At 43.6% G+C, this 288,358-nt stretch overlaps 4 protein-coding genes across 4 annotated transcripts; 2 read left to right on the top strand and 2 right to left on the bottom strand.

Annotated features, from left to right (window-relative positions):
* Positions 1-4,921: 4,921 nt before the first annotated feature.
* GPR6 (G protein-coupled receptor 6) lies at positions 4,922-6,016 on the bottom strand. The gene has a single exon (XM_056856782.1). The coding sequence runs from the start codon at positions 6,008-6,010 to the stop codon at positions 5,027-5,029; it is 984 nt and encodes a 327-aa protein (XP_056712760.1). The 5' UTR covers positions 6,011-6,016; the 3' UTR covers positions 4,922-5,026.
* Positions 6,017-86,908: 80,892 nt separating this feature from the next.
* Positions 86,909-177,787, bottom strand: FIG4 (FIG4 phosphoinositide 5-phosphatase). Its single transcript, XM_056856778.1, has 23 exons — positions 177,725-177,787; positions 164,889-164,987; positions 163,375-163,498; positions 158,011-158,167; positions 156,709-156,759; positions 154,969-155,117; positions 153,630-153,758; positions 148,879-148,979; positions 146,304-146,466; positions 143,610-143,707; positions 134,555-134,688; positions 133,302-133,418; positions 125,304-125,349; positions 123,511-123,659; positions 122,076-122,242; positions 116,625-116,763; positions 110,213-110,271; positions 107,507-107,654; positions 106,419-106,502; positions 100,734-100,929; positions 89,710-89,792; positions 88,808-88,894; positions 86,909-87,109 (listed from the first exon to the last, which is right to left on the bottom strand). The coding sequence occupies exons 1-23, from the start codon at positions 177,785-177,787 to the stop codon at positions 86,932-86,934; spliced, it is 2,721 nt and encodes a 906-aa protein (XP_056712756.1). The 3' UTR covers positions 86,909-86,931.
* Positions 127,447-128,249, top strand: LOC130483869 (60S ribosomal protein L7-like). Its single transcript, XM_056856781.1, has one exon. It carries the CDS (start codon positions 127,456-127,458, stop codon positions 128,188-128,190), a length of 735 nt encoding a protein of 244 aa, XP_056712759.1. The 5' UTR covers positions 127,447-127,455; the 3' UTR covers positions 128,191-128,249.
* A 1,517-nt stretch (positions 177,788-179,304) lies between the features above and the next one.
* On the top strand, positions 179,305-286,872 carry AK9 (adenylate kinase 9). Its single transcript, XM_056856777.1, has 40 exons — positions 179,305-179,424; positions 181,030-181,093; positions 184,213-184,265; positions 188,219-188,315; positions 190,489-190,601; positions 191,584-191,775; positions 193,810-193,935; positions 195,666-195,740; positions 197,264-197,362; positions 198,216-198,355; positions 198,442-198,622; positions 199,640-199,784; positions 201,586-201,723; positions 209,809-209,880; positions 213,517-213,668; positions 225,824-225,980; positions 227,710-227,824; positions 228,897-228,952; positions 230,147-230,248; positions 232,352-232,423; positions 235,699-235,788; positions 236,933-237,139; positions 241,540-241,685; positions 246,095-246,307; positions 248,932-249,210; positions 252,737-252,861; positions 254,605-254,824; positions 256,587-256,646; positions 259,624-259,836; positions 260,964-261,182; positions 262,206-262,419; positions 265,828-266,029; positions 268,466-268,612; positions 273,949-274,169; positions 276,619-276,815; positions 283,168-283,337; positions 283,579-283,677; positions 283,810-283,912; positions 284,691-284,805; positions 286,661-286,872. Exons 1-40 carry the CDS (start codon positions 179,305-179,307, stop codon positions 286,861-286,863), a joined length of 5,712 nt encoding a protein of 1,903 aa, XP_056712755.1. The 3' UTR covers positions 286,864-286,872.
* The last annotated feature ends 1,486 nt before the right edge of the window (positions 286,873-288,358 follow it).

The raw sequence follows: 288,358 nt of genomic DNA, 5'->3' as shown, positions 1-288,358 counted from the left end.
TAAGTCCCTTTTATTTTAAAGGGCGAATGTTAAGCAAGTGGAAACAATAAGAGTTAAAAGAGCCATTGTGGTCTTCAGTTGACCTCTTTAGTTTTCTCCTCAGGCAGAACTCCTGTTGAGTAAGGATAGCATGAAAGGATAGGAAAGGTTCTGGTCTTTTTACCCCTTTGGTGTAGCTCATCTAATAAAGAGCTTGGCTTTGGAGTGCTGTCAATTTATTCACTTGCTCATATATTTGTGAGCATTTTATGACACAAATTGATACAGAGCAGACACAGAAGTTTACCAGGTTCATCCATTTAAAGTCTAAAAACCATGCTTTATTGATGTATGCATGTGTGTAGGATGTTTCAGTTCAATGCTTTTTTTTCCCTTGTGAGCATTCTTTTTTTCTTTCCCCCCAAGTATCTTAATGGATGGGTTTGCTGTGATTAATGTCTAATCACAGATGTTAACCAAACAGAAATCAGATATAATTTCCAGTATTATTGAGACATCTGTCTCTAACCAACTTCTGGTGTTCAGTGGGATTCTTTAATTGATGGACAAAATCCAAGCAAAGTTAAGACCTCAGGTCCCGTTGATTTCACTATAATAGTCATGTTGCAGTTTCTCCTAATGAAATCAATGGCATTTTGTCACAATATCTACCCTTCATAAGTTAAAAATGGCATATTTTCATCACAATTCAACCCTTGTTAAGAGTCAAGCACATGCATAATCTCTCCTAGCGAAATTGATGGGATTTAAATGGGCTTACCTATGTTTGATGCTGCCATGTATGATGCCCTCAGCACCTAAGAAGAAAAAGGGGATAAAAACATGATACGTATTATCTATGAATGCATATGCATGCACCTGGGGACAGAGAATGTAACTATAGACAGTAGGGTCAAAAGGACATGAAATGTAAGAAGCAGTAGTAGGGCTATAGAAAGCCCTAATGTGGACAATTTACACAGCAGTTGGTGATAATACTCTCTTTTTAGCTATGCTATATGAAAGAAACCCATCATCCTGATTAAGCCCAAATTCTGTAGAATCAAAAATTCCAGTCCAACATTTTTACACAGGAAAAGTTGAGAGATGAAAAAATTCTTCCAATTTGCACCAGGCATATTTTCTCTTCCCGAAAGTGCTTTCAGCATTTGCCTATAACAAGAGGCTCTGTGATTTGGAAAGGAGGAAATTTTGTAGCTGGTATTAATGTTATTCTGCTCAGGTATCCCTGAAGCTCAGAATGGTGTGTGGGAATGATTGACATCAGTTCTAGTCCAAGAGGTAACCAAAACAGAACTGAAATGATGTCCACATTGAGGATGGCTCCTTCCCCAAAATGATTAGTGAGCTGAGGGAGATTACTTTACATGGCATATGCACAAAATTATTTGCATTATTGATACGGCTGTTAGAGCAGTTCAGACAAATTGGTTCTCATGGCAGCAGCAGGAGGGTTTTTACATTTAAAATGTTTTAATCAATTGTTTGGAGGAATGAGCAATTTGGATCTTGTCAACGATTAGGAAGTAGGTTAAACGCAACTGCCCTGATATAGGCAACCACAACCACATGTTGACCTGATCATCAAGTCCACAAATTCTGTTTGAGGAAAATTGATGGTCACACCACTGTTTCCATGTAAGGGAGCATGTTAGCATTAAAAGGGGGAAACCCAGATGGACCAAAGGTCATCATCATTAGTAAAGATAATGCAAACATTTCTTTTGACTCATTGTGTGTATTTGACTCATTCTGGTTAGACCTCACCTAGAGTACCATGTTCAGTTTTGGGCACCACAATTTAAGAAAGATGTAGACAAGCTGGAACATGTCCAGAGGAGGGCAACAAAGATGGTGAGGGGTCTGGAGACCAAGTCCTATGAGGAAAGGTTGAAGGCCAAACTAATGGAATTCCTACATGGAAAGGATATGGAAGAATTTAAAAAAAAAACATGGGTAAAGGCCACCACATACTGGGCCAAACTGGCAAAAATGGATTTTACTACTTTAATTAGTGAGTTATAGATACTAGTTTTAATATTTTTATATTTTATTGTTAATAGGTTAAAAAAACTGTTTAGACACTTCTTCGGAAGTCGGGTAATGGGTCACTTTTTTAAGGTGGGTGGAGGGTGAAGGGGTATCTTTTTGAATTTTATAATTTTGTAATCATGAATGTAATAATTAGTATATAAAGATACTCTTTTGTATTTTCTTTTTCAAAAAATTTATATATTATTTTTATTGTATATGTTTGTTTTGTTTTGTATTATAAAAATTAATAAAAATTTATATATATATAAAAAAGGAAAGGTTGAAGGAGCTGGGTATGTTTAGCCTGAAGAAGAGAAGACTGGGAGGGCATGTGATAACCATGTTCAAGTATTTGAGGGGCTGTCATATAGAGGATGATGCCAAGTTGTTTTCTGTTGCCCAAGAAGGCCGGACCAGAATCAACGGGTTGAAATGAAATCAAAAGAGTTTCCATCTAGACATTAGGAAGAATTTTCTAACAGTTAGAGTGGTTCCTCAGTGGAACAGGCTTCCTCAGGAGGTGGTAAGCTCTCCTTCCCTGGAGGTTTTTAAGAAGAGGTTAGATGGCCATCTGTCAGCAATGCTGATTCTGTGACCTTAGGCAGATGATGAGAGGGAGGGCATCTTGGCCATCTTCTGGTCACTAGGGGTGTGTATGGGGGAGGTAGTTGTGAATTTCCTGCATTGTGCAGGGGGTTGGACTTGATGACCCTGGTGGTCCCTTCCAACTCTATGATTCTATGTATGCTTGCCAATGGACTCCCAGTGTGTGTACACTGCAGGGGACACACACTTATAACAGAATTCTACAGCCACTAAGTTGACTGGAGTGGAGAGCCAGCATGGTGTAGTGGTTAAGAGCGGTGGCTCTAATCTGGTGAACCTGGTTTGATTCCCCACTCCTCCACATGAGTGGCGGACTCTAATCTGGTGAACCGGGTTGGTTTCCCCACTCCTACACATGAAGCCAGCTGGGTAGCCTTAGGCTAGTCACAGCTCTCTTAGAGCTCACTCAGCCCCACCTACCTCACAGAGTGTCTGTTGTGGGGAGGGGAAGTGAAGGGGATTGTAAACTGGTTTGATTCTCCCTTAAGTGGTAGAGAAAGTCGGCATATAAAAATAAACTCTTCTTCTTCAGTCTTGGCCCATCTACACTGGCTCTCAATCTATTTCTGGCTGCAATTTAGGGTTCCAGTGCTGATCTTTAAAGCCCTGTATGGTTTGGGACTAACATACCTGAAAGGTTGCCTACTCCCTTATGAACCCAACCCTACTCCCTTATGAACCCAGTGCCTTCCCCAGTCATCTTCCCTTTACCCCCAGCAAGCTGGATACTCCTTTTACTGACCTTGGAAGGATGGATGGCTGAGTCAACCTTAAGCCTGCTACCTGAAACCGACTTCTGTCGGGATCGAACTCAGCTTGTGAGCAGAGCTTGGACTGCAGTACTGCAGCTTACCACTCTGTGCCATGGGGCTCTTGCTGAAAAGCTTATATGATATATATTGCTCATTTTAATGTTACTGGATCAGAATATTATTAAAATCAGCTGCTATTTGGGGCTACTATTGCAAAACGAACGCTTCAGAAGACTTCATTACTATTACTTTTTAAAAGATCAGACCTGGGTTAAAATATTTTTAAGAACTCTTAAAAGTAGATAGTATCTGCTTTTCAAAATATATTGGGGAATCTAGTATGTTGTAACATTTAAGCAGAAATGACAAATGGTCATTCTAAGTAAATGGTTAAATTGGTCCGGGGCATTTAAAATATAGAAATAATACTGTACAAGTTGTACAACTATGTAGTACTAAGGACCAAAATTTATTAATTTTGATTCAGATGAGCAAGTTCCTTCAGGCTGAGTTGTAATGGTCACCTGTTACTATAGGCTCCTAACGAAACCTAATTTTCAGTAAGCGAATAGGTGATTGCAGTGAGCCCCTAGACTTGCAACTAGCAAAGCTGTGTGTAAGGTCTGGATAACTAATCAGACAAAGGGACAAAAAGCGGCTTCCAGATCCTGTGTGGACTGTCTGCCAGTTTACTAAACAGACTTTTCAAGGGAAATCCAAAGTCTGGACTTAGCAAGGACAAATGGGAATACACAGGGATCTTCTCCTGTGCTAACACCCCTGAAATGAATTCAATTTTGCTTTGGTTCTTCTACATTTCAAAAGTGACATCATGTGTCCCCAATAGTTTTCAATCTTCATTTGACAGACAGAAGAATACCTTGGATCTGGTTTCCTCTTTTGAAGTGTTTCTATTTGAATCTTTAACCTCTGATAAAAATAAATAAATTGGAGGACTGTAAAAGAACCAGTGTTCCCTAGGAAACAAATTACTAATCAAGAGGAAGAAACAAATAAAACAGTATATTTTAGCATGTGTTTTATGACATGGTTCTCTGTGTAAGTAAAACTAATTTCAGTTAGTGGAGATGAACCCAGCAGTTTTCTAAGTAAAGAAAAGAGAGGCAGTGTGGGAGGTTTCTATGGGTCTTAAAAAGTTAGTCAATCAGTTCAACACACCAAATAAAAATATGTAATGGGTTTGTTTATTTGTATACAAAATGTCATAATTTATCAATACTGTGCAGCAAAATATATTATCACTCATATCCCAAAATAACCAGACAGTATTTCACTTCCTTTCTATCCGCCCTTTAAAAATGGCAACACTGTTTTGGCAGTTGAGCAGCTAAAAATAAAGTGCTATAATTATGCAGTCCTGGAATGTCCCCCCACCCCCACTTTACAAATGTGATGTTCAGTCTCATGTACAACCACATTTTGTTTGTTTCCCACAACCTAAAGCCCCATACCTTTTACATTCTCAAGAATACACATACATAAAGTGCTACTGCTTAAACAACCCCCCCCCAAAAAAAACTTCACAACATGGATCTGGTTCATACCAGGCACTGTTAATTCACAAAAGTCAAAGATTGTCACATTGTGTGAAACTACACAGAGGAAAAAGTCACTTAGACATCACTGGGGGATCTTGAACGAAAGGACACTTTAGACTGAAAGCAGCCACAAAAAAGAACCCACATGGACCTTTGGATTTCTTGGTTTCTGTAGGCGTAAATGATAGGATTAATCATAGAGTTGTAGGTAGCAGGTAGAAGTGTGGCATAAGTGTACACAGCAGGGTAGCTGGAATCTCCAACTACACAGTAGATGGCAAAAGGTAACCAGCTGGCTCCAAAGGTCCCAAGGATTATAGCAAGTGTAGAGACTCCTTTTTTGGTTGCAACGTAGTGCGATGCTGTTAGAAAATGCTGCTGGAGCGCTATCTGGTGTGCATGCCTGCACACTATTTGGCAGATTTTAATGTACAGATGGAGCATAAGGATAAAAATGAAAAAGAAAGAGGCAGACAGCAAAGTCAAATTACTTTTGGTCAAAGGTCTGACAATACTGCATGATGAATAATCTTCCAGACAGTTCCAGCCTAAGACAGGTAGCAGTCCTAAGAAGAGAGACACCCCCCAGGTGATGATCAGCATCATATGAATGCAGAGGACGGTCTTCTCAGAGTAATAGGTCAGTGCATTGTATAGTGAAAGGTAGCGATCAATCGTGATGGCCAATAAACTGCTCACCGAAGCAGTAAAAGAGGCAACCAGGAAGCCGACTGTAATAAGGCTGACGGTTTCTGACTGGATCACATAGTGGAAAACAAAATTCAGGATCAGGCCGACTCCAGCCAGTAGGTCTGCCGTAGCCAAACTCCCAATCAGCACAAACATTGGAGTTCTCAAGTTGGGCGTGTAGAATATAATGGCTACTACGATAGCATTTTCACAGGCAATGATGGTTCCGGAGATGCAGAGCATAATATCCCAGGGGTTGATGACAAAGACCGGGAGCTCGCCGGAGAGCTCCAAAGAAGAATTCTCACGGCTGGTATGAATCCAGGGTACAGGAGCCCCAGTTTCATTCAAAGAGATGCTTTTGTTCATCTCTGCCACAGCCAGGTCTGCCACCTGCAAGAAGAAGAAGAAAGGAGAGAATGGAGAGTCAGAAGTGAAAACAAAGCATAAGCAACCCCAGCCCCCCACAAGTCGATGAACAAATTGAAAGTGTGAGAGAAGGGCAGGGTATAAAGGGGGGGGGAAGTCAACAGAAAGGGGAATAAAACATGTCCAAGAAAAGGAAAAAAAATGAGAATGATGCTGTCGCTATACCTAGAAATCCAAAGAACCTAAAGGAGAAACCCATGGAGAGAAATTCCCAAGGGGATTAACTGTGTCAGCCTGCTTGGCCAAAGGAAAAAGGAGTCTCGCAGCACCTTAAAGGCGGGCAGATTTACTGTGGCATCAACTTTCACCACCCACTTTATCAGCTCCACGAGATGCGCCCTCCCCACCCCTCACCCGCCTTCCGCTGAAGATTTGCTGGTTAATGTTAGGTGCCGCAACGGAGCCTGGCGAGCGGCGGCGGAGAGGCGCTGTCCGGGGTGCTGAAATCGAAGAGTTGCTCTCCGCCCCTTCGGAAAATAACCCGAATCCCTTGATAAGGATACCAAATTCATTTATAGTAGACAAGGGCCAGAGTCCGGGAGCACCTTAAAGACGAACAAAAATATTTTCTGGCAGGGTAGGAGCTTTCGCGAGCCACAAGCTCACCTCTTCAGATACTTTCAGGTGCTCCCGGGCTCTGGCCCTTTTCTACTACTGCAGACAGACGAACCCGGCGACCCACTGGGAATTAAATTCATTTATGCAATGGGAGGTTTTGCCTTGGATTCGTCCCTCTCGAGATGCACATTTCCCCCTTCCCAATCCTTGAAGCTCCACAGTCGCCCCCCCCCCCCGTGCAGAGTTTTAAGAACTCGGATGGGGAAAAGGTGCATCTAGAGCCAAAAAAAGGTGCATCTAGAGCCAAAAAAAGGTGCATCTAGAGCCAAAAAAGGTGCATCTAGAGCCAAAAAAAGGTGCATCTAGAGCCAAAAAAAAGGTGCATCTAGAGCCAAAAAAAAGGTGCATCTAGAGCCAAAAAAAGGTGCATCTAGAGCCAAAAAAAGGTGCATCTAGAGCACATCCCAGCCCAAACCTCCCGTGCGGGGATGGCCCCAATAGGTAGGCGGATGGCTGGACCCCCGCGCCAAAGCCCCCGGGGAAGGTCCGCCACCCTTCGCCAAGCAACCCCCCCCCACACCCCCACCCCGCGGCTTCTTACTCGGTCTCAGGGCTGCAAGGCGCTCCTCATGGGTGCTGCTCCTGCCCGGGCGCTGCGCAGCTGCGCGGGGGAAGCGAGCGGCGGGCTGGCGGAGCTGCCCGTCTGACGCACGCGGCGGCCGAGCCCGGCTCCCCAGGCGCGCCTGCAGCCTTGCGCGCCCAGCCCTCCGCCGGCGGGGGGGGGGGAGAGGAGGGGGGACGCGTGCCGGGAAGTGCAAGCCCCCCACCCCGGGAAGGGGAGAGCAGAGGCGCCCAGCCGAGCGGAGGGGGGAGGAGGGCTCCCCCAGGGAGAGGAGGGGAGGGGGAAGGACTCCAGCGGAGGAGGATCTTCTGTGCAACTAAGGAAGCTGAAGCTTCAGGGCCCCCAATCCCAGAGGGGCCCCCTGAAGCCACCTTTTTTTTTAAAAAATGACTTTTTATTGCTTTTCCCCATAAGAACACAATCCATCTTATTCGGTATTTCATCAAGCTGATCTTTCCATATGTTAGTAAATAGCAATATATAGCTTAATGCAGGGGTGGGGAACGTCAGGCCCGGGGGTCGTATAAGGCCAGCGTAATCATTTATAACATAATAACTCCCGAGAAAAGGATAGATCTATAAATTCTTTACATTGATAAGTAAATTTAAAAAACTCATTGTTATTCCCCCACACCTCCCCTTTCTCCCATCATTTCAGTACCCTCCAACACTTTAACCCTTCTTCTTTAACCCTTCTTCCTTCTGGAAGGACTCCAGCAGAGGCGGATCTACTGTGAAACTAAGGAAGCTGAAGCTTCAGGGCCCCCAATCCCAGAGGGGCTCCCTGAAGCCACTTTTTTTTTTTTTAAATGACTTTTTATTGCTTTTCCCCTAAGAACACAATCCACCTTATTCGATATTTCATCAAGCTGCTCTTTCCATATGTTAGTAAATAGCAATATATAGCTGCCTTAATGTATACCTTCATTGTTAAATACATCTAATAGTTTGGACTCCCCCCCCCCGCTTCCTCTTACCTGCTCATAATCTAGTCACTCCTTTATATTAAAAATTATCTATTCTTACTGGACTAGTATATAATTATTTATAATTTTCAATTTATTCCTAATATCCATTATATACCCACTGTCATCTATAACCTAATCACTAATATTGTCAATTGAAATTAGAAAAAAATTAAAAATGCTAGTAGGTTACATAATAACTCCCGAGAAAAGGATAGATCTATACATTCTTTACATTGATAAGTAAATTAAAAAACTCATTGTTATTCCCCCACACCTCCCCTTTCTCCCATCATTTCAGTACCCTCCAACACTTTAACCCTTCTTCTTTAACCCTTCTTCCTTCTGGAAGGACTCCAGCAGAGGCGGATCTACTGTGAAACTAAGGAAGCTGAAGCTTTCAGGGGCCCCAATCCCAGAGGGCCCCCCTGAAGCCAGTTTTTTGAAGGAGTGACTGAGAGCCAGCGTGGTGTAGTGGTTAAGAGCGGTGGTTTGGAGCGGTGGAGTCTGATCTGGAGAACAGGGTGGGATTCCCCACTCCTCCACCTGAGCAGCGGAGGCTAATTTGGTGAACTGGATTGGTTTCCCCACTCCTACACAGGAAGCCAGCTGGGTGACCTTGGGCTAGTCACTCTCTCTCAGCCCCACCTACCTCACAGGGTGTCTGTTGTGGGGAGGGGAGGGAAAGGTGATTGTAAGCCGGTTTGATTCTCCCTAAAGTGGCAGAGACAGTCGGCATATAAAAACCAACTCTTCTTCTTCAACAAAATCAATGGAGTTTTTTAAGTGATAGAATCATAAGCCAATGGGTTGAAGTACTTAATATTGACCTTAGAGTATGCTCTAATACCCATTCCATATGGCCTCAAAATGTCCCTGTAATTGGCAGTGGCGGACCTACATTTTTGGGGTCCTGAAGCTTGAACTGTTATGGGGGCCCCTTCGCAACCGGAAACAATAGGGCAACATCCAGCGAGGTCCAAAGGGCCTTGTTGCCCTTGCAAGGACCTCGAGGCTCAAATGGTGGAGAACAGGGTGGTGGGGTGGAGTCCTTGAAAATGGGCCATACAGTGATGAAATAAAACTACTGAACTATTAAGCCATGCAACAACAAAGGATCTGACAATCCAGATGCCCAAATGTAGGCTGTGAATAGATCCTGGCAAGCTCAGTGAGTCCTTACAGCTGGGGGTTCGAGCCCTGCAAGCCCCTAGAAAATTTTGAAATTTGACCAATTACCAGTGGCGGATCTACTATGAAACTAATGAAGCTTAAGCTTCAGGGGCCCTGATCCCAGAGGGGCCCTGAAGCAACTTTTTTTTAATGAGTGGATTTTTCAACAAAAGCGATTGAGTTTTTTAAAATGTTTTTTTTTAAATTAAAATAAGGCTATTTTAGTGATAGAACCATAAGCCAATGGGTTGAAATACTTAATATTGACCTTAGAATGTGCTCAAATACCCATTTCATATGGCCTCAAAATGTCCCTGTAATTGGTCAGTTTTCAAAATTTTCTAGGGGCTTGCAGGGCTCGAACCCCCAGCTGTATGGGCTCACTGCGCTCACCAGAATCTATTCGTAGCCTACATTTTCACAGCTGGATCCTCAAATCCTTCGTTGGTGCACAGCTTAATAGTTCTATAGCTCAGCCCTTTGGCTAGAGCCAATCGGAACCATAAAAAGACATCTGAATTCTCAATTCAGGCTGCGCTTGTCTCTCTTGCGCATTTTAACACCAAAATTCAGATTTTCACCTCTTTATCCTAACGAGACCCCGCTGATTACCGTCTACCTCTCTATTAGAGAATTAACCAATACATCTGCCATAGAACAACCCCACTGAAGAAGATAACAGAGGTTACCCAGACCTCGTTTCTGGTTGTGAATGGGCTCCCATAACAGTTCAAGCTTCAGGGTCCCAAAAATGTAGGTCCGCCACTGGGCAAAGGAACGCCTTCACTGAGGGGCCGCCAAGGAGTAGGCGGCCTAGATATATATTATCTGTTTATCTCTGACCTTATGGCCACCAATATTATGCCAATAAAGGTTATTTGATTCTGAGTAGGTGGCCAAGGCAGTCGAGATCGGGGCAATGCCCACCGAGAGAGCAGGGCTTGGTTAACCATGTGTCACTGGCACCTTAGACACTTGCACACAGCACCAGCAGTCAGTCTAGTAACTGGGACTGCACGAGGAGCCCTTTCACACACCATGCAGATAGCATGCATGGGAGGGCAGCTGCGCTAATCCTGTTTGATACAGAGCTACAAGAACCTGTGCTGCAGCAGCTCTATACTCCCATCCATACAGCCCTAGTTAGGCCAACATTTTTGGATTAGGGTTGCCAGGTCCCTCTTTGCCACTAGCGGGACGTTTTGGGGTGGAGCCTGAGGAGGGTGGGGTTTGGGGAGGGGAGGGACTCCTGCCATAGAGTCCAATGGCCACAGCGGCCATTTTCTCCAGGTGAACAGATCTCTATCGGCTGGAGGTCAGTTGTGATAGCAGATCTCCAGCTAGTACCTGGAGATTGGTGACCCTACTTTTGAATTTGAATTTTTGAATTTAATTTCACTGAAGTCATTGTGCTGTCAGATCATGGAATCAAATGAGGGACACTCTGGCGTGGTTCAGTAGATATGGTGGGATCATGGATAACCTTACGCATCGGATATAATTCAACCATGAGAACACTTCCCTGGGAATCCTGAGCAGGGTTCTGAGTACATATGTCTCAGCAGCTGTGGACAGGATATGTGTCCAAAGATATTTTTCTGGTTCTGACTTGACTTCACCCCAGTTGCCCGAGCTGAGGTCAGCTGGGGACCTGACTCATCCATACAAGGAAGGCTGGGAGAGGGAGGCTGCTGGGACCCAGGCAGATCACCCCAACACAGTTGAGAACAGGGCCGGAAGGCCAAGGCAGCAGGGAGGGGTGTGGTCAGAAGCCTGGACTTAGGGAATGCCAGGTTTTGAAAGGCTAAAAGGCAGCCCTGAGCAGCAAGAGGGAGGAGCAGGGCAGGGAGACAGGCAGCAGAAAGAAGAGGTAGGGAAGGCTCCCCTTTCCTTTTATGGAGCAGGTGGATGGGATTGGCTACAGACCAGGTGGGAGTGGGGCCAGGGCATCCCATATAAGGGAAGACACTACACTGGGCCAGGAAGGAAGGGAGGGACTGAGCTCCTAGAAGGAGAGAGAGAAGGCCAGAGTGAGCCAGTCCAGCAAAGGAAGAGGACCTGAGTGCCAGAACCCCCTCTCCTTCCCAATTCTGAGGCCAGAGTGAAGGTAGAATTGGTAGAATGTAGGTTTAGCACTGCTGGGATCTTGCCCAATGCTACATGTGGAAAGAAGACCCACTGATTTCGATTGGACAGGTACAAGTAGATATGTCTACAATCTCAATCTAAGTGGGTCAGGATGTACTAATCTAGTAGAGACCTGACTAGGGAAGAAGGAATACTATGAATTAAGGACAGGGATGAGCTGGGGGGGAAAGGGTTAGAGAGCAGCCAAATAACCTGGTCTCAGAAGAAGAAGATGGAGTGCCACCCATCTCATTCTGCAAAAAGGAATGATAGTCTTATTGCCAAGTCAATGAGGAAAATTAAGGCCCCTTCTCATGGGAACCTGCAATGCCACTCCTTTCCACAGCCCCCAAATATTTTGTGGCACAATGAACCAAACTCTGACTCTTCCCATGTGGCCTAGGGTTTCTTACATTACCTCAGTGACATGGGAAGAGGTGGCCCTATGGTGATTCCCAGGCCAGTATTGTCATGTGAGAACACAGTCCAAAGAGAGATGAAGGCCACATTTAGTGTCTGACAGCCACCTTTCCAATTTGTCCTTTTACCTTTTGACATGTACAGGTGCAAGATTTTGTCACTTAATTTGATTCATGGCCATCTCAGTGCCGAGTTCAGTCTTTAAAAAAAACCTTGACCATGATCCTACAATCATCAATGTAAATATGCTGACAGATCTGCAATAGGACACATTACTTTTAATTATTTTAATATTAATCTATACATGCATGATAGTCATACTCATCAAACAACACAGAAATCAAATATATGATGTTATGGAAATGTTGAATGAAAAGACAATGATCACTACACTTTAACAATGAAATACTTTTCTTTTATGGGCATTGATGTCTAAGAAATGTTTCTCACAGTGCCAACCCAAGCAGAGTTAGACCCCTCTAAGTTGATTTAAGTCAATGGGCTTAGTAGGGTATAACTCTATTTAGGATTGCACTAAATTGAGTATGAGTGCTATATTATGGCTGGTGGCTGTTAGCTACTAATTACAACATCAGTACCTTCCATTAGCAGATACTACCATCAGGATCCAACCTAATAATTAAATTGGTTCTTGTAGGTTATCCTGGCTGTGTAACCGTGGTCTTGGTATTTTCTTTCCTGACGTTTTGCCAGCAGCTGTGGCAGGCATCTTCAGAGGAGTAACACTGAAGGACAGTCTCTCTTGGTGGTGAAAGGGGCCATCTCCTCCTTTTTTCAGCAGTGGAAAAACTGGTTGGCTCCAACCCAATGTAAAGTGAAAATTGCCCCTTGGGAAGAATATTTATTACTATGATTCAATAAGTTTATAATCCTGTTGCTTTTCTATTAGAGATGGGGTCTCTAATAGAAAAGCAACAGGATTATAAACTTATTTCTATTAGAGACGGGGTCTCTAATAGAAAAGCAACAGGATTATAAACTTATTTCTATTAGAGATGGGGTCTCTAATAGAAAAGCAACAGGATTATAAACTTATTGAATCATAGTAATAAATATTCTTCCCAAGGGGCAATTTTCACTTTACATTGGGTTGGAGCCAACCAGTTTTTCCACTGCTGAAAAAAGGAGGAGATGGCCCCTTTCACCACCAAGAGAGACTGTCCTTCAGTGTTACTCCTCTGAAGATGCCTGCCACAGCTGCTGGCAAAACGTCAGGAAAGAAAATACCAAGACCACGGTTACACAGCCCGGATAACCTACAAGAACCAATGAACTCTGACCGTGAAAGCCTTTGACAATATAATAATTAAATGTTTTGAAATTTTAGGTACAAAAGTCTCAGTTAATGCTTACATTATCCTTTTCAGAGTAAAAGAGCTTGAATAAACACTCATTCCCTTAGAAGACATGGCATCTTCAACATTATTCACATTATATATGCTGCAATCAAAGAGAATGACATGCAGAGCTACTTGAAATGTAGCTGTCATTACCAGTGATGAAGTTTAAAAACCGCATGTAGCTACTAAATCAATGCCTTAAAGATAAATCCTGGATTTGATTACTTCCTCTTTGGAAGAGGATAATCAGATCTTGCAATTAAAATTGAAACTCTACACTTCTTGAGGCTTCCCCATGAGAAACATATAAAACAATCTATTTAATACTCCAAAGGCAGAAGAGATCCCGTCATCCTGCCTCCAGCTTTCGCTAGTAATATTATATTATCGCTATCTTCATGTGATTTGGTGTAGCTCTAGTAAATATTCTACATGGGGTCTCTAATAGAAAAGCAACAGGATTATAAACTTACTGAATCATAGTAATAAATATTCTTCCCAAGGGGCAATTTTCACTTTACATTGGGTTGGAGCCAACCAGTTTTTCCACTGCTGAAAAAAGGAGGAGATGGCCCCTTTCACCACCAAAAATAATGTTAAAGATCGTGGGATATGCATAGACAAAAGCCACATGGTACCAAGGGCTTTAAAAAGAAGAAAAATAAGGAAGAATAATTGATTGAAAGGCTGACTCCAACTCATTGTTTTACTTATGTTTAGAATGGACAACAGATACAAGTGTATTCTGAAAAGGTGTACATGAAAATCTCAAAGTGTAAGAAGTGGTGTGCACATTTCACATTCTGTGTGCCTGAGCGTCACCTCTAGGGTTTTTCCCATTGTCTCCATCCTGCAGCCTTCCCCCAATCATGGTTGGACCAGCCTCAGACCAGGCAGCGATGCTGGATAAGCGCTCTTGGTATCTCTTCTGCCCTGGACATCCACCTAGCAACCTCTCTCTGGGCTCTAGGCTCTTGTCCAGCATCCTCCTCAGCTGGCTCTTCCTTTCCCTATTTCCCTTTCCCTAATTTCCATCACCTGCCCCTTTCACCCTCCACTCTTTCCCCCAGGTGCTCCCTTTCCCCCATTACCTAGTGCTTCCCAGTGCCCTCAAGGGCAAGGCCTCACTCTGCCTCCTGCTCTGGGGCTTCTCTTAAGTAGTTTGCCTTAGTCCCTTCCTTGCCCTTCCCTCTTGGCCAACCAGAGCTGACCTTGCCAATTGTTGGCATTACATTGATTCCCTCCCCAGTCTGGCAGCCTGTGTTCCTGGTAGGCTGTTGGCTGTGAGGGGGCGGGGGCGGTGTTTGCCCTGTGCAGTGGGGCTGAGAGTGGAGGGGGCTGAGCGGTCAGTGTTTGTTTCCCCTCCTGCAGGTAAGTGGGGTCCTCAGGGTTCTCCTTCTCTCCCCCTTGCTCTCCCACTCTGCTTGAGGGATTCAGGGGCTTGGGGGCTGCATTGGCCACTGCCTTCAGATTCTCCAGCCCCGTTTTCCTTGCTGTGGCAACTTCCGTCCCACCGGCTGTTCCTGTCCCGGCCGGGGCTTCTGGGGCCGGCTGGCTTGGGCGGGACTTGCTGCCCTTTTGTACTGTGGCCAGGTGGTGTACTGAGGTGGCTGAGCCTGCCTTGCCCCACTTGGTGCTAGAGTCCAGGGATGTCATTCCTGCTGCCGCTTTTGCAGCCACGGTGGCAGCCGACCCCAAACACACTCTGATTTTCATATCTGAGTTCAAAATGTAAAATCAGGTTAAAATTACACTTCAGAAGAGACATGAAAGTTGTGCACTGAATTGAAGTTCCCCTCCCCTTTTAACAATAAATACCTGTGTTATGATGTCATTGTGTGCAGTTCCCCACCCATTCTAGGTGCTGCCCATGATTCATAGGGATGTATGCAAACATACAATGTGATGACCTTATGACATGGCTTGTGTTCCTATTCACTAAGAACCCAACTTTGAGATACTGTTTTTGGCAGTATCCCTGAATAATACCTGTAATGCCACTGTTAGCTCAGGTGTCTATCCCTAGCATCCCATAAACAGACATGCTCAGGCAGGTGATCCTAAGCAATGCTAATTTATTAGGAGCAAAAAGACAGCTTTACAGAAGTGACTGCCTCTCACGCAGGAGAGGTTGTTAATAGGGTTTAAGCAGGTAGGTTACAGTCTAAAAGCATTCTAGGCATGAAAGTAAAACAAAGTGAAACCACAGTGCAGTTCCCAGAGAATCGCAGACATAACATCAGTGATAAACCATACAGTGAACAAAACCTTGACTAGCAGCCAGAACCTGGCCTTGACAGGAAGCCAGCCTCTGGCCTGCAATTGCCAAACTCCTATTGCAAAGGTGGCAAAGACCTGACAGCCACCTTGACACTGGCCTTTATTAAAAATTGTTACTTTTTGTTCTTCCCTTGCTGCAGGTAGAAAACAAATAGTCACTATCCTGCTTATAATAGCATTTTACAAGTGTCATAATGCACCCACTCAACAACTTTATCCTTTCAGCTCTTCCATCCTTTTCAAACAGCCCTCACATTAAGAACTTCTCATTTTGACATGCTTCTCTGAATCTTCTCCAGTGTTCTGTGGCGCTGTCTCATATTAGATGCAGCACTTCAGCTAAGATCTGAAGAGGTCAAGCAGGACCCCCCAGCATCTGCATTTTGTAGGTGGAATAGGATGCTCTGCTAAAGGGCGTCTCTCTGCCTCCTTAGACTTTCTCTGATTTTTATTCCATTTAATTATCAAATACCATGATTACTTTCTTCCGCCTAATCCAATATACTCCATCTCCTTCCAGTTTTCAGAAAGATTAAAGATTGTCTTATTCTTTATGATGAGAAATAGTAGGAATTTTTTAAGCTGTAAAAGCTTGCCGGTTCAAACATTATGGAGAATGTTTTCTTGGCAAACATTATGTATTATAACAATATACACACTGTGAGGCTGGATGATCAGGCACACTTAGGTGATGCTATTGTGCCAGGGAGCCTGTCTCAGAAGCTGCTACATGACACAAAGGAGGCATGAGCCTTCAAGATCTAGTACATCCCCTAGGCTATGAACTTGTTCTCTCTCAGGGACAATGCAACCTCCTCCAGGACAGACTGACTCTTCATTCCCTGACTAACTTTACCAATTGACCAACAGCACTTGTTTGGATTGAGTGTCAGTTTATTGGTCCTCATCCATCCCATTACCTTCTCCAAACATCTGTTCAGGATGCCCACAGACCCACCTGGCTTAAACGGGGGAGAAAGAGAGCTGAGTGCCATCCACATATTGGGGACATCTTACTTTCAACCCCTTGATGGTATCTATTAGTGGTTTCACATAGATATTAAATAGCATGTGGTACAAGATCATCCCTTTGAGACCTTATAGCAAAAATGCCATGGGGACGTGCAGCAGTCCCCCCAAGTAACATCTTCTAAGTGGCTAGCCAGATAGTAGCAGAACTACTGAATCCTGGTGTCCCCCCACTCCCAACCCAGTGCTCCAAAAAGATACCATGGTTGATGATACTGAAAATCACCAAGAGGTCTCCCTCTGTCTCTCGCCTGGTGAGAACTGTCAGTAAGGGTAATTTTCATCCCAAACCCAGGCCTGAATCTGGAATGGAATGAGTCTAAATAATGTTTCTTCCAAGACAGCCTGTAGGTGGGTGGTCACAGTACTCTCAAGCACCTTGCCCAAGGATGAAATATTGGCTGCTGGGCAATAGTTGCTGAGGACATCTGTGCCTGGGGATGACTTCTTCCAGAGGGATCTAATGGCTGCCTCCTTCAGTTTGGCTGGCAACACCCCATGCCTCAAAGAGGCATTTATTACCTCCTGGACGCACTCAACCAACCCAACCCAGCTGACAACTATAAGTCAAGAAGAGTAAAGGTCAAGTCCTGACTTGGTAAGCTATGCACTTTGAAGCAGCTTGAAGCATCAGGTCTCACCAGCTAAAGGTATCCATACAACCAAGTGTACTAAGCACTAAGATTGAACTGTATTAATGGCAGATCCAAGTAATAATGGATGTGAGCAATTTTGACTACAAAATAACTAGAGTCACAGTGTGCCTCTAAATTTTCTGGATTCATACGTATGTTTGTCATTCCTATAGTTGTGATATACTGGTGAATTTCTAATAGTAAACATGTAGCCAAGGACCTTACCACTGGCTGCCCATTGCAACAGCAGGCTGTGGTTCCACTCCAGAAATGGAGGTGGGCTGGCTGAGCAGCAACAGGCTGCTTCCACTTCCCAGGCCACATGGCCGGGCATTTCTGCCTGCCTCCTCCCTGCTGTTTTGGCCTATTGCTGGCGTGGGGGTGGGCTGCAGCTCTGACTGGGCGAAGGAGGGGGATGATGCAGGCTCACCTGCATTACCTGCCTCCAGGGCCTATTTAAGGCCTCCTCACCTGGCCGCCTGGCCTTGTTCATTGGTGTGGCAGACTCTCCCTCCCTCCCTTTGTTTATTGGTTTGTTTTTTGTCTCTCTTTCGTCACAACTCAGGCAGTTTTGGCATTGGGCCAGATCCAGTTTGGGGAAGATGCGCCTGCGTGCCTGCCTTCCCCCTTTTTGGGGACTCATATAAGGGTTCTTGCAGTGGAGTCCTACCACAGATACCCAGCTCGGGGTCTGTCATGTGGCCTCACTCCCAAGTGGTGAAGGGGTCACTTAGAGATTTATGTCCTAATGGAACCACTAGTTTGCCACTCCGGTTGCCCCCAAACCCTCAGGTTGGGGATAATTTCATTGGCTGACAGGGTGGTTCCCTGATGCTTGGATCCATGCCTCATGCCTTGCCAATGATCCATCTGCTGTAATCAATAAAGCTGTGGCCTTTTGTTAACCCATTTTGCTATATTTGTGGTTTATTTCCCTCCTCATTTCCGTTGCAGAGGCTCTTTTCCCCCTAGGACCACAAACAGTGTTAGAGGCCAGTTAGGGAACATACACCAGGAAGGTACAGCCAATCAAAGCTCCATGAGAATTAGGAAAGCACATCTGCCATTCACACTGCACATGATGTGAGGCACACTGGTACAACAATGGCTTGTTGCCGTAGCAAACAGTTTGTTCAGAAATTGTGCAGCAGATTCCCGAAGAGGCCATTTTCCAACTCATGGTGACAATAAGAGGAGTGAGGGGCACCAGCTATTCTTCAGGATCCTATTCTCATGCTAGTTTACTCAGACCGTGCTCATCTGACAACATAATCAGCTACTAGTTACACAGTTCTGTATGCAGATTTGTGTTTGCAGAGCTAATATGGTTTTCTGCACAACCCAACCATCTTGATCACACTTTCTGATGTTCAACTTAAGAAACCATTGGCCACAGCATGAAGGTGAAGCATCCACAAAACACCAAATAATTTTTCATGTCCAAAGTGCAAAAGCATCCTAGGAATTACATAAACACTTTAAAGGTAATAGAATAAAATGCAAACCTTGCCTAGTCTTCCTTGAAATGGAGGACACTAATTAATTAGTAACTTGCTAGACATAAATCTGTTTTTTTCCCTCAGCATAAACGCCTAACAAAGAATTTAATACATTTGTCCCTTTACCTGATGAATTATTACCTGTATTCCTGTTTGTATGTAAAATAGACTAAAGACTATATGACTAATTGGTAGAAATGTACTTTGTATTTACATCAATTTACACTATCTTATACCCTGCTGCTAAAATCAACAACCCATTGCTACTTGCAAAAATGTGTATATAAAAATTGTATTTAAAAAAGGTATTCATATACAGTATGATGGGTACCATTTTATGTTGTTTATCTTTGATATGTCTGGCACCCATATTACCCATCCTTTATATTTTTGGTTTTTTTCTCAGCAAACATGCTAGGAAACAGATCTCAGGGCATACTCGTATGCCTTGTGCTGCTCAGCAGTGGGAGTACTATGTCCCTTTATGGGCCACACAAAGACATGGCCACTGATCCGCTAACTAAGCCAGGTAAGGTTTCTATAGCAACACATTCTGCAGCTATAATAAAGCACAGGCCAGGGCTCACATTGTATAGGAGTACCTTTCAATTAAAATGGCTCGTGGACAAAAGATGTTGGAAGCTAGAAGCAGGTTTCTAATATTTTCAGTGCTAAAATTTTGAGGGAGCAAAAGTACCTCATTGGTTCTAAGCCAGAGCTGGAGAGATTTAGGAATGTGTGGTACATGCATTGTGGCCCAAAAGGGACAGGATGGTTTCTTCTCCAGCCTCTTATCTGGGAATTCCTTCCCCTCTTTAGGGAAACAGGAGAAAAAAATGGCAGTCTTCATAACTCACAGCTTGTTGAGGTGGACTGGGGGGCAAAAACAGACCTGTAAAGCATGGGGGGAGTAGTGACATAAGAAAAACCATGCTGGGTCAGACCAAGGCCCATAAAGTTCAGTGGTCTGTTCACACAGTGGCCAACCAGGTGCCTCTAGGAAGCCCACAAACCAGACCACTGCAACAGCATCCTGCCTGTGTTTCACAGCACCTAATATAGTAGGCATGCTCCTCTGATACTAGAGAGAATAAGTATGCATCATGACTAGTATCCATTTTGACTAGTAGCCATGGATAGCCCTATCCTCCATGAACATGTCCACTCCCCTCTTAAAGCCTTCCTAGTTGGCAGCTATCACTACATCCTGGGGCAAGGGGTTCCACAATTTAACTACACATTGTGTAAAGAAATACTTCCTTTTGTCTGTATTGAATCTCTCACCCTTCAGCTTCAGCAGATGACCCCATGTTCTAGTATTATGAGAGAGGGAGAAAAGCTTTTCCCTGTCCACTCTCTCCACACCATGCATAATTTAATACAGGGCTTCTTAAACTTTTTCCACTCATGACCCCTTTTTGCCCGAGACATTTGATGCAACCCTGGGTAATAATAATAATATAAAATAGGTATACAAATCAAACATTTACCGATAATAAATCATAAATAAATGTATTTTAAAACAATTCTTTGTTATACATATAATTTTACCATTTACTGTTGCCAAAGTTTTTGCGACCCCCACATTCAGTTACACGACAACATTTGGGGGTTGCAACCCACAGTTTAAGAAACTTTAATTTAATAGACTTGTATCATGTCACCTCATACTCATCTTTTTTCTAAGCTAAACAGCCCCCAGTGTTTTAACTGCTCCTCATAGGGCAGTTGCTCTAGCTTCCTGATCATTTTGGTTGCTTTTTTTTGCACCTTTTCAAGCTCTGCAATATCCTTTTTTAGGTGTGGTGACCAGAACTGAACACAGTGTGGTCTCGCCATAGATTTGAATAAGGGCAGTATGATAGCAACAGTTTTATTCTCTATTCCTTGTCTAATTATGGCCAGCAGCCCATCCACTTTACATGGAATTGGACTTGTTGATTTATGGTGGCAACAGATCCCACCCCTGCAGGCTGTTCACAGCAGCAGTGCAGGCTGCCCACTATATGGGACTGCCCCACTGGGGATTTCACTGGTGGCCTTAATGGCCAATTCACCCCTGAAGCAGGTCATTAGTGAACTAATGCCTCAATTAAACTTCCCACAAGGAAGCCAGAGTGGGTGAGGTTTGCTTCACATATAGGAGTCTAACAATGTCATCTTAAAGTGGGTTACACCCTTGAGGATGTCCATTGAGGTCAATGGGCTTAGAAGGGTGTAGCTCTGCTTAAGATGGCACTGTAAATGACTCCAGTGGTTGAGACTGAGAAGGTATTTACTCCAGGTCAGCTTTATTAGCAATGCAGCTTTCCTGTTCCCTCCACTAGGGAAGTGCACCAGGAAAAAAACCCAGTATTTGTTGGATCTAGATTTCAGGGAGGGCATAATTATCAGTATTCTGGGTGCCCAGATTCAAGTTTGTTTTTTGGGGGGGGGATTCCAAAATTATTCAGGTCCATTATTCCCTATGAAGGGCTGGAGGGGCTGTTTTTTGAGCAAATGGCTCTGAAATTACAGCAGAGTTAGTGTTGCCTATCCACTAAAGTCCCACCAAGTTTCAAGTGAATTGGGCCACGGGGTCCAATTCTATGGGCCCCTGAACAAAGTGCACCCAGACATCCTCCATTTTTTCCAATGGGGAAAATTTATTTATTTAAACATTTATATACTGCCTTTCCTTGAGGCTCACAATAATAGTTAAAAACATTTTCAGTTTCAAATCAAAATCAAAATAACAAACCTCAAATCTATCCTCCTCCACCATTTAAAAGATGCCTTCCAATTCAGATTCCCTCAAAAGCCCTGGCAAACAGGCTCACCTCTTCAGGGAGCCCATTCCACAGAGTTGGAGCCATGATAAAAAAAAAAAAAGGCCTGGGGTCTAGTCAGTGCCAGATGGGCCACCCTAAATTCCATGCTTTCTCCAGGGCAAGAATAGCCAAACACACAAGAACAAGCAACCCCTGGCCAAAAGCCTCCCAATGCAAACAGAACCAACATCAAACCAGAGAAACCCAGCAGAACCATAGGCCATGTGGCAAGCCTAACACAATCAATGTCAAACCAGATAATCCAAATCAAACCACCTTAAGCGGGGGGGGGGAGGGGCTGTTGCAAGCGCAACAGAACCAGTGTCAAAATCCACAGAAGCCAAGTAGAACCCAGGGCCAATGTGGCAGCAAGCCCACCAGAACTAATGTCAAACCAGAGAATCCCAGCAGAACCAACCTGCCAAGCTCCCTCTAATGTGCAATCCCATTTGCCTGTGAGAATTGCCTCCTTCCCCCTTTCTCCTGTGCCTGGGAAACCTAATGATCTGGAAAAAAAAATACCAAGTTTGGAGCTTTTAAACCACCAGCTCAGGATATTGCTGAATTTCCCCAAATATTTCTGAAAATATTCAATATTGGGATCCTGGTATTTGTGTTATTCTCAAATATCAATGTGAATGCTGAATATACCCCCAAAATAGTGAAAAGGTATTATTTGGATATATTTTCTGACTGGCTATATCTGAGCACACATTCCTACCTTCCATTTCTTCTTTAGAGCTCTGCAGTCTGTGGTTTGAGTAATTTTCTAAATAATCTGCAGCTACCTGCTCTGAGCTACCCAGGAATGTCTGGTGCACTTCGTTTGCTCCCGCTCTCTCCTTGCAACAGGCTAATATAAGTTAACCTCTGTATGGTGTATGGGGGTGAATGATGTGTGGGCAATCTTGTCTCAGCGTGAAGGTTTAATAACCTTCAGATCCATTCCACACTCACTGTGACGATGCTTCTACTCCTGTGGTCTGGTACAGACATTTAAGAAACTCTTTCTGGCAATGTAAGCCTGTTCTAGAAGCATTGCGCAGCCTATGGATAAAGGAAGAAGAGTCAGAATAAGGGGTTTTCTCACCCTTGGAGACAGGATTGCTTACTTTGGCTCTTCTGCCTGTTTCTCACAGACACAACTTCAAACATGACCGCTCTTATTTGTCCCACATAACTACAAAACTTTATATGATGGACGAACTAAATAGTATCAAATTTACATTTGTGTAACAGAAAAAGCCCAGAGCAAGAGTGATGTGCCCTTTAGTAGATGATACCATTATTAAATTGAAGGAGCCTATGGATATGGGACATGACTTTCATAAGAGTGGCTAGAGAAATGTACTCCAAGAAAACTTAAAAATCAGCCTGCAATCTCCATCCTAAACACAAGAACATTGGAGAATGACAAGTGCTATGGTACAAACCTGTAAGATACAGAGTATAAATTGTTTATGGTTTTTACAGACCTAACATGGTATAGAGGTTAGTGAGTCAGACAAACAACTGGGAGACCCCGTTTCAAATCCCCACAATGCCATGGAAACTTACTGAGACCTTGAGCCAATCAGACTTCCTTAACCTAACCTACCTCACAGGGTTGTTATGGAGAAGGGGAGAATGTTGAGGGCCACTTTGGGTCTCATTGGGGAAAAGAGTGGCCTATAAATGAAGTTAATTAATTACTAAAAAAATAACTGCATACCTAAAACGGGATATATGAATGAGATAAACATGCAACAATATGAATACACTTATCAGAGAGCCATCACTGGTTGCATGCTTAGAGGAAAATCTGGGTTTGCTCTCTCATCATATATGGAAAGTCCCAACAACTCTACAGTCTACAGTAAGGAGCTAAAGTACTGGCCATGCATCAACAGCAGCTGCCAGTCAACTGCCAGCTATGGTGAATGCCAACTCCACAGCTGTAAAAGCAGCACATTAATTTGTAATAACCTCATAGAATCATAGAGTTGGAAGGGACCACCAGGGTCATTCACAACTATCTCCCCCCACACACCCGCAGTAACCCATACTCCATGCCCAGAAGATGCCCAAGATGCCCTCCCTCTCATGATCTGCCTAAGGTCATAGAATCAACATTGCTGACAGATGGCCATCTAGTCTCTGGTTTCAAACCTCCAGGGAAGGAAAGCTGTTCCACCGAGGAACCACTTCAACTGTTAGAAAATGCTTCCTAATGTCTAGACAGAAACTCTTTTGATTTAATTTCAGCCTACTGGTTCTGGTCCGACCTCATGGGGCAACAGAAAACAACTCAGCACCATCCTCTATATGACAGCCCTTCAAGTACTTGAAGATAGTTATATCACCTCAGTTTCATTGTTTTAAAGGAAACTGAAATACATCAGTGTTGTGTCCTGGATCCATAAGGGTCTATCTACATAGGAAGTACAGTTGTTGATTGTGCTTTCCTAGGAAAGCCCTTTGCGCTGGGAGATCTCCTGAGCTTTCAGAAGCATGGGAGAACTGCAGTAGGAAGGGGGCCTTTGGATCCTGGCCTCATGCTCATTAGAGAAGAAGCATGCTCATGGAACCACCACCCTCTATGCTATTGCAAAGAGTATTTGTGATGCTTCTGAGCTGAATTGCTTCAAGCAGTGCTTTTGAGTTCACAAGCAATGCCAACTCATACAATTCTGCATGATTTTCAAAGGGGTGTAAGTGACAACCACCTTGGCAGTGCACTGAGGCACAGGGCTAGTACAGTACTGTGCTGTCCTTTAAAATACGAATTGCTGATTGAATCACTAGTAGAAACATCAAGCAGATGAACCCGTTTGTGAGCTAAGTCACCAGCCGCAAAGTGAAAAATTCTCAGGGGAAAAAAGAAAGAAAGCTACATAGAAGAGTGACTAGTATGTAACCATTTACATTTTCCATAATATCCATCGGTAGCTGGTCTAGGCTAGAACAGTATTTTAAACACACACACACACACACACATACACTTACATTCACACACATATGTGTGTATGCATAGTCACCACCAGGACAACAGCTAACCATGATCCCTTCCTTTTCTTGCTCTTTTTGTCTCTTGAAAAACAGACTTCTCTTAGTTCTCCAGGTTTTGGCCTATCTGACCAGGGCTGGTGCCACAATATTTATTTTTTATAGCCTGCATACCAGCACATAAAGTTCTCCTGGCATTTACAATCATTTTTGAAAATGGAGTACAAACAGCAAAATAGTTAAAACCAGGATTAAAAAAAAACAAGCACACAAATAAAGCTACCAGAATCATTGGCAGAATGAAGCAAAAACAAACAAACAAACAAAAAACCGCTGTTACATACAGGCAAAAGCCAGGTAAAATGAGAAAGTTTTCACTTGGCACCTAAAACTTGGCAACAAAGGTACCAGGGCAAATGGGTATGGGGAGAGACAGTCCACAGATGAGGCATTGCGACAAAGAAGCCCTGCCTCTGGTAGCCACCTGCCTTACCTCTGAAGATGGGGCCTCACAGAGCAGGTTTCTGAGGAATTTCTTAACCAAGCAGGTTCATATGGGAGCTGGGAGACCTTCAGATACTCTAATCTCAGACTATTTAGGGCTTTAATGGTACCAGTATTTTAACTATGTCTGGAAACAAATTGGTAGCTTGTGAAGCACTTTAATTACCAACAAGGTGTGTGTGTGTGTGTGTGTGTGTGTGTGTATAAGTGCCATTAAGCTGCAGCTGACCCCATAGGGTTTTTCAAGGCAAGAGATATTCAGACAGAGGTGGTTTGCCATTGCCTGCCTCTGCGTCAGGACCCTGGTAGTTCTTGGAGGTCTCCCATCCAAATACTAGGCAGGGTCAAGGCTGAGAGTGTGTGACTGGCCCAAGATCCCCCAGCAAGTTTCCATGGCAGAGCGGGGATTCGAACCTGGGTTTCCCAGATCCTTGTCTAATACCTTAACCACTACACCACGCTGGCTCTCCCAACAAGGTATATTCCCTTCTAAATGAACAGCCTTGCAGTTGTGCTCTGAAACAATTGTTGTTTCCAAACTGTCGTCATAGGCAGCACTTCATAAAGGATATAACAAAAATCATGTCATAGAAAATATGTGGATTTCTATTTGAAAGGGCATATCTAAAAACATGTTCAAATAGCATACTTGGTCCCTTTGTGGGAGTGAAATTTCTACTACAGGCTGAATCATCAAACCTCAGTCAGCTACACCATCAACCAACGTTACCTTGGTCTGAACTGAGCTTGAGTATAGTGGCTCACATGAAGTTTATTACAGACTCTCTTCTTGAGAATGTCTACAACTCACTTGAATTTAATGAAAAGTAAGAGTATTGTGTATCATGAGCATATTGATGTGACCTTGTTCCAAATCCCTGAATAATGTCTCTCAGTGGTTTCACGTAGATATTAAATGGCACGGAAGATGGAATTTTGCAAGACTCTGAAGTATAAATGCCATGAAGCTTCACAGGAGTCTTCTACCATCACCTTCTGGAACTATCTTGCTGGCAGGTTTGTTCTGCTTGATAAACAGACATTACATTGTCCAGAATATGGTGAGGTAGGTGGAATAATTTTGTTTTACCTAGGGCAGTGGTCGGCAAACTCATTAGTCAACAGAGCCAAATATCAACAGCACAATGATTGAAATTTCTTTTGAGAGCCAGGGAGAAGCCTAACCCTTCCCCGCCCATAACCTCTTTTTGGGAAGGGGCGGAAACTCCTCCTCCTTCCAGCCAGTCACTCTCGCTCGCCGCCTGTCCAGGGAGGTTCTCCTTTCCTCTTTGTCCTGGGATGGGGGTCCAACCCCACTCCCTGGACCTTCCCTCCCACTCTCCACCTACCCGACGGCACGCAACTGCATCCCCCATGTGTACCTCTTCTCTTCCAGGGCCCCGGCGACGAGGAGGACGGAGGACGGAGGACGCATGCTGACACCCCCGCAGCACACGGAGTGGCGCCGGGCCTCGCAGCCGACTCACGGGAGGCGCGGGCAGAGGAAGTCCGCCCCGCCCAACAGCTGACTGGCGGGTGAGCCCGGAGCTGGCATGACTGCGCCCCCAGCCCGGCAGCGCGAGGCGGGGAGGGCACTGAGGCATCGTCCCCACTCAACAGCTGACCGGCGGGCGAGCCCGGAGCCGGCATGACCGTGCCCACACCCAGCAGCGCGAGGCGGGGCGGGTGCAGAGGCATCGTCCTCCCAGTGATTTTGGGGCTTCCGGGTAGAGGGTGGAGGGCGGGGTCAAGGGAGGATCCTCGCTGGCCAAGAGGATAAGAGGCGGGGAGAGAGGGAACCACCAGGGAGGATACAGACGCATCATGGGGCTTGTAGTTTTATCTTTAAGGAACAGAGGCATGAGTCGCGCGTGCCTCCCCTGCGCTGCATACCCCGCGGCCCGCCTGTGCCACGTCTCCCGACCAACCGGGCAGAGCTGCACTCAAGGGGCCAAAGAGCCGCATGCGGCTCGCGAGCCACGGTTTGCCGACCACTGACCTAGGGTGACAAAATACCTTGAGCCAGCTGTGCACTTCAGTATTTTAGAAGCATTTATTTAGGCAGAGTATGACCATAATTTATAAGAGAAGCATATTATTATGAACAAGTGGGAACCCACAAGGACTTGAAGCATCTCAATTCCGTCTCCCTCACTATTTCCTCTTTCCCTCCCCTGAAAGCCCCCATAGCCGCTCCCCTTTTCCTGATTCCTTCTCTCTTTCCCACCTAACAGCCAACCTACCTTTATCTGCCTCCCTGGCTTCATCTCCCCCCTGGGAGCCTCTACCTAGGAAAACTATGGCCCAGTGGCACAGTGCCAGGTTATTATTTCATTATTCCACGGTAGGGAGCCCTCACAGACTTTTGGGTGGCACTTCACTTTCCCCTGTATCCCCTCCCTACATTATTTCATTATTTCCCCTTTCCCTCCTCCTGGCAATCCCCATATCCTCTCCCCTTTCCCTGACTCATTCTCTACTTCTCAACCATTCACCAACTTACCTTTTATCTGCCTCCCATCTTCAGCTATATTTATTATTTATTTACTTCATACTCCTCCTTTCTCCACAGTGGGGACCAAAGCAGCTTACATAATTCTCCCCTCCTCCTTTTTATCCTCACAACAACCCTGTGGGGTAGGTTAGGCTGAAAGCTTTTGTGGCAGATTGGTTTTCCAAGCCTTATTCTGAAGCTATAACTGCTATGCTAGGGTTTCCAGATGCCTGGTAATAGCGGACAATTGCTCACCAATTAATGGGCCTGCTTGCCGCCCCTCAGCTGGTTGTTGGGCAAAAGCAGGCCTGCTGAAGGTGGGGCAATCTGCGTACACAGGAGGGGTGCATGCTGCGATAACATTGTTTCTGGGATTATCCCAGAAGCGACGGGGACACACTAGCACATTTCTAAAAAAAAAAACCTCTATGGAAACCATAGAGATTTTGGAGGAATATGCTAGAGCATCCCCATCACTTCTGGGTTTACATAAAGTTTTTTGAGAAACGTTCAAGAGCGTCCCCAGAAGTGACGTAATTGTGGTGTGTGTGCTGCACATGTGCTGATCACCTCCCATAGCCTCACCATAACAAAGCTCCCACCAGTGGCGAGGGGGCACCTGGAAACCCTATGCTATGCCACAGTTTCCGTGACTGAACAGTTTTGGCTGATGTTGTCAGTGACGAAACGGTTGATTTGTTCCGGACCATCATTCCTCCTTGCTTCTATTTTGTTTCTAATTGACAATAGGTAAGTCTGAATATGAGCTGTCTGCATAAACGTCTGATAACGGCACTGTTATCTGCAATTACTTCATCTCTACTTCACCAGTTGTAACTCTACCTGCCAACGACTTGACTTACGCAGATAAAGAACACGTTGAGTTGCAAATTGTGATGCTTATCTACACTCTCTCTGGAAATACGTATAACAGTATAATCTGTCTACTTACGAGCCTTTTGATTTTATATGAGGTGTAAATGTGGTACTACGTATTTTGTACTGTTCAAAGAAATTGTTATAAATTGTATCTGAGGGTCTATTTAGGTTCACATTGGGTTATTTATACTGTCGTTGATTGCGTTGGACAATAGCAAGCAGCTAGGTTTAGGTAAGACATGCAAGAAGGGTGGTATCAAGTCACCCAGTGGTTGCTGCCAGGCCTGGCCCTAAGTATTCCCTCAAATGCCAAAACAGCCCTGGAAAGTGGCATGTACCTGGCACAGTTCCCAGCACATGCGCAGACAATGCAATTGCATTTTGGAGGTGGATTTAACCTCCCCATATGTTTTTTTTAATTTCAGAGTTTTTGCAAACCTGGGGAATCCCCCAAGTTTGCAGGAAAATCTATTTAGTCTGGGTGTGGCTCCATCCATGGATTTAGATAACTGCAGATGGGAACCACACATTGCTGTTAGATATATAGATATCATGATGATTATAATTATGTTTGTTATCTCAGCACTTCTCTGGCAAGCTCTAGGCAAAGAAAATGGCTTTCTCCCATTTTTGTCCTCACAACAAGGGAAGTTAGGCTGGAAGACAATGACTCTCAAAATCTCTCGATTAATGATATTGTTGAACAATAATTTGAACCTTTATCTTTGGTCCAAGTTCCTCAGTGTATTTGCTACATAACAACATTTCTATGTTACTTTTAATGTGTTTTGTGATTATTTTTTAAAATGTATTTGCTGTAAGCCATTTTAAATATAAAAAGGATATACATATTTTAAACAAGGAAATAAATCTCTCTCCCTGTAGAGCAGCTGAACAATTTGCTTTTGTGTATGCGTTGGGTTTTTCTTCTTTTTCTGGCAGTCTCTGTCATATGTTGAATTGCTAAATAATAGTTTCTTATGTACACATTTGTGAAGGGGCACTTGATATTTTCATAATACCTCAGGAGCTTTTACAAATATTCCACATCTCTGTGCCATGTAAACCCTGCCATAGGGAGCGTGAATAAAGGCCCCGAGCCAGCAGAAAAGAAAGCTGAGGCGGTGAGCTGGCAAATTATTCAGCCGGTCAGAGTCACAGGAGCAACTGTCCTGGCTTCCACTTTGCAACCACCATTTGATTGCTAATGTCAACAAAAAGCATTTGGGCTGATGAGAAAGACAGATGGGAGGCACTTTCTAGCATCAAGCCAATGGGTCTAAAAATAGGACCAGGAATTGCAGGGAAGATAAAAGCAGCCTGGATTCTTCCTGATGGGCATGGCTGTGCTTTTCTTTTAGAAAAATAACTGTCTTTTCATCTAGCAAGGAATCTGATGGAAGTACCTATGACTGATAATCGGCTATATGCTTTTTTCCCAATGCAAAATTACAGTATTTTATACGAAAATTAAGTAGTATGTCATGTTCTCCTGTTTGATCGTAAATATCTGTTGCATCACAATATAACAATAGCGGCCTGTATGCGTAGATGTTAACAAGACTGTGACATGGGCTACTATTTTTACAGTAGGGCTCCTTGGTACGACAGAACCATACAACTAATTAAAATAATAAAGACTAAGAACAGGAGCTTAGATCTTTACCCAGGACTTTACCTTTCCAGATCTCAGAGTATTGGGTTTCTGATCTGAGTTGTGTCTACACATATAGGATGGAACCTAGTGTCATATTTAGATAGGGATGTGCAAAAAAAATTTTTGGTGGGTAAATTTTCGATTTATTGGGCCCGATTTTTGGGGGGGTAAACCTAGAATAAGCTGAATACCCATACCTGTAAATTTTGATATTCGGCTTATTTCTGAGTTTACCAAAAAAAAAAATCAGGCCCATTATACTTCTTTTTTTCAAAAGCTCCTGTAGGGGCATTTTTGGAGGTAGAGTCCCTAAATTTGCAGCGTGGCTGCAAGGAAGTCTCCTTGGTTAGTCACCAGGCCTGCAAAGTGGTCGCTCCCATCCCCCAGGCATTTGCAAGCCAAGCTGTCAATTGGTTTTCAGGTTCAGAAGTTCAGAGTTGCTGAGGACTGGTGGAAAAAGCTGATTGACAGGCTGGCGCCTCAAAGTCTGGGGGCTTCATTCGTATCTGGCGCCTCAAAGTCTGGGGGCTTCATTCGTATCTGGGGTGCAAAGCATGATGTCCATGCAAATTAGCTTCCAAACTGAGGGAAAAGGCTTAAATTCAAGAAAAACAAGGCATAGAAAATATTTATTTTGGTGGCAAATGACATCCTGTGAACAATCCTTTATTATGGTCATCAAAAATCTGATTTCAAGAGATGGTCAAGGTGCGGGGAAACCAAGAGTCTGAAAATTATCGAAAGGGCTAATTTTGGGTTTATTTTTGGTTCGGGTTTATCGATATGCACAATGTTCTATATTCAGAATATTGAGTATTTCAGCAGTAATTTTTTAAAAAAGAGAAGTTCTAGACCTCATGGTAACAGAGAAATTAATAAAATGAAGTAACACCTGTTAATGAAACTCCTCTTTCTACGCTTATGCAAAATTCCCAGCTCAGCAGGATACTACATATTGTTCCAAGTTGGCCTTAACACAATGTAATGCAAAGCAACGACTTCTGGCAGCAGATTTCAGAGAGGGGTGTCATTTCCTTTTCTTCAATCTCCATGGCTGGGAAGGAGGGAGCGTCAGTCCACAGTAAGTGGCTGGCAGTTGGACGTTTCTTTTCAGTTTTGAAGTTTCTAAAGCCAGAACAGGTTTAGTTATATGGCAGGAATGCACAACTGATGACCCATCAGCCTTACAGCCAATCCACCACACTATTGTGCCCTGCATGAGTTTAACCCTTTCCCTGATCTGCAGCACCAAGTTTGTCTGATCTTGCTGTGTCTTGCCACGTGTTGCTTGTAACACTTCGTTGATGTGATATTGGTTTCTAGGCTCCATCAGTGGGGTACTTAGTCTTTCAAGACCTGATAGCATCAGCTGTTAGGGTAGAGCTCAGGAGAGCAGATAGGTTTACAACAACTTCCTGTTACTGAGAACAAAACATTACAATACAACTACTTAATTACAAGGTAGGAGGGTTCTGCTTTGAACAGTTCTTGCTTAGAACCGAAGTAACTGGGAAAAACTCCAACCAATAGGACTAGACTACCCCATTCAAATATTAGAAGAGGAACCAGATTTCTGCTCCAGATGAGCCAGTTACACAGCATGTGTACACATACATACACACATACCATAACTAGGTTAGTGGATCACAAGTAGTAGTATGGGAAAGTAAGAGAAAATGAACAGTTTGGCAGTGAGGATGATCTGAGAAGTAGCACTGTACTTTTGGGACCAGGATAACTCATTTATTGTAATGATTTGACCAGCAGCATTTGCATTTTTGATTTTGTAAATGTATGAAATCTGAACTGATTTTCTAATAGGGAGGCCTAACGCACCAACAATTTACACCATAGTATCATCATGCTTGGTGTGTGTGTTTTGGATGGTATTCTTCATTTCCGATCGCACCATGCCTGCTAAGACTGCTCCCAAGATGGTTTATCGTCATATCGTCATATTGCACCTCCAAAGTAATAGTCCAAAAAGTTGAGAGGAGGAGTGTGGGGAAGCACTGCATCATGTCTACGTCGCTGATGCTTCTCCACCTCCCCTCTCTTTGTTTCACGCATGCGCAATATCATTGATCTGAAGGAGCGCTGTATGCCATTAAGAATTGCCTCATTTGCACGGCAGGGAAACCCTAATCACAACCTATGCAGGCCTTCCCCCCCCCAAAAAAAACCCTGAAATGAGCCGTTCCTTGCACAGTGCTAATCACAGAGCTGCTGTCTTTTCGGGTGTTGGTCCAACGATCTTGCATTTTTTCGCTGGGACGAGCACATTAAAAAAAAAATTTAATAGCAGGGAGGCACGCTCAACACCGGCAGCGGGAGAAAGGGAGAAACAGACGGGGAGAAATTTTGTGCTGGCAGGAGAGCCCTGACTTGTGTGTGTGTGTGTGTGTGTGTGTGTGTGTGTGTGTGGGCACTCTCTCTATCCCTCAGTCTCTCTCCCTTCCTCCTCCTGCTGCTTCTCCCTCCCCCATCTGCCGCTTGCATCAATTTCGCTACTTTTCCAGCCCTCGCCCCCCTCTGCATTCCTTCCCCCTCAAGCCCACGAACCATTTACAAAATCCACTTCAAGGACATTCCATATGAGTGAAATGTTTGATTGGGACCCTGCCCAAATAAAAATGGTTGGTCTAATGTTCCAACGTTCCCGTGATCCTTTGTAAGACCACAAGCACTTATTGGGGGGGGGGATTAAGTAACAATAATGCAAACGGTGGATGCAAACGGGAGGGGAGGGGGAAGGTGGGATGGGAGGAGAAAGGCTTTTCATTGGGTGTTGCAAAAAGAGGGGAGGAGAACTGAATAGCGTATGTAACTGAACGCACCCCTTGGATTGCCGGTTTTGAAACGACATAAAGAAATACATCGTGGTGTAGGCGTTTTGGGGGAAAACAGATGTCTGGCGCTTCCAAAGCATTTCCAAGCCGAAATGGGAGGTCTGAGGTGCGATCTAACCCGGATAACACTTTTTTAAAACATAGTATATACTGAGTTCGTTAGGCCCCAGGGAAAGGAGAGGCTGTAGCTTAGTGGTAGAGCTTCTTCTTTGCATGCAGAAGGTCCCAGATTCAATCCTTGGTTTCGCTAATTAAAAGGATCTGCTGATGAGAAAACTATAATCTAACTGAGATCCTGGAGAGCTTCTGTAAGTCAGAGTAGATAGTACTGACCATGAGAGACCAACCGTCTGACTCAGTATGAGGCAGCTTCATGTGTGTTCAGAAAAAAAAGACCAACCACCTATAGTCTTCCTCCTACCCTGGAAAACGTCCCAGTGCACTGTACCTCTTTTATAATCACCATGAAGTTGTAGCAATTCCTAGATTCTGCAAATAAAACATAAAGATGCAGATTTTATTGTTCATTTGTTCAGACATTGTCTGGTTACGAAACTTGAAATGTGTAGAGCAAATTGATCTTGACCTACATTATACATGTTGATATTCACAATTGACATGGCCAATTCAGTGCTCCACAGAGCATTTGGAAGTTGAACAGTATCAGCCTGGGAATTTTCTTCAGAAAAAAAAATGCCCTAGAAGGACAGAGTACAAAATCAGAGTCATTGGCTGTTGCTTGTTCACAACTCCAGAAAAATAAGCAGGCGAGCTGTATGGAACACACCAAACACAAACACAGTTAATTGCCACATAGCATAAAATAAATTTTGCTTTGTGAAACGAGGGTAGTGAGGTAGGTGTGTGCGTTTGATGAATCATAGTTACCAAGATCTGTTCAAAGGGCAAATTCCTTAAATTGAGCTAGTCCTGTCACCCACCAAACCAATCATTGGTCACCTAGGAAACAAGCCCAAGGTACAAGTTTGCATGCTCAGCAGGAGCTTCTAATATTAGAACCTGAATACTGGTTAGTTTACAAGCTCAATAAAGTGATCCTCCTAGCCTCCTTTCAGATGGCTTGCTGCATAAAACACAGGGATCAGTTTCCCCACAATGTGCTCTAAAAGAACCCAAAAGCATAGAGTTTCAGTTCAGATCTACCAATTAAAACAAGTGCCTTACTTTACTGGAGCATTCTGGCTAGGAAATTAGTAAAGGTATGTTTCGATGGCAAGGAGGAAAATTAGAAAGCGGCTTCGATTTTGGCAGAAGAGCATTTCCACAAGTGAAGCTAAAAGCAGCATTTGGTTTCCAGGATTTGTAAATGAAAGCAGACCATTTGTCGGGATGCTAAAATGAAATGTTTCCAAATTCTGATCTGATTTTCTGTCATGAAAAGTCAGATCTTTATGTTAAAATCCAATCTCAAAATGATGTTTAGAATTTACCAGTAGCACAAAAAGCTTTGATAGATGGAATCATCTATCATCTACAGTTTACAAAATGACATTGCATGAATGGCAAAAAGTGTCAATTGTTGACTGCTCCATGTCATTTATGGTCAAGTGCTCTTGCACACCAGCTGTCAGGTGTTGTCAAATGTGGAATGTCTGCATGTCAAATGATGATGATGATGCTTGCTTAGTATTTACACTAGATTTTAAAATGTCACTCTTGTGCTTACTGTACCATGGGGTTGGCACTGTTTGTGGAATGCCTCATATAAATAGGAAAATAAAATACCAAGCATTTAAATAGCATTAGCTTACTAACTAATTAAAAGTATAAATCAAACGAAGCTTCAAATTGTTTCTAAAATACTATTTGTATACACTCAGGAATCCTTCACACAATTCAATAAGAAACTCAGAGGCTTGGATAAATCAATGCACTTCCCCAGATGGAATGATTTTTGCTGGCAGTGTGACTTTCTCGCCTCCCCCTTTCCGCAGCCCTCTGAAATGCTGTTCATGGAGATCCCCTGTCCATGGGAATATTCTGGTGGACACAAGCCAGTATTATTGTTCCAATATTGGGGGAAAGGACTGAGTGTGAGAGATAGTGGCTTTCCTTGTAGACAACAACAAAAAAGGGGGGGGGGACCTCAACCATAAAAATACAGGGAGCCTCAAAGGTTTCGCTAGAAACTATAACTTCTTAAAAAATAATTATATTTATTAGGTGTACACAATAGATATGATAAAAACACAAGGCCTTGAACAGAGGCTACATATAAAACCACCAGTATAAACTCTTACACCCTGACCTGGATGGCCCAAGCTAGCCTGATCTTGTCAGATCTCAGAAGCTAAGCAGGGTCAGCCCTGGTTAGTATTTGGATGGGAGACCATCAAGGAATACCAGGGTTGCTATGCAGAGAAACGCACTGGCAAGCCACCTCTGTTAGTCTCTTGCCATGAAAACCCCTAAAAGGGGTCGCCATGAATCCGCTGTGACTTGACGGCACTTTACACACACACAAACTGTTACAGAAATATTCAACATATATTTTTGTTGTCTATAGGCTTTCCTTGTAAACCATGTGGCCAAACTAGACAAGCTCACAGGAAGTCTATGATTGGATCTGCCACAGTTTTAAAAATGATTAAAAGCAGTGGTGTGGAGCCCTGAATCAGATTAGGGCTGTGTGTGTGGGGGGGGGACTTCTTTCCCCTTTTGCTCCTGTTTCATTTTAAATTGTCCCCAAAGGTGCTGTTTGACCCATGGGGGAAACTTTACAGTACCCTGTTAGATTTCCCTGTAGGACCGATAGCTGGGATGGGGAAATTTAAATCACCAAAAAAGCATGGGGCAAAAGGGTTAACACCCCTTTACCAATGCCGTGGCCACAATCCGATTTCCTCTCCCTTCTCTTCCATGGCTTACTTCTTTAAAAAAAAAAACTGCAGGAGATCCTAATCACAGATCACCTTTGCCATGTCTAATTTGACACTTACCGTAGTTAAATGAAGAAAGTTTCTTCATTGAGTGAAGGGTTGACAGCATAGACATTGAACTGGAGGAAGACTCTTTTTTAAATTTTAAGTGAAAGATATTTGAAAAATTAATTGCTGCTGATATTGTATACAGCAATTCCACTTCCATTTCTCGTGAACAGGTTTTGTTTCAGAAACCTCCAGAGACACTGTCCTTCGGTGTTACTCCTCTGAAGATGCCTGCCACAGCTGCTGGCGAAACGTCAGGAAAGAAAATACCAAGACCACGGTCACACAGCCCGGATAACCTACAAGAATCTCCAGAATCTGTTTGACTGTAGGCAACATGGAATAAAGTAAGTGCATAGAACTCCTTTTTTGAACCGCTACCAAGAGTCTGAAAAACTGCCTTCAGTATACTAGCTGGGGGAAACTATGTTCTTGAGTGGATCTGTATGTTTACCTCTGAAAAAAAATTTTTTTAAGTCCAGTGCTGAACTTCATCTATGCATTTTCACCATATACCGTTTTATTTTTCATGCTGTGATGAAACACAACACTGCACAACACATTACAAACTGAGAGTTACATTCCTTGGGATGCAAAGAGAACATTATAACCCTCCCCCCCCCTCAAAAAAAAAAGTATAGGCATTTTAAACATTCAACCAGTCAAATAAATTTTGATCTGGTACTTGGTGAAGTTTTACTATAATGAGGAAGGCATTTGGTTTCTTTTATAATTCTGGATTTCTCCCCACACACACACCACACACACACACACCTTGTTTCTCTGAAAGCAGCACAGAAACTGGGAGATGGGTTGAAGACTTATGCCCAGGGGTGATCTACAAGAAGCAGATGTTGAGTGCCTGAGGATACCAATGGGAATGCAACAGAGGGTAGGGTCTCAATGTTGTCCTAGGTGCAAGGTGTCTGCTAAAGGGCTCAGAACAATTTTAAGGAAACACTTTGCTGCTAAAAGTCACATCTTAATATTTTGTGCACTGCCAAAAAGGCACTGCTTTGGTACATCATTAAATTTGTCTGGATATGCAGTATGTAAGTAAATATTTTTATTTGTAGATAGCCAAAGGCCATTACAAGGTAAATTAAACTATAAAACAATAAAATTATACAATAAAGATAAAATACAAAATGCCATATAAATTATGATAAAATACAATATAATTAAAATATATCAGTTCTGGCTAGTTACATTCTTTGGCACCAGTCTGGCTCTTACCCTTCTAGCTGCTAGAGTGAAAAGTGACAGCCTATAAGTGATAATTGAGTCAGTATCTGACAATAAAAATACCAATTTATTGGAATCAGGAAATGAGTAACCCAGTTAATATGGTACGAAGGAATTTTTCCCTACATATTGCATAAAGAGGACAAGCTAAAATATAATGGGATAAATCGTCTACAGCAGAACCACAAATGCAAATAACATAGTGCGAGTGGTACTTTATTATAGCGCCCATCCAATATTGCAGTTTGCATTGTTTGAAAGTGTAGAGATGTGAAAGTCATTCTGAGTTTTTGGATTGAGATGTTAACTAGGTATTTGGTTCTGAGATGGTCTTTTAAAATTAATTTAAACCATGGAGAAGACTTCGATTGGAGAATTAATGAGCTATCAATCAGAGCGTCACCCTTATATACCCAATCACACAACGTAGAACTAGCTGAAATTTACAATGCAAATGTTCAAGCCAGTCTGTAAGCTCCGTTAGGATGGCTTTGAAGCCCATGTTGGTATAAAATGGAGATACACCAGCATAATGTTTAAATACACTAAGTTGTAGCACCCCAGTGGTGTCAAACTCATGAAATTCAACTTTGCACTAGTGCAGCTGCATTAGTGCAAAAATCAGAAACAGGCAACCTTGGAAGTGTACTGGGGGAGGATTAGGGCATCCTACGCCCTGTCAGCGAACATCGTCCCTTTGGCATAATGTGACACCAACAAACATTTGTTTCAGTGAGAGAATGAAAAATAAATTTATCCACCTACCTCCCAGAATGTCTAAACAGCCACAGTGCAGCTTAGGATACTGACTAATGCACTATCCATGTGCCATATGTACAATGGCTTGGTGTGCAAAGAGGAGGAGTGGGCACAAGCATGCTGGCTCTGCCCCCACCTATGCATGATTGCCACCTTATCTTCATGGCATCTATGCATGGAGGAAGTGTAGGCACATACACTCCGTTCCTGAAATCAAGAGCACTGCTTTTCAAATGTTCATGATCACAGGGAGGAATTATACATGTGTACATTTCCTCTGTGCGCAGACACTGTGCTCACAAGCTGAAGATAATGGGTAAGCCGAGGTCGGTGCACTCATTGAATCAGCATGAGTTTGAGTCATATGCGGAAGACTACGGTCTGCAGACAATTACAGCTCTTAGATGACAGGACACACAGTATCAGGATGCATCTTTCTGGCCTCATGTTGCGCATACTTGGAACTTAGAATGGGGCGAAGGTGGTGGGAACTCAAGATAAAGGACACTTTTCACAAAAAGGCAACAGTTTGCACCAAGAGTCAAGGAGGCAATCAAACGCTGTTACAATATATTGCTAAAGCTGCTCCCAGGTTCTCTTCCTCAGGACACAGATTCCAACCAGGATTGTCCACTACTCCAACTGGAGAATACAAGGACAAGTCTACACACATAAGCAAAGGAGGGGGATCCCCTGCCTCAAACTTTAACTGCTGCAAATGTCCTCCACCACATTATGTAACTACCATGAGTTGACTCAGTAGCTCTTCCTCCCTCAACAGTTAGCAGCTTCACCCAAGCGGAATACAAACAAGCAAACACTTTGAATCAGATTATTTGCACAATGATCAGTGAGACAAGCTGACCACAAATAAAGGGAAGAAAGTTTATCTTTGGTACTTTAACTCCCTATACATTAGTTCAGTAGTTCATATTCTAACAGTAAAGTTGGCCAAATCTTTGGATACTTAAATCCGGTGACTGGAGTTGTGAATGGGCAAGACAAACATTTTGACAAATCTGAAAAAGGTCTCAGATTTGCAGAAAAATGTGAAATCTAAAAAAAAATACACTGGGGGTTTAAAAAGGCCAAAATGATAAAAGGAGCACCTGTAGCTTTAAGCAACAGATTCCCTCAATGGCTGTTGCTAGGCAACAGAGTGTTCCAAGGCTTGGTTGTGTCAGTAAAAGGCAGAGGGAGAGGGTAGACTCCTTTCCAGGCCTATCTTGGCCTTTGAAGGAGGACTTATTGGGGCCACGCCTGACGAGGGTTGCCAGCTCCAGGTTGGGAAATTACTGGAGATTTTGTGAAGTCTAGGGAGGCCGGGGCTTGGGGAGGAAAGAGGCCTAAACAGGGTATAATGCCATAGAGTCCAGCCTCCAAAGCAGCCATTTTCTCCAGAGAGATAGATTGTTGTCTGGACTTCAATTGTAATTCCAGGGGATTGTCAGGTTCCACCTGGAGGATGGCAACCCTAACCCTGGCAGCAACCTCTGGGTAACTTGATACCAACTGACTTGCATGACAACTAGGCCTGGCTGCTTGCTAAGGTTGCCACACTCCAGGTATTACCTGGAGATCTCCTGCTATTACAATTGATCTCCACCCGATAGAGATTAGTTCACCTGGAGAAAATGACCACTTTGGCAATTGGACTCTATGGCATTGAAGTCCCTCCCCAAACCTCACCCTCCTCAGGATCTGCCCCCAAAACCTCCCGCCAGTGGTGAAGAGGGACCTGGCAACCCTACTGCTTGCTATTGTTCAACTGGTCATGCTGCATACCTATTCTCTCTAGTATCAGAGGAGCATGCCTATTATTTTGGGTGCGGTGGAACACAGGCAGGTTGGTGCTGCTGCACTCGTCTTGTTTGTGGCTTCCTAAAGGCACCTGGTTGGCCACTGTGTGAACAGACTGCTGGACTTGATGGGCCTTGGTCTGATCCAGCAGGGCCTTTCTTATGTTCTTATGTTCTTAGCAGCAACCCTATGAAAGCCAGTGGGGTATAGTGGTTAGAGCTTCAGAGTAGGGTCTGGGAGATCCAGGTTCGAATCCCCATCTTGCTGTAGGAGCTCACTGGATGGTTTTGGGCCAGTCACATACTGTCAGCTTCATCTACCTCACAGGATTGTTGTGCAGATAAAAAGGAGGAGAAGAAATTAATGTAAGCTGCTTTAGTCCCCACTGTGGAGAAAGACTGTAGTTTTCCAAGGTAAAAGTTGGTGGGGGGAGGGGGGAAATGTAAGACAGCAGAGCAGATAAAAGTAGGTTGGCTGTTAGGTAGGAAGGAGAGAGGGTTGCCAATTCTAGGTTGGGAAATTCCTGGAGATTTAAGGGGTGGAGCCTAGAGTGAGGTTTGAGGAAGGGAGTGAGCTCAGAAGAGTATAGTGCCATAGACTCCACCCTCCAAAGCAGCCATTTCTTCCAGGGAAACTAGGGTTCTCAGCCTCCAGGTGGGGGCTGGAGACCACCTGGGATTACAAATGCTCTTCAGATGACAGAGATCAGTTCCCCTGGAGAAAATGACTGTTTTGGAGGGTGAAGTCTATGGGATTATACCCTGCTGAGGTAGCTTCCTTCCCCAAACACCCACCCAAGGCTCCATCTCCAAATCTCCAGGAATTTCCCAACATTGAGCTGGCAATCCTAAGGGGAACTGATCTCTGTAGTTGGGAGATCTGTTGTGATTCCAGGAAATCTCCAGGCCCCACCTAGAAGTTTTCAAACGTAGAAGGAGAGAAGGAATCAGGAAAAGGGTATGGGGGCTTTCAGGAAAGGGAAAGAGAAAATAGTGGGGTAGTGGGAAATGAGATGCCCCCCACAAGTCTTTGCGAGTTCCCACTTGTCTTGTATTACATATTTACTATTTAATATAATATAATGCAGAGCCTCTACATTCAACATTGGCAACAAAACCTGAACCTTTTATACAGAGGTGACTCTATTTTAATGGGGTTTGGTACAGAGGGATCTATGCCTGCTCCCTACTTATGATTAAACTCAGTTGTCTTCACTGTGGTACTCAAAGTGACAGAGAGCCCTTGAGAGTCTTCAGTGTTGTGTGCTGGCAAGGGGGAGGGGCAGGCTCCTCCAGTTTCACAATATCCTTGATCACTGCTGTAATCATACAGCCTACATGATGGAGGGGGGGATGGAGAATAAGGGTTTCTAGGATGAATAGTGGCCAGTTGCATTGAAAGGCGCTATGCAAAATAATTGGAGTCAGGGCATAAGCAACCCATTGGCAATGACTGGATCTAGTGCAGAGTGGTAGCCATGCCTGGGGCTTGTCTCAGATCCTGTCTCTTAGGAAGACTCACACAGGGTTTGAACTGGGAACCTCAAACATACTGTTGTTCATCAGGCCAGACCACAACATAGTCTTCCACGTATGGAAATAATAGATCAAAATCACCAGAAAGCTGTGAACATTAGAGACCAAAGTATGCTGAACTCTATAGATGTGCCTGTTAACAAGCAGGAACCCTCTCATGCTTCCTAGACCTGCATCAGTTTGCACCCCAAATTCCTTGGGCTCCAGATATCAGAGGCCCGAGAATAAACCTGATATTCAAACTGGGTTTCAATGTTAAGGAAGGAATTTCCATCAGGGGCCCCCAAAATTAGTAGCTTAACTCCCTGAATGTTCCCGAAAACAGTGATAAAGTTCCCCTTTATTTAGTCCTCCAGATAGTGTTGCCAACTGCCAGGTACTAGCTGGAGATCTCCTGCTGTTACAACTGATCTCCAGCCGATAGAGATCAGTTCACCTGGAGAAAATGGTCACGTTGGCAATTGGACTCTATGGCATTGAAGTCCCTCCCCTCCCCAAAACCCACCCTCCTCAGGCTCCGCCCCAAAAACCTCCCGCCGGTGGCAAAGAGGGACCTGGCAACCCTACCTCCAGAGCTTTCTCACACCAGTGGTCATAAGTTTGCTGGACAACAACCTAAGGTCCTAGAGCCTCCTGGTTAGTGGTTAGTGATAGAACTCTCCTGCCGAAGTCCAGGCACATCTCAACCCCCCCAATCTTTTCTAGCTGGTTTCCCCTCCAGAACATTCTTCCAGCACCTCAAGCACAAAATCACTGGGCCCTCTACCTGTCCCGACAGGCAGAGTATGCTTTCATCTTTACGGTCCCACTCTCCTTCCCAAATTTAATCCTCCATATCTTTCTACCCTCTTCCCGTCTCTCAGTTCTCTCCTCAGCTGGTCTGCCTTATTGCTCACCGGTCTTCCCACAGCCTCCTCACTGGGTTATGGACTGCCTTCCTCCTCCTATCGAAATCTTCTCCCTATTCTTCCCTACACACCTTTTGGTCCCTGCGGCATAGCCCCTCGCCTCTCTTCTTCTTCTGAGTTGTTTTGCTCTGGACTAACCACATGGGAGGAACACAATTTGGGCAACAGTAACTTTAATTGGACATCTAGCTTCAAGTTAACACAACAACACACTAGGATTGTTCAAATGTAAATTGTTTTATTGGGTTGTCATATATAGATTGTCATTGTACCCACTGTCTGGTATTCACCCCTCTCTTTTTATATCTTGGATAGAGTAATAAAGATGTTTGCTTGTTAAGCACTTGTTTCCTTTCCATCTTTTCTTCTCAAGAGTTTATTGTGCTAAACTGGGATCCATGTATACAACAGGCTCAAATGATCACTTTTTTACCCTAGGATACATCTTTTAGGGTCTCCTTATGTAGAGTTAGATCCCGACAGAAGTCAGTTTCAGGTAGCCGGCTCAAGGTTGACTCAGCCTTTCATCCTCCCAAGGTCGGTAAAATGAGCAACCAGCTTGCTGGGGGTAAAGGGAAGATGACTGGGGAAGGCACTGGCAAACCACCCCATAAACAAAGTCTGCCTGGATGTGACATCACCCCATGGGTCAGGAATGAACCGGTGCTTGCACAGGGGACCTTTACCTTTTATGTAGAAGATGCTCTCAACGTGACAGGCCTGACATAGGTAACATGCCTATTACAAATATCCCTTCATTACGAGTCTTGGTACTATCATTTCCTCGGTCCGGACTGAATCTCAGCAGGCTTGCCTATACCCAGTTCCCCATCATGGTCAGAACACAGGTACTATAGGACCTGGAACAGATGAAGAAAAAAGAGGAGATTGAATTAAGAACATAAGAACATAAGAAAGGCCCTGCTGGATCAGACCAAGGCCCGTCAAGTCCAGCAGTCTGTTCACACAGTGGCCAACCAGGTGCCTCTAGGAAGCCACAAACAAGATGACTGCAGCAGCACCATCCTGCCTGTGTTCCACCACACCCAAAATAATAGGCATGCTCCTCTGATACTAGAGAGAATAGGTATGCAGCATGACCAGTATCCATTCTAACTAATAACCATGAATACCCCTCTCCTCCATGAATATGTCCACTCCCCTCTTAAAGCCCTCCAAGCTGGCAGCCATCACCACATCCTGGGGCAGGGGGTTCCACAATTTAACTATGTGTTGTGTGAAAAAATATTTCCTTTTATCTGTTTTGAATCTCTCGCCCTCCAGCTTTAGCAGATGATCCTGTGTTCTAGTATTATGGCAGAGGGAGAAAAATGTCTCCCTGTCCACTCTCTCCAAACCATGCATAATTTTATAGACCTCTATCATGTCTCCCCTTAACCGCCTTCTTTCCAAGCTAAACAGCCCTAAGCATCCTAACCGCTCCCCATAGGACAGTTGCTCTAGTCCCTTAATCATTTTGGTTGCTCTTTTCTGCACCTTCTCAAGCTCTGTAATATCCTTTTATAGGTGTGGTGACCAGAACTGTACACAGTATTCCAAGTGTGGTCTCACCATAGATTTGTACAAGGGCAGTATGATATCAGCATTTTTATTCTCTATTCCTCGTCTAATTATGGCCAGCATGGAATTTGCCTTTTTTACAGCAGCCGCACACTGGGTTGTCATCTTCATTGAGCTATCCACTACCACCCCAAGATCCCTTTCTTGGTCTGTCGCTGCCAGCACAGATCCCATCAGTGTATATGTGAAGTTGGGATTTTTTGCCCCAATATGCATCACTTTACACCTACTCACATTGAATCTCATTTGCCATTTTAATGCCCATTCTTCCAGTATCCTTCTGGAGCTCTTCACAGTCTGATTTTGTTTTAACCACCCTAAATAATTTGGTGTCATCTGCAAACTTGGCTACTTCACTGTTTAACCCCAACTCCAGGACATTGATGAACAGGTTGAAAAGCACCGGTCCCAACACAGATCCCTGAGGCACCCCACTGCTCACATCCCGCCATTGTGAGAACTGACCATTGATTCCTACTCTCTGTTTCCTATTTTTCAGCCAGCTCTCAATCCATAAGAGGACTTGTCCTCTTATCCCATGACTATGAAGTTTGCTTAGCAGGCTTTGATGGGGGACTTTGTCAAAAGCTTTTTGTCAAAAGCTTTTGGAAATCCAAATACACAGTGTCCCCAGGCTCATTCCTGTCCACATGCTTACTGATGCTTTCAAAACACTCTAATAGGTTAGTGAGACAGGACCTACCCTTACAGAAGCCATGTTGGGTTTTGCATATTGTATATCATCATTAGCAGACTGCTGACACTGACCTCTGATTTCCAACCAGTCTTGCCCCTCAGCCTCCTGTAGACGCTGAAAAGCAGTGGTGATAAACACAGTCTCAGGGCCAGGTGAAAGGCAAGACTGCTAAATGTGCAGAAAATGAATGGTATCGAGGTGCCCCTAGAGCTGGAAGGGAACAATTGGCTCAGCCTCCCCCAGAAAAGGGAGCTTAGAAGGAGCTTGATCGCTGGCCATACCTCATCTGCTTCTAAACATTTGATTTGAAATCCAAGGGCTGAACAACTGCAGATTTAAGGCTCTTTGAGATTCTATCTGCTCGTAATGAAGCATTTATAGCCCCCAACAACAAAGCACCGAGCCCCTCAGGACTGCCTTTATCAGCCAGGTTGGGCAAGGGTCCAGTTCTCAAATGACCACTGTCACACCCTGGGGGTTACCGCACTTGTATTCCCAGCGATGTATTAAGAGTTTGAAAATGTTATAAGAAATACTGTTCGCACTTTCTGTGTGTTCCCAGTGATGTATTAAGAGTTTGAAAACGTTATAAAAAATACTGTTCGCACTTTGTTCGGCCCCTTTAGCTGTGAAGACGTCTTCCAACCATTTATAAGCTGTGGTATCCAAAAACCCTTTTAAAGCGATGTTTTTTATAACATTTTCAAACTCTGAATACATCACTGGGAATACAAAGTGCAGTAACCCCCCCCCCCCGTTCTTCAACAGATAATGGAAGCGGAGGCTTATTAAAACAGACCGAAGAAGACTGGCCTTCTGACACCTCAAACTTTGAGGCTGTGTTTGAAGTTAGTGACAACGGGTGCCAGAATGGCTGAGAGGGAAGGAGTTGAGATACACTCGTCCAAAAACCCTCTTCTGGCGTAATTGCTAAGCACTGAAGTGAGGCAAGTCCCACTTTTGTGAAGATCTAATCTTTCTGTTAAGGGAACTGGATTCAGAGGGCACACTGGAACAGGACACAATATGAGGTACAAACTGCAAAATGTTAAATAATGTCAGATGATCTTCCCCTTCTACAACACCCTTATGGTTACGGTAGTTTGATTTTATGGGGCTGTCTCACTGAACTCTCATAAAAACTCCCCCCTCCACACACACACACACACACACACAGAGCTGTCCAGGAGTTCGTAATCTTGACTCACCCAAGGGAGCTCTTTTCCAGCCCATCCTGCTTTCTCTGTCCAAATCATGTAAAAAAATAGGTAGGTACAGTACCAATATCTAGGGCAGATGGACATAAATGCCTCTTTAATGCCTTGTCTATTATGCCAGACTGATAAAGAGGATGTACTTCATTTGATCACATCTGACATATACTTTTTGTAGAATAAGAAAGTTCAGGTGTGCATGATTGGACCTGTCTGGGAAGGGGTCCTTGTCATGCTATCCTAGTGTGAGCTCCAGGCTTGGGAGTGCAGCTGGCTCCAAGGTTAAGTTGCTCAGAGGTTTGTTATGACTGCTTGCGCTCCATTTGTGTGATAACTGTAATCTATCATGGGAACCAGGCTCGGCCTGGTATCCAACTGTGCCTTTGTGATGTATATGTTCCAACCTGCCCGCTTCCCCCCCATTAGAGTCCTCGTACCTTTTCCTGTAAGTTGCTGCGATACACCTTATGCTTCCCAAATAAACTGCTTCTTAGATGACTCTGTCTGGACGTCTGGTGATTGGGATTCAACAGGTGAACTCAGACCATGCACCTAGTGACTTTCTGCTGGACCATGCTGTCTTTGCATTGTTCCCTGCCTGGGTCCAAATGGTTGGTGGTGACATCAGGGCTGCTGGGGGATGTCTAACTCCCTATGCCATTTCTCATAATTGTGGGCCTGGTTGGCTTCATGGTTGGTCCTGAGTATGGGAGGCATGGGTTGGAACACAGCCCCTGCCTTGTGTTTTTCTGCCAATTAGCCCTTTGCCAGGCATAAGGGAGACTTTGCCTGTTGACTGATATCTCCACTCCACTGCACCCATGCTTGCCACATGGGTGCCCTCCCCTAATAAGCTATGGTAAAGTTGTATGTTGCTCTTGGTCAGCCCCAGAGTCTGGAGTTCCTCTGCCTTGCAAAAGGAAAGGGATTCAAACCCATGTCTGTGGAGCTCCCTGGGGTACATGAACGCCAGCGTTTCTATTTCTCATGCCACCGGCCTCCTTGGGAGCTGTAGTATTGATGGGTCTTTCCTCCTTGTCTTCTGGCATTCCACCTGTGGGAGGTGTGCCATCATGGAGCTGTGGCCACATTGGTGGGCAGAGATCGGCTGTCCCTGTGCATGCCATTTGCAAGGATATCAGCAGGGCACCTCTGTCTGATTGGTGAGTTTTTCTGGGGACTCCATAGTGTTCACTAAGCAGTCTAGGCCTTGAGAAGAGCAGTTTTTGTTTTTCACCTCTGTGGTGTGGCCATCGGATGGTGACTGATGGTACCACTGCTGTGATGGTGCCCCATCAATGTAGCTAGGCTGTGGCCAGCAGGCCCTCAGGACTGAGCTGCTAAGCACTTAGAAGTTTGCTGCCCTCTTGTTAACTCTGGGGTATCTTGAAGAAGGTAGACGCAACTGGTACCAAAGCTCTTAGCAATTTGATGCGTCACAGAAGCAGAGTACTGTGCTGCTGGTATTATATCTCCAGCAGCTCATGGCTTTGTAACACTTTGTTCTGTGGCGAAGGCAAAAAGGATGATCTGTTTCGAAGTTCCTGTCAACAAAGTGCCCCAAAAGGTTGTATCCAAGAAATAACCACAAACACCCACAGGCATATATCACGGAGGAAATGTAGTAATAAACAAAGGTGCCTCCTGTCAATATTTCAGGATGAGCCATGAGATCATTCAGAGTCCCCCATGAATTCAGCTGGTTCCCAAGGCCTGAACTGGATTTTTCTTGCGGCAACATTTATTTTAATTTACCGGCCCCTGAAAGTTGATACTTCTGATGGAAAAGAAGTTTTTCTCCTGTGAGATCATTCCTTGCCCGATTTGTCATTTGCTGTTTTCAGCAGTGTTAGTCTGCTTGTGGTAGCTGAACCAGGCTCTGTCGCTACAGTGCAAAAGAAGCCATCTTATGAGGTAGAAATCCTTCTCCAAGAGATGGAACAGAACAGCAGAAGCTGCTGTGTAGTAGTCTGAGACCAATGAGAAAACAGACACGGTATCAGTGATATGAGGAAATGGCTCCAGTCACAGATAGACAACTATAACATATGGAGGTGGTCTATCATATACACACTACGTTCCATAACATTCCAATTATGCTGCTTCCGCATGGGTGTTTTGCTGCAGTTTCATGTCTCAACTGGAGCAGGTCTTTTTTGAGCATCCACACAACATCCCCCAGTCACCTACTTTCTGTATTCCCCCCTGTTTTATTGTGATCTTTCCCAAACCTGGTTTGGCATGATCTTTTGAGTAAGATTGCAATCAAAGCACCTTTGCACACTGTGTGGATGGAAAGGTGCACATTTCCCCCCAGGTACTGCCTATATTAGAGTCACTTTCCTTGCCTCAGTTCCCTGCAGCCACTATGTAGATTAGGGCTGTGCAAAAAAAAAAAAAAAAGGCAAATTTTGGGTTCAGGTTTATTGGGTTCGATTTTTTTCAGTAAATCTGAAATAAGCTGAATACCCATACCAGTAAATGGTCTGTCTTCCTGGACGGCTGGCAGATGGGTGGCCAGACACCTCTGCACCTGGCGGATTTCTAATTTGATTGGCGGTCCCCTCCCTAACTCCTAATGCCACCCCAAACCCACCTGCATGCACACTGAAGCCTCCATTGGTGGCCATTGGTGGCCATGCGGCACAGGGGAATGTTGAAGGTGGTTCTCGGCTCACACAGCCACTTGGACATGCAGCCCAAACCAAATTTTCAGCTGCTCCAAAACTGTTCCTCATCTCTTCAGAGATGAAAGGGATGCAGTTGGACAGGGGCCAGAATTTTAAATGTTACACAGCACAAACCAATGGAGTGGCTACAACAATAAGGGAGCTATTCAAGTATTTCCCCCTAACTTTTTTCTTTGCAGGGGTGGGAGGTGAGAAGTGGAGAACCAGCAATGATGAAAGGCAACCGCAACACCAGAGTTTCCACCTCATGCGCTGTGATGGTGTGTGAGACTGCAGAGAGAGGAGGATCTGGGTGCATAACGAACCCCCTCCCTCTCACTTTCTGAGGCCTTCCTTCCAAGGGAAAATTGTGGGCATGTATCTTTGTTGAGTGCCTGGTTGTCCTTGGGTTTTGCCCTGTGCATTGGATTGGCTTGGCACAACATCTGGGCTGGCAGCAGTTATCACCGTATTCCTTTCTACCAACGATTATGTCCATGCAAAACAGAGAAAGTGGAAACTATAGAACATGTTCTGTTGCACTGCCCTTTCTACAATGATATAAGATCGCAGTATATTCTCCCCATTTTGTCAACTTTTCCTGGGAGATCTGGAGAATCTAAAGTTTCCCTTCTCTTAGCAGATTGCTCTTGGGAGATAACCACCCAAGTAGCAAAATTTTGCCTTTGGTCTTGGGGGATTCATAAACTGCTCACTGAAAATCTCATCCCATAGATGATTCTTCCTTCCCCTCTACAAACCACCTTTCCCAGAATCATCACCATATTTTATTATTTTAACTTTTTACTTTTTATTCAGAACTGATCTTGTATCAAACTAAAGATTTGATTTGATTTGCCATCAGAGATTCAATTTGATGTACTGATTTTTAAAAATGTTGCTTTGGTAGCAGCTGCCATCACAGCACAAGGGTCTTCACTGTGTAACTGAAGATAAACTGTGGCAGCCATTTTGTGTCAGAATTTTAAAGGTGCCCACAGGTTCAAAAAAGTTGGGGACCCCTGTTATAGAGCTGGGTGTCATCAGTATATGATTGACACACACATCCCAAACTACAGATAATCTCTCTCAAGGGGGTTTCATAGAGACTGAACAGCATGGGTAGGGTTGCCAACTGCCAGGTACTAGTCGGAAATCTCCTGCTAATACAACGGATCTCCAGCCGATAGAGATCAGTTCCCTGGAGAAAATGGCTGCTTTGGCAATTGGACTCTGGCATTGAAGTCCCTCCCCAAACCCTGCCCTCCTCAGGCTCTGCCCCCAAAACCTCCCACCAATGGTGAAGAGGGACCTGGCAACCCTAAGCATGGGAGATAAAAATGAGCCTTGTGGAATCCAATAGAGCAAGCTCCACACCACTGACAACTGGTCTCTGACCACAACCCTCTGAGTCTGATCTGTAAGGAATGATTTAAACCATTCCAGAGCACATATCTATTTCAGCCTCCAAATGTCTTAACAAATTGGCCTGATCCACCATATCAAAGATTGCTGATAAATCCAACATTAACAACAAAGAAGCACAGTCTTTGTCTGCACTCAGAAGGAGGTCATCAACTGAAGCCACTACTAACACTGTCTCTATCCCATAGCCTGGCCTGAAACCTCATTGACAGGGGTCTGCATCAGATGTGGCATCTAGAAAGACATGAAGTTGTTTCACTGCCATCTTCTCAGTTATCTTGCCCAGAAAGGGCAAGCGAAAGATTATATGATCATTGGCCACAACATTCTTCTTGGGCAATATTTTTTTATTTTGAATGGATGAATAGCTACCTCCTTTAATGGCTGAGGGAAAATACCACAAGTCAGTGATTGATTCATGGTGGACATCAGGATCTCACTAACCTGCTTCATACACGATTTCAGGGATCAGAATGGACAAGGGTCAAGGGGTAGCCTTTAAAGATCCCAAGACCTTGCCTATCTTGTATAAAAACAAAACAGAAAAGATAATTCACACATTTGTGCATCCCTCCATTGAGCTATTTTGTACCTCAGAGCTGTGGCTATTCCTGGAGATGTTTCCAGAGAAACCAGACAATTTTTCACAAACTGGGATTAAGCACTGTGGCAATTCCATACTTATAACTTTTTCTCCAGACTGTAGCCCCCTGACATTGTTTCTTTACTACGTACAATGATGGAAATGGGGAAATAGTACATCTACCTCATGGTAATCTTACGTTGATGCTCCAGGGCTTTCAGAGCCTGAGAGAAGATTACCTGTTGCAGAACCTTCCAATATTGTTCTTTCTTACTTTTTTACTATCTTGTTGCCTGGAAACTGCAGTATTTCACTTCCCTAGATAGGTAAAGAATGGTTTGATTCTGAGGTTAAGCATTTCAGCAGCAAGCAGACCACAGCAGTCCACTGAACACAACATGAGATCAAAACGCAAGGCAAGTGGCAGTAGGTCTTCTTGTAAGGCACAATCCTTCCTTTCTGCTGAATAGCTGCACAGTTTCCTCTTGGCACCCTGTGAAAAACCAAAGGTGCTGAAGCAAAGGGTGGGAGGGGGCTCACTAGTGACTTGAGAACAGGGAAAACCTATTTCTTCACAAGCTGTGCTGTTTGTAGCCTGTGGGGAAAAGGCTAACATGACACAACGTGTCAAACTGCACGTCACTTCCATGGAAAATAAGTGTGAATACTAAGAGGTAGATCATGTCCCTTGGCAGAGAGGACATCTGTTAAGTGAATAAACCACATTTCTCAGCAATATGCCTTCAAATATCATTTTGTGCTTTTTAGAGGGTAGAACTTTGAGATCAAAAAGTGGGAGGCCATATAAAATGTTGTTCTACATTTCATTGTCATAAACTGTTGAGTAAGTCTCCAAATAAGAACACCAAACATCAGTATTTATTTGTAAAAGTATCTCAAATATGTTAGATTAGGATATTATACTAACATCAGGACACTCTTCCATGCTAGTTCCAGTGTATGTGAAGAACCACTCTCTCTTGTTTGGGTCAACCTATTCATTCAACTCATTATCAGAAGTCCATTTCTGGATACAGCCCGCATCTTTGGATGTGAGGCAGATGGTGACCAGAGATGGGCCCATAGCTGGTATGCCACAATGTTTCTGGAATTCTCTCCTTTCAGAGGTCCATGTAGCACTTTCATTTAGGTGCCAGGCTTGTTTATGCTCATGTGTATATTGTGTGTGTTAAGTGCTGTCAAGTCACTTCCAACTAGTCAACCCTATGAATTAATGTCCTCCAAAATGCCCTATCATTAACAGACTTGCTCAAGTCTTGCAGACTGAGGGATGTAGCTTCCCTTACAAAGTCAATCCACCTCATGTTGTGTCTTCCCCTTTTTTCTTGCTGCCCTCAACTTTTCCTGGCATTATTGTCTTTTCCTGTGAGTCTTGTATTCTCATAATGTGAAGAAAAGAAGGGGATTCATTTCCAATTGCACCATTTGTTTTCTCGCCTTTGTTTTCTTATAATGTGATAGTATGATAGCCTCAGTTTAGTCATTTTAGCTTCTAGGGAGAGTTCAGACTTGATTTGATCTAAAAACCCATGGTTTGTCTTTTTAGTGGTCTACAGCATCTGTAAAACTCTCTTGCAACACCACATTTCAAAGGAATCAACTTTCTTCCTGTCAGTTTTCTTCATTCACAGTGGGTAGCTGTGTTAGTCTGTCTGCAGTAGTAGAAAAGAAACGTTAGTTTCTATCAGCTGCTCATGGCCCTTTTGAAGAAGACTCCCTCACCTGTGTGGATAAGCAATCTCCTTAACATGAGTTGCCTTGGTCATGACTTCGGCTAGCTCTGGTATTGTTTCCCTGCACTGTGATCATCTCTTGGAATCAGATTTTTCATGACCACAATAAAGGACTGCTCACAGGATGTCATTTGCCACCAAAAGAAATGTTTTCAGTTCCTTATTTCTCTTGTATTTAAGACTTTTTCCTCCATTTGGAAGCTCATTTGCATGGACATCATGCAAAGTGACCCAGAAATGAAGGCAGCCCCCAGACATTGAGGCACCAGTCAGGCAATCGGCTTTTTCTGCCAGTCCTCGGCAATGCTGAACTTCTGAACTGGAAAACCAATTGACACAGCTCAGCTTGCAAATGCCTGCAGGATTGGGGTGACCCCTTTGCGAACCCATAAAATTGGACCCCCTGTCCAAAGTTCTCCAAACTTTGGTGACCGTCTAAGGAGAGTCCCTTGCAGCCATGTTGCAAATTTGGGGACTCTACCTCCAAAAAATGCTCCCAGGAGCTTTGAAAAAACCCCATAGACTACAATGGGCCCAATGTTTTTGGTAAACCTGACAATAAGCCGAAATACCCCTTTAACGGTATGGGTATTTGGCTTATTTCGGGTTTACCGGAAAAAAACAGGCCCAATAAACCGAAACCTGAAATTTATCGGAAATTTTTTTTTGCCAGCCTCCAAGTGGAGCCTGGAGATCTCCTGGAATTACAACTGATCTCCATACTACAAAGGTCATTTCTCCTTTTGAAAAAGGTTACTTTGTAGGGTGGACTGTGTGGCATTGTATCCTGCTGAGGTCCCTCCCCTCCTCTGGCTGTACCCCCAGATCTCCAGAAATTTCCCAACCCAGTTGGCAACCCTACTCAAGAGCCACATATTATTCTTTGATATACCACCAAAGGCTCTTCTGATGACTGTTCCCCAATGTGGCACCTGCCCTATGTTTCAGGAAAGTAGGCAGAGCCCTTGCCTGGTGGGGCTGTTGGTTGGTACATGGTTTCCACCTTGAAACAGCTATTGGCAGAGGAATAGTAAACTGTGAGCATCCCTCAGGTGCAGGCCTCAAGGCAAGGATGGAAGTAAATGTGGCTCTTTTGGCTGATGGTAATTGCGAATGCAGCTGTCTGTGATCCACAGAGTGTGTACTGCAGGTCTATCCATAACACAGTATCAAAGTACAACATGAGGGCATCTGCTTGGCACTGGGTGATTAGGTTCAAGTTGAGGTGAGGGGAAAAAGCCAAATCTCTAAGAGTTTCCTTGAGTAGCAACTTATGAGCTCACTGAGAATTTGTATGGAGAATATTTGGAAATTTTCAGAAGTGTTCTGCTAATAGTCACGGTATGTACCACCTAACACATCCTGCCTTTGAGTGATGATATCAGTACCTCAGTGCCAGTTCAAATTACTGACTGAATAACCAGAAAATGTAACAAAGAAACCTTTCTGTGACTAAATACATGAAATGAGGACTGCCTTTCAAAATGCCTATTAAAGAGATTGAGACATCAGGCAGATGTTTAACAAAGAGCACGGAGTTAAAATGTCTAACAGGTTTTCATTGTCAATTCCAAAAGGTTTCAACGCATTTCCAGCTTCCAAAGCTCTCTCCTCTTTCAAGCCATCATTCTCACAAGAAAATAATGAATATTTCATAGCTCTTTATCCGGAACCAATTTCAAATTACATTAACTTGAAAGAGTGAAAGAGACTCACCCGCTCTTAATGCTAAAAACCCAGGACAGCTTCATCAGGAGAATGTGTAAAGATCTCATGTTTAGCTTCATACATTCCTTACTCCTTAAGGAGAAAATAAACAAATGGTTTATCTGGTTTTCTGCTGTGATATCCTGGCAACAACCAAAATGCAAAAGCTGCACAAACAGTTGGTACTATCTCCTCAGAAAGGCCAGTAACAGTAACTGAGTGACCAAAATCAATTTCATTTCTCCTTCTGAAGGCAGCTATTGCAAACCACTATATCCTTTAAAGCATTCTAGCTCCATTCTTTCTGTCCTTGAGCCCTTAAAAGACCATTTGTGTAGAATGCTGCTTTGAAATCAACTTACTGCTAACCAGAGCTGATTCCCAGGATCTACTTGAAACTTATCACATAAGAATATTTCTCCACAGGTATTATGCCTATTATATTTAATGTGTGTGTGTGTGTGTAAAGTGCCGCCAAGTCATAGTTGACTTATGGCAACCCAATAGGGTTTTCAAGAGAACTGATTAAAGGTGGTTTGCCATTGCCTTCCTCTGCAAAGTCTTCCTTTGTGATCTCCCATCCAAGTACTAACCCTGCTTAGTTTTCGAGATCTGATGAGATCAGGCTATACTATACCATTCCACATTCCCATTATGTCTTAATACAGTAACATTTTATGTGCTGATTTAAGAGCTGGACTTCATCCCTTCCTTGACCCTTGGCAGGAAGATGAATTCACGTGGTGGGGGAAGCAGCAAATATATCTCTTACTTTAACAAAAACACATAGAATCATAGAATCATAGTGTTGGAAGGGACCATGAGGGTCATCTAGTCCAACCCCCTGCACAATGCAGGAAATTCTGAACTACCTCCCCCCCACACCCCCAGTGACCCATACTTCATGCCCAGAAGATGGCCAAGGTGCCCTCCCTCTCATGATCTGCCTAAGGTTATGGAATCAGCACTGCTGACAGATGGCCATATACATATACAGTGTGTATTTTCCTGAACAAATTGGATAGGATGCATTCCCAGACAGAATAATATAGTTCATGGTAGGCTCCAAGTACTTGGACTTGGTCAAGTAACATAATATAACGTCATGTCACATCGCATCGCATCATATGGTGGAACTCCTCTTGTTTAATTTATTTTCCCCTCAACCAACCACCATTATCATTCTCGAGACTTTTGGATTGTCTCTTGTTTTTATGTCCCACATTTAAGATGGTTGGGGGGATCCTCCAAAAAATCTTTCTTTATATGTTAGAATATGGCACAAGAGAGGCTTAATGAAATAAAAACTCAAAACTGTTTTATTTGTCTCTTTGGGGGGAAGGTAAAGTCCGGTTTGAAGGGAGGTTTCAGACAATAAACTTGGAATGCTAAACAATAACAGAATGAAGGAACTTAAGATATTTAAAAACAATAGATATTTTTGAATCAGGATGTATCTGATGTAATTCATAAACAGATGTTGATACTTTTGATACAGATTGTGATTGAGAATCCTTGGCGGTTACTGCTTAGTTGAAGAGACTTAAGCTTCTTGAATCAATATTTCTACTGTTTATGGAGTCAGGAACAAACACACAAATTCCAAGTTTTCTTCCTTAAAACTGTTTAGGGATCACTCCCTTCACTTAAGAGCTATTTCCCTTAGGGAAGGACACTCAAATCACTACCCTCTCACACACTGGATCTTTCTTGATCCTAAACAACTGTGTTCCTCTCATTTCGGCTGCTAGCCTCAACTGTCAGCTTCAACAGCTCTTTCTCAACTGACAGTTTCTAACAGTCTCACTCAACTGCCAACTCTAGTACTCTGTTTTTTTCAGACCTCCTGTCACTCAAGGTTCCATCACCAGGGCAACTCATCATTATGCAGCTGTCCACCTAACGTAACATAAAGTAGTGTATCGTAGCATAGTGTAGCATAACATAGCATAGTATCACATAGCATAAATATATCTAATTCTCAACATGGACCCATATGTGGAAACCTAAATTCATGAATCCAGGGCACATAGAGAACATGGAGATTTTCTTACAAACTTGGGGAATCGTAGGTGCCTTGAAAAGAAACCATAGCAACATATACTAGAAAACACCAGACAAAATAAGGAAAATTGCTGAAAACCTCTTGCAGCTTGTTTTTAAACAATCATATCAGTTTATTCACCTATCCTGAAACTAATGTTTGATTCATCTCCTTTCAGTAGGAATCAGTCTCTTCCTTTGATTGTTGTTTGTATATTATGAGACCAGACGGAGGGTTATTTTTGCATTCCCATTACTGAGATGTCACAGAAATAATAGATTGTATGACATAGGAATTCGAAATAATCATTTAAAATTTTTTAAAAAGCACATTTTAAAAGCGAGACTGCTTGTCTGCTTGTAGATGATCTTCAGGTGTAACAATAGACCCGTGAAGATGTATCATTAAGCCTCATTCTGTCTTCTTCCATATGTCCTTGTGGGACAACTGCAGCCATCTGTTGGGTACCCCACCACTTAGGGTGGCCTGTCTGGCATCAACCAGAGCCTGGGCCTTTTCCATTTTCAGTGGCAGGCATCTTTTAAGGGGGGAGGGATTTGGAGATTGCTCTTTTATCTTTGGTTTTAGCCAGGGATGTTTTAACTATTATTGTAAGCTTCCTTGAGCCACACAGAAAGGCGGGATACAAGCACTTAAATGAATAAACAAATTGCAGCAACCTGCATTGTCACCAACAGCCTCCAAACCAGCAACTACTACCTGTATCTCACTAACCTGCATTCTTCTGAACTCTTTGGTAAACCTCCCATCAGGCTCAGCCTCAATGTAATAACAATGTAGCTAAGAGGCACATTAATTTAAGTACATGAGCATTTGGGTAATTTGCCAGGTTATAATAAGATTAGAAAGTACAGAAAAAAGGCAATGCTGTAACAATTCTGTAGCAATATATCAAAAATGTATTTTGCATTCATTACACTTTTGATATATTGCTACAGCACTGTTACAGCATTGCCTTTTTTCTGTACTTTCTTTCTAATCTGTGATATTAGTACAGAGGTGTTCTGCTTTGGTTGCTTAGGTTATAATGAGAGGAAGCACTCTTCATTCCAGATCAGTAACGTCCTTACGTGGTGTAGTGGTTAAAAGCGGTGGTTTGAAGAGGTGGAGTCTGATCTGGAGAACCGGGTTTGATTCCCCACTCCTCCACATGAGTGGCAGAGGCTAATCTGGTGAACTGGATTTGTTTCCCCACTCCTACACACAAAGCCGGCTGGGTGACCTTGGGCGAGTCATGCTCTCTCAGCCTCACCTACCTCACAGGGTGTCTGTTGTGGGGAGGGGAAGGGAAGGCGATTGTAAGCCGGTTTGAGTCTCCCTTAAATGGTAGAGAAAATCGGCATATAAAAACCAACTCTTCTTCTTCTTCTTCTTTGTTAGCTTTTTTGGAGAGATCTACATTTGGTGTATTTTTTTTTTAATTTTATTGGAGAACAACAATAACAATATACGATTACAGCAACTAAAAGAAGCAGAAAAGAAAGACAATCTTCATGATTTAAAATACAATATATCTATATACACAATAAAATAACAACAGGATTCCTATGCTACAGCTTATTTCTTTGTAGTGCAGGGGAAGAAAGGCTCCTGCCTTCCTTCCTCATGCTGTTTTTTTTTTTTTTTTTTTGCAAAACCCTATGCAGGACCATTATTTTTAATGGGGAATCTATTTGGTGTATTGGTTCCCCCCCCAATACAATTATTGTGATTCCTAGCCAAGTATAATGTGCATAGCATAATAAAGGCTGGATTTTCTTACTGCAGCTTTGCTTGCATACTCTTTATCATTAATAATTAATTATATAACACTAACTCTGCACAGTGGTTTGGAATCCTCAGTTCTCTCACTATACACCAGCAGTAGATATGTCACAAAGCTTCTCAACTGATTGCTGATTGCCCAGTTGGGATCAGAAAAGCAGTGTACATGGAGAAAGGGCTTCAGCCTACCCTCCTCTGCTGATTTTCCTGACCTGAAACAGTCCAGGGAGTGTACTCTTTGGCGTGCTGGGGAAATTTCCCAGTAAACCAAATAGTGCCCCTGGGACCATTTCAGGTTAGGAAAATGGTGTGGAGGGGAAGGCTGAAGCCCCTTCTCCATGCATGCCACAGTCATGATCTGAAAGCGGAACCATATACACAGGAATTAAAGAGAACTGGAATCTTCTTTAAACTGGGCTGCAATATAGGCAAAGCAGCTATGGATACAATGTTAGAACTCCAGCACGGCACCCACGCAGGCTATGGTTCTCTGGCAGCCTGTTTCAAGTGTAAGTTCAAGGACAAACAAAGAAGAAGAGTTGGTTTTTATACCTCGCTTTTCTCTACTGTAGGGAGTCTCAAAGCATCTTACAGTCACCTTCCCTTCCCCCCAACAACAGGCACCTTGTGGGGTAGGTGGGGCAGAGAGAGTTCTGGGAGAACTGTGAAGGGCCAAAGGTCACCCAGCGGGCTTCATGTGGAGGAGTGGGGAATCAAACCTGGTTCTCCAGATTAGAGTCCACTGCTCATCTGGAGGAGCGGGAAATCAAACCCGGTTCTCTAGATTAGAGTCTGCCCCTCTTAACCACTACACCACGCTGGCTTTCCTAGATGAGACAGGTGCCCCCAGTGATGCCCCAGAGATGCCAGCCATTGTGTAGAACCGAGTTCCCACTGGGGAACTCCTTCTAACTGCACAGCAGGGTTCAATTTGGGTTGGGATGTCAGTAGTGCAGGGGGAGAAAGGCTCCTGCCTTCCTTCCTCATGCTGTTTTTCTGATGCAAGCCAGTACCTGGGGGTGGGGGGCTATGAGCCAATAACATGCCATGTGGTGCAGTTAAAAGGAGTTCCCCAGTGGGAACTCAGTTCTACAAAACGGTGGGGTGTCGATGCCGTAACATCTTGTTCAGCCCTGAGGGACCAGTTTAAGATGCTGGGTACATGCAAAGCTGCACAGGTAAGTTCTTGCACCATGCCAGTGTAATCTTTAGAGCAGATCTCAGACTGGAGGTGTGAGGGCTTCTGAATGAAGAACAGGGAGGGCAGGGTCCCCACCAGCACTACCTTAGCAGGACCATGGTGCATTCTTTCCTAACCACATTGGTTAATGTGAGGTATAGTGGTTAGAATGTGGGTCTAGGATCTGGGAGACCATGGTTTGAATCCCCACTTTGCCACAGAAGTGTGATGGGTGACCTTGGGCCAGTCACACACTTTCAGCCTAACTTGTCTGACAGAATTATTGTGAGGATAAAATGAAGGTGAGGAGAATGATGTCAGCTGCTTTGGGTCTCCATAGAGGAGAAAGTTGGGGCATAAATGAACCTCCCCATTCCAAGGATTCTACTTGCTTATTCTACATTTTTAACAGTTCCCAAATACAGAGTGCTTTTCTCCAAGGCTAGATTAAATGCACTGCCATTGGGGGAGTTAGCAGGCAGGTTTTTGGGGGTCCCCTTTTCTAAGTGATTTTGTGATTGTGGATCAGGGAGTTTGGACAGTGTTTGGAATCTTTTTGTTGATTGTAAAAAGCATGATTTCACCAGAGATAAAAGGATCATATTATACATTCAGAGGTGGAGACCTGCCCTAAAGCAGGAAATAGTTGCAAAGCTATTGGCTGATACTGATCCAAATGTAACCCTTACCGTGGCAAATATTTTATCTATGGTTTTTAATTATACTTCATTTTAACTATACTTAGATATTGTATTTCTGTATGTTTGGTTATTTCTGTATTATTGAATTTATTGAATTTGTTTTGCCCATGACCTGTTGGCCCATGAGCATAAAGAACAGAATAAAGGTATAAATAAAATAAGGAAGGAAGGAAGGAAGGAACGAAGGAAGGAAGGAAGGAAGGAAGGAAGAGAAAAAATGGATGGGTTAAAGATAATTTTTGCAAATTTAAATGGATTAAATTCACCTTTCAAACATTCAAAAATCTTTAATCAATTATAGAAAAAAAAGATATATTACATTTCCAGAAACCCATTCCAAAAGAGAACAAAACATATATTAAATTGTACAAAATTAGGAAAGTATATATAGCTTCAGCACAGACTAAAACAAAAGGGATTGCAATATATATCAATAATCCAAGCTTGGAAATTGTTCAAGAATTAAGATGAAAATGGAAGATATTTGATTTTGAAGATAAGACTACCCGAAGGACAAATAGGGATACTTCATATATACGCCAAATGGCTCAAAAACTGAATTTTTTGAACAGTTTTTTCAAGTGCTATTGGATTTTCAAGACGGAGAGATTTTAATCTTGGGAGATATGAATGGAGTCTTAGATAAAAAGATAGATTGAGGAATTTAGGAGGCAAACTTCCTAAAAATGTGTTTAGGTACATGGGAATTCTGGAATTGGAAGATATTTGGTGAGCACTTAATCCAGATGGGAAAGATTTCACTTTTTTGGGGGAATAGACCTCAATCATATTCAAGAATAGACATGTGCTGGATCTCGAAAACACCAATAACTACAGTTGAGAAAGCAGAAATCTTGCCAAAGATGTTGGCAGATCATAACCCAATAGAAATAAGATGGGGGGAAAGAATTAAGAAGTAGAGATTAAACAATTCATTATCATTACAAGATGATGTAATACAGAAATGTAAACAATTTGCTGGAATATTTTAGAATTAATAACACAACAGAAATTACTGCTACAACAATATGGGCTTTTATTAGAGGAAATATATTAGCAATAGCTGCAAGAAGGAGAAAAGAGAAACAGGATTCAATAAAGAAATTAACAGATAAATTGAAAACTTAGAACAAGAACAAAAGGACTGGTAGTAAGAAAAAAATGGAAGGAATTAAAACAAATGAAGAATCAACTGGACTTATTAGAAGTAGAAGAAATGCAGAAAAAAAATTAAATTTTTGAAACAAAGACATTTTGAGTGTACAAATAAACCCGGTAGATATTTAGCATATTGCTTAAGAAAAGAAAGACAAAAAAGAAGCATTAAAAAGAGAGATAAGGTTGTTTATGCTGAAAAAGAGATACATGAACAAATAAGGAAGTTCTTCTTAAATCTCTGTATTAAATCTATACATTTAATACATTGTGCCGAGATGGATAAATATTTGGCAGAACTACCAATTAAAAATTTACAGAAGATCACAAGAATTTTAAATCAAGCAGTAACAATTCAAGAAATTAATTTTGCCATAAAAAATCTTAAGGATAAAGCACATGCACCAGATAGATTGACAACAACTTATTATAAATGCTTTGAAGAAATATTAACATTGCCCTTTCAAAAAGTAATGAATGAAATACAGGAAAGGAAGATTATACTGCCTACATTGCAAAAAGTGAATATAACTTTGATTTATAAAGAAGGAAATGATCCATTATTACCACAGTTGTATAGACCAATTTCATTATTAAATGTAGATTACAAAACCTTTACAACAATTATGGCTGAAAGACTAGGAAAATGTATTCCAGATTTAATTCATATTAGACATATATTGAACACGATTGAATGTACTAAGAGAAAAGGAGAGTTTTTTTTAGATGCTTATGTTAATGTTTTTAGATGCAGAGAAAGCTTTTAACAATGTTTGTCTTTTTTAATGAAGGTTTTACAGAATATGAACTGTAAAGATCAACTTTGCTCTACTTGACAACATGCAGATATGTTGCCCCCTATCTGTCCCAGCAACCTGGTATGCCATGAGGGCATATGGGACCAAAGCTGCCAGGAAAAGCAGGTGAACCTAAGAATCCAGGGCTCTGGACTCCATCTTGGTGACCTGTACAAACGTTGGGAGCTGCCCGGCAGAGATGGGTTATTTGCATTCCTCTGACCTTGACGTGGAAAAGCTAGAAACACTAGGGAGTAAATGAGCCTCCCTCGCATCCTTAATGAAGCACTCAGCGCACACACCTGGAACTGATAGCCAGCATCTTAATCTCATCAGCAATCCAGGAATTATTCAGCTAACTCTGACTAGTCCTTTGGCATATCTGAATCATCCTCTAACCTCATCTAGCATGCAGAGTAGATTAAGCCAAGACATCTCCTGCCCACTCCTCCCTTCCTGGGAAAACCTCCCATACATCTTCACACACCTGAAAATCTATACTAAAGTATTTGCCAGTACTTAATCAGGCAAACTAAGGTATTCTTCCATGTTGCCATTTCTTCCTCATGCCCTTTCATACTTTAACATCTCAGCCACCAGAGAAGTAATTAAACCCTTTGTCTCTGGTCAAGTCCTTTGTTTTTGCCAGTTACCTCATGCAGCCTCAAAGCTCATTTTTCCTATAAGTAGTGGCCTTTTCACCATTCAAACGTATGCATGTTTTTCTTGGATCCAAGACACCCACCCCTTGTGTGTGTGTAAAGTGCCTTCAAGTCGCAGCCGACTTATGGCGACCCCTTTTTGGGGTTTTCATGGCACGAGACTAGCAGAGGTGGTTTGCCAGTGCCTTCCTCTGCACAGCAACCCTGGTATTCCTTGGTGGACTCCCATCCAATTACTAACCAGGGCTGACCCTGCTTAGCTTCTGAGATCTGACGAGATCAGGCTAGCCTGGGCCATCCAGGTCAGGGCACCCACCCCTTACGACCGTGTAAAGCTCTTTTCTTTCCGAGAAACACTGGTCCGTTTTTCTGCCACTCAGCTCTACGATCACTTGGATGTCATATTTCTTCTGCATTGGTAACTATCACACTAAATCCTCATATGCTTGTGTTCACCCCGGGTGCATGATTTTGTTACTGTGTGAGTGTGTGATTAAAATTATTTTCAATAAAAACCATAAAACTTAGAAACAATGTTTCTTTATATAAGAGTTTTCCAAGGAGGCTTATCCTCATAAAAATTGGTATAAAGATCCTGTACCCCTCATTTTCACACCCCTGTCTCAATAACACTACTTCCTCCATCTAAAAATGGAGACTGCCTACTTGGGGTAACAGATGTACCCTAATAAGTAAGAGGTAAAGAAAAAACACTGCATCCATGTGAATCTAAAGGACAAACTTACAGATAATTATTCATTTTATGAACAATGGAATTTGGCCAGGGTTAATGCCCCTAAAGAGATCAATTTCAGGGAAATTGATTTTGTTGGTTGTGTTTTTCTCATGACAGGACAAATAAATGAAAGGCAAAGTTTGTGGTAGTTTGCCTGTTACCTGGCAAGAGTTCATGCTTTTATTGCAGGCAACTGCTTTTATAACTCAGAGACCTTTTGCCATGCCACCAAAAAGACCTCATTGGTTAAACAGTTACTAACACAATATCCCTAGCAATGGAGCAATTAAGGTAATGAAAACATCATGCATGTGATGGTGCTGATGTATTTGTCCTCAGCTGAAGAACCAGCTACATAGTGCAGATGGCTGAATAGATATACAGTTCAGTGACTGCAAGCTTGAGAAGAAGATCTACATATTGAGATCTGATATAATGAAGCCAAAACAGGCAACTGTGCAGGGGACACTTCCATAACGCAATAGGGTAGTGCACATAGTAGGACTGCATTACTACATTTTGGATCCCTCTGAGGCAGCTTATTCCAAGTGGTTGTGTAAAGGAGGGCATACAGCCCTTCACTGCTATTTTGATGACCTGGATTTGGGATATACAATGCTGAAGAATGTGTCTCACTGACCTCCAGTGAGTTCAATATGAGTAGGAAGCATTTACAAACTTTTTGTTTCGAAGTAGTGAAATACAAGGTGATTTGTACATTTCTCACCAGCAGTCCTCTGATGTTAAAAATCCATAAAACGTTGGCAGTCACTGTAGTAGAAAAAATTGCCCTTAATCAGCGCTTGGCCCGCTGCGGTATAATTTGAAATGAGGTATGTTCTGTCAAGCCTGAACTATGAACAGTGATTTTCAACTATATTACAGCTTGTAGAATGATTCAAAGTGTCCCTTAAGACTATTGCAGAAATCTGAGACGGGGTATGACAGAGTGAGGAATATCGATAAAGCAGAGTGCCAGCCTGGGGAGATATTCTTTGAATGAAGGAGAAAGGAGAATAGGAAACAGTTGTCTGGATTTGAGGTTGAAAGTCCAGACACATTTGCAATCCCAGCAGGATATGATAAGCTAGCAAAGACACGGTGGTGAAACTGTGACGGACGTGTCAGCCAATTCTGATATAAGTCAGGATGAATATATTTACCAATGATTTTAGTTCTCTGCTGAATGAATATATTTACCAATGATTTTAGTTCTCTGCTTTTAAATTTCAGTTTCATACATTCATTTGTGTTAACACAAAAATGACATTGAAAAAATACATACTTTTCTGGGGGAGGAATTCAATGGGAAGAAACAGAACATTGTGTGAAAATAAAGAATCACAGGTTCAGTTTGCACAAAGAGAAGCAAAATTGAAACAGGGCTTTTCAGGTCAACAGAGCAAGGAGGAGAAATTTGAAGTGATCTCTAGACACAAGGCTTCGTGTTCACAGCTAAATCAATCAGCTCGGGTCAAAAGAAGCCCCAGATCCCGCTCAGGGCTCAAAAATATACGTGAATAACTTTTTGAACTATGGTTTCCACGTAAGAACTGCCCAGCATGATCAGACCATTGGTTGTAGCATGCTGTCACCAATAATGGCCAGACAGATGCCTGGGAAGCTTATAAACAAGGCATGAATACAATCCATCTCCTGCTCTTATATACCCTCTGGAAATCAGAGAAATATGGTCACAAAACATTTGCTGCAACAGCCATAAAGGACGTAGTTGCTGTTCCCTGCAGCCTTCATGGGTTATGATGAGGCTGTGCTGCTACAAGTGTTTCCCTGACTGGGGTGGAGATTTACCCAGCCCCAGTTTCTTGCCCCTGAGGAACAGGAGATAAAAATGGCCTCCATATAGTGACCCTTTAGGAATTTCCTCTAGTCTCCATGATAAACACCACATAGACTAGGGGAAGCAATCTACAGCATTACCTGGAAGTGACATGACTTCACACACCCCATACTTCACCATCTCCAGGCACCAGCTCCTACATTTCCCAGTGTTTGCCAAGGCAGCACTGGGAGACCTACCTGCTAAGAGGCCATTGAGTTTTGATTGGTGCTTTCCATAAACAATTTCTAGAGAAGGTGTTGTTGTTGGGAAGGGAAGCTACAATGGTTAAAACAGTAATTGCTGCTGTGGGTTGTTCAGTTCATCCTTTAACCATAGATCCAGCACTCACAGGTATGAGGTGTAGTAATTCTATGTCTAAACTGTGCCACTTCACACTGCAGGTATGATTGAATGTTCCCCCAGAAGCTAATGTTTCCTGCCCCTTGAAAGCTGGCATGTCAGAAAGAAGGCTAGTCTAGGATCTGTCTCCACAGATATCTAGCTTCCCAAGTGCAGAGATTTTTTTTTAATTGATGAGGAACTTTCAATGCAGTAGGACCTGTTTACAGTCTATAATGGTACAGTCTAGACACAGATTAAACATTTCATTTGCTGCTCATGAGAACTAGGCCATAGTCAATACTTGGTTGCATTGCTGCTGAGTGAGGATAGAAGTTTGATTAGTCTGTGTTTCATAGCATTGGCCATCTTTGAGTGACAATCGGACTGAGTTTGCACAGAGTACAGGAAAATTACGGCATTCTTCCATATTTATCACACATGAGAAATTATCATCACGGATGCTCTAGGCTGATCCTGCATTAAGCAGGGGGTTGGACTAGATGGCCTGTATGGCCCCTTCCAACTCTATGATTCTACGTGGAGAATAAAGCAGAGAAGATCCATGACTGTCAGAGCCTTGTGCTGATGGATTGCAGGGTCCAACCATACGTCTGAACCAGAACTAAGTCTTGCTCCCTCCAGCAGTGACTGTGAAATACAGGAATATAAATGAGCGAGTGCCCTGCATCATTCACAGCTTGAAATTGTGGGAAGTAAGTTATTCTGTTCAAATATTCTGAAGCAAGGCCTTTGGAGCAATGTGATTTATGAGTTTTTACATTGGCAGAGTAGGGCAGAAATCTCTCTGTTCTTAGAGTTTATAGGATCAGTATAGCATTTTCACTGCTGCCAAAGATGACAAGAGGTCTAGTTGAGAATATCTAGTAAATAACTAAGACATGTACATGCCAACAAAGCCCAATGAAGTATAAGCAAAGTAAAGCTGTTAAATATTCAAAGATGATTTAGAAAAAGATTATTCACAATTCAACCTGACTTTATCATTTTGCCATAGCAGAGAAACATCCCTTATTTATTTATATAGCACCATCATCATGTCTATGGTGTTTTATCTTTTACATGACATGCCCAGGCTTAGCATTTTGAGACGAGGGAGAAAAGGGGAGGGGATGAAGATGGAGATGTGTAAAGGGAGAACATGCATTCATTCTAGTTACACATGCTTAAGTTTGATTTCCATAGGGATGGGGTCTAAAGGGGCGGGTTCCAAAGGCAGGCTGCTGCATATTTACAAATGGAAAGGAAAATTGTTACCCAGCGGCACCCCTGCAGCCTTGATGCAAGCAGAACTCAGTTTGCCCTCAATCAGGGCCCGTGTACATGGTGCCCTGTTAATATTTTGGAGAAAGCAAAGCAATGACACCACCAATCTACATCGCAGGCAATGTTGTAACCTGATGATGCAAAATGATGCTGCCAAGCTAGCCTGCTATAACAACATCCTGCATTGCTACTCCATATCAGATGACACCCAAGCTGTCCCCACAGCAGGTACCAACATTCGTGATTGGGTGTCCAAGTGTGACTCTGCATCAGACAGGCAATCAGTCTCCCAGTCTAAATTCTCACCATGGTTTAAACAGTTTAAAAGGGATCACGTCAGAGCTTCATACCTGGTCAATATCCCTATCTATAATCTCAGAATAGCTTTTACCTCCCTCCGGTTTCAAACTGTGCCAACAGCTATGTTAGTTGGATGTTACTCCCAAACTCCATGGGCCTCTCATCAATGTACTTGTGGAGCCACAGTTCCAGAGGACCTATTGCATTACACTTTATTCTATCCTTTTTATACAGAGCCCAGATCTAAATTTCTTGCAGTGTTTCTAAAGTGCCTACATCTTTTTCCCGAACCAGAGAAGCTGCTCTTTCTCCTATCAGACACCAATCCAGTTGTTTCCTACCAAGTGTTACTCTTTGCCTTAGCAGCCAAGAATATCCAGGCTAAAGCTGTTTTTAATCAGGGTCTTTAATGTATTTAATTACTAGCTTTTGGAGGGGTCAGACTGTTTTAATGTTATTATTCATGAATGGGTTTTGTATGACAGATTGTGATGGCCTTCATATCGTTTTGGAAAGGAGAATTGCATCAATGCCCCCCCTTTTTTTAGAATTCTAATTTTAGGACTGGCTTATAGATGCACCATTAATATTCTTGCCTCAAAGTAAATTTAAATATTTCTCTTGTGCTGTGACAAGATTAGAATGAATGGTGACAATTTGGATAATGTAATTTTGCGTATGTATTATTCATGGATTTAATGGTTTCGGTACAGTGGGATCACTAAAGTAATTCAGGAGTTGGCTGATATTTCTTATGAAGACTGAATATAAGCAACAAATAACAATATTATTAGGATGCTAAGAATGAAGAAGACAAATGTTATTATAAAAAAGAGTTGTTGGGTGTGTGTGTGTGAAATCCCTATTCTTTCCAAATATAAATGCAACCATCCACTAAAGTTAACAGGCAATTCATTGTTTCAGTATGTTGGGATGGCAGGAGGTATTAATGGCTTTTTAAAGAAACATGCAAACACAGGGGGCTGGATCCAGCCAGCTGTTCTGCTGATGAAAAAAGGAGGTGTCCCCTTTAGCCACTAAAAAAAAAATACAGGGCTAATGGGACCTTCTTGGACAAAAGCCATGGGGTACAGGGACTGCCATAAGAAGGGCTATTCAGTGAATGAGTGAAAAAGCAGGCTAGATTCATTCCCCAAGGGGAAAGTCTATCTATGATCATCCAGGACAACCAAAACCTGCCATCATAAGAAACTGTATGATTCTGACTACTAGCAGTTGGGAGAGGCTGACAGCAAGAAAATGGTAACAGTGTGGGTGGGAATCAAAGCACTCCCAACAGATGGCCATCCAGCCTCTGCTTAAAGACCTCCAAAGACGGGGACTCCACCACCCTCCGAGGCAGGGCATGCCACCTTCAAACAGCCCTCACAGTTAGAAAGTTCTTCCTAATGTTTAGGTGGAATTGCCTTTCTCTTAGTTTAAATCCATTACTCTGTGTCCTAGTCACTGAAGCAACAGAGAACAAGCTAGTTCCCTCATCAACATGACATCCCTTCAAATATTTAAACATGGCTATCATGTCACCCCTTAACCTTCTCTTATCCAGACTAAAAAAACCCAGCTCCTTAAGTTTCTCCTCATAAGGCATGGATTCCAGACCTTTGACCATTCTGGTCGCCCTCCTGGACACGCTCCAACTTGTCAACATCTTAGCTGCCATATCACACTGTTGACTCATGTTCAGTTTGTGGTCCACCAAGACTCCCAGATCTCTTTCACATGTACGGTTGTCAAGCCAACTATCTCCCATCCTGTACCTGTGCCTTATGTTGTTTCTGCCTAGGTGAACAGGTAAGTGCAATCATGTTTTGTGGCCACTCATGAGAACTGCACACTCATGGCACTGTACAGAGCCACAATATTTTTCTAAGGACATGTTTAAAGTAAGGAAGATGATTTAATTATGTGAAATCAGTTGCACGGTGAAATTCCTGACCTAAGTTAAAGATGTGATTGTGAGCAGATGGCTAGATTAATTAGGACCAAATTATTTGTGGTGTCTAGTGATCATAGCAAAGCAAAGCAAAGTTATGCAATTGTTTTAAAACATTACATGTGCTAGAGAACCTACACTTCTCAAATGAGCTTGTGGTTGTAGAGACCTGCCATCAGAGTGGCTATTATTTCTTGGAACCCCTGACCACAGCGGGCTGATTAAAGCCCTGTTAACATGACACAGCGCATACATGCACAACCTGCATGTACATGCATACAGCTGCTTGTAAGAAAGTGCCAAACAAAAAATAACATAAAGTTGCCTCGTAATGAAAAGGCACCTGCAAAGTTATTAATTTGCCAACTTAATTAGCTTTTACTGAGAGCTATATCACTCCTAATAATTAACAAAATGTTCTCCAGAATAATTGTTGTGGGTTCCAAAATTCCAAGGTAACACATATACATACATTTACAAATTGCCCTGTGAACTTAACAATCTTGCAAGATATAACGATGTGTAATTGTTGTAGTTCCCACAGTTCAAAATAACTTGTAAGCCTAACAATCAGTCATAAATGATAGAGCTGTGTAAATATAACAAGACTGAGATGCCCAGCTTTGGTGACTTGTTTCACAATTGCTATATGGTATCAAGATTTATTTGATTTCCTGCAAAAATTTAAAAAACAGAGCTATTTTAGTTTTTCTGTGACAAAAAGGTTTTTGTAAAAATGTTAATGTTATGGGCTTACCTTAACTTCTATAACATCACAGCAACCAATAGCAATACGTGGGCCATTTCCCCCTCTGCTCCTACAAAGGCTAGTGTTGCCAACCTCCAGGTGAGGTCTGGAGATCTCCCAAAATTGCACCTGATCTCCAGGACACACAGGCCAGTTCCCCTGGGGAAGATGGCTGCTTTGGAGAGTGGACTTTAGACAGTATACCCCACAGAGGTTTCTCTCTCCCCCAAATCCTGCCCTCCCCAGGCTCTACCCTAATATCTCATTTCCCAACCTGGAGTTGGCAACTCTAACATCGACCCTATGTGATCAGAGTAGACTAGAAAATGACATCGAGAGAGGCAGGTATCAGAGAAACATCAGAGAAAACTGCAAGAGTTAAGAGATATGAGGCAGTACAGGATGACCAAGAGAGGTTTGACAATGTTTCCAGTTTGTGAGCTGTGAACATATGTGTTTAATGAATAGTAAGGTGCAACTGTCATTTTACTGTGCATAGCATCCTTATTCAATGCAAATTGGCATCATCATTGAATTTCTAACAGGAAAGGCCTGAGGCACAAGGATACAGCAGATGCTTGGCATGTAAAAAGTCCCAGGTGCAATCCATGACATCACCAGTCAAAGAGTTTCAGGTAGTAGGAGCTGGCAAAGGCCTTTCTCTGCCTTAGGACCTGGAGGCCTGCTGCCATTTAGAGCAGACAATACAAGGATAGATGGACCAATGCTCTGAACTGAAAGATGGCAGCTTTGAGCAGAGAATGACATTTATATTCAGAGCATAGACACCAACTCATCATCCTCGGAGGCTAGGGTTGCCAACCTCCAGGTGGTAGCTGGAGATCTTCTGCTATTACAACTGATCCCCAGGCAGCAGAGATCTGTTCACCTGGAGAAAATGGCTGCTCTGGAAGGTGAACTCTATGGCATTATACACCAATGAAGTCCCTCCCCTCCCCAAATCTCACCCTTCTCAGGCTCCACCGCCCAAATCTCCAGGTATTTCCCAACCAAGAGCTGACAGCCCTATTGGAGGCCCTGCTTAGGTTGGCCCCATCATCTGAGGCTAGATGGGTGGCAACTTGAGAAAGGGCCTTCTCCGTTGTGGCACCAAAATTTTGGAATTCCTTCCATACGGAGATTTGTCTGTCTCTCTCTATCAGTGTCTTTTGCCAGCAGATGAAGACTTCTTTGTTTTATCTGGCAAATCCCCAATAACAGTTATTGGCCCTCCTTCTAGTGTTGTTAATGTGTTTTTAACTGAATTCTAAATTCGTATTTTGGTCACGTCATGAGACGACAAGAATCACTGGAAAAGACAGTCATGCTAGGAAAAGTTGAGGGCAGCAGGAAAAGAGGAAGACCCAACAAGAGATGGATTGACTCAATAAAGGAAGCCACAGCCTTCAATTTGCAGGATATGAGCAAGGCTGTCAAAGATAGGACATTTTGGAGGACTTTCATTCATAGGGTCACCATGAGTCGGAAGCAACTTGACGGCACTTAACACACACACACACACAAACCTTTAACTGTATTTTTGTTGAAATGTTTTAATGTTTTATGTTCACTGCCTTGTATACCCTGATTGCATGGAAAGGCAGCATTAAAATGTTGAAAGAAAGAAAGAAAGAAAGAAAGAAAGAAAGAAAGAAAGAAAGAAAGAAAGAAAGAAAGAAAGAAAGAAAGAAAGAAAGAAAGAAAGCTGCAAGCCAGAGAGACAGCAAATGCAGCTAGAGTCAGACCAAGGCAGAAAATAGATTTACAGTAAACTGAGTGTAACAAGACCCTCTTGAGGTTTACTGAATAACTACTGTACAGCACCATGAAAATTCAGATGACTGCAAGAAAGAAAGTAAATTTTGCAGAACTGCTGCTTAATAGCAGCTCCAACAGACAAGTGAATTACTGGGGCAGGAACTGGTCAGCGCTAAAAAAATGATAATTCCCCGAGTAAGCAGTCAACTGCACAGATAGCAGCTGGGAACTCATAACAGTATTAGAGATCATTGTCCCCTCCACCCCAAAGACAGTTAACAGAAGTAGAAATGATTGCTTGGTCAAAAGGAAGCAGGATGAGTAGAAATGATTGCTTGGTCAAAGGAAGCAGGATAAGTTATGTTCAATTTGCTGGAGCAAAATAGGACAATAAATACTCATAAAGCAAGCAAGCCATTAAAGGCACATAGGTATTAATTTTAGTAGCTAGTTGTGATTAATACCACCAACAGCAACTCCTATGGTCTTGATTTTTCATTTGAAAAGCTTTTCAGAACTGTTTTTAAGATCCTGCCCAGGGTGGATGTGGCTTCAATATAACTGGCCCATAACATGCCCCCACCCCGCTTCCCTACTAATACAGACTCTATACATTCAATTTCTATAAAGTTAACTAGTACTACACCATCCTCCTGAGAGTTAAGTGGGACTGTGGTTCATTTAACTTTGAATAAAATTTTAGTCCAGTGGCACTTTAAAGAGCCAGCATGGTGTAGTGGTTAAGAGTGGGGCATTCTAATTTGGAGAACCAGGTTCGATTCCCCACTCCTCCACATGCAGCCTGCTGGGTGACTTTGGGCTAGTCACAGTTCTCTCAGAACTCTCTCAGCCTCACCTTCCTCACAAGGTGTCTGTTGTGGGGAGGGGAAGGGAAGATGATTGTAAGCTGCTTCTTCTTCTTAAAGAATATATATATATATATATACACACACACACACACATACATGTGATAAAGTGAGCTCAGACTCATGAAACCTTATGCTAGAATAAATGTTCTTAGTCTTTAAAGTGCCACTGGACTTACAGTTTATTGTGCTGATACAGACGGAGAGCCAATCTAGACATTACAAGCATGGGTGCCCAACCTGTCATACATAACAACTCTTATAAAGTGGGTTTAGTCACCGAACAAGTGTGTCATTCCTTTGTTGGGCTCCAGAGGAAGAAGGGAGGAAGAAGGCTCCCAGCTTCCTTACTATGCCATTATCACCAGTGGAAACGGCCGCTGGGGCCTGTTTGCCTCTTTCATTGGCTCCACCTGTCCTAGGATACGTGGAACCAGAGGAAGAGGAAAACAGCTTCCCCCATAGCTGTTTCTCTGGAGAAAGTGGAGTGGTAGGCTGGAAGCCCTTCCTCCCCTCTCAAAATTCTCTGGAGCCCAACAGAATGATTTTAAGGAAAGTAAACCCAGTTATATGTGTTGTAACATGTGACAGTGTCTTTCATGAGTAGTAAAAGGGTACACTATGAATACTAATGAGGGGGCATGGCCACACTCATGAATATTCATGACTGTGACCACACCCCCTCCACGTCACAGGAAGTGGCGTTAGATGGCCGCACCCACCACTGGAAGTGGGTACACTCATGAATATTCATGAGTGTGACCACACCCCCTCCACATCACAGGAAGTGACATTAGATGGTCACGCCCACCACCAGAAGTGGGTACACTATGAATACTAATGAACTAATTTATATATTTCATGAATATTTATGAGGTCGCCGGAAGTGATGTGAAATAGCCACTCCCACACTGCCACGTCACCGGATGTGATGTGCACACATACATATGCGGCCCCACCCCACACAGCAGCGGAAGTGAGGTTGCCAGGCCATACCCCCCTCCCACAGCAACACCAGAAGTGAACTTACCAGGCCGTTCTCTTCAATGTAAATGGATGGTCTTTCTCTAGTACAACCCACCTCTGCAGCATGGAACTTCCTCCAGCGCTTCTCCGCCCCAGAAAGGGGCTATCCACCAGTGGGAAGGGTTGAAGGCCACCATGTGACCACATTGAGCAACATGCCCCACCCCTTGACCAATAGTAAAGGGGCAGGGACCCACACCGCCCCCTGCTCCACCCCCAACCCTACCCAGGGGTGGTTTAAAGGAAAGAAGCCATTTCTGTTAGCAGACACGCGCTCACACTCTTGGGGAGAACATGGAAACGCCAGGCCAGCATCTCGAATTATTCAGCCCTCCACCCATGGTGAGACCAAGTTTTAAAAGACTTTATCTCAGTGGGTCTGATGCAGAAGATTTTTTGCCTAAGAAACTCCAGTTTTCCTCGACGGTGCTTGATGATGAGACGCGAACTAGTTTCACCAATGGGGCAGGAGAAGAAGCCATTCCACAGCCTGAAATGGAAGATTCGCAAATGTTGGCTGCTGTAGAAGAATTGTGTCCAGATTCCCAGCCTTTGTTTCCATCATGGATTTCCCAAGCACAGGTAAGTTAAGAGAGAGAGATGGAGGGGTGGTGGTGGTGGCAGGAGGCAGAGATTTCACTCAAGAGAGCTTTTGAGTGAAAAATATGCTATTTATTTTGTAGGAACCCATAGTAATTAGTTCCAGTATTGAATCAATGCCTGAAATTGAAGATTTCCAATTGCCTGAAGTCCTACCAGAATTGTGCCCAGATGCCCAACCTTTATTTTCATCACCATGGCTCTCCCAAACACAGGTAATTTAAGAGAGAGCGAGAGAGAGAGGGTAAGGGTGTGGGGTGGTGGCCCAGAGCTTTGGGGTAAAATGCTATTTATTTTGTAGGAACCCAGTAATGCAGCAGCAGCAGCAGACATGGTTCCACTGCCTGAAATTGAAGACTATTTGATGCTTCAAGCTCTAACAGAAGTGTGCCCAGAGCCCCAGGATCTGATTTCAACAGAGCGCCGCCAGACACAGGTAACTTAAAAGAGAGAAAGAGAGAGAGAGATGGAAGGGGGGAGATCTGTATACAGTACAAGCTATGTAAAGAGCTTTTGAGTAATACATGCTTTTTATTTTTTAGGACCCAACTACCAGTACATCTGAATCTTCAGAGAAACGGACCAACGCTATTCCAGCAAAGAGCATTCCTCCACCGGGATCAGCTGTGGCTATTGGGATGACTCAGGTTGAGAGACTGGCGGCCATGAAAAGCTATTTGCGCCTGCAAATGGACGAGACTATAGACTTTATTCCGCCTCAGAAACGCAAAGAGGCCATGAAGAGCATTATCAGAGCCACAGTATATGGGGTTTTGAAACACTGTGTTAAAGAATTTTTGTATGAATCTTGTAATGGATGTGTCCAGCAACAGCCAGGGCAAGAAGCTCATGACTGTCTGACTTGGTCGGTGAAAATGGTTGATCAGAAAGTAAAATTTGTCTGTGATGAAATATGCACCTCTCCTATTATCCTGCTTGTAACTTCATTAGCTTATTGTTTTCAAGGGCTCATCTTTACAGAGGAAAATATGGACCAAATTTTCAATTTGTTAAACAGAGTAGGAGATGCATTAGATTCACAGAGGACTCTTAAAATGATTTTGAAAGAGAGTGATAAAAGAATGGACCAAATTTTCAATTTGTTAAACAGAGTAGGAGATGCATTAGATTCACAGAGGACTCTTAAAATGATTTTGAAAGAGAGTGATAAAAGAATGTTACAACATGTTCAAGGCTATATTAATGATAAACATTATAAGTCCTTTTTTATCAACCGGCAAAATAAATAAAATGCGCAATGTTACATGTAATTTTTTTTGGGGGAGGGGAGATTGCAATGTCTTTTGGTTTTCTGTAAAAAAACAACTTTAAATAAAGGAATCATGATGATAACATTCAGTGCTGTTTTTGCTCAGACATGACCCATGGGGGGGGGAATGGAGGGTATGTAGTGAATTTAAAAAGGGGAAGTCACCATTTTTCAGCAGTCCATGTGCTTGTAAGGGTGGGGGGAGGGGGGGAGGCCAGCACGATGATGCATACCCACCATATGAGGGAGATTGGGGTGGATGGGGAGTCACCATTTTTCAGCAGGCCATGTGCTTGTAAGGGGGTGGGGAGAGGGGAGGCCAGCATGATGATGCATACCCACCATATGAGGGAGATTGGGGGGTAGGGAGTCACCATTTTTCAACAGGCCATGTGCTTGTAAGGGGGTGGGGAGAGGGGAGGCCAGCACGATGATGCATACCCACCATATGAGGGAGATTGGGGGATATAGCTAATTTTTTAAAAATGGGGAACTTACCATGTTCTTGTACAGAGAGAGAGAGATGCATCCATAATGGCAGAAGGAGGGGGAGTGGGTGGGGAGGGATACTTTGTATGCATGTTTCATTGGCTGCAACACACCATGTGATTACAGTAGCCAACCATAAAGCCTCTTTAAAAGCACACAAAAGACTGGCCAGAAAGTGTCACGATTAAATTACCCAATCAGGCTTCTTTAAAGAACAGAAGAAGCAACAATTTAAAAAGATTGGACAGAATGCACCATGTGATTAAATCAACCAATCATGAAGCTGCCAGCTGCTTGGGAAGGATTAGTAGGGGTGTAGCATAGTCCATTTGGAAAGCACATGTTCAGGAAGCTGGAGGAGGAGGACAGAGCTCTTACGCTTGTAAGTAACTCAGACATTTTTTGCTTTATTGGGACTAAAATGTTAGATATTTGGAAGCCTGTAATATAGAACTAGTGTGGTTTTAAATATTCAATTGAAAGAATGGCAGCTTTGTCGCATTTTCACAAAGCAGGACAGACTTTGTTTTTGTAATGGGTAGCTGGGAATTGGGGACTAGCCTGGTTTTTAAAATATTTGTTTTTCAATTATAGAGGGAAAACTAAATAATGCTATGGCTGAAGGAAAGCCTGCAAAACAACCAGGTATCTTTTGTGTACTTTCTTACTCTGCAGTTTGAAGAGAGTTTGCACGTTAACAGAAACATTTTGTGGAGGGGCAAGGGGGGGGGAGGAAGGAGAGACATGCCCAGGCATGTTCCAGCGTGTCCAGGCCTGTTCCATTGAAAGAAGGGTGATGTAGTTATTTTAAATGGGAAATTTATTTTTATTTTGTTTGGCTCTATAGAGCAAGTCAGTCCTGAAAGAGCTTCAGGCTTCCTACATCAGAGCCCTGGCCCAAGCCCACAACCTGGAACTTCGGGGGTCTCTTGCAAATCTACTGGCAAACCCACTAAGAATTACAAACATCAGCAGAAAAAAATAAACATTATGGCTGCAGGTATCTTTTAGATCTATTTCTTTGCTTTGCAGTTGAAGAGAGTTTGCATGTTAACAGAAACATTTTGTGGGGGGGGGGCGAGGGGGGGAGGAAGGAGAGACATGCCCAGGCATGTGCCAGCGTGTCCAGGCCTGTTCCATTGAAAGAAGGGGGGATGTAGTTATTTTAAATGGGAAATTTATTTTTATTTTGTTTGTTTCTATAGAGCAAGTCAGTCCTGAAAGAGCTTCTGTCTTCGTACATCAGAGCCCTGGTCCAAGCCCACAACCTGGAACTTCGGGGGTCTCTTGCAAAGCTACTGGCAAACCCACAAATCCCCACAAGCAGCCTCAGACCTGCATGAAAGGAGCATCAAAACCTCTCAAGGCGAAAGCATGCGGTAAATCAAAAACACAACACAGAGACACTATGGGCTATAAATGCAAACAAAAGGGATATGTTTCTGCACCACCCAGAAAGAAACAGAAAATGGACAATACTAACCTGATTGCTGCTGTGAATGCCATATGTGAAAGTTTTAAAGCGCAGATGGTAGCAGTGCTTCAGAACTTTGTAAATCCTATGGTGGTCAGGCAAAGGGGGGCAGGGCGGGTCAGCAGGCATTGGCATGCACAACAAAGGAAAACCAAGCGTTTAAAACTGAAAAAGTTATGGCAAAGAGTTATTAAAAAACGTCTAAATAATGCTAAAATGGTTAAATCACGGCAAAAAAAATAAGTGAATCTCTCTTAAAGTTCCTTAGCAAGGTTAAAAAGTCTAAGAGACCAAAAGAGAGAGCGGCTGATGGCCAACCCCTCCGCACAGAGGGAGATCCCTTTGCCGCTCCCATTTTGGCAAATAACACAGCTGTGCAACCGGTATGTGATTCCCCTGGAGAGGGACCATCCACAGCCCTTTTGGCAAATAACACCGTTGTGCAACCGGTATGTGATTCCCCTGGAGAGGGACCATCCACAGCCCTTTTGGCAAATAACACCGCAATGCCTCCTTTATGTGATTCCTCTGAAGAAAACCCCTTAGATCTGCCCCCTTCCCCCAATCAGCCAAGTGTTTACCTAGAAAGGGAAGACCATTGGGAACGGCAATTGCAGCGCCTGCCAATGGATCAATATGTAGAAATGTTCAGATTTGTGAACTTGGAACAGGTGGCCCATCCTTTGCAAGCACAGGAGGCTATTCGCCAGTCTCTTCAGGGGCTTCTCAATGACTTGAGGCGTAGAGTCCACAAGGGTGATTTAGTCCAGCTCCACCTCCAGGGAGGCGGTTTAAGTGACCCTCTTCGTTCTGTGAGGAAGTCTGTGGGGGATTTCTCTGCAGATGATTTTATTAACTAGATGTCAAACCTTATGCAGAGTAATGCAGAAATCCATCTTCATGGGTCCCTGCGTTTAGTTATGACAGTTATCAGAAACAGAGGTGGGCGGGCAAGGAGAGTTATAGGCAGTGTCCTCTACAGTGCAGTCATTTCTAAGAAAAAGCACTACTTATTAGATCCAAATAATGCCACTAATAACTGGTGCTTTGGGATAAGTCTCTTGGGAGTCATGTCAAAGGAGTTGGTTACCATCCCAGAACTAGCAGAAAGTGCTCGCCGACTGTATAGGGAACTGGGGTTTTCTGATGAGCAGAAAATATTACTATCTGACGTGGTCACATTTGAAAAACATTTAAAGGTTAATATAGGTGTGGTGATCAATGAAGGGAAAGGCTGGGAAATCTTTAGAAGCGGTCCACCAGTCTACCCCCAAACGCACTTCGTCCTCCTGTACGATAATCATTTCTGTGGCATAAAAAATATTAAGGCATTTTTTGGCCAAAGAAATTATTGCACAGTCTGCGGCAATGTTTATAGCCATTCACATTCCTGCCGGTATAGATGCCGCTTATGCTTGGCCCCCCAGTGCGATCTGCAGCCGCCGGAGGAGAGGTGCCCTAATTGCAAATTATACTGTAAATCCAGAGCCTGTTTAGAAAGGCACAGGTCTCTGGCAAGCAGCTGCAAAACTAAAATCTATTGCCATTCATGTCATGGTTATGCTCCAAAGAATCACACATGCAGGGTTCGGTGGTGTAAGCAGTGTAAGGAGCCCGTTGGCGAAATTAACAGCCATCGCTGCTTTATGCCGCCTCTTAAAGAGAGTGAAATAACAGAAAAATATATCTTTTATGATTTTGAATGTACGCAAGAAACAGGCGTACATATACCAAATTATATTTTTGCAATGGGGGTGGCTGAATGTGATACCTATGAGTTCAAAGGAACCCAGTGTGTTTCAAATTTTGTTAAAAAATTCATTGACAAAAAATTCCAGGGGTACACTTTTCTTGGTCATAATGCGAAAGGATACGACAGTTACTTTATCATTAGACAACTTCTGGTTGAAAAGGTAGATGTAAACCTCCTTACACAGGGTGGAAAACTGATGTGTGTTACTGTTAAAAAGCTGAAATCAGGTTTCTGGACAGTTTAAACTTTTTGCCTATGAAGCTGGCCAAATTACCACAGGCCATGAGCTTTGATGGCTGCAAGGGCTTCTTTCCCCATTACTTTAATACGGCAGCAAATTATAACTATGTTGGGCCGATGCCTAGGGCGGAAGATTATGGCGTTGGTCATATGATGCAGGGGGAGAAAAGTGAGTTTCTTTCCTGGTACCAGGAGAATAAAGGCCGTGTTTTTAACCTCCAAAAAGATCTGGCCTACTATTGCCAACAGGATGTTAAAATCCTGAGAAAGGCCTGTCTCCTGTATAGGAAAGAGATTATTTCCATGGCTGGAATCGATCCTTTTAATCATATAACTCTTGCAGGGGTGTGCATGGCCATGTTTAGATTCATGTTTTTAAAACCAGATACAATTGCGCTGTTGCCACATGACCATTACCATAGGCAAACAAAGAGGTTTTCAACCCCCTCTATACAATGGCTAATGTATCTTGAATACAAAGAAGGCATTGAGATACAGCATGCCTTGAAGGGCGGAGAGTTTATAATAGGTTCTTATTTTTTGGACGGATACGCAGTGATTGGAGGCCGCCCTACAGCCTTTGAATTCAACGGGTGCTTCTTCCATGGCTGCCCAACCTGCTATAGTGCCACTGAAAGGAACCCTCTGACAGATTCTACCTTTGGTGAGCTGTACTATCGAACACAAATGAAAGAGAGTTATTTGAAAAGCCAGGGGTTTGCAGTTAGGGCTCTGTGGGAACATGAGTGGCGGGAGATGGTGGAGGCGGACGAGGATCTTGGCGCTTTTCTAAGCAAGAAAAAATTCCCTTCACCTCTGATCCCCAGAGATGCTCTCTTTGGGGGACGGACAAATGCCATCTGCTTGTATTACAAGGTAAAGGCAGGTGAAAAAATAAATTATTATGATTTCACAAGCCTCTATCCATTTGTTAACAAAACAAAGAAATACCCAATTGGGCACCCCACAATTATTTATAAGGACTTTGCCCCACTATCTGAATATTTTGGCATAGCCAAAGTTAAGGTCCTACTGCCTCGGGGCCTCTTTTTCCCTGTTCTACCCCTTAAGGCGGGGGGCAAACTTCTGTTCCCCCTGTGTTGTACATGCGCAGAAGGTAAACTGAAAGGGCCGTGTGTGCATTCAGATGAGGAAAGGGCTCTAGAAGGGACATGGTGTACTATTGAGCTGGTGAAAGCTCTAGAGAAGGGCTACAAGGTTATATCTATTAGTGAGGTGTGGCATTTTGAAAAAAGCTCTGAAGACCTGTTTTCAGAATATATTAAAATGCACCTTCGACAAAAACAGGAAGCTTCTGGCTACCCCAACTGGTGTACAGATGATGAAAAGAAGGCAAAATATATTACCGATTACCTAGAGAAAGAAGAAATTCAATTGCGTGCTGAACACATAGCTGTGAACCCAGCAAAGCGGCAAATTGCAAAATTATTTTTAAACTCTTTGTGGGGCAAGTTTGGCCAGCGCACAAACTTGGTGAATACAGACATAGTGAGGGATGCGACAAAACTTTTAGAATATGCCTTTTCTCCTGCATATGATGTTTCAGGGTTTGATGTAATTGATGATGAGACCGCAAGTGTGTCCTGGAAGCACTCAAAGGATTCTGTAACTTTAACAGGCAATACAAATGTACTGATTGCCTGTTTTACAACTGCTAATGCCTGGCTATGCCTTTATGAAGTGCTAGACATGCTGCAAGATCGCTGTTTGTACCATGATACAGATTCAGTGATATTTGTAAGTAAGGACAGGGACTGGAATCCACCTCTGGGGGACTATTTAGGTGACCTCACAAGTGAAATCCCACCAGATGAACACATCACCGAGTTCACGTCAGCTGGCCCCAAAACGTATGGGTACCGGTTAGCAGGGGGAAAGGTGTGTATGAAGGCTAAGGGCATCACACTCAATGTATCAAATTCTGAAAAAATCAACTTTGACACATTGAAGGACCTGGTCCTAGATTACGGCTCAGAGTCCGAGACTCCGCCTAAAGAGATCCAAGTCCAGCAGCCCGCCATTAAAAGAAACAAAAAACAGTGGCTCATTGAGACAGGGCCGCTTAAGAAAACATTGAAAGTTGTTTATGATAAGAGGGTTCTTGTGGACAATTACAAAACCTTGCCATACGGTTTTTAGGATGGATGTGCGATGGAAACATCCATTTTCCGCAGTAGTGGCAGGGCCAAGTAACTGCGGGAAGAGTTTCTTTGTAAAAAATATTTTGGACAATGCCCCGCATGTGCTTTCTGTCATTCCTGAAAATCTTGTGTGGTGTTACAGTTGCTGGCAGAATCTGTATGATGAAATCCTCTGTAAATATCCCTTTGTAAAGTTTGTTGAAGGACTGCCTGAAACACTTAATGATGATCAACTGTTCCCCACTAATAAAGTAAATGTGATCATCGTGGATGATTTGATGGACTCTGCTTGTGAAAACACCGAAATTGAGAAAGCCTTTACCAAATACGTGCATCATCGGAACCTGAGCATTTTATTTATTACTCAGAATATTTTCTTTCGTGGAAAAAGCAACCGCACCATCAGCTTAAATACCAAATATCTGGTGCTGTTTAAGAACCCCAGGGACAAATTACAGATTGCCACGTTGGCACGCCAAATGTACCCAGGGAAGTCACAGTTCTTTCTGGAGGCTTTTGAGGATGCCACCCAAAAACCATATGGGTATCTGGTTGTGGACTTAAATGCCTCCACGCCAGATTCTTACAGATTAAGAGCGGGTCTTTTCCCCCCCGAATGGCCTGTGGCGTATGTGTTAAAAACAAAACAGACAACCACTGGTTACAAAAGGAAACAGCCAACCCACTAAACACTCTGTTAGACCTAAATCCTCCAAAGGGCAACATGTCCCGTTGTGTAAAAAGAAATTTGGAGCTCCTAAAACTACTTATCAAGGCCTCCCCACAACAGAGGAAGGCCATTCTCTGCGCAGCTTCAGATGATCTTGTCGCGGCTATCTCAGAAATTGCGCTCAATACTCTAAAAGGCAACATCCCCCTATCTCAGCGTCAGGTTTGTGTGCTGCGGAAAAGACGCCGTTTTATTAAAAACCTGAGTGACAAAAAAGTATCTCTGAAAAAGAAGAAGCGACTTGTAAAGCAGTCTGGGGGGTTTATTGCACCTCTGTTAAGCTTTGCTATACCCCTCTTAACTGGCCTTTTAACAAGCCAGTAATGGCATATGCTGAAAAAATGTACTTGGTTCCTAGCCATCAGCTAGAACAAATAAGGAATCCTGTTCCCCCTAAGGAGGAAAACATCAGAACCACCACAATGCAGGCCTTGGATACTGAAATGAAGGGGGTTCTCCAAAGGCGTGACTTAACAGAATATGACAGGGTCAAGCATTTTGAGGCCCTGCTGCAAAAAATTTTAGCTCATGTGAAGGTGAGGGACAATGAACAATCTAAATTGAGCCTGTTTCTGTCACAGCCCGAGACGGCCTCTGTAGAAAGCCCTGTGAGTTCTGATGAAGTCTACCAAGAAATAGTGGACACCATGCCTGCTAGAGATAGGAGCCGTGCAAAGCTGTTATTAAACAAAATGAAACAGAACAAAAGTGTTTCTTCTTGGGATGACCGTGGAACTTTTGTATATAGAGGAGAAAGTATTAAAGGCTCTCATATTATGGATTTGGTGAAGGGGATTACTCAAACAAATGCCATGCCTAGCCATTGCCTGCCTAAAGGTTGGAATGTTTTCATGAAGTCCTTGGCTGAGCTGAATGTACCCGCTTCTGTTGTGGGCAACCCAGCTAATCGCCAAACTTTGGAGCAGCTGAAAAACCTTACCCCCGTTACAGAGACCCGTCCCCTTTCTCGCAGAGCCTCTAAAAAACAACAAGCTACCACTGCACCCCCCTGGATCAGCTTCTAATTCTGTAAAAAATAAAGTGGATATTTTTTAAGAAAATTGATTGTGTGCGTTTTTAAAAAAAATAACAACAGGCAAAAGGTTATCTTTTAACCCCACAGGGGGGCGCTTTTATTTAAATACAATGTTACCGATGTGAAGATTGGCAAAAGCCTGGATAAAATCATCATCAAGCTGCAACAGAGTAACAATAAAAAAGTATAGTACCATGAAAATGCCTCGGCAGTTGCCATCCTCAGCTTTATTTTCGACCCACCACAAACATTTATTTACCTGATTACCTGTGAGTTTGATAATGTGTTTTCTACATTCATGGTTTCATTTAAAGCATTTTCCTTGTCTTGCTCCTCCTCTAAAGCATCTTCCTTGTCTTGCTCCGCGAGCGTTTCCTCATCTGCAAACTCATCAACTGGGGTCCGGTAAATACACCGCAATGGATTGGGTATTCCAAAGTCCATCTCATCAGCAGGGTCACTGGAAAGTTCCATCTGTTTTAAAAGAGACCTCCCAAAGGCAGACCTCACCAATGGTGGCGGGGTGGTAAATTCCAAACGTCTGGCTGGAGTTTCCATGTTCTCCCCAAGGGCGTGAGCACGTGTCTGCTAACAGAAATGGCTTCTTTCCTTAAAACCACCCCTGGGTTGGGGGGGGGTGGAGCAGGGGGCGGAGTGGGCCCCTGCCCCTTTACTATTGGTCAAGGGGTGGGGCATGTTGCTAGATGTGGTCACATGGTGGCCTTCAACCCTTCCCACTGGTGGATAGCCCCTTTCCGGGGCGGAGAAGCGCTGGAGGAAGTTCCATGCTGCAGAGGTGGGTGGTGCTAGAGAAAGACCATCCATTTACATTGAAGAGAGCGGCCTGGTAAGTTCACTTCTGGTGTTGCTGTGGGAGGGGGGTATGGCCTGGCAACCTCACTTCCGCTGCTGTGTGGGGTGGGGCTGCATATGTATGTGTGCACATCACATCCGGTGATGTGGCAGTGTGGGAGTGGCTATTTCACATCACTTCCGGCGACCTCATAAATATTCATGAAATATATAAATTAGTTCATTAGTATTCATAGTGTACCCACTTCTGGTGGTGAGCGTGACCATCTAATGTCACTTCCTGTGACGTGGAGGGGGTGTGGTCACACTCATGAATATTCATGAGTGTACCCACTTCCGGTGGTGGGTGCGTCCATCTAACGCCACTTCCTGTGACGTGGAGGGGGTGTGGTCACACTCATGAATATTCATGAGTGTGGCCACGCCCCCTCATTAGTATTCATAGTGTACCCTTTTACTACTACTTCAAATGTTTCTGGTGTCTTCATGAAGATAAATCCCAAAGCTCATTGCTGACTAGAATGCAGTTGAGGTGCCCTTGTTTTGCTCCATCTTATTCATAGCATTAACTTGCATTCAGTTCGCAGTGAATAAAACTGCAATTAATCTAACATACATAACCCAAAGAGCTATTTTAAGCAAAGCAGAATCCCAATGCTGTGTCACCAACTGCTTCTGTACTCTTCTCAGTTTCAAGGGGCAAGGGGGAAATCTGTTTGACAGGCAGGAATCCAAAGACTTCTTGATGAAATGGAAATGATTACATGGTCTTTGGGATCCTAGCAAGTAGAAGGAAAAGGATTTTTTCCCCGTAAAGGGTAGGCTGATGCCCAGGATTCTCTTTCTGAAGATACTATATATAAAAGTACAATGCTTCTGTGAAGAATTTAAAAAAAAAAGCTAACTAAGAGAGCATGATCCATGATACAACAGCAGATTATCTGACCTAACTCTACTGCTATGTCTTCCACATCAAGTCCTTGCATGCCTACAGGTGTCAGGTTTTTTTGAACAAGAAGTGCTAGTGCACATAACTGCTCCAGTCAGCATGCAGTTGTTTAAATAGACCTAATAGAGCTAATGATCATTTAAATAGATATAATGATCATTGACAAATCATATAAATCAGTCATCAATAAATGCTGTGTTTTAATAAAATCCTCCCCTTTGGTGTTTGTCTAATGAACCTTAGGGACGGTAACGGCCACTGACCAGTTTGAATCAGGAGCATCTTTGCACATGTGCAGTTTTGGGAAAACCCAATGCAAAGCAGCTGGTCAGCATGAACTGAACAGATTTAGTGATTTGCACACATGTAACCGCTACCTTTGAGCATAGTAAGTTCCACAGTTGAAATGTGTTCATGGTGAAATTCACAGCATCCCTTGTGTAAATCATTGATACCCAATGAACGTACACTATCATAGCCTAAACAAAACATCAAAAGATGGCATACTACCAACATGTCACAGGGAATTTCTCAACACAGAATTAAATTTGAAAAACACCATGTTTCCCAAAACATATTTATTGAAAAACAAACAAAAAAAGTCAGTTCTCTTTTTACAAGCATTTCCATTAAGTTTTTTTTCTTGGACTGACAAATCTATTAAATTATCGACATAAACATATATTTAATGTAAAGAAAAAAGGCATTAAGTTTGGCTACTAGAAACAAACTACATATAACATGACATAATTCACATTTTAAAGTTTCAGACGGCATTTGCAACAAATATAAGGGCATTAGCATAGTACAGTACAGCCAAGTGTTTCTTTTTCCATCCATTGATAATCACTCCCATACAAATAGAATTTGAGTCTTAACTCTACTGAAACTAGATGTGGCAGTACAGAGAAATTGTGACCTTCGATAGGCATGCACTGGAACATGTGTGCTACTTATAAGTACTCTATGCTTTGTTGCACACTACAAAGAGAAAATGTTTGCTGAATAGCAGCAGTTTTTTACACATTAGTAATTAAGTAATGTTGCACATACTAAAAAAACGTCAAAATGGAACAGGGCTAAGAGTTGCAATCTTTAGAATAAGCAATTTAGATTTTATGGAGGTCTGGAGAGACATAAATACAGTGGTAACTGCAATGTGTGTAAAGCAACTACTGCATATTGCCAGATCTTGCAATGCCACGTGTTTGCTGGTGAGCAACTGCTGTTAGCCTAGCTGCCTGCCATTGAGCACAAGGCTACAGACCTGACTGGCTGATTACTTGTCACTGAGTATGTGACTACTGGTTTGGATGTCATTTGATACTAGACAGGAAGATACTTGCTGCAGTGCAGATAGGGGCAGTGGGATTGGCTCTCCAACTCTCCCAACTCCCTTTCTTTTGTCCCTGGCTAGCCTATGTACCAAGATTTCTTCTATGATTGCCTTTTAAGAACAAACTTATTCTCACAACACTAACCTATACTTAGTAGAAGAAAATTTCCTCAGAAGGCAGAGCTTTCACAGATGGAAATTAGACCAATTTGACTTAAGAGCTGTGACACCTGAATGTCAAAACAAGACATGGTTTGTCAGAGGCAACACATCCATTGTGTGCCAATAAACAGGGTAGTTACGGAATAAAGCTGAATTCTTCTTCAGAAGAACAGGCAATAAGATGCTGCTGAAACCCACCATTACTGGGTCCCATAAATGGTACTGTTTTTGTGCAACTTGCAATTTTTTGTAAGGAGTTACCATTCCAGAATTACAGCCCGAAGTGGCCCGTTCTCTTTATTGCCTAATAGGTAACTATTTTACCAAATAAAAATTTAATGACATTCAATTCTAACAGGGAAGTTCTAGAAATTACTTTACAACACACAATAATGTTTCTGTAGAGGCTACTGGGATTCTGCCAACAGAGCAGGAGCAGAGAACAAAACTCAACTACACTTTCAAATTCTCAGAAAGATTAGTTAGTTTTCTGCTTTTTTTTTAAAATCACAATATTAAAAATTAACTTCCGATCATGCCCAACAACAATCTTCAATGGATAAATCTAATATTTTGCATTTTCCTTTAGACATATTGATTGAACTAAATATTATCTGTGGGTATACAATAAATATTTTGATAAGCTCAAGGAGGACAAAAAATGTATTTCTACGCCACTTAGCATTCCCAGCAGCTCCCACTGGCTATATTGCACTGGGAACATTACTCCTTACTTCAGTATCCTGAGAAAAGCAATATACATAATTAAACAGCACATTTTATATGAACAATTTACAAAACCTGTCAATATCTACTTATTTTCTTCCAATGGCAGTTTTTTTGTTTCTCTTCCACAATTCTCAACAAAAGAGTATTTAGTACTTGCAGCTATTTAGACAGTGACATCAAACATGTCAAAAAACTATGCCTAATAGGCACACATGGTCATCTCTTTCAAGGCAATTTTTGGGACACAGTTGAATATAGACATTTTTCACATATATCTGTTTCTAATGTATTCTCGGTACATGAGGATGTCTTCTTTTCCCAGGGGCTGCATGATGCCCTTCCCAGCCTGGATGTGAGCATGAAAGATTTCAATAGATTTCCTGTCAACTTTAGGAGGCTGGACTTCATAAATGTTGTCCTGGGAAAAAGCTGAGATGTGTGTTCTGTGAAAAGTTTTTAAAAAGCATTAAATTAAACTCGAGACAAGTAACACAGTACGGGAAGTGAAACAGAAAACCTGCTTGGTAATTCCTTCCAACAGTAATCATTAGTGCAGACTCAAAGGATTCCCTTTGCTAACTATACCCAAGATTGTCTCTGAGCAACTAGCTATGTGCTGGTGCGCCACCTCTGCTGGGCTATGCTTACACAGTGAGGCACCTGGTGATTTTAAATGGAAGGAGAGAAGGAAGGATTTTAAATGGGAGGGTGGGAAGGAGAGAAGGAACCAGGAAAAGGTGGGGCTGCCAGGAGGAGGGAAATAGTGTAGGGTGAGGAATACAGGAGAAAGTGAGGCACCCCACACAACTCCTTGTGGGTTCCTGGCTGTGCAACTGGGCCTAGCCTGGCAGTCAACACTGTCAGCACTGCACTGCACTGCATGACGGGGCCACAGTTTTGTCAGGTAAAGGCTGCTGGAGGAAGGAAGGAGTAAAAGCTGAAGATGAGGGGGCAGATAAAGGTAGGTTAGGTTATCTGGTGGATGGTAGAGGAGGAAGCAGGATAAGGGGAGAGGCTACAGGGGCTTTCAGTGAAGGGAAAGAGGTAATAGTGGGAGAGGGGGAATTAGATTCCCCCTGGAAGGCCTTTTGGGTCCCCCATTTGTACAATAATAAATTCAAAGCTATAAAATGTTCTATATCCAAATGAACCTGATGGTGTGGGAAATCCTTATACAGTGTATTTGTTGGTCTTCTAATCTTAGTGGTTCTCTCATTAGCAATACTCAAGTGATTCTGCCACAGCAACAACATATGGTAACTGAAAAATATCAGTACATCAATAAAAAATTCCTGAACTCTCTTCTAAAGTTATTTCATACTGTACACTGTAACATCCAAAGCCTCCCAAGACTCTTGTTCAGCATTAACAACTTTAGCTACTGGATCCTATGAGACCTTTCTTGAAGATCCAGCAGCCACAGCTAAGAGATCACCACTCTGTAAGAGGATGGCCCCTCTGCAGCTGAGGGCAACCCAAGAAGAAAGCTGAAGTACCAAGCCACCACTTTAGAAAGTACAATGAAAAGGTGGTTAGTATTGGTGCTCTTCAGATGTTAAGGTAAGCATGGGGGACACTCATCTGTGCTGCTGTCGTACCATTTAAAGACTAGGCCCCACATGCAATTGTTATCATCTAGGACAACAGGTGATAATTAGCTTGGAAGGGCCCACAGAGTTGTCTCCATCACATGGTCTTTAAACAACACAGAAGTGGCTTGGCTAAGAGCACCCTTCCCACTGCCGAAACATACAAAAGGCTGCCACTCTGTGTGCGAATTCAGCACAATAAGGCATAAAGTGGGCAGTGCTACCCACCAATGCAGAAACTTTTCCAAACAGTGTGGGTTTTCTTTCACACAAATGAAAAGCTTTGTTTACAGCTTATTTATGTTTTACCAGTTATCTGCCATTTATTTTCTTCAATTGTCTTCTGACGACAAAAGAAAGTGATATAGTCTCAAGTGATTACAAAATATTTTATCACATGATACTGTTGAGTGTATAATTAAAATTATGGTTCCCAATTAAAATATACAAACATCACTGTGAACCAATATTAACAGAAAAGACAAGAACACTGGGACTGATGGTAAAAGAGACAATGGATAGAAAAATAACAAAAGAAGGAACAGTACTTACAAATGTATAACCCCATCTAAGTGTTTAGAACAAAGCTGTTGATGAGCCTTGTCTTGCTTGTGTTCACGCTGCCCCAACTGAACAAACCTGTGAACCCAAAAGTCCCCATGAAAAAAGAACTTTTTGAAATAGTATCAGTGAAATAATGAAAATGACATGTTTCTTAGAGGCTTTGTAAGAGTCATGCAGTTTTAAGAAAGGGACATCAGGTTCTTTAAAGGGCAGCTGGAACATACACAACACTTTCCCTGAAACTAATATTCTGGGTGACTAATGCAGGCGTTTGAACTAATAGCTACTTCAATGTAGCACTCATGGAGGCCATCTAATGGTTTCTCTTACTATGAGCCTCAGACATGACAGTTCTGCTGGATCAGATCAAAGGCACATCTAGCCTAGCATACTGCACACCACGGTTACCACCCAGATGCTCCTGGGAAGCCCACAAGCAGAGCATGAAGTCAATAGTCCTCTCCTGATGTCATGGGCCAGGAACTAGCATTCAGTGGCATACTGCCTCTGAACATTTAGCTCTCCATGCATTCTTAACACCCATTAAAGCCATTCTAAGCCAATGGGCACTACCACCAAAAATTCAGTACATGTTAGTGTAAGAGGCACAGGGTGAATACAGACAGACATTTACCATAGTGTGCATGTAACTATTTGGTAAATTTATCAGCTGTATTATCCTGCCAAGTGCTAAGGAGAATTTATCACTCTGCTTTCCAAGATTCTCAACTCATTCACTTTAATGGGAGAGATTTAATCACATTGTTAACTCTCCCACTGAAATCAACAGGAATTTAAACATAAGCAACTTTTCCTAGAGCTTGCTCTTTTTATTTGTTTAAAAACGTGTTCCCTATTCATATCAGCAAGATAAATCAGAAACAGAGTACCTTGTATATATGCTGAGATTGTCTTCTGAAGGAGATTCTGAGAGATTGATTCCATATCCATCTTTTATGGATTGTACTACATTCTGCATGAAAACAAAATATTTCACTACAACCTTTTATTTCTACCTCATTCCTCCAGAACACAAAGTGGCTTCCAAAATAATGTAATCAGCCAAACAATATGACTAATTAAAAACTGTGTTCAATACATGCAATAGAGTCAACACCAGCAGTAATGAAGGTTCACTGAGCCCACTCAGTAGCCATAAGCCTTCTGGAAGTTGTAGGTTTTACTGTTTTTCCAGAGTAATCAATTGCTACTGCATGATCTATCTTAACGAAGTTCTTCCACTAACACTGAATATGACGAACAATTAGTAAGGTATTTCTTAAGTTCTCTTCCTATTACTGACACAATGAATTTATAATGTCTAAATTTTACACCTTGTCTGGAGACTATTTAATAAGTGTTTCATCCTTCAGATTAATCCATATAGAACCAATAAAGTAGGTTACTGTCTACAAAAGCTTGGGCTACTGTAAAAGCTTTGACATCTGGCACTCATGGGGAACAGGGGTTGGAGGGTTAATCATAAGTGCTGGATACTCAAAACTTATAGCTCTTTCGCCAGACCCTACCACAGCAACCAAGCTGTGTTGGGAACACCATGGCAACAGCCCCTATACCTAGCAGAGATCTTTCCCTTCTCACCAGTCATGGAGTCATCCTGGCAAGCAAGCAGACAAGCAGGCCAGTTGCCCAGGATCCTTCTGGCAAAGCTGGTTCCTGACAGCTCAACGCAAACTGAGGAGTCACCTGACAGTGACAACTGCTGGAGATGTCAGCTGTCAGAAGCCCAACAATGGTCAGAGGCATCTAGCTGGCCAGCTGTAGAGGTGGAGTGGGGTGTGCACACGCCTGAAGATGCAGAGATATGGCAGCTGAGGGGGAGAAGCTTGCTCTCTGGGTGATGCTGGTTAACTGAGTGTTCCGGATAATCAAGTACAGGATAACAAAGCTTTTACTGTATGAACAAGTTAGACACTAAGAAACCAGGACACCTTCTGTTCTTCTTCTGCTACAAGGCACACCTACTTTTTAAAAAAAAACAAACGATAGATTATTTGGGATTGAATTAATTCTGCTGTCAACGTAAATTATGGTGGCTGTAAGCAATTATCTTAATGTACAAGGGGTTTCAAACATCAGAATATTTTAACAAATTAAAACACGTATTCCTTTGTTTACTGTTAATCTGAGGTGTATCTTTAAAATGTACACTTGTATGTCACAGTACAAATACCATAAATGTCAATTACAGAGATTTGCTTCTGATGGCTATGAATACTTGCTTTTTGTTAGATACAGAATAGGCCACCTTGGTAGAATTTAAAACAAATCATCCCTTCTGTTCCTTTCTACTAACTGTACATGGTGAAGTAGGAGATGTGGAAACACTGGAATTCCAGTGGCCATTACCTATATAGTTAAGCTGTCTGTGTTTCTTCCTCAGCAGATCAATAGCCTCTTGTCTCGCATAAGTACTGAGTCTCTGATTTGCTAGCTAGAGACATTCTCACTGAAAACTTTCTACATATTTCAAATTGACTCACCTCTAGCTATAAATGCTTCTTTAAGCTCCACATGATATTGATGCAACATTCCAAAAGTACTTAAAACAGGGTTGCGATCAGTTTGCCTCCTCAAGACATACAGCACCCTTTTAATGGAATGTGGGATGTCTGAATCTGGCTCTTATCAACGTCAGGCTGTCTGCTCTTCTTGCCCGAATGGCTTGAAGGTACAACTTGACCTCTGTGCACTTCGTGGCCAATAGCTAAGTAGGGCAACAGTGGCCCAGCCATGCCAGATACTGTAACTACTAATTTCAACTTTTAACCTGTGTGACCACCTGGGTAAACATTGGCTATCCTAGCAGTATCAAAGGCAAGCAAAGTAATCTTATCTAAAAGATGTGGCTAAACAGTTTCAGTTTTATCTCACTGCCTAGGCCCTCATACCATTATAACTCTACTAAATAAACGTTTTATGCCTAACAATTACCTCTGGAAGTAGCTTTCTCTAGCAGCAGAAGTCAGGCTTTTATCAAATGTACCATTATTCATAGAGCTATAGTAAGAGATGTTACAGGAGCTCCCAATAGTTGCATTTAGTTGGACAAATTTCAGTTAGTGTAACCTCAGGACAAAAGCAGAGTACTTGGAGACATTCAAACTACCATTTAGGTGCTCAGCCTTTACCCTTCTTTGCAGGTTACATCTAGCCAAAGGAAAGTGACTTACTGGTTCAGCAGATTGTAACTACTTCTTTTAGATTTCTCCCAAGTGCTTTAAAAGAATCTGTAGTTAGGCAATGTAGCAAAATGGGTCATGCAGACATTTTTTTCTACCACAGAGGTTGTGGAATTTAATTAGCCTTAGTCCTGAGCCTCTAGATCCCAATGAAGAGTTCACCTCTTCAAGCTTATTCCACCACCCACAACAGAAATAAATTTCCTTTCACCACCATCACAGTATTTCAGAGATATGCCTGTCTAGCCTGCTGGAAACTAAACTCTGTGTCTCTTAAAGGACTGTTCATCCAATTAAAACCTCCAGGTTTTTCCTGGAAACATACTCCTAATTACTCGTCACATAGGGGAAGACTTGGGAATCTTGCTAGTTCATAATTCATATCCAGGCAGTTAACACATCATCTTCTCTTTGTACCTTGGTATGCATGGGCCACGTTAAGCTTTTATGCAGGTGTAGACATTATAACTATCAATTTCATAGAAAGGCAAATAACAAAAAGGATTGCAAAAGGCAAAAGAACATGGCGGAGCAAAAAACTGCCCAACAACCACCAAGAGAATCTCTTGTCCAACTATGATAGTGAGTTAAAAGGTACGCAGAATAATCTTAAAAGTTGGATTTGTTTTCCCTTTTGTGCTGATTCTTTCTAGCCATTCTCATGAAGCCATTCCAGTCACACCATGCCTTGGCCTCTCTCTTTCCCAACTGCCACTTCTTTCCAAAGGTTTCCTATTCCCAAAACCAAGTCTCTCTCTTTCTCTCCCCAGAGCGCCCCTTTTAAGCACCATCAGACCCCTTCTTATCTACCTGAAGGTGTTCTATTAGCTACTGTGTGTGTTATGTGCCATAAAGTCACTTCCGATTTATGGCAACCCTATGAATTAATGGCATTCAAAGCATCCTATCTTTAACAGCCTTCTATTAGCTATTGGCCCGTAACATATGAAAGGCTAGCCTCCATACCCAGGCAGACTGCAGGCTAGCTGGCAAACCTTGATTGGCAACCTTTTGCCAACTTATGAAGGTGTTTTTAGGTTAACTTCTAAGTGTTAAAACATTTACCATCCAAAATAGCAATTTTTTTTTACAGAGACACTCTTGCGTGAGGCCCTTCTTGGATTTTGCCCAGCAAATATAGCTAAGTGTAAGAAACAAATATCTAGAGGCAACCTAAATAGTTTAGCATTCATAAATATATTTGTCTTAATATCAATGTGTAATTCTCTAAATATTGTGCTATCACTCTCCAATAAAGTGAATGGCAATTGCATTACAGAACTTAGGAGCCCATACTGGAAAAATTGGAAAGTACTAGGAAAATACTGGAAAGTATTTATAGTGGAGAAATCTAGACTCATAACATCGAACACTTGTTTTTTTAGGGTTAAATAAAGGCTTCATAATATTGTTTTGCTCATGCATCCTTATTTTGTTGATGTTGGATATTGTATTGAAAAATCAAATAGATAACTTTTCTTTTGAGGTTCCTAAATCTTTTATTATGCTTCAAAAGAAATTGCACATTTAGGAAATACATAAGTACAAATTAGCTACAAATGTTACATTAGAATATGACAGGAGATGTGTCAGTGCTGCAAGCCTTCATACTTTAATTTCATCCTGCCAGATTTTTTTTAGATTACTGGAACAATTTCTGTTATCTTACACTGCCTCCTTTGTTTTCCGATAAACTCCCTGGGAGTCATTTTTCCCCATTTACAATGTGTGAAGGGTGGACAAGGGAGCTAACTAGGCAACAGATCAAAATAATTCAGTGCCATTCAGTCAAGAACAGATCAGGTGCTTGTAGGTAAGAAAAAGCCAAAGATCACCCCTAGTCAAGGCAGAGAAGAGCAACAGAGATGCTGGACTAATGGTGTTCAGAATGCCATGTGACTGTCAGGACATTAAAAAGGAAAAGGTAAGAGTCAAAGATCTATTGCCTGGATCTAAAGATCCCACTGCTGATAGGGAAAAATCTGTACCCCACCCATATCTACAGCTACTCACATCCCCCCTAAATGTGCTCTAGAGAGCCTAAGTGCTGGAAACCCTCCAGAGGGCTTTTCAGTGTGTGTGTGTGTGTGCGCGCGCGCACAGGGGGTACAGGGCTGCAGACAGAAGGCCTGGGAAGGGCAAAGAAGTCAAGTGCCTATTACAACTGCCTTCAGCAGGGGTTTTGGATGCAAATAAAACTATCCATGGCATTTTATCAAGCATTTATCAAAATAAATCTGAAGATCTAGTAACAGTGCATTCCTGAGAGGCTTAGGAGGCAATGCAGCTGCGCTGCCTCCTCCTGGCGCAAAAAATCCTAAAAGGTGGCATATCTCACCAAAAATAAAAAGGGGTGTTCCCAGGAAGAAAGGGCTTTGGAGGCTGTCTAAAGGCAGCCCTGCCCCCATCCAGGCGCTGGAACACTCCGGGAACGCCTCCAGAAGGCAGAAGGCTCCGTCAGCATCCTGGGCCGGCGCTGCCATGGCAGCGCCCCGCAACCAGCATCCAAGCCTTTCCGCTGGCATGGGGCCCCCGGACGCCGGCGCAGCGCCTTCCTGGCCTCCTAAGGGCCTTTGCCCTGGAGGCTCAGGAATGTGCTGTTTGTCCATCAGTCAACAGAATTTTTTTCAACTTGCAACGGCTCTTATATTTTCAATTAGTCTCAAAATTAAAAAAAGATCGTCAATCTTCAAGTGAAAGAAGCATAGATTTAACTGACTTTGAAAAATTGATAATGCAACAAAGATCATCTATTGGGAAGAATTTATAAACTATTACTTAAATTTGGCACAGAAACTGAATAGGTCAAACCATGCATAGTGAAATGGATGCAAAACTTAGGAGAAGAAATATCGATGTAACAGTGGACAAACACTGTGGACAAAAGCGATAAAATGTACTGCTAGCCAATCGTTGAGAGAAAATTGGTATAAGATGTTTTATCACTAGTATATAACTCCTAAAGACATTCAGAAAATGAGTAGCGAACATAGAAGACTGTGCTAGAAATGCAAGGAGAATGAAGGGACTTTTAATCATATGTGGTGGTCCTGCAAAAGAGTCCAGAGGTTTTGGATAGAAATACATGTAGAAATGTAGAACATTTTAAGATTTGAGTTCCCAATGGATCTGAAAAACATGTTGCTGGGAATCAGACCAACAGGCATTACAAAAACTCTAGAATAATTGTTTAAATATATGACAAAGGCAGCTAGAGTCATAGTAGCAGCAAAATGGAAAGACAAATGCCCAGGTATAGAGGACTGGAAAAGTAAATTAGCAGAATATGCGGTGATAGCAAAACTGACAAACTTCGTGAACAGGAGGCCAATTAAAGAATGTCAAGATAAATGGAAACTCTACTATATGTATTCCTCTCAAAATATGGGCTGAGGGGGAAGATGCGACCTGAGCGATAAAAATTTAAGAATAAGTAAGATTATATGTTTTGTATAATGCTCAGATATTACAAATAAAATAATTTAAGTAAGAGGTAGTTCAAGATTATACAACAGATATATATTAATAACACATTCATGGTTATAGTTTATTAAGAAACTAAATGGTAGTAATTTGGTTTTTTTTAATGACGCTTGAGATGGTAGTTGTCAAATATCTAGGTTTAGGCCTGTGAGATCAACTTTATGGGTAGTAGTAATCTCAGTGTTAGTTATCTTATCTGATTGTTTTTATTTTTTTGTATTTTATATTCTTTTTCTATGTCCTTTTTGTGCTTTTTTGTATCTTTTTGTATCAATTATTATATTATAAAGTTAAATTAAAAACAGATTTTTTTCAAGTTTTGTGCACTTGTTCTCATTATTACACATGTATAATCAAAGTAAGGTTAGCTTTTAGAAGTGGAATAAAAGAATATGTAATAGTTTTGTCTTTCATTAGAATTCCTAAAAATAGTTGCTGTCTTGACATTTGTAAAAAGTCTGATTCAACTTTATCTGGAATGTGTCATGGCAAGGCATGAGAACAAAGGACAACCACATACTATTAGCTCATCAAGGGTCTAGATAGTTAACTTACCAAATCCCAAAGACAGTGATTACAATGCTGATCCTATGGGTTGATTATAATTATTCTTTAAATTTGCACGTATAGTGGGAATGTAATTTATCTCTGCTTTATCATTTTTCATAACTCTTAACTTGCTGACTAAAATATGAAAATGCAATCAGTTTTTCAAGTACATTTACACATATAGAACAGGTAATACTCGTCCAAAAATATTTTTGTATTATCAAGAGTTAAAGGCAGAGTAGCTTCTGTAACGTGATAAACCCTACAGAATTTTGTAGCTGATCAGTGTTTCACAGGCAAAGCCCTGAAAGACTGTTCAATACAAAGTCTCTAATAGGGCATGGGGGATATTCCCACGCTACAGTGGGGCTGGGCCATCATGTGCACTGATTCCACACACATATGAGTGAAAAGAACTGAATGAACATATTATGTCATCCCATACACTAGAACCACATAAATGGTAAATTACTATTAACAAAATCTGACAAAGTTATTACTCAGAGCGTGTTTGCATGAAGACTTTGCAACCAGTAAGCAATCCAGAAGGTGGTCTTTCAGATGGATCATGCCTGTATTCACAAATTACGTATAATTTTCAGTCAGTTTGGTGTTCCTTTGATTGATTGATTTTACTTATTTACTTCATTTTACTCCACCTTTGTCCCCAAGGGGACCTGGGAGCCTCACTCATTCTCCAGCATGGTGTAAAGCCAGCATGGTGTAGTGGTTAAGAGTGGCAAACTCTAATCTGGAGAACTGGTTTGTTTTCTCGCTCCACTACATGAGCGGTGGACTCTGATCTGGAGAACCAGGTTTGATTCCCCACTCCTCCTCATGAAGCCTGCTGGGTGACCTTAGACTAGTCACAGTTCTCTCAGAACTCTCTCAGCTCCACCTACCTTACAAGGTGTTTGTTGTGAGGAGGGGAAGGGAAGGTGATTGAAAGCCGCTTTGAGACTCCTTATGTAGAAAAAAGTGAGGTATAAAACTGAACTCTTCTTCTTCCTCTCCTCAATATTGTCCTCACAGTGACACATAGGGTGGAGTGGGCTGGGGATGTACTGCTGGCCCAGGGTCACCAGATGGGTTTCTGTGGCAGGATGGGGATTTGGGCCACTCCAAATGCACGCTCCAGAACACACAGGTATTATTAGGTCATTGTAATTTGGCATGCAGAGACGGCAGACGAGTGTCTGCAGGGTCCACAGCTGGAATTCCTCCAGCCACTATCACTTGAGGATTAATAAGGGGAGGAAAGACAGTATGAGAATTCGACTTTCCTTGCTACCTAATCATATGGGGTGGCTCTTGGGAGGGCACTCTGCACCTGGGGTTGACCTACAGGCACAATCAGATGCATCTGGAAGGCACGTTTTGTCCATTGGCCTTCTAACTGGGCTGACCAGGGGTTAACGAGGGATGTTAGATTCCTGAAGAATGCCATTGTGGTGACAATAATTTGCAGAAGGTAAAAAAACTGAGTGCGCCTGGGACATAGCTAAACATCAAAATCAGATAGGTCATCATCTTCTGGAATATTTTGTGGTACTTTGTCCATCTGCTAACACCTCCTTGGCAACAAGCCAGGCCCCAGGTACAGACAACTGCATAGTGGATGATTTGTCTCATCTTCAGGAAAACAGGTCACACTCTCTGGAACCAGGTTCCCATTTGTCCTGGTCCTCTTTCTGGATGGACTCTGTGCACTTAGGAAGAGACCATGATACAGGAAGTACAAAGTATGTATTACCTTCAACACTGAATTACATATCCTCATTTGAGCCATTCTGTTTTGTCTCGTCATCCCAAAGCTTTAGGCTGCTGGCCCATCACTGAGACATTTATGACTGGTATCTTGTACGCTTTATGAGACACAGCTATGCCCCTAGACTGTGGACATACACTCAGTAGCTATCTCTATTTCTTTCTTTAGCCAGGCAAATGGCTTTAAAGATCCACATGTCTTCTCCAGAACCTAATGTATACTAGAAGGCTGGTGTTGCAATGCATCCAGCAGGCCTGATCAAAAGGTATCCTCTAACCAATGAGTTCTAATGGGATCTCTGTGGCATCCTTATTACTGCATGCCCTTTCCAGTGGGAGACAAAGCTTGACAAATGGACCTTATGCCTGGCATTCTTTGTGGCCCTCAGGGCAGGGGAGTTGGTATCATTTTCTATTCATGCATGATGATATGCAACTCCCAACTGGGGAGGTTCATTCTCCTCACTCATAAACTGAATAACAGACTCCAGGGGACAGGGAAGCAGGTTGTATCTGTATTCTGCACCACCATCTAGGCAACCAAGGCCATTTTGCCATCCACCCAAAGGAAGTGATCTGCATTCAGATCAGCACCCCTTTACTAGATTCCTGCATTGTAGTTGTTTTAGAGTGTTTCAGGCTGTATGGGCTCCTACAGTTCTTCACATAGAGCATTCCCTCAGGAATCCCTACTACTTCTACTGCACTGGGTGGGTGGGGGGTTACCCAGCTTTAAGATACAAATGCCAGGTAGGTAGCTGTCCCAGATTCCTCTTTTATCCCTAGTTATAGCTTCTGAAAGGAAGTCAGTTTGGAATTGTGGGCACATTCCACAGTGAAATATAGGCAGGGATCTTAGCTCAGGCAGGGAGAAGCACTGGACATCACATGGCTGGACCAAAGGGGCATGCACTGGGAACACCTATTATCAAACCCTGCTGCGGCAATTTGATACCATAATCATCTGAGTCAATTGCTAGTAAAAGGATCAGCATCATTCTGTGGTGCTACCTTGAGCAATGCTGCAGTGTTTTCCAGATGTTTGGACCAGTTGGTCAGAGCTGCTGCAGAGGCAGGAGGGCTGGGTGCATTGGATCCCAGCAAATTGATGGTGCATGGAGGAGTCTCACAATGCACTTTGGGCTAACGTTCCAGCACAAGGGGGTGGAGTAATAGAGCACCTCATGGCCTTGTTTTTAACCATGGCGTGGGAGTACTAGGGCCCTCCAGGCCTTTGTTTAGAAGGCATACATCTCTATATGGTGTATGTGTGTGTGTGTGTATTTGTGGGGAGGATGTGGACAACAGTGATCCTAGAACCCGTGATGAGCATACTACAGTTTCTTTTGGTTTGGCAGTGGAGCCAGGCAAGCTAAGCTGTCTAGCTCCTGTGGCGTTTAGGAACCAGCTGGCAACATGGTACAGGTAGAAAGGTGGGATATAAATTGTGTAAAATAAATAAATAAGGATGTGCAAGAGTAAGCTCACTGCACAACCCCAAACAGGGGGTTCCCTTAAGGGACTCTGGGGGGTGAGGGGCATGGCAGCCACCTTTAGGGCTGGGATATTGACCATGCCCCCAAGAGGCGGGTACTGGGAAGGAATAGAAGCTTCCTTGGCTTCTAGCCCTAAGACTAGCTCTCTTCCCTTGGCTGGGGCAGGTTGGGGGGGGGTTCACTGTCAGCAGTTGGGCAGTCAGTTGCACCCACTGTCTCCTTGGTTACCACCAATGGGCAGGTTGGGGGGTGGCTTGCTGTTAGCTCTCAGATGCACCCACTGTGCCCAATCTATGCTGTACCAAGTCCTGAGGAACCTGTAATCGATAAAGCTGTGGCCTGATTTTCTCAGTCCACAGTGACTGTGTCACTCTTCTCTCCCCTTCAGGCTTGCCGCTGCTCCAGACACAATAAGCAATCTTCCAGGACAGATCCAACAGTACAAACAACTCAAGGGGCTGTGTGAAGCATCAGAATTAGTGCACCAATTAAACAGTGAATAATCTGAGACATACATCACCGAACTTCTTGCAATGTTGCAAAGGACTGTGGCACAAAGCTCTGGCCATACATAGCTCACAATTGGAGAACTCCATCTCAGCAACCTCTGCAGCACAGCAAGAGATCCTGCAGTGCACTTGTGTGGGCAAATGAATACTCTGGGTCAGGCCTAAAGACTCCAGTGGTTACCAAGGTATCCCACTCAACAGTACATTTCTTCAAAGGAAACATAATACAATCATACAGGCAATCTGCCAAGAGCAAATCCTCTCCTGTGTCACCTGCGGCAAGAGCAGGGGCACCACAATCTGCTCCCCCATGCCTTCTCTTCTATGTTCATTCCCTTCTGTCATCTTAAAAGTCCAGATTCTATTATTATGATTGTTATTGTTATTATTATTGCTAAGCTGCTTCAAAGTTATTGTGTTTACTGAATCTTCATTAACACCCCAAGACTGAGATATTAATAAAAGTTACTGAAGTCTGCACAAGGGCATCATTTAACAAAATTAGTGATCACATTTGAAAATGCTGCATTAAGCCATTTCCCACTACTAGCCAAATTGCTGGTACTTAGCCTTAATTTAAAACTAGGTTTTAAAAAACTGATAATGTTCTTAAAAAAAGATTTTCAGCTTGAAATCAAATCAATTACGATTTCTTTTAAAATTACTTTTTAAGAACAACATCTGCTTCTGAAACCCCTTTCCAATTGTTATGGTTTCAAAATAACATTATATTCTTTCTGAAAGTATATTAATGCTGAATGAACAAATCTCTTTAAGTGGATAACATAGCCAAAAAGAACATTTCCATATGCCTTAAATGCATATTCAGTATCAGTCTAAAACACGTAAGCTGTTAAACAGGATATATGCTGATGATGGCTGTTTCCATATTAGGACAACTTCCTACCTCTGTTATTTTGGCATTATCTCCTGCATCTGTCATCTTCACTGGTGTTGATCGCTGTGACACAGTGCCTTCGTCTTCTTTATCGGTCCCAGAATCATCCTCAGAGCTGCTCGACACAGCTTCCTCACTAGGAGGTGGAGGAGCACTAGCAGCTGTTTTACGTTGCAGCACTGCTTCTTCTCTGTTGCTTTTGTTCCTAAAGAAAATTCATGGTCTTATTATGCCAAACAAGATCAAGGAAAAATACTTAGATTTCACTGAGGTTGCCTTCAAAGGAAAGCAGTGGAAGAGTCTTCTTTGCTGCTCCTCTTCAGCCTAACACTTTGACTTTTCCTGGGCATTTCACTACCTCTTAGAGCGAACACAAGATGCAACACTCCCTTCTAATACTAATAACTTCAGTGAATTTAGAAGGGTGGAACTCCGCTTAGGACTGCCCTGCCAATTCCTTGACCATGATTAAGTTTTGGAATGGGTCATGGCGTCATAGACTCAGCAAGTCCTTGTTAAGAGAACTCTGGCTAGCATTCACTACAGTAAAAGCTGCCAGAAGACATCTGTATGTAAAAGGGAGGGACTGGGAAACCTACAGATGTGAAGGGCCAGAAAAAATACTGACGACCAATTTTCAATTTTTCTAATGGAAAAACTGAAAAAAATGGGGGGGGGGCACTGAAAAAAACTCCTAGGAAACATTTTCTCTTTTGGGATGAGTAAAACACTAATTTTGATGAGATTTTACTCATTCAAAATTTGTAGCATGAAGATTTTTATATACGACAATCTGCAGCATTAGAAAATGATTAATAACTGTGTATACTATTGTGGCCCGGACCTGGATAGCCCAGGCTAGCCCGAACTCATCAGATCTCAGAAGCTAAGCTTGTCAGTATTTGGATGGGAGACCAACAAAGAATACCAGGGTCATGACACAGAGGCAGGCAACGGCAAACCACCTCTGAATGCCTCTTGCCTTGAAAACTCTATGGGGGTCACCATAAGTTGGCTGCGACTTAACGGCAACAACAAAAAAATACTTTTGTGAGCCTCTGCAGAGGCTTGGCAGAGGCCAGTACACCCCTCCAGGGCCTCACTGTTTTCGGCCTTGACAGGCCAGAGTTCAGAGACTGGACAGGGTTCAGGTCACTCATGCTCTTCCTCTTTTCTCTCTCTCCTGTTTCCCCCTCCAACTGGCTAGACACAGAGAAAGCTGGGGAAGGTCCCTGGCCTTTATAAAGAAGGCCCTATTGCCTATGCCTGTCCCTTCACCTGTTGCTGTTTCCTGTGGGATTAGCACCACCCAAAGGAAGCAAAGAGAAGGCATGGCTGTTAGTTGGATGTGGCCTTCATTATGGCCAGCCCTGCCTGGTCTGCTTCTCCCCTCCCTGAGTAGTTTGCCTTGCCTAGCTAAGTTGGCTTGGTGCTGGGCCCAGCATCTCCTAGGCCCTCCCTGCTGCCTTTAGGTGAAGGTCACATCAGTCCTGGAGCCATGCTTGTCCATGTCTTCAACTAGTCTATGTTTCTCTACTCTCAGAATTCCCCAGGGCAGAGAAGAATTCCAGCGGCCAATGGCTGTGTCAGGGGTGCTGGCATCGCCCATTCTGTGCCCTGCATAAGTTTGGGGACGTGGGGGCTGCCCCTGGACAACAGTATATAATACATGTTTGTTGTTTAAATCTGATTAAACTGTCCACAATACACTGTTGAAGGTTTCAATGTCATATAATTTAGTTCAATATCCAAATACGCTGATAGTCCTATTGCAACTGTGCCCTCTTGTATACTACAACATTTGTGTTTCTATTTTCAATTTACATTTTCCTCCCTCTCTGATGGCAAAAACTAAGACACATAAACTGGTAGGAAATAACAGAGTACCATAGCTTGCTATTCTCTCTTTCTAGTATAAGGTATTTTAACAGTTTTGGTTGTAGAAAATTAAGGTATTTATACTTTTAAATTTCATACATATACTGAGCAGTACCATTTATATACTGTTATAAATGATGAATTTTATATTGTTCAAGCAGTAAAATAAGTTTGGGTTGATAAGAATTTCAATTTTTTCACAAGTCCCCTCCCCCCAAAATACTGACCTTTCAAAATTCACATTTCCAGAAATCTTACATCACTAAATCTATGATCTCTTAACCATGATTCAGAAAATATATATGTATTCAGACATACAGAGACCATCCTTAGGTTGTGTGAGAAAGTTTGCGCAAGGAAGTCTAGAACACACAATCCTACAGCTGATTCTTGTTTTCTTAAACACAGTTAGGAGATTTGGGACATTATTTCAGTGGTGGCCAGCTGTATTATCATATCACTGAAGAAAACTATGAATTCTGTTATTGTCCTCCTTATTAAGGCTTACATGATTTATAATGCTATCTTTGTAATGTTCTACCTGCCAGAGTTTTCATATAGTTTGATCTCATCTTTTTCTACATAATGCAGTTTTGGTCCTCTTAATCCCAAATCCTACACTATACTTTTTCCCAAGTCAACTGGCACTACATTTTCTCTCTGACCACTTGGGCCTTACTCATTTGACTTGGACATTAACTGCCACATCTTAAACAGAAAGAGGTACAAAAAGCATACGGCATAAGCATCCATACAGTAGTTCAAGTGTCAAAGACATCACCAATTTAACTTAAGAACCAAAAAGTTGTTAGATGAGCTGAGACATTTCCTACTATAGCAAGGCCAGCAAAAGAAAATTAAATTAAATTGACAACTAGTGAAGTAGTTTAATGGTTCCACAAACGAAGATAGGAACATTTTGACACTGTCCTACTTTGAAAATATGGATCCAAAAGCAGCAACGTGAGTGTGTAATTGATTCATTCTATTGTTCATAAAATATTAGGCACAAAATAGTACCCTAGGATTTCTAGGACTGATGTTCTGATTGATCTCCTGAATACATTTAAGTAATTTCATACTTAAAAATAAAAAAACCCTCTTTTATTCTAAGCAAATTGATTTTAAAAGCTTGTTGAAGGAGTGAAGAAAAACACTTCTATTGTAGTTGTTTCATTTGACTTTTTAAACCAGACTTTTCTTTAAAAGAATGGACTGGAAGTACCACTGGTATTTTGGACAAAACGAGAACAAGTTGTCCTGTTTGTTAAAACATATCACTATTCAGATACAAAAGGCAAATTACTTCATAAATAGTACTACAAAGAATTCCAGAGACACTGGTAAGTCAATATAAGATTGGAGATGTCTCAGCAGTGTTGAACTCTATTACTTCAACTATAGCTGTAATAAGCCACCAACCTCAGTAAACTATAAAGACTGCTCTTGTAGGAAATGAAGAACTAATTCATGCCAACCAGCTACAGCTGGATTCTCACCTTACTTTGGATGCATTTAGATTCAGTAAATCTGTCTCTGAAGCAATTTTTTGTTATTGTGGAAACTAGGGGAAATTTGTGAACACAATTGTTTCAGTAGGTTACACAGTAAGTGCTGTTGAAATTTTGATGAAGAAATATCTTCTAATGCAGGGGTGGGGAACCTCAGGCCCGGGGGCCGTATGCGGCCCCCGAGGACATTTTTTGTGGCCCTCGGGAGCTCTGGGAACCCTGCCGCGGAGCTCGGGGGGGAGTGCACGGAGACTGGGGCCCAGTTGCTTGGTGCTCCGTGCGCTGCCGGGTGTGTGTGTGTGGGCAGGGGAGGTGGGGTGGCTGGGGCCTGGTCGCGCAGGCCGGCATGCGTGTGTGTGTGTGTGTGGGGGGAGGCTTTTCTCTTTTCCTCTTTTTCTGCCACTCTTTCTCCTTTCTCTCCCTCTCTTCCTCCCTCTTTTTCTGTCTCTTTCTTTGTCTCTGTCCTTTTTTTTCTTTCCCTCCGTCCTTTTCTTTCTTTCTCCCCCTCTCTCCATTTCTTTCTCCCTTTCTCTCTCTTTCTCCCTCCCTCCCTTTTCCTCTTTCTCTGTTTTCCTTCCTCCCTTGCCAACCGACTGTGGGCTCGTTTTCTGGGGCCCACCGCTGGCTGCCCTCCCACCTGGGAGGGGGGAGTGGGGGCGCCCTGCAGGCCTTCTCTGGGTGGCCTCCCCTGGGGTTGCCAACCTCCAGGTGGTGGCTGGAGACCTGGCAACCCTAGCCTCTCCCCCCCCAACGGGAGATCTCCACCTGGTATGGCCCCCGAAAGATGTTATAAATGTGTGAATGGCCCTTGGCAGGAAAAAGGTTCCCCACCCCTGTCCTAATGAGAGCAAAAGTTTCTCTTCCAAATAAAAGGTGGAATTACAAAAATGTACAAGAAAGATCATTTTTCTGATGATATCAAAACAATGGAATAGTTCTGCAGTTACCAACTCCCCTCTGTGTCTCATACTACACATTATATTTTAAGACATAAGAACATAAGAAAGGCCCTGCTGGATCAGACCAAGGCCCATCAAGCCCAGCATAAGCCCCACCACCAAAGTGCAGCAAAAAGTTTCTATATATACCTTCATGCTGTTAGGATGACAGAATGAGAGAAGAAGAGGCAGGGGCAGAAGAAACACTTCATTGAAGGAGAACCCCCTCCCCTTTGGGGGGGTCTTCAAGGAAAAGCAACACTGAAATTACCAGGAGTCTCTCTTATTTAAAGGTGTTGTATATATAAACCATTAGACTGATAAAAACCAGAACACAGAGGTCCCTTAAAAAGGAAAATTTAGTCATTGCTGCAAAACTGGAGATTACCGTATTTTTCGCTCCATAGGATGCACCTTTCCATAAGATGCACCTAGTTTTTAGAGGAGGAAAACAAGAAAAAATCTTGTTTTCCTCCTCTAAAAACTTGTCTCATGGAGCGAATGCTGGCTGGGCGCATGCGGCGGCTCTGTGTGGCCCCGCCCACCTCCTAGCTGGCCGCCGGGGCGGGAAACGCTGGCTCGCGCCATCCTGACGCGCATGCGCCCCGCTGGCTCTGTGCGCCCCGCCAGCTGGGAGGCAGGCGGGGTGCACAGAGCTGGCTGGGCGCGTACGCGTCGGGACGGCGCGAGCCGGTGTTCCCCGCCCCGACGGCCAGCTGGGAGGCGGGCGAGGCGCACAGAGCCAGCTGGGTGCGTGTGCGTCAGGACAGCGCGAGCCGGAGTTCCCTGCCCCGACGGCTCGCTCCGTGCAGCCCCGCCCAGCTCCCAGCTGGCCGTCGGGGCGGGGAACGCCAGCTTGCGCCATCCCAACGCGCACACGCCCAGCCAGCATTCGCTCCATAAGACGCACAGACATTTCCCCTCACTTTTGAGGAGGAAGAAAGTGCGTCTTATGGAGCGAAAAATACGGTAATTTTAGATAAACCAATTGGTAAGTCAATGTAAGCTACCTTGGGCATGCTACCTAGTACTAACATTACCTATTCATACTTTCCTATTGGTTTTCATTTTTTTGATTAGCGCCTGCCATTCTCCGTTCTTCTTTTCAAGCTAAAAGTGCAAACTGATCCCACATCTATCCAGCACCGTGTTCTATTCAAATCACCCTGGCATTCTACACAGAATGCAGACAAGAGGACTTAACATCTAGCCTGATGGAGAGCTCTGGAGAATTAAAATTGTACATGTTGCTTTGTGCTTGTTTTGTTTTTTTAGAATGATGGACTACAGGTTTCCTAGTACAATAGATGCTTCACTATTCATAATAAAATATGGCTGTCAGTGCCAGAAATGGTTGATTCTCTTACCCCAACACAGATTTTCCAGTTTCATCAGGTTTACGAACAGTAAATGGGCTAGGATCAATGCCAACATTCTTGGGCATAAAATCTCTGGGGGGGGGAAATGGAATGGGGGAAGAATAAATAAATAAAATACAATAAGCAGAGATACTTTATAGAACATCTTCTTGTCAAGCAATACCAAATAGTCATTTCAGATGCAATTTACACACACACACAAATACAAACAAGTCAAATAGTACACGTTAATAATATTATCAAAAGCATCTTTGCCGCATTTGATTCAAGGTTTAAATAAGCTCAAGAGAGTGAAGATTAAAAGAATACATTAAAATGGTATTAAATATACCTGGCAAAGTGATTTTCCCCCCTACATTGAATTTCGGAATTGCTCACACTGGACTCATCTCTGATCAAAAGCCCCCATTATATATTGCCTGGGTTCAACATCCCAAAATAGTAATTTTTTACATTTACATTGTGCTCCTTTTTCTAAGTATCTATTACATTTTTATCCTCCCTCCCGGAAACTTGGAAAGGGGGCATATGCAGGGTTCCTTCACTCTTTTCATCCTCATACCAATCCTATGTGGTGAATTAGGCTAAGGCAGTGATCTCAGAGTCACTCTTTGTGGTTTAGCAGGGATTTCAATCCTCCTTAGTTAAAGTTCAGCATGCTTGCTACTTCACCTGTTGTTTTCAAGTGAATCAGCAACTTCAAACTCACAACCTTACTGACAATGGGTGACCCTTCAAATACATTCTTGAGGTAGCAGTTCCTCCAAAGAGCTGGATTATACATTTCTGAGTTGCTTCTAGATCCATTGTATTGGAAATTGTGCACATTTCACTGTCTCTGGACAATGTAACTAAAAACATACCACTAGCATTCTTTTTAGAAAACCGCACACTGCACCGGGGGGGGGGGGGTGTTCATATAAATGACAGCAAATTCTAAGAGTGCATTTTCTCCTGAAGAGATTCTATTTTAAGGCTATAGTGTCACTCAAGAAAACTCGTGATATTTGAACAAAATGTTACTTTTGAAATAAATAGTTGTCAATGCTATAATTTGCTTAAAAAATAAGAAATACCGTATTGAATTTGTCATTGCCAAGCAAAAGGTGTCATCAAAACTGCTGAGTTCGTAAGGTCGAAAAAATTCATTATGAATATCGATTTCTTCATCAAATTTATGAAATTTTTTCACTGTTAGCTTCCTTCTGTTTTCAGCACATGTTACTGCGAAAAGAGAAAACCTAGTAAGATATTCTTTAGACAAAGGACAGAATAAAAGTTTTATTATTTGGCACTAATCAGGAATGGGGATTGCTGGTTAAATCAAACATTACAGATACTCAGGCTTACTGCTCTGCCCTGCCACTTGCTTGGAGGAAACCACCAACCAAACCCCACACCCTTGGGAATGCCATAGCAACAGCCCCCAGACCTGGCAGGACCCTCTCCCCCAAGCCAATGAACTGGTCAACTCTCTGGAAGCCCTCTGGCACAGCTGGCTCCTAGCAGCTCAAGGCAGGCTGAGGGAAAAAGAGGATCCCCAAGGATGACATTAACTGGCAGTACTGTCAGAAACCGTCTGGTGGTGGTTGGGAGGCAGGCTGAGGCAGGCTGAGCAGGATGCAGGCACCTGAGGATGACAGTGCAGGCTGTCAGAAGACCAGCAACCATTAGAGGCATCAAGCTGGAGAGGAAGGAGTAGGGTGCTTGTGCATCTGAAGACCAGAGGGTATGGTGGCTGGACAGGGGAAGAAGCATGCCCTCTGGGCGATGTCAGTTAACCAATTTTTCCAGATATTCAAGTGCTGGATTACAAAGCTTTTACTGTATGTATGTCGTTAAAACAGAGCCAGCATGGTATAATGGTTAAGAGCGGTGGACTCTAATCTGGAGAACTGGGTTCGATTCATAGAGAGTTGGAAGAAGCCATATCTAGTCCAACCCCCTGCTCAATGCTGGATCAGCCTAGAGCATCCCTGACAAGTGTTCATCCAACTGCTGCTTGAAGACGGCCAGTGACGGGGAGCTCACCACCTCCCTAGGCAGTTGATTCTACTGTTGAACTACTCTCACTGTAAATCCCTCCTCACCTCTAATATCCAGCTGGTACTTTTCCGCCTGTAAGGTAGAGCTTTCCCACCAGGCCTCCAATTGAGGGCAGCCGCAAATAACGTCTGCACTGGCCTCCCCACCCCTCCCCCTTCGTGTATTTGCAATGGCTTGGTCAAGGGGCCTGTGTGGGCTCTTACAGTAGAGTGGGATTTATACGCTATCTCCAATTACTGTTTTAAGGACTGATTTTATTGACAGTTTTATTGCTATTATTATACGTTTGTGAGGTTTTTAAATGATGTTATTCGCCCTGAGCCAGCTTGCTGGGGAGGGCGGACTACAAATATTAAAAATAAATAAACCCTTTATTGTGAGTCCTATCCTCAGCTGCCAACAGGAACAGCTCCCTGCCCTCCTTCAAATACTAAAAGAGAGCAATCATGTCCCCCTTCAACCTCCTCTTTTCCAGACTGATTCCCCATTCCTCCACATGAAGCCTGCTGGGTGACCTTTGGCCAGTCACAGTTCTCCCAGAATTCCCTGAGACCATGCAGGGGCAGGCAATGGCAAACCACCTCTGAACGTTTCTTGCCTTGAAAACCCTACAAGGTTGCCATAAGTCAGCTGTGACTTGACGGCACACACACTTCATTAAAATATGCAATTAAGATGTTATTCATCATGAGTCCCTTGAATTATTTTTTTTTACCTTAAAAAATCTTCACAGGTAGTTAAGAAACAGAAAGAAGGCACCCAGCAAATAATACTCAGCATTGTTCTGTACCACCAATGTGACACAAAGGGATCAGCTATTTGCCCTATTTGGGGCTGCGTCTACTGATATGGTCACCTCTCTGTATTCCCCCAAATATCAGCTTCCCAGAAACATTCCAGGTCAGGTAAATGGCATGCTGCAGAAGAGGTCTAAGCCCCCTCTTCCCATTGTGCTGATACACAATGAGTCCTTCTGTGCCTGGGAAAGATGGCACTCCCAGAACACATCAGGGACCTAACTAGAAAAGTGTTAGGCAGACTGTGCTCAACCAGGGATGGCACAAATATAACATTCGAAATAAATTTCATTTTTTACTTATAAACTGAAAAGGCTGCACATGGGCTCTACTGCCTTCAAGCACAATCGCCAGTTTTTCTGAACAGTTATGTTAAGTGAGGTGACAGTGCGCATCAGTACTGCCTACTTATTGTTATGAAAAAAGGAGGAGTACATGGGAATCAGCTAAAAATGCTGTCTGCTGGGATCACTTATACTATGGATGTATTTAAAAACTAAAGCAACTTTCTACAAAATAATGGTCATATGAATTAAATATTTAAGTGTTTTCCACAAGCCTCTGATTAACCTTTTGACAAGAAAATCTCTAGCTCATACCTTAGAAATCTATCATACACATTATCAACATCTTCATCAATATACTGGTTTTATTCACCATACATATGCTCACAGGTATGTTATTTTACTATTTAAAATTCTTGTCATTGTATCTATTATATTAGGTACTGTGGAACACAGGCAGGATAATGCTGCTGCAGTTGTCTTGATTGTGGGTTTCCCAGAGGCAACTAGTTGGCCACTGTGTGAACAGGCTGCTGGACTTGATGGACCTTGGTCTGATCCAGCAATGGCTTTTCTTATGTTCTTATTGTCTCAGTGGTTTGGTGTTATAATCTTAATCTTAAAATGAAAAAAGAATTATAACAAAAGCACTTACCTTCATCATAAGGCAGAGGCAAGTGTTTTAATACACCTGGAGTCCACCAGTAAGTGTAGCTTTAGGTGTGAAACAAAGGCAAGCAAATGTTTTAATCATCTTTACAATCTTACTATTTGCTTTCCATAATCTCTTATTTACACATAAATGCAACATGACATGGATAGGATCACAAATACAGCAGACTAGTTGCTAGTGTTAATCAGAGCTGGCCTAGTCTCTCAACCAAACACTGACCCAGCATGGAACAGTCACACAGCCATATAGAGGGGAAAAGGAACAAAGGAGTAACAGTCTAATATAACCTTTTATAGGCTAGAAATAGTATAGTAATGTCTAAGGTCAGGTGCAAGAAGCATCTGAGATTGGCAAGAACATCTAATTAAATATAGACATGAAGATAATGTAAAGCTGGGGTGTATTGTATGGAGGAGGTTCCTTCAGATACTGATTATAAGTTTTTCATGCATATGACTACTCTAAATATTCTGTTATGATAGAAAGTAGCATGAACGAACACAGTTTTTATATATTTTAAGAAGATATTTGAATGTAGATAACTTTGTATAGTGTTTGAAGTTCTAAAATAATTAGTTAGCCAAGAAAGTGAGCCCGATCAGATGGGATAGCTAGTTATTGTTGTAAGAGTATTTTAAAAACTTATAAATATGGGAAATATAACTGATCTGAAACATCTTCTCTTAAGATGATCCTTGCCTGTAACCTGATAGTCTCTTCTGGGTCCTGACTATCCTGTGCCTGGTTCTGTCAAGTACCAGGTCATGTGGGTTCGTTTCTCTGTGAAGTGTTTAACTGTCAGACAGGCTCTTGACATGAGTTAGGCCCATTGCTGTTCTCATGTCTCGTTGAGGTTTCGTTTCTTTGAACTGTTCAAGCAGTCCCTCTCCCATCCTCCCTCCCTGCCCCGACCTTGAGCCCCTAGCAGGCCTCTCAGTGTTATGGCTGGTTCACTCCCTTGCTTTCTGTCAGGCGCTGTTATCTTGTGGTTCCCAAGCTGCTTAGCCTGCACCTGGGTTGGTGTCATGCTTAAAGTTATGCTTTGTAGTTTTGGCCGCCATTAGCAGCTTTGACTCCGTGAATTGCTTATGCTGTATACCTTCAAGCTCCTCAATAAAGATTTACCTGTTTCAACTCAACCTGTTTGAGCAAGTGACTTTTGGGATTGCTGAGGGCAGCTCAAGAACTTCCCATTAAGCTGCTAATCTTTTTTGCTTCGTTCTTCGCTCCCACCCGTGAGTGGCTATGGCGGAGAATGGGGATGACAAGCAAGAGGGAGACAAGACAGCGCCGGGTGAGCCCGATCCTGACTCCAAGAAGGAAAAGCCGGTGGGGGAGAAGCCGAAGCCGAGTGGCACTGGCTCGGGAGCGCAACCCAAAACCACCCGGCTTAGCACCTGGCTGGAATCCCCCCGTTCCTGGGGGACCTCCGGAGTGGACACCCAGCCTCGGAGGCCGGGATTCACGGGCACGCGGTTTGAGGACGACCCGTCCCGAAGGGAAGCGATTTTGAGGCATGAGTTGGAAGAAGAACGCCGTCAACTTCGCTTTGAGAAGGAAGAGATGGCAGAAAGGATGGATGCCATGCAAACCTTGATGGAGGAAATGTGGCGCGAATTGGGTGACCTACGGCGGCAGCAGCCTCAGCAGCCTCCAGTGGCTCCGGGAGGCCAACCGATTCAACCACCGCCACCGCCTCCACCGGGGGCACTGGCTCCAGCGCCCCCACCTTGGTGTGAGTTGAAGGTGACGTTCGATGGGTCGAGCGACCTTTTGTCCTATTTTCTGATCCAAGTGGATGTGTTCATGCGTGAACAAGGGGCGACTTTCCCCTCGGACTAGAGCCGGGTTCAATACGTTGCTTCGCTGTTTCAGGGAGAAGCGGCAGCATGGATGGTGCAAAAGTACGAACTGCGCTCTCAAGTTTTGAGAAGCCTAGATGACTTCATGGTGGCCCTCTGTAACCGGTTTGAAGACCTGCATCGGGGGGAACGGGCCAAGACGGCTCTTCTGCAACTGCGCCAAGGGACTAAGTCAGTGGTGCAGTATGCTAGCGAGTTCCAGTTGCTTTCAAGTAAAATTCTCGATTGGAGTGAAGCTACCTGAGTTCAATATTTTCGGGAAGGACTCAATCCTGAGTTACAACACTGGGCTTTTATGCAAGGGAATCGTCCAGACGTGGAGGGATGGGTACGGCATGCAGCCGATATCGAAAACTGTAGACAACTGTTGCAGCTCTCGAAGCAGCGGTCTGCACGGGAAACCAAGCCCCGTGGAGACAGGCCTGGCACCCCAAAAGACTTTCGCTCCGGGATCGGAGGGGGCCCGTCAGTGACAGAACGGAACAAATGTTTTCAGAGTGGTGCCTATCTCGTTTGTGGAGGCTTGGGACATTTTGCCGCTCGTTGCCTATCCCGGGTCAAGAAGCCAACCCCAGCCCAACCAGCGGAGCCCATTCAGTTTGCCCAGATGGACGGTAGTGACTTTAAGGGGGGCCAGTTACTCATAGGACTGCCCAAGTTGCCTTGGGAGTTGGGGAGCATTGGGAACAGCTCCATTTCACTATAGCCCCCTCAGTTAAATATCCCATTGTGTTGGGAATGAACTGGTTACATGGTCATAGTCCTGCCATAGACTAGAAAGCCCGGACTATTACTTTTGCGCAAGCCCAATGTGAGCGGCACAGAAGGGAGGTGGTGTTCAAAGAGCAAGCGGCCACGTTGCAAGAACAGCCGCTCTCAGCGGCTCCACTGCCTCAGCTCCCCATGGAATATGTTCAGTTTGCTGTGTTTGATGTGTGTGAGTGTGATGAATTGCCCCCCCATCGAGCCACTGACTGTGCCATTGAAGTTGTAGGGGAGGGCAAACTCACCAAGGGGATGATTTACCCTATGAGCCCTAAAGAAAAGACAGTGTTACGAGACTATTTAGACACCAACTTGGCAAAGGGATTTATCCGTCCGTCCTCTGCGCCTCACTCGGCGCCCGCTTTCTTTGTTAAGAAAAAGACTGGGGATTTGCGTCTCTGAATAGATTTCCACAGCCTCAATGCGGTCACTCAGACTAATGCCTACCCCCTTCCTCTCATTCCAGATCTGCTTGCTCAGCTCAAGGAAGCCTGTATTTTTACTAAACTTGATTTAGTGGAAGCTTACCATCGTATTAGAATCAGAAAAGGTGACGAACATAAGACAGCCTTCTCTAGTTGTTTTGGAATGTTTGAATATCTGGTCATGCCGTTCGGCTTGACGGGGGCTCCGAATGTCTTCATGCAAATGATTAATTAAGTGTTACATGACTTATTGTTCCGAGGAGTGATTTTTAATTAGATGATATTTTAATTTACACCAAGACCGTGGAAGCACATGTGGCCTTGGTAAAAGAAGTGTTAAGCCGGTTGCGTACTCACAGATTGTATGCTAAAGTTTCCAAATGTGACTTTCATCAGCCTTCCATTACGTTTCTGGGATATATAGTGTCGCATCAGGGGCTTGCTATGGATCCTGAGAAGGTTTGGGCGGTAGTAGAGTGGGAAGCCCCCTCTACCGGCAAACAATTACAACAATTTCTTGGTTTCGCCAATTTCTACCGCAACTTTATTCCTAACTTTGCGCAAACAGCCTTGCCTCTGACTTCCTTGTTACGGACGAAAGGCAAAGGACCTGCAGCTGCGCTACCGTCAGCCAAATTACAGTGGGGTCCAGATTGTCAACAAGCGTTTGACTTATTAAAAGAGTTGTTCACTTCTGAGCCAGTGTTGAAACACCCTGATTGTGAAAAACCTTTCGTTGTACAGGTGGATGCTTCAGACGTAGCTATGGGTGGGGGCACTTCTCCAAAGGGACGAGAGTGGCCAGCTACAACCGTGTGCGTATTTCTCTAAAAAGTTTTCTCAAGCAGAACTCAATTGGGCTATATGGGAAAAGGAGGCTGCAGCAGTGAAACATGCCCTCTCGATTTGGAAACATTTTCTGGAAGGGGTTGACATGCCTTTTGAGGTCTGGACCGATCACAAAAATCTAGAGGCATTAAAAGGGTCTAGAAAGCGGTCCGCCAAACAGGTTCGGTGGGCGCAATTCTTTGCCAAGTTCCGATTTGTGTTGAAACATGTCCCTGGGAAAGAAAACTGTTTGGCAGATGCATTGTCCCGACTCCCCCAATACCGTGGTCAAATAGATAGACCAGTGGATTCGTTATTCACCCAGGAGCAACGGGGGGAGGTGCCAGGGTTGGCCGTGCTTACTCGTGCGCAGAGCCGGGGGAGAAGTCAGACTCGGCAAGCGGACTCCCGGAAGCTTTCCGCGCGAGGGTAGCTGAAGCCGTGCGCCAGGAAGAAAAAGACCAAAAGCTTCCTCAAACCATTACTCGCCAGGGGGAGTTGTGGTTTCATGGGGTAAAATTGTATGTTCCAGAGACTGTTAGGAAGTGTTAGAGATGGCTCATGGAGCAAAAACCGCGGGACATTTTGGTTTTGTCAAATCTTTGCATTTGTTGAGACGTCAGTTTTGGCGTCAGGCCAGGCATGAGAGTGGATATGGACCTTTTTGGGCGCAGTTGCCCCACCTGCGCAATTTCAAAAAGACTCACGGGGAAACCCCCTGGACTTCTTAAGCCCTTAGAAGTCCCATCTGCTCCCTGAGAAGTCATTGCCATGGACTTTATTACGGTTCTCCCCCTCAGCCGGGGAAAGACAGTATTGTGGTGGTGACGGACTTGTTTTCTAAGCAAGTACATTTTGTTCCGTGTTCGGGCTTACCGACGGCCCAAAAGTTAGCACGTATGTTCGTTACTCACATGATGAAATATCATTCATTTCCACGCAAGATAATTTCCGACAGAGGTTCACAATTTGTAGCTAAGTTCTGGAAAGCATTTCTAAAACTCATGGGGGTGGAACAAGGGTTGTCTTCAGCACATCACCCTCAAACAGATGGACAAACAGAACACGTTAATTCGGTATTAGAATGCTATTTACGCTGTTATGTGAACTATCATCAGGATGATTGGGTCAATTTGCTACCTTTTGCTGAATATGCTTACAATAATGCCCCTCATTCGTCCACAGGATATAGTCCGTTCCATGTGGTAAATGGCAGAGACTTTGGGCCCTTTGGAAACGGGGATGTACTCCAGGAAGAAGGGGTCAAAAGAAAGTGGGGGATTGGGTACAGGTGGTTCAAAACACGTGGCCATGGCTTCAGAAAAATCTGGAGCAAGCTAAACGCAAATATAAAGAACAAGCGGATAAACACCGTTCTCGGGGGGGGGAGTTTTAACGTGGGGGACCAGGTCTATTTGTCCACCAAGCATTTGCAATCCCTGAGACCATGTAAGAAATTAAGCGACAAATATGTGGGTCCATATGCCATCACCAGAGTGATCAATGAAGTGGCTGTGGAGCTGGCACTGCCCAAAGCTCTCAGGGGCGTGTTTCACATCAGCCTTCTCAAACCATATGTCACAGCTCCCCAGTTCCACCCAGAACCTAAGCCTGAGGTGCCAACAGTGGTGGGGGGTGAGATGCATCTCGAAGTGTCTAAAATTTTGGATTCCAAACTGACGAAGGGAAAGCTGTTCTATTTGGTCCGTTGGAAGTACCTTGAGCCAGCTCATGATGAATGGGTGGCGGCACCTCACGTCGCAGCTCCTCGTCTGGTCCGACAATTTCATGAAGAGTACCCCCAAAAGCCTCGCCCTGCCGCGGATGTGGGAGGGGGGTCTTAAGGGGGGCAGAATGTCAGGATCCTGACAGTCTCTTCTGGGTCCTGACTGTCCTGTGCCTGGTTCTGTCAAGTACCAGGTCATGTGGGTTCGTTTCTCTGTGAAGTGTTTAACTGTCAGACAGGCTCTTGACATGAGTTAGGCCCATTGCTGTTCTCATGTCTCGTTGAGGTTTCGTTTCTTTGAACTGTTCAAGCAGTCCCTCTCCCATCCTCCCTCCCTGCCCCGACCTTGAGCCCCTAGCAGGCCTCTCAGTGTTACGGCTGGTTCACTCCCTTGCTTTCTGTCAGGCGCTGTTATCTTGTGGTTCCAAGCCGCTTAGCTCTGCACCTGGGTGGGTGTCATGCTTAAAGTTATGCTTTGTAGTTTTGGCCGCCATTAGCAGCTTTGACTCCGTGAATTGCTTATGCTGTATACCTTCAAGCTCCTCAATAAAGATTTAGCTGTTTCAACTCAACCTGTTCGAGCAAGTGACTTTTTAGGATTGCTGAGGGCAGCTCAAGAACTTCACAGGTATTTGTTTGCATATAGCCTGAAAGGGAATGTGACAGAGTGCTAACATAAATGATAAAAACTTTATTGGGGAACACTAAGCCTGATACTGCATAGAGTCTCTACTCTTTAACAATATCCATACACTTAAAAAGTTAACCAGTGCAGAACTGTGAAATACCTTCGCCTCGCCTGGACAAGATTAATTGTGTCTTTTTGATGCAAGTAAAAATCAGTTGGTAATTCCCAGAGATGAGGTTTTCCTTCTTCAGGCTGAAATACTCCCAGAAACAAATTTATTGAATCTTGCCTGTCAGCATCTAGAATATGAAAAACACAGAACACAACGATGTCAGAGTGCAGGATATATTTTACTGCAATTAAACAAAAGGGAAAGAAGTGACACAGGAATGCCATTTTCAGTGGCTGGCATATATTTCTTGCACTTGACAGAATGATGTTTTAAAAGATTTTTATGTTTGCCCGTCTCTTCTGATTCTGTCTTATTTTAATTCCAACTGCCTCTTACACAAAACTCTCACTCATATATCTTAATTGGCACCTCAAACCAAACCTTGATGTTATGCTCTTCTCTCATGCAGCTGCTTTTTAAAAATCCTTGTCACAGTCATTCTTATCTAGATATGGAGGCTAGAATATTCTTGGAATGTAAAATAGCTAAATTGTAAACAGTTAACTCAGTGATAAAGATGCTACAGAGGTAGAAGGCAATTATAATTAAGGGTACAATCCAAAGGCTGCTCTTGAAACCTCTTAAAGGGCAACTGAACTCTACAGTGGTATAATGTGATACTAGCACCAGGGATGGTTGCCATCCTAAGCTGTTCAGAGAACAAGATGCATTATAAATCTTTAAACTGTCCACAGAAGTATTACTCAAAAGGAAAAATTTCTTAAACGGAAGAATTTTTTTTAAATCCATGTCAGTGTTCCATCTTTTTCTTTGCAACTTTTCTCCCACCGTCTCTAATATGATTTCGTAATTTAAGCGAGATGTGCTGTATATTCACCTCCTACTACACACCCTTTATTCTGCCTGTCCTGCTTTCTGCTGCAAATGTAAAGTGAGTCCATTCATCCATAGCATCTAATGAGGATGGGTTCAATGGTAGGCTTAAATATAAGGCATAGTTTTTTTCATAGCGGTCCAGAAACATTCAAGATATACGAGTCAGACGGCAGACAACTTACAGAAAACGAGAACTGCCCTGTCACTGTTTAAAATTTGAATAATTTTAGGACAATTATTAATAACCAAATTTCTTGATTGTGAACCAGAGACAGCTTAGGTATAAAATAGACTTTTAGTGATTGCAAACATAACACTAACCCCGGCTCACTTTGACAGTCTTTTTTAGCAGCTTCCTACAATTTTTGGAAGGCTGGGTTTGCTGTGATAAACCTTCCCTGCACCTATTCCCCCAAAGGGGAAATATTGACTGCTCACTAGTAGAGACAGGTCTAAACTGTCACTCTGCCATCCTCCTGAGGGAGAGGTAAACCCTGCTTCTGTACTCATCCTGAGGTAGACCTGGAATTCAGCTATTGCACTATTCGCAATATTCAATCCTTTTTTTCAAAGCTGACTGAATGTTAGAACTCCTTGTAATGAACATAATATCTTTTATAAAATGTGGGTTTTGTTATCACCTCACCCAGATGAATCCATAAAGATGACATCTAAAAAGCATGATACACAGTTCAGACAGAACTAAGGAAAATTAGATTCATTTAAACATTAAAATAATGTTTAAAATGCACTGGTACAAGAAAATATGAAGAAACTAATATATAGGTAACATGATATATAGTATTAAAATAGTATTTTAATACTATTTTATTAAAATACCACACTTGGAATACTGTGTACAGTTCTGGTCACCACACCTAAAAAAGGATATTACAGAGCCTGAGAAGGTGCAGAAAAGAGCAACCAAAATGATTAGGAGACTAGAGCAACTGTCCTATGGGGAGAGATTAAGACGCTTAGGGCTGTTTAGCTTGGAAAGAAGGCGGCTGAGGGGAGACATGATAGAGGTCTATAAAATTATGCATGGTTTGAAGAGAGTGGACAGGGAGAAGTTTTTCTCCCTCTCCCATAATACTAGAACACGGGGTCATCTGCTAAAGCTGGAGGGTGAGAGATTCAAAACAGATAAAAGGAAATATTTTTTCATGCAACGCATAGTTAAATTGTGGAACTCCCTGCCCCAGGATGTGGTGATGGCTGCCAGCTTGGAGGGCTTTAAGAGGGGAGTGGACATATTCATGGAGGAGAGGGGTATTCATGGCTGTTAGAATGGATATTAGTCATGCTGCATACCTATTCTCTCTAGTATCAGAGGAGCATGCCTATTATTTTGGGTGCAATGGAACACAGGCAGGATGGTGCTGCTGCACTCGTCTTGTTAGTGGCTTCCTAGAGGCACCTGGTTGGCCACTGTGTGAACAGACTGCTGGACTTGATGGGCCTTGGTCTGATCCAGCAGGGCCTTTCTTATGTTCTTACGTTCTTAATATGCTATTTTTTATGAAAAACTAAAATAGTGCAAGGTGAAGCACTGATAAAAGCATTAGCAGTTTCCCCCTTTTCAATTCAGCCACCAATGCTACAATTAGGGAAGTTCCTGTATAGATTTTTTAAAAATAGACATTGTATGTACGTGTGTTATTGCACATTTTTTGCATGTTGTTTGGGGAAAGATATATGACCATGAGCTTTATGAGGTGAAGTAATTGAATTAGTCTATACACTTCATTGCCCTCACTCTGTAAAAAAAAAAACCAACAACCCTGAAGCATCAGATTTAATATGACTGGAACCGTAGTGCCCTATGATTAAGTGGATGGAGTAATCAGATTATTTTCCTATATCAGTTAAAGAGAAATTGACAGTACAGCCCTGTTTCTCGATAAATAAGTGGTTTTAGATTCCAGAAATCCGTAACGACACACATGGCAACATTTCTATTGAAGTCTGCAGTGAATACAGATCAGACATATCACTTTGGAATGGCTTTTCTAATGTAGTCAACATTAAGTGAAAGAAATGAGTAATTTTAAAGCCATTCAGAAAAGTCATTCTTCAATGACTGACTGCTATTGGTTTGAAAAGGAATGACAAAGGCCCTATCTTTTTAATGGAAGCAACAACACATATAAGAGTCTTTTAAAAAAAGGCATACTAATGTTAGTATGAAGATTCAGTTTGGATTCTTTCTAGAATGGATAATATGGCTCGGGACCAGGGTATCTGAAGGACCGTCTTCTTCTATACTCTCCTGCCTGGGAATTAAGATCACAAGGAAAGGCTTTCCTGTCTGTTCCACCAATCAAACAAGCTTTTCTGGTGGGCACACGAGAGAGGTCCTTTCCAGTGGCAGTGTCAGGTTCCTAACTGAATGCAAGGTTCAGTCAGGCTCTTGACATAAGTTCAGGCCAAGTTCTGGCCACAAGTCAAGTCCTTGGTTCCCAGGGTTTTGAAGCTCCTGTGTATACTTTCGTTTGTGCCACAGCTGCAAAGTGTTTTGTCTCCACTCATGAGAACCACAATCTCGCTGAAGCCTAGCAATGTTTATCTTATTCTTCTGCACTAGTGTTTTTAAGCAAGTAACCTCCTAGAGATCTCTAATGCTAACCCTTCCTTGCCTGTGAGCGGTCAGTTCTTTTATTTGCCTATTAGTTCCTAATAAAGTATTACTGCTTCAGATCTACCTGTCTGGATGAGTTTGCTTGAGGGATACTAGAGGCAGACGCCTGAGACTGACAGGCAGCCCCACAATTATGGAGCAACCTCCCCAAGAGGTGTGCCTGTATCCCTCACTTTCAATCTTCAGGAGGCAGTTGAAGACAGTTTCATTTAGGATGACATTTGTCTAATTTAGTTTTTATTTATAACTGGAGATTTTAAATTTTGATCTTTTGTGTGTTTTTTATAATCCGTGTTTTATTTTTACTGTAAGCCACCTGAAGTTCTTCAAAGTAGAAAGGTAGCTAATAAATATTTTAAATACATAAATAGAGAAAAGGGGAATTGGAAGCCCTACGGAGGCATACATTCAGCCTCCCCCCGAGGTATACATTCAGGTATGAGTGTGTGTAAAGTGCCGTCAAGTTGCAGCCGACTTATGGCGACCTCTTTTGGGGTTTTCATGGCAAGAGACTAACAGAGGTGGTTTGCCAGTGCCTTCCTCTGCACAGCAACCCTGGTATTCCTTGGTGGTCTCCCATCCAAATACTAACCAGGGCTAACCCTGCTTAGCTTCTGAGATCTGACGAGATCAGGGCCATCCAGGGCACATTCAGGTATAACCAAGCCAAAATTATACCAAAGCTGTTTTGGGTCGGCCTGGGGACACCAGAAATGACCCCAAACGCTCCTGAAATTCCAGGCGCAATGAACATTTATCTCCTGGAATACTGGAAGGGCTTTGGGGAGGCACAGGAATAGGGTGGGAAAGAGAAGAAGTTGTCCCAGAGAACAGCTGTTAGTTGTCGACTAACAGGTGATGATCAGACAGAGCTGGCCTCCAACCATGGCTCTTTAAATTTTAACAGGGAAAGGCCCAAACTGGTGCTGGACTGATCATGGCTGCATTGTTCCTGTTGATGGATTCTCCCCACTTCTGGCATTGTAGGCAGAAAAACCCAGCCCCTCAGCCTAAACATGGTGGATGGGCTGGTAGGCTCCTGGACTCCTGGATATGGCAGTGGCTATTTCTTCACCAACCACTGGGGTGGCTTAGTTTTTTTTAAAGAATGTCAACTGAATATCAATCAATCAAGTTTTATTCCAATACAATATCAGCTCTGAATAAAAAACCAAAGGTAGGTTAAAATAAGCTTGCCCATTGTTGTAGCAAAAAAGTACCTTATCCAAAATCATGATCTGAAATTATTGCAAAATTTTTTGAAATGCACACTTCTACCCCCACCCCCGCACTAAACCTCATGGTGTTCCCATGATATTCTCCCTGATCTCAGGATTGACTTTTTAAGTTGCTTTGGGAATGGGGAGGCACAGTAAAAAACTATTTATGAATGACACCATTTGCAGTCACCTAGAATCCAACTTTCTGAGATTGGTTGAGGTGGCTACTGCCATTTCTCAGCGCCCAATTTTGGGAGCCAGCAAATCTTTTCCAACTCCTACGTATTTCATTTTCTTTGTCTCAGTCAATATTTTCTATTATTAGCCTAAAGAAGAGCTAGATATTTGCTGTCTGGTTTAAGGGTACCATCCTGACCGTTGAAGGAAAACAGCATTTAGTCATTACATTTCCAAGTTTTACAGTAATTGTGATGTCCTACTCTTAATTTTTAATCCTGAGTTTATGCCATTTTAAGTTTACTGTGACCTAAATGCCTTCCAAACTGTCAGCCATGTTTGAGTGACCCAGTTTTAGTACTATCACAAAAATTCAAGCACACCATGTTTGAGTGACCCAGTTTTAGTACTATCACAAAAATTCAAGCACACCATGTGGCTAGTTGTTGAAACTATTTTTAAAAAGCAGTTTTCACTTTGCAAAGACTCACTGCTGCTGATAACTACTAATACAGATGGAAATTTAGGCACAGATTCTTCGTTTGCACAGAAAATTTCACTTACCTGAAAAAGCATTGCTGTAATATCTTGAAAGAGTTTGCATAATATCTTTAGAATGCTGGGTCCAAGGTGCTATCTTTCTGTAGGTTTTTACTCGATGAACAAGTTGAGAACCACCATACTGGAGAGAAAGTGTATCACCATGATCCTCATATAACTCTTCAAATAATCTAAAGTAAGGAGAAGAAAAAGGCTAAGAATCTATTATTTGTTTATTTCAGGAATTTACAAGCTGGGAACCCGCAACGCCTTGCGAGGGGGATCTCACTTTCCCTGTACCCCTACCTCACAATTTTCTCTCTCCTTTAACTAGCAACTTCCCATGACACCCAGCCTATCTGTTGATGGACGGCCATTCGGACTCCGCCTCAGACATACTGGCCAGGTGTTTGTATGCCGTGACTGGATGGTTAAGGAAAAGTCAACTGAAATTAAACCCAACAAAGAAGGAAGTCCTGTGGCTGGGTTGGGGCAGTCTGGGAATGGGGTGCCAGCTCCCAGCTCTTGATGGCATGCAATTAACACCTGTGCCCACTGTCAGGAGTCTGGGTGTGATCCTTGATGCCTCCTTAAAAATGGAGGGTCAGGTTACAGCCATGGCCTAGGCGGCTTTTTTTCCATCTCAGCTGGGCCCAGCAGCTGGTGCCTTATCTCTCCCGCCCTGACCTAGCCACGGTGATCCATGCGACGGTCACCTCTAGGCTGGATTACTGTAACCTGCAATACATAGGACTGCCCATGAGACTGATCCAGAAACTCCAGCTGGTGTAAAACATAGCAGTGAGGCTCCTTATGGAGATCCCACCCCCGGGAGCACATTCGACCAGTGCTTTACCAGCTCCACTGACTCCAGCTGGAGTATCGGATAGGGTTCAAGGTGCTGGTTTTGACCTTTAAAGCCTTACACGGTCTGGGACCACCTCTTCTGTTATGCCCCCAAAGGACATTATGTTCTACTAATACCAACTTGTTGGTGGTTCCCGGTCCTAGGAGTGTGCGGCTGTCCTCGGCCAACCAGACCAGGGCCGAAAAAAGCCTTGGCCCCAGCCTAGTGGAATTCCCTTCTTAATGACATAAGGGCCCTGTGGGACCTTAAAGAGTTCCACAGAGCCTGTAAGATGGAGCTATTCCACCAGGCCTATGATTGAGGGCAGCCATGGGATGTCATCAGTGCTGGCCTCCCTACCTCCCCCACACCTTTGGTTTGATGGTGTGGGTTATTAAGTTGTTCTGTTGATTTAGTGCCATCTTTGTATTTAAATAAATTACTCTTATTGTTTTAATTTTAATTAAGAGATCATAGATTTTGTTTTATTGCAATGAACTGTTGTAATCTGCCCTGAGCCCAGCTTTGGTTGGAGATTGAGGGCGGGCTAGAAATCAAATAAATAAATACATACATACATGCATACATACATAATATGGTAAACCTTCTTACCTAACAGCATCGGTGTCAAACTGCAGATTGGGTTTGTCAATCAACCCTAAGGAATAAAGTTGATAGGCCAAAGCACACTTCCCAACCATAAACTGGGCTGTGTTTGTGCGATCCAAGCAGTCAACACAATTGGTTCGAAGAACTCCAGTCTAAAAAAGAAATTATTTTAATAAATGGGAGGACCTACTAATCCAAAAAACCACTTCTCAGTGACATTTTCCATTAGGGTAGTTTTGCAACAAAGTCGATTGCAGGTTTGGAGATAATCCAGCGTGGTGTAGTGGTCAGTATTAGACTAGAGATTGGGGAGAGCCTGGTCTGCCATGGAGGCTTGTTAAGGGACCCTGGGCCGGCCACACACACTCGGCATAACCTGCCTCACAAGGTAGTTAGGATAAAATGGAGGAGAGGAGAATCATACAAGTTGTGTTAGGTCCCCACTGGGGAGAAAGATGGGGTATAAATGAAGTAAATAAGAACTAGTAATAACAATAATCCTTAAAGCTCCAAACATAGTTTAGCTGTCATTTTCCTCCCACATGTGCATCCAGCTAACTTCAGCAAATAATTTTGTGCAAATTGAAAACTGTTTCAAGTACACAAGACATTTTTTGCACAAACTTGCGATTTTTGGACTATCACCATGTTTATTGACAATTATTTTACTTACTGGATGTCTTATTTTTGTATTTGATGTTTTAGCTATCATGCCAATAAATAAGGTTATGAATGAATGAATGAAATTATTTTACTTTAAAAGTCATGGACATACTCTTAAAATATTTTTCAATCTATTGTTAAGAGTATTTGAAAAAAAATCCATATATTTAGAACTAAGATTATGTGTAGTAAAAACAGAGTTCAAATCCCTATCCTGTTACAGAGCCCAGTGGGTGAAATCACAGAGCCCACCAGGTGAAATCACTGTCTATCTTCCTCTTTTGCTACGGGTGATTCTGTTGGCGCAGACACTGCCAATGCACAAGCAAGGTGGACATGATTTCATCTTGCTGTCCCTCCTCACTGTAGCCTCCCAGATCACTTAGCTTCCCCCCCATATATTTCCTACAATGTCCAGCAGCAGCCTTGGGGAGGTCTCAGGAGTTGATTTGACCCTGGTGGTCCCTTCCAACTCTATAATTCTATGATGGGGAAAGGGGGAGGCAGGAAAGATCCATGTTAATAATCTGTACTGGCATATTCTTGGATCTAATCCATAAAACACCAAGTATGCATTTGTTCTCATTTCAGTTATGTCACACCACTGCATATCTATAGGTTCAAGATTAAAAGCTGAATTCAAAAGCTTATGCCATTGCAGAAATTATGTGTTCATAGAAAAATCTGGGCTTCCTAACTATGAACATCTGGAAGCACGAACATTAACAATGAACACTGTCCTTTATAATTAAATTATAAAGGCTCCATCCTGTATTTCCCTCCTTAATGAACAATAAAGGGCTTTAAAAACATCTTTACTAAGCATACTGGCAAAATATTTTCTCCTCTGCAAAACTCACACACTGATTTCAACATCTGATCTAGAATTGGTTAAGACCAGAAAATAAACTAGAGTTTCTAAGGAACACCAATGACAACAATTAGGAATGTTTATGGGCAACTGTATCCCAATCTCAATTGCAATTTTGAGGATTATTACTAATACTTAGAATGGTGCAGACAGCTGACATTCACCCAGTCCTAAAGAACAATATTTGTTGTCTTGTAGATGTTTTTGGCCCAGTACCAAGCTGTATTGAACAATAGCTGTAAAATCAATTTCAGTTCAGTACCTGTAAGCGGCCAGTGGGGATGACGCATCCTCCCAACTCATTCCACCTGTAAGACAGAACATTGTATCTGGCAGGGCACATACTGTAAGAAATACATTCAGCCAGATATACTGCATAGTGATCATGAGAAGCAGAGAGAGGGCCATCTGGAATTAGCCTAGATATTACTATTCCTCTAACTTCACTGAACCTGTTTGTCTCCTTTCGGAGTCCATTTCACCTGAAAAAATAATAGATCCATCTCTTTGCATCCCTTCCCCTAAAATATAATTTCATGCACCCCGAGCCCTTTGAAATGACAATTCTAACTCCTGATCCCATTAGAAGGTTCATGCACATTCCATGACTTCAACAGTTCAGCCAGTGACTAGGGGGATCATTTTAACAAATAAAAAATTGAATCCAGATTCTTACATAGCAACCTGCATATACCCAGTATTTCTTTTAATTTTCTGGATTTTTTTTATCCTACTGAAAAAAATACATTTCATTCTGCAAATCTATGCATTTTGTGCTTTAATCTAAATGCCTTATTCATATCTCTGTGATTATGGTAAATGCCATATATCTAATTCTCAACATAGCCCCATTAGTATGAGAGCTGGTAGGTATGGGGGAGGGATTTATCAAAGATGGCCAGTGTTTGACAAGGATGTTTGCTGCCTGTCTAACCTCCATAGCATCCCTCGAGTTGATGATACCAGGGCCCCACGTCTGCATTAATACTTTGCAACACCAGATTAGTGAAGCACAAAACTGCACACCTCTATGAAATGTGGCTGGAAGAAGAAATTGACCTGGCTTGCTTAACAGAAACATGGCTGCAAGAAGATGTTGTGGCGTGTCTACCCCAACTGACACCCCCTGGCTATGCTGTCCTCCACCAAACTTGTACACCTGGCTGAGGGGAAGGTGTGGCTATTATCCTCTATGAGTCCAACCTCCGCAGACTTCCAGTACAAACTATCACTGGCATTGAATGCATGGCCCTTACATTAGGGATTGGGGACAGATTAGTCATTCTTCTTGTTAGCCTAGTTCCCCAGTGGGCACCCTTTATGAGTTGACAGAGGTACTGTCGGACATGGTATTGGAGATTCCTAGACTGATCACTTTGGGGGACTTCAATATTCATCTTGAGCAGCCCAAGAGCAGCCCAAGACTTTATAGTCTCTTTGATTGCCTCAGGCCTCTATCAAATTGCAATGGGCTCAACACATGAAAGAGGACACACTGGATTTAATTGTTTTTGCACTGATCAAATGAGGGAAGGCCTGGTTTCAGGGTTAGAGATTTGACCTGAAGCATGGTCTGACTGCTACTGTCGTGAGTCAGCCTGAGAGTTACTCTTCAGAAGAAGAGGAGGCGGCAGAACAAGCCCTCACTCCCTCTGAAGAGATAACAGGCTAAAACAAGAGAACAAGAACAGGGAAGAGAAAGCCTTTCACCTTCAGGGTCTCCTCCACCAGTGGAGAGAAGAAGAGTAAAAGGTAGAATGGCATTGCAGCAAAGGAGAAAGTCGGCCCGGCTTTTGGACAGAAGACGTAAGTTGGCGCAGGAGGAATCAGTCTGAAGCCGACAGTTGAGCTGAAACACCTGGAGAGTCATGAAGGCAATATAAGCAAGACTGACTGTTAAGTGCCTCGTGGGAGCAAATGTTATTGCATGCCACCTGTCTCTTATCTTGAGAAGCTTCATTTGGAGTCCGGTTTTGCCGTGGTGTTGAACTTGGAAGAAAGCCGTGGCCTGCAGCCAAGATCTTAAGGGTGAGGAGCTTGTGTTGTCTGTGACCTTGTTCCTGTATAGTGAGTATACTGTTTCTGTCCTTATTAAGGAGCTGCCGGCCCCTCCCGGCAAGAGTAAAATACGCGTCAGGCTCTGCTTCCTTCAGCACCAATACACTGCTGTGTGGAAAGCAGAGACTCAGACCTGCCTGTACGCAACAGCTACCTACCTAAAACCAAGGTGAATGTGGCTGAAACACCCTGCATGAGAGGGGGCTCAGTTAAATGGTCCACCCAGAATGTTCTGAGAGATTTTAGGATCACAAACACATGCTCAGCTAAGGCTGCATGTGGAACATGAAGCTTCTTGAAACTATCAACAAGATTGCCCCTCAATAACTAATTCCCACTGATTTCTGGAGGTGACCATGGCGGGTGAAGAAGCAAAAAAGAAGGTGCCTTCGGTTCCAGAAAACCTCGTGAAGAAAAGGAAGGCTTTTGCAGATATAAAGGTCAAACATCTGAAGAGACTGTTGGTTCAAAAGAAGTTGCGAAAGGATGAACAAAAACTCATCTATAAAAGAGCTCAGGCCTATCACAAAGAATACAGGCAGATGTATCGACGTGAGATTCGCATGGCTCGAATGGCTCGCAAAGTTGGCAATTACTATGTACCTGCTGAACCCAAACTGGCATTTGTAATCAGAATCAGAGGCATTAATGGTGTCAGTCCCAAGGGTCGAAAGGTACTGCAGCTTCATCGTCTGTGTCAAATTTTCAATGGGACGTTTGTGAAACTCAACAAAGCATCCATTAACATGCTGAGGATTGTTGAACCCTACATTGCATGGGGTTATCCCAACTTAAAATCTGTGCATGAACTGATCTACAAGCGAGGCTATGGCAAGATCAACAAACAGCATGTTGCTTTGACTGACAATTCTTTGATCAAGAGATGTCTGAAAAAGTATGGCATGGAAGATCTGATCCATGAAATCTATACTGTTGGTAAAAACTTCAAGGCAGCAAACAACTTCCTCGGGCCACTCAAGCTGTTTTCTCCACGGGGTGGAATTAAGAAGAAAACTACCCACTTTGTAGAAGGGGGTGATGCAGGAAAAAGGGAAGACCAGATTAACAGACTCATAAGAAGAATGAATTAATGGTGCTAAGATTTCACCAGGCTTTGCAAATAAAAGCAGTCTCCGTAAAAATAATAATAATAAAAAAATAACCACTCCTACCCATGGGGGGTAAACTGGGCCCTTCTTTACCACAGAACTGGGTGATCTGCAGAGGGCCAAGAGATGTCTACAATGAGACGGGTGGTGAACTTGCACCAAATCTGATAGATTACACTATAGAGCCCATCAGAAGAACTATGAAGCGGTAGTGAAGGCGGCAAAGAAATGTTACTACTTTGCTACTATTTCATCAGCTAGTTCACAGCCATCCCAGTTGTTCAAGATAGATCAGAAAATGCTGACGCCAACATTTGAGCCTTTGTCATCTCAGAAAGAAATAATTAGCTGTGATATTGTGCCTTTTTTTTTTGCTGATAAAATATTGAGAATACATCTTGGTCTGGATGTCAGTTGTAACACAGGCACAACAGAAGAAAGGCCTAATACACCTTCTGGTCTATTTATGGACCATTTTGACCCAGATTCCAAGATGGATGTTGACAAGATCCTGGGATTGGTTAAGGCTACTACCTGCACTCTGGATCCTTGCCCATCCTGGCTGCTAAAATCAAGAAAGGACCACATCAATAAACTCTTCATATCCATTATAAATCAGTCATTAATTCAGGACACCTTCCCTTGACCAGTCACAAGGCAGTTATCAGTCCACCACTTTAAAAACCATCCTTACAGAAAAATGATCTGGCCAACTATCACCCAGTCTCTAGCCTGCCCTTTCTGCTTGATATGGCTAATCTGGCCATCTGGATCCAAGCTACAGTAACATCAAGACTAAGCTGCTGTAATGCACGGTACATTAGTCTCCCCTCAAAATCAATTCAGAAACTCCACTAGGTGCAGAACACCACAGCTCCTCTATTATCAAGAGCTAGATGGAGCATGCATATTTCTCCCATTTTGCAACCACTCCACTGGCCACCCATCAGTTACTAGACTATCACATACAAAGTCCTTTATGACCTGGGACTCTCATATCTGTGAGACCGCTTCTCCCGCTATGCACCACCATAACCGCTTTGCTCATTTGAGCAGGGTCTTCTGCAGGTACCAACCAGCAAACTTCCTGAACACGTCCATTCTCCATGGGGTCCCCCACCTTATGTAATGGCCTGCCAAAGGTATTACCCACAACCAAGGCTCTTTGAAGGCGAAGGCTCCTGATTAGAACTTGATCTTTCTTCCACAACCTTGCTATGAATAACAGGGAATTTAGTTCCTCTTCTTTCTTCCAGTTCCAGGGTTCCACAGTTTTGGCATGCATGCATAGTTATGCGTGCACATACAGTGCTTGTGAATGGGCTACACAATGACAGAGAGATGGGCAAAGGAAGGGCACAATTAATCAAGTGCTCGGTCATTTCCACTGCTGTAGCTGTTGATTTAACTCCCATTCGTCCAAATGGGCAAAGTAAGGGCAGCACCTTTCAGATTTTCCTTGTTCAAGCTGCTTGGCCTATCTGTTCTTTCTTTATGGCATTAATCAAATGTTGGGTGGTTCATTAATGTTTGAGAAGCCAGTCATAGGATTAGCAATTGGGAATGTGATTTTTCCCCCCTTTAGAAGAGCAAGTAACTCACAAAAATATTTTTTCTGCAAATTTCCAAAGATTGAGAATTTTATCAAGCTTTTATACAGAGGAGGTACTTTCTGCATTGTTACTGGCAAATTATATTAGCATACAGATGATGTTGTGTGTTTAGTGCCGGAATAGGAGTGTCAAGCATCAAGAAAAATTGTTCTCCAAGAGCAACTCATATTACATGACAAAATCTATGAACTTCAGTTAATATTAAATGACATTAAAGGCTGTTACACAGTACATGAAAAAGTATGTTTAAATAATATCAAGTAATTGTAGGCAGTGGATCAATAGTTGTATACGTATTCTCAAATTAATTCATGAATTATAATGAAAAGCAGCACAATTTCAGTCTCTCTGGTATGTGTGCTTAACATTTTTTGCTTGCCTCTCTCACTGCTGTGAAATATCTGCCTGTATACATGAAGAACTGTGCGTCTCACTGAATGCTACTTGAACCCAGTTGAAATGTATGAGAGTAAGTATAAATGTGCTGTTGTGCATGAGACACACTGGAGCTTGTCCAGAAAATGTCCCCACTGGATTCTGTTCATGGCCTTTCAATGTGAACAATTTCATTTTCATGTGAATGCCGCCTGAAGAAAAAAAAATCCACTTTATTCTTTTTCAAGCAAGGCAGGCCACTCTTGGATGCAACTCCATTTCTGGAGCCAGGAGACTGAATTTAATTACTTCTTGATAGCTTGTCTCCAATTCCAGACTAATAGATACTGCCAAGAATTAATAACATAACCACTAGAAAGGAACCAATCAGCCAAAATTTAACAGACCCCTGTAAGAATGTTGATACAGAAGGACTCAGAGGATATCTGAGCTGATCTGCACTCAAGAGTCCAAGAAGAATATATCATTAGAAAAGCAACCAGGACGGATTTAACCTTCAAGAACAGAAATTCACTATCATGTTTTATCTGGTGACAACATGAAAACAAAGAACAGAAAGTGGCCAGAGTGGAGCTTTAGCCACAGAGAGTCCGGGCACCTCTTCATCAGCTCCAACTGCCTAGCCAGCTGTGTGTGTGTAAAGTGCCATCAAGTCGCAGCCGCCTTATGGTGACCCCTTTTGGGGTTTTCATGGCAAGAGACTAACAGGTTTGCCAGTGCCTCCCTCTGCACAGCAACCTTGGTATTCCTTGGTTGTCTCCCATCCAAATACTAACCAGGGCTGACCCTGCTTAGCTTCTGAGATCTGACGAGATCAGGCTAGCCTGGGCCATCCAGGTCAGGGCTAGCCAGATGTAGCAGTCTAAAAAAAAAAAAAGGACATATCATCACCTAGTCAACCAGCTAGAAATCTGGAAAATAAAAGTCATGCTGGCTGTTTGGTCCAAGACCATGACCAGTGAACTTTTTGAATGGCTGACCGGGAACTTCTTTGTCTTGCAACATGGCAGTCACACCACTGGAGCTCAACAAACAATATATCCTGATGTATCCAGGAATGCCTGCCTAGCATATGTAGCTTCATGTACCTTGTGACTGAGCCAGGAAGGGCAGAGAGCTCAGTCATCAGCAGCAACTATGTATAATTTCTCAGGTACTCTGGAAAGCAGGAAATGAACAGGTGCGCCTTCTGCTGCTCTCCTCTTGTTACTTTACATTATTTTCTTTTTCCCTTCCTTCTACTAAGCAACCTCGGTCTACAAGTCACACAGCCCAGCTAAAAAAACCCTTTCTGTCAACTGACAAAGCAGGGAGAGGACGAGGGTGTCATACAGATGTTTGCACTGATGCTCCCAGCTCTAGGTTGGAGCTGACTCAAAGCTGACTTCCTCTGCCTTCAGGGGCAGAAATGGAATCCTATTTATTTATTCTGTTGTATTTTTATCTCACCCTTCCTGTAAGGTGCTCAACATGGTGTCGAATCTACACCATAGATGTTAAATGTTGTAGAATCTACACCACAGATGTTAAATACACTCAACCACCTACACTGTAGATGGTTGAGTGTATTTAATAATTTAGAGTTATATGAGGACTTTAAAACTACTAGATTATTTTGCAACAAGGCTCAGCTATATCAAATAGCACATCAATAATGGCACAGTTTTTTTAAAAAATAATGGCAATTACAACTGATGCGACCATTGATTTCAGTAGAACTTCAGTAAGAATAATTTTCTTTGGCTCAGGGCCATGGTATCCTCACATACTTCACAAAAGGGACCTCAAATTAGCCAAACCTGGATGATCCATAACATGTCAAAAGCAGTGATGTGCCTTTTTAACAAACACCAGGCTACTATTCAATAGGGATGGCTGAATTCCTGCAGGTTCTGATTGCATCACAATTGCCAGTAGTGAATATCCACCCGATAGACTGATAATCAGACTGAGTCTTTGTCAAGCTACTCATTGGAGTCTGCTGGGCGGCTGCATGTCTAACACAACAGCATGCATGCACAATTGCCCTATGTACATGCATAGTGTGTAATCTCCACAGGTCAGCACAAAATTTACCACCACAAGTCAACACAGAACTTACCAATGGAGCTGGAGAAATGCTACACAAGGCAAGAGGACCACCAGGTACTTGAGCAAAATGGGGAAAAGGGAATGGGGAAAAGCATAACCTTTGCTATTAATGGCCAAGCGGACAGGATTGTGCAATGTAACTTCAGGATGCCCACCCTGCTGCTTTGCCAGTGCCATTGGATGTCACCAAAACCTTTTTCTCCCCACTTCTGCCTCACTGCGTAACTGAATCTGTACATCCATGCTGCTCCTGACACACACTCCCTCCTGCATCCAGAACAAACTGCTTCACCAAGACAACGGGTCCATCTGTTAATTAGGCCTAGAGATCACCCAAATAACATGGTTACTAGCAAAACAACAACAACAACCCGCTACTGTGCAGCCATCAATCAGTTTGAAAGGCATTCAGGATGTTTGCTGCAGAAACAAACTCATCTCATCATTCCCATTGAATATAGTAAGTTCATCAGACAAACTCACTTGCGCCGAAGTTCACACCATCCCTACTATACAATAGGACTTGTTCAGCTATCTATTTCCAGTGTTCAACTGACTTCATTTGTAGAAGAAATAACTTATCCAGTATGTTTCAAATCACTCCAGAGAAACCCAAAGTGGGCTGGTTGTGTGACAAACCGTGCTTCACATTTTGTTTATCACAGCTATTCATCAGATTGGCTTTATATACAAAGAAGAATGTGAAATGAATGTTCTCTTCTCACATCAATTACAGTTCTTAGAAATACCTGCAATCTTCCAAGAAAGCAAAAATTGCATAACATTAATGGGATAGGAGATGAATTTACAGATCAACTCATAAAATGCTATTTTATTAAACACATCGGGATTGCTTATCTCCTGTTATTATGAAAACTTAAGTAGCATAGTTTCATATTTTCGTCTATATTAGTACTAAATAAATGAGAACTTCAAACTACTTTAAAAATCTTTATAATAATTATGCAACACATACTTTTCTCTCATACGTACTTTTCATCTGGGCGTAAGACACTGCTATAGGAATCAGGGCGATTTACAAAGAATCCAGTTTTCTTCACCACATTTTCGGCTATCACATTCAGCCTATCAAGGACGTTACATAGTTTGCTAGAGGGAGATGAAAGCAAACATGGATTTATTATCTTGAAAGGACAATTGCAATGAGCTTCACTTCACACCAGCCTCTTATAAATGTGGTGTAATTATAGGCCATGCAGTTCTGACTCCTTAAAAAGAAGGAAGGAAACCTTTGAGAAGCGGAACAGATACATTATCAGCGAAAGTGTAACATTTACAGTGCATTCCTGAGAAGCGCTGGCGGCCCGCACCAAAGGCCTTTGGAGGCCAGAGAAGGCCTACACCGGCGCACGCCAATATTTGTGGCCCCAGCGCTGGTGTGCAGGGCCGGCTGTTGACGGAGCCTGCTGCCGGCGTCCGAACGCCAGCAAAGGCCGCCGCAACATCCTGGGAATTTTTCCCGGGGCATTCCGGGAGGCGTTCCTGGGGCGTCACAGCGCCAGCCAGGGGGCGGGGTTGCCGTTAGGTGGCCTCCTGAGCCATTACGGCTCGAGAACACCCCCTCTTTTTTTCCGGCCGAGATACGCCACCTTTTAGGTGGCATATCTCCCATGCAACCCTATGGAGGTTGCATGTTTTTTTGGCGCTGGGAGGAGGCAGCGCCGCTGTGTTACCTCCTAAGCCCAGCGCAGGCATTCCGGTCAGGAATGCACTGTAACTATTGACATTTGTCACTAACAAAACATATTTTACAGCATTTCCAGAGCAAGGGATTGAAAACTATGTCATAGTGATCATTCCAAAGTAAAGGAAACATTCTGTTGTTTTCTCCAGGCTCAGATAGCTAGTGCTAGTCATCAAGTACTTTGGGTAAGAAGTATAAAAGAAAATAAAGAGCTGGGCCTGTGCAGGGTAATGAAGTACTTTAAAGCCCAAAGAGCAAAAATCTCTCTAAAAGACAGGGCCTATTTGCTTGTTTCCCAAACTCTGTCAATCAACGCCACTGGAAAGCATGCAATCCATCTGGATTCTCATGGTACATTCAATGGGAAATGGTTAATTGGAACCTCGTCTTTAACTTCTTCTCTCCTCTTCCTCCCCCCCCCCCGCCCAAGTTTTGAAAAGTTCATGATGCAACTTCATTCTGCTCTCACAATTGGCAGCACTCCTAAGGGAGATTTGAGTTACGTTTTTCGTACTGCTGATTTAGATAAAGAAACACGCACCTCTTTGTGTATTTGGCCATATCCCAAGGAATATAAACAATAGCATGTTCAGGAGGTAAAAATTGATTGAGGTACGTCACGGCAGTAACGAGTTCTTCACTCAGTATCCTTTCATGCTTTCTTTTTTCACGTTCCTTAAAAAGAAACATTAACTGGGTATGGTACATGGATACCAGCAATGTGAATTCAGAGCAAAAAACCAGAACACACATACAAGCACATACAGTTCTAATGCATTGTGTAGAAGAAATTGTTCTTGCCCTCACAAAGGCTGGGCAGCATTTTGTGGACATGCAATCACTGAAGGCATCAGGATGACAAGATCATAGAAAAGGAGTAACTGGTTCAGATCTCTTTAAGCTTGGCAGACTGCTGACCCTACTAGCTCATTTTGCTAACCTCAAGACTCTCGACCTCATGTGCTGCAAGCACTACTTTGCTTCAGACCTATCAACGGAGGCAAGAATGGTCATCGGTGTTTACTAGCAAGTTGCATGGGGCAAATATGGGATCTTTCCTTATTACTCATTGTTTATAACCTGCAATTTTAAAAATGTTTTGTCTTGTCTACAAGGGGTTGATTATTGTTAGGGTTGCCAGGTCCCTCTTCGCCACAGGCGGGAGGTTCTTGAGGTGGAGCCTGAGGAGGGCGGGGTTTGGGGAGGGACTTCCATGCCATACAGTCCAATTGCCAAAGCGGCTATTTGCTCCAGGTGAACTGATTGGCTGGAGATCAGTTATGATAGCAGGGGATCTCCAGTTAGTACCTGGAAGTTGGCAACCCTAATTATTGTTAAGAGAGAATAATTCTGAAATATATAGGACTTTTTTATTTATTTTTGGATTTATATGCCACTCTATCCCAGCCAAGGCTGGACTCATAGCAGTTCACATGATTAAAACATCTTTTAAACTAAAACAGTCAACACTACACTAACATACAGAAGTTTTACATTAAAACCATAATTTCCAAGTTTAAAAAGCAGCTGGCACATAATCCATGGCATAGAAGGCAGCAGCCAGCCCAGAGTGGAATGGTCAGGATCCTCAAATCAAAGAACCCAGATAGAGTAAGGGGGAAGGGAAGGGAGACCAGCTATGATGGAAACTGCTGCTGCCCTCAACCATAGAGAAAAGAAAGAAGCAGGAGGGAGGGAGGAAGGGGAGACCAGAGGATGTAACCTGTCTCTGTTCTCAACATAGGTCTGACTGAACATCTCCGTCTTATAGGCCCTGCGGAACTGAGCCAGGTTTCACAGGGCCTGGGTCTCATTAGAGTTTCACCAGGTTGGGGGCCAGGGCCGGACAGTTTTGTGGCCAGGGATCACCAGGAGGTTGTTACTTGCTTTTTGGGGGATGTAGTGAGAGAGGCGGTCCCAAAGATACACTTAATTTTATAAACCTCTATCATGTCCCCCTTAGTCAGCGCTTTTCTAAACTGAAACGTCCCAAACCTTTAGCCTTTCCTCACAACATCAGTTATGATAGCAGGGGATCTCCAGTTAGTACCTGGAAGTTGGCAACCCTAATTATTGTTAAGAGAGAATAATTCTGAAATATATAGGACTTTTTTATTTATTTTTGGATTTATATGCCACTCTATCCCAGCCAAGGCTCCAACCTCTTAATCATTGTTGTTGCCCTCTTCTGTACTTTTTCCAGCTCTGCAATGTCCTTTTTGAGATATGGTGACCAGAACTGAACACAGTATTCCAAATGAGGCCATACCATACATAATACTGGCTATTTTATTTTCAACTCCTTTCCTTAAAATCCCAAGCATAGGGTTTGCCTTTTTCAGCACTGTGTCACGCTGGATAGACATTTTCATTGAGCTGTCCACTACTACCCCAACGTATCTTTCCCTCTCAGCAAGTTGAGACCTTATTAGCTTATACTTCAACTTGAATTTTTTTGTTCCAGTGTGTCAATGTACATTACCTTATATGCAGTTTACTTTGCCAGCATTTTTGTCATATAATACAGTGGTGTCAAACTTTTTTGGTCTGGTGACCCACAAGTCCAAATTTAACTGGTATGGTGACCCACAGATTTATTGTCACAGGAATTTTGGACCTAAGGCCTTTGGCAGCCATTGGTTTCATGTATTTTAGGTTTCCTGATTTATAACTATTACTTGAGGCATCCAAGCAAAAATTTACTTAAATCAATAAAACTGCAAATGTCTATGACCCACTTTTGGGTCAGGACTCACAGGCTGGGAAAGGCTGTTACAATAGATGTTCTGAGTACCATATTCTGAATGTGATATCCTCCCAAGTCTGAGGATCACTCTGTATTTCAGAAGACAACAGTGTTAAAATGTCAACACCAGAAGTCACAATTATGTTTAAAAAAACAACCTAGGACATACATATTAATAATTATTGTACTTTCCATTTTCCATCAGATAAACAAATGCACTTTTTGAAAACCTATTCAACCTTAAAGAATTCTCCAGAAGATATATGTACTTGAACTGGAAAAGCTGTCTGGCTGATTAGAAGATGATTCAATGCCCACGTGCACAGGATAATACTTTTCACTCTCTACTTAGTGTAGAAGAGAATTAATTTTAGCCTCCTACTATTGAACACCTACAGGAAACACGTTTTCCACCACTCTAAAGAAGTCTTGTGAATAACAGCATATAATGATTCACGTGGCAGAGTCATGTAAGCCTAGAAAACATATTCTAGCCCTAGCTGAATTTAAAAATAAATCCTCAATTCATTTTGCTGGCAGCTAACTATGCCTAACATTGTTTACATCAACCTTGTGCATGCCTTCTTAAAACGCATTTCCAATTTTTTGGGGGGGTGGGGGGAAATGTGTCTATCGTTTTAGCTGATAGATCTATAAAGTATTACTCTATAAAGTATTACTGTCCTTCAGTGTTACTCCTCTGAAGATGCCTGCCACAGCTGCTGGCGAAACGTCAGGAAAGAAAATACCAAGACCACGGTTACACAGCCCGGATAGCCTACAAGAACCAATATTACTCTCGTGTTTTATAAAATATACACAAGCATACTAGAGACTTCACAGGCTGACAAGCATAGGGAAATGCCAAAGAAAGGATTAAAAAAAAAACTGATTCAAGAAGCAACATATTATGAATCATACCTAGCTTTTGACTCAATAAGTGGATTAAAAGTAAGCAGCAGCCTCTTCAAAATCATACTATGTTAGTTCTTCACTATAGTATAGCAGAAATATCTCAAGTTTGAGGCTCCATCGATACTTATATATCCAATGCATTCTCCTTTTTCAAGTCCAACCATAACTCCCTCCCCAGGGAGATTTGTCTGTCTCCCTCTAGTCTTCTGCAAGTGGGTGAAGTCTTGTTTTGTTTGGTGTTCTCTCATTAACTCTTATTAGTCCTCTTTCTTTTGGTGTGTTTTTATGTTTATTCATTGTGTTGTTTTATAAAATGTTATTCTTGGAAAGTTTATACTAAAAAATATTTTAAACATATCACTAGAACTACACTAAAGCAGTTTAACTGTCCGGAAATTCCTACTTCAAACTCTATTAAAGGAAATTTTAAAAGAGAAAAAACACACAACTTCCCCCTTCAATATTTTACAGCAATTTGGAACATGGCTACAGGAAAAAAGCTCTCTATTTTGACAACTTTCCTCATCTGTGGGACTGCTATGGGGACGGAAGAAGGGAAAGCTGAAGATGGGGGGCAGTAGGTTGGCTGGTGGGTGGAAAGGAGAAAAGGAAGCAGGGAAAAGGGAGAGCGTATATGAGGCCTGCTAGAAGAAGGGAAAGCAGAAATACTGAGAGAAGGGATACAGGGTCCACCACTTGTCATAATTTCATATTAGTATTAAAAAAGAGAGCAAAAACAAGCCGTGGGGATAAAATCTTGTTGGTATACAAGGTTTAGAGCTGATAAGAACTTGTAAAATGAACAGATGACCTAGGAAAGTGATACATTTATCGTATCTTATTCAAGACCAGATTGGTTCACAGTGTGTGTGTGTGTGTGTGTGTGTGTGAGACAAGAGATTGAACGATGTTCAGTATTTGCAGTCCCCACATGGTGCCTGTTTCAACCATATTCCAAGGATGGGTATGATCTATAACCTTTTGGAAAATTCGCTCAATGATCTGATCTTTGTCTCATTTCCAGTGCCAACCTGGAAATGGCGCTGAAAGAGACAGGTGAGAGGGCCTGCTGAGCTGCCATGAGCACACAAACATACACACCAGGCCACTATCTGAAGTGATAATGTGGGCTTTTGTCTTCATGGTGGACTGTTCCTGCTGCTGCTGAGGAAGGTTAGACATCCATCCCTTGACTACAGCCTGTATACGCTACAGAAGGGCCAGAGAGATATCTTTTTCATCGATAATCAGGGGAGAACAAGGTTATCCACGAACAGGATGACAGTCACTAACATTTTGATACAGTCTTCAGTAGCAAAGCTGAGAAGGCTCAACAGTGGTAGGTGACAATATTCATTAAACTTGTGCCAGACTTCTGTGCACCTTATTGCTGGCTCTCTGCATCTTTCTGTCCAGAAACTTGTTGCATTTCCTGTGAGTTTTACTCAAGTAATACCTCAAGTAATAACTTACTTTACGCAAGTAATACCTTTACCTAATACTCTGAACAGAAAGGACTGTTCTCTGTCCACAGTACATTTCATTCTCCTTTCCCCAAGCAGGAAACTATGCTGAGCCTTTGTACTCAACTGAGATAGCCAGGGCTAGGGGTTGCCAGGTCCCCCTTGGCCACTAGCAAGGGTGGGGGTAGGGTTCCCAGATTCAGGCTGGGAAACTCGTGGAGATTTCGGATGGAGCCTGGGGAGGACAGGGACCTCAATGGGGTACAAAGCCATAGAGTCCACCCTCCAAAGCATCCATTTTCTCCAGGGAAACTGATCTCTATAGCGTAGAGACGAACTGTAATTCTGGGGGATCTCCAGCTCCCACGAGGAGGCTGCATCTCTAGCCAGGGAAAAAGATGCGGGGGGGGGGGTGGACAGTAAGGTGTCATTGCACAGTAAAAGGCAAGACTAATCTCAGAATTTGACATCCCCTGCTCTTACAGTAAAGTTCTTATGACTCCAAGGAAACCAAGCCAACCTTCTAAATGGCTGTAATGAGGGATTCATAGCCTCACATTTAACAACACTATGACTGCACATCATTTGCACTTTTCTTTGTTCACCCCGCTCTATTTCAGCCTTAGCTGCCAAAATATACCATTGCAGATACACTTTTTCTGTGATATGACATTATTTCAGAAAGAAGCATCAATAACGTATCAGTTTACAAAGTGGCAAGTCTTGTATTAAACAGAGCCTGGACAAACACTTGTCAGGGATGCTCTAGGGTCTAGGCTGATCCTGCATTGAGCAGGGAGTTGGACTAGATGGCATTTATGGCCCCTTCCAACTCTATGGTTCCATGAGGTACATAATAATTAAAGATGGTGAACAATTTAAAATATATTGGATATATTTTAGATCAAATGGCCCTCTTCCCAAGGATAAGTTTGAAAAATTCAGAGCTTTACTGCTACTGCTCATGGTGCGTGTCAAACTGTTCTAAAGTTTACCACAACACAGCTTTTGCACAGGGTGGAAAAATGACAAACTGACAGAGCAGTTTTCTGTCCAAAAGGCTCAGGGGGCCAATGGCAGCTGCTGACTGTATCTATCATATGAAGGAAGAATGCCAACACCAGAAGGAATATTACAAGTGAGTCAAGAGAAATGCTTGATGTGAACAGTTCTGCTGGAGGGGTGTGTGTGTACATTTTTGCATTCTTTAGATGTCTTTTTGTTGCTTTTAAGAACATGAATGGAATACCAAATTTGTTGACCAAAATGTGTAAGACCTCAGTACAAAACCCTCAGCCACTTTGTGGTTATACCATTTTCCCCCAAATGGATACACACTTTTTGTTTACATTTGGGTGATAATTTGAAAGCTTCTTCCATCTGTTGCATTTCTATTTTCCAGCAACCTTCAGGATTCACTTCAATCATTCTAATGAATTTTTTGCTCTCGTCTACAGTTTCCTCTCCCAGCTCTTGGATCCACGTTTCTCTACGAAATGTATTTAAAGATGCCAAAGGGAAATCATCACTCTGGCTGCTGTGATCTTTGTTTACACCAGATGTCCACAACATGCTACATTCATATAATACACTGCCCAGAAAATGTATTTTTAAAAGCTTCTAACCCATCTCTCCTCCCAAAAGCAGCTTACACAACTGCCAAATTGAGCAATACATATCCATTGATTAAAACAAATCAAGGTAAGACGAATACATCCAAAAAAGAGAAACAAACAAGTGAGAAGAGGATCTTCAGCACTGCCACCCTTTCAACGAACTCTACAGCATTTTCTGCCAGATTCTGCATGAGTTATCTGCCAGTATTGTTCACGACATCTTCTCAAGTGCATAGAAGGCTTAAGGTGTCTTTGAGGAAGGAGCAGGGAAGGAGCACGGAAGATTTGTGACTGTCAGTAGCACTAAAAGCATTCTAAAACACAATTTCAACAAACTACATTAAAACATAGTTTTAACACGCTTTCAAAAGGCTAACAGTGATGGAGCTGGACTCATCTCCTGGGATAGGAATTCCCAAGCCCAGTGACCACAGCTGAAGAGGCTTTATGCTTAGGTTTGCTTGCCTCACCTCACCTAATGCAGGTTCATGAAGGAGGGTTCCAGATGCTGATCTTAGAGCATGGGCAAGCTCACAGGACAGCAAGCAGACCTTTAAGAATACTGATATTAACAGCTTTAAAAGTTTAAACCAGCACTTTGAATTGGACCTGGAAACAAAATGGCAACCATTACAATTAGGCTAAAACATGTGTTATGTAATCCATGCTGTGGGTTCAAATTAAGACTATAACAGCTGCCTTTGAGACCAACTGAAATTTGTGGATAGTCTTCAAAGACTGTTGACCAATTACAGTGTTCTGCTACAGATTATGAGGTTTAATTATGCTTTGAAGACTAACTACATGGGAAGATAGAATCTCTTCTAAGACTTAGATATTGTAGAATGTTACCATTTTGCTAACCGGAGTTACGCTTTATCAAGAAGCTAGCATCTTCTCTTCTTTAGTCTTTTCTAATTTACTGAGGTGAACCCAAGCCTTGTGAGCATTAGGCCATTAAATAATTTGCTTCTCTATAGATTAAAGTTCTTCCGACTCCAACCTGTTCAAACGTGAACTTCTGGTGTGCTGCCTTATGTGCATATGTTTAGCTTAATTTTATAGTCTCTTAAAATTACAGTAGCATGGTTTTTTCCCTCAGGCTGAACAGCAATAAAAGCAGATACAGATGGAGCAAAAGAGGCATTCAAAGACTCCTACAGGACTTGCATATCCTGTCAGGCAAAAAGATTTTTCGAATGTCATATTGGCTGTTGAGCAGCTGTTCTACACGAATCTTGGAAAAAAAGCAAGTGGAAACTAACTATTTTGGTTGCCTAGTTAATTTTCTTCCCACTGCAGGGTTCCTTCTGACTAGCTCAAAAGAGATAAAAAGGCTATTTTATAAATGAATGTGGGTGAGAAAAAATATGGGTGAGATAGAAAATGCAGAAGGCATTATATGCACGAAATTACTGTTTAATAAGACTACTTGAAAATGCCAAGGGTACACATTTTCAGCTCCCAAATGAAGTAGTTTTAAATAAATTTGCACTAAGAATTATTGTAATTAAAGTAGGCATTCTTTAAATGTCTTTTGCAATAGCCACTAATAATTAAACACTTAAATTATGCTAGTTGCTCAATTCTAGAAGCATTTCTTCCAACAGCATATGTGAAGGTCCAAACAGCACCAGTGGAGGAAAAGCTTGCTAGGAGAACTCAGACAAAGACTTATTAAGTGGCTGGCCTAAGCCTTAAAACAACAACCATGGTGGAGGACATACAAAAGATTACAGAGGAGAAGACTTCTTCCTGAGAGCCAGCATGGTGTAGTGGTTAAGAGCAGTGGACTCTAATCTGGAGAACTGGGTTGCATTCCTCACTCCTCCACATGAAGGCTGCTAGGTGACTTTGGGCCAGTCACAGTTCTTTCAGAACTCTCTCAGCTCCACCTAGCTCACAAGGTGCTTGTTGGGTAATGGAGGGAAAGTGATTGTAAGCCGCTCTGAGACTCCTTTAGGTAGAGAAAAATGGGATATAAAAACAAACTCTTTGTCTCAACTTCACCTTTTACCTCCACAGTCTCCCCTGTCTAATTTTGGAAGGTATGGAGTGCTTATTACCCTCCCTGTATGTGTGGGAGGTGACAGAGAAGATGGTTCTTCTCTACCTCTAAAGCAATCATGGAGTGTTAGACCAGACTAAGGAAAAACATTAAAAACCCAAATACTCTTCTCCAGAACACTACTCTCCCTCAGAACATTACTCAAAGTGATGAATTATGCACCCCACTTTAAAAAAAAAAAAAAAAACAAGGACAAGAGTTTTCTACCATGCATTAATGAACACTATAGAGATACTTGGGAACCATACATGGAGTAGTAACTTATGACTGAAAGCTCAAAGCAATTCATGCACCCTAAAAGTAGCTGAAATCCATGACATGTTGGCAAAGCATCCAATTGCCCCAACACACTTCAAATGTAAAAATCTCTTCATCTGAGAAAACAGTTTACTGCATTCACTGGTAAGCTACAATGGAAAAGGCATTTGATGACATCTCAAAAGTCACTTGTAGGATGGCCTAAACGTCATCTGGCTCCAAAACGGAGGAGTAGGAGTAGGGATTGTTGACAACATACGCACACACACACGAGCAGAAGGCAGAGGGATCATAGATAAACAGGCTTGCATTCAGATGCCTTCCTTTAAAAAAAGTGCTAGGCACTGTATGCAGTTTTCACACAGAACAATTAAAAAAATAAAAACAATGTTTAAAATATAAATGCAGTTAATAAAACCAGCAAGACTTGGTCTGAACAGTATGCAAGAACGACTACAAGAAAAGAGTTCAAGCCACAGTTCATTAACGTATGTGTTGCCAATGTAAATCAAAATAAAACTAGGCTTTACCTTTACAAGATTCAAGATTATGATGGGCGAGCCAAACCTCTGGAGCATCTGATCAAAATGAAGTGCAGCAACACGTGCAAATGGATCTGCCTGGTCCACTAGGAAAAAGAGCAAATTATTATTAGGTGAAACTGTATCAAGGGCCTTGAAGAAGAAAATAGAGCATGGGCATTAGCCTGGCCCACAGAAGTGCTAGGAGAAGACACTGAGCAAGTCATTCCCAAACAAGGACTCAAAGGTGGTCTACAGAATATTTGAGATTTTCCTACAATGCTATTAGCAGAGGGATGGTAGGGAGAATAAAATGAAAATGTTTATGAGAACTACAGTCTCGGGTCAGTGTTTGGAACTGAGGTGTGCAGCACAAAGAGGCAACCCCCTCCCTCACCCAATGGCCTATAGATTGATTAAGAAGAAGAAGAAGAGTTGCCGACTTTCTCTACCATTTAAGGAAGAATCAAACCGCCTTTCAATCACCTTCCCTTCCTCACAACTGACACCCTGTGTGGTAGGTGAGGCTGAGAGAGTGTGACTAGCCCAAGGTCACCCAGCTGGCTTCATGTCTAGGAGTAGGGAAACAAATCCAGTTCACCAGATTATCATCCGCTACTCATGTGGAGGAGTGGGGAATCAAACCCGGTTCTCCAGATCACACTGCACCGCCCCAAACCACCACTCTTAACCACTACACCACACTGAGGCTAATTATTAAGAAACAGAACTGCTGCCTATCCATGTATCTTTGCTGTCTTGGAACACCCAATATGAACAGCAAATAATATGCCATTATCACATTTGGCATCTCCTCATCTCCATCTAGCATCAGCTGATGGCAGAGGAAGGAGAGTCACACAGGGCAATAATGTCACATCATGTTGTTTGGACTCAATATCTTCCAAAATAATCAATGGGCATGGAGCAGCAGCAGCTCCTCTGTGAAATATCTCATTTGGTCCTTGGCAAAGGTTTTATAAACATTCTGAGTACCATATAGGAAAGAGCAATTAAGCAGCTTTGATTCTCCTGGGTGACTATTTGATGAGTAAGACAGAAAAATGAAAGTCTTTTAAAAATCAGTAATCTGTGCCTCAATGTTAGCAACTAGACTGACTGTATGATTACTGCATCATTATGGAATGTTGAGTTTTTAACATTTTGAATGTCACTTACTACTGTACCCTTGTAAAAAAAACTTTCCCCTTTTGATTGTGAATGTGTCATCTTGAAATCTGGCAAAATCATTTTAGTTCTACCTCCTATTTCACAATTCTTTTTCCAGTCATGTTAGTGTTTTCCATAACACCTATCAGGGTAACAATAGAAAAGTTACGGAACTGAGAATTATGAACTCCTCCTGTAGCTCATAATTATTTCTGAACACAGACCTAGCCAAGAAATGTTTACACACTGAATATTAATAAGTGTTGCAGTCAGGTGGAAATTGGTACAAGACTGGATACTCCATGGACACTCCAAAAAATTACCGCACTTCGGTTCATGGATACTCCATTACCTCACTTGTCTAGAAGGCAGACACTGCCATTATAGTAAAACCCTTTCCATGATATGTGTCACCCATTTTCCTGTATCTATTGATTGAATTTGATATCCTAGACACCTTTTAATACTTGTAATGTGTTACTGATGCTGTTAATCAAGCAAAAAACAGGACTAGACTATTTTTGCAGTTTAATATATATGAAATTATATCAATAGACTTCTAGTTAAAAGGTTTAGAAGCAACAATATGTTAGGAATAACTTTCCTCTCTTAACAACACTCCTGAGCTAGATTTGATCCTGCAGCAGTAATAAACAGGACACTTATTCAAACGCAAAGCAGCAGGGAGGCCAGCCCAATTATCCTTTAAACTGAATGAGGAAATGTATGCTCCAAGACCAAAAGGAATAGTGGAGGGCCAAGGAATGGTTCTTGAAGGGTGGCAGAGAATGATGTGAGGAAGTTATCGCTGCCGATAGGTCCCTTTGCACCATCTACAGTCCCCCAGTTGCAACCAACTGGCTGTTCCCCCGCTTAAAGCCTCCCTAGCATCGATCAGGGCCATGCTTTTTTCTATAGATGTGCCCACCCTCTTAATTGGGCTGCATGAGAAAAGTATTGCCACTAGAAGTTTTTAGGAGGCACTGAAAGGCCATTATTCACTAGGGCTTTTAATGGGGTATAGGCTGTATACATTTGGGAGGTGATCATTGTGGTGGAGATATTGTACTCCATAGGTTTTAAATTTGGATTTGTAAGCTGCCTTGAGCAACAAAGGAAAAGAGGGGCATAAATGTCTTAATAAATTGTACTTTTTTCTTTTTTAAAAAGGCTACCTATGTGTGCTCATGTTATATAATGGGAAAGTGTTCATTTTTTAGGGAACTAAAAATGGATCTATAAACATGGTCATGAGATGGTAATAAGCATCTCAATCACATACCCCACTCAAAAGGTACTTGTGATGAAAATGTAACGGTAGTATCTGCTAATCAACACTAGCACTAGTTACCCTTTGCCAGCAGCCACAATTTGCTATGAACGCAGTCCAAAGGTTGTTCATATGATCTGCAACGACAACCTGGAGGGAAGATACCTGTATCCTTTGCAGCTGATGGGTTAACGGGGCCTCGTCCAGACATTATGTACATATGTATAAGCGTTAAAATAATACAATTTTTATCCAGAACCTACATGTAATTGGTGGTTTAGGCATCATAGTTGAAATATCCTGAGACCAATACAGAGGCACAGAACCTCGTACTTGGACGTAAGATGAATAGCTCCCAGCTGAAAACGACATCACCGAGGCGTCACAGAGTATTTGTTCAGTTTCTACTTCGTTAGCTACATCTCCCTATACAAAAACAAAATTGGCAATGGCTTTATATTATTTCACATTTTCAGTTTCTTATACAGAAATGAAAACTAAGTTACCCATTGGTCGGACAAATTTTACCAGTGGCAGGGCTAAACCCCACTTCTATTGTGTATGACCTTCCTGTCTCAATCCAACTATAGTGTTTAGAATACCAGTCCTAAGACCATTTGTTTTGAAGAATGCCCAGTCCATTTCAGTTGTGCTTCTCTCTGTACTAGGTTTCCAAGGCTGCGCCAAAAACCAGCACAAGTTTAACTCTCAATAATCTCCTAGGCCTGCAAAATCAAACATTAGCACACATACGAAGAGCCCTACAGGATCAGAAAACTGTTTCACACAGTGGCTAGACAGTTGGCCCGGAGGACCAGCAAACAGCATAGAGGCCAAGACCATTCCCTGATGCTACCTCTTAGCATTGGTATTCAGTGTTTATCTCGCCATGGCTAGCAGCCATTGATGGACCTATCCTCCTGAGTCTGTCCTGAACTCCCCTATAAAGTGATCTACACTTGTGGTCAGTACTATGTCCACATGCAGTGAATTACACAATTTAATTTAAAAAATCAGTTTGAGGTGGAACCCAAATACCATTCATGGTTTCTGCATAAGTGTCTGCTTCAACAAACACTAGGAAACTTGTTAGCATATTTTATCAGAGGACTCTTGTCTAAAAGGCACAAGGAAACATTTGCTCTTACAAAATTACGGGTGGAAAAGCCATCAGAATTTATAGGGGGCATCTCATTTTTATCCTGTATCTCACTCTCTACACTATTTCCTCTTTCCCACCCCTCACAGCCTCCATAGCCTCTCCCATATCCTTGCTTCCTTTTCTCCCCCACCCACCTAACCTACTGCTATCTCCCCCAGTCTACAACTTCCCCCACCAGCCCCTTCCCCTTTCTTTTCACTCACCTACCAACCTTTTTCTCCTCCATGTCTGTATCTCCTTCTTCTCTTCCCTTGCTGTACTTCCTTCTGCCTTTTATCTTTTTCAGCCCCCCTCCTTTAACTGACAGAAACCAAAACTTGGCAATATTGTGTTTGTCTACAACCCCCCCGCCACTACCCAAATGGCCACTGAGATCTCACAACACAATCTCACTAGATCTCAGTGGTTTCTATTATCTTGTTAGGTTTTTAACTGCCAAATGCTCCCCCACCCCCAATTTTTCTGCAAACCCTGGGGCTTTTCAGGTTTGTAGAAAGAACTGACTTATCTGTTCATGGTTCAAGTATCTAAAGTACACACAGATATCGCTATATTGTGAATATAGGCCTGGCAGATGACATCACATTTTCCCCTTGCTCCCTTATTTCCTCCTTCCCTTTCCTGAAAGCCTCCATCACCTCTCCCCTTTTCCTGCTTCCTGCTCTCCTTCTCACCCACCAGCCAACCTACCTGTAACTGCCCCCCACCTTCAGCTTTCCCACCTTCCCTCCCCATAGCAGCCTTTACCCAGGAAAACTAAAGCTCACCTGCACTGCCTGGTCAGGTCAAGCTGCATGTTATAACCTCTATAGCATTATGTTCCACCCTCTAAAGCAGCCATTTCCTCCAGGGGAACTGATCTCTGGAGATTAGTTGTAGTTCCAGGAAATCTCCAGGCCCCGTCTGTAGGTTGGCAACCCTACCTGTGAGGTAGATTAGGCTGACAGCATGTGACTGACTCAAGGTCACCCAGTAAGTTCTACAGCACAGTGGGGATTGAAACTTGGGTCTCCCAGATCCTAGTCTGAAATTCTGACTTATACCACACTGGCTTTCATGAGTAGTAAGCAGCCGTACTTAAGTGAATCAAGCAAGCTATGTGGTGGGAAACCACCCAGTGGTTGCTGCAGGGTCTGGCCCCAATGAGCCCTCCATTGAAGGCCAAAACAGCCCTGGAAATGGCCCTGCCCCTCTCCCTGCCATTTTAAGCCTCCAATATATATATTTTTAATATCAGATTTTTCTGCAAACCTAGGGCCTTTTCAGCTTGTAGAAAAATCTGCTTTGTCTGTTCATGGCTCCAGCTCGTGGCCACAGCTTTGGCCATGATAAGAATTACATATATTGACGGTGGTACAATTATAATCAGTAGCCTAGTAAAGAGACATTATGAATTAGATCACAGCTATCACTAACATTCAGTAATTCACGGGTTTTTTAGTATGCCATATAAGAATTCTTAAGCATGAACACGGCAAATGGATTTTTAAAACAGCGTTAGCTAGAATTATAATAATCAAAAATCTAAGGTTTACATGTTTGAAAGGGTTGCTTTGATGGCAGCCAGAATGGTGCAAAGCAAGCTTCTCACAAAGTCATAGAACTTGGTCTTGTCCTCCATAGCAAGAACATGCCTTCATACAGTGTTCACACAATGAAGAAAGAGATTATCTTACCTCACAATTTGCTCCTCTCTTTAAAAACCGTGTTCCAGCAAATTTACTCGATCTTCTAGCTATCAGGGTGACATACACCGGACGACCATAAATGAGCAGTTCTTAGAAACTAAGTTAAGGCTTACAGATAATTCATTATCATGTTTTTCTCTTAACTATCACTTATAGCGCATACATAAAAAGTATACATCAAATGTATTGCTCTCATTTTTAAAAAGAAAAAACAGTATGTTCAGAAAATTTATCAACAGTGATTTTTGAAGTATTTCATTCTGTTGCTACTCAAAGCCTCTACAAACAGGAAACCACCTTAATCAAAACAGATTGTATGCTATCCAGACTAATTTTTCCTTTAACAGAAAACACTAGCAGAATGGAACTTTACTGCTTCCCTGCTCCCGCGCTGTGACCCACTGATCTCTCCAAAATGTTGTTCCTATGGGACAGGCAATCATTTTGGGAGCTCAGAAGGGTACAGTGGGAGAGAGGAGGCAGAAAAGTTCCAATCCACTAATAAAAGTGCCTTTTAATAAGGGAAACTGAATTTTAGATCCAAACCAATATTTTATTTTTGGAAAAGGAAACTGAGGATGAGATTTCTCTCAAGTCACAAGAGAAGCCCAAGCCATAGAACTCAGAGCTCTTATTAGGGCCAGGATTCAGTTTCAGGTTAGCACTTACTGTGCAGGGGCACACACAGTGAGCCTCTTGAACGCATACACAGAAAGATTCCTACATGTTCATGGATACGCAGATGAAGGCCACTGCAGGGTTTTCTCCCAAAACTTCCCCCAAGTCATTCAGGCACTGAACTGTTGAATGTAAGATACATATTTTCTGTGCATGATAAGAATTTTTCTGTGCTCTTGACAGATGGCCATAAGTAAACCTTTCTTACCCACAACTGAACAGCCCAATATGAAACGACTGTGGCATATTCAGTAGCTATCCATTGGTAGATGCACCCAAATTACTATGAGGTCACAGCATCCGCCAATGTCTAGGCTTAAGGAAGTAGACAGAAGTGTGTGAAGCTTCAATTGGGAAATGCAAAAGTATGTCCAGAATAAAATGTAAAATGTGCACATAACATGATGGATGTAAGAAATCAGACCACATGCATTTTGGGGGAAGGAATGCAACTTGAAACTCCATATTTGGAACTGATAAATCTAAGACACCACAGGAACAATTTTGAGTTAACTTACAGAGTTTTGATAAACATATGCTATTCTAATAATCATTTATTCTGTAGCAAACATTGAAAAAATACAAGTTTTGATTTGTATTTAGTTCACATTTTCAGAAGTCCATTTATACTGACAATTTGACTTTTTCCGAAGTCTGTATTTTGGTAATGCATATTTTTATTTGATCATATTTTCTGTATGCAGAACTAAAAAGAATTCTACAACATAATCCTAAATATATATTGCATAGAAGAACTCCATTTATATTAATTTGCTAAGCATTAGAACACAGTTCAAGATTCTACACATTAATATTTCTAGCCTTGTCTTTGCCAGAGTTTGCTCATATATGTAAAATGGCCAGTCAGTGGAAAGTACCAAACAACACAGATCTTTCACTTCTTCTTCTCCCTCTCAGCAGTCCTTCCCAAACTCTGCAGAGTAGCTCCCTGGGGTCACATGACTGACATGGACCTATAGCCATGCGGGTTGGGGAGCTGAACAGAGGAGAGCAGGCGACAGAAACACACCCTCCTCCCTCTTTCATCGCCAAAGCTATTAATGGCATGGGGGCCCTGCTACTCTGGGAATCAACTTTCCTGGGAATGGAAGGGACAGCTGGGGGGAAGAAGAAAAAAAGGGAGAAATCATAGAATCATAGAGTTGGAAGGGACCACCAGGGTCATCTAGTCCAACCCCCTGCCCAATGCAGGAAATTAACAACTACCTCCCCCCACATCCCCAGTGACCCCAACCCACCCCCCGCCATGCAGGATCCCACAATCAAAGCACTCCCGACAGATGACCATCTAGCCTCTGCTTAAAGACCTCCAAATACGGGGACTTCACCACCCTCCAAGGCACATTCCACAATCAAACAGCCCTCACCGTCAGAAAGTTCTTCCTAATGTTTAAGTGGAATTGCTTTTCTATTAGTTTAAATCCATTACTCCGTGTCCTAGTCTCTGGAGCAACAGAGAAGAAGCTAGTTCCCTCATCAACATGACATCCCTTCAAATATTTAAACATGGCTATCATGTCTCCCCTCGAACTTCTCTTCTCCAAACTAAACAAACCCAACTCCCTAAGTCTCTCCTCATAGGGCATGGATTCCAGACATTTGACCATTCTGGTCGCCCTCCTCTGGACACGCTCCAACTTGTCAACATCCTTCTTAAATTGTGGAGCCCAAACCTGGTCACAGTATTCCAAGTGAGGTCTGACCAATGCAGAATACAGTGGTAGTATTACTTCCCTTGATCTAGACACAATACTCCTATTGATGCAGCCCAGAATTGCATTGGCCTTCTTAGCCGCCATATCACACTGTTGACTCATGTTCAGTTTGTGGTCCACTAAGACTCCCAGATCTCTTTCACATGTACTGTTGTCAAGCCAATTCTCTCCATCCTGTACCTGTGCCTTATGTTGTTTCTGCCTAAGTGAAGTACTTCACACTTCTCCCTATTGAAATCCATTTTATTGCTTATAACCCAGCATCCCAGTCTATCGAGGTCATTCTGAACTCTGACCCTACCCTCCGGAGTATTAACTACCCCTCCCAACTTGGTGTCATCTGCAAATTTGATTAGCATGCACTCTATTCCATCATCCAAGTCATCTGCAAAATTGATTAGCATGCTCTCTATTCCATCATCCAAGTCATTTATAAAAATATTAAATAGTACCGGTCCCAGGGCTGACGCCTGTGGTACCCCACTGGTCACTCCTCTCCAGGATGAAGTTGTGCTATTAATGAGCACCCTTTGGGTTCGGTTGGTCAACCAATTACCAATCCACCTAAAAGTAGCAGTGTCCAGCCCACATTTTACTAGCTTTGTTTCAAGAAGATCATGGGGGACTTTATCAAAGGCTTTACTGAAACCAAGGTACACTACATCTACAGCATTCCCTTCATCTACCATACTTGTCACTCTTTAAAAAAAAGATATGAGATTAGTTTGGCATGACCTGTTTTTGAGAAACCCATGTTGACTGTCAGTGAGCATGGCATTTCTTTCTAAATGCTCAGTGATCCTAGCACCCATGGGTTGCTGGATCCAACCCACTGACTTGTGTTTAGAGCACAAGTGAGCACATGAAGCTGCCTTATACTGAATTAGACCACTGGTCTATCAAAGGCAGTACTGTCTACTCAGACTGGTAGCAGCTCTCCAAGATCTCAGGTCTTTTGCATCACCTTCTACTTGGTCCTTTCAACTGGAGATTCTTCGGACTGAACCTAGGACCTTCTGTATGCAATACAGTTGCTCTTCCACGGGCAGCCCATTCCTCAGCCTTCAGTGGCCGGGGATGGCAATGCCGAGGCGCCACCGCAATGCCTCCAAAGCTGTTCCCTGGCTGACAAAAGGCTTTAAAAAGCCTTTTGAAGGTGTTCTTATTTTTAAATGGGGCATCTTGTCCAACTGAAAACAGTGAGGCTGCACCAGCAAAAGCTGAAGCAGCAACGCTGTTCTCTCTGTTGTCATACCCAGGGCGAAAGGGGTCAGGAAGCTAGTGCAGCAACACTGTTCTCTCTGTTGGCGTACCCAGGGGAAAAGGGGTCAGGAAGCTGCCTACTGGCAGCTCCGCCCCCCAGCACACCCTGGGAATGCCCTCTGGGACACCAGCACAGGGCTTTGGGCCAGTGGGATGTGGGCAGAAGGCCCAGCTGGTATCCCTGGGTGGCACTGCTGCGGCAGCGCTGGAAGAATGGAGTCTGGGTCCGCCTGCTGGCGGCCTGTTCAAAGTGGCATGGGCGCCGGTGCAGGGGGCACAAACGCCAGCATTGCCCCTTCCTAACCTCCTAAGGACTTTTGTACTTTCAGTTCAGGAATCGGCTGTAAGCCACAGTCCCTCCCTCCTTAGAGAGCCACTCCAATCTCGAATTGAAATACTGAGTTCATTTACATTGCTAATTGTATTGAAATTTATTTGTTTGTTCCAGGTTCAGACTGAAGCTCTGAAACTGCAAGCAAAGGTAGAATGGATCAGAATAATATTTTAAACTTAATATTTACAGTTGCAATAAAAATAAGGCCCCTTTTATTTTATCCATTCCTTTGCCATGCATTTTGGGCTGTTTTTACTAGTAATGCATTTTACGGTAATTCTGTTCTGTTAGCTTTCCTGTTATCTGCTCCAAAATGAGTGTTTCCAATTACTCTATGAGGCCTGAATAATGAAGCTAAGTACAGACACTGTCACTGTAATAGGTAAATGAAGCCTGTCTGGACCCTATTTCTTCTCTGGCAACACCAATCCATGCATGATTTCTCATAACGTGCATGCTCAGAATAAGAATTTGCCTTCAGCAGGTTTCATTATATATGCACCCAATTAGTCTAGAAACTCATCTCTCTTTTTCCCAGCTCTTAGATCCAAGCGATTCTTGAAATCTGGCTATTAACACTGTGACTGGATTTCTTAATCTGCATGCATAAAGATGCTTCTTAGCAAAAACAATATTGTATGTTACCAGAATCCATTTTCCTTTACAGAACAGCAATACACGATCAAACCTTTTACCGTAATAAACAATAGCTAACAGTAGAAGGATACTTGACTGCCCACAAAATCCATGAATGATATACAACATCCAGTCACGATGAACAGCAGTTTTGACTACGTCCAGCAGTTTGCCATTCCACACATATTTTCTATAAGGTTCACTGCAAATGCCAAATACACCTGAAAAAATATTGCAAATGAAACCTTATTATCTGTGTAATGTGAGATTTAGAAAGTGTACTTATATCCTAGTTCATAGGTTGATGAATAAAGGACACTCATGCATTTAGTGGGTCCAGAGGATGTTGTATGAAAAAAAAACTGAAACAGAGCCCCTGCATTACCACCATGGGATGAGAGCAAAGAGACCTAGCTACTCTTGGAAACAGAGCAACTGCCTAGTTGGACATGGAGTCATAAAATCATAGAATCAGAGTTGGAAGGGACCATCACAGACATCTAGTCCAACCCCCTGCACAATGCAGGAAACAACTACCTCCCCCACACACACCCAGTGACCCCTACTACATGCCCAGAAGATGGCCAAGATGCCTTCCCTCTCATCGTCTGCTTAAGGTTATAGAATCAGCATTGCTGACAGATGGCCATCTAGCCGCTGCTTAAAAACCTCCAGGGAAGGAGAGCTTACCACCTCCCGAGGAAGCCTGTTCCACTGAGGAACCGCTCTAACTGTTAGAAAATTCTTCCTAATGTCTAGACGGAAACTCTTTTGATTTAATTTCAATCCGTTGTTTTTGGTACAACCTTCTGGGGCAACAGAAAACAACTCAGCACCATCCTCTATATGACAGCCCTTCTAGTACTTGAAGATGGTTATCATATCCCCTCTCAGTCTTCTCCTCTTCAGGCTAAACCTTGGTTGGGTGCATCAGATTTCATATGCTCTTGAACTGTAATGATGATGAAATCAATGTGCTGCATAAGCAGAGATGCTGACCACTCTTAGGGAGAATCGGCTCTCTAGAATCAAGCGGTATTTAGGAAAGCCCCTCCTTAACAGGCAGAAAAGGAGAGGGATAACTTAAAAAAACTAAAAATTAACAAACTTGACACAACTGAACAAAACAGCAGGTTTGATTAGGACAATTAATATCCTACAGAAGATATATTTATATCTCATGTAATAAATGTGTGTCTGCTCAGCCTATAAATTAGTCGAATGATCAATTGTCTAAAAATGTCAGCATGTCCAGTCGTCCTCCCAAGTTAATAACACTATGAAACCTAACAAAGGCCTGCTCAGATGTAATTGGCACCTTATGTAATCTTTTTCCAACCTGAGGCTGTTACAACACAATATTGATCAACAAGATGTTTTTATAGCTGAAATACATGTGAGATGACTTATTTCCGTTTTAATTATACTCACCACTTCCACCCTGAGCAGCAAGTCCCTCATCTTCAAAAATATCAAAACTCTCCTGCCGGGTTCGAGCTGTTTCTGTCCCAAGTATCTCAAGAGGTACTCTTAGAACAGTAAGATTATATTGAAGAGAGTGGGATAGATCATAGCTATAACTAAGGTAAGATAAAAAAGAAGATTACAGAAGCGTCTCTGAAACCTTTCATCAATTAAAATATGTCATGTCCAGAGTTTTCTTCAGGCAACTTCTAAATTCTTTTTTCCTTGGGCTCAATAGAAAGAGCTGAGTTTTGGTTAGATCAGGTGTCCCCATTGTGGAGCCTGAGGGCACCATAGTGCCCACCAATACCTTTTCTGGTGCCCAAGTGTTTTTAGGAAGTGGGTGGGGCTAGGTAAAGCTTTTGCCCAGCAAGGCTTCTGATTGGCTGTGCATATTTCTTTAAAATATTTGCTTTGGCAGCAGCTGCCTATACAACACAAGCATCGGCACTGTGTTACTGAAGTTAAGCTATGGCAATCATTTTGTGGCTGGCCCCGCCTCCTGTGGCAGCCATTTTGTTGCTGTGCCCACCATGCTGTGCCCCAATTCCAAATGTGCCTGCAAAAACAAAATGGTTGGGGACCCCTGGGTTACATGATGGAAAGCTAACCCAATTTTTCACCAAAAAGGCAGTGTGGTAAACAAACTACTCGGATTCTGCTCAACCATGAAATAACCTGGATGATCTTGGAAGTAACTCTCTCTAGCCTAGCCTCCTCATAAGATTATTACAATATGACCATAAAAGGGGATATCGACAGGAATGCCATCCATATGAAGGATTGGTGGACAGATGAGAGAAGGTTATTAGACACTGTCACATTCCAAATAAGGAGGACCACAGGGGTCCAATCTACAGAATGGGCTTGAAAGGAATGAATTATTTTCTGATCTGGGGGAACAATAGGTCACCCCGCTCTAAACTGAGATGTGGGGTTTCTGTCATCACTAGCCGTAAGTGATCAAATGTTTCTGTCAATGCTATAAAATCTTCTACAATCGCTGCTGAGAACTAGGCTTATGCTTTTTTACTTTTGAATCAGTGATCAAGCACCCCAGCAGGCATCCAGAAAGCCCAAAGGCAGGAAATAGATCTACCTTCTATATAAAAACAGAACAGCCCTAGAATCTGGATGGTGGTAGTTAGGAAAAATGATCCCATTCACACTTACTTATTTACTTCATTTGTACCCCACCTTTCTCCCCAATGGGGACCCAAAGTGGCTTACATCGTTCTCCTCTCCTCCGTTTTATCCTCACAACAACCCTGTGAGGTAGGTTAAGCTGAGGGTGTATGACTGGCCCAAGGTCAGCCAGCGAGCTTCCAGGGCATGAGTGGGGATTTGAACCCAGGTGTCCCAGATACTAGTCCAACACTCTTAAACACTACACCACACTGGTTCTCAAACAGGTGTTTAATGGACAAGGTGGTGGCTTGTGAAGGTTTTGCAATGACAAGAGAGCTCTAAATTAAAGGCAATACTGAGATATTACACAAAGATTTCAATGTACTTCTGTTTCTGTGCATTTTACATAAAGGCAGTATTGAAGCTGATAATAACTATAGTTTATAAAAATGGAAATACTGCTCTGACATATTTCTCTTTCCATAATATGACAAATCCATTATGACAATTCCAGATCCTTCATTGATTACAATATTACAATATAATTATAATAAGGCACACCAGAGGCAAAACACATACCTGAAATAAAAATTACTAGACAGGTCCACATTCTGAAAAATTCGAAGGTATCTAAACAAAAAAATATATAGATTTGTTTAAAATTGTATTCTTACATAACCCTTTTCTTGGTCCCAGAAACTCTGTCCTCTCCAATAACAATCTATACTGGGCTATTGCTGCAACAGACACTGATTAATCTGTCTGTCTGGTCTGGCTCAAATGCTTATAATATTGGTTAGTGAATGTAAAAAAATTTCCTCCAGAAAGAAAATGCCACTGGAAAAAAGCAGACACCAATACTTGTGCTCATGACAAAGTATTCAATAACCATGTATCTGAGATCACACAGAATTCTTGCTTATAAAAAATACCATCCCTCAATAATTCCCAAGCCGTATAATGCAGCATTCTGCCCATCAAGCTCCTACAGCAAAGATAGTCAACTTCTATGTTCTCCAGACAGCAGCCCATGACTTCTATATTGTCCAGATAGCAGTCCATAGGCCAAATGCATATTTCATCACACAACCCAATTTCTGTTCGGCAGCCAGGCTCTCTAATAAAGTTAGTGTCAGCTAGGACTGGGGGGATAGAATTATGGAGTACATGAATCCACAAAAGGAAAGAACTCAAAGGGAGATGTAACCTACTGAAACAGTTAGAATAATCCCATCTAAGAAGAACTGGTTAGCATATCATGCCATCTCATATAGAAAAATTGAATATACAATAGTTATCCTAAAAACATTCTAGCAGTCATTAAAATATTCATTAACTAGAATGAAACTGCTCAACAGCGGTATGTCTGCAAACAGTCCAGTTTCTGAATGTAAACTCAAATTATGTTTGGCAGCGGAGTGATGATGGTGGAAGGAAAATAACACAGTCCTTAAGAACAAGAGTAGCTACATAGGCAGCACCAAACAATTAATACTGGAAAGTTCCTAGAAGCTGAGGGACAGAGAACCCAGATGAAGAAAGCGGGTGGAGTAAGCAGCAGGCAGACAGGAGGACACTAAGGGAAGAGCAGCTGGAAGACACAGAGGTCAAAGGACAAAGTAATGTGAGCATGCAACCTTAAGGAGGGAGCAAGCGCCAAGACACAATGGGGCAGACAGTCTGAATTTCACATTTTGATTTCAACAATCCAAACAAGTTGTTGGCTTCTTTCCTTTAGTGGCATAGTTATAAGAATTAAAGGTTTATAAAATCTATTGAACAGTTTTCTTTGAAGGATGTTAACTAAATAAGCCCTGATCATCCATTTGGGAAGTTAAAATCTTCAATAGAAAATCAGCACTGGGGTACAGGATCATTTACCTTGCTTCATCAGGATGAGTCACTCGTACAGAGTCATTTGGAATGTAGATCATATTTGTATCTTCTATTTTATATATTGCATGCCCTCCAATATCTGCCATCTTTCTCCTCTTTGTAATTAGCACAATGTAGTAACCTTCTAAAAATCTGACAAAACCTATAGAAAACAGAATAAATTGCTTTAACAGTCATTTGTACCTCATATTTGATTTCGTATCCAAGAAAGCTCTGTACAGTTTTCTACAATCCTTTTATGGTTTCCAACATCTCATAGTTTCCAACAACTCAGAAAACTTTAGATGGCAAAGACTGTCATTTGTGAATTATTCTCCTTGCAGAATTTGGCTAGCAGTAGCATAGCAGGCATTTATTTTTTTAAATTGTATACTAAATTATTAATGAATCTAAATTAAAACCTGTTCTTTTCAAAATGGTAGCTCACTTGGACATTTTTCCAATTTACAAAATTATTTGCTGGATTCAAAAAACCTTTTTTTTTATCAAAGGTTAACCAGGGTGAACTACAAAAATCTTATCAATGTCTGGCACTTCAATGTGGCTGAGTGTGAAATGATTATTTTTCTACACATGGTCGTTATTAGCTTCCACTTGGAAAAACTTTTCATCACCACAAGGCACAGAACCCCTGCCAGCAGCATAAGAAAACATCATAGCCATACTAGCAGCTCAGGTTGTTCACTGAAATCTGATGTTCTTTCAACATTCCATAATGTTTGATGTGATAGATTAAAGGAACTTTTCATCCTTTGGATTTCACTAGATATCATTGTCATCTAACAGCTCTTTCACCAGGGATTCTGCTACTTGGCTTGTTGTTGTGGTACTATGGAACAGGAATACATACACACACACACACACACACACACACACACACACACACACACATATCACTATATATATATAACTATATATAACATCTATAACTATATATATAGTTAACTATATAACTATAACTATATAACTAACTATCTATCTATCTATCTATCTATCTATCTATCTATCTATCTATCTATATATCACTATAGACTGAGTGATTTCATCTACATACTATAATAGCCTGAAAGCTACAGGTGGGTGTAAATTTAGCAGCAAGCACTCAAATCTTTTCTCCAGCAAAGCATATGTTTTTGAGATGACCTATCCCATAGTTTCATGCCATGCTAGGAAAGCACACCTGCTCCAGTCTTTCACCACAATTTCTTAGTAAACTGAGACTGCAGTTCTCTAACAACACTTTCATGGGAGTAAGCCCCATTTAATAACATGGGACGTAATTCTGAGTAGACCTGCTTAGGATTGCTCCCTGACTGGCCTCCACAGTGATCAGAAAACCAGACAACCTGCAGACAAGGTAGGGGGCTCTACATTCCTCAGATATGCAGAAAAATTGAACTTGTAGTTGATATCCTTCATTCACTTCAGACCAAAAGAACATCTCTACCCAAAAAGAAACCCAGCCTGGTGAGAACAGAATGTGGTCCAGGATTCAAGAACACCCACTGCAGCTGAGAGTCAATCAAAGGAAAAAAGGAGAATAGAGGGGAAATTTGTCTGCTCAAGCCCCTGAAAACATAAAGAATACCAGTTGGGGATGTGTCATTTCCAACATTTTCTCGCCTGAGTTTCCCTACAGGCCTCTAGCTTGTTCTCTCCAGTTTATACAAGAATTTGTGATCCTGTCTGCCAACAAGGATAGTCTGCCCCACTAGACAGCTGCTACTTGAAATCTCAGGGCCACACTCTAACGTATCAATGGGCTTAAGTGTGCTCGCTCTACGCTTGTTCGTGGCTCATATCTCCAAGAACAAAATTACCCGGCCATAAGGAGAGTGAGTATTTGAGGCAAAGGAAAGATAACAGTTACAGACTCCATCTGATTTTTCCAAGGTGAATGTAGACTAAATGAAGACCAACCTCACTAAAGGGCAGATTCACATTTTAGGTCGGAAATACTTAATGTGGTGCCTGCTGCTGTGTTTCCTGGTGCCTGCTTACTTCTTGGATTTTATGGATGAAAGGCAAAGGAGAGTGGAACACAAAAAAAGAGAGAACTTCAGTTTGCTTCCTACCAGCTGGCTGACTAGCACAGTGCTATGCTCATTCCAGACAGCTGTGTCATAGCCACACAACTTCAGACTGTGTGGCCATGGACACAAACTCTATGTCTTTGGGCTTGTTAACCAAAGATGCAAAGAATTTGTAAACTCATGATTAACATGAGAATGTACCTTGCATGAAATGCCCAGTCGTCCTCACCCCCCAGGCTCTCTTTAAGGTAAAGGTCCCCTGTGCAAGCACTGGGTCATTCCTGACCCATGGGGTGACGTCACATCCCGGCGTTTACTAGGCAGACCTTTTGTTTTACGGGGTGGTTTGCCAGTGCCTTCCCCAGTCATCTTCCCTTTACCCCCAGCGAGCTGGGTCCTCATTTTACCGACCTCAGAAGGATGGAAGGCTGAGTCAACCTTGAGCCGGCTACCTGACACCAACTTCCGTCGGGATCATACTCAGGTCGTGAGCAGAGCTTGGACTGCAGGACTGCAGCTTACCCCTCTGCGACACAGGGCTCCTTAGGCTCTCTTTAGATCACACCAAAAACATGCTTAGAAGCAGTATTGTGATCAGTTTTACATGTGCACAGTTGCAGCACTGCTGGGTAACTGTTGATCATTCATGCCTGACTTGAACGCCATGGAACATACTACTGATAACTTCCAGAACAAAAACAAATAACTCAAAGAAAATCAGGGTGGGGGTGGAAGGGAATTAATAAATATCACCACTCTAGAGAGGTCAGAACCTGAGGGTCTGCTAAAGTTTAGCTTAACTATATACAGAAGATAGTTTTCAGAAAGTAGATCAGAAGTACTGTGGGCACAGAGTGTGATGCCAATCAGATGGCAGACAAGTTTGCACCATTCATTGTTTGACAGTCATCCTTTCTTTACTCAAGTTAAGGTAATGACCTCAAAGGCCTTCCATAACTCTGAGTAGAAGGAACAAGTACAGTAAAGACAATATTCCATTCTCGTTCAAGACGTGAGGGGCACCCTTGACTGACAGGATAGGCAAAAACAGTCATCACATCCAGGGAAGTCTGACTGCCCATCGAGAACATCTACACACTTACTGCACTACCCTGCACCCAAAGGACACTCCAGTGAAAATGCAATCCTACACAGAGCATATGCACGCATGCTTATACTAACCAAAGCTGTGGGTTGAGAATTTCTAGTTGTCTTGGTAAGCCAGGCTGTCTTTGCTGCTTCTTGCTGGCCATGTAAGGTTTTTGACGCCATTGCTATTTATGTAGCTTCTACAGGATAAAATGAACTGCACAGGCTTCCTGAAGTCCTGGCCTAGCTAAAGACTGAGATAGGCTGCCGCTGAGGTATTTTCTCCCTCTAGAGATAGAAGCCTACTCCATTGTGGCTCTACAGGCCACATTTTGTCACAGTTTAGCTGTTCCATGGAAATAACAGCTGCCTCGTGCTAAATTAAGCCATTATTAGTCCCATGTAGGACACACAGTGGCTGCGCCACTCATTTGCAGCTTATTTGGCTTTAGGAATGCTCAATCTGAGTGCGAGGCAAAGGTTATGCAGGTTATGGGCATGTCCCAGGACTTAATTTCTCTTTTGTGGCCAGCAGTTTGGGTGCACAGCATTCTCCTGTATCAGGGCACTAGAAAAATTTACTGAAGCATCAAAGGGTACTTTAGCCAACTTTCTGTTAGCCATCACCTCAGCTGAGGCGCAAATGGCACAGTCTGAGAGAGAAGGGGGAGAGGGGAAAGTAGGAAAAGAAGGAAGCTGAGGCAAATGCTGAAGTGAAAGTTCCACAGAGCAGAACTCCTCAAATATCTCTGCAGTCCTTGCTGAGGATGCCTCCTACGAGTAGTCCAAGGAAGCTGTGTTTTATCCCTGCCTTTGGTCCCAATGGGAGGAATACCCCATCAGTCAAGGATGCCCCTCCTCCCCTAAGCGAGAAAGCCTTGTTCATTTTACTTTCAAGTTCCTGTGCTTGGAACTGCATTTCTCCAAATTAATGTTAGCAGTGCAATCTTTTGCACAGCTGCTCCAACCTAAACCCATTGAAATCAACAGGATTACACTAAGAGAGCCCACTAATATATTGCAGTTGAAACTGACCACAGCTTTCCTAGCCATCCAAACCCTTGATCAATATATTCAACTCACTGCAAGAACAGAGACACTGCAGTTTGTTTAGGATTGCACTTTTACTTTATTACGTTGGAGGAGCTCAACTCCCAGCCTGGGAACCTGAAATGACATTGATCTGGACTTGGGTATGTTTAGGAAGCAGAACATTAAGGAAAAGTTCCTGGCGGTGGACAGTACATGCCTAATCAAGGAACAACCTATTTTGAAAGTTGATACATATTTTTTTTCTATGGGCAGAATACAGTTTTGAGGATGGGTCTATTAAAGCACTAAGATAACATGCATGCCAAATTATTTCTGATCTGGACAGGTTGTCTGCTTTTCCTATTAACAAGCCCCCCAATGAGGCAGCTGAAAGGGACAGAGGGAGATACCTAACATCTGCAAGCTGCTCACTATGAAATGTACATTTTTATGTATTCAATCTATAAGGCCAACAACTAACGAAGAGGGGAGAAGACAGTGGAAGGAAGCCACAGAAAAGGACTATGAGAATGTGCTACTGCACATTCTGCACAAAGCCATTGTTTTGGGGCTATTGAGAATATGTGTGAAATGTTTGAATACAGTGTGCTGAATGTCAACCATACTAATCACTACTTATTGACAGCTTATAAACTGAAATAACCCTGTGATCATGTAGGAAGCAAATCCTCCCTTTTCTTTGGAAACGGATACCAAACAGCATCTCTTAACCAAAGCAAAAACTTGGTGCTGCCTTCCATGGCAGCTATTTTATAACTGACCCCCATCACAGCAGTAATTTGAATTTAAACATTCCTAAAGGCTCGGCAAGATTAATAGCCTCTGCTTTGTGGAAATCAAATGGGGGCCAGTGATGGATGCTTCCTGGAGGCAAGCAGCTCAAGAAATGGGATGTAATACCTGAACTTAAATATCAGTCATTACAAGTTAATCTAGCATTACTGGCTAATAATGGTTTTTTTGTTCTTCATGTGAAAAGTAGCTGTTAAATTCTGGTGTACTGTTCCATATTACTAGTGCCCCCTAGTTTATACTGTGAGAAGAGGAAAGTTGTGGGGTGTGTTTTTTTAGTGGTTTCATATTTCATTTCTATTTGCAATATCTTGATAATGTTCTAATTTATGCAAGGTAGCTGGTCTTTTTTAAAAAAAAGTAAATAAAAGACTCTCCTTACCTACTATACCAAAAGCAGAGACAGCTCGTGATAGCCCGGAGGTGCCCTTCTGTCCAATTTTTGTCCTGTTTCCCAGATCTAAACGGCCAAGCAGCTCTCTCACTTCTTGCTGGGTATACACATGCTTAAAAATGAAATGTGCAATCACCATCAAAAATGAACCCCCTTAAAATGACACTGGATAGCTGTATATACAGACCTCTATAGAAAGGAATGCATCTGTTTCTTATTGAAGAACCAAGTAGTGGCATTATCTGTCTACCCTCTTATTCTTTTTAAAGAGCACTTCCACTAGACAAAAAAAATGCAGTGCCGACTTAAACTGGAATTAAAAAGATAAAGGTAAAGGTCCCCTGTGCAAGCACCGGGTCATTCCTGACCCATGGGGTGATGTCACATCCCAACGTTTCCTAGGCAGACTTTGTTTACGGGGTGGTTTGCCAGTGCCTTCCCCAGTCATCTTCCCTTTACCCCCAGCAAGCTGGGTACTAATTTCACCGACCTTGGAAGGATGGAAGGCTGAGTCAACCTTGAGCCAGCTACCTGAAACTGACTTCCATCAGGATCGAACTCAGGTCGTGAGCAGAGCTTTTGACTGCAGTACTGCAACTTACCATTCTGCGCCACTGGAATTACCTTACGTTTAATTAACACTAATTCATGTAAAACATACTACAGCAGTTATTTCTTACACTTAAGTAAAATAACGCTAAAAACTCATAGATATATGCATACATTGTTATAAGATAACACAAACAAGTTTATTTACACCAGTAAGTTTGTACAGCTGAATATCAGAAGGGGAAAATCCAAATAAATGAGCTGGATCCTGCAATCCATCAGCAGAAGGGACTGAGGACTACAGAGCTTTTCCACATTCCCCTCCCACCCAAAAGCCATTTGTGACCCCGGTAAAGTTTATCTCTGGGTTCCCAGGACCCCATGTGGTCTAACAGCCTCACAAGTTGGGAGGCTGCGGTGAGGAGGAAGATGGTGGAACAAACTTGCCCCGTCCCTTCCATCAGGGCAGCAACTGTTGGCAGATCTCCCCCACTGCTTTTCACAGAAACTTTACATCTGTAAATTTAATAGAAGAGGAAGAATGCCTCAGTCCCCTCCCCAAAACATACTTCTATTATAGCGTAAGAGATGGAACTCATGAATCACCCCCAATGAGTCCCACAAATTCCAATTCCCAAGTCACAGCAGAAGCAGACCCATCTTCAAAATGTATATACCCACCCATTTTTTTTCTATTTGATATACTTCCCAGGATACATTCTCTTAAGAAATCATTCCAAGCTAAGAAAAAAACCTCCTCCATTTACTCCAGCTTAGCTCCTCTATTGGGAAGCTATATCAAATAAGAAATATGGCTTTTGTAAAGTAACTTGCTGAAAGAAAAAAAGAGTTTGAGTAGTTTTAAACTCAAAGGAATACAATAAGCTGAAATATTAAATCATTCTTTAACATGGTTTTCTTCATCATAATGCCTCAAATTGTGAAGTACTCACCCTATCGTCAATAACAACTAAATCCTTCGGTTCTGTGCGATCAATTTTCAAAACACGGTATTTGGTTTCTGCATGATTGCTCCCAACAAGAAAATACCGCTAGAAGTAACAGAAATAAATATTGCAGCAAGTTAAAGGCAGCAATAAAACGATTATTAACATAACTATAAACATACCAAGCAGTGGCAGACAAAAATCTCTCTGAATAACACAAAAGCATTTGGAAGGGCAAAAATAAAAGCTTTTCTTCTAAGTACTTTTTATGTTAGACAAAGATTAATTCCCTCAGGTTATATAGAACTCTTATCCCCAGTTATAAAGCCCAAGAGAAAATTTGGTAAAAAGAAAGCCCACTTTTGCCATTATATTGTTCCTTCATGGAAGAGTAAGTAGACTGGTATGCTAGCAGAAACTAAGGTAGACTCCACAACCAGTTTTGATGGAAATCTTTATAGAAAGCTGCTTATTTAAAGCAGTGGTTTTTGGCCTTTGCAGACACAAGACAAATCTTTAACCCCTAGGTAGCAACATAGGACCCACTAAGCTAGAAGCCCCGTGACCGAAAGTCACATGTTATGGCAGCCATGCCACAGGAAGGAGGGGATGGGAACATCTCCCCCAATTTGAAGGGAATCCCGACCAATTAATGTACAAAGTCAAGCCTTTATTTTAGAAGGCAGGATGGTGCTGCTGCAGTCGTCTTGTTTGGGGGCTTCCTAGAGGCACCTGGTTGGCCACTTTGTGAGCAGACTGCTGGACCTGATGGGCCTTGGTCTGATCCAGCAGGGCTTTTCTTATGTTCTAAGCCAATGTTTTGACCTCACCAGTGTAAAGAAAGACTAGTACCAGGCCAAAAGGTCTGGGGGAGGAAACACAAGATGGACACCATGAGACGAACCATACCGAGGAGAAAGCCAACACAGGCAGGTTTAGGGAGGCCCACATTTTCTCCCTTGCCTTCTCTCTTTCCTTGTCCATTACAACCTGGCTTCCTATCATCCCTTCCCAAGCTTGCAGCACAGAGCCCCTCGTACCCATGAAAACTCAACTTTCTTGGGGAGGAGGTGCTCACTGCCACAAGTACATGCATGAAGGACTGGAGTCTTCACTGGCAGGGGTGGGCGGGTAGCTGAGCCAGGTAGGAAGAGAGAGAAAAGGCAAGAATTTTCATGGGGACCTCTGCATCACAAGCACATAGGAAGCATTGGGGAACTAATTGGTAGAGATAAGGAGCAGCAGCTCTATAGGGATTTGTGACCTAGCAAGTGGGGTCCACAGCCCACCTGAACGTCCCTATATATGTCTTGGACCACTGACTGAAGGCACAGATCAAGTCCCGCAGTATTATTTTCCATAATATAATACTACTGTTACATTTTTGCAGAGTACAAACACTTTCAACAGAGGAAAGACAGTCAGTTTCCACTATCATTCCATGCATATCCATCATAAATAACATGAGCACTACGCACCACAGAACAGTGAAAAATCACCTACTTCTGCATGAACATGGTATACACATGGCCCTTTCTGGTGTTGTTAAACTCCCTCTCCAAGGGGAATGCATCAGATCTGTACTACTGGCCCTTTAAAACTGCTTTCTTTTGCCAGGCCTTTTCACCAGGTGAGCCTCTAGATTGTAGTTTTCTGCTACTGACTTTTGTTTTTGTGCATTTCATCATTATTCTTATTAGTGATGATACTGTTGATAGTACTTTCATTGTTTTAATCCATCTAACTATATTGCTAAAAAGCATATAAATGGAAATAATATTGTTACTGCATATGTAGAATGGATATTATTTAAAATCTACTGCAACTTGTACTGTCACTTTAGAATAGTTTGAGACATAATATAATCATGATGGACAATGTTCCACATAGTTACTAGTACTTTTAGTAAAATATCTCACAAAATAAAATTAACTGTTGCCATCTAATAGTAGCAAAGACAAATGACCACAATACATAACAAATATTACCTGTATCGAAGTATTCCGGACAGTATACATGAGCAGCTATAGGTTGTTATTTTAATTTTTAAACATTCAAAGCATACTGGGCTTGGTCCAGAGTTTCTCATCTGCTTATGGTGGAGCCTTCAGTCAACACAGAGGCACCATTATGGTAAGAGTTTATTTTTAAACGTCTAATAGCATTGACCTTACTACTGCTGTTTGAGACAAATCAAATGTCGCCTGTTTTTTTTTTACAATTCGTTGTTATTAACGCAATTGGCTTTTGCACTTTGACACACTAAACTTCTTTTTTTAAATCGCAAATGTCATTTATTACATTTTCTGTTTCTGACTCTTGAATTTTTAGGTGGACTTCTAGCCAGCTGTACCATATACATTACGTGACAAAAGAGCAAGCAAAACTAAATTAGTTTCTATAGTGAGTATAATTGACAGCACAAACAGAGTGCAGGGCAGGGTGTGGTGAGCTGTACTCGCTTTTTTAAACCAACACTGCTGTTTTGCAGAAAACAGCATGCGTATGACTAATAACACCAACAGCACAATTTATTTATGTGCATATTTATTCAGAAGTCTAAACTCTAGGATCCTTACTCCATGAAACTCAAGCGAGCATACAGTTATAACCTTATTTTTGTGTGAAAATAATAACGTAAACATGGTACCTTGCTAACCATCTCACGATTTGCTTCCCCCAAAATAAAATCTGTTCTAATTTTTTTTCACAAAAGGCAAGTTGGAATTTAGAAGTGGCTCATATCCCCCAGTCACTACCAGTATATTTCCTCCAGAGAGCCCACTCAAAAAGTCAAGAGCAGCTTTCAAATAATTCTGAAAACAAAAAACATTTGCGATGACTTCTCAAAATTTCATATACCGTACCTAAGACTTCTCAATGACCATTACAACATGTGCACCCATTGATGGCCATCAATGCCTAAGTGACTGGGAGAATGTCTGCTGACCAAACTGGTTTTTAACTTTCCCCCCCTATTATCTGTATTTTAATGGTTATTTTACCGATTGCTCACTACCTTGAGAGCTGATTACTGAGATGAAGCATAAAATAATTTATGCCCAAGGTGGGCATGGGAGCTCTTCACACACAGCAAAGATGTGAACACAGATCTGGTTTATAGAAACACAGAAATATAGAGTTGGAAGGGACCTCCAGGTCATCTAGTCCAACCCCCTGCACAATGCAGGAAATTCATAACTACTTCCCCACACCCCCAGTGACCCCTGCTCCATGCCCAGAAGATAGCAAAAAAACCTCCAGTATCCCTAGACAATCTGGCCTGGAGGAAAATAGTTTCCGGACCCCAAAATGGCGATTGGCATTACCTGGGCATGTAAGATAGGGCCCCGAGAGTCAAACACTGACACAACCCTTCCTGCCCTCCCTCTCATGATCTGCTTAAGTTCAGAGAATCAGCATTGCTGTCAGATGGCCACCTAGCCTCTGCTTAAAAACCTCCAAATACCACAGTGAGAAGGGAAGCCAGGAGCTGTGCAGGAGTCTCTGTGCTGCTTACAAGACAGTCTCAGGATTCATTGAAGTAATCTCACAGAATTACTCATTCACATGTCTTGATTTTTTAATATCAGAACTCCGCTTGAGCTAGAACTTCTCCCGACGGGGGAATTACTTGTAACAGAATCCTTCAGCTAAATTAAGAATGTGTTGTTTCATCAAAGGTTATAAAACAACAATTTTAACTGATTGAAAGGGAAAGTTCATTAGCCCTTCATGGGAAACTAAACACTCATGAGGAGAGATTTCAGCACTGCATTATTGTACATTAAGCCTACCAGTCTATTATCCCTAAAGCAATAAAAGCCACTGAAATAAATATAAAAGGGAAAAAGAGATACATGCTTCTGCTTGGCACTTTTGTAAGATTTATGTCTTAGCAATGTTCTGCAAGCTATTCATACTGGCTGTGAGGCAAAAAGAAACAGATAATGCGCATGCAGCATGATTCAGGGTGTGTTTATACTCAAGCGCATACTCAACAATCCTACGTGGTTTTTGTAAACAGCTCCATGCAGCTGGGGGGGGGCAATGTGAGGACTTTTGGTGTTGATCAGTCCTAATGGGAGAGGGGGAATCAATCTCGGTGGTAAAATATATACCTTGAACACAGAAATACCTAGATTCAATTAACTGGAGTTCTTAGGTAGCAGAGCTGGGAAAGAGATTTACCCGAGAGAAAATCTGCACCAATTAGAATAATGGGGTGGGGGGAGGTGGCAGAGGAGAAAAAGTGTTTAGGGGATACGTGGGGAAAATGGAAATTTGGGGTAGAATTGAAATATATTCAATACAGGCCGTTTTATCAAAGCAAAACTTAACTTTATTTCTTTGAGACTATGGAATGTATTATGTACAAGGGAAGAAACTTGCACTGGTGATGGGGAAGCAACTTGGCTCAGGGAACACACATCTTCCGACACAAATTCTTGGTATTGGAGTATGCCTGACCTGTGAGCTGTGTTGTCTGAGCTCAAATCACCCTGCTAAGTATCCATTCAGTAGTTAGAGGGCCTCACTATTCAGATGAGGAGACTTCAGGTTCATTCAGATGAGACTTCGGGTTCATTCAGATGAGAAGATTTCAGGTTCATGGGACCTACAATCTCTTGTGCACATAGACTATACTTTTAGTTACACTACAGTTACAATGTGCTCTACCTGGGACTACCCTTGAAGATTGTTTGGTGGCTGCAGCTAGTGTAGAATGCTGCGGCTATGTGCTGGTTGGGGCCAGTTACCGGGATCATGTGACCCAATATTACAGCCATTACACTGGCTTTCAGTTTGCTCCCAAACCCAATTCAAAGTGTAGGGTTTGACCTTTAAAGCCCTACATGGCTGGAGGAAGTGATGCCGATGAATGCCTGAACCCAATGCTCTCCCTCCCCACCGCACATATCTATAGGATGATCTCCCGCTATTACAACTGATCTCCAGGCGAAAGAAATCAGTTCCCCTGGAGAAAATCGCCACTTGGGCAATTGGACTCTATGGCATTGAAGTCCCTCCCCTCTCCAAACCCCGCCCTCCTCAGGCTCCGTCCCCAAAACCTCCAGGTATTTCCCAACCCAAAGCTGGCAAGCCTACATATCTACAGCCTTATCTATGCAAGTAAATTAGGTGAGAACAGGCAAAAAGGATGGAGTAAAGTCCAATCAGAGTCTGAAGACGATACAAGCCTGAAAAAATTATTCCTGAGCAATAGCAGGAGCAGAGCCTTTGAAGAGGACTTGACACAGACCATGGAAGAATCTGAAAAAAAAAAACCATAACACAAAAGCCAAAAAGGAGGGAGGCTGTTGTACCACCAATGCTGCAGGATCAACACGCATGGCAGAATTCCACAGTGCATCCCTAGATCAAATATCTCAAGATATTTTGTATTCTGAAAAATTCTAAAGAACTATTCCAGCATCTAGTCTTATATGCATTGTTTGCTAAGTAATCCACCGCATGTAGCAGCATGCTATTTCAGTTCTAAAAGATTGTCAGCAGTTTAAAGTAGCTGGCAACAAAATCCTTCCCATCCAAGTCTTTCATTTTTAGTTATTCTTATTTTTAAATTGAGATAAAGGTGAAGCCAAGTGGGTGTTTTCTTCAAAATAAATCCTATTGAGTTCAATGAAATTTACTCAAGGACCATGTTCTCATGCAGGCCATAATAAATAGCAAATATAAATATGCAGTGAACTCCAGTAACTTCTCAAAAACAGTTGAATTTGTCAATCAATCAATCTTTATTTTACGGTCATTTGACCAAAAATAAAACACATCTAATCAAGAGTAACAGAAATTTGTAATATTGAATTTGTCTTGGTCATAAGGTCAAGAATCTCTGGCAAATCCGATTTACAGGATTCCATTGCTAACTGAATATTCTTAAAAAGCAGTACACGTACAAAGAGTTGGAGTCAAACTACCATCAGTGGAACTCTCAGAAAAGAATTTTCCTTTCTCCCCTGTCCCACCGTACAGCCAAAATGCAGCATCTGGGGTTCAGGAGACCCCCATGGACAATGCTGGATGTGATATGGGAGTCTGTAGTAGGAGAGAAAATGGGCAAAAAACCATTCCTTCTGCCAAAATATGAATTGTATCCAACCTGTTACCTTGGAATTCTACTTCTTTCTTCTTTGTTTTTTGCTGTCAAGTTGCAGCCAATTTATGGTGACCCTGCAGGGTTGTAAGGCAAGAGATGTTCAGAGGTAGCTTGCCATTGCTTCCCTCTGCATAGAGACCTTGGTATTCCTTGGTGGCATTCCCATCAAAATACTGACCAGGGCTGTTGACCCTGCTTAGCTTCTGAGATCTGACAAGATCTGGCTAGCTTGGGCTATGCAGGTCAGGGCTGTAATCCTTGTAATCCTACTATGTACCTGAAAAGTAGGCGGGTATTATTTATTCCACGTGGCAAATGGAGCCAGGGTTGCTGAGAGGTTCAGATGAGATTTGAACCAGCAACCTCCCAGATCATAGTCAATTCTCTTATCCACTATGCTGCAAAGCAATCCAACTTTTTGCGTTAATAGTGAGACCAACAGCCAGTTAGATATGTTAGAATAGTAGGTAGTGCCCTTATTGTACATATTGGAAAAGTGCTTTACCTCATGATCTAAGCCAACTACAAGTTGTTCCTTAGGGGAAGGAATGACCAAGCCTAGGAAACTGCATTCTCTCTGTCCAAACTCTTATGAGGTTATAGCCCCTGCCCCACACCTCTTATAAAGTAATGGACTGACCATATCTTGGCTATACCACCAGACTTGGGGAATAAAATAAAGATAACACATTTCCACCCTAGGATGCTTCCATGTGAAGGAAGAGCCATGCTCTGTGACTTCAATTCTCACATCTGAGGAGGAGCTGGAGACACATTGAAACTTTCCCCCATCAGCAAGCTGTAAAGCAAATGTCACTGGAGAAAATCCTAGTGCAGTTCTGGCCCCCACCCAGTGTCTCCCTTTAGATTCAAAAATACAAAGAGACACAAGAACTAAATAATATAAAACATACTCAGTTCAAATATAGATTCAAGGATTGGCAGACATGCTGCGCCCCACTGAGACAGAGGCGTAAGATCAATGAGGTGAAGTAGTTTTCAAAAAGCAATGATGCAAACCCTGTACCTTGCCAAGCAACCGCCTCCTGAAGAGAGAAGAGTCTCATCCATACTTTGAACAAAATCAAGAGGTCTGTGCAAAGCAAGCCCTTCACTTTTAAGCACAATTTTAACCACTCCAGGTATGGCGATAATTGCAAACAGGGCATAGTTTTAATCCGGGGGCAAAAACCACTTCTTGATGAATTCATCATGGAATCTATGTATGCTTTGTTAACAATGTTTCAGATTACAAAACATACCAACACTATCCTTTAAGTAACTTATTAGCTTGATACTGCTTATACCAACATATATATGACCCAGATCCTCTCTAGCTTTATCAAATTTTGAATGAATTATCGCTAACTAGAGAGCACCCATTAGAAGAAAAAATTATAAACACACGATGGCCTGGAGAAAGTGTCCTTTCGCTCTAACAGAGGCTACCGTAAGTGTGGGGAAACGGGCAGCTGAAGGTTTTCTTGGCATGGAAGTAAATAACATCCTAATAAGCCTCTTTTGAAGGATGCCTTACTTCAGGAAGTTAGCAACCCTACTGCTTCAGTAAACTGGGATCAAGGAAAAGCAGATGGCCATGACCTCGTTCCTCATAAACCATTACAATCACAGTCCAGCACTGCTGAATTACCAGTGGCAAGTTGGGCGGCACTTTGTTTTATCACACTTACAGAGCAATCCTATGGATAGTTACTCCAGTCTAAGTCCATTGACTTCAATGAGCTTAGACTGGAGTAACTCAATTTAGGAGTGCACTGTTATAGTACCATACTAAGCCGAGGTTTTTTAAATAATTATTTAAAACATTTATTAGCTGACTTTTTCATTTATGGAGCTCAAGGCAGCTTTTAATGTAAACAAAAAAACCATAATACATAAATGCCACAACTTCAAATCACAATTTAAGACAACTAATAAACAGAAAAACTAAATTAATTTCATGCCATCCTAAATAAAACTGTCCTCAACTCCCTCCTAAAAATCAAAAGTGAAATTACATGCTTCTATGTTCACTGAAGTCAGGTATATTTATGCTTTGGATGGTTTCCTAACATTGTTCAGTTTGCAGATAATATATCAAAGAGCAGAGAAACATTACTGGCCTGTAGCCTAGTACTCACCCTGACCTGGATGGCCCAGGCAAGCCTGATCTCATCAGATCTCAGAAGCTAAGCAGGGTCAGCCTTAGCTAGTATTTGGATGGGAGACCAGGGAATACCAGGGTTGCTGTGCTGAGGAAGGCACTGGCAAACCACCTCTGTTAGTCTCTTGCCATGAAAACCCCCAAAAGGGGTCGCCATAAGTCTGCTGCAACTTGACGGCACTTTACACACACACACACACACACACAGCCTAGTACTCAGCCTTTTCCCGATAGCTCAAGAAGTAGGGTAGGAGCCGGTAGCATCCTTTTGGCCAAGCAGGACCAATCATGACCCTCTCTCTCAGAAAGAGAACCGGAGAGATGGGAAAGTGACTCCTATTGTCATCCTACCTATTGCCCTTACAAGTATCCCAAGCAAGGAAGAGGCAGACTAAGCCACTGGGTCAGTCTTGTGCTACCTGGCAGCTGGAGGGGTATTACTAGGGTTCCCAGCTCCCTGAAGAAAAAATGCGCTGGTCCGTTAATAGAGGCTAAATGAGGTGTTATTTACCAGATGCCGTTCCATGCCACAAAAAGCTTCAGTTGCTCATTTCCACACATTAAAAAGGTAAAGGTAGTCCCCTGTGCAAGCACCGAGTCATTACTGACCCATGGGGTGACGTCGCATCCCAACGTTTACTAGGCAGACTATGTTTACAGGGCGGTTTGCCAGTGCCTTCCCCAGTCATCTTCCCTTTACACCCAGCAAGCTGGGTACTACTCATTTTACCAACCTCGGAAGGAGAGGGACATTTTTTCTCCAGATTGTTGGCAATCATAGACATTGGCCACCCCCACAGGAATTTATGGTAAGAGCGATTTTGGGGAGCCACTCCCCCAAATCTTACACCCATAGGCACACAATCAGACTTTTGTCCCAGTTTGGATTTCCTACCCAACCCTTTCCACATCTCTTCTCCTCCCATTATATTCCTATGTTGCCCTTCAGGTACAGAGCTTGTACTAGCAGGACCACACAAGAACTATTTGTGAGTACGCACTCCAGTCAATCATATGATTGTAAATGCTCAAGCAATTACTCACCAAAAGAATCTCTGATGTTGGAACCTGTTCTGTGGTGTGGAATTGTAACTGGCAAGGGCATGTGGCTCTAGTTTTGGGCAACAAGATAGTGCCTTCCGCTACCTGCAGATACATTCCCTATAGAATCATAGACTTGGAAGGGACCACCAGGGTCATCTAGTCCAACCCCCTGCACAATACAGGAAATTCACAACTACTTCTCCCACACACACACACTCCTAGTGACCCCTACTCCACGCCCAGAAGATGGCAAAAAACCCTCCAGGATCCGTGGCAAATCTGGCCTGGAGGAAAATTGCTTCCTGACCTTAAAGTGGTGATCAGCACTACCATGGGCATACAAGAAAGGGCCACGAGAGCCAAACACTAATGTAAATCTTTTTGCCCTCCCTCTCATGAACTGCCTAAGGTCAGCACCATCCTCTCTATGACAGCCCTTCAAATAGTTGAAGATGGTTATCATATCACCTCTCAGTCATCTCCTCTCCAGGCTAAACATACCCAGCTCCTTCAACCTTTCCTCATAGGTCTTGGTCTCCAGACCCCTCACCATCTTTGTTGCCCTCCTCTGGACATGTTCCAGCTTGTCTACATCCTTTTTAAATTGTAGTGCCCAAAACTGAACACATTACTCTAGGTAAGGTCTGACCAGAGCAGAGTAAAGCGATACTATCACTTTGCGTGATCTGGACACTATACTTCTGATGATGCAGCCCAAGATCACATTTGCCCTTTTAGCTACATCATACTGCTGACTCATGTTCAGTGTTTGGTCAACTAAGACCCCAAGATCCTTTATGCACGCACTACTGCTAAGACAAGTCTCACCCATCCTATAATTATGCATTCCCCAGGCAGTGGACAATGTCAAACAAGGGATCTGTTTTCCCTGAAAAAGTAGGGATGCTGCAAAAGTTTCAGCAAATCCATTTAGCAGTTAAACATACTCTGTTCAACAATGAGACTGTGAGCTGATCAGGGATTTCAGCTTGCATCACGTAACCGGAACAGATGGTGAACAAATTTGCAGCTGTCTATTGGTCAAAAGCCAAATCACAGCTCTTTGGGGGATCAGCTAAAAGTTGGGTTCTGCTCTGCCAGCAGTTTCCAGGATCCTAGCCTTGTAGTGCTGGCTGGACACAGGAAAGTTTCAGCTGGAATCAGATGCCATCTCACAGCTGTCTAGGGATTATCTGGGAAAGGGCTTCTGATCACACACATCTCATCACCCTAAAAAAATCACTAAGTGAAGGGGGAAGAGAAGTAATGCTTCTGAGAAGGAGAGAAGGAGGAAGAGAAGTAATGGTTCTGATCTCCTTACAGCAAAAGGGAGAGAAAGAGATTGTTTTCTTTTCTCTGCATCGCAAGCCAAGAGCTTGGGGTGGGGAAAAGAGGTGATCATTCCCCCGCAACTGAGAGCTTGGACTAGGGGAATCAGCAAGGCCTTTTATTAACTCTCCACCACATTTATTGCATCTCAAGAACTCTGGGACACAGCAAAGTTTCCAGGATAAGAGATCAGAAGCTGACTCCCAGCTGATCCCTTATCAGCTGAGAGTCAGCGACAGATGACTGCCAGTGGCCTGTTTATGGTTGCAAACAGCGGACCAGACCAGCCATTTTTTGGATTCAAAGGCGTGAGCCACACTGACAGGTGTGCAATCATCCCGATGCAAAAGAAGCTGAAAGCAGAACACTAATAAGTGCCATGTTGCTAAGTGACCAAGTGGGGAAAAGCAGGTGCAAAAGCATCCATAGTTGTTGTAGAGAAGCCAGTCATGTTGCTTCATGGTTAAGAGATTGATAAAGAAATATAAGAGCTCTACTGGATCAGACCAAGGGCCCATCTAGCCCAGCACCCCATATCGACAAGATACTTTTTCAAAACCCACATAGACATGAACACAACTGGTATTCAGAGAGATGCACTGCTTCAGAACATGGAGGTTTCGTTTAACTATTGCAAACCCATTTCCCCGAACATTTACTTGTTAATATCATTTTGAACGGTTTTATCTGATCCATTCATTATGATTACTGATTATGTTACCTTAAATATGGGATAAAACAAGACACAAATGTCTAAATAAACATGCAAAAACGCACTGCTGGTAAAACACAACCCTCCCCCACCCACTGTGATGATTGCTTCTGTACACCTGACTTTATGTTTAAAAGAAACAAGCTCTGGCAACTATCATAGGCATCTGCTTGACAATAAGCTTATGGGCCAGAGGGGTCCAAGGGAAATACTTGCAGTGAAAAGTTCCAATGCATTGCAGACTTAAGTCTGCAAAAGTCAGCAATGCATTGTATATACAACTGAGGGCTGTAAGCGTCATCTTAACAGCCCAACTGTGTGTTAAGTGCCATCAAGTCACTTCCAACTCATGGCAACCCTATGAATCAGTGCCCTCCAAAATGTCCTGTCTTTGACAGCTTTGCTCAGATCTTGCAAATTGAGGGCTGTGGCTTCCTTTATTGTGTCAATCCATCTCTTGTTGGGTCTTCCTCTTTCCCTGCTGCCCTCAACTTTTCCTAGCATGACTGTCATCTCATAATGTGACCAAAATACGATAGCCTCAGTTGAGTCATTTTAGCTTCTAGGGTCAGTTCTGGCTTGATTTGATCTAGAACCCACTGAGTCACTTTTTTGGCAGTCCACGGTAACACTCTCCTCCAACACCCCATTTCAAAGGAATCTACTTTCTTCCTATCAGCTTTCTTCACTGTCCAGCATTCACACCCATACATAGTAATAGGCAATAAGATGGCATGGATTAATTTATCCTTGGTGGCCAGTGACACATCCTTGCGCTTCAGAATCTTTTCTAGCTCCTTCACGGCTGCCCTTCCCAGCCCAACTACATACAAGTTTATTCAGAAACAAACGCCACCGGGATGTGGGGGAGTAAATTTTAAAACGGGATCCTAAAATGTTGAGCCACAGTGAGAATTCTGAATGCAGGCTCTAGACTGCACTCATCGAGCGCCCCTGTGACAGTACCCCAGAGATCTCCCGGTAATAATTGGCTTCCAGACTGCCAGGGAAGGAATTTGTGCCTAGCTACAAGCCTGCTCTGTGCACTGGGTAACTGGGCTAAGAGTCATGGAGTGTCAGAGTGAACGATAAACAATGATAGGAGAAACTGGATGAAACTGCAACTGTACAGAGTCGCCTTTCTGTCTGTAATACAATCAGATATGCATAACTTGTTGATGTATCGTCATAACTTGAATTTGGATAAATATCTCTTCCCCAGTATAATCGGGACTCAGAGATTTCTGCCCATTAGGGCCTCTGAGTCAGCAGCTGCCAATAAACGGTTTTCTTGATAACGATCTTGGGTCTCCCTCTCCCCCGCGAACCCCTGTTTTACTGCAACACCCCTCGCCTCTCTCTTTTGTTTTTAGATCCAGCGGAACAGTCACGTGCCTTGCCTGCTTCCGCAGCCGTCACGGCTGTCGAGTAGTAGGGAGAGAAGAGCAGGCGTCGTTGTGAGTGTTACTTACAGCTCTGGTCTCGTACAGCACCAGCTTCTGCACAGAGCTGATGATCGGAGCCGCAGCAGGCATGCTGGCGGAGGGGAGAGGGTCTTCCCCTCCGTCCGATGCCCCTCCCCAGACCCGCTGGGGCGTCACTTCTTTATCCTTTTGAGGGAGGCTCTGGCTTCATGAATGCTATCGTCACCAAGGAGAGGGTGGGGGGAATACTGAGAGCCACCTTCTCCTCTGCTCAGCCAACGGGAGACCCAATGAGAAAGGACGGCGGGGCGCTGGCTCCGCCCACAACCAAACCAGAAGCAGCCCGTCCGGCACAGGTCGCGCGCAGTCGCAGACGAACGACAAAGGGAGCGCAGCGGAAGATCACATGACAGCGCATGCTGCTGCGGCAGCCATTTTGGGTTTGGGATTCCTGCCCGTCGTCATAGAGAGGAGGAGTGTAGAGCGGACGTGTTATGCATTAAGAATGCAACGCGTGGCGGGAGCCAATACTGTGTTAATCGCAGCCGCCAGTAAGGCCCTCAATGTGGAGCGCCCTTCTTTAAGGATTGAGCCCCACTGAGCACAATTATGTCTAAATAAACATGCTGGGTGCAGGATGGCGCGCAGCCTGACCCTATTCGCTCGACAGTAAACGCCACTGGCGCCAACGCCACTTCACCCCCATGAGGAGTTGAATGGAAGCATCTCCACGCCAATGATATTTCAGTCTTCTGTACAAGCCGGCTTAGGGATGGTTCGAGATCGAAATGCGGGGTTAAAAATAAGCGCCCCCAGCCCACTCGAAGGGGCTTCTTCCCCTCGGCTCCCCCGCCTGACTTAAGGGGCTTCTGAAGCGGCGCTCGGGTCACGAGCGCTTCGTCGGCCGTTAACGGCCCAACCGCCGTGGGTGAACGTCGCCGCCGACCAGTTCAACCAAGCCCACGTTCAAAAACCGCCTCGGCTCCGTTGATTGGGTGAAGCGAGAGGGGCGGGGCGGGCGACGGTCTCCAAGGTTACGGGGGGTACACAAATCACTGCGGAGCTGTAGCAACCTATCACGCTCCAGGGCCGCTGGAGCCCCACTCACCGTAGGTAATCTCTGGATGTCTCCCTAGCTGTCTACCCCCTACTTACGTACTCAAGATTGCTCGATGCAGTTAACTCTAGAGGGGTAGCAATGAGAGGCCATTTACGCGTGGGAGGTTTTGCCTTGGATTTGCTGCTCTCTCGATGCACATTTTCCCCATTCGAATTCTCAAAACTCTGCACGGGGGCTGACGGTTGAGTTTTGAAAATTTGGATGGGGAAAACGTGCATCGAAAGCGTACAAATCCAAGGCAAAACCTCCCGTGCGTAAATGGCCTTAGTCTGTGTTGGAGTAAAATGTGCGGGGCCACCGGACTACTATTTATTAATGCGGATTAATAAACCACTTAAGAAAACTGTTTCTGGAAAGGAAACTCTACTTATGCTCTGGGAACTGATCAATGGCTTTTTGAGACAGTGACATAATTATTTTTTTTAGGATTGAAATGCCTGCCTACCTGTAAATTAAGCACACTTATAATAATTTTAGTAATAATCGTTGCCTTTGTAATGTAGGTGTAATGATGGCATCTCCTCAGGAAGAGCAGCCTTACCCCTTTGTAGATTTATGTGATGAAGATGAAGCTGACAAAGCGTTTCTTATGTCTAAGCCTACCTGCTTCCTCATCCTTGGAAAACCAGTAAGAGAATTTTTAATTTGATTAAACTTGGACCTCATGATTATTTTCTAGTGCTGTCAACTTTAATTGACGTAACATTTGTGTGTGTATTAAGTGCTGTCAAATCGCTTCGGAGTGATGGTGACCCTATGCATTAATGACCTCCAAAACGTCCTATCGTTAACAGCCTTGCTCAGGCCTTGCACACTGAAGGCCATCGGCTTTTATTGAGTTAGTCCATCTCATGTTGTGTCTTCCTCTTTTCCCATTGACCTCCCCTTTTCCTACCATCATTGACTCGTCCAGTGGGTCTTGTCTTCTCATGATGTGACCAAAGTACAATAGCCTCAGTTTAGTAATTTTCACTTCTAGGGAGAATTCAGGCTTGATTCTAGGGAGAATTCAGGCGTGGGGGTTAAGTGGCGTTGGTTTCAGTGGCGTTTACTGTCAAGGGAATAGGATCAGGCTGTGCGCCATCCTGCACCCAATCCCAAGTGTGTCTATGATAAACATAGTGTTCCACCTGCTGGAGTCAGAGCTGAGAAGGCCCTGGCCACAGCTGGGTACTTTTCGAGCCAGGGATCACCAGAAGATTTTCTCCAGATGAGCAAAGTGCTCTTTTGGGGTTGGGGGGGGGGAGTATATCAGGATACTGTTGAAATCTTGTGAGTTTCAAAAAAAGCTTGCAGTATGGAGTATGGGACTGCTTTGTTGAAGTATATCCAAAATTGGGGCTGCAGCACACATCTTGAGACCAATGGGATGCTTTCACATGGCTGGGGGAAAGTAAGGTGCATACAGACAGACATAAAAATAGATACCAGCATAGTGTTTTCCCCAGCTTTTTTGATTGAGACCATTTTCCAAATAATGAGTGTACCTGTTGCCATAGCAAATGCTGATTTCTTTATTTGCTGGCCTTATGCTTTTAGTGGGTTGTCTTCTTTCTATTTGTCTAAAAAGCATTGTGTGTATAATTGTGAATTTAAATAATTCTACTATGTCTGTCCCACGATGTTATTTCTTCCCAGCCAATCAATACAGCCGCATCCTCTTCAACCTGGCAATATTTGTTTCCCCTGAGCTTGATCCTCAATTGAAGACTGGGGACATGGGACAACCATGTGAAAACTGCCTGTTTCCGGTGTGGAGTGGCCCTGTGATGATGTGCATTTAGCTTAAACAATAGGGTGACCATGACTTGCTGGGTTTTCATTTTGCATCACTACCAGTTTTCTCAGCAGCAGGAAAAAAATTGCTTCAGTTTATATTTTTCCAGCATGAAACTCTCATAAATATAGGTGTATGTGACAGGGAAGACTGAATCAGATTGTTTTGGTTATTTTGGCCTCTAGGCTAGCAAGTTTAAAAGCATCCAATATTCTTTTGCTTTGAAAGTCATCAAGGACAGCCTGGGTACAGTTTCAGTTTATAATCAAGTATGTAAAATATACTATATTATATACCAGGGTAAAATGCAGAATTTCTGATCTAATGGCATCTAGCCTGAATAAATTTTCTAGTTGCTATTACAGGTAAGTTCAGTATGTCAATCTGTGTGTTTGCAACAGAGATTTGATGTATGGCAAAATCATTCTAGCTTTAAACTGTCTTTTTCATTTCAAGGGAGTTGGGAAGAAAAAGCTAGCTACAAAATTGGCACAGATTTGGAAATGCACACTCATAGATGGTAACTATTGTGCTCATTTGTTCTCATTCTATGCTATGCCTTTTGTATGCTTACTAATATTCCAGTGGTGCCTGCTGAGGTCTAAAAACACACCTACAGAAGCAGTACTAATGTTTACTGTAATGGAGAAGTAAATGTTTTGTGTCGGTCATAAGCATTTGTGGATAGTGACCATAATGTCACTATCATAACCATCATGACCATAATGGCATGACAAGATGCACACAATACCCATCTTTGGAGCACTTTTGACATTGAGAGTTTGATAAAGTGTAAATATTTCTTATGTGACGTGATTGCTCACATGCTCTTTACAACAATAACAAAAACCCAGTGCATTTTACTCCTCCTATGCAATACGCCCCCCCCCATCTAAAGATTTTATTATTTGGGAATTTGTTGAATAAACAAAAGGCTTCTTCCCGAATGTAGCATAGGTCCCAGCAGTACATTTATATTATAATATCACCATGCAGGATTGGCCTAATATTGTCATAGCCTCATTATGTTTACACGATCAAAAGCAAATCTGATCTATGACTGAAACTCTAGCAGAACAATTTGCTCTATTCGACAAAGTGAAATTCCCTATAGGATCACTGTATTGGGTCTTACAAGTGAACTCCAACATTGACTGAACAGGCTGCAGTCTGCTTTTATCTGGTGAAACAGCAAAGGAAACAGCACCTTGTCAAATGTTTCTGCCAAAAGCTAAGGGTCACTGACCATAGTAGTTATTGTCTTCATTGTAGGAAGAAATGTGAAAATATTTTTGAATGACCACATTGGCATTTGAGCTCTTCAAGTATAAGTGACAGTTAAATCAATGGATATTAAAACAGGACACAGAATATACATATATTTAGCACCTTGATATGGTATTGCTTTGTGCCGTTGAACAGATCAGGGAGACATTGGGTGGAGGAAATAATTGCTGCAGCATCTCTTGTTGCTGAGAAGTGATTAAGGGAGATATGCATTCTTTTGGGGGTGTAACTAGTTAACTTCGACATCAGCGCAACGGAGGCAAGACCAAGGTCTGCATTGGGAGTTGACATGCCAAACCCACCCAGATATGCTGGGTTACCTCCCATTGGCCAATAAGAGAAGTGCCTAGAAGCTGTGGAAAAAGCAGAAGCTAATAGAATTACACTCCGCTGCCCCTTCCAAGCATCTTACTCAAATGGCCAAGAGGCCCCTGCAATATTACAGTGATTCCTTTAATTAATTTTTTGTTCCTTTTAGACCTGCTAATACCAATGGGGATAGAATGTCATACATCACAACATAGTCATTATTGTGGTAGGAAAGGAGCCACGGTTGGTGATTGTGACAATGAGAGAGAAAACAACAGCTATTGGGTGGGAAATGTGTCTGTGATGGGGGTAGGAGAGAAGGGAGTTGCAGTGCACACAAAACACACCTATGAAAACTCACAGCTGGCCATAGGCAGATCATAATTGCCCAGGGGACTCAGGCTTTGGGGATAGTTAATTTACTTAGCTCTTCGGGTGGAAATAAAGAACTTGCTCACCCAAGTAGGGCTGATTTGGCATCCGCAGGATTCTGCATAAAAAGTTGATACTGTGAGGACGCATGGCAAATTAACCAGTTTGTTTCCCAAAGAATGATTTCTGTAAGGTCTTTTATACATGGGTTGTTTCTGTGGTGATCACGCCTGACTGCTTCAGGGCTTCGTTGTCATTATGCACATCTTTTCTGATCTTTAGAAGTCACTTCGCTCTCTCCCCACGTTTTCCCTGCTTTTTCTTGATGCCGCCAGAAACAGCAGTGACGTCGTAAAAGTTGTGCGGAGTGAAAATGAAGCCCCAAAGTGATCAGGGGATGATCGTGATGGAAACAACCCGTGCATAGGAGGCCTAAGATTCTGCCCCTCCATCCTTACAGTGATTTCTGAGTAATTGCATGCATTTGTGCTTTCAAAAGATTTTCAGTCTCAATAGACTGCAATAGATTTTTTCATTCAAACGAAGGGAAGTAACTTACTTTAGCGGGTTTGATAATAACTGCAGTCTTTGCAAACCTTGGTACGCTTGTTACCTGTATTTTTTTTAGAAAAACAGGGGAGCCCTCTGGTGGCTAAAACAGTACTTCCATTTTTTTCTGAAAATTAAATCCTTAATAAGATAGTTTTAGATCAGTTTGGTTACGTTTGGACTCTGGTAAAGTTACAGCATCAAGCTATGTTAATGTCCTTGTGTTCATTCAGATATAGGTTAGTGCTTTCCATTTTAGCTAAGAACAATGACATCTAAGCTGAAATAGGGGACATCTCAGACAGCTGTTTTATTAGCTATTTACCGTATTCATTGTATTGTATTTAATGTCTTTATATTCTGCCATTCTACTAAGCTGTAAAACCCTGCTGATTGCCAGCAAGCTATCCTGAACAGTGCCCAAGTTGGCTCACAGCAGAAGGGCACTTCCACTCATGCAAGAGGAGAGGGATAATTTTTACCAGTTCTTCCTTGTGCAGCATCCTTCACCATTCTTGAGTTTTCCAGCCCTCAAGTGTGGCTTCTGGGGACTACTCAGAGCTGCAGCAGGAAGGAAGAGGCAGGAAAGCTGTGTTTCACAAGCTGAGCTCAGCTTGCAGTTTTCTAAGCCGATGTAATGCAAGGAAACCAGGAAACAGAAATGCTAGGAGTATGCCTGCAGATATTTCTCCACTGAAATAGTGCCCATGATTCCCTATTTAGTTTTGGATCTGAAACTAAACAGGGAATTTGGGGCACTGTTACAGTTCAGAAGCATTCACATGCACACCCTTAATAAACGTATTTCCTGTTTTCCACAGTTCCATTTTTTGTAATACCCAGTGTGAAACTTGTACATATCATTGTAGGGTAGAAATGTACAACTCCCCATATACAGACAATTTCTTTCTACAGTTCACTGCAGAGGAGCAGTTGTAGATGGCTAGTATTTGGGAACAGAATTATAAACTGAAGGCTAACATAATTCTCTGTTGCTATTTAATCACTATTTAAAGTTGTATAAATGATTCTGTGCATTTTTGACAAAATTACATGTACTTACATGTACATCATAACTTCAGAACAGTTAAAATTTTCTTCTGTCTGATGTATCACTTTTAGTTTTGGAGCTTATAGATGAGAACATATCAGCAAGCACAGCATATGGACTCGAGGTAAAGTCTAAATTTCATTTGTTTGTAAATTGTTTTCTGGACTGACTGAGGCTCAGTTGCATGCATCTGATAAAGCTTATGCTTCAATAAATGTATCAAAGTGCCATAAGACTCTTTTTTGTTCTTTGCTGCAACAGGCTAAGATGGCTACCAATGCCATCCTAAGAAGTAGGATTGCTAGGTGGTCAGGGGCCTATTGGGTTCTGGCCAACAGGAGGAGGTGAACTGCTCTGCAGCCAGCTGTGATGATTTTGCTAAGCACTTTGCGGGTAAAATCTCTTGCATCCTGTGAGGAACTGTCCCCTTGGGCCCCGCCTCTTAGCCCCGCGGCCTGGCCGGCTTGACTTGGAGAGGGCTTCCTTTGGCCTCAGAATGGGCCTCCTGAGAGGATTTCCTTCCCTCCTCTTCAGCCCACAGTCAGTTCCTGCTCCTCTGAGCCACCAGAGGGCAGACTTCCTCCTCCTCCACTTCCTCCCCGGCCTTCCACCCCCTCCCGGTCATATAGCCAGCCAGGCTCCCAGGGGTCCCGCCCCTTCCCCATCCTCCCCTTCTGTCTGACAGGAGCTCTACCAATCGGCCCCTGGCAGCTCCGTCTGCCCGCCCTCCCCCTCAGGGGACCCAGCTGATCGGCTGCTCGTGCTCCGCCACCTCCACTCGTGCCTTCTCGCCCCTCCGGCCCTTCCCCACCCGGCTCCTCCTCCGCTGGTGGATTCCGCCCCAGCGTCTGGGCTACCGGAGGTGTCACCCTGCCATCCCTGCCACCGCCGCCCGGCCCTGGCCCTCCCGGCCAAGCCGTCAATTCTCCCGGGGCTTCCGCGGGCCACGGAAACGTCGGCCCCGCCCCCTTTCCCCGGGCCGGCTTCGTCTCCTCCTGCCCGGTAAGCGCGCCACTGGGCAGTCCCGCGACCGGGGCTGCCCCGGGCGTGGGACACATCCATTCCAACTTGGACGCTGCATTAGCAGCAACAGGATCAGATGGTCTGAGGGTGCCAATTTGTCCAGTTATGTGGAACACCTTTCAGCTTGTCCAGCCTAAGGATGTGGACAGGATTCATGGAAGTTTGTGACCTATAACCTGCTTGTATGATCCTTCCCCTCCTGGCTGCTCAGATCTGCTGGAGGGCGGAGGGCTGGCAGACAGTAATTGCCTCCCCAAAAGAGGGAGTAGTCGCTTCTGCCATGAAGCAGGCAGTGGTGTCTCCACTCCTAAAGAAACCTACTCTGGACCCAGGAAAGTTGAATAACTACCCTCCAGTCTAAAATGTACCATTCCAGAGGAAGATGATTGAACAAGTGGTGGCTGGACAACTCCAGAGATTCCTGAATGAAGCAGATTGTTTAGATCCATTCCGATATGATTTCAGGGCTGGTTATGGGACTGAGATGGCCTTGGTCGCCCTGGTGGATGACGTGTGCCGGGAGGTAAACCGGGGGAGTATGGCCCTGTTAATTCTCTTGGACCTGTTGCCTGCTTTCAATAACATCAATCATGGTATCCTTCTGGATTGCCTTTTGGGATTGGGACTGAGAGGCAGTTTTGCGGTGGTTCTGGCCCTACATCGAGGGTCAGTTTCAGAGCGTAGTGCTGAAAAACTGCTGCTGTGCCCTTTGGCTTATGGGTTTCCCCAAGGTTCCATCTTGTCCCCCATGCTTTTCAGCATCTATGTAAAGCCGCCAAGAGAAGTTTTCCAGAGATTTGGGCTGAGATGCAGAGATATGCAGATGACACTCAGCTCAATCTCGTGTTACCAGCAGATCCCAGGGAGACTGTAGAAACCATGGACAAGTACCTGGAGGCAGTTTTGGAATGGATGAGGGCTAACAAGCTGAAACTTAACCCTGACAAAACAGAGGTGCTACTGGTGGGTGAAGGGTCTGACCCAGGAAATGGGTTATCCCCTGTTCTGGATGGGGTTGTACTCCCCCTAAAGGAGCAGGTTCATAGCTTGGGGTGCTTCTGGACCCAGGATTCCTGTTGGATAAACAGGTGGCAGCGGTGGCCAGGGATGCCTTTCACTAGCTTTGGCTGGTGAGCCAGCTGTGGCTCTTCCTGGGCAGAAAAGATCTGTGATGCTGTATGCCCTCAAACAACTAGGTTAGATTACTGCAATGTGCTTTACGTGGGGCTGCCCTCGAACACTGTCTGGAAGCTACAGTTGGTACAGAATGCTACAGCCAGAGTATTGACTGGAGTGAGTCATAGGGACTAGAAGACTCCAGTCTTGTTCCATGTACAGTGGCTTCCAATTTGCCTCTGGGCTCAATTCAAGATGCTGGTATTGACCTATAAAGGCCTGTACAGCCTGGGACCACCATATCTTAAGGACTGCCTCCTCCCATATGAACCTACCCATGTACTCTGGTCATCTTCGGGGGCCCTGCTTGGCTTGCCCCGGCCATCTAAAGCTGGGTGGGTGGTGACCTGAGAAAAGGCCTTCTCTGTCATGGCACCAAAACTTTGGAACTCCCTCCCTAAGGAGATTTGTCTGTCTCTCTTTATCAGTGTCTTTCGCCAGCAGGTGAAGAGTTTTTGTTTCATCTGGTATACCCCCAGTAATGGTTACTGGTCCTCCTTCTAGTGTTGTTTATGTGTTTCTAATTGAACTTTTTAATAATTTTAACTGTATTTTTAATTGTTTAAAAGTTTTTTTTAATGTTCACCAACTTATGGACCCTGACAAAAATGTTTTAAATAAAATAAATAATTGCTTGTGGGGAAATGTCCTTTCTGTGTAAAAAGGTATCGGTAGTTCCCTTTGCAAGCACCGGGTCAGTAATGGGGTGATGTCACCTCACGACGTTTACTAGGCAGACTATGTTTACAGGGTAGTTTGCCAGTGCCTTCCCCAGTCATCTACACTTTACCCCCAGCAAGCTGGGTACTCATTTTACCAACCTCGGAAGGACGGAAGGCTGAGTCAACCTACCTGAAACCGACTTCCGTCTGGATCGAACTCAGGTCGTGAGCAGAGCTTTGGACTGCAGTACTGCAGCTTACCACTCTGCGCCATGGCTTAGTGTTTAGAAATGGGCAGCTGAAACTTTTCATGGCATAGAGGTAAATAATTTCACCTGGTAAATAACATCCCATTAATATAGTTTCAGCTGGATAGCCAAGTTAGTCTGCAGTAGAAAAACAAGATTCGAGTCCAGTAGCCCCTTTAAAGACCAACAAGATTTCCAGGGTGTGAACTTTCCAGAGTCAAAGCTCCCTTTGTCTGATTAAGCCTCTGTTAAAGAGGGAGGACATTATTTTTCTCCAGGTAGTTGGCAACTCTACTAAGAAGAGTTACATCCTTCTAATTTATTTTATATATTTTTATCCTATTTTTCACCTTAATGGAGACCTAAAGCTGCTTACAAAAATGTAACTTAAACAAATTTACATACACAGTATATTAAAAAAGTAAAGAAGACATCCTGGGATTATATTCACCATGTCAATCCAGCTGACCAAGGCCATGAGCTATAATCCACAGGTAAAGAGCCCTTTGGCTCTTACCCTTGGGTCATGCTCAAGGGTTCACACCCCCAGTCACTCCCAGACTATAAACACCTGCAGCAGGAGAGAGAAAAAACACTCAACCTGGAGGTTTCAAGCTGGCAGTCCATTGTAAGCCCATTGACTTCAATGGATTTACAAGGATGTAATTATGTTTAGGATGACACTGTACCACGCTAGAACGTTAAAGGCTGTTCATTTCAAAGTTAATCTCAACAGCAGTCATGTTTACACGTTTTTGAGAGGGTTCGCTGTAAAGCACTAGTGGCAAGACCGGAAGAATTCTGTATTTTGTGTGGTACCTCATTGTGGCTGCACTTTTTAGAACACTTTCCAGTAAGTAATCACCATTTAATTAAATGGGACATACTTCAAATTAGGCTCGCTAAGGATTTCTCCCTGTGTATATTATGTGTATATTGATACTATGCTTTATATTTTTTTACTTTAGAGTAAGGATTTGCTTAATCAAGGTCAAAGTGTTCCTGAAGAATTGATTGTAAAGATGCTTCTGAACAAAATTGAAACACCAGAGGTTATTCACTTTGGTATCTATTTTCTTCTTTATCTTGTCTGTAAGAATGCTCTACTGTAGGTGCATATACATGTGTATCATTCTATAAAACCAGAACATGTGATTTATTTTAATTTTAGATTGTATGTTAGATACTTAATAGCCTTGGAGGGGAAATACCCATAGAGTTAATTTCTTTGATGTTTTATAAGTAACAATGCATCAAATAGCATATTCAGTATAAAGCAATCAAGATGGGTAACTAAATCCTCTGACACCAGTGCACTGCTGATGCCAGTGTGGCACTGACCTCACTAGACCGTATTCTGTGCCCACTCTACAGTGGAGAAATATGTGAAAGAAACACCACTCTGTCAATTGCACTGGAGACCATAGCAACCCAGCTGCAAGCCACCAATCACAGAATGGCATGTTGACTAAACCCCCATGAGAAAAAGATGCAAACAGCCAATCAATGCCCGCTAATGTGGCCACACACCACTGTGGCTGGTTTTTCAGGTTGGGTTCTCCCCCCCCCCTTTTTTTTTTTCTTGTTTATTGGCCACACACCCCTGTGGCCAGATCACACTTTTCTGGGATTCGCTGTAGTTGGAATATCAGCCAAAGCTGATAAAAGACACTATATGCCACATAGGAGACCTGAGCATCCGTCCAAAGCCTAGGATCCAGCAGTACACCCAAGCTAAAACCTGGAACTTCAGGCAGAGTGCAACCGATTCCAGGAGTGGCTCGCTTTTTAGTGCTTGAGCAGCTTTGTCGCTGTCCAACATCAACTTAGTCTTGTGTGGATTGAGCTTTAGTTTACTCGTCCTTATCCATCCCATTAACTTTTCCAGGTACTTCTTCAGGACATCCAAAGACCCACTTGACTCAGCTGATACAGAGAAATGGAGCTGGGTGTCATCCACATATTGGTGGCACCTCACTCCAAACCCCTGGACAGTCCCTCCCATTGGTTTCATGTAGTTGTTATACAGCATGGGGTAGAAAGTGGACCATTGCAGGAACCCACAGCAAAAATGCTATGAGGCCAAGCAGTAGTCCCTTAGCTCCATTATCTGGAATTGGCCAGTCACGTAAGAGCAGAACCAATAAAGCATGGTACCCACCCCACTCCCAACCTAGCCAGTCTCTCCAGAAGGGTACCACTGTTGGTGACCTCTCAATGGCTTTCACTGCCCCAGCTGAAGTCATCAGTCAGGGTGATTAAGACTACTTCTGTCTTACTGAAAGAAAATCCTGCCATTCTTTGTAAGGTCAGAATTACTAAATCCAGGTGTAAATATTTTCTTTTTAAGGTCAGTCGTCTGATTTTATCCCCTGTTTATGGTGTAAATAAACCCATAAAGTATGATGTACACATCGTTATTTGTAATATTATTTCACTAGTTTCCTTTTTTATTTTTTATTTATGAACTATTTAGAAATTTATAGTTCTTTATCTTGTGGAAAACGTTACAGCCAATGTTACATCTAAGACTGTATGTGGCAGTGTTAAGAAACCCAGCTGTGTGAACAAAACCATGCTTGAAGAAATAAAGTAATAACACTGTGCATGTAACAGGTTTATAGAAAATTATCTATTGCAGGGGTCCCCCAACCTTTTTGAGCCTGTGGGGCACCTTTGGAATTCTGATTCAGGGATATGTGCAACCTCAAAATGGCTGCTACAGGAGGCAAGGCCAGCCAAAAATGGCTGCCACAGAAGGCAGAGCCCCACACACAGAGGAAGCACGAGTGCAAGGGAGAAGTGGGGCAATTTTAAAAATACCCTGGGAAAGAGGAGTGAGGTAGAGTAAAACCACCACTATGGTGGCAGCTGCTGCTGAAACAATATTATTTTAATCTGCATAGGCAATCAGAAGCCCTGCTAGGCAAAGCCCACAAGGCCTACCTACTATCTAAAAACACTTGATGGGCACCAGGAAAGGTGTTGGTGGGTGCCATGGTGCCCACGGGTGCCATGTTGGGGACACTGGTGTATCACAACAGCCTATATTGCCCATAACTGGGTAAACACCATTCTTTTGACTTTCTACCACTTATCTAGAGCGCTTTTAAAAATACTGATTATATACACATTTGTTGCTGTCACATGTCCATCTAATAGCTGTATCAATTTAGTGTAGTTTCTGCTATTTTCAAAAATACATGTTTAATAGGATTTGTTTTTGTTTGTTTTGCAGGCTATGTTCTCTGTGATTTTCCTTCTCTTTCTGAGGAATACATGACTATAACAGAACAGATAGAAATAATTAGAAATTTAAAATTAAAACCAGATTTCTTGATTAATATTAAGGTAATGTCAGTTTTGATCATCTCATACATCATTCTGAACATGTAATTCCTGTAGTGTAGGAGTGGAATAGTTGTTTTCTATATTTAAGTTTTCTTTAAAAGCTTGGGTGCTTTTTACAATCCTTTTTCTACAGTACAGACACCTTTCATTTAATCAATTGCTGAGCTCCCAGGCAACATTTCTCCCAAACCACTGCATTCTCATTTTTCCCAAGCATCATCCTGATATTTTATATTGTTGGTTTGTAACTATATTTAGAGCTTGTACTACACTTTTAAGATGTGGACTGCCAAATCACTCATTTTTTTTAGCCTCACCCCACCCTAGATGTACCATTTCCTTTTCTAAAATGTCCCTCTGCTATAGAGCTCCTGGAATTAAAACTTTAGCAAATTGGTTGTCAGTTTTGCTTTATTTTCCCCCTATTAGTGTATATTGCATCTAGTCCTGATACAATTTGGATATTCCTTTGGAAAAATGGCATTCCATTGCATGGAGACTTCTTATTGCAGAATGATCAGTGAACCAGGCTAGCATTTGTAAGTGTTTGTATAGTGTTAGCAAAAAATTATCTTTGTTATTGTCTTGAAGTGACCTATGATTCTCTTCTTACAATCTGAAGATGTTGGTATGCTTTAATTTTACAGAAGTATAAGTGTGAGATCAACAAGCAGCTGAGGCTCTTAACATCACTAGGAGAGAGAAGTTACTTTCCAAGACAAAAACGAATGAAACTTGTTATTAAAAATGCAGATCTGCAGAAATTGGGTGCTGTAATCCTGATCATAACTGTTTAGCAAATTAATCTTGTATTCAAGGAACATTTAATCTAGGGGCTTCATGCTTTTATAGTTCCTAAACTATTCAGTACTCACCATTGTAGGGGCACAATATCGGAGACCAGTATAGTTCATATTCCTTTGAATTTTCACTGTGACATTCTTGTTGTTATGTCAACAACAATACTTCTATTTTTAACTAGTGTCCTGACTATGATTTGTGCCAAAGACTCTCTGGACAAAGACAGCTTCATTCAACAGGGCAAATATTTCAAAGATATGAATGGGATCCTGATATTATTGAAAAACGAAGGAAAAAGAAGAAGGATCCAAATAAAGCTGGGGAAGAAGAGGAGGAAGCAGAAGAAGAGGAGGAGGAAGAGGAGATAGCTGAGGTAGATCAGTTGAACATGCAGTATCAAGAATATTGTGAAAAACTTATAGCGTAATCCTGAGAGGGGGGGGACATAGTTGGGGTGGGCCCAGGGACGGCCCAGCCGCACTGCCTCCTGAGTGGCTTGCTGCCTCAGTGCAGCAAGTTGAAAATATTATTTTAAACTGCATGGAGCTACACCTCCCTTTTGCTGGTGCAAGTTCACGCCAGCAAAAGGAGGCATTCCCGGGGTGAAAGGCCCCAGGAATGCCCTCCTTTGGCACCAGCGCAAGCCCTTGCACCAGGAGAACGCTGCCAGCAAGGCTGTGCTGGCACCTGTGGCTCATGCTGCCTCGCTGCTCCCCATAGCTAGTGTAAGTGGCTCTGTGCTGCCATTTGTGCCAGTTTAGCCAGTGCAAGTGGCACTAATGCCAGTACAGGGGTCACGCTGGCTCCTGTCCCCTTCCCCCCCTTCAGGATTGCTCTTAGTCATTCAGGAAAAGATTGAGGAATAAGTTCTGTTGGTAACTGAAGACAAAATCTATTCCTCAATAGAGGTAAGTATAAGAATATTCAAACAAAATGTCAGATACTTTCCCAATAAAATGAAGTTGCCATGCAAATTATTAAGTGAGTGATAAAGTTTATTGTCTTGGCCGAAGGCCATCACAATCCACCATACAAAACAGTAAAATAACAAAAATATCATAAAATAACATTACATGCAAATTATTAAATATCTTATGAACATATACAATGAATTTATAACCATGAGTGTGCTCAATTATACTATACATGACATGGAAGAATTTTCTTCTTGCCAGGTAAATTATTCAGGTTAATACTAGATGAAATGGAGATCACAGATCTCTGTTTGTCTTAAAAAAATTATTTATTTAGATATCCTACCTTTTTCTCCATTCAGTTGGTTCTAAGTAACTAACAACAAAATTGTGTTGTGCCAATTGGCGCACACTAAGTTATTAAAAAAACAAAAAACAAAATCACTTCAACCAAAAACAACAAAATATTTACTAATCCTCTGAAAGCAGGCATCAGCTGGACAAATTAGCCTTCAAAACCCCTCTTGAATATAACTGATATGTAGTGCTTCCTGAAGATAGGTGCTTTTTTAACCTCTTCTGGAAGGTCATTCCAAATGGAGTGCTCCACCATGGGAAATGCCCATGATCTGAAAGTCTTCTGTGGGAACAGCCAGAAGAAATTGCTGGGAAGTCTGTAGCTGGTACACAGGCTCATATCAGTAGATATGGTCCTTTAGGTATGTGGGTTGCAGATCATGAAGTGCTTTAAAGTTAAAAACCTGTGCCTTGAATTGAACTCAGAAACAGGGGACCAGCGAAACTCTTATAAAATAGGTATGATGCAGTCAAACCTACATGTTCTAGTCAACAAACAATTGTACCAGTTCAAATTTCCAGGTTTTGTCTTCAAGAACATGTTGTACTATAGCTGCGTAGAGCTGCACAGGGAAGAGGAGAAAAGGTTTAATTCTTTCACATCCTTATGACTCCCCAATCTGGGCCAGAGGCCTGCACAGCCGTAATTATGCTTTAAAAAATGCTGGAAATATCTAGCCATAGATCTCCCAACATCTTGTCTGTTTCGGCACTTGACTGATTGAACTCATATCCGTATGACGAAGGCTTAGGGTTGGGTATAAACCCTAAGACTTCCAAGCTGGATTCTCATTATGTCTGAATGTAAGCTTACAAATACATCAGCCCTGGCTGTCAACAGTACAATGGGATCCAGATCTCACTAACCAGTTCTCTTGTTGTCCTCCTGTTACCTTAACTGATGTTTAACTCAGGACTGGAGCAGTCCTCATCATACTGTTTTTGGAAATTTTTAAAAAATTTACTAAGTAGGTTTTTTCTGCATACTGAGGGGAATCCCTCCCCAGCATGCCAAATCCCCTACCATGTCTGTCAGTGATCCCATTTCATTGCATTATTTAACCATCAAGTTTGCTATTAGAGGGAGTGTGGACAATGGTGATCATGAAGCCAAGTAAGAATCTTTTTCCTCTTAGGCAGCAGCAGATCAGTATATGCTGGCAGAAATTTTACCTCATTTAGTTCAGAGACCAGAAGATTTTTTAGAAAATGTACAAATGAGAATTGAGGTCTACAGGGATACTGTGCTACATCTTTTAGAGGTAAGTACAAAATAGGTATTGGATCCAGCAGAGGATGGGAGGGGGTTCCATTGATTCCCTTCTTGCATTGCAGAGCTTCAGCTTCTCCCCTCATGTTGTTCCTAGGATTATCAGGTCCAGGTTGGGAAACACCTGGAGATTTTGAAGGCGGAGCCTGAGGAGGGCGGGGTTTGGAGAGGGGAGGGACTTCAATGCCATAGAGTCCAATTGCCAAAGTGGCCATTTTCTCTAGGTGAAGTGATCTCTATCGGCTAGAAACCATTGTAATAGCGGAGGTCTCCAGCCACCACCTGGAGGTTGGCAACCCTAGGTGTCCAGTTCTGCCCTGCACAAACTGGAAGTGATGTACCACACATGCAAAACTCTACAGTTTTACTGATTTCTGATTCCCCCCCCCCCATTTTCCCCTACTGCCCTAAAAAGCAGTGGCAGGGCTGCTGGTGGGAGATGTCCTGCCAAAGTGGGAGACTTGGCCTACCTAAGTAGGTTACTGTACCTGGTCTGTTCTGAGGTTTAATGGAAGCTGGAGGGATGAGAAGGGGGTTGAGGGGATGCATATCCATCTAGCCAGGAAGGGATGCCTCAGACAATCCCCTCCCTCCACTCCAAGCTCCCAACTTCTGTGATGCCCATGCAGAGACACTTCATGATTCTGCGCTTTGGTTTGAGATTGGATTCCTTGCTGTGGTGTGGGGCTTCTCTGTTGCCCTTTGTGGGTGTTTGCCTGTTGTGCTCGCTTGATGTTGCCTTTGTGTTGTCTTTGTCTTTGTTGTTTGTGCCTTTTTTCTTTTCCCTAGGCTATATCCCTGTGTATTTGCAGGAGGTAGAGATGGATGGGTAGTGTCTGTGTGTTTGAGGTCTGTGTTTAGCTGTCTGATTTGAGAGGGCACTTCATTGCCATTTATACTTGGTTGTGGGCTGTGTGTATCATTTGCCTCATGGATTAGTACACTGACTGTTCATGGATGGCTGAATATGTCCTTTTTATTTCTGTTTTCATTATTAACTGTTTGGGACCATGTATTTATGTTGCTGGTAGTGATGATTAATTTGTTTCTTTGTGCATTTTAGACAATAACTCTATGTACAATGTACGTCGTATATATATGTGTGTATATATGTCTATAATAAATGTATAATGTTAATGCTGATTTATGAATAAACAATGTTGGGGGGGAAGTCGACTTCATGGGAAAATTTGGCACACAAACATTTGGAAAATTTGGGCAAAAATAACAACCAATAATTCACACAATGGAGAAGCAACATAAAAGCCAAATATTCTAATCAAACCAGCAACCTTATGACATTTGATTGCATCCTCTGACTAGCATTGTAGTTTAAGATCTGGCCTTGGGTTGGATCAAGGAATGGCCCTGATGTGTCAAAGGGAGAGAATAATATTGGCACTCTTGACTCCACAACACCCCTTTCTTTGCTCATTTCTGAGCTGTGTGATTGGTTTGTGCAACTGGATTCATTTCTAGAAAAAGACCTCTGTATTAATAGTGTCTTTAAAACTGTAGTTGTACTATATTATACTTGGCAAGAAATTTAGTGTGTTGTGCTGGTGCAGACAGATCATATTGGCTCAAAAACTCATGGGAAGTTTTTCAAATGTTTATTCATGGAAAGTTTTGCCATTAGATTTATTTGGAACAGAATCAATTCCAATGCAATATTTTCCCAATCACTGTTCTGATTTTAAAAGCACTCTTTAAAATATTCAGGAATTAATGGCTGAGCAGGATTCCCAGTATCTTATTGAACTTGATGGGAATAAATCTCCAGATGAACTCTTTACAGTAAGTACATAAAACAAATTGCATGTTACAAAGAAGCCTGATTTATTGTTATAGCCCATTCTGTAATTTCAAGAATATCTCTGTTTAAAATAATAGTTGTACTATATCAAGCAAATTTGTCATAGCTGTGGTTATGCTCAATGTCAGTGAACATTGAACAGTTGCATAATGATACACTTGTAGCTTTTATCCATTGAGCCCATGTGATTAACTTTAAGAGCAAGCTAGTTCAGAAAATACTTAGATACACAAATCTTCACTGAACTGGTTTCTAGGTCAGGTTAATCATCTCTGTCTTCTGATAAATGGAGATAAATATATTCTCAATAATTTTTTCATGCTTATAAGCCTTAATTCCAGCTATCAGAATAGAAATCTTTTACCAGTGAATATATGGATCAGTCCACTGGTCTATCTAGCTCAGTATTGTCTTTGACAGGCACCAGTTGCCTAGGGTCTCAGTTGGAGATGTTTGCCAGCCTTGCTACTTAAGATGCAGTAATGAGCTGCCAGCTAGAGATTCAGCCAGGGACTGTGCATGCAAAGCATGTACTTTACCATAGAGGCATGGCCCCTTCTCCTCTGTTCAATGTAGACTAAATTATTATGTTTGGAATATGATGTCCAAAAGTGTTTTGTTACGTATGCAAAGATTATAATTTCATCATGGCTAATTCAGATAAATATGTGATACAAATGTATGCTCTTTATTCCTGGCCAGGGAGCTGTTGGTTAGACCCTTTGCGAGATAAGTGATCAACAGGAAGCTACATGGTCCCAAATCATTCTTTTATTTTGCAGGCTACATGCATCCAAACAGTTCAATGTACTCACAACCTGAATAGAAGGCATCTGCATTCGTTCTTTTGATAAGAGTTCAGTTGTAGCTATCCGTGAAAGCATAATGAATTCTCAAACCTCTCTGCTCCTCTAATCTCATTAACCATAAAAAAGGCGCTTACTTTTCCTGGGCAAATTAGAGCCTAACGTCTGACCAATCAGTGAACTAATACTGAAACATGTGACTACTGGATTTCCTAAACTACAATAATTAGCATGCACCTTTCTTAAAGGGCAAGTACTATTTTCTAGCATATTACTAATACAAACCTGTGCTGTGACTTACTAGAAAATCTACTAACAACTCTGCGTGGGGGCAGCACTCTTATTCAAAGTTTCATGAATGCTGGGATGCTTACACACATCTGCTGCAGAAGGTGCTTCCCTGCTTACTTAAACAGAGAGAGCAGTTCCACCCCATTGAAAGAATGTACGTGCAGAGAGAGGGAACCTGTCTGTCCATTGAAAAGAATCTCTTAGGAGCAGAAGGCCTGAGTGTACACGTCGCACCTGCAACAGATCACAAGTTTGAGGCACTACACTATAAATTAAAATGATTGATGTTTTTGAATTACACTGAAGCAAGTTCCCATATTCCTGCTGACTCTATGTTTTATAGCATACAGCCTTTATTAATTCAGTCATTAAATGATAATATATTCAATATGCTGTTGTTTATTTAGGCAGTAATAGCCCATCTTCAATCCATGGGCCTGAGAAATGGAGCTATTCTAACCAGACTTCAAAGTGCAGAAGAAGAAATGATGGAAGGACTAGAAAATGTAAGGCTGATATTTGCTTGTGTTGCGATTGGTTGGCTGTAGTGATAGCGCATGACTGCAAGAAGGGCATTGCTGTTATATACCTAAGAAAATAATTTCACATTTTGCAAATGCAGATGTACAGCAGCACTGGAAGAATATAAGCAAGGAGGATAACAAAGAGTTGATCCTGACTTTTCAGCTTACCACTGTTCATTGTTTTCTGTCACTTAATTTTTATTCCATGTTTGTGCTGTTGTTCTGAATGCCAGCAGACCTGAGGGCCAGAAGCAGGTGGCATAGTCAGATAGCAGTCCGAGGATTAATACCAGGCTGTTCTAGGTTTGGACCCAAAATGTCGGTATCAAAAGTGAAGTCCAAATTCTAAGTCAAATGCCAAAGCACTCTCTGCTAGAGGGAGCTCATTATTCTCATCTCTGTCAGCCAGCAGAGCTCTTTGTAGTGCTTATAAACTTGCACTTCTGTGCTCGAGTAGGAATGTTCTGCACTTTCAGCAGCACCACTCCAGTGGCTGTGGAGGGCTGCTGCTGGACACAGGTGACTCGCCTGCCCTGGGTGGCTGTTGCCACAGGGGACTTTCATCTGTCTCTGCCTGCTCAGCTTTCTGCTGTTCCTCTCTTCCACTCCCGGCTGCATCAAGGTCCTCTTCGTCTGAGGAAACCTAAGCAGGCTGCCCCCTGACCACTGTCTTTCCAAAGCAAATAGTTTAAAACTCTTAATCTATTATGATTTTCTCCTTCTTATGGTATGAAAGGTCAGTGCAATCGTGTTTGAAATTGTGTCAAGGTAAATTTCTAATCGTTTTTTTGTAATGTAACACAATTTACACATGCTTTGTTATTCTGGCAAACAGGATGAAATTTTTCGGGCTCTCGCATCTTGCAAACTTGTAGCCCCCAGATACAGATGGCGGCGCAGCAGGTGGGGACGAGCGTGTCCTGTGGCTTTAAAAGACGGTAAATTTGTTATGGGATCACCAGACCTCGCAGTCAGGTAAGGCAGAATTAAGCCTGTCTTCATGTAAATTCTGCCCCTCTAAAACTATAGTCCCATGTTTTTCTTGTCTTTTCTTTTTTTAGTTTCTTAGGTAAGATGTACATGCTTTCATCCGAGGAAGCCCTGAAAGCATTCATGTTGAATCCTCGTCCCTACCTGCTACCACCTATGCCACTTCCACCTTGTAAAGTGCTAGTCATTGGACCTCCACTTTCTGGGAGGTCAACCCTGTGTGAGGCAATTGCAAACCACTATACAGGAAAGGTAAATCTAAATTAATTTGTGCAACTAACTTGTGAGAATTGAGATTTTAGAATTTTTTGTTTATTACATAAAACTAAGGCAGGTCATAGCTTTCCCAACAAGGTGCCCAAGACAGACTCCCCAAATAAAACACCTTTCCCAAAGGATAGCTCCCTTGTCATAATGCACAGAGGTAGCAGACTGACCTAGAGCTTCTGTGAAGGTAGTGTCCATAGCAGAGCCCTTGTCTGTGCATTCTGGAACAAGATCAAAACCAGCTTGGGGCTGTAGAGTGTGCAGCATTTGTATAGGAGAGCAACCCTTAAAGAAGTCAGGGACTTTAATGATGTGAGGAGCCAGTGAAATTCCCTTAGTCTGAAGGCTTTAAACCTTAAGACCTGTACTACAGGTGGGGGGGGGGGCGAGAAAACGAAGCCCTGAAACTTAAATCATGCTTGCTAGTCTGATATATTCTGATGCTGAATTGTTACTACTGATATAACGCCTTTCATCCCCAAACTGTACTGTATCTTTTTGCTGAGGAATTAACTTTAGGTCTTCCAGAGATTTCTTCTGCCCACAAGCTGAACTTTTTTTGTCACTTAGAGAGGGAGCTGTTGCTGTTGGCAGCAGAAGATAGGACTCACAATAATGGGTTTAAATTGCGGGCAGAAAGGTATTGGCTACATATTAGAAAAAATATTTTTTTACAGTAAGAGTTGTTCGACAGTGGAATCAGCTACCTAGTGAGGTGGTGAGCTCCCCCTCACTGGCAGTCTTTAAGCAGAGGCTGGACAAACACTTGTCAGGGATGCTCTAGGATGATCCTGCATTGAGCAGGGGGTTGGACTAGATAGCCTCTATGGATCCTTCCAACTCTATGATTCTACCTACTGACCAGTGAAGAGTTCCTGGAACTTGGGCTGAGGCTTAATGATTGGAAGAAGGATCACCTAACCCCCCCCACACACACACACACATGCACACATAAATACACACATCCTTTCATAAGATTTAATTTTCAAACACTTTCTTTAGGTTCTTGATATGGATGTTCTGCTTAAGGTGCATATGGAAGAAGCAAGGTTAGAACTCTTAGAGCAGACTCGTGCAGAAGCAACAGCAGCAGGCATTGCCAAAGTGAAAGAAAAAATAGATATGGAACGAATGTTCAGGGAGCAAGGTGAGGAGGTTTCATAGTCCTTTGTTGTATCCAGAGATGCTCAGTACTTTGGGCCACATTCGAAGGATATCCTTTAAGCACTCTTCCTAATTGGAGGTGAGATAGTATTATACTAACAACACGATTACTCATTATTTAAGATGCCTAAGTCAAGCATACTGTAATAACAAAATCAAAGGCATTTGATGCATGCAACTGATGGACGAATATACACCAGATAACATTCACGAGCCCCAGGGCACAGAGTGGTAAGCTGCAGTACTTCAGTCCAAGCTCTGCTCATGATCTGAGTTCGATCCCAATGGAAGTTGGTTTCAGGTAGCCGGCTCAAGGTTGACTCAGCCTTCCATCCTTCCGAGGTCGGAAAATGAGTACCCACCTTGCTGGGGGTAAAGGGAAGATGACTGGGGAAGGCACTGACAAACCACCCCATAAACAAAGAAGTCTACCTAGAAAATGTTGGGATGTGACATCACCCCATGAGTCAGGAATGACCTGGCGCTTGCACAGGGGACCTTTACCTTTTTAATATTCATCCAAATATCCAAAAAGAAAAAAAATGTTAATTACTCCCATGATGATAGTTTGGTTTACCTACATTTAATAAAAAGGCATTAAAGTGATGCATTTCTTTAGACTATTTTTATTCTGCCTTTCTGCCATATTGCAGGATCAAATCTAACTTAAGTAATCTAACTAATATACATTCATATAAATAAAATTATTAATTATAAATAAATTAAAAAAAACAGTAGCCCAGATATTCTGTAATGAAGTATTACTTCAATCCTACACAGAGTGACTGTAGCCCAGACCCACTGAAAACAGCAGCATCATAATAAAAGCATTATGCTTTCTGGAATAGGAACAATTTGAGAGCACACCAGTGTTATCCAAATAGGTATGCGTGCAAGGGCTCTAATGCGCAAAGCATCCTTTACATGCAGAAGGCCCAACAGACATCAATTAAATTTGGGGTCTTCTGCCTATGTGTGCCATGGTCCCAATTCAGGGCAACACTCCAAAAGAATGAGAGAGAAACATAGTTCAAATAAGGAAAATTTCTGTTCCCCTAACAACATACAGAATGGGAAAATGGAATGGCAAGTATAGCAAAATGACACCGTAAAACAGTTTTATACAATAAACAAATGCAAAACCTTTACATAAGCCTTACCTTTCTATGAGCTATAGGCTACTGTGGGGAGGACCTGAGGAAAGGGGGACCAGCTAGCAGTAAGGCAAGTCAGGGGTGCTATTGGGAAATAAAGGGGAGAAATAAAGCATACAAGACCCCTGGTAATGTAGCCAGAGGATCTTTAGAGGTTAACAACAATGGGTCTCAGTTCTCACAAATTCTGGAGACACCTCATCGGTGTCACTAGAAGGCAAGGAATTACATAGCAAAGCAAACTTTCTGGGGAAGGAGTTTCCAGGGCCAGATGCATCAGCTAAAAATAACTGTCCCAAATGACCACCCCCATGAGGGCACACAGAGCAGGACTCCAATTGAATTATGAATAAAACCACAAGTAGCTTCACAAAGTCAGCAGTCATCCTTCTGTACCTTGTCATGAGCCATTTAGGACTTTAAAAGTCATCAGTAGAACATCAGATTGAACATGGGAACAAATTACATTCCAGATTTGGATAGCTTCTGACTACCTGTCAGTTATCCACTAACCAAAGTGTCTTAGAAGTCCAAATAGGTGTTTTGCATTGTTAAAAATTGTTCACTCAATAAGGGACAGTAGCCAATAATAAATTAATAATCCATATGTAATTTAATAATCTCTTACAGTTGCACTAGGGAATCAAGAGGCATCTAGTGATAAAGAGTTAGAGGACTTTGAAGAAAGTTTCCATGTTGAGGAAAGAAGTTCATCAGAACAAATGAGTGCTGTCCCATCTAGAGTTCAAAGAACTGGTATAGTAACTTGTTTCTCTCATATTGATACAGATATAGCAGGTATAAGCAAATTTGTGGCTTGTATGTTTTACTCTTCTTTTCTTTTTTTTAAACCAAAGCCTAGTGGCAAGGTCTGCGACATCCAATAACAAAACACCTATAAAGTCCTGAATGTTGTGAGAATCAGGTATCTAAGCAACATTGTCTTGCTGTATTTCACATAATCCATACTGGTAACCTCTAAAACAGGACTGGCTGTCAGCTCCTTACACCAAATTCATGAGCTGTGAGGTACCATATGTCTACGATAGCGTAGTTCTTTGATTAACAGAGCAATCCTACACAGTTACTCCAGTCTAAGTCCATTGATTTCACTGGGTTTAGACTGGAGTAACTCTGCATAGGATTGCACAGTAAGTTTGCAGTCCTAAGGGAAGGAGCAGCACCATAGCGGAAATGAGGAGAGGCAATGAATACAATAATACAAAGAAATGGGTTAACAAAGGTCACAGCTTTATTGATTACAGTGGATGGAGTATTGGCAAAGCATAAGGCATGGATCCAGGCATTGGACAACCACCCTGTCAGCTGATGAACGATCCCCAACTCAAGTGTTGGGGGGCAAACCGGGGTGGCGAACTAGTGGTTCCACTTGTGCACAGACCTCTAAGTGGTACCTTCGCCACCTGGGAGTGGAGCCACATGACAGCCTCCATGCTGGGCATCCATGGTAGGGGGAAGCCAGGCACACAGGCACATATTCCCCATAAATTGATCCGGCCCATTACCAAAAACTTCCAAAGAGCAAGGCGAGACCACCCAGCTCCTGCCAAAGCTTTTACTGCTGCAACAAGCAAAGAAGAGTGTCCTGAATTCCATGAAGCCACATTCTCTTCTCTGAGACTCAGAGGACATCTTATGAGCGGGTGTTTCTCTTCTTATGCTCAGGGATAGGCAGGATCTTAAAACTTTCACTTCCTGTCCTGTAGTAGAAACGCCCCCCGACTTCCAGTTCTAATCCTGCCTCAGAGGGATAAGCATCATCAAAGCGAGCTACTGCTAAGCTTTGAGCTGAGTTACCATTTCAACCTACCTTTTTTCCCTACTAAAACCTAAGGTCTGCTCTTTTTGTGTCCTCCCTATCAAGTCTGTGCCTTGTTGTCCCGCTTGTGCCCCCGTTGCCTTCCCGACCTAAGCCTGCTCATTTTTTCCCCTCACGGAGGAAAATGGCGGCAATAGAAGAGCGATCCGGAGACAAACTCCTCTCCAGGGATGAGGCCATGGACGCGGGACTCCTACCCCCCCCCCGCCAGAAAAAGACGACGGAGGAGGGTGGAGGAAAGAGTAAGCGGCGCAATGAACCTGAGGCGGCCGCCGGGAGATCAAAACGCAGGCAGCTGGCCGAAGACGCGAAGGCGGTCAGGGAAGCCAAAAATGGCGCAAAAAAGGTGCACGCTGAGGATACGGCCACCGAACCTCCCCGTTTGTCCCTGCAAGGTGATGAGGGTGAGTGCTGTCAACCAGCCCGTAATGCCGACTCTGCGGGAGACTCTGCTACGGGCGACGGACTCAGCACAGTAAGAACCTCTCTTTTCCAACTTATGGCGGCGGGGGGGGAGTGAACAAAGCATGATTGCTTTAATGCGAAGGGCCCTCAGGGAAGAGTTTGCCCTCCTTGGAGAATCGTCCTCTAGGGGGCCAGTGAGCTCCAGAGCCTCCTCTCCCTCTAGAAGCTCAGTAAGATCAGAGCGCTTAATGATTTCTGAGCCTGCAGCACAAGGTCCCAGTACTGCCTGGCCGACTAAAGCAGCCCAAAAGGCTCATCCAGCCAATCCTCCCAGGCAATCCCAAGATGTACAATCTCAGGGAAATCTTTATTCTGAGGAAGAGAGAGAAGAAGGGGAGTTCTCCTCAGTAGAGGAGCAAGAAGGGGGAACCCAGGGCCAAGACCCCCACCCACATTTATTCGCAGGGGAGGACTATCAATCTTTCCTCTGCAAAGTCATGGCAGCCCTCGACCTTCATGAGGATGAGGAAACTGAGGCCATCAAGAGTAAGGCAAAATTTAGGGGATCCAAGGAGTTCTTCACTAGACTCCAAACCAAAACAAGATCAGTGCCCTTCCCAGAGTATTTCGAGGATCTGGTTAAGGCTGAATGGCAGAAACCCATGTCTAATAAGCAAATTCCAGCCTCCATAAAAAAGCTATATACACTGGAGCCTAGAGCCATGACTCTGCTGCAGGTACCACTGGTAGAGGCACCAGTAACAGACCTCCAATCCTCGGGCCTAATCTTGGAGGATGGGGCAGGCAATATAAAGGATCCCCTGGATAGGAAAATTGATTATGCATCCAAGAAGGCACACGAGGCCGCAGCACTGTATATCCAAGCGTCAGCCACTGCTGCCCTGGTGGCAAGGGCTAGCATAATGTGGATTCGAAAATCATTGATTTGCTCCCATGGAACAACAAAAGAGTCTTGGACGGTCTCTCACGTCTCTTAAAGGCCTCCAACTTCATGGCCGATGCGACATTGGACTCTATGTCCTTCACTGCTAGATCATTGGCGGCATCCTGTGCAGGTAGGTGAGCTGCCTGGATCAGATCTTGGTCAGCAGATTGCGGGTCTAAGTCCATCCTACTGGGGTACCCGCTTGAAGGGGGAAAATTGTTTGGCCCAAAGCTGGACGGCATCCTTGTGGAAAACAAGGATAAGAAAAAAGCCTTGCCAAAATACCTCAAAAAGGATGGGAAACCATCTTTCTCTCATTCCTTTCGTCCCTTCAGGACATCACACTACATGGCACGCCCCAGATCAGATGGGAGGCGAAACTCTTGGAATTCCGGAAGGGGAGCCTTCAGGAGAGGCTCCAGATTTGGAAAAGGCCCCCAGTTCAACAACCAAGGGGCAGACAAAGCGAGCAGATTTGCTGACAAGCAGTCCAAACAATGACTCCAATCCGGCACCGGTGGGGGGAAGGTTAGAGTTCTTCATAAAAACCTGGACCTCCTCAACAACAGACGCCTGGGTACATCAGCTGATGTACTTTCTAAAATTTTCTCTGAATCGTTACTTGGTCTCTCCAGTCTCCCGAAATCCAGACAAGGCCCTCAGAACGCAAGGAGCCATTCAACACCTCCTGGACATTCGGGCAATAGAACACGTTCCAGTCTCAGAGCAGTGCACCGGGGTTTACTCCTATTTCTTTACTGTGCCAAAAAGGAACGGAGACTGGAGGGCCATTCTAGATTTAAAATTCCTCAACCGGTTTGTTCGCAAAAAGCACTTCAGGATGGAAACCCTCAGGTCCATAGTAGAGGCACTGCGACCTCAAGCTTATTTAACATCAATAGACCTCACAGAGGCATATCTACACATCATGATACACCCAGCACATCGCAGATTTCTTCGATTCACGCACGGACATATGCATCTGCAGTTCCGAGCCCTACCCTTCGGCCTTACCTCTGCCCCGAGGGTCTTCACCAAAGTCCTAGTCAACATCGTGGCAGTCTTAAGAGAGCAGGGGATCCACATCTTCCCCTATCTCGACGACATTCTGGTGAGCTCCCCCTCGGAATGAACATCGATACTCCACACAGAGACTGTCATTTGAACCCTACAACAACATGGGTTCCTGGTCAACGTGTCCAAGAGCCTCCTGTTGCCAATACAATCAATACATCACCTGGGGGCCTTCATAGACACAATTCAGAACAAAATGTTCCTACCTCAAGACAAAGTATCCACGTTACAGGCTCTAGCCAGAACCACCATGACTTCGACATCAACCGGACTATCGTTCCTAGTGAGGCTCCAAGGGCTCATGGTAGCATGCATCGGCGCGGTACCATGGGCACGATTGTACATGAGGACTCTTCAGTGGTTCCTGAAACCATATCAAATCCAGGTATCCCAGAAGCGGAACCCTCGCCTTACCTTAACAATGCAAGTCAGAACCAGCCTGCAATGGTGGACTAAGAGATCCATCCTAACCAAGGGCCTCTCATACATTCAAGAAACCACGACTCAGATCTTTACAGATGCGAGCCTACAAGGATGGGGAGCTACCCTACAACATCACATTGCCCAGGGTCAGTGGACTGCAACAGAAGCCCGTCTGCATATCAACAAATTAGAGTTGAGGGCCATACATGAAGCCCTCTTACAATTCCAGCCTCTGCTGAAGAATCAACACATCCTGATCAGGACGGACAACGTGTCCTCCAAAGCGCATCTGAACAGGCAAGGAGGGTCTCGTTCCTCATCCCTCCATGCAGAGTCACTACTCATCCTAAACTGGGCAGAAAAACATCTTTCCTCCATACGGGCAGAACACATCAAGGGCGCACTAAATTCACAAGCGGACTGGTTAAGCAGGCAGCAGCTGGACGAAGGGGAGTGGACCCTGAACAAAGAAGTCTTTCAACTCCTATGTGCGAGATTCGACCGTCCAGCAGTCGACCTCTTTGCCTCAGCTGAGAACCGACAACTAAACAGGTTCTTCACAAGGTTCGTGCATCCAGAGGCAGAAGGGGTGGATGCAATGGAGACACCGTGGCCTCGGGAGACGCTGTATGCCTTCCCACCCCTTCCGTTAATCCCCAGAGTAATCAGGAAGATTTGGAGGGAAAAGGCGCACGTCATCCTAATCGCCCCCTACTGGCCTCGAAGACCGTGGTTTCCTGCGCTGAGGGAGCTATCCACTCAAGACCCGTGGGAGCTGCCGAAAACCAGGGACCTTCTACATCAGGGACCCATCCTGCATCCGGACCCAGCTTGGTTAAAACTGACCGCCTGGGATTGAAAGGCAGAGAATGCTGAACTTAGGTTATTCTGCTGAAGTAGTATCCACCATGTTGGAAGCCAGAAAGTTATCAACAAAGCACATCTACAGCTTTACCTGGAAGGTTTTTGTCCGTTGGTGTGGTAGAAAACACTTAGATCCTCTTAATATCTCTACGGCTAACCTTCTCAATTTCTGGCAGGATGGCCTACTACTTAAACTGAGGTCCGCCACCCTTCGCAGGCAGGTGGCGGCTATAGCTACCGTGGTCACCCACCTGGATAGATATCCTACCACTCGGCATCCTCATGTAATCACCTTCTTGAAGGGAGTTTCATACTTAACTCCTCTGACGGTTCACAGGTTCCCCACCTGGAGATTGAACGTTGTGCTCAATGCACTGACGAAACCACCGTTCGAACCCCTAAGAAAGGTGTCGCTTTCATTCCTGCGTATGAAGGTCATTGCCCTAGTTGCAATTACATCAGCAAGAAGGGTGTCAGAGTTAGGTGCCCTTTCATCTAGAGACAGTCTCTGCATATTCCATGCAGACAAAGTCGTCCTTCGCCCGGATCCAACCTTTATCCCCAAGGTAAACTCAACTTTCCACAGACAGCAAGAGTTGACCCTACCATCATTCTGTCCACACCCGGGACATCCTAGAGAGAAAAACTGGCATACCTTGGACATAAGGAGAGCTCTCAAAATCTATCTGAAACAAACCAAGCCATTCAGGAGGGCAGAGGCCCTCTTCATATCAATCAATCCACCAAATAAGGGACTAGGAATGACACCTTCAACGATCAGCAAATTCATTAAACAATGCATACAACTATGTTACCGTCACTCCAATATCCCCTGCCCACAGGGGATCACCGCGCACTCAGTCCGCAGTGCGGCGACCTCAGTGGCCTTCGATAAACATGCCTCGGTAGAAGAGATCTGCAGAGCGGCAACTTGGGCAAGCCCCTCCACCTTTGTTAGGCACTACAAAGTGCCTATGCCTCCGCCGATGCGTCCTTCGGGAGAAAAGTTTTACAGCAGGTGGTGGAGGATAACTAATCCCACCCAGAAGTTAAAGCTCTTGAAAATCCTGCTCATAAGATGTCCTCTGAGTCTCAGAGAAGAGAACGGAGCCTTGGCTTAGCTGTGAGGGCTCCTTCTTCTCTGAGTGAAGAGGACATCTTGCCCGCCCAGGGTGAAGATCAACACATACTAAGCACACCACTGCTGAACACCAAGATGCAAGCACGTATTTGCCACCATTCACTCTATCCCAAGTGTGCTTTCCCAAGTTCTAACACCTTGATTGTTGTCAAGTTGGTTATGGCTACACAGTTGTTTACATTTGTTGCTGCATGTTTTTTCATGTTGTTTAAAATTACTACTGTTATATATGTGCTTTCTGTCCTAATTTCTGCTTTGGAAGTCCTCGAACTGGAAGTCGGGGGGCGTTTCTACCACAGAACAGGAAGTGAAAGTTTTAAGATCCTGCCTATCCCTGAGCATAGGAAGAGAAACACCCGCTCATAAGATGTCCTCTTCACTCAGAGAAGAAGGAGCCCTCACAGGTAAGCCAAGGCTCCGGGTCCTGACCCCAACAGAACAAATGAACCCCATCTGGCCTGTTTAGTCCAACTTGCCGTAAAGAAATTGACAGACTACCAAACTGCCGACCGATTCCACAAAACATCCCACAGTATTGCACACCTTTCTTGTAGCAAAGTCAATCTTTGTGGGAGAATCGGCATTCATCAAACTTATCATTCTAATAGCTGAGACTGCTTAGCAGCCTGGACTGCAGCTCCTGAAGATCAGCCATGATGGCCAGCGAGAGGTCAGTTCCCTTCCGGCTGGGCAGGTCGTTCTGTCCAAGTTGAACTACGAGGGCATCCAGGGGGCCACAGTGTGTGATGTTGTCCATCACTGTAGTCCAGAAGGAAACCCAGAGCATGCCATGGCGTCTGATCCATCTGATGCGCAGCTGGGAGTCCAGGCCCAAAGAAGCCCCCCAACCTGAGGAAGTGTCATAGCAGCCAGCCCAATGGACTATGCTGTGCCTGACAATCCAAACCCATCTCACAGAATCTGAGGAGAAAAACAAAAGGAACATGACCAAAAATGGCACAACAGAGTGTGTGTTAGGGTGCACTTAAGGCGGATATAAGCCTTGTATGCAGAGGACCTCCAGTGACCAATACAGCAGATGTCATCAGGTGACAAACTGCTCTCTGCCACCAAGGTGGCTTTCCCGATCCTGAATGAATGGCCCCCAAATTCCTTCAGCTGCAACCCGACGGTAGAATTGCCGTAAAGGGGGGGGGGGACCAGAGTCAAGGCAGATGTCTGCCAAAGCAAAGAGTGAAATATTCGAAAAAAGCCATCAGATGTCAGTATGCCAGGAAAGAAATATTTCCCCTGTCAGTTGGTTTTAAGTGGCTGAGGGTTAACCCTTATATTTCTGTTCCGCTCTGTTCTTTCATGTTTCTTATTGTACATAAAACAAAGCAAAAAGCTGAGCACCGCTCACCATCATTCAACAGCCTGCCAGTCAGATCTCCCTGGATCTCTTGCAGGGGAATAAGAGCGTTTGATCAACTTTTGAGTCCAAACCTCACCCTCCACCCCAGTCCCCTGCTTATGGCCATGTCACTGCTCCCTTCCACTCCATTCGTTTGTGTTTCTTGCTTAGAACTTAAAAAAAAACAGTTTACCCGATTATCTTTTGTGTTTAGGTCTTTGATTTTTCAAAGGTCTAAATAGTAGTTAAGTCTATATAGTAAGAAAAAATCCTCAGGTTTAAGTTTGTTGTTGCTTACACAAGAAATATGTTTGCAATGCGGTGTGGGGGGGGAAAGGGTATGTACATAAAAAAGAAATAGCAAAAAAGAACACAAAAAACAAATAGTAGAGTGGAGGAGGGCAAGGATCTAACAGGTTCACCCACTCACAACATTCTCCTTCAATCCAGCCAGAGCCCCGTGAACGCCCACCAGGCTCTTTGCCAGCTGACTCGGCCCCCAAACTTGGGGGGGGAGGTGAAGAAAAGTAAAACAGGCACAAAATTAATTGTGTCTGGTGATCTGCCATTTCTCCCAGAAAGCAGAAGCAAGTCTTGACTTGCCTTAGAAACATGAGTTACTTATTTGTGTCCAGCCATGTCTTATATGGTGTGCATTTTGTGAATAATTGCCAGTTTAAGTAATTCTTGAAGGATTGGTTTATCCAGCTGATTGGATTTTACATAGGAAGAGAAGCTTTGTGAAATGGATGCCAAAAAGGATTGTTCAAAACACTCAGTGTGTGTTTTTTTTACTCCTATGCCAGGCACCACGGAAAGTACTATAAGAGAAGAGACATCTACAGAGTTGTCCACATCCCAGATGGAAGAGCCAACTGGTACTATTTGTAGCAGCAATTGTAATAGTAATTGTTCTAATGGAGAGATTGGTGCTGTTTGTAATAGAAGAGGCAGGAGAAGTGTATTGGCTATTTGGACCAGTGTATGGTGGCTATCTGTCACCCTCTAAGGAGCTTCCCTGAAACATAAATGGCCCTGTGGGATACCTAAGGCAATTCTTATGATAATTGCATATGCTTACCCTCATAGGACACACCACCAGCCCAGAATTTTCTACTTCTGCTCACTCACTGTATATTAGACAGGTCCAAGGGAAGCACTGACCTGGAAAGCCCAGACAAGCCTGATCTCATCAGATCTCAGAAGCTAAGCAGGGTCAGTCCTGGTTAGTATTTAGATGGGAGACTACCAAGGAAGTCCAGTGTTGCTACACAGAGGCAGGCAATGGCAAACCACCTTTGAACGTCTCTTGCCTTGAAAATCCTATGAGGTCACCATAAGTCAACTATGACTTGATGACAAAAAAGGGGAAAAACCAATAAGGTCTATAGGCTGCCCTTGACTGATGTCGTATATGGTGACATCAAGAGATAGGAAACCCCTAAGAGTCAGTGTGATGTATTGGGTGGACTGTTGGAGTAGGACTGGGGAGGTGCTTGTGCCAATCTCACTGCAGCCATGAAACTCCTTAGATGTCTTTGGACCAGTCACTGTCTCTCAACCTTACCTTTTAAAAGGCTGTAATAAGGATAAAATGCAGGAGGGACAGAATACAAGTGTGATTGAAAATATGATGGATTAAGAGTACCATGAGATAAAAAATGTTGGTGATCATCCTGTTCTGAGATGGGATCTGTTTTATTCACAAACTAAGGTAATTCTGTATTTTATAACAGTGTGTGTGTGTGTGTGTGTGTGTGTGTGTGTGTGTGTGTGTGTTAAGTGCCGTCAAGTTGCTTCCAACTCATGGCGACCCTATGAATGAAAGTCCTCCAAAATGTCCTATCTTTGACAGCCTTGCTCAGATCTTGCAAATTGAGGGCTGTGGCTTCCTTTATTGAGCCCATCCATCTCTTCTTGGGTCTTCCTCTTTCCCTGCTGCCCTCAACTTTTCCTAGCATGACTGTCTTTTCCAGTGACTCTTGTCGTCTCATGAAGTGACCAAAATACGATAGCTTCAGTTTAGTCATTTTAGCTTCTAGGGTCAGTTCAGGCTTGATTTGATCTATAACCCACTGATTTGTTTTTTGGGGGCAGTCCACGGTATCCGTAACACTCTCCTCCAACACTACATTTCAAAGGAATCTATTTTCTTCTGATCAGCTTTCTTCAGTGTCCAGCTTTCGCACCCATACATAGTAATAGGGAATATGATGGCATGAATTAATCTAGACTTGGTGGCCAGTGACACATCCTTACACTTAAAAATCTTTTCTAGCTCCTTCCCAGTCTCAATCTCCTTCTGATTTCTTGGCTGCAGTCTCCCTTTTGGTTGATGGTGGAGCCAAGGAATAGAAAGGCTTGAACAATTTCAATTTCCTCATTGTCAACCTTAAAGTTGTGTAATTCTCCTATAGTCATTACTTTTGTTTTCTTGATGTTCAGCTGTAGTCCTGCTTAGGCACTTTCTCTTTTAACTTTCAGCAGTAATCATTTCAAATCTTCACTATTTTCTGCCAATAATGTAGTGTCATCGGCATATCTCAAATTATTAATGTTCCTCCCTCCAATTTTCACTCCACCTTCATCTAAATCGAATCAAGCTTTCCTAATTATATGTTCTGCATATAGATTGAAGAGATAGGGAGATAAAATACATCCTTGTCTGACACCTTTGCCAGTTAGGAACCATTGTGTTACTCCATACTCTGTTCTAACTGTGGCCTCTTGTCCAGAGTACAGGTTGCGCATCAAAAACGATCAGATGTAGTGGCACACCCATTTCCTTTAAAATCAGCCATGGCTTTTCATGATCCACACAGTCAAAAGCTTTGCTGTAATCTATGAAACACAAATTTTATAACATTAACTACAAGTTATATTTTACTGTAAGTGTAAAATGCCTTAAAATGAAATAGGTAAAGGTCCCCTGTGCAAGCACCAGGTCATTCCTGACCCATGGGGTGACGTCCCATCCTGACGTTTTCTAGGCAGACTTTGTTTACGGGGTGGTTTGCCAGTGCCTTCCCCAGTCATCTTCCCTTTACCCCCAGCAAGCTGGGTTCTCATTTTACTGACCTCGGAAGATTGGAAGGCTGAGTCAACCTTGAGCCGGCTACCTGAAACTGACTTCCGTCGGGATCGAACTCAGGTCTTGAGCAGAGCTTTTGACTGCAGTACTGCAGCTTGCTACTCTGCGCCATGGGGCTCTTTAAAATGACATAGCTGCTTCATAATTACTTAATTACTGAAATGCTGTCTGGATGTGATAATTGAATGAGGAAAAATGAACTGAAGTTCTGTCCAAATAAAACTGAGGTGCTGTTAGTCCGTAATAAGGCCACTCAAGGTTTTTGAAGTCTATCCTTCTGTTCTTGAAGGGCAAGTTTCCCACCCACCCCAATAATGGGCTGTTCTACATTTCAGTCTCCTGCGCTTGGTATCTAATTTGGATGGGGTACACTCCCTGTTAAAAAGCAAGCTTGTGGCTTGAGGGTCTTTTTGATATACTGTGCATGGAGTCACAGATCTTGCCTATGGCACGTAGCATCTTTAACCAACTTCAGCTGGTTCATCAACTACAAACTACCTGGAGTAACAGGATTTGGTGGTCAATATCCATGTTCTCATTAAATCTGGTTTGGACTACTGTAGTGCAATCTATGTTGGTCTGCCTACAAAAGCAGTTTGGAAAGCAGAGTTGGTTCAAACTGCAGTGTCTAGACTGATAGCTGGTGTAAGAACTTAACCCTTGGCTGCAGCTGCCCGTTTGTTTCAGACCAAAGTGCTGGAATAAACCTATATAGTCGTATAAGACCTGGTGCCAAAGTGTCCTACGGTTCATCTTCTCCTGTATATAGCTGCCTGCCAATTGATGTCCTCATTGAAGAAGCTGCTCAGTGTGCCTCTGCATTCTGAAGCTAGGTGGGTGTGCTCCAGAGACAGGACCCTCTCTGGCATTCTCTCCCCTCAGAGGCTTGCCTCACACCAAACATATAGACACCAGGTGAAGAAGTTTTATCTCTCAAGTCTTTGTCTTCTCATCCATTCTTTCAGACTGAAGTTTCTTACTTTCATGATGATTTTAGGTTATTTTAGGATATTTATGATCTTATCCTCCCAACTCATATTAATTTATTGAGTATGTTTTACCCCATCATTTCCCCAGAAGCTCCTCCATTTTATCCTCCATTTTATCCTTGCAACATCCTAGGCTAAGAGGTGATGGCTGACCCAAGGTCCCCCAGTGAGTTTCATGGCCAGTGGAGATTTGAGCTTTGGTCTCCCAGACATACCCCAGAACTCTGACTGCTGCATCACAGTGACTTCCATGCTTTATTGGCAGTTTTAAAATAGATTGATTGAGTTGTTTATTATTTATGTATTAAGCTGCCTCACGTACAGTTTTATAGAGAGGTGGGATATAAATGTTTTATATAGAACATTCTATAAAATGTCTGATAAAATGAGCTTATCAACATATTTATGTTTACATTTTTCTAAAATGGTCACAGACTCATCATTGCGAACATTAGATTCGGACATAACTTCTGATCACCCAGAGGTCCAAGATATGGTAGAAAAAGCAATTCAAGCTGCACTGCAGTCGCCCATATTATTGCCACCGGAAATATATGTTACTGTATTACAAGAAGCCATTACAGAGGTAAAAGCACCGATACCAAATATAAGTAATTTTAGAGAGTTGTTTTTAATTGTCTATATGAAATATAGGTCCTGAATATGTTTGCCAAAGGTTAATTAATTAAAACTGAGATCTGATGTTTGTATAACCCAAGGATTGTTAAAGAACTCAAATATATAATTGTTGATCTAACTAACTAGTGGCTTGGATTTCACTGGAAAGTTCTGTGAGTGGGAGGGCATTTTTGATGATTCCCCACTCCCATGACACAACTCTGACTCTCCCCTAACTATTCTTGGGGGGCTGGAGCAGTATGGTGGAGAAGTTATGATTCACATACAGAAATTCTTCCACTTGTGGACATTTCAGATTGAGTCCAAGCCACTACATATCATTTGTTTCTGAAATTGTCCTCCCCGCTAAGAACTGGAAAGTAGCAAGTATATATCACCATTGTGTTTTTTAAGTATCCCAAGGATATCAATAAAATTACTTGTCAGTAAACCTAACATCTGTTCTAGGCATTAGTTTTTAAACTGTTGATACAAGACTTGCTGATCTTATCCTCCCAACTCATATTAATTTCTGTCTCACTAAACTTTTAGAGTTATCTGAGTGGGTTAATAAGCATATGGATGAAGGTGGGCCAGTAGACATTATATGCTTGGATTTCTAAAAGGCTTTGACAAGGTACCTCACCAAAGACTCACCAATAGATTTGTCGTTGGACAAGAGGTTAGGTCGATAGACAGACAGACAGGAAGCAGAGAACAAGTAAATGAATAGTACCCCCTATGTAAGAAGTTAGCAGTGGAGTTCCCACAAGTAGTGATATTGGGAGTAGTGCCATTAAATTGTTTCATAAATGATCAGGAATTGAGAGTGAAAAAGCAGCCAGGTTTGCAGATGATGATAAATTATTCAGGATGGGGAAAACCAATGCAGGTTGTGAAGAGCCCCAAAAGAATATCTCCTGTTAGGTGAATGAACAACAGTGTGGCAAATGAAGTTCAATGCAAGGTAAGTGCGTGGTGATGTATGCTGCAGTGAAAATTCCTAACCTTAAATGTATACTAATAGGGATGGAACTGGCAGAGATTTAGAGACAGAGATCTTGAGGTTGCAGTGAATAGCTTGGTTTAAACATCAACTGAGTGTGCAGCAGTGATGATAAAATTATACTACATGCTAGAGATTATTAGAAAATGGATTGAAAATAAAATGGCCACACTATAAATCCCTTGTATAGATCTATGGTGTAGCCAAATGTAACACTGTATGGAATTCTGGTTGCTGTAACTCAAATAACGTATTATGGAGCTGCAAAAAGTGCAGAATAAGACAATCAAGGGTATTAGGTGATGAAGCACCTTTCCTTTGAGGAAAGGTTAAAAAGTCTGGAGCCTTCAGTTTAGAGAAAGTACAACTAAGGAAGGACAAGACTGCGGTTTATAAAATTATGCATGGGATGGAGAAAGTAGAGAGAGCTTTTTCTCCCTTTCCCATAATACTTGAACTCGGGAGAACCAATTGAAGTTCATAGGCATTGGACTTGGTTCAGACAAGATTGCCATTAAGTCCCAGCTGACTTATAGCTATAGATTTATATGGTTTTCAAGGAAAGACATTTGGAGGTGGTTTGCCATTCCCTGCCTCCATGTCACAACCCTAGTATTCCTTGGAGGTCTCCCATCCAAATACTAGCCAGGGTCAGGGCTGAGAGTATGTGACTGGCCCAAAGTCACCCAGCAAGCTTCCATGACATGAGTGGGGATTTGAACCTGGAATCCCTAGGTCCTAATCCAACACCCAGGTTCTAGTACTGGCTCTCAAGTACTTTTTTATGCAATGAATAATTAAATTGCAGTATTCGCTGCCAGTAGAGGTGGTGATGGCTACTAGCAAAGATGGCTTTAAAAGGGGATTTACACAGATTCACAGAGGATATGTCAATCCTTGGCCTCTAGACACAGTGACTAAAGGGAACCTCTATGTCCAGAGGAAGCAGACGTCTAGATACCAGTGATAGGTGGCAATACAGGGGAAGGCCTTGGCCTCAATGCCCAGTATGTTAACCCTCCAGGGCAACTGATTGGTGACTGTGTGAAACAGGATGCTGCACTAGATGGATCACTGGTTCAGCAGTGACATATTTTGTGTCTTATATCTTACAGTTAGGCATAAATGCTTACATAGAATTATTTTTCAAAGAGCCATGCAAATTATAAATTTGGCATTGCTCATAAAGTATCAAAGTTGGTTGAAATTTTTTGGGTCTAAGTACAATGGAGTTGGGCTTTGACACAGGGCAAACTAGGCATGATGCTGGGAGATCTATGAACTTGTTTTCCAAGTTGTTTTTTAAAGTAGAAATAGCAGCTGAGGTTAGGGGCAAATTTGGCTCAAGGTTCTCTAGCATGATAGAGGGAGTGTTTCACCTATACTGTTTTCACCCTCCCCTCCCCCCAAGCTTGTAATTTGCTCTATGGGTGGATGTATATGTGCCTGTATGATTCCCCCACATTTTATTTTTCTTTACAAAATTTATACCCCAACTTTCTGCCCTGTTCAGGGCAACCACAGTTAAAAACATATGTAGGGGCTAGGGGCTCTGGGGAACGTGTCCTCCGCTCCTCTGCAGCCTGCACTGGTTGAGCCAACGGAGCCTCCTCGGCCTCAGACCAATCGGAGGGAGAGTCCGAGTCAACTTCTCCCTCCGACACAGCCAGAGTCTCGCCGCTGTCAGCCGCCAGCCAGGAGACTTCTGACCTTTCTCCTCCCTGGCCTCCGCTCCAGTGGCCTTTATAAAGGCCAGGCTCTTCCCGTCCCCCTCCTCAGGCCCCCCCGAGACCTAATGAGGGCTGGCGAGCCCCTCCTCCAGAAGCAGGCCATTCCACTTTGGGCCCTGCTTCCGTGTCAGGGTCAGGCGGTCTAGCCCGCGCCTCCTCCCCCCTCGCCTCTTGGTGGGGCCGGGGGATACCCTCCGGCGGCGGGCGACGCGGGACCGCCGCGTCCTCGCCCGGTGCGCGCCCGCCCGTCTGTCAGCTGGGCCACGGGGCGGTCTACTCGGAGGCCCGCGGGGACGGCAGGACAGCCGAGGCCCCCGCGGCCGGCTGAAGCTCGGGCGTCGTCTCCCATCTGTCGGCCCCGCCCTCCCTCTTCGCGGTGCCAGCCGGCTTCCCCCTCCCGGCTCGCCCCACTGGCCCCATCCTCCTCCCCGGCCGCTCCATCTCCTGCTGCAGCACCTGTGGGGAAGAAAAGACTGTCAGGTAAGGGGTTGGATCCCTGGGCGTCCCCGGGCCCCTCCCGAGTCCTCCCCTTTTCCTATGCTCCCCTGGGGGGCGGGACCTTGCAGTCCCAGACGGGCCGGGTCTGGGCCCGTCTCGGGACACCCCCCCTTAGAGTGTTCGTAGGGGTGGAATTGTCACTTTCAAATACACGTGACATGTAATCTGCCAGGAGATGCGTCCGTCCAGGGTTATGTTGAATTGTGAATCGGAAGAGCAACAACGAGATATACCATCGGAGCACTCGTGCATTGTGGTTTTTCATTGTAGCCATCCATTGTAGCGGAGCGTGGTCAGTCACCAAAACAAAGGGGTTGTGGGTGAGGTAAAACTGGAGAGCGCCCACGGCCCATTTGACGGCTAGAGCCACTTTTTCTACCGTGGCGTATCATTTTTCGGCTTCTTGCAACTTCCGACTTAAGTATAAGAGAGGATGGTCTTGACCAGGGGTCCTCAAACTTTTTAAACAGGGGGCCAGTTCACTGTCCCTCAAACACTGTTGGGGGCCGGACTATAGTTTGAAAAAAATATGAACAAATTCCCATTCACACTGCACATACTGCTCAGCAGTAACGCACAAGCTCACTCACTAGCAAACACACACACACATACAAGCCCACTCACTAGCAGGCACACACACACTCTTTAATTAACAGGCATTTATACTATTAAAGGTGAAGGTTTCCCCTACACCACGCTCACCTCTGCAGCGTAACAAAGATATAGTTAGTATTTTGCTCTGGCTGGGTTTCATAGCGCCAGGAATGCATTGTTACAGGAACCTCCAGAACTGAAAGGGCACACAAAATCTCTCATGGTCGTCATCTGACTACAAAACCCCACTGATGTCACTCAGCAAAGAGAAACTGGCTATTCTTTTCCTACAGAAGAAAAGTGGGCAACTGGCCACCCTGTGCCACCAAATGTGGCATATATGCCTACATCTCGTAGGGCACACTACCAATGCCCAGGGAAGGGGCCAGCTGCCTGCTTAGGCTCAGTCCCCCCACTTAGGCTTTCCGCAAAATTTTCATTTCTGCAAAAGATGCTGTGCAGTTTTCAGCGAGACGCCAAGAAAGGAGAACGGGGTGGGGGGGGAAAGAGAGGTAAAATTAGGACCGATTTAAAAAGGGAGAGGGAAAATAAGGATAAAAAAAGGTAAATTTAGGAGGGGAAGTGGAAAAGGTCAGTTTGAAGGAGAGGGCTGCAGGGCGGGTCACTAGTCTTGCAGGAGGTCGGCTTGATGCTTCCTGGGCATGCTGCTATATGGGCTTATTTATTTTTAAAAAAAATCTATCTCAGTGCGATCCTAGGGCCGCTCTCTAAATGCACATTTTCCCCAGCCAAATCCTCAAAAGTCGAAAATAAGCCCCTATGCAGAGTTTTTTGAGAATTCAGATGGGGGGAAATGTTTATGCGTGGAAGGTTTTGCCTTGGATTTGCTGCTCTCGAGATGCACATTTTCCCCAGCCAAATCCTAAAAAGTCAAAAATAAGCCCCTATGCAGAGTTTTTGAGAATTCAGATGGGGGAAAATGTTTATGCATGGAAGGTTTTGCCTTGGATTTGCCGCTCTCTAGATGCACATTTTCCCCAGCCAAATCCTCAAAAGTCAAAAATAAGCCCCTATGCAGAGTTTTTGAGAATTCAGATGGGGGGGAAATGTTTATGCGTGGAAGGTTTTGCCTTGGATTTGCCGCTCTCTAGATGCACATTTCCCCTATCTGAATTTTCAAAACTCTGCATGGGGGCTTATTTTTGCCCATTTATGCACGGGAGGTTTTGCCTTGGATTTGCCCCTCTCTAGAGGCACATTTTCCCCATCTGAATGCTCAAAGCTCAACAATAAGCCCCCCCCCCAATGCAGAGTTTTGAGAATGCAAGATGGGGAAAATGTGCCTCTAGAGAGTGGCAAATCCAAGGCAAAACCTCCCGTGCATAATTGGCCGAGTTTGGCTTAGACAAGAGCAACTCCAGACAGGAGGCAGCGGGCTAAGCTCTACCGGGAGTCAATGCGGTTTACTCCTGAGTAGGTGCACTCGGGACCAGGCAAAGGAGGGAGGAGGCTAGATGGAGGGGAAGGGGTGGGGGGGAAGAGAGGAAGGCGGGTTGCCCCAGAGGCGAGCCAATGCCCCCCTTACAGGCTTGAGGTCCGGGTCAGCTGCCTCCGGCTTCTTCCCAAACCACCGGTGACTGCAATTGGTGGCAGCCTCCTCAGCTCTTTCTTTTGGAGGGCTGGACGAAGGCAGGCAGGGAGGGAGGGAGGGGGAAAGGAGGAGGAGACGGTGACGGCCGCCTCAGGTCACAAGATAGTGTCCAAGCGGAGCCGGTCGGAGGCCATCCCCGCACGGAGGGCTGCTTCAAACTACTGCTCCCGGCATGCAGCGGGAGAGGAAACAGGCTTTCTCCCCCTCCTGTGTCCATCCAGAGGCGGGCCGCGCTGCATCATGGGGCTCGTAGTTCCTGGTGGGGAGGCGCGGCGCTGGTTTTTGGCCCAGCCTGAGGGGCCGGGTTCAGGACCCTGAGGGGCCGAATCCGGCCCGCGGGGCGTAGTTTGAGGACCCCTGATCTTGACCCTTATACTCTTGCAACAGGACGGCTCCGAGGCCCACGTCAGAGGCATCCGTATGCACCTTGAACGGCCTATCGAAGTCAGGGCTTTTGAGTACGGGCCGGCGCGATAACGCCTTCTTCAAGTCTTTAAAAGCTGTTATCCGAGACTCATCCCACCGAAGTTGATTCGGTTCGTGTTTTGTTAGGCAATCAGTCAGGGGGGCCGCTCGGCTGGCAAAGTGTGGGATGAACCGGCTGTAAAAACCTACGATTCCCAGAAATCGCCGGAGCTGTTTCTTTGTCCTAGGTCGTGGTGCGGCTTCCAACGTTGTGACTTTATCGGGCACCGGGCGTAGCTGGCCGTTCCCCACAATGTAGCCCAAGTAACGCAGCTCTTTGAAGTCTATGTGACTCTTGGCGGGATTGGCTTTAAGGCCTGCGGCATATAATGCCCGTAACACTGACTCTAGGTGCTGAAGGTGCGAGTCCCAGTCAGGACTAAAGATGACTATATCATCAATATAGGCCAATGTAAAACCTCAGCAATGGGCTAACACCGTATCCACCATACGCTGGAAGGTGGCTGCTGCTCCATGTAACCCAAATGGCATCACTCAGAATTGGTATAGGCCGGAGGGGCTTGCGAAAGCCGTTTTTTCTCGATCCTCCGCTCTCATAGGTATCTGCCAATATCCCTTTGTTAAGTCAAGGGCGGTAATGTACTTGGCATGTCCTAGTTGTTCCACCAGTATGTCCATTCGCGGCATGGGGTACGCATCAAACTCGGCAAGTTTGTTCACGTCCCGGTAATCAACACAAAAACGAACCGACCCATCTGGTTTGGGGACCAGGACGATGGGGTTCCTCCACGCACTCCGCGATGGTTCTATGATGCCTTTGCTAAGCATCTTGGTGACCTCGGTCTCCACAGTCTCCCACAACCTTCGGGGTACTGGTCGCCACGGCGCTCGGGCCACTTTCCCATTAGGGGTTTGGATGGCGTGTTCTACCCACGATATTCGGCCGGGCTCTTTATCAAACACTGGGGGACATTGCCGGAGCAGGGTCTGTACCTGATCTCTCTGTTCGGGGGACAAGGCGTCGCCAATACGGGGACTACCGATGGTATCTTCCGTGTTGGCCCAGGGTACTTCCCCCTCTAACAATTCCAAGGGTTCCATTCCTAGATGACATACGCTGGCCTGGTTGTCACGCTCTACCCACTCCTTCAAGTCGTTTACGTGGATTTGCTTTTTCTGCCGCCCTCGGGTCCCGCAACGTACTTCGTAGGTACAAGGGCCTACCACTCGGGTCACTTCAAAGGGGCCCCGCAAGGGATCCCCGTCACTCGCCCCAAATATGCGGGCCTTTACGAGTACTTTACTCCCCGCTGGAATTGCCCATTCTTGAGCTTTTCTATCATAGTAGGCTTTTGGGGCCTCTTGGGCCTGTAGGAGGTTACGGGTCGCCACCTCCCTGGCGAGGGTCAGTCGTTCCTTCAGCTGCTGGATGTATTCCGTAGGTTCTCTCCCACCCACCGTACTGGGGGTCCCCTTCCATTCTGCCTCCACTAAGCCCATTATACCCTGGGGTCACCTGCCGTACAGTAATTCAAATGGTGCGTACCCAGTAGACGCCTGCGGGGTCTCGCATACTGCAAAAAGAACGGGGTCAACTACAGATCCCACTGATTTGGGCGTTCACTCGCTACTTTCCGCAACATGGCCTTAAGGGTTTGGTTGAAACGCTCAACCAGCCCATCGGTCTGCGGGTGGGCCACTGATGTAAAGATTTGTTGTATCCCTAGCGTCTGACACAATTGCCTCGTGACGGTGCCTGTAAACGAGGCCCCTCGGTCTGATATCCATTCTCGGGGTAGCCCCACCCTTGCAAACAACTGAACCAACACCCTACATACCCCATTCACTTGCATGTTTCGGAGGGGAATCGCCTCGGGGAATCGCGTGGCATAGTCCACGATCACCAGTATAAACCTATTTCCCCGCGGGGTCCGTGGGAGGGGACCCACAAAATCCATGGCCACCCGATCGAACAGGGTAGTGATCAGGGGCAACGGGTGTAGTGGAGCCCGCAGGGGTGCCCTATGGGTATACCTCTGGCACTCCGGGCATGAGCGGCAAAAGGCCTTGACGTCCCGGGAAATGGCGGGCCAAAAAAATCTCTCTTGGAGTCTAGTTAACGTATTCTACCCCTTGATGCCCAGATCAGGAATGATCATGACTCAACCTCAACAACCTGTCCTGGTAGCTTTTGGGTATAAGGAATTGGGCCCGCTCACCCCCATCGCCCCTCACCACCCTATACCACAGCCCCAGCTTTTGCACGACCTGGGGCCACCGACGGGCGCTACGTTCATCAAGGACCCGCCCCTCTTTCACCGCGACCATACCTCTCAGGGCCCCTAACGAGGAGTCCTGTTGCTGTATCCTGCGGAACTCGGGATCGCCTTCCCAGGATTGGTGTGGATCTCCGTCACCCGCCTTATTTCGCCCCTGTAAGTGCTGGGAGGAAGTTCCCGGTGCCTCCTCTTCTTCGTCCCCCATGTGGGTCCCGTCATTGGCCGGGTTCGGGGCCATTGGTAGGAGCCGCCGCATCATTTCCGGGAAGCACGGAGCATCCCGTCCGATTAATGCCTGATATGGCAGTCGCTGTACCCGTGCCATGAGGATCTCGTAGCATTGCTGTTCCCACTGTACTAACGTTTTCACTACTGGTAGCTGTTCCACGTGTTGGTGGAAACAGGCGACGGACGCTATACGCACGACAGGCAAGTGTTGAGGTAACAGCGAGCTGAGTATCATGGAAATGGAAGATCCACTATCGACGAGGGCTTGGAAGGGTTTGCCCTCCAGATGTAACTCCACCAGCAACGGAGCCGGATGTGCGCCCCAGGCGTCCGCCTGCATGGTCTGCTCCCATCTGAGGTCACATTCCATCAGCGGGCACTCTCGCCGGAAGTGACCCCATTGTCCACACGTATAGCAGGGACCCTTGCTTGTGTTGTCGGAGGTGTTTCCTTCCTTCTTTGGGACCGTCCGGGGACCTTCTTCTGGGGAGCTTCCCGGGACGGGGTTGGCCAGGAAAGGAGCCCCCCTGAACCGGGGACCACCGCCCAGCAACAACCGCGGAAGGAGGCGGGCTCGTCCTCCCCGGTTTCCTATCCCGGTCGGGGTCTGGTACTCCCCTTTGTGGGGTTCTCCCCTCGTATCCAGAGCACAGACGTTGTCCAGCAGTGTCATCGCTTCCTCCAAGGTTTTGGGCTTGTTGCAGATCAACCACTCCTTGGCCCGATGAGGTACTATCTGGACCAGTTGCTCCAATACCACGCGTTCTACCACTGTGTGACTGTTCAGGGCCTCGGGTTGCAACCACCGGTCGGCCATGTCTTTTAAGGCCGTCACAAAGGCCTTAGGGGGTTCTCCCTTCTTCCATGCCATTTGTCGAAACCGCTGTCGATAAGTCTCGTCGGATATCGCATACCGAGCCAAAATAGCTGCCTTCAATTTTCCATAGTCAGCACTATCCGCTTTGGGGAGGGACCTCAGGGCAATTTGGGCAGGGCCGGTCAAGTGTGGGCCAATAATAAACAACCAGCGATCCTTAGGCCATCCAGAGGTTTCGGCCGTTCGCTCAAATGCCTCGAGGTAGCCATCTATATCATCGTCTGGACCCAATTTTGAGACAGGGATGGGAGGAACCCTTGGGTTGCTTCCGCCTACTCCATCTCCCGTCCCATCTCTACCACTCTCTAATGTTTTACAAACATCCCGCAACAAACTGGCTTGAGCTTCTTGTTGCTGTAGAGTCATCTCCTGTACTAACCAGTGTTGCAGGTCCTGCTGTTGTTGCCACAGTTCTTTCATCATCCTTCCCTGGTGCTCCAGCATCCATTGGCTGAATTGTCCGAAGTCCATAGCCGGAGGGGTTGTCTTTTCCGCCGGTTCCATGGGTGACTTGGTGCTAGCCGGTAGTGTCAATATGGGTGGCCTTAGCAGAGTCCGGCTTGGCCGCCACCCGGTGGCAGCTGGGATTCAAGGAGGGGGTCTCTTGGCCCCTCCCCCTATGCCCGCATTCTCCACCACTGTAGGAGCTAGGGGCTCTGGGGAACGTGTCCTCCGCTCCTCTGCAGCCTGCACTGGTTGAGCCAACGGAGCCTCCTCGGCCTCAGACCACTCGGAGGAAGAGTCCGAGTCAACTTCTCCCTCTGACGCAGCCAGAGTCTCGCCGCTGTCAGCCGCCAGCCAGGAGACTTCTGACCTTTCTCCTCCCTGGCCTCCGCTCCAGTGGCCTTTATAAAGGCCAGGCTCTTCCCGTCCCCCTCCTCAGGCCCCGCCCCCCTGAGACCTAATGAGGGCTGGCGAGCCCCTCCTCCGGAAGCAGGCCATTCCACTTTGGGCCCTGCTTCCGTGCCGGGGTCAGGCGGTCTAGCCCGCGCCTCCTCCCCCCTCGCCTTTTGGTGGGGCCGAGGGATACCCTTCGGTGCCGGGCGACGCGGGACCGCCGCGTCCTCGCCCGGTGCGCGCGCGCCCGTCAGCTGGGCCGCGGGGCGGTCTACTCGGAGGCCCGCGGGGACGGCAGGACGGCCGAGGCCCCCGCGGCCGGCTGAAGCTTGGGCGTCGTCTCCCGTCCGTCGGCCCCGCCCTCCCTCTTCGCGGTGCCGGCCGGCTTCCCCCTCCCCGCTCGCCCCACTGGCCCCGTCCTCCTCCCCAGCTGCTCCGTCTCCTGCTGCAGCGCCTGTGGGGAAGAAAAGACTGTCAGGTAAGGGGCTGGATCCCTGGGCGTCCCCGGGCCCCTCCCGAGTCCTCCCCTTTTCCTGTGCTCCCCTGGGGGGGGCCAGACGGGCCGGGTCTGGGCCAGTCTCGGGACAACATACACAACTAAACACATCTTAAAACCACTGAAACCAAAGCAAAAACACAACATTAAAACACTTAAATATACATGCAGAACAATAAAATACACATACATAAAAACCACAATTAAAACATAGGGCAGGAAGGAGGGATCACTGATGGAAGGCGAAACAAAACAAAAACATCTTTACCCACTAGCAGAAGACAGAAACTGAAGGGGACAGGCGAGGCTTTCTATCTGGGGGAAGAGTTCCAAAGTTTTGCCCATGTGGCAAATAACACTTTAGGGAGGGGCAATTAGGGCTGAGAAAATTTTCTCTCCCACCCATCTCTGTAGTCCTCATCCAAACTGTCCCCTCCCACTGTGGCTATTATTTACATCTGGAGGAAGTCCTTTCACAGGTCATCCAATTTTATGTCTAATTTGGCCTTTAGAACTTGTCAGTTGCTTCTTGGATGCCATAACTTTTACAACACTTCTTCCCCCTTAGAAATTGTAGTGTAGAATTGTCCATCCAAAAGTGTATCTTTTGTATCATGCAACATATCCAGAGAACATTTTTAATGCCTGTAACATATAATTTTGTTTATTATGTTTGAAGAGATGACATTTTAACTGAGAAATGTCTAACATAGTTGTTGCTTAACTGCAAAGTAGCAAGTATCAGTTTTACATGTTCACATTTTAGTGTCCACAGTGGGGCCACTCAGTTGTTTAGAGATTTATATCTCACTGAGTGACCTTCAGCCAGTCATGCTCTTTCAGCCTAACCTAACTCATAAGGTTGTTGTGAGGATAAAATGGGGGAGAGGAGCATGATGCCAGCTATATTGGGTCAATGTTGTGGAGAAAGGCAAAGTATAAATAAAGTACAACAACACAACACAAGCCTTTATTGGTATATAAAGGAAGAACATACATTTGGATAAAACTGAGTACAAATAAATAAAATTGGATAAAACCATCCCAAATCAGCCATTAAGGAAAGCTATACACCATTCACGATACCTGATTGCAAGCTGTAAGAACCTTGTCACATATATATAAAGTAATAAATATAGTTGAAGATGGGGGTCAGATAAAAGGTACGTTGGTTGGTGGGTTGCAAGGAGAGAAGGAAACAAGGAAAGGTGAGGATATGGGGGTTGCCTGGAGAAAAGAAAGAGGAAATATTGTGGGGAAGGGTATACACTAGAAAATGAGGTGCCCCTGCGAGTGCTTGCGGGTTCCCCACTGTGCAACTCAGCCAAGCCTGATGGTGAGCAATGCACAACTTGGCCATAGTTTTCCTAGGTAGAGACTGCCAGAGGAGGGAAAGCTGAAGCCAGGGGGGTGGGAAGGAGAAAAGGATGCAGGAAAAGGGTAGCAGCTATGGAGACTTTCAGGGAAGAGGAAATAGTGGGGGAGGGAAAATGAAACGGTCCTGGCTTGTGTTCTCACTAATCTCGGTATTTTATTACAGCTTGCTAAAACAAATAAGGAGAGGTTTTTCGGTGCTCCATCGAAAGGAGGATGGATAGTGGATAATTATCCTCCATCAGCAGAGTACTGGGCAGCTTTGACAGAAAAAGAACTTCTACCGGATGTTGTAATTTGTTTGAAGAACAATGAACAAAATGGTTGGTGAATATTTATAAATGAACAGCTAACATTAAAATACAATTATGTGCTTATAACTTATGGAAATTAAATGCATTGTTCATTATTTTCAACATGTCATTTATTTTCGCCTAGTTGCAGACTTTGGTGCCTACATTCAGTTTTGAGGCGTGTGAGGTTTTTTTTTAAGGAAAATAATTACTAGTATAGAGATGTAAAATTCCCAGAAAATTTGAAGCCATGGGGGGGGGGGGTTATTTTGCCATCCCCCCCCCGAAAAATATTTGGAAAAAACTGCACTATCTGCAGCCACGGCTGCTTTGCTGCAGCAGGCACAGCTACCTGGTGCCACTGTGGTGTAGGTGGAGGCAGCAGCTGCAGGAGGAGGAATAACCACGAATGAAGAAATGGCGCTGAGCCAGGCATTGTTAGTTGCCTTGTTTTCACTGTTCAAGTGAGTGGAATGAGTGGGTCTTTTTGTTGTTGTTGTTGTTCTTTTTGTGTCTATGCAGGAACAAATGCCCATTCCTTTAAAAAAAACATATTTTATCATTTTGATGTATATTGTACACATTTTAAATCTCAGTGAATGTAATCTCATAAAAGCATATATGTTATTTACATTTGTATAAATACATGGCACAAGTTGAATAAATGGTTCAGAGCCCATTTGCAGTGAGATTATAAGACAAGGGAACTATAAATCGTTGATGCTTGCTACAAAGTGCTACCACCTGTACAGTATTTTTATGACCATTCTGAACTATTTATATTACTAAATATAACAATTTAAATAATTGTAGAATTTACAAAAATATTGTACAATTATACCACTCAATACTCAGGTTTAACTCTCAGTATCTGAAATCATAAAATGATTTCCAGTTTCTAAGAAAGGATTATTTTTCCTTCTCTGAACTGGGCAAACTCAGTTAGATAATTTTACTGTTTACCACATTTTTTGTATCCAGGTCTTAAATTTAAACATCTAGCACACTTCCAGCTGTTTTTAATCATCATTTTAGCTGCAGTTAGTCTATAACCACATTTCTATAAATTGATGCCACTTGAGTATCAGTAAGTCCTAACCGGACCACTTCCTCAAGCAGACCACTTCCAGGTCTCTTGATAGAAAATCACCATCCTTCTAATTTTTAACACCAGTTTATTCCAAAATCTTTGAGCTGGAGGGCTTGTCTGCATCCAGGGCTTATAATTGGCATATTTTGCATCATATTTCTAGCAAACAAATTTATGTATGGTCTATTTTATTTTATTTTGCTGGTTAAAAGGCACATTCCTAATACAGTTTGTAAAATGCAGTAGTTGTTGTTTCAGATCTTATGAAATATGAGCCCAAGGTTCATATGAAAGTAGATCTTTCCCAACATTCCCCTTCCCCCATTTGCTCATAAAATGCCGACCTTCGGGGTTGGAGGGATCTGTGTGGTCAGAAAGCCATGTCAGATGGGATATCTAATAAGGATAGGAAATCAGGTGCAGTTGCTCCTCCTGCAAGCAGAACTTCCACCGGTACAACAGGCTCTCTTGGCATAAGAGGTAGAGTGGGAAGATTTGGCCTGCTTGCTCCAGCACTCTGTCCTGAGTGGGGTTTTTGTCTATGTGCGTTCCCTGAGGCCCCAGCATCAGCATTTTGCAGCTATTTGGAAAGTGGGACCCCAGGGAAGATCTGTGTCTATGAACACTTCCTGGCATCCAACCCTATACCTCTTTCTGTTTAAATTGTAGGAAAGTATTTACTGAATAGACTGTATATGGCAAATAAGGACCAAGTTGATGCTGAGATTCTAAAAAGACTAACAGACGAAGCTTTAAAGCGGAAACAGGAGGAAGAAGAAACAAGGTAAAAATGTCATCTGTCTGTTATTGGTTTATTACAGACGCTGCTTAGAATAGTTTGTGTTGTCTTCTGCCTCAGGAACCTGTTTTTGATTTATACTGGGAGAAATTAATGGAAGATACTGAGACTTAAACTTTTAAAACTATGAACTTCCATTGCTTCTTAAAATAATGTGGAGTACAGCGATTGGAGCTGTGAATGCCCCCTGTGCTACACCTAACACAATTGGGACTGTGAAGAAGGGGCTTTACCTCCATCCCCACGCTATTTTCCCATCCTGAAACAGATCCAGGGTATGCTGTTTGGGGGAACGCACATGGTCCCTGAGATACATGTGGGTTTCCCAACAGGATCCCTAGCCCCCCGACTTTAAGATCTTAACTTTAAGAGCTTAAACTGCCCCTTCCATCTGAAATGAGATGGGTGGCATCCAGAGAACAAGGTTTTCTCAGTTGTCTTTGGAACATCCACCCCACAGCTATGCATCCAGTGCCAAATTAAATAAGTTTAGATGCAAGGCAAAAACATTTTTATTCTCCCAAGCATTTTTGGACTACTGCATGTACCATCAAGTTGCAACCCAGTTATGGCGACCCTAGCAAGGGGCTTTCAAAGTAACTGAGAAGCAGAGGTGGTTTGCCATTGCCTTTCTCTGCAGAGTTGTCTTTAATGGTCTTCCATCCATGTAGCTTACAAGATCTGACACAATCGGGCTATACCATGCTGCCTTCCCACCTGTGGATTATTGTAGGAGGGTTTTATTATTCTGATTTCTATTGTTACTCTACATTACAGTTTTACTGCTGTGATTTGTATGGTGAAGTATGGCTAATTTATACCACAGCTTTTATTCTATTAGATCTTAATTGTGTGTTTTATTATTGTTCAAAGCTGCCTCATAAACTTGCATTTGGTAAGATTCTTGATTGTTTCAATCATATTATCTGTAGGTTTGGATTTCATATTATCATATTATGTAGGTTTGGATTTCCTAAACTTAGCAAAGAGTTGCCTTAGATCGCTTACAAGGGTTCTTCCAACTCTATGATTCTATAATCTGTGTTTTTAATTTCAGGAAAGAATTGCAGGAAATGTTGAAATTAGAAGCTGCTGAATCTGTTGGTGAAAGAGGTATGTGGTGGGTTTGGAATCTGGTTATGGTGAATGTGTGTATCCTGTGGGTTTAGGCAAAACTGACCCAAGCAGGGGGAGCCAGAGGCAAAATTATAGTAATGCTTCTTAATGACCGGACATTTTTTCAGTGCACATTAATTGGTCTTCTTATGGCTGAATTGAAATACTCATTAGAGGTTTAAGGAGACGACCCTCCCCCAATTAATGGTGGGGGCAGATGTATGTGAAAAAACAATAGTTTAAGTCTGGGGGGTGGGGAAAGGCAGGAAATTCTATAGTAAAGCCATAATTCTTCCGGCAATTCCTCAAGCAGACTGACATCACTTTCAGGTCCTCCTGGGAAGTGATGTCACACCCCATCCCCTAGCTTTTTTCTCCACCAGCTGCAGGAGCAGCAGTGGGAAACGGGAGCCAGGGGCAGGGAATCCCCTACTTCTAGTGGGAAATTGGCAAACCTATCTGGTACGCCCGCATGGCCAGGACCATGTATTTTGCTAAGAGCACACATTTTAGATTTGCAGTTACATGTAAAATGTTTTGTGCACCCATTAAAAATGTGCTTTGTGAAGACGCCCACTGTCAGCTGATCCCTCTTCTCCCCAGCAAATTCACTGAAACCTTCCAGTAGAGTTGCTAGCTTCCAGGTAGGGCCTGAAGTTCTCCCAGAATTGCAACTGATCTCCAGACTACAGAGATCAGTCACCCTGGAGAAATGGTAGCTTAAGAGGGAAACTCTGTGGCATCACATTCCCAAACGCTGCTCTACCCAAGCATCACTCCCGAATCTCCAAGAATTTCCCAAGCCAGATTTGGCAACCCTGCCTTCCAAACCAGCTCCTAGAAGGAAACACACATACGAAATGCAGCACCAACACATGTATGGAGTGTGCAGTAAATATATTAAAGTGAAAGAGGTAGTAGAAAGCATCATGGCTTAACCAAACAAGTTCTTTAAATGGCTGTCATGTTTAGATATAATTGGTATTATTTTGTTTCTTTAAACACATCACTGGCCACTGGAACCTAATTTGTAACTACCTTATAATAATCTTGAGTTATTCCTCCTCATATTTATCTGAAGTTATATCAACACTAAATAGGGAACAAATCTGTGACCGCCTGCTGAATATGTAAAATCTTTACATTGTTTTTGAGTCTTATCTGAAGGTTCAAAATGGCTTTTATTCACAGATGTACCCACAGGATCTCTTGAGGAACTGAATGTGCTTGAACAAGACCAAATTGAACAATCTCTTGATTCTGCTGCATCTGAAGGGAAAGCAAAATCTAAAGGTTGCTGCCTCCTTCAATTTCTTTGCATGTAGTTTCTTTCTCTTAAGTACCATTTGTTAAAGGATGAAATAATGTAGCAATAGTATAATTCTGTCAAAAACAAGCACACTATCACTTCCATTTATTAGCAAATGTTGAGAATACCAAATTACTTATTTTGCTTTGTCTTCCATTTCCCGTTTTCCCTGATAATAACTGTGGTCTGGTTCAGGCATTCAGGGTCACAGTAATGTAGCCCCTGCAGGGGTGGGGGAATCTGAAAGCACCAGGAAGCCATCTATATTCCTCAGCCTCCAGGGGCCAGTTAGAATGATCTTTCTCTATGTTGGGGGTGGCAAAGTGCTCATATTTTTCGGCTGCCATCACATGTGTCCTATACTATTGAGCTTATCTGTTCCAAGTGGTGACGGGACTTTTACACAAGGCCACTGATGCTATAGGCTCAGAAAATGCCCTCGGTTTCATTTACTTTTGTTCTGCTGGTTTTGTTTTGTTGGGCATAGTTTTTTTTTTCATTTATATGTTTTATTCTGATTTTGTTATCTCTAAGCTGCTTTGGCCCTGACCTGGATGGCCCAGGCTAGCCTGATCTCGTCAGATCTCAGAAGCTAAGCAGGGTCAGCCCTGGTTAGTATTTGGATGGGAGACTACCAAGGAATACCAGGGTTGCTGTTCAGAGAAAGGCACTGGCAAACCACCTCTGTTAGTCTCTTGCCATGAAAACCTCAAAAGGGGTCGCCATAAGTCAGCTGCGACTTGAGGGCACTTTACATATACACACAAGCTGCTTTGAGCATTTTTGGAGGATGCAGGAAATATCCTATCAATAGTGGCCTTTGCAGGGTGAGGATCTGGACCAAGCATAAGTAGGGCTTGATCTTAGAACAACATTCAGACTGTTTTGTCTGAGTGAGTGAATCAATAGTATGTTATATCCACAGATCTGCTTGATCCTTTCTCTTCCTTAAAGGTATGGATCACATTAATGGACAAATTTTGCTTACATTTGTACATCACAATTGCCTGGTTTTCACAAGATACCCTTTGTGTGGTGTTGGATCGTCCAAGGCCATAGCTAGCTTTCCTCATTAGGAGAGGCATATACTTTGGGACTTCCCAAAAAATTTCTCTGAATACAGCAGATGCTTCTATAAGATGCTTCTATTGCAGATGCCTGCAATGCTTTATACCATGTACCTGCCAATGTTTCCCCATTACAAGCCTCACCTGTTTGTAGACAGTCAGTTTCTTTTATCTGTCCTATTGCTCCTAATAAAGTATTACTGCTTCAGAGCTGCCTGCCTGGGCGAGTTTGCTTAGGGATGCTAGGGATAGACGCCTGAGCCTGACATCTTGAGGGCCAGCACTTGCGGATTTTCTCTTTGATTTTTATCATGAATTTGTATACCAATAAGAAGACCAGTTATTATTTATTACTTCTGTATCCAGGTTTACATGAGATTTAGAAATCTGCTTATTAAGAGTTTGTTGAAATTCATATGTAACTGTGTGTTGTGAGGAAATTGAATGCTGCCTCATTTTATCATGGCAGGCCTGGGTCCAGCCCCCCACCCCCGTCTCAGTTGCTCATAACAGCATTTCTTTGGTAATCCACTATATCATTTAACCTGCACTAGTATCAGATCATCCTTCTGTTTATTCTAGATTCCAAGTCCTGTCTGATCTCAAAATAGCTGCTGGAGTTCCAGAAGATGCTGATAGAAGCCATTTTAAGAAGTTATTTTTCTGGGATTTTAATGGGGCAATAGTTCCCATTCCCCAAATCTCAGATCAGTTAATGCAACTGCTTTCTCCACATAGATTTTAAGGGCAGGCTCTGCTAGCTGACCTCCTTTTGAACAGATATGGTACTGCTGACTGATATGGCTCATGTTTATATACACGTTTTTTCTGTATTTTATTAATGAGTTTACTTTGCAGGGTTCTTGATTTTCAGCAACAATTTTAACATCTTTTGCAGTAGCCTTGACCATTGCAGTAAAGTCTGATTGAATTGAAAATGTCAAAGAATTGACGGATTGAATTGTCAAAGAATCACTGTTTGTCATTAACAGTGCTTTACTTTTTTATATGCAATCACAGAATCATTAACATCTCAGCATCGGGTGTCTTTACGACCTGAAAGTTCTACAGAGCAGTCTCAAATTGAGCCAGGTTAGATTTATACACTTCAGTAACATTTTTGTTATTTTTATGTATTTTTTTATTTCTGAGATACGTATTTCTCATTTCCGTTACCTTTCTTCTTTCTGCGCACTAGAATTACTCTTTTCTTGGAAGTTGATCCACAAGCATTGGAATCAGTCTGGACAGGGTTCTTCCACATGTCTGTCCGCATGTGCATTTTTACAGTTGTGGAGTCGGTTTATTTTCTTCCATACGTGGCTTCAATAATAAAGATTTTCAAGGGACGGTGCTGTTGGTGTTGGTATCATTATTAGTGGTGTCAGAGCACTCCTCTTATTTTTTTTAAAATGGCCCTAAAATAGCAATATAACTGCAATGTAACAATGATAGTTTAAGCCGGTTATCTGAATTCCCAGCTTTTGTTTTTTTTTAAAGTAAGTTTTTAGTCCCTCCCCTTATGGAGATATGCCTTTTTCCTTATATCTCCACAAAGGGAAGGAGCTAGAGACTTTCTTTTTTTAGTGAAAGCTGCGAATTCAGAGAACCTGCTTAAACTATCATTGTAACACTGCTGCGTTATATCACTATTTTAGGGCCTTTCAAAAAAAAAAAAGAAATAACTTGGCTGTGGGGGGAGAGAGGGAGTGATTTAACTATTGACAACAGTCCAATCATTGAAAAGTGGCTGGAGATGGGTGGGACAAAGAAAACTGTTAAAAACATTAGGCGCTAGAAAAAATCCAACTCAAAACTGACTTCCAGAAAAACATCGGGGTAAAAGTGGTTTCAAAAGAGCCAGAAAAAAAAACAGGAGAACATTTTTTAAAAGCACAAAAATGCATGTTAGAACTGGGGCTCCCAAACCAATTATCTATTATATATCAATCTGTCATTAATTTTTGGTATTCCTTCTTTGGGCCTTCAACAGATCCTGATATGTTTCAGTTGTTAATCTCAGCTATCTCTGTGTCCACCTGAACGAGTCGGTTAGACAAAATATTTTCCCTCCCAATAAAGTTATAGATCAAATCAAGTCTGAACTGACCCTAGAAGCTAAAATGACTAAACTGAGGCAATTGTATTTTGGTCACGTCATGAGACGACAAGAGTCACTGGAAAAGACAGTCATGCTAGGAAAAGTTGAGGGCAGCAGGAAAAGAGGAAGACCCAACAAGAGATGGATTGACTCAATAAAGGAAGCCACAGCCTTCAGTCTGCATGATCTGAGCAAGGCTGTCAAAGATAGGACATTTTGGAGGACTTTCAATTATAGGGTCGCCATGAGTCGGATCGACTTGACGACACTTAACACACACATAGAGTGACTGAGGAACAGAATTCAGAAAGCAAGCTGTAAACAATTACAAAATAAGATCTTAAATAAGGACTGAAATTAGCACTAGTTCTTTGGTTTGCATTTTTATCAGCCCCAGCTCTCTCCCTGCTTCCTCCTGGGTACTGGGGGCACAAGCCTGTACTGATATGACAGGAGATTGGGCAGCTGTGTGTGAATTGGAATGTTGCCTTTGCCTTTCAGATTGTTCTTACCAAAGGGCCCTTCTCCCTCCCCGCAGAATCTGTCTGGGGGGCCCAGGGACACTGGCCAGCTGCCTGCTCAAACAAAACAAAAAAAAGCAGGGGGAGGGCTTTTTGATGTCACCCACTACAACTTCGGTGATGTTCTAGTGACATTTTCTGCAACAGGATGACTGCCCATGTGCAGACCAGGAAAGCCATTGTCGGTTTTGCAAGAAACCGGGAGGTGCGGAGCTTTCATAACCAAGCCAATCTTAACAACTGCAGATCGACCGCATACAAAATCAGGACTATAGGTAGATGCCTAACAGCCCACGCTTAGGACTGCTTCCTCCCATACTATCCAGCCCACTAGTTAAGCGCTCCCTGACGAGTCCTGTTCCCTGTGCACTTACCTGCAGAGGTGAGGCGGGTTTTGACTTGAGACCAGGCTTTTCCCTTACTGGCACATCATCACCTGTAGAGTGCCCTCTCTGTGACTTGCCTGGCACCAGCCCTTCTTTCTTTTAGGTGTCAAGCCAAAATGTCTCTTTTTACCCAGGCTTTTAACAATGATGTTTATCTTTTTAAATTCTTTTTACAATCTGCTTCTCGCATGAGTATCTTTACGCTGTCAAATGTTTTATGCTTGTGGGTTTTTGTATGCTGTTATTGAACACATGAAGCTACCTTATACTGAATCAGACCATTGGCCTCTATCAGGATCAGTATTGTCAAGTTTGACAGCAGTGGCTGTCCAGGATCTCAGGTCAATGTCTTCTACATCACCTTCTACCTGATCATTTTAGCTGAAGATGGCAAGGATACTCTGCATGCATGCCAAGCAGATGCTCTACCAGTCAGTCACATCTCCTTCCCAGTAGGGCTGTCAAAAAAAAAAAAATTCGGTACAGTTCGGATTCGGCCGAATTTGACCCTTGTGGGGTCGGTACGTGCCGAAGTCCGAACTCCCCCGCTTCGGATCCCCGGTAATTCGGGGGGATCCGGAGTTCGGGGGAAAATTCGGCCGAAGCGCGCCTTCAGGGATTCCCTGGAGGCGCGCGGGGGCCCTTTAAACTGATCTGCGCCTCCCAGCTGGGAGGCGCAGATGAGTTTAAAGGACAGCCGCGCCTCTCCAGCGGGCTCCCCTGAAGGGGGGCGGGCTGTCATTTAAACTCATTTGCGCCTCCCGGCCGGGAGGCACAGATGAGTTTAAATGACAGCCCGCCTCCCTTCAGCGGGCTCCCCTGAAGGGGGGCGGGCTGTCATTTAAACTCATCTGCGCCTCCCAGCTGGGAGGCGCAGATCAGTTTAAAGGGCAGCCCGCGCCTTTCAGCGGGCTCCCCTGAAGGGGGGGCCGAATTGGCCGAATTTATTCGCGAACTCCCGAACTCGCTGAATTCGGCCCCCCCGGTTGCCCGCCAGATTTGAGTTCGGATCCGTCCGAACTGAAAATCACCGAATCAGGGGAAATTCGGTTGATTTTCAGTTCGGACCGAACCGAATTGACAGCCCTACTTCCCAGCTCTGTCTTTGCTGTTGTGGAAAGAGGAGTGTTTGGAAACTGGTAGTTCTTGTGAGAAGCTGAGCTTTTTATCATGTCACTTTCAAGGGTGTTCCCTCTCTCTTGGACGAGGCTTTTATTGGGAGTCCATTGTTGGATGATACCTGCATGGTTAATAATAGGTTTTAAAGAAATGGTGGCATTAAATGATACATTTTCCCTTAATGTTTTGAAATCTTTTGGAGATTTTCCCACAATAAAGTTTCTCTGCTTGTTCTCACAGAATCTAAAGAATACTCTGAAAGTGATGGAATAACTGAGATGCACTCATCTGAACGACTGCAGGAAGTGAAAGATATTGTCACTGAGCTAGGTTAGAAGCCAAGACTTTTATTCTTGCTTTCTTGCCCTCTTTTTTGCCACCTTCATTACTCTTTTTTTGTATCAGTAATCCAGGGTTGCTTTCTCATAGATATTTCTTGTTCTGGATTGACATTCAAACTGGAGTAGGGGTTTTTTGTTTTTTGAGCATCCACACAATGTTGGCCCCACTTTCCAGGTTTCTCCTGCTTTGCTGCAGTCTTCCCCAAACCTAGTTTAAGACCTTTTTGAAATATTATTTTCTTTGCAAAAAGATCATATCCATTTAGTTTTGGGAAAGATTGCAGAAAAGCAAGAGAAATTCCAGAAAGTGGATGCCATGTGGGTGAGAAAACACATATTTTTGGAGGTCCCACCCACATTGGCACCATTTACCTTGTCTCAACCTCCCATGGTCACCATTTCCCTTCATTCTACTTGTGGGGTTTCTCAGGCTTTTGTTTATAATCAGTGATTGCTAGATAGCTGTAGCACAGTAACATTATAATAACATATTGCCATCTTCTACAAGTTCATGTGAATTCCCATCTTTCAAGTAAAAAGGAAAAGTCCCTAAACCTTTTTTATTGCCAAGATATACAGTGTGCCCTTTCCCCCTTATACCTCCACAATGAAAAAGGCTAGTGTTACTTTTTCAAAAAATGAAAGCTAGGATCCAATAGATTGTGGCAATAGATCATTATAACTTTATTGCACTGTCGCAATCTAGCAATTACCTGTTGTGGTTGTTTTTTTAAAAGCCTTCCAGTGGTGGTGGGGAGAAAATCTGCCGTGTGGATATTCCTTTAGCACTGTGAATGCCTCTGTATTGGCAGTGGCAATGAGACCTGCATGGAGAATCATTGCCATGGGGAAGGAGCCCCGGTCTATGGTAAAGAACTGAATTTGTTTGCTGTGTCATTAAATAACCACATGCTCATCTTATTTCCCTTTTGCTTAAACAATATCAACAAATAATGGATCAACACAATGGACCTGGTAACTGCAAAATGTGATTCTAAGATAGTATGAAAAAGAAATCAGCAAACATAGAGTCGTGCTGAAAAGAACAATTAATTTGAAGAATGTGGAAGGAATAGATGACTCATACTTGAATAATTTCAACTGTTTTCTAAAATGCACTTTAATTTGTTCAGGAATCGAGCTTCCTGAATTTCCTGAGGATGGTTTCCCAGATGTGCCAGAAATGGAGCCGCTTAAAAACAAGATCAGCTTTTTCATGAATCTTTGGCAAAAATTTGAGCTGGTGATCTCAGAGGCGCCTTTAGTTCAGGTAGCTGATATTGAAATTGAAGGACAGACTCCAAAGATGCTGCTCGAGCTGTGTGATCGGGCCATGAAGAGTAAGTAATGTGCTTCAGTGCTTTTCCATTGAGACTGAAGAAAGAAATTGAAAGACTCTGGAAGAACATCAATGTTAGACTATAACAATATAAATGGGTTAGATTTAGCCAGTTTTTTTGCACAGTCTTGTACAATTCCTCTTGTCGAGTTCCCCATCCCACAGAGCTTTTGTCCATTCAGGCCCCATGAGCCCCAGCAGAACTCCATCCTCCAACCCAGCCTCTTGCGATCACTAAAGCCTCACAAAACTTGCTTTAAAGTAGACCCTGACCCATTTGTAGCCCCTCTTTAGATGCTTTAGGAATGTCCATGTTTGCTGCTTGTCTGGACTGTGAACATGGGGAGGTATCAACAGTAATAGCTGTTTATCCTGTGTGCAAACATCTGCTTTTTTTGGGAAAGGTCACCTCTTGAAGGTCACTGCAGATGCCTTGGGGCAATATTAAGCATTAGACATAAATGCATTCATGTGAAACAAATAGGGTTGCTAGCTCCAGGTTGGGAAATGCCTAGAGATTTTTGGGGTGGAGCCTAAGGAGGGTGGGGTTTGGGGAGGGGAGGGACTTCGATGCCATAGAGACCAACTGCCAAAGTGGCCATTTTCTCCAGGTGAACGGATCTCTATCGGCTGGGGTCAGTTGTAATAACGGGGGATCTCCAGCTACTACCTGGAGGTTGGCAACCCTAGAAACAGACAGTTTTCCTTATTATTCCGGTTTTATTGTACATTTCTCTTAATTGTCTGAGCAGGACTGTGCAAAGGGCTTGAAGGGTTTGCTCCCCGCCTGCTCCGATAGACTAACCTGGAGTGCTGCTCAGGCAGCTGCGCTGTGGCATGGTGGTGGGAGAGAGGCGAGCGACAGAGACAGGCACTGGCAGAAAGACAGCAGCTTCCCATTTAAAAGCAATCACATTTCTGTGTCTATTCATCTGTCTCTCTTTTTTCTCCAACTGAAAAAGTTACAAAAGTTAGTAAAGGTAATAAAATTCTCCACAGATACCTCTCTCTCACGTACTGTGCTAGCCATATGAACCCTTTGTGCGCAAAATAACAGCTCACTGCCCCTCAACAGCTAACTATTTCAGTGTCCACCCTTGAGGAGAGAACTGGAATGAGATGCTTACAGGTCTGCCATTGCCCATACACCCTCCCAATGCCCTGAGCCTTACGCATTCTCTGAGATGCAGGAAAAGGTTTTTCATCAAGCAAGCAATCTTCTGTAGTGGGGAATTAGGCTTCCAGTCGCTTATTTGCAGAATCTACCATACTGGCTTGGAAAGTGAGGCCAAAAAAAAACAAGCAGACAGATTGCAACTTGAGTATCGCACTATCACACAGAGTCCTCCAGTGTGTCTGAAACACCGAAAGCCTCTCCTGGGGTCACATGGCATACCAGAATGATGAAGGGTAGTAAGCTATCAGAAAGAGATGGCCACCAATCATATCCTAGACATGGATCAGGACCGCCTGTGCCATTTCCCAGCAGCTCTGAAGCTCCTCAGTGGTGGGAAAGTAAAAGCAGGAAGGTCTCAGCAGCAGAGGCTTCTTTGGAGAGCCAGGCTGTTAAAAACTTTCAGACTGTGAGTTCTCACACTGTGGGTGACTTTTTCCCTCCTTAGTGATTTTGAAGAGAGGATTAAATGTGAGATGGGTAAGAATTTGGAGGCAGAAGTGGCGAAAGCAGCTAGGAAGCACAGGTGCAAAATTTCCTCTTGCTCCTGCTTACCTCCCCCTGCTACTTCCAAACAGCAGCACAAGTCCAACAGTACCGGCATTGAGCCCCATTCCTCTGATGAAGCTGGGGGGAAGGTTATTTTGCTTCTTTTGCTGTGACCAGAGGCAGTGCTATGGATTGAGAGGTTCCATTAGATTAGCCAGAGCTCTGACCTCATCCCTCTGATAAGGAAGGAGATGATTAGGGCAGGATGTCTTCCTCTGCATAGACCACTCATAGGTTCTTGCTGTGTCAAGATTTTATTCCTGTCCTCACAAAGGCCTTATCTGTCCTGCAGCTGGGGACAAATGTGCAGAATCTCAAGAATAAGATGCCTCATCTCATGAAGATGTTCTGCTTGTTTTTTGGGGTCATGATAATGTTTTTCCCCCTTTGTCCTGAGACCTTTATTCCAAGTCTGAAAGGAGAATAGGCAGGAGAATGTTTTGGGCTCTGCCAAGCATCTATATCCATTCACGCAGTTTGCTATGTAGTTGTTTCAGATCCCCATAATAAGCATACTAGTCTTTGATGCTATGATACCTCAAGATGGACACACTTCTTTTAAAGATCAAGAGGGAAGAAAGTTGGAATCAGTTCTTCTTAAGTCTCACTGGGCTCTGACTTTAGAAAATTGCACTTTCTCTAGAGCATCTATTTTGTAATATTTGTTCCAGCCCTTACTAACCAATTGCATTGGAGTATCCTAGAACTTAATAAAGTGGCCACTTATCTAGCAGACTTCAGTGTGGTTGCCAATCAGTTCTCTTCCACAGCTATGACAGCGGGCATAATGACCAGGCACCACCTCTAACTGAGACAATAGAATATGGATCCAATGTCCAAAAGTAATTTAGCAGGGGTAGCTGTTCAGAGACACTACCTGTTTAGAGAGTCTGCTCTCAAAGACACCTTAGTGAAGGCTACATTTTAAAAGGATGACAGAAAGCCCTCTAGACCACATTTCAGCTCCTTCTGGCCCTTTCAGCCAAAATATAAGTCAAGAGGCTTCATATCTTCCATCTGCTTCTGGAGCAAACACAGGTGTCACCATCCATCCAGGAAGTGTCTGCAACACTTCTACCAAACCTGAGAGTCCATTTCCACAGACAAGTGAATTGCTCAGATCCACAGAGGGTATCTCAGAGGACTTCTGTAGAGTGCTTGTGACAGATTTCTCACCTCTCCAGGATCGAGGTTGCCAGCCATGCACACCTTGGGCCTTCAAGATATCTAAGGAAAGTAATGTAGGGATCAGGTGAGCCTCAAGGGGGCGGGAATTCCAAAGGCAAGGCATCACCACTGAAAAGCCAGCAACAAGGATCCTGAAAATAATTAGGGAAGCCGTTCAACAAGGGGAATAGCTGTCTCTAATAATAGATATTGCCAAGGTATACCTTTATATCCTGAACTATGTGAGCCAGTGGGAGTATCTCCATTTGCCAAGTAGCAAGATGTATTTACGGTACAGAGCCCTCCACTTTGGATTCTTGAGTGCACTTTGAATATTCACAAAACTCACGTTGACCTTAATAGTTCAGTTTTGTCTTCAGGGCATTCACAGCTTCCCTTACCCAGATTGTCTCCTTGTATAGCCCCAGTCTAGCCAGATCTCAGAAGCTAAGCAGGATCGGCCCTGGCTAGTATTTGAAAAGGAGACCTCCACAGAATACCAGGGTTGCGATGCAGAGGAAGGCAATGGCAAACCATCTCTGAATGTCTCTTGCCTTGATCACCCTATGAGGTCTCCATAAGTCAGATGTGACTTGACAGCAAGAAAAAAAAAAGCCCCAGTCTAGCCTGATCTTGTCAGGTCTCAGAAGCTAAGCAGGGTCAGCCCTGACTAGTATTTGGAATGTGTATGCATTTGCCAGGATGGTAGTGTAGAAACAATAGAACATGTGATATTTGATTACAGGATTTACAATCAAATTCGGCAAGAACTGATACTACCCATTTTGGCTGGCCTTTCAACTAGCCAAAGATCTACACAAATAAAGATAATACTTTCAGACAGGAATAGTGAGACAACCCATAAAATTGCCAAGTATGCAAGGCTACGTATTAAACTCAGAAGTACTTGGTCTAACTCTGATAAGGGAAATGGAATGTGTAACTAAATGGGTACTATTAATGTAAATGTTTAATTTTATTGTCAACATTTTATCTAACAGGTGTTTTTACGTGCAGATATTGTTATATTTTTATACCTTTTAATCAAATCTTAATTATTTTGAATATCTTACAAACAGATATATTGCTAGATTTTACTTTTTTAATCAATGTTAATTTTTTGAATGTTTGCTTTGCTGGTCAATGACCGTAATACATTGAAATTGAATTGACTAGTATTTTGGTGAGAGACCCCCAAGGAATACCAGGGGGCATGTCATGGAGGCAGGCAATGGCAAACCACCTCTGAATGTCTCTTGCCTTGAAAACCCTATTGAGTTGCCATAAGTCAGCTGGGACTTGATGGCAAAAAAATAGTCTGTTATTCAGGAACAGGGTGGGGGATGTCAGGGAGATGAATAGAAGAGCTTCCTGACTCCAGCTGAGTGATCAGTTCACCTTGGCATCTTCTTCAACATGCCAAAATACTTGACATGGCGTATCATTGGTCTTGCATGCTTATGTACTTAGATTTTAAAGAAACATTTTAAAGAGGAATTCTTTGTTTACAGGATCTCTTAAATATCATGGCTGGGAAATAACTCAAGAAGATGAAGATGAAGAACAAGAAGATTTGCAGGCTGAAGCAGAAGCCCTGGCAGAGGAGGAAGAGGAAGAAGAAGAGGAAGATGATGCTGAAGATGAAGAAGAGGAAGAAGTAAGCAACATGTATTTTTCAGCTTAACTGTAATTATATTTTAGACAAAAAAATTTCATACCCTGCAACCAAATATATTGTATTTTAGACAATATTGTCTGTACCATTTATGTCAGGGCCCCCCAATTTTTTTGAGCTTGCAGGCACCTTTGGGATTCTGACACATGGCAGAAAATGGCTGCCTCCGGAGGTTATATGAAACTGTGGTAGTAACGCTTCAACATTTCAAGCAGAAGCTCTGTTTAACAGGATGCCTTTTAATCTGCACAGTCAGTCAGATGCTCTGCAGGGCAGACACCCCACCTAGCCCCTCCTCCGCTTTCTAAAAACACTTGCTGGGCACCAGGAAAGGTGGTGCTCAGCAAGAGTTTTTAGGTCGGCGGGTGCCATGGCACCCATAGGCACCACGTTGGGGGCCCCTGCTTTATGTCATAAAGGAGTGCTAGGATTTGGGATTTTTGGTCAAATTATGTATGGCAATAATGTACTGTAATACTCTAGAAATGTGGGTAATACAAGGATAATGGACATTGTCTAGTGAAGCAGTATCAAACCAGATCCTGGTTTGATTAGGCCCTTTCATTTGTACTCAGGTATACATTGTGGCACCTACCTCACTTTAGGGCTAGGAAGCTGAAGCCAAAGCTGCCACTACATTCCATCGTAACAGCCCATTTGAGATGGAATGGATGTTTGTGCTGCACTCAAGCTGAATTCACATTTGGGGTAAAAACTGTGGATGTAGCCCCTAGAATATGTGCTTGGTGGAGACTTTGTCCACTCAAACCATTTGAGTGTGACACCCTTTATCTGGAGGATGTTGGTGTTCCTAAGAGCATTTAACTATGCATGTTCCACTATAGGAACTGAATTGAGTGCCTGGGCTGAAGGCACTCAATTCAGCAACCAAGCTGAAGATAAGCAGGCTTGGAATTTTTCAGTGCCTTGATGGGAGAGTGCCGTGGAACCCATGTGTATGTCGCCATGGAAGAAAGGCACACTGTAAATGAAATTTTAAAAGATTTTTAAAATTAGGAGTGCTTACAGTTCTTTAGATTGCTTCACACCAGCATAATCTAGTAATGATGGATTGTTCCACATGCAGTAACAGCTGTCCCCAAGCAGAAACATGCGAATCTGTTCTAGGAATGCAAAAGACCGCTGTTGGGGAACAGGGGTTCCGTGTTGTGGTCTCAGCACAGTCCCATGGAAACTGAGCACGTGCAAGCCAAGCATGGAACTAATGTTGTTAAAGGGGCCCATGGTGGGCGGGAATCCATAGGAGGGATGTATGACTCAACAAACAGCAGTTCGTTTTCGTGGCTTCTGTGCAGTCCCACATGGGACTGCGCAGGCGCAGGCCAGCCACGGAGATTAAAAAGCTTATGGAAGAGTCGGCTCCCTAGGAGCGCTCCCCCCTCCCCCTGTCCGTTACCAAACCTCAACGGTTTTAACCGTTTATGTGTCACAAAACGGGGGGGGGGAAGCACTCTTCCCTCAGTTCTCTTTCTGCCACCGTGGAGAGAACAGTGTTTAAAGGTTGTTCCTTGCGGTATTTCTGAGGTAAAATCTACTTATTGATTTTCCCTCTTACCGTTTGGGAAGACCTTGGATTAGAAGAGTATAATTAAAAGAAGTATAATTAGATATGACACTTTTTAAGAAATGCTGCTCTTGCGGCACGAAGATGGCCTCCTCTGACGAGCATCACGACTGCTTACTATGTTTAGGGGAAGGCCATATAGTATCCTCCTGTAGATCCTGTTCATTATTTACTGACAAGTGCCGTAGGGATCGTGCCAAAAAACTTAAGGCGGCCCTATACGAGAAGGCATTCCAACCCGATGCAGGGAAGGTTCCTGAGAACCCCTCCATGAATAAAATATCTAAGGAGGTGTGGGGGGAACCTAGAGCTTCATCAGAACCACCTGCGAAGAAGCATAAAGGAAAGACAAAACATCTCTCCTCCCCTAAGTCAAAGCAAGTGGGCTCGGCAGGAGAGGGCTCTGCGCGCTCGGCGCCGGCAGGATCGTCATCAACCTCAGTTGACAAAGGGCAGAGAAAAGCCTCACAATCGCCACCGCCGTCGTCGTTGGGCTCGCCCCCGAGGCATAGGGAACCTCCAGAGGAGGCTCGGGATCGCAGAGAAGCAGATCAAAGTACCCCCGTACCACCTCTCCTAATGAGTGGGGCCGTAGCCCTCATAAACGCCTGCAGACTGCGGCAGCAACTGCTTTAAGGCGTCCTCTTACTCCCGTGCCATTGGGGTTAGAGGTTGTTTGTTCATCTTCGGAAGAAGACTTTATGGAGGCACCTGACATTATGGAATCTGACCCAGAAGACCTACCGGAAAGGGAGGTCCGAGGCTGGGAATGTCAACCCCATTTCCAAGAGTGGAATCCGTGGGGTTTCTGCCCTCCACCGTGGTATCCGCCATTTCGGTACGGAGGTCACCTGTATGTTGTCGGCGACCATCGACGTCACAATGGTGAGGGCTACCGACGTCGCGCTGATGCCGACTGACTGCAGTTCGGAGTAACCTCCGGCAGGTCGGGCACAAGGGCAAGAGCTCCGCCAGCGCAACCGGATGTCAATCTCCAACGACGTCGAGAGGAACGACCCATGCCTGATTTGGGACGGGAAGCCCCTATTCCATCGACGTCGACAACCGTCGACAATTCTTGGCCGCGCTTCAAGAGCTGAGGCAGACGCACCAACAAACAGGCAGGGAGGGAGCGAGCGAGCGAGGAAGGGGGCCCCGAGGAGGAGGAGGAGCGCGCAGCCCGCCCGCATTAGCTCAGCCCCGAACCACCCTCAGTCTGGGCTGGAGCGCGGCGTGGCTGCAGTCGCAACGCTGGAGCGGGTGGGCAGGAGGCGGAGAAGGACGTGGGGAGAGCGGCCGCCCGAGCCCCAGCCAGCCAGCCAGCCGCCTGCCTGCCTTCGCAGGCGGAGCGCGGTTGAGCGCTTCCCTCCGCAAGCCCACGAGCCCCGGCGCGCCTGGGTCCGACTGCCAGCCAGGCAGCAAGCGCTCTTGCCGGGCTCGCCTCCCTTCCCCTTCCTCCCCTCCCTCCTTCGGCGAACATGGACAGAGTGGAGGCGGCTCCCCAGGCGGCTGGGACGGACGTCGTTCCCCGCGGCCGCTGACTTCGCCCTGCCGCATGCCCCAGCCCGAGGTTGGGTTTTTTTGTGGGGGTTGGGGGGCTGGAGGGTCGTTTGGGGCCGGCAGCTGGCGGATCGCCGCCTTGGATGGGGGCAGGAGGCAGCTTTGAGACAGCAAAGGGGGCTTTTCTCCCCCCTTATTTACCCCCCCTCCTCCCCAGAAACAAACTTGCAGCTGCAATTTTTTAAAGGGGCCGGGTTCAGGAACCTAACGGCCCGGATCCGGCCCGCGGGCCGTAGTTTGAGGACCCCTGGTCTACACAAACACTCTCAAGATGGGTAATTTTGGCCATTAGATTGGCATATCAGACAGCAGGTGTAGACTGCACCCTTAACCTGCATGCACATTCCACAAGAGCTCAAGCAGCATCAGCAGCCTTCGCTTCTACGAGTGACATCACTGAGATCTGTAAGGCTGCCACATGGTCCACACCGATGACCTTCATCCAGCATTATGCAGTGGGCGTGGATTCCAGAGCTGACGTGGCTGTGGGGAAAGCAGTGTTGAATACGTTATTTCGCTGACCATCGCACACCCACCTCCACAGTAAGTAAGCTCGCTATTCTCCCATGTGGGACTGCACAGAAGCCACGAAAACAAAAAACAGTGTTGCACTTACCTGTAACTGTTGTTCGTTGAGTGGTCTTCTGTGCAGGCACACATCCCTCCCTCCTTCCCCACTGTGGGCTGGCACCGTAAAACAGTGTACTCCCCGCGGCGGCGAATGGAGAACTGAGGGAAGAGTGCTCCCCCCCCCGTTTTGTGACACATAAACGGTTAAAACCGTTGAGGTTTGGTAACGGACAGGGGGAGGGGGGAGCGCTCCTAGGGAGCCGACTCTTCCATAAGCTTTTTAATCTCCGTGGCTGGCCTGCGCCTGTGCAGTCCCATGTGTGCCTGCACAGAAGACCACTCAACGAACAACAGTTACAGGTAAGTGCAACAACTGTTTTTACAGGTGATACAATCTTGCAACTAGCGCTTGAGGCATTTGCTTGGGCAGTACCCATCTCCAGAGGCTGAGGTGGGGGAGGAGGGATTGCCTCACTCAATCAGATCACTATTTGATTTCCTCGCCTGCTTGCAAGTGATCTGTCAGAACTGCTAACAGTTATCATAGCCTAGGTAAGGAGAGGACTCAGTGAGAGCAGCACTGAGTACCCAGCTTTCTGCTACTCTCTTGGCCTGGATCAGGACCACTTCGTTTAATAAATGTGTCATGGTCTCAGAAATGTTTTGCCTTTTTTAGGATGAAGAAAAAGTCACTGAGAGGAAGAGGCACATGGGAGACACAAAACACTTTTGTCCAGTGATTCTAAAGGAAAACTTTATTCTTTACCCAGGAAGTTATGAGAATGGAGCCAAGTATCGAGACAACTATTGGTATTTTTCAACTTCAGAAAACAGAGACAAATTTCTGGAATATCCTGAAATTTACATCTCTCACAACAAGCCATTAAAAGTATGAAAAGCTTTCAAAATCTTTCATATGCCAATGTTACAAACATGAGATTTATATTGACCGTGATTATAATATAATTTTGTCCAAATATGTTGTAAGGATTTTCCAGGGCGCCCCCTGCTGGCGGCGTACCCATGGAGCCCCTGGACGCGACCTCAGGCTTGACTTCTTTGGCCTCAGATAAGGGAGAGGGGTTGCTCTGTCTTGACAGCCCCTTTTCTCCTCTATTGGCTCCCAGAGACAGACTTTTCTCAGTCTGTCCTGGAGCTCTCCTCCTTGGCTTCTGCCTGTGCCGGCTTATAAAGACTAAGCCCTTCCTTTCCCCGCCTCTTCCCCCACCTCTTCCCCCTCCCTGACTCCACCCCTTTTGAGGCTATAAAGGGATCTGGGGCTGGCCCGCTCTAGATAGGTTCCGAGCCCTGCCCCCTGGCTTCTGCTCTGCTGTGTCCGTACAGCTCGCTGTGGGGAGCCCCAGCTGGCCAGTGGTGAGGGCAAAGGCCACATGGTCCTTCTCACCATCCTCCCAGCTTGCCGGCCAGTCGGGTGACAAGTGCAATGTCAGCCCTGCCCGAAGGGCCCAGCTGATTGTCAGGGCTGTGCATAGCAGCTTGGGCATGATGCAGTGGCGCCTGCCTGTCTTCTGAGAAGCCTGTTGGCCCTGGTGATTGTTCCAGCCCTGGGGCTTTGGTGGCTACCGTGTGGGGTGGAGCTGCGGCGTGGGTCCTGCTGGGAGTCCAAGATGGGAGAGCCCGTCTCGTGACATGTATATTGGTGTTGTTTCATAATAATATATCTGATTTTACAAAAGAGCTCTTTACAAGATATAAGTACTGGTATAGATCAGAATTTTTGTGCATCACAAAAATTGGTCTAATAGAAATCTATCTTGGCTAATTTGTGATTTTCAAACGCAGTTTTGATTTATGAAATTTAGGAAGACTGCAAAGTAACATGTAAGTAATTACTTCAATATGAAGAGTGACAGCTACACCTAATAGTTTGAGGGTAGCCATGTTGGTCTGTAGGAGAACATGGAATTGATCTACTGGACTAGATCCGAGTCCAGTAGCACCTTAGAGACCAACAAGATTTTGCGGGGTACAAGCTTTGAGAGTATCTGACAAAGGAACTTTGACTCTCAAAAGCTCATACCCCAGAAATCATATTGGCTTCTAAGGTGCTACCAGGCTCGAACCTAGCTACACTTAATATTTCAATTAGTGACTAGTGCTTTGACATTAAGTGGTGATAACATCAGAGCCAAGCTGGGCCCATAGCTGGCCATACTCAGAATCCAGACCTGGGCTTAGAGTTGTGTACCAAAGCCAGAGCAAGTGCTTGACCTGGGTGAGATCAAGGATCCTGAAGTACAGCAGGGAGAAAGTACTGATTGTTGAGTGAACCAGGGAAGGAAAGATGGCCAAGTCCTAATACTTAAACCAAGCTTGGCCAGCTGGAGTCCTTTATTCCTGTCCTGCGCTCTTTGGGCTGGGCTGGACCAGTCAGGTCTCCTCTGAAGCAGTCCCGTCAGGTCTAGATAGCAAGGCTTGGGAGCATCAATAGGTAGGGTTGCCAAGTCCCTCTTCACCACTGGCGGGAGATTTTGGGGGCAGAGCCTGAGGAGGGCGGAGTTTGTTGAGGGGAGTACTTCAATGCCATAGAGTCCAATTGCCAAAGCAGCCATTTCCTGCAGGTGAACTGATCTGTCGGCTGGAGATCAGTTGTAATAGCAGGAGATCTCCAGCTAGTACCTGGTGGTTGGCAACCTTATCAATAGGTACTGGCAGCCAAGAGCTGAAACTAGAGGCAAGGAAATGGAGCTGGCAGGCAGGTTTGTGCCTAGTGGAGTTGATCCAACAAGGCAACCTTCCAAGCCTCAGCCTAAATAGGCTGGAAAGCAAATGAACTTAGCTGCCCTCCTGGTAGGTGTTAAGTTCCCGTGGTCGCACTAGGATCTTGAAAAGAATTATTGTTCTCACTGCCTGGCTCTGGGATGGGATTGCGTGTGGCTAGTGAAGCACTTTGCCTCCTTTGGGCCATCTTGACCTGGGCCTGCTGCCGCCAACTTTCCTGTTCCTGCAGAGTGAAAGCATCCCCTGGGGTGTTCAGAGTCTGGGTTTACATCCTGCCTGGCAGAAGCCTGTCGGTTATTAAAAAGGCCGGTCTCCCTTGCAGGCTCAGGCAAGGGACCGACTGTTGGCAGCAGGCACCTTTGCAGTGTCGGGCCGTCCCTGATGGTTCTGGCCCTCCTCGGTCTCTTCTCCTGAGAACTCAGAGTCGCTGGGCTGAGCAAAGGAGGTCATGGCAGTTCCTTTCTGTTCCTGAAAAGGGCTCTGAGGCATGAGTGCACACAAATCTGGGTAGCTCACAAGGCTTGGTCCCACCCTTATATTCCTGGTTCTTGTGTTAGATCACCTTACAGAGAGTCCATGTGTTGATCCTCTTCATCCATAATTATCTTTGGCATCAATACTGTACTAACAACATTTATTTGTTTTTGAGAGCTCTTTTCCAAAGTACCCGTAAAATAGCTCAGAATTTAACGAAGTATTCAGCTGTCAACTTTATTAATCAGAAATCCACTCCAACAAAAAAAAAGTTATTTTCATATGTTTATTTTTCAGGTCCCCCCTCTTAGGGTATGTCTCTTAGGTTCGCATGGAGCAGGTAAAACTGTCTGTGCCCGGTGGTTAGCAAATAAACTAGGAATGTTCCACATTCAGTTTGAAGAACGCTTACAGGAATTGATCATGCTGAAAACCGGGGTCAGAGTAGGACCAGAAACCGAAGAAGAAGATGAGGAAGAGGCTGTTGCAATGCAAGAAATGGGGGGATCCCCTACACCTCTTCATGAAAGTACTGAAACTGAAATGGAGAACGACGAAGAAAAACGATCTCCAGAGGTAACATTAGAATATCTTCTTGAGCAGAAGGTTAAATGCTAAGATGCAGTATCTACAGGACAGACAAAATGAAATGCTTCTTTACTCAATAGGTGATTAAAATATGGAATTCGCTGCCAGAGGATGGCCACAGGCACAGACAGCTTTAAGATGGGATTAGACAGACTCATGTAGGATAGGTCTATCAGTGGAGTGGTCTATCCATGGTGCGGGTTTACGGGGGCCTTCCAATCCATGCCGCTTGCTGGCGCAGAACACCACGTGGAAGTCCAAGCCCACACGCAGTAGGGATCGTAAGGTGGGGGCTCCAGCCCTGCACATAGATCACCCTTCCCCCCCACCCCCAAAGTTGGGGGCGGCAGAGGAGGGCGATGTATGTGCTGGGCTACAGCTCAGCACTTGGATCGCCCTTCCCTGCCGCCCCTAACATCGGGGTCCCGATCTGGGCTAGTGAGCCTGCTGCGGACTTGCCATCCGAGGCAGACACCCCCCAGTTCCGATCTGGGCTGGCAAGCCCGCTGCAGGCTGGTATGCATGGCCTAGCCCAACCAAATGACATTTATGTCATATCCGGCCCTCGTAACCAATGAGTTTGATACTCCTGGGCTAGATCATCCTCAGTTCAGATAGTCTTGAAGCTGGTGCTTTTGAATCTGGCTCCATCACCTTTGGTTCCATCCAAGCCTGTTGTCCACAGTAGCAGTTCAGCACCTAAGCGAAAGCATAAAAATACAGAGTCAGCACCTTTGGAACCAACCAAGCCTAAATGCCAGCATAGCTATTACAAGCACTCGTTGAGCTCCAGCAACCTTATGCCATTAAAGGTTTTTGAATTTGAATTCTACCGAAACTTTAGAACCTATTGAGTCTAATCTGTTTTCATCTTTCTGTTCCCTGTCTGCAACTGAGCAAGATAACATGATAAACTGATTTAGGCTTCTTCCGAAAAAATTAAAGAAATTGCACCGAAGTCCTTCCCAATTAGTAAACGCTCTTTTTAAAGATAAAAGTATAGTTGACATTCCTGCTTCCCAACTGATTCAGATTCAGATTGTTTATTTCCGGCCCTTAGCCAGATAAAACCAGAAACATGGACTAAAATATTCTTACAAAGAATTACAGTCCGAGTCTCATAACACCTAAAAAAAGAAATAACAACCGAGACACTTCTGCCAATTGGGCTAAGAGACTGTTCTGTGGTGTCGAATTTTCATTGCTGCTGAGCAAAATTTCGCAACCTGTAAAGTGATTGAAAGATTATCCCCTTGTAGGAGCAACTCAATGTTTTTTCCTGTCCCGTCAGGTCCCATTCTCAATAAGAGGGGCTCAATAAACTTAGAACCTGCTTCCCAACTGATTACCAACTCTCAGTTTTATGAGTAAAGGGACAGAGATCCCTTTACTAGTGGAGCCTGAAGTGATGTTATGGAAATATAATAATAATGGAAGTGCAGTATATGAACATGATGTTATTACAGAGATGATGCAAGTTTGACTCTATGAAATTCAAGTGAAAATACTACCTTGGAATATAGCTGGTCAGATTTCTAAAGCCCAAACACCTGATGTTGAATCTTTTTTTTAATTCCATATTATATTACTCCAGGAAACTTGGGCAATTAATAACATCTGTTTAACAAGATATGTAGTATTTTCAGTTAAGGCTTAAGTAGGTATTAATGGAGGGCACCCAAAAGCGGGTCTGGCTTGTTTAATTTCTAACACACTACAATGTACCTTAATAGAGCTTCTTTCATTAGCCTTAGCTGTATATATAAAATTTAGAAATGATTCCTTTATAGTAATATAAGTTTATTTACCACCTGTTAAAGATAAAAATGCCCTTCTGAGTAATTGGAGGGAGCTAAGGGATTTAGTTGAAAGATTAGTTACATCCTATCCCAGAGCTGTTAATTGCTGCTGATTTCATCGCTCGAATTGGACCTATCGATTAACAATTATTGACAACCAGAGGGATGAATGGGTCTGAAATGGAAGAGATGGTGGGGATTTGAACCTGAGACTCCCAGATCCTAGTCTGAAATGTGCGGTGGCTGCTGTTGTGCAATAGTGAGCAGCCAAGCTTAGGTGGGTCCTGCCAGTCACGTGGTTTCTGCCAGGTCTGGCTGCAATGAGTCCTCCCTCAAAAGCCGAAACAGCCCTGGTAAGGGCCCTCCCCCATCTTTTTGCCAACAGAAACAAAAGCTTGAAGGTTGGTAGTAAGTTATGGTTGCCTAGCAAAGGCCACTGAGGACATTCGTTTCTTAAAGCTACAGGTGTTGCTTCAGTTATTTGAGGGAGATTAACCCCCCAATGTTTGTTTTTTAGATTTTCAGTTTTTTCTGCAAACCTGGGTCTTTTCTCAGCTTTGTATAAAGATATGTCTTGTCTGTTCATGGCGCCAATCTCCAGATTTAAGTATCCATAGATGGAGCCATGTTGAGAATCAGATATATTTATTTCTGCTAGGGGACACAGTGTAGTATTTGCTGACTTTAATTTTGCAAAAAGGTACATTCATAGGTTATGATTCAAACTTGCTCATGATATGTATCACCATTAGATACCTGAACACTAACAGAAAAGAAAATGTGTGTGCATAAAGTGCCATCAAGTCACAGCTGACTCACAGCGACCCTTTATGGACTTTTCAAGGCAAGAGCTATTCAGAGGTGGTTTGCTATTGCCTGCTTTTAAGTAGCAATTCTTTCCTCTGAAATGATTCATTGGTGATCTTCCATCCAAGTACTAACCAGGGCCAACTGTTTTAGCTTCCAAGATCAGGCTAGAGTAGGCCATCTACAGAGAATGTAGAAGAGTTTAAATGGAGCCCTTGTTCTCAGTTTTAATCAGCAGTTTGTTGATATTTAGGATAGCTATTAGGGCTGTGCACATTGAGACCTGGCTTGTGGATCAAGCTGGGAAATGTATGTAAAACACCACTGTGTACAAGTGATTCAAGCTAGGAATATGTATGCAGAAGCCTGTTTTTGGTATGGAAAGAGAGTGCATATCATAGTTTGTTGCGACTTTATACGTGGCAGCATAAGAATCCTTTTTTTGAGAGAGAGATAAATGAGCCTTCAAATGGCTTCAGTGTTAGGTCGTTGAAGACTAGATAAACGTTTATATCTGTACGTCTTGGGAAACAAAAAGGAATACATTTAACCTGCTTGATTTTTCATAACTATATGTGAAATACAGAGATGGCTCCAACAATCCTCCAAGGACCCTTCCTTCGGCCTAAGGAAACTTTCTCCAGTTTCAATGGCTCTTCCTCCAACAGAAGAGCCACTTAAATTGAAGGAAGTCTTCTTGGGCTAGACTAGAGGAAGGCTTCAAACTTTGCTCAACGGAGTGGGAAGGGAAGTGGTAGGATCTACCCTACTATGCAAAGAAGCATTTTGTTGTCCTTGAAAGAATCTAGATAAAAAGAACAATGTGAAATCCATTAAATGATCATTTTATATGGTTCCATCAGGTAAAGGCAATATTATATGTTTTCATGTGTTTTGAATCATTTCAGCAGAAAGAACTGCAATTAACAGATGAAGAAGAGGCAATCAAGGCAAACTTGGTAGAAAATGAACCCCTGCCCCCAGAGGTGCTTGACAACATTGTTCCTGAATGGTGGACCAAGGAACCCTTCAGGTAACTGTCATGTACATAAAAGAATCTCACTCTTTTAAAAAAAAAGTCCCACTTCATGTAAAGCTCTTAACTTTTGTCCAATAAACCATATGAAGTCGATCTCCCCTTGTGAGCCCACCTCAATGTCCTCTAAGTTCTGGAGGAGAGCCCTTGCTTACACTTCTTTCCATGTGAGAAGAGAGATTGGCTAGTGCATGGGTCAAGGTCTTCTTATTTTATTTCTTTATGAACACTACAAAATGCCTGACATGATGCACAATAAATTGTGCCTCTATCCTTCAGTTACCATCTGGTGTATTTCAACAGTCTTTTAAAAACTACATGTTTGGTCAACAACCATAATAATAATAATAATAAAAAAGATTCCAACAGTCCAGTCATGCACACGATTTATAGGTACTGCATGACCTTTCTGTTTAGGTGAGCTTTTGATTTTTAATGACTTTGTTTTAGAGTTGGATGGTTATGGCATTTTCTTAGTACTTTTCTGTATTGATTATTTTGTTACTCTATCGTTTTTATGAGCCACAGTAGAAAGTCAAGTCTGAATTGTAAAGCATTAGTTATTACTCATCAGACTGCACATTTTAATAGTGCCCTAAATGTACAATACTTATTATAAAGGGTATTAATCACACTAGATGTGGTCCTTCCAAGCTGCCACCACTGTCCATTGTGGCCGCTAGCTACTGCATAGAAGCCATGAACGCTGTTCAGTGGTCAGAGTAACTCACTATGACCAGGATCCAACTAACTGCACAACTAATTTCATATGCTCAGCTGGGATTTGAGCATATTTCCTGAATAGCAGCCCCTTTAAAACGGAAAGGACTATGGAAGACAGTTTGTGGCATGGCATAGGTGCCTGAATTCAAAGTAAAAATATCAACAACCTAAAGTAGCACTCTGTCCTGTGTATCATAGGAAGCCAGAGTGGAGTAGTGGTTAGTGTGTTTACTAGGACTGGATAGATTTGTAATCTAATTCCCACTCTGCCATGAAGCTCACTGGGTGATCTTGGGGCAGTCATTCTCTATGGCCATTTATGCAGAGCTGTTTCCCCATGGTCACCCCTACTGATTGCTTCGGGGCTTCCTTTTGATTATGCATGCCATTGCTGACCATCACTCCCCACGCATTTCTGCACATTTTGCGTGCGTTTTCTGGATTCTGGCTAAAACAGCATCTGGAAAACATGGGCAAAATGCACAGGGAGAGCGAGGTGACCTCTGACAGCTGGGGAAGGCATGCATAATCTAAAGGAAGCCCCAAAGCAGTCGGCGGGGTGACCACGAGGGTAACAGCCCTGAATAAATGGCCACTCTCTGTGATAGACACTGAACCTTTCTGCAAAATAGAGTAGTGATATTAACAATTATTTCTGTTCAATCACAACCATGCACCTGTATATGAGGTTGGCGCATCTTTTAGACACAAAATTTCCAAAGTATCTTGCTTCAGTACTAGCAATACCTAACACTGCTTTTATTAAATTTATTAATTAAAATAATTATATCTCATGGCTCAAGGCATCTATAGCCTCATCTTCACAATTCTGATGCAGACAGAAGTAACATTTAAAGAATTGTGTTTCACTGACCAATAAAGCCTTTTCCATCTAGTTATACCCATCCTTTGTCCACAAGGGTCTATTTGATGAACAGTTTTGCATTTCTGCCATTCACTGGGAGAAAAACCCATAAGATGGTAACACTTTCATTTTCAATTATTGTTTTCATTTAGATCTACAGGATTTATATTGGATGGTTTTCCTCGAACTGTAGATGAAGCCACTTATTTAGCAGAACGTGGGCTTTGTCCAGACCTTGTAGTCTGTCTTGAAGTTGAAGAAGATGATGTTTCTGATCGAATTCTTCCCACACTTTTGCAAAAATGGCAAGAGAAACAAAACCAAAAAAAGGAAAAGAAGCAGAAGATAAAAGATCTGAAAGCACAAATGAGAGTAATTATTTTTTATTATCAGAAGCTAGGTACAACTTCCATATAATAGTTGAGGGATGATTTTCATATTGAATGCATATAACCCCCCAGGTATATATTTGCCACCCTTATAAACAGAAAGCGTTCAATTGCTGCCACCGAAGGTTTAATTTTCCTTGTTATGTAGTTAATGTGAGGTTTCCAACTTAAGTTAGAGCTGAAAGTCACACCCAAGTATGAAAAACTAAAGACTTGCTCTAAGTTGATGTTATCGATTTTCCAAATCACAGGAATACGTATCTCGGTTTTGTTTTTGGAAATTATCAAAACTTTAGATTTTGAATAGTTAATTTTAAGTCCTTCAGTTTTGCAATAGGTTGAAAATTGGGATAATTTTTCAAACCACCTGGATGAGGGACAAAAGTACTGCATCATCTGCGTATAAGAGCAGATTTAAAGCTTTTGAAGATAGATAAGGGGGATGGTAATCTGCTGAGGAGAGGTTGATAGAGAGGTCGTTTAAATATAAGTTGAAAAGTAAGGGGGCCAGAAGGTGAAGCTAGGTACTGTATAATAGATTTAAAATGGCCTGCTTGTGTGGTTATAGTTTAAAACCCCTAGGAATTATATAAACTTAGACCAACCCATCACTTTATGTTGTAGCTGGGTACACTTTTTTATTTAGAAAATGGTGGGTTGGTTCAGATTGGCCAAGCATAGCACTAAATGTTGTGCAAGGAGATCCTATTGCATCTGCTTCTACAACTTTTGTCACCTCTGCCATCTAAAGCACAGGTGAGAGAAACAAGTATTGTTGGGCTCATCAGTTAGTTTTCAGTGCCGATTTTCAGTATGAGTACAGCAATTCAAATAGCTAGTCTAGTCAAAATGTTTCTGGAAACACAAATGGCCTTCGATGGGCCTCCAGCATTTCTAGCTGGACCAGCAAAAGGAACTGGGTTCAAAAATATTATCTATATAGACATAACAATGGATCGTCACAACATTTTCTTGCATCATATGTCTATTCTCCCTGCAATCTGAATAAGAAATTCCCCTCTGTTTCAGTTCCTTTCCATGCCCTGCAAGTCTTTATATACTCTCTTTTCTGAGCTCCTCCCATCTGACTTTTTACTATAAACCCTTAGTATACAAAGGCTATTGTTCCAGGTAAAATCTAGTACTTGGTTCTTGTAGGTTATCCGGGCTGTGTAACCGTGGTCTTGGAATTTTCTTTCCTGACGTTTCGCCAGCAACTGTGGCAGGCATCTTCAGAGGAGTCACACTGAAGGACAGTGTCTCTCAGTGTCAAGTGTGTAGGAAGAGTAATATATAGTAGTCAGAAAGGGGTTGGGTTTGAGCTGAGTAATTGTCCTGCAAAAAGTAATGTGCTAATCATTGTCCTGTAAGTATCAAGATAATGTGCTAATGAGGGTGTGGAACCAATTGTATCCTGAAGTTACACAGCCCGGATAACCTATAAGAACCAATGAACTCTGACCTTGAAAGCCTTCAACAATAGTACTGTTTTTTGCAGCTGGCCGGCTGCTTATTTTATTCAAATATTTCACACAGCGCAGTAGTATGATAGGAATGGAGTGTGTGTATGACAAGATCTGGGTAGGGTTCTGTAGGGGTTGAACTAAAGGTAATCTTCCCTGGTATTCTTATGTATCCAGTGTTCTCTATCCATGGAAAAAGAAACAATTTTGAAATTGAATTTTTGAGTGTCAGTTGCTAAAAGAATAGAATGAAATAAATACTTAAAGGTCTTTTATTAACAGGAAGGCCAAATTATGAAAAGGAGGGCAGAACTTCTAGCAGTGCAAGCAAAAAAGAAACAGGTAAGAAAACCTGAGGCATTGAAATCACTTGGTAAATGAAATTTGTAAATTGGTTGTTAACATATTTTTAAAATATCAGCAACAGAACAGGTCAGAATCATTTTTATTGGTTACAGATGAAAATTATGCTCAAGTATAATCTTGAAAATTGCTTCAAAATATGGGCCTTAATTCAACATAGTATTTATTACTAAACTATTTATTATCCTATCTTTATTCAAGAACTAAAATTACAATAAAACAGCACAAATAGTAACAACTTCAGAATTATATACCAGCCTGAAATAACCACAATAAAACACCCCACCTAACCTTTCCAAGCTAAAAATCATATCAGACTCCAATAAGGCTTTCTCCTTCAAGGCTTTACCCTCCCCGGAGATCTCTGGCACTGAATGTGTGGGCCTGGTCTGGGAAGGCAAGGAGAGCGTGGCTATCTGGCTGATGTACCGGCCGCCCAACGCACCAGCAGATACCCTGAGAATCCCCCTTGGCGATTTTCTAGATGTGCTTGTGGAGGATTGGCATAGTTGGCTCTCCATGGCCATTGATGAAATCGCACCCTAGGCGCCCTCTTCGCCCCCACAGAAACTGGGCTCATGGGACTCGGGGATATGAAACGGGAGCTTAGACGGCGAGCTTGGCAACGTGCTCATAATGAAGCCGCAAGAACATCTTATAGGACGTTTATGAAATCCTATGGGATGGCAGTGAAGGCTACTAAAAAGGAGTATTATTCAGCCACCATTGTGTCTGCTAGCTCTTACCCGGCACAATTATTTAGTACTATTAGGTAACTTACATCCTTAACAGATGGACAAACAAATTTAAAAGTAAATTCAGCACATAGCTATGAGGCTTTCTTGAGCTTTTTTGCAGATAAAGTCTTGTGGCTCTTCCATGCGCTCCCGGCCAACCTTGACATAGGAAGGGAACTGGAAATACCTTTGACAAATATGCAACAGTTAACATGGTTTCAGTGTACAAACCCAGCTAAGCACAGCATTGATTTCAGAGAGAAAATTGAGAACATTGTTTATTCTGATTGTGGTTTATTTTATGGATATTTTTATGCTGTGTTATGTCCCTGTCTTGTTTTTAAAGGGTTGCTTTTATTTTTAGACAGTTTATTATATTGTTTTTACTTGTAAGCTGCCTCAAGTAGGATTGTGGTGAAGTGGCATAAAATTTTTCTAAATAAATAATTATATCCTACAGAAATCAGCAGGATTTCTTTGACTGTCAGATGGTTGCCTGCTGTAGCATTTCTGCAAATCATCAACATATACATAGTGAACTAAGAAGTAGAGAAATGGAGAGATCTTATATTATAATAGTGAAATTGGCCAAATCTTTGGATACTTAAATCCGGTGTGAACTGGAGGTGTGAACGGGCAAGACAGATCTTTCTACAAACCTGAAGAGGGGCCCAGGTTTGCAGAAAAATGTGAAATTAAATAAAATACATTGGGCCATTAAAAAAACAACAACCAAAAATACTAAAAGGATTGTCTGTAGCTTTAAGCAGTGGATTCCCTTAGTGGTTGTTGCTAGGCATCCACAGCTTTCCAAGGCTTGGTTCTGTCAGTAAAAGTAAGGGGTAAGGCAGTTTCCAGGCCTATTTTGGGCTTTGAGGGAGGATTCATTGGGGCCAGGCCTGAGTCTGGCAACAACCTCTGGGTGACTTGATACCATCGGACTTGCATGATTCAACTAGGCCTGGCTGCTTGCTACTGTTCAACACCGGGTACCCTATGAAAGCCAGTATGGTGTAGTTGTTAGAGCTTCACAGTAGGGTGTGAGAGACCCAGGTCTGAATTCCCACCTTGTGGAAGCTCATTGGGTGATTTTGGGCCAGTCACATACTTTCAGTCTAACCTACCTCACAGGGTTGTTGTGAGGATAAAAAGGAGAGGAGAATAATGTAAGCTGCTTTGGTCCCCACTGTGGAGAAAGACTGTAGTTTTCCAAGGTAGAGGCTGCAGGGGGCGGGGCGGGGGGAGAGAGAGAGACAGAAAGCATAAGACAGAGGGTAGGTTGGATAAGAGGGTAGGAAGGGGTTAGGGTTGCCAGGAAGAGTAGGAAGGAGTTAGAGTTGCCAGCTCCAGGTTGGAAAATTTCTGAAGATTTGAGCGGTGGAGCCTGGAGATGATGGGGTTTGAGGAGGGGAGGGACCTCAGAAGGGTATAATGCCATAGACTCCACCCTCCAAAGCAGCCATTTCCTCTGGGGGAATTTCCTCACCAACCTCCACGTGAGGGCTGGAAATCAACTGGAATTACAACTAATCTCCAGATGACCGAGATCAGTTCCCCTGGAGAAATGGCTGCTTTGGAGGGTGGACTGTATGGCATTATATCCTGCTGAGGTTGCTTCCCTCCCCAAACCTCACCATCCCAAGACTGCACCCCAAATCTCCAGGAATTTCCCAACATGGATCTGGCAACCCCAAGGGCAACCAATCTCTGCAGTTGGGAGATCTGTTGTGGTTCTGGGAGAGCTGCCTCCACCACTGCTGTTGCGGAGGGGAGGGAGTAGGGTTGCCAGGTCCTTCGGCACCAGCAGGAGGTTTTTGGGGCAGAGCCTGAGGAGGGTGGGTTTGGGGAGGGACTCCAATGCCATAGAGTCCAATTGCCGAAGCTTCCATTTTCTCCAGGTGAATTGATCTCTACCAGCTGGAGATCCGTTGTAATAGCAGGAGATCTTCAGCTAGTACCTGGAGGTTGGCAACCCTAGTGATGGGGTGGGGGAAGAGAAGCAGAGAAAGTGACAGGCATGGAGGAGAAAGTAAGAAAAGCAGTGGTAGTAGGGAGAAAGAGTGAGAGACTGAGAGGAGCAGGGGGAGAGAGGAGTCAGCAAAGGTGGGGGGGTGAGATAGCTGCTGCCGCACGTTTCCTGCAGGTCCCCACTTGTTAATTTCTATTTCTTTTTATAGAAGTCAGTTCAGTAGTCATAAAGTAAGTATTTTGCATTTTAGAATGCTCCAGCAAGACCTGAAGGTGAGGGTGACGATGAGGATGATGAAGAAGAAGATGATGATATTGAAGCCGTTTTGGAAGAAGAGTTTCCAAAAGAAGAGGATGAAGTGGAAGATGAGGATGAGGAGCAGGAGTCTGAAGCGATTGAACGCTTGAAAACAGAAATTGCAGAGAAGTTTGAAACAGATTTGAGTAATATGCAAGCAGTACAGGTATTTTCTTCATTGTTTATCATATTATTTTCTGCCTTGACATAGATCCTACAGGAGAGTCATTTTACAAAGTTTCTGTAATTAAAAGTCAGATTCTTGAAAAAGTAGAAAAGTACCTTTTCTGTGATAAATTTATTATTATTAAATTTATTTAATCCAATTTACCCAAGCAAGAAAAAAGGATAGCTCAAATCTGAATAAGCCTCACTTTCCTCATCTGCTACTTTATAAGTAATGCCGTGCTCCTGATTATGATCCTTCGTTTTTCTTTTTGTAGTTTGCTGCTTGTCCAGAATTGGTACTCACCCTCCCCCACCCCGTATATAGTTTGCCAATTGCAAACTGTCAAGTGGGGGTTTAGTCTCTGCCGCCGGAGGGGTTTCTGCCCTGGAGGATGTCGTGGCTGAGACAATCTCTTCTGCCTCAGACCAGTCCGAGGGGGAGTCTGAGCTCGACTCTCCCTCGGATGTCGCCAGGTTGCCACAGGACACACCTTGCAGGCAGCCTCTGGCTTCTATCCTCCTCGGCTGCTTGACTTCCCTGGCCTTTATGCCTTCCAGGCCAGAGAAGCCCCTCTCAGACTCCGCCCATAGCCCTCCCCCCGGAAGTCCATAAAAGGGCGGCTGGGGGAAGCCTCCGCCCAGCCATGTGACTGTGGGCGAGTGACACGTCTGTTCCCGCCTGGGCCCGCCCACTCATCAGCTGGGGAGCGGGCCGAGCCACTCCCGATGGCGTTGCCGCTACGGCGGTGCTGGGGCACGCTGCTCCGGCAGCGGCTGTGGTGGGGCCGCAGCAAGCGGCTCTGGCTGCAGCCGCGGCAGCAGGACTCCTGGGTCGCCTCTTGACTCCTCGGGCCGCTAGAGAGCGAGAGAGACCTGTTGGAACCGGCCCAGCTGGGCTGCCGGTGAGTGAGGGGGCGGGGGACAGGCCTGCGAGACGGGGGCGGGAGTCCCTCCCGGGACAAACTGCTCTGCAACAAACACCAGCAGTTAAGTTTTTTTGTAGGAGCTTTCAAGCTAGCTACTTTATCAGCAAAGCTATACTAAAGAGGCTTCCTTATGTCACTTGCTGTGATATAGCTCTTGGCCATGCGTTTGATTAATGTGATGTTCTGCTTTTGTTCTTAGGAAGAACTTGAAAAAATACTGATACCTCAAGTAACAATAGGAAGTAAGCGAAAACCCCGCATTGTGTGTTACCAGCTGTATAAAAAGCTAAAGGACCTGGTGGAAAACCGTGAAAGCCTTTTTGAGAAATGTTATCCAATAAGTGTATCACTTGCACACAAAATGATAGCCCTGTCTTATAAACATCCAAGCAATTTTGGGGAATGGGACCCAATCAAGGTACTGGAACCTTTACAGAAGGACATGTTGCTTGCTTATCAAATAATTTCTCAAAGCCAGTGATGTGAATTCTTATGCTGGTGTATTGATGTAGTGTGGTGTCATGGTTTGGAGTGGTGGACTCTAATCTGAAGAACCGGGTTTGATTCCCCACTCCTCCACATGAGCAGCGGATGCTAATCTGGTGAACTGGGTTGGTTTTCCCACTCCTACGCATGTAGTAACAGGTCTCTTAGAGCTCTCTCAGCTCCACCAACTCACAGGGTGTCTGTTGTGGGGAGGGGAAGGGAAGGTGATTGTAAGCCAGTTTGATTCTTCCTTAAGTGGTAGAGAAAGTTGGCATATAAAAACCAACTCTTCTTCTTCTTATGCAATTAATTCCTGTATGTTATGAGATTTGTACAATTGATTGTTATGGCCTAGCTAAAGCAATAAAAGCTATTAATAACTGTATGTAAAAACAAAGCCAGAGTCTCAAGGAACTTGTGAGAAGTAGGGCATTGCTTCCCATTCCCTCTCTCTCCCTCTCAGCTCCTTCTTCCTCCCTCTATCCCCTCCCCCTTGCTAGCAGAAGGTAGCAGCAAATGCAACAGCAACCACCAAAGGTCTTCCTGCTTACCAGTTTCTTCAGCCACTGGGGTGGGAGAACCAGGGAACAGCCAGCCTAATGTCTTAAGAGTTTCTGGGGCATAGTTTTTGCATCTGCAGAGTTATCCTGGCTGGTGGCTACAGGAAACATGAAGATGTAGGATATTTGAAAGGTCAGCACCATGGCTTGGGAGCTCTCAAGAACTACAATAATCTCTCTGAGTTGTCCCATCAGGCAACCTTGAGGTAGCATAGTTTAACTGATGGTTAAATAACCTTTGCTGTCAGCTTTTTAAATGGAAGAATGTAGAAGCTTTGCTTAACTTTTGCCCCCTGTCCAAGGCCATGTTTTGTTTGTTAATATTCACTAAATTTATCATTATAAAATGGTTACAGCAGCACTTCTAGAAACCAGCAACTTTGTATTTTCTGCAGCTAAGTGAAGGAGAGGCAATCAAGGCTTATCAAAGTCCTGACACTCCAACCTTTCCAGTTATCCATCGAAACCATATTTATTTTTTTGCAAGCAAAGAAAATAGAGACAAGTTTATGAAAAATCCTATCAAATATATTCGTCAGCCCAAACCTAAACCTACCGTGCCAGTCAAGATTGCAATAGTGGGGCCTCCAAAATCTGGAAAGACAACGGGTAAGGCACTGATTCATAAACAGATATGAACTCTGTTAATATGGTTTTAGCCTTGGAGCATAATATTACAAGATGCTTGCATACTGCATACCATCTTTAATGTCCTCTGGTGGTGGATGATATTGTACAGCATCTGTAAGGAAGGTAAAGATAGTCCCCTGTGCAAGCACCGGATCAGTCCTGACCCATGGGGTGACATCACATCCTGACATTTACTAGGCAGATTATTTTTACAGGGTGGTTTGCCAGTTCCTTCCCCAGTCATCTACACTTTACCCCCAGCAAGCAGGGTACTCATTTTACTGACCTCAGAAGAATGGAAGGCTAAGTCAACCTTGAGCCAGCTTCCTGAAGCTGACTCCCGTAGGGATCGAACTCAGGTCATGAGCAGAGCTTTTGACTGCAGTACTGCAGCTTACCACTCTGCGCCACAGGACTCATACTAGGGCTGTCGATTCGGTTCCATCTGACATGAAAAACAGCTGAATTTTCCCCGATTCTGTGGTTTCCAGTTCAGATAGAGCCGAAGTAAAAAAAGGCGGGAAAACAACACGCCGAACTCACTGACTTCGGGCGGACTCCGGATAAATTCATACAAATTCGGCGCCTCTGAATCAGCATTCTCCCCCGGCCAATGGTGGCCCAAGCTGAGTCTTCTTCTGGCCAATCAGAGCAGGGATTCTCCCTTTTGAATTGGCCAGGAGAAGAGTATAAAAACTCCAGTCCCGAGTATGTATTCATTTCCTTCCATTTTGGTGGTGATGCTCCTGAGAGATCCTGAGCTGAGCTGCTGCTGCTTACTGGAATAGGATTGGATTTACTTCTCCTCCCTGCTCCTGCTGGAAGACATCAACACAGTTTGATTTTGGGGGGTTTCTCTATACCTTTTCTCCTGTGTGTGTGTGGGGGTAGCAGATTCTGTGGGGGGAGTCAAAGGGGGGCTGTTGCGTGTTCTGCCGGGGTGTGTGTGCCCGCTCACCTATGTGGGAGTGTGCGTTCTGCCTTTTTCTGCCCATTGCCACCCTTGCCTGGAGTTGAGTCAGTGTGGCGATGCGGCATGAGTCTCCCTCCGCTCGGCACCCGCGCCTCCTTCTCCTTGGTTTGTTTGTTTGGGGTTGAGCCAAGAGCTGTACTGGTTTGAGGAGGGGGCTTTGCCTGTTCTGCCGGGGGGTGCCCGCTCGCCTCTGCGGGAGTGTGCATTCTGCCTTTTTTGCCCATTGCTACCCTCGCCTGGAGTTGAGTGCAGCTGTGCGGCCGTTCCCGTAGTTTCTAATGGGCTAGCCTGTCATTCGTTTTAGTGCATCCCATGTCTCTCTGTCTGGCCTTTTCTTCTCCTTCGTTTGGAATTTGCGTCTTCAGGTTCTGGGGGCGGTTGTTCGGCTTGATTGCCTCTGTGGAGTGTGATTTGGGGGGGTTACCTGTCCTGGAGGGGGCTGATTGCCTCTTTGCGAGTGTGATTGTTGCTGTGGAAGATTTGAATCCAGCAGCAAGAAATCTATCAATACTGAAGATACGGAATTTGTGCAGGTCGCACTTATGCTAGTAGTGTTATGAGATGCACTTTGGCTGTGTTGAAATGAAAAGATACATTACCCATGCTAGTTACGTTGTTTACTTATGCCTTGAGCATTGTTGGATGCACTTTCGGCATAGTTACATCAGCTCTTAGAAGCCACGGACTGGCTTCTACTGTGTGTGGGGGGGGAGCCAAAGGGGGGTGGCTACCTGTCCTGGGGGGGGGGAAGCTGATCTCCTCTTTGAGAGTGTGATTGTTGCTGTGGAAGATTTGAATCCAGCAGCATGAAATCTATCAATCCTGAAGATACGCAATTTGCGCAGGTCGCACTTACGCTAGTAGCCTTATTATTGGAGTCTATAGAGGCCCAATGAATCGTGATTGCAGTTAGAAAGAATTCAGGTCAAGCACACAATAAAAACAGAGTCAAAGACTTGTTTCTTAATCAAACAAAAATCCTTTACTGTACTAAAATTAGGAAGGGTACCATGGATAAAACAATTAACATCTTTCTATCTAGTTCCCTGTAAGTCTTGCTAAAAGTATTAGCAGGTTCCTAAGGCTTAAAATCCCTTTGTCTATCTCTTAGCCCAAGAGGGCTGAGAGCAGGCATCTTGCTTGTTTGAGATTGAAAAAGCAACAGATCACCCTGCCCCAAAGTTACACCTTAAACAAAAGAAACAGGGTCATAAAAGCAGTTCTGACTTCGTGACTTGATGCACGTTCCAAATGGCGATTCTCCAGCCAATAGAATACTTACATCTGTCTCTCGCGTCATCACCTTGAGACAATTCTAAACTATGGAGGTAAACAAGTTAACCCTTTAACTGCCCTGACAGAAATAGAACTCGCACTGAATCCCTAACACTTATAAGATGCACTTTGGCTGTGTTGAAATGAAAAGATACGTTACCTATGCCAGTTACACTGTTTACTTACGCTTTGAGCATTGTTGGATGCACTTTCAGCGTAGTTACATCGGTTCTTAGAAGCCACGGACTGGCTTCTACTGTGTGTGGGGGGGGAAGCCAAAGGGGGGTGACCTGTCCTGGTGGGGGGGGGGCTTGATTTCCTCTTTGCAAGTGTGATTGTTGCTGTTTTCACTGGTTGCCACCTTCACCTGGAGGTCAGTGTGGGTCGGTGAGTCTCTCTCTGGCTGCCCCAGAAACAATGTGAGGTTTTGCCTTGGATTTGCTGCTCTCTAGATGCACATTAAGGATTGCCGGCTCCTCTTCATTCCAATGGGTGGATGGGGGGATCCCTTCCAGACCCCATAACTCAGGACCCCCTGACCCAATCTTCACCAAACTTGGGGGTTCTTGCAAGTAGGATCCCTCCAAGCTACCCTGAAAGTTTGGGACCTCTACCTCCAAAAATGCCCCCCCAGAGCCGTGGAAAGCAGTGAATGTGTTTTTAATGCCTTTAAATGGCTGAATTTATTCACGAACGCCGAATTTATGTTCTTAATTTCATGCCGAATTCCACGGATCCGAATAGGGGGAATTTGGACTTCGGCATTTCCTGAATAAAAACGGGCCGAATTTTGCTGATTTTTTTTTCAACAGCCCTAGCTCATACAGCATCTGTAACACTTGACAAAAATCAGCCGTCACAATAATCCACACCACCCTGAAAAAGACAATTACAGTGACACAATAAGTTAGGTCCAGCTTTTGCTTAAACAAGAAAGTTAAATGCAAAATACTTCCTGGGCCCAGTTATTGGTGGTGGTAGTGAAGTTGCAAAAATAGCCTGCTATACCCTGCACCTGGCAAGCTTCATATTCTGAAAGACCTTATTTGTTTTCTTTATAAAGCATGAGCAATTCATGATCAGTATATTACACTGATATGAGTAAAAGCTTCGCATTCATAACAAAAAATATTTTGCAGTTGCCAAAAAATTTGTGAGCGTATATGGATTAATGCGGCTTTCCATGGGAGATGCCATACGTATGATTTTAAATGATCAGCCGGACACTGAATTAGCACTTATGCTGAAGTGGCACCTTCAAAAAGGGTTGACTGCACCTGATGAACTTGCCATCCAGGCTCTAGACACTGCATTGATGGGCACCGTGTGCAACACTGCAGGGTAAGTGACTTCCATTTTTTTCAGTCGTGTAGAATTTTAGGAGGTAGATACCATGTTGGAGGATGAGCAAGTGAATGAGCCAAAGATAGTGTAGCTGAAGTCATTAGGTCCTGTGATTGTGTAGCATGAGTAGTCATGGGGACAGAGCTGGCATCTGGATTTCTTACAAGGCCTGATTCCTGGTTTTGTGTGTCTGTTAGATGGCCCTTTGCTGTTGATAAGGAACTGTTTTAAGTTGGGAGGTTGTCTGTAAGCAAAGAAAGGCCAACCGCCCAAGGCCTGTGAGACAGAGATATAATTGTCGAAGGCTTTCACGGTCAGAGTTCATTGGTTCTTGTAGGTTATCCGGGCTGTGTGACCGTGGTCTTGGTATTTTCTTTCCTGACTTTTCGCCAGCAGCTGTGGCAGGCATCTTCAAAGGAGTAACACTGAAGGACAGTGTCTCTCAGTGTCAAGTGTGTAGGAAGAGTAATATATAGTCAGAAAGGGGTTGGGTTTGAGCTGAATCATTGTCCTGCAAAAAGTATCAAAGGTAATGTGCTAATCATTGTCCTGTAAGCATCAAGATAATGTGCTAATGAGGGTGTGGTATGTTAATATGGAACTATTGTAATAGTTCCACACCCTCATTGTGGAACCTCATTGTAATAGTTCCACACCACAAAGTTGCCTGGTTTCTGTAGTAATTACACACGAAAAATTGCTAGTTTAGAATACTGTAAGGAGCAAATCTGATATTGCCGTATATATGCATAACTGTGGAAAAACAACAGCCATTATGGCTCCTGCTTTGTGGAATGGGCTCCCTGAAGAAGTAACACACACCCCTTGGAGATCTTCAGGAGATGCTGCAAGACCTGCCTTTTTGCCACAGCTTTTAAAGGAGTCTGGATTGACAGACATCTTTTAAGGGGGAGGAGGTAGAGATTTGGGGTTGTTGTTTTATTTTTGCTTTTAAACTACAAATATTTTAACTATTATTGTAAGCCACCTTGAACCATGAGGAAAGGTCGGATATAAAATTTAATAAATAAATAAAAGATGGGATATAATTTGCTGTCTTAACCTTTAGTACTCATGAAACAAGAAGACAGAACTATTTAGCTATGTATTCATTGCAGGAAAAACAATTATGGCTAAAGATCAAAATAGTAGAAACCTATCCTATCAAATTAATATGTTAAGTTTATTATAATAAAGATACATGCAAATGAAAAGGAAAGAGACTGAAAAGATTGTTCTAAAAATTAATCACTGTTTATTTTATATTGGAATATTTTGTTCAAATATTATTTCATACAAGATCATATTGTTCTGCTATTATGAACTAGCCAAGTCACAATAAAATTTACTGGTCTTCTGGAATCTTAACAGCTATTATATATACATCAATTAGTTTTGTAATCAATATGCCATAATATGACCATGTGGACTCTGACCCTCAGCGTACTTATTTTGTTGCTCGTTTTTTGGAGGCTGCAGAGAAGAGACGAAGGGAGGTGTTTTTAGAGATGGGTCTTATTTAAGCTTTATGATTTTATTGTTCAAGACCTCAGTCTAAGAACAGGGGGAAAGAAAAGAATATGACCATGTTAGAATTAAAAAAGCCTACTTGTATAACAGTGCAGTTTAGTTCTTCCTTAGCTCTTTCATGAATACTCAATTCTAATTTCATTCTGGACCTTCAAATTGTGTTAACTTGTTTATTGTATCATATAAAAAGTATCATAATATTTAAAAAAATATAAAGGGGGAATGGTCAAATTTTTTATTTTTATTTTTTGCTTTTGGGAAAGGGCCATGGTTTAGACTCGAGGAAGACCATCTGTATTCCATAATAATAATATATAATAATAATCCCACATTCCATCCCCCCCCATTATTTCCAGTAAAAGGATCAGGTAGCAGGTAATGGAAATAATTCATTACCTGAGACCTTTAAGAGCCCCTGCCAGTCAGAGGAAATGATACTGACCTCGATAGACCAATGGTCTAACCCAGTATACGGCAGCTAATTAAGCTTATATAGCACTTTCTAGTATCCATTTCAAGACTACAAATGTCATGCTCTTCCATCATTCCCACACCCAATTTTTTTTGTACCGAACATTCAGACTGCTGAAGTGTTTCAGGGAACTAGAAAGCTTTCTCACTATTTTGACAATTTATTTAGTCTTATAAGTGCTGTAAATAAGTAAGTAAGTAAATCATAATCATAATCTATTACAGTGTGGCTTTTCTTTGATAACCGTTAGGTTGTAATTTTGTATAGTGCTAATGGGGATAGTACCAAGTGAACATACTATTCAGCTCTTGTGTTTATTACTGCTTTTGAATATGTTGTCATATCTGCTTATTTCACTAGCAACCATTAACATACAGGAGATGATACTGCAAAATAAACTCCAGATCATAATTTGGTTCCTTTTTTCACAGAGTTGTTATTGATGGGTACCCTGTAACAAGAAAACAAGTAAACCTCTTAGAACATATGAAAATAATTCCAGTTAAAATCTTTGAGATGCAAATTGATGCACAAGAAGTTTTCAGAAGAGCGCTTCTGGATAAACAAAGTTCTGACAGGTAAAAAATACCAGTAAGGAGGTGGCTCAGTAACACTAGGGTTGCCAGCTCCGGGTTGGGAAATACCTGGAGAGTTTGGGGGCGGAGCCTGAGGAGGATGGGGTTTGGGGAGGGGAGGGGCTTCAGTGCCACAGAGTCCAATTGCCAAAGCAGCCATTTTCTCCAGGTGAACTGATCTTTATCGGCTGGAGATCAGTTGTAATAGCAGGAGATCTCCAGCTGGTACCTGGAGGTTAGTAATCAAAAAACGGCTTGCAAGTGCTAAGTAGGGAGTGTGGAAATCAAGAAAGTAGCACAAGACAATTCTTTCTATAATAAGAAGACCAAACTATAGCAATTAGTGCTATTAAGAATATGTATTGGAAACATACAAAGAACAAAATTCTGGAGCAAAAAAGTATCACATAGGTAATTAAGACTCCAACTTTCAATAAGGGCTTTACAATACAAATATGAGCCCAAATTCTCAATCCTTATTCAGTCTACATAAATAATTTCATAAAGTGCATGAGTGAACCACGGGAACAATACTCAGTCCTTATAGAGTCCACATGAAATTTCATAAAGTGCATCAGTAGGTCGCAAAAGCAAGATGAAGGGCAATGGAAATCTGGTATAATTCCATTTCGTGCAGTCTTTTTCAAGCCTTCAATCTTTTTGTGCACTATTCTGCAAAAAATACACATGGTTCTACAATATGCCATTCATTATAAAATGTTCATAAATAGATAGAATAAATAATTAAAAGATCATACCAGTCAATGCACATAGGAGTGTACCCTTTCCTTGTATCTGGACGGCAAAGTAAGACGTCTGAATCAGTAACTCTGTCACGTCATTAAAAAGGGTTTCAGAACAAGCAAACTCATTACCATATTAACTCTATATGAGGCACCATGGAGTTTTTTTTAAAGTGCCACATATCTGAATAGTAAAAAACTTACAGATAACTAGAAGGTCCCTGAAGTTTTTTAAAGTGCCACATATCTGAATAGTAAAAAACTTACAGATAACTAGAAAGGTCCATGAAAGTATTAAGTCCATTTGGAATCAGAGAATTGAACATGAATATAAAACGAGACTCCTGTTGAGACATAAGACGGTCTACATCAACAGTGGAGAAGGGCCTGCCCTTATATTGCCAGACAACAAAAAACTGCAATTCAAAATCTTGGTGCTTCTTTTCTAGATAGTGGACGGTAAGTGGCGCCTGCAAACTAAGTGCCAATGTTTGGCAATAATTTTTTGAATTTCTCTGGATTTATCACTATATTGAAGTGCTGCAGTGATGCCTGTTGCTTTATTTTTGTTCGGAGCACATGTGTTCGGCACTTAGTAAAGAGATCCCAGGGTGCTCCACACCACCCCAATTCGGGCTACGAAGAACGGGCTCTTTAAGGGACAAATTAACTAAATCAGATTGCACCATCATACAGCCCTCTGCCCTTACTGCCGGCTATTTTAGGTGCGGTGACTGCAACGCATGTGCGCAGGCACTGCAAGTTAAGGAATTCTGGGACGAAAAAACGGGCTTTAAATTTACATTAAAATTTTTTACTAATTGTAACAGTAAATATGTTATTTATATTATCAGATGCCCATGTGGCCTTCTTTATGTTGGCAAAACAAAAAGAGCTATTAAAATCAGAATACAAGAGCATAGGTCCCGCATACGGAATCGGAATTTGGAGGCACCACTTACCGTCCACTATCTAGAAAAGAAGCACCAAGATTTTGAATTGCAGTTTTTTGTTGTCTGGCAATATAAGGGCAGGCCCTTCTCCACTGTTGATGTAGACCGTTTTATGTCTCAACAGGAGTCTCGTTTTATATTCATGTTCAATTCTCTGATTCCAAATGGTCTTAATACTTTCATGGACCTTTCTAGTTATCTGTAAGTTTTTTACTATTCAGATATGTGGCACTTTAAAAAACTTCAGGGACCTTCTAGTTATCTGTAAGTTTTTTACTATTCAGATATGTGGCACTTTAAAAAAAACTCCATGGTGCCTCATATAGAGTTAATATGGTAATGAGTTTGCTTGTTCTGAAACCCTTTTTAATGACGTGACAGAGTTACTGATTCAGACGTCTTACTTTGCCGTCCAGATACAAGGAAAGGGTACACTCCTATGTGCATTGACTGGTATGATCTTTTAATTATTTATTCTATCTATTTATGAACATTTTATAATGAATGGCATATTGTAGAACCATGTGTATTTTTTGCAGAATAGTGCACAAAAAGATTGAAGGCTTGAAAAAGACTGCACGAAATGGAATTATACCGGATTTCCATTGCCCTTCATCTTGCTTTTGCGACCTACTGATGCACTTTATGAAATTTCATGTGGACTCTATAAGGACTGAGTATTGTTCCCGTGGTTCACTCATGCACTTTATGAAATTATTTATGTAGACTGAATAAGGATTGAGAATTTGGGCTCATATTTGTATTGTAAAGCCCTTATTGAAAGTTGGGGTCTTAATTACCTATGTGATACTTTTTTGCTCCAGAATTTTGTTCTTTGTATGTTTCCAATACATATTCTTAATAGCACTAATTGCTATAGTTTGGTCTTCTTATTATAGAAAGAATTGTCTTGTGCTACTTTCTTGATTTCCACGGTACCTGGAGGTTGGCAACCCCTAAGTAACACTCTTAAAAGAATTCTTAGAATAATGTCGTTTTTAGTGCTTTTAAGATCTCTACAGTACAACAATTTGTCAACAAATTATATCAAAGTTCTTTCCTTAAAATCCTTATTGTATTCTGTCTGCTAAATAGGTATAAATCACTCCAAAGTCACTCATTCATCCCCATTTGTTCCACAAATCTTGTTTACTGCATCTGTCTTCATTCTTGTGTGCCTTCCGCGATACAGCAGCCAGGGCTCTTGGGCTCAGACCGCATGTTATGTGAAACGCCTGATAGCCATGGGGACTTCCAGCCATACAGCAGCTGCAAGTTCACTATGAAAATTCAATTCTGAAGTGCTGCTGGGGCTCAATTTAAACCGGGACTGTAGTGAAAGGAGGGCTTCAGCATTCCCCACACACCATATTCCTGATTTGCAGCCCTCAATGGGATAAATAAATGCCCACACAGCAATTTGGGGTGAGAAAAATCAGGCCCCTGCATCGTTTAAGAATGGACTTTCCACGCGAAACTCACACCTGAAGTCTGCTGCAAGTCCTTGTGGCAATCGGGTTACACATAATATGTAGTTTGGGCCTGAGACAGTGGCTGTTGGCAGTGAATGCAATATGAACAGACTGGAGGTCTGCAAGCAATTGCAGGAACGTGAACTATTTGGATATTTCACCTCTCCCCTCAAACTGCCCACTCCATTCTATAAACCCTGAGAGACTTGAGTAGGCTGATTTCTAGGCTTACCAGGTCCAGGCGGTCGATCGGCGGGAGGTTTTCTGGGGTGCGTGGTGAGGGCGCGCGCCTGGCTCGATGCTCCAGCCCGCCGACACGCCTACATCACTTCCGGTTTACTCAGAAGTGATGGGGACGCTCTCTCAATCTCGGCTGAAACGCTATGGAAGCCATAGAGTTTCGGCTGAATTTGCTAGAGCGTCCACATCGCTTCAGGGTAAACCCTAAATTGACGTAGGCGCTTCACACGTGCACGCATGCACGGGGTACCCGCTAGCCCTCAGCTGGTCGGCGAGCAGCCCAGTGGATTGGCGGTAGTTTACCTGCCACCACCTGGCACTTGGCAGCCCTACTGATTTCCCTTCCGTTTAATTTCCTTCAACTGGCTCTCAACTGTTCACAACATTCTTTGCTTTCTGGAGTACATTCAGTCCTCAACAGGTTGAGTGGGTTTTTGGTTAATTTATAGTAATATTGTCGAAGGCTTTCACGGTCAGAGTTCATTGGTTCTTGTAGGTTATCCGGGCTGTGTAACCGTGGTCTTGGAATTTTCTTTCCTGACGTTTCGCCAGCAACTGTGGCCGGCATCTTCAGAGGAGTAACACTGAAGGACAGTGTCTCTCAGTGTCAAGGGTGTAGGAAGAGTAATATATAGTCAGAAAGGGGTTGGGTTTGAGCTGAGTATTGTCCTGCAAAAGTATTGTCCTGTAAGTATCAAGATAATGTGCTAATGAGGGTATGGTATGTTAATATGGAACCATTGTATCCTGAAGTGATCTGTTAATGTGTGTAATCCAAAGCTAATCTGTATGGCTATTGTTGAATGTTGTCTTTGTCTGGAGGTTTTTCAGGGCAGGAAGCCAAGCCTTATTCATTCAGAAAAGAGGAGAGTTTAAGAATGAATAAGGCTTGGCTTCCTGCCCTGAAAAACCTCCAGACAAAGACAACATTCAACAATAGCCATACAGATTAGCTTTGGATTACACACATTAACAGATCACTTCAGGATACAATGGTTCCATATTAACATACCATACCCTCATTAGCACATTATCTTGATACTTACAGGACAATACTTTTGCAGGACAATACTCAGCTCAAACCCAACCCCTTTCTGACTATATATTACTCTTCCTACACCCTTGACACTGAGAGACACTGTCCTTCAGTGTTACTCCTCTGAAGATGCCGGCCACAGTTGCTGGCGAAACGTCAGGAAAGAAAATTCCAAGACCACGGTTACACAGCCCGGATAACCTACAAGAACCAATATAGTAATATTATTCTTCATACCTGGAGGGTCCCATGAGAGTGGAATATCCTGTACCTTGTCCATAAATGACCTAGTTTCGCTGCTTTTATTATTGGCATTGCGGCTAGCTACTTCATTTTGAGATAGAGAGATGAGCTGGGAGCTCCCCTCACGGGAAGAGGCAACAGTTCAGGAAGCCAGCACCCCCTCCAAAATCTATTTCTTCAAGGCCCAAACTACACAAAAAAAATTGCCATTGCTTTGGTGGGGGGTTTCCTGACCCAACTTACATTCCTCACAGCTGCCATCATGACAAAATATCTCCTGTGGTTCAGGCCCGAAGATGCTATAAACACTCAGGGCATAAGCGGGCTACTTTCCCCAATCTCTTCTTTCCTTTCACTGGCTCTCAGCATCCCATGACTCTTGGAGCCTGTTCTCATCATGCCATTGGGGAGGAAATTTTAGTTAATTTACAAAGTCATATTTTTCTACAAAACTGAGGATTCCTTTGAGTAAGTATGAAGCTCTCTCTTGTCTGTGGGTGGCCTGTTGTTGCTATTTAAACTTTTCAATAAAATATCCATATCCCACTTCCATGCCCATCAAGGGGCAGCTTTTATGATATGACACTCAATAGAATGTTTAGGAAAAACATAATTAAGCATTATATTAATGCACTTCTAATTCTCTTCTCAGACCTCCTTATCCACTACATAACAGCTCTCAGATTCTTTCTATCAAGAATTCATGTTACAGAACACAAGTTGAAGAAATCCGGGCTTTCTATGAAGAGCAACACCAGAACTGGTATGTGGTTGATGCATTCCACAGCAAGTGGTGGAACTGGAACAAATTACTTGAGGAAACGCAGAAGATCACTAAACAAATCCAGATATATCTTGAAAGAATAAGGCAAGGTAAGCAAAGAATCCTGTTTTAAACTAATGGAGGTTTTGATTATTTTATGGTTTTGTATATTTCTAGACTACCTGTCAACTGTATCTTGTCCCCAAGGTGTTTCATAATACAATTTAAACCAAAGGACATAGAGTCAGAACCATTTCAACAATAAATGTGAGAAGTAATTCCCCCACCCGTGCACAAGCAGCAGCACTACGTTGCATATACCACCATAGCAAACCCCTCCATCAAAATCAAAGGCTCCTTGGGACAGGAAGATCTTTCTAAACCAGTCTGGAAGGCTCCCAGGGATGTGGTCACTCTCACCTCCTGGGGAAAGACTTTCCATAGGTGGGGATGGAAACAGAAAAGGCCCTCACTCAGGTTCTAGCTGTACCTCTGTTAGTTGTATATACTAACACCCCCCCCCTCAGTCTGTCTTCAGAATGGGGGAGCAGTGTTCAGTAGTAGCAGTAGGGAGATACTGTTTTTTTAAATGTAGTGCAGTCAACATGAGATTTCTTTTCTCTCTACTATGTAGGGACGGGTACATACACTTAAAACTCTTGCCTCGCTATTTCACTATACATGCAAATAAACACACTATAGTCATTTATGCATGGTCGCTGTAACCTCCTTTATTCCCTGTTTCAGCTAGGATTTAACTTTTCAGTATGCACGGCATCCCATTCCTTGGTAGCTCAACGCTGTTTCGACACAAAACCAACCCGGGTCTTCCCGTTCCTCTGTTAATCCAACTTATCCCTCTCCCCTGAGCTCAGCCCGGCTCAAAGCAGCATGCTGATGACTACACGGGGAAACACAGAAGATTGGCTTCTCTCACAGCCAATCATGAAGCAGTGTGTAAAGAGGCGGGGATTCAAGTGCTTCCTGCTTCCTGGGAGTTCTTTCTGAGCAAAAGAAAGGCTTTTGAAAAACGAGGCTTGGATTTCTCCCCCCCCCCCCTTCTTTCAGATTGCTCCATTTTTTGTTTTGTTTTTTTGTACTTAAAATGCTTTTTTACGCGGCAGTTGGGTTTGGGGGGAAGGAAATCTCTCATGGTGAGCACTGCGAAGTAAGCCAATTACAGAGCAGCATTTAAAGGGGTGAGACTTGAGTTGAACTTGGGAGACTGCTTTTCTGTATTCATGTCTCCATTAGCACGCAGTTTCAGCCCCGATCATTCAAGCCAATGCATACAGTTTTCCCCAAATCGGGTTACATTAATGTTCAATGAACCCAGGTCCAACCAGAGAGATCCAACCCATGCATAAAAGGCCTATTTCTGTTATCTGAGCAAAAACTTGTTTTCACTTTCTGACAAGCTGCATTTACTACTTTTATGAACTTGCATAAGGTGTTTAAGGGGTTTAATGTCAACATCCATTGCTTCTGGTTACTCACCTGCAACTTTCCCCCCTCTTCTTCTGAGGTAGAAAGGCTTGAAGCCTAACTGCTCATTAGTTCACCACAAAGACTTTCATTCAGACATATGTTGCAAGTTTCCTGCTAAGAACTCAATTCCCAGAGGCACGCAGGGCTGATTCAGGTCAAGGCCATATGCAGGCAGGGAGAAGAGGATGTTTAAGCCTTCCCTCCCTCGCTCCATTTTCCTGTCCCAGAACAGCTAAAGGTTTGCTATTGTTGGCGAGTCCATTTGCACCAATGTGGTACATAGCACACACACGTGGACGGCCACACTGATGGAAGAGACAAGAAGGGCAATTTCATCCCTTTCCCACTGCAACTTCCCAGGTCCTGCAACCCCAGGAATCAATTTTCCAGGGGTCATAAAGTACTGCTGGCAGGAGGGGAACAAGGTAAAAACCCATGTCTATCAACACAGCCCACCAACAGATCGCAGGAGTCATCCTTTTGTCAGCAAAATATATCAACCCAAGCTGCAGTATTTATTATATGTATACATTTATCACCTGCTTTCCACAGTCTTCAGAGCAGGTTACAAATCAAACTGTAGTCAGGATGGTAACACTCCTTGTTTCTGGGGCTAGGAAAAAACAACTTCACAGCAGTAGGATACAGAGCCAGTTCCTGGGCCTAGGACTGGCAGGAAGCCATCGGAGAGCACTAGTTTCATACAAGTGGTTGCAAATCAAATCAAAACTTGTTTCATACAAGTGGTTGTTCTGCCCTTTTTTCCTGTTAAAAGAGATGTTGAAGAAGTTTGTAAGAAGATCCAAGATTATTTTGAAACTGAAGTGAAAAAAAGTATTTTGTCAAAATGTAGTTATACTTTTGATTCCTCCGTATAAAGAATTCATTTAGTAAATGAAATGTTTCAGCAGGGAATGAAAGACTATACTGCTGGTACAGCTGGCTTGTAGAAAGCTTGTTGATAAATTAATCATCAGTAGTAACTCATGATATGTTATGTACTGTACGTTCATCTTCCAAATATTTACTGTCATAGCTAAAACACAGCATATTGTATCTAACTGTTAACAGGGAAAGCAGCAAGTATTGCCGATTTGTGTATCACACCACAAGAACTGCTCTCTCGGCTTGGAGAGTTTGGACAATACTGTCCAGTCAGCCTTGCAGAAAAGGGAGAGCTTATTGATTGTTCTGTAACTCCTTCTCTGCGGTTTGCAGCAGAGTTTCGGGGGCATTACTACAAAATGGCTGGACAGGAAGAGTTGGACGTGAGTATTAGAGGAGGTTGAACACATTTATTATTAATTTTAAAAGTAAACTGGCACTGACACAATGTGATAAATATTCAAATATCATCAGAAAGTGACGGAGAGCTGGGAAATCCATAGAGAGGTAAAAAGGGACATTTGCGGGGAAACTGAAACATATGCAATAATTGTGTTTCCTATGAAACTTAAAGGTGTTTTACTGCTTTAACCATGCATCATTATAACTTATTTAGTATATAAAATTATGCTAACTGGCATATTTACAGAATTTAAAACTATAACTGCCTTCATTTTTATAGACAAAATTGAAAGAGTGCTGCAAATTGCTGTAACCTGTGCTACCTTAGCACATGCATCTTAGTGCCAAACTCTTATATGTTTGACACAAATCCTGACTTGCAGTCATATATACCAGTGGGGAGTTAATGTTCCCAAACATGCCGAGGCCTGATTTTACTCACGAGCATGGAATGGGAAGAGGAGGGGCTTCAGCCTTCCATGCCATTTTCCCAAGGCATTTTCCCAAGAACTCAATTCCCAGAGGCACGCAGGGCTGATTCAGGTCAAGGCCATATGCAGACAGGGAGAAGAGTGTGTTTAAGCCTTCCCTCCTGTTAAGTCCGCGTGGGGAGGCCACACGCGGTTGAGACGGAGTTCCAACAACAATGCTTTATTGTAGTACAGAACAGAACTGGAGAACTCAGGGCAAACGGCCCTGCTTATATGCTCCCTAGTCCAGCCCGCGCCACTCCCCCCTGATCCATGATAGGGGGGAAACAACCCCGGATTACCAATGGCGCATGCTGGCTTAGGGCCAATGGCGCGAGCCGGTTTGGACCAATGGCGCATGCAGGACTTAGGATCCTTCGTCCAGGACTCAAGCTCCTAACTTTCCCCCTGCATATCGCCTAACTATTTACATACATTACACCCCTCCCCCTAGGTCTGGGCAATACGGGAACACATAAAGTCCTTTAGGTGGCTCGGGGGTGTTAGGGTACGCTGGGAGTGGCGCAGCACGGGAACGGGGGTTATCATCGAGGAAACCAGTACGGGGCCTGCCTCTGCGGCGGCAGGGGCATCCTCCGTTGGGTCGTTCGTGGCGACCGCATCGCTGGGCCACCACCAATCCCCCGGCTGCTCGGGGTCAAGAGTCACTGCCGGCTCCTGAGCTGGGGTATCGGGATGCGTTGGCGTCACTGTGACAGGAACGACAGGCAGATCCACCGGTCGGCGGCGGAGCTGGTCAATGTGCCGGCGCAGCAGTTGCCCCTCTGGGGTAGTGACCCGGTAAGACACCGGTCCCGTTGACTCCTGTACGGTGGCTGGAATCCAGGTGGGCCCCGTCCCCTAGTTGCGGGCGTAGACCAGAGCGTCCTGTGCCACAACTCTTGGAGCGGCCACCGGGGACTTTTGAAGGGGGCACTCTGGTGTCAGGTCAGGGTGCAGGCGGTCGAGTGGCGTTTTCGGCCGGCGGCCCATAAGGAGTTCTGCAGGGCACCTCCCAGTCGCGGAGTTGGGTGTGGTGTGCTGGACGAGGAGGTATTCCGCTAGCCCTCGGTCCCAATCATGGCGCTCAATGCATCGGAGCGCCTCTTTAGTTGTCCGGACCATTCTTTCCGCCTGACCGTTGGTGGTGGGGTGGAACGGGGCCGAGGTTGTGTGGCGGATTCCATTTTTGGTCAGGAACTCCTTAAACTCCAAGGACGTAAATTGGGCCCCGTAGTCGGAGACCACAGTCCCCGGCAAGCCGTGGGTGGCTAAAACCTTGTGCAGCTCCTGGACGACAACGCATGACGTCATGGATCCGATGTCGGCCACTTCCAGCCACTTTGAATAGGAGTCCACGATGATGAGGAAAGTCTTACCCTGAAAAGGCCCCGTGAAGTCTATATGGATGTGGGACCAGGGTGTGTGAGTGGACTCCCAGTGGTGGGTTGGAGCTCGTGGCATTTCTGGGCGCGACTCTTGGCATGGCCGGCAATGGCTCACCCACTCCTCAATGGCCGCATCGATGCCCAACCACCATACGTAGCTCCATGCTAGGGCCTTCATGCGCACGATTCCCGGGTGGCAGGCATGTAGAGCCTCCAGGACCTTTGTGTGCAGCTTCGCCAGAACAGTTCCCCCATGCAGTTCCCCCATGCAGTTCCCCCAGAGCAAGCACCCCTTGTTGAGCGAAAGCTCGTGCTGGCGCGCGGTGAACGGCTTGAACTCGCCATCCGGCCTGTTGGCCAGCCACCCTCCTTGCAACGGGGCGGCGGGGCGCAGTGGATGGCCTTGACCTTGTCAGGCGTGGGGTGAATGCCGTCCGCTTCGATCAGGTAGCCCAGAAACTCCACCTGCGGCAGGCCCAGCTGGCACTTCTCTCGCTTGACCATCAGCCCGGCGTCCCGGAAACAGCTGAGCACCCGGCGGCCGCGTTCCAGGAGCTCGTCTTTGGAGCCGGCGGCAACCAAGACATCGTCAAAGTACGGGACGACGCCCGGCAAGCCCTTGAGGAGGTCCTCCATAAGGTTCTGGAATATGTCCGGGGCAGTGCTGACCCCGAACTGCAGGCAAATCACCCGGAAGGCACCCCGGTGGATGACGATCGTCTGCGCCTCGGCCGACTCAGAGTCCACAGGCAGCTGCTGGTACGCTTGGGCCAGGTTGAGTTTTGCGACCTGGCCCCCAGCGAGGGAAGCCAGGAGGTGACTGACCACTGGCACTGGGTACGCGTGGCTTTGGAGAGCCTTGTTCACCGAGCATTTGTAATCTGCACAGATGCGGACGTCGCCGTTCGCCTTCAACGGTGTCACTATTGGGGTCTCCCACTTGGCGTTGGGCACCGGCACCAAGACACCCTGGGCGACGAGACGGTCAAGCTCAGCGTCGATCCGGTCCTTGAGCGCCAAGGGGACCTGGCGTGGCTTGAGGCGGATGGGGGTGGCGGTGGGGTCGACGTGCAGACAAACAGGCGGCCCCTTGTAGCAGCCGAGTGGGCCATTCCAGACGTCCTCGAACTTGAATCAGACGGAGTCGAGGATGGACTGGGAGATGTGGTGAATACCCCCAATGTGGAGTCCAAGGGCCTGGAACCATTCAAGGCCCAGGAGGCTGGCACGGGCCCGTTGACCACGATGAGGCGGAGGCGGCTGGAGCAGTGCTTGAACTGGATGTTCATGTAGGCGATGCCCCAGACTGGCACCCAACAATGCTAGTAGTCAGAGATCAGGACGCCAGTAGGTTGCAGCTTGGGCAAGGCAGTGTGGCGCCCCAGGGCGCGGAAAGTGTCCCAAGAAACCATGGAGAGGGCCGAGCCCGAGTCGACCTCTATGTCGCAGGGGGAACCCTCGATCTTTACGGAGATTGAAACTTTCTCCATGCCGTGAACCAGGTGCACGTGGATGCTGTGCAGCTTGGAGTCGTGGCGGTAGCGGTAGGAGGCGGGAGACTCGTCGTCGGCCATGTCGTGGACGGGCTGAGCGATGCCATCTTTTTTAGCCCAGCCCGCCGGACGGCCCTTCTTCGTGGAGCGGCAGACCTTCGCGATGTGGCCAACCCGGCCGCAAGCCCGGCAGTTGGCATCGCGAAAACAGCAGGAACGGCGGTCGTGCTGGTCGCCGCAGCTGGCGCACAGGCAAGCCATGGGGCCCTGCAACCTGTGTGGTCTGGCAGACATCTTGTGCGTCTTGTCCGCCGAGTCGGAGTCGCAGGCGTCCTCAAAACGGACCGTGGCCCACACATGCTCAGGAAGATCGAGCGCTGCTTGCCGGCATCGTCAATGTCGTTGGCATCCATGAAGCAGGCAACACGATCTGCATAGCTCTCCCACTCGCTGGGGTTGGTGGAGTCGAACGGTTCCAATTATCAGCAGGTGGCCATAGCAGCGAATGCCTACTGGGCACTGTGAGGTCGTGGAGAATCGCAGGCGATTTCAGCGAGAGTGATTTCGGTAGCAAGCCTACCAGCCTTCGTCGCCACTGTTAAGTCCGCGTGGGGAGGACACATGAAGTCGAGACGGAGTTCCAACAACAACGCTTTATTGTAGTACAGAACAGAACTGGAGAACTCAGGGCAAACGGCCCTGTTCATATGTTCCCTAGTCCGACCCGCGCCACTCCCCCCCGATCCGTGATAGGGGGAAACAACCCCAGGTTACCAATGGCGCGTGCCGGCTTAGGGCCAATGGCGCGTGCCGGTTTGGACCAATGGCGCATGCAAGACTTAGGATCCTTCGTCCAGGACTCAAGCTCCTAAGTTTCCCTCTGCATATTGCCTATTTGCATACATTACACCTCCCTCGCTCCATTTTCCTGTCCCAGAACAGCTCAAGGTTTGCTATTGTTGGTGCCACAGGGGAGGGGGCAGTTTGCCCAGTTGTGACACATCATGTATACATCATCGCTGCTTGTTCTCCCTGCCCCTTTGTCATCTCTGGTAGGAACTAGGGTGGGGTGGCTTCTGCTGCCAACCATCCTTCTGAGAGCTGGCTGGGCTCCTTCAAGCTGGCTGACTCCCGAATAGACTCTGCCCCACCCCACTGCAACCCGACAGGTAACTTCCCCAGCCTCACTACTCTCATATATATATATATATATATATATATATATATATATATATATATATATATATATATATATATATATATATATATATATATATATATATATATAAATGTGTGTGTGTGTGTGTGTGTGTGTCTGAGGGAAGTATGAAGCCCTTCCTGTCCAACCACACTCCCAAGCCAAACTGGGCCTGGCATGTTTGGGAACACTTTTAAGAGCATGATACTAAGGGGATAGTTTTACTGTGACATTTCAGCGATTACAATATTGTGGGGTTTCTAAAAGCAAACTCTATAGTAAGAATTGCTTGAAAATGATCCCAGTCAAAATGAAATTTCATTTTAAATTCTAACATTTCCCTTCTGGACATCCATATTTGTATATAAAAAAAGAGTAGTGATTATAGATACTTTTGAGCTGGGTGTCCGTGGTCGATGCCCCCGCCCTTACCACAGGGATTGCAAACCCCACCAAAGGTGCACTGGGCCAGCCAGTCCTGAGGCTGGGGAAGTTGCCTGTCGGGTTGCAGCAGGGTGGGGCAGAGTCTACTTGGGAGTCAGCCAGCTTGAAGGAGCCCAGCCAGCTCTCAGAAGGATGCTTAGCAGCAGAAGCCAACCCACCCAAGTTCCTACCAGAGATAACAAAGGGCAGGGAGAAAGGGCAGCAGTAACCTTCTTAGAGGAGGTTTGATGGGGCAGCCAACTATTTAAAGAAGTCCAGGGGGAAGGGCCAGTGAGCTCACCACTCCAAGGCAATTATCCACTGGCCCAGGGTAGGGTTGCCAACCTCCAGGGTCTAGCTGGAGATCTCCTGCTCTTACAACTGACCTCCAGCCGATAGAGATCAGTTCCCCTGGAGAAAATGGCCACTTTGGCAATTGAACTCTATGGCATTGACGTCCCTCCCCTCTCCAAATCCCACCCTCCTCAGGCTTTGCCCCAAAAACCTCCCTCCAGTGGCAAAGAGAGACCTGGCAACCCTAGCTGGAGATCTTCCACTGTTACAACTGAGCTCCATCAGACAGAGATCAGTTCCCCTGGAGAAAATGGACGCTTTGGCAATTGGACTCTATGGCATTGAAGTCCCTCTCCTCTCCCAACCCCTCCCTCCTCAGGCTCCACCCCAAAAACCTCCCGACGGTGGCGAAGAGGAACCTGGCAACCCAAGCACCGGGACTTGTCACTCCTCTGGGCTCGATTGAGGAGGGAGGATTGGCTGTGCCCACTGCCCAGGGTTGGCCCTCCCTTAGGGAAGCATTTACAGGGCGTGCCCAAGAGCAGCCAGGCCTATTCCTAGGCAGCTGGGAATAGGTGAAGGGCAGAGCAGAGTGGGGAAATTGGTTGGAGAGGAACTCTCTCCTCTTGCCTGACAGCAGGATGGTGATGCACAAGCACCAGCCTTTGCCTGGGTTAGCCTTCTGCCCTCTCTCATTATTTCCCTGTCAGCAGAATCTTTCTGAAACCTGAAAATTGTCACTCGTATTATGCTTCACTCTTCTCTCGCTAGTTAATTGCACCCAGATCTCGGAACAAAGATTGTATTACCAATGCTGTCCTAAGCAGTTACACCATTGTAAAGCCCATTGGCTTCAACTGACTTGGAATTGTGATAGCTCTTCTCAGGCTGGCACTGTAGTATGGTCTACATTCTGGAGAGCATCTAACACACAGCTTCTGCTAAGTGTTAAACAGCAATCATATATAAGAATGCAATAATTCCTGACAAATTAGTTTTATGAGCATTTTGTTCATCAATTAAAACATGAGATGCTGCTGCTTATGTCTGACTTCTTGTCAATGCAGAAATTCCTGAATACACCAGAATTATACGTGCCCCCATTAGCACCTCATCCTCTTCCTCTCCCAAGTAAGCTACCGCAGAAACTGACCGCAGCAGATGTGAAGGCCTTATTCCCCATGCAAGCTGAACTGCAAGGATACTGTCCAGTTACTTATCTAGATGGGAAACAAAGGTAAATACTGACACCTCTCAGGATGATTGAAAGATTTATTTCCCAGATAATAACACAAAGTGAGGCAGTGTTCTAATTCAGATTTTAAACTGGATGTGGCCTCATAGATCACATGATAACCACTTAGGCTTTTACATTAATATAATGTTGTAAATTGTGGACTATTGGAATAATTCTGTTTGAAGCATTCTTTAGATCCCACGTATATGTATAATGGCTTTCTTTCACCATTTCTTCTGAGGTATGAAGCACTGGTACCTGGTAACATTGAATATGCTGTTCTGTATCGCAAAAAGCTATATATTTTTGAAAGTGAAGAAAAACTTCAGAAGTTTATGAGGTACCAAATGCATCAACATTATTTTTAGCTTAAAAAAATATTTTTTTTAAAAAAAAGTTTTAAAAAAACATTATTTTTACCTATCTATTATTCAGTGTTTGCTTTGATCAGCAGTAAATTCTTCGTTTTTAGGCTACCAGAAAAATACTGGAAGCAGAAACTGCCGCATAAACTTCCTCCCAAAAATGAGCCAGTGTTGCTGACAGCTCTTCCCTTAACAGGATATCTTGAACAGGTTAATTTGTATTTATTAATTATTTTCATATTGAATTAACTTTTGGGGACTGTGCTGGTGGTGTATGTGCTATATCCCCACCTCAGTTACTTTTCTAACAGCTCTCACTCCAATTCCCAAATTTGTCTGTGGACTAACTAACACAAAGAGAATGCACAGCACTTGTTCATAGATTAATAGTGGAAAAGATCTTTATTGCCATTAAAGGTAGCCAATACTTTCTGTACTTTTTCTTAAGTAGATGGACAAAGAAAAACAACCTAGAATGCCACTTGAAAAATATGCAAGTTACTAAATAGTTGTGTATTTCCATAACGATGGCTGATTCTCATCATGAGCTCCTCCAGTCCTTGGAAGCGATTTATCACAACTTGATTAAGCTTAATGAAACACTACTATAATATGTGTGTAGGATCTAATCATGTGGCCAGACTTCATAGTAAAATAAGAATGCAAAACCCTAAACAATTAATAGTAACTTTTTTTAAAAAGTTTTATCTTTGTTAATCTCTTTGGATTAACAATCTGGAAGAAGGTGTTGCACAAATCTCCAGGATCTGAAGCTGTTCAACATGTGAATTAGTGATAGGAGTAGATATGCTGACAAAATTTTAAAAGGACAAAAGGGACACCCCTGAAAACATCACAGATGATAACATGACAGGCCAAGATGTTTGTGAACATGCACTGCGCAGTGAAGGCTGCAAACAGAAATCATATTTAAGGAGCAATCGGTTTATACTGCGACACTAACATCAATATTCTTTTATCTCTGCAGGGGGTAGCAACTGCTATAATAAAAGCAATGAATGAAGTAGGCTGTTTAAAGCCGAAATTCCCATTCCTAAGTGTGAAAAAAACTGCACTCCTGTTCATAGCCTATCATTTGAAAGGTACAGTAGAATGTATTAACTAAAATAAAAGTTAAAGTGAATTTCTGTATGTTCAGTCCCTCACTTTCATTTTTCCCGTTATCATACATTATACTATTGTAACTCTGACAAAATAGTAGATTTCCAGCACCTCTATTGGAAATACATTTTCTTGGCAATAACTTACCCTTGTTTCAATGGAGCTTTTCTTCCCAGTGGTCAAAGTTACAAGTCTTTTTAATGGTGGTGCATCAGTGGCAAATGGCAGACCAACTTTGAGCAGCTTTGCCAGTTGCACTAGTCCAGGGGTCCCCAACCTTTTTGAGCCTGTGGGCACATTTGGAATTCTGACTCAGCATGGTGGTTGCAGCAACGAAATGGCTGACACAAAATGGCTGCTACAGGAGGCGGCCCTGGCCGCAAAATGATTGCCACAGCTTAACTTCAGTAACACAGTGCAGACCCTTGTGCTGTGGTGGCAGCTGCTGCCAAAGCAACATTTTTTAAAAATCTGCACAGCCAATCAGAAGCCTTGCTGGGCAAAAGCCCTACGTGGCCCCACCCACTTCCTCAAAACATTTGGCAGGCACCAGATAAGGTGTTGGCAGGTGCCATGGCATCCACGGGCACCACATTGTGGACCCCTGCCCTAATCAGAGCCATGTCTGCCCATTCCATTAACAGAAAAGCTCATAACTTCAGCTGTCCCTTCCAATGGCTTTTCTAAGTTCCCAAACGATAGAAGATGGGCAAACTTACATCAGAATCATCATGCTTGATTTGTCACTTTAGACCTTACAGTACAGAAACATTGCTAACTGACTTAGCCAGTCCAGTTTTCTGGGAGGGGCTTCTGCTAGTGATAGCAGAGCTACTATATTATACTTGTAGTGATATTTGGGTTACAAATGTGGCCATAAACAGTTCATCTTCATAAACCAGCACTTGACTGGCAGCAAGTAGCCTTCTCTCTCAAGCTATTAATCAGATGTTGTTATTAATCAGATACCTGACCTCTCATTCAAAATATTTGAGTCCTGAAACCAGTTGAGAGCTAATAAATTAATCTCTTCAAAACAAAACTAGTAGTCCCTATGTGTATCCACTTGCTTTCTATCACCTGTTTTCAAACTTCCTACCCTCCAGGAATTGTTTCCATAGTAATTATCTGCTGAAAAAAATCAGTGTGCATCAGTGTGGAATCATTGAGAGTGGCAGAGGAGGCAGGAGTACATTCTAGGATGTACCCAGTTGTTCATTCAACCGGTTGGGCACTGCAACACACAAACTTAATATACACTTTAGAAAGCATCTAACATTCCACTGCAGTTGTACAGTTGAGGAGAAGATTGGTAACGACAAACATATCCTTAATGAAAGTCTGTCTTCCATCACTGTTGTTCTCAATGGAGGCTCCCTGAAGTACCTCACAGAGTTCCTAGGAGCACAGTTTGAAAACTACTGTTCTACGAGTGTGAGCTTGTATTCAGGCTGAAAGTGCATATAATGGTGGCAGAGGGGAACAATGTAAGCCACTTTGGTTCCCCATTGAGGAGAAAAATGGGGGATAAATGAATTAAATAATAATGTAATAGAGCCACATCTTCATCCCAAAGAGATCATTACAGATAAGATATGTTTGGCCCTCAGATTATACTAATATAACTGGTTTTAACAGTGTAGCCAAAATCTGGAATTCTAGACAGAGATAACAATAGGGCCACTTGTCATCACAATCACAAATACATATTTCATATGAGGAAATAGCTGGCAGTAAAGTCATCATATACCATGTGCTCAGAGGTCATGATATGAGCAACATGCATCATGAAATGCAAGTGACAAAGGATAATCAATATTGTGTAATTTCCTGCAGCATTTAATCCCAGAAGCTCTGACTATGTGCGAAAGAAGTACAAGAGGAAGTTGGACCGGTTCATAGAGAACTGTGAACTTATCCCATACTTGGGAACCAAAATGACAAAGAAATATAAAGAGCCTCCAAATAGACCAATTGATTTGGATCACAAATTACAGACCTTTCTGTCTCTCAAAGGTGTGGACCCAGCTTCTCTTTAGTTTGGAACATTGGACAACAATGAAAAAGCCAGGCAGTCAAATCTAAATGTGAAATTCTGAGGAGACTAACTTCTTATGGAGTTGCTGACCAGTCTAGCAGTTGGGCCTTTCTCAGCAATATGGCTAAGGCTGTCCTGTACATTTCTGCATTTTAAATGGGATAGTTTGCCAACCGTTACTGTTAGTTCTGCAAGATTCTACTCCATCCTAAACAATCTCTCCTTGGGAAGTAAGTTGCACTGATTTCAGAGGACTACCTCTAAGTAAATGTGTCGATTTGTGGAGCATACTCCTTTAACCATCAGTAAAAGAATATAAGTGCGTGTGTGTGTGTGTATATTATATACACACACACACACACTATTATTAATGTTTTCAAGTGGTCACTGAAGCTGACTTTTTCAATCTGTATTGTTGTTAAGTGTTTAATTATTATGTAGTCTTTAATGGGATTATTTTGGCTTTCATGTTTAATGATACTTGTTCAATTTACCTTCATTTTTTTGAAATAAAACAAGATTCAGCCTATAACTATTGCTTTTTTCTTCAAAACATTTCTAACCAGTAATGGATAAATGACTTATGTTGTACTCCTGAACATTATTATGCACAGTGGTGTAATCTCCACTTGTACAATCTCTTCAGCACTAAAGGCCACCACACATTACAATGTACATTATGTACATTACAGTAAGTAAAAAGGTAAAGGTCCTCTTGTGCAAGCACCGGGTCATTCCTGAGCCATGGGTGTTGGAAATAAAAAGATTTATTTCTTTAAACAGATTTAAGTTTTGAATAAAAAGAAACCCAACCTCAGGATTGAAAGCAAGAGATTTTTAATTATTTTTGCGGCAAAAATAATGAGAGGAAAGATTTGAGCCAAAGGCTACAAAATGAAACTTTTCCTCTAACAAGCTCCTCCTAGTTCTTCATATTTATACGTTTTAGAATCCCTTTGTTTCCTCAAATTTCAAGAGCCATTATAATATCTCCTCCTTCTAAGTTCATCCCAGTTATGATTTCATCTTCGTGGTCACATGTTGTTTTTTTATACCACCCTGTTCCAGATACGAAAAATCACCTGCTTTGTTCAGCTTAAGTTAGACAGGACTATTTTCTACTGACTTATATAAATAACCACAGCTTACAAATATAATAGAAGAATAACATTTTTCTAATATGCTAGAATTAAATTAATTAAAATCTTACACATCCCACAGTCCCCCCTCATGATAAAAATCAAAATTATTTTGAATCTTGATCACTTTATTATATTAATTTGCAATTTTAAAACAATAATGTAGACACAGTGTTTCCCTAGCCACTTTTTCTAAACCAAAGGACCAAGTAATACATCAAAATGGCTCTCTAAAAGAGTCTCAAACATCCACTCTTGTCCTTTAGCTAACAGTTGTGCTCTGGTTTCCACGTTTCCAATCATGAGTCTTGTTGGCTTCTGAATAAAAGTTTAAGTTCGCCTGCAGGTTTTACCGAC

The sequence above is a fragment of the Euleptes europaea genome, chromosome 10, assembly GCF_029931775.1.
Source record: "Euleptes europaea isolate rEulEur1 chromosome 10, rEulEur1.hap1, whole genome shotgun sequence".
Taxonomy (NCBI): Eukaryota; Metazoa; Chordata; class Lepidosauria; order Squamata; family Sphaerodactylidae; genus Euleptes; species Euleptes europaea.
Note: the sequence above shows the minus strand (reverse complement) of the source record. Positions and strands in the feature narration are given on the sequence as shown.

Bases quoted from the DNA above. Each gene is read 5' to 3' on its own strand.
- AK9 (XM_056856777.1), top strand. From the start codon at position 179,305: ATGATGGCATCTCCTCAGGAAGAGCAGCCTTACCCCTTTGTAGATTTA. The intron at 199,785-201,585 runs GTGAGGAGGTTT...AATCTCTTACAG, and splicing joins ACGAATGTTCAGGGAGCAAG to TTGCACTAGGGAATCAAGAG. The intron at 249,211-252,736 runs GTAACATTAGAA...GAATCATTTCAG, and splicing joins AAGAAAAACGATCTCCAGAG to CAGAAAGAACTGCAATTAAC.
- FIG4 (XM_056856778.1), bottom strand. From the start codon at position 177,787: ATGCCTGCTGCGGCTCCGATCATCAGCTCTGTGCAGAAGCTGGTGCTG. The intron at 134,689-143,609 runs GTAAAGCCTAGT...TTTCTTTTTAAG, and splicing joins TAATCTTGAATCTTGTAAAG to GAACGTGAAAAAAGAAAGCA. The intron at 123,660-125,303 runs GTACTGAACTGA...TTTCTTTTTTAG, and splicing joins TCCCCACTGGCCGCTTACAG to ACTGGAGTTCTTCGAACCAA.
- LOC130483869 (XM_056856781.1), top strand. From the start codon at position 127,456: ATGGCGGGTGAAGAAGCAAAAAAGAAGGTGCCTTCGGTTCCAGAAAAC.
- GPR6 (XM_056856782.1), bottom strand. From the start codon at position 6,010: ATGAACAAAAGCATCTCTTTGAATGAAACTGGGGCTCCTGTACCCTGG.